This window comes from Dromiciops gliroides, chromosome 1, assembly GCF_019393635.1.
Source record: "Dromiciops gliroides isolate mDroGli1 chromosome 1, mDroGli1.pri, whole genome shotgun sequence".
In the NCBI taxonomy this organism is placed as follows: domain Eukaryota; kingdom Metazoa; phylum Chordata; class Mammalia; order Microbiotheria; family Microbiotheriidae; genus Dromiciops; species Dromiciops gliroides.
The window spans coordinates 571,482,842-571,771,199 of record NC_057861.1 but is presented as its reverse complement, the minus strand read 5'-3'; the positions used below and the strand labels follow the sequence as shown (position 1 = coordinate 571,771,199).

At 38.1% G+C, this 288,358-nt stretch overlaps 1 protein-coding gene and 2 pseudogenes across 1 annotated transcript; 1 reads left to right on the top strand and 2 right to left on the bottom strand.

Moving 5' to 3' along the window:
• The first annotated feature begins 56,392 nt into the window (after positions 1-56,392).
• TMC1 (transmembrane channel like 1) lies at positions 56,393-251,922 on the top strand. Its single transcript, XM_043999157.1, is given in 27 exon segments — positions 56,393-56,471; positions 73,219-73,304; positions 76,070-76,241; positions 76,872-76,988; positions 81,186-81,398; positions 92,674-92,727; positions 100,700-100,865; positions 115,252-115,380; positions 149,919-150,009; positions 153,565-153,646; positions 163,585-163,691; positions 167,852-167,950; positions 188,949-189,091; positions 200,776-200,920; positions 212,806-213,000; positions 217,239-217,418; positions 217,704-217,865; positions 222,504-222,632; positions 228,587-228,654; positions 236,614-236,853; positions 244,658-244,679; positions 244,681-244,725; positions 244,727-244,788; positions 247,401-247,446; positions 247,448-247,480; positions 247,582-247,633; positions 251,820-251,922. Coding segments are annotated over 27 exon segments (2,940 nt in total). The 3' UTR covers positions 251,843-251,922.
• A 10,806-nt stretch (positions 251,923-262,728) lies between these two features.
• On the bottom strand, positions 262,729-263,125 carry LOC122751906 (annotated as a pseudogene).
• A 662-nt stretch (positions 263,126-263,787) lies between these two features.
• On the bottom strand, positions 263,788-266,076 carry LOC122736273 (annotated as a pseudogene).
• Positions 266,077-288,358: the final 22,282 nt, after the last annotated feature.

The following is a 288,358-nucleotide window of genomic DNA, read 5'->3' as shown; positions in this document are numbered from 1 at the left end:
CTAAAGATGGATTTTTTTTTTTTACTTAAGAGAAGGAAACAAATTGTTTTCCCTGGAATTGTGATTTTTTTCTTTTTGCAAGTATTTTTGCAATTTGAAAAATGGATTTTCTTTTTCATTATTCTATTAAAATGTATTATTTTATTATTTTTTCTTTTTTATCATATCTTGTTCGTACATAGAAGTTTACAAGTTGTCTCTTCCATTAGATTCTTATTATTCTTTTCATTTCTTTTTTTTTGGTTACTTTTTTCATTTAATACTATTTTATTTTTTCCTAATTACATATAAAGATAGTTTTCAACATTCATTTTCTTTTTTTTTCTTTTCTTTTCTTTTCTTTTTTGTTATTTTTGCGGGGCAATGAGGGTTAAGTGACTTACCCAGGGTCACACAGCTAGTAAGTGTCAAACCTCTGAGGCCGGATTTGAATTCAGGTACTCCTGAATCCAGGGCCGGTGCTTTATCCACTGCGCCACCTAGCTGCCCCTTGTTTTTTTCTTAATGGTATTTTATTTTTCCCCCAATTAAATGAAAAGATAGTTTTCAACATTCATTTTTGTAAGATTTTGACTTCCAAATTTTTCTCCCTTCCCTCCCTCATCCCCAATACAGCAAACAATCTGATATAGGTTATATATCTACAGTCATGTTAAACATATTTCCATGTTGCAAAAGAAGAATCAGAACAAAAGGGAAAAAAAACAAGAAAGAAAAAAAACAACAAAAGAGTATGCTTCGATCTGCATTCAGACTCCATTGTTCTTTTTCTGGATGTAGGGAGCGTTTTCCATCATGAATCTTTTGGAATTGTCTTTGTATTACTGAGAAGATATACATTGTTAACCTGGTTGTGTTCACTTCACTCAGCTTCCGTTCAAGTAGGACTTTCCAGGTTTTTCTGAAATCTGCCTATTCATCATTTCTTATATCACAATATCATTTCTTATAGCACAATAGTATTCCATTACATTCATAGACCACTGCTTGTTCAGCCCAACTGATGGGCATCCCCTCAATTTCCAATTCTTTGCCACCCCAAAAAGAGCAGCTATAAATATTTTTGTACATATGGGTCTTTTCCCCTTTAATTATGTTTTCTTTAAGATACAGAACTAGGACAGGTATTGCTGGGTCAAAAGGCATGTACAATGTTATATCCCTTTGGGCATAGTTCCAAATTGTTCTCCAGAATGGTTAGATCAGTTTACAACACCACCAACTATGCATCAGTGTTCCAATTTCCCCACATCTTCTCCAACATTTGTCATTTGACTTTTTTGTCATATTAGCCAATCTGATAGGTGTGAGGATCAATAGTGATTTAGAACATTTTTTTTCATGTGAATATAGATAGTTTTAATTTCTTCTTCTAAAAACTGCTTGTTCATATCCTTTCATCATTTCTCAATTGGGGAATGAATACATTCTTATAAACTTGATTCTGTTCTCTATATATTTGAGAAATGAATCCTTTATCAGAAAGGCTGACTGCAAAAATTGCTTCCCAACTTTCTCCTTTCCTTCTAATCTTGGTTTCATTGGTTTTGTTTTTGTACAAACTTCTTAATGTAATCAAAATTATTCATTTTGCATTTCATAATGTTCTCTTTCTCTTGTTTGGTCATAAATTTGGTCATAAATTCTTCCTGTCTCCCTACATCTGACAGGTAAACTATTCTTTTCTCCCCTAATTTGCCTGTGGTATCACCCTTTATGTCTTAAGTCATGTACCCCCATTTTGATCTTATTTTGGTATATGGTGTAAGAGATGGTCTATGCCTAGTTTCTGCCATACTATTTTCCAGTTTTTGCAGTAGTTTTTGTCAGTGATTTTTTTTTTTTTGGTGAGGCAATTGGGGTTAAGTAACTTGCCCAGGGTCACACAGCTAGTAAGCGTTAAGTGTCTGAGGCTGGATTTGAACTCAGGTACTCCTGAATCCAGGGCTGGTGCTTTATCCACTGTGCCATCTAGCTGCCCCCCAGATAATGAATTCTTATCCCAGAAGCTGGAGTCTTTGGGTTTATCAAACAGTAGATTGCTATAGTAATTTACTACTGTGTCTCCTGTGCCCAACCTATTCCTTTTTTTACAAAAGAATAATAATAAAAATTTTTATTTAAAGTTTTGAATTTCAAATTTTATCCCTCCTTTCCTCTCTCCCCATACATCTATTTGAAAAGGTAAGCAATTAGATATGGGTTATAAATGTGCAGATATGTAAAACATTACCATATTAGTCATTTTGTGCAATAAAACTTGAATAAAAGATAAAATGAAAGAAAGTGAAAAATAGCATGCTTTAGTGTGTGTTCAATAAATTATCAGTTTTCTCTGGGGGTGGATAGTATGCATCATCATTAGTCCTTTGGGATTGTCTTGAATCATTGTATGGCTAAGAATAGTTAAATCATTCACAATTCTTCATATCAAACAATATTGCTGTCACTGTGCACACGTTCTCTTGATTCTTCTCACTTCTCTATATATCAGTTCATACAAGTCTTTCTATACCTTTATGAAATCATCCTGCTTGTTGTTTCTTATAGTATAATAATATTCCATCACCATCATATACCACAGCTTGTTTAGCTATTCCCCAATTGATGGGCATTCCTTTGATTTCTAATTCTTATTCTATCTAAAATTTTTATCCCCATTCAAATTTCTCTAAAATTTTATTTACCTTCTTAACTTCTTTCTTTTTGATTTTGTGCTTAGATTTATCTAGTTCTGAGAGGGGGAGATTGAGGTCCCCCACTAGAATAGTTTTGCTGTTTTTCTTCCTGTAACTCAATTAAGTTTTCCTCTAAGAATTTGGATACTATACCACTTGGTGCATATATGTATAGTATTGATATGACTTCATTGCCTATGGTACTTTTTAATAAGATGTGGTTTCCTTCCTTATCTTTTTAAATTAGATCTATTTTTGCTTTTGCTTTGTCTGAAATTAGGATTGCTACTCTTTTTAAAAAAACCTTTACTTTTGCTGAAGCATCTCTCTGTTCAAATGTGTTTCTTGTAAACAACATATTATAGGATTCTGGTTTTTAATACACTCTGCTATTCACATTCACAGTTATGATTGCCAACTCTGTCTCCCTCCATCCTTTTCCCTCCCTTATTTATACTTTTTTCTCTCCTTTCACCCTGTCCCTCCTCACCAGTGTTTTGCTTCTGACCACTGCCTCCCTCAACCTCCCCTCCCTTATATCTGCCCTCTCCCATTTTTCCCTCTTCCCCTCCCTTTGTTCTATCAGTGCTCCTCACCTTTTCTTTCCCCTTCCCCCCCCTACTTCAGTATAGGGTAAGATATATTTCTTATCCAAATGAGTGTTTATGTTACTCCCTCTTTAAGCCAGGTTCAAACAATGCTCAACCCCTTCTTTCTTTCCTCCCACTGTAATAGGTCTTTTGTACTTCTTCATGTGATGTAATTTATCCCATTCTGCCTCCCCTTACCTCTTCTCCCAATACAATCCTTTTTTTACCCCTTAAGTTTTTTTATATTATCACATCAAAATCAACTTATACCCACACTCTCTATGTATACACCTTCTATCTGCCTTAATAGAGATAACAGTTCTGGGGAGCTACAAGTATCATTTTTCCATGTAGGGACGTAAACAATTTAGCCTTATTGAATAATATGGTATGTTTTTTTCCTGTTTACCTTTTTATGCTTCTCTTGAGTCTGAAGATCAAATTTTCTGTTCAGTTCTGGTCTTTTCAACAGGACAGTTTTAGAGTCCCCTATTTCACTGAATGCCCATCTTTCCCCCTGAAAGATTATGCTTAATTTTGCTGGGTAGTTGTATCTTGGTTGCAATCCAAGCTCCTTTGCCTTCCTGAATATCATATTCCAAGCCCTCCCATTCTTTAATGTTAAAGCTACTGTGGTTTCTTGTTATTTAAAATTGTATCTTTCTGGCTGCTTGTGGTATTTTCTCTTTTAATTGATAATTCTGGAATTTTGCTATGATATTGCTTGGAGTTTTCATTTGGGATCTCTGTCAGAAGTAATTGGTGGATTCTTTCAATGACTATTTTGTCCTCTGATTCTACAATATCAGGGCAATTCTCCTTGATAATTTCCTGAAATATGCTGTCCAGGCTCTTTTCCTGATCATAGCTTTCAGGTAGTCCAATAATTCTTAAATTTTCTCTCCAGGATCTATTTTCTAGGTCAATTGTTTCTCAAATGAGGTATTTTACATTTTCTTCTATTTTTACATTCTTTTTATTCTGTTTGACTGATTCCTGATGTCTCATAGGGTCATTAGCTTCCATGCACTGAATTCTAATTTTCAAGGCATTATTTTCTTCAGTCATCTTTTGCACCTCCTTTTTCCATTTAGGCAAATCTATTTTTAAGTAATTGTTTTTTTCAGTGGATTTCCCCCCATTTGGCCAATTGTATTTTTTTAAGGAATTATTTTCCTTAGTTATTTTTTGTCCTTTTCTCAAGCTATTGACTCTCTCTTGCATAACTCATTCATTTTCCCAATTTTTCTTCTACTTCTCTTATTTGATATTTAAAATCCTTTTTGAGCTCTTCCAAGACAGCTTTTTTTGTCTTAAGAACAATTAATCCTCCTTTGAGGCTTTGCATGTAGGCACAAATTTGCTATAAAGATTTTTTCCCTGTTTACTTCACATTTAACTTTAACTATGTTGATTTTATCTGTTCAAATCTGTTCAGTTTTATGCAATCAGAATTGTTTGTTTTATCATCTTTAATCTCCTTTCTCTTTGGTTTAGTCATGAACTCTTTCCCTATCCATACACCTCTAATTTTTTATAATAGGACTAATTTTTTTATAATAGGACTTTCCTAATTTCTGCAAATAATTTTGCTGTCTTCCCAGTAATTTTTGAAGAATAGTGAGTTCTTACTCTAGCAGGTAGGTAGTGCAGGAAAGTGCCCAACCTGGAGTTGGGAAGTTCAGATCTGGTGCAATTCACTTACCCCTATTTTCCTCATCCATAAAATGAACTGGAGAAGGAAATGGCGAACCACTCCATTTATCTTCACCAAGAAAACCCCAAATTGGGTCATGAAGAGTTGGAGATGACTGAAACACTGAACAAAAACTACAGTAGTTGGGGGTCCATGAGTTTATTAAACACTAAGCTACTCTGTTCACTTGCTTCTGAATTTTGTGTACCTAACCTGTTCTCCTGATAGAGCTTGCTTTTTTCTCTCTTTTTTTAGACTAGTGCTAAATAACTTGATGTTTACGGCTGTGTAATATAGTTTTGGATCAAGCACTTTTTGAGAAGACTTTTTTTTCCTTCTATTTTATTCTTCTATGTGTTTAGTCATTTTTTTGCCATTCTTATGTGATATTATATGTAGGTATCACTTATTTGTGACTTTAATGTATATCATGTTGTTATATATTTTATTGATTATGTGCTATGTGTCAACCAATTAATTAATAATCCTTTAATAAAGGGGGTAGCTAGGTGGTGCAGTGGATAAAGCACTGGCCCTGGATTCAGGAGTACCTGAGTTCAAATCCGGCCTCAGACACTTGACACTTACTAACTGTGTGACCCTGGGTAAGTCACTTAACCCCCATTGCCCCACAAAACAAAACAAAATAAAACAAAACAAAAATAACAATAAACCTTTAACAAGCATCAACTTTGTGCTAGGCCTGCATGCACTAATTCTAGTTTCATGTAGTTCTAGCATGAATACCATATATGTGGTACATAAATAAACATTGTACTTTGTGGTTAAAATGATTCCCTGTGACTACATTATTTGCTAAGTTTTGATACCCATGATGTTTGTTTACTGGATCTCCTTTTGGTGCTCAGTGGAGGACATAACTGTTAAGGTGAGCATGAGATTGTACCTGACTCTCAACATTGAGTATGGTCAGACAACTGGGCAGCACACACCCACACAAGAAGACCGTGTTTTGTTTCTTTGTCCCTTTGTTTAGTTAGAAATAAAACTATGGAGGAAAGGGGTATGTTCACACTGTGATAAGGTTCTTCTCTGTGATTGTAATTTCATTACCATAGACATTTGAGGAGAAGAAATTGATGTGAACTTTGTTTTTAATTTCTCTATTAGATTTTTTTTCTTTTTAGGTCCTTATTGAATTTTCTTTTCCCCCTATTACATGTAAAAACAATTTTAACATCCATTTTTAACATCCAAATTGTCTTCCTCCCTCCCTGCCCACCCCCACCCTTAAGAACACAAGCAATTCAATATAAGTTATACATGTGTAGTCATGAAAAACATTTCTATATTAGTAAGTTGTGAAAGAAAACAAAAACATGTAAGAAAAGGAAACTAAAAAATATACTTCAATCAGTATTCAGACACCATTAGTTCTTACTTTGGAGATAGATTGCATTTTTCATAAATCCTTCAGAGTTGGCTCAGATTATTCATTGCATTGCCAAGAATATCCAAGTCATTCACATGTTGCAATATTGCTGTTACTTTGTAATAGTACATCTCACTTTGCATCAGCTCATGTAAGTCTTTCCAGGTTTTTCTGAGAGCATCCTGCTCATCATTTCTTACAGTACAATAATGTTCCACCATAATATCATCACACAATTTGTTCAGCCATTCCCCAGTTGATGGGCATCTCCTCAATTTCAAATTCTTTGTACCACAAAAGGGCTGCTATAAATATTTTTTGTACATTTAGGTCCTTTTACGTTTTGGTTTTTATCTCTTTTTGGATATTTATCTAGTAGTGGTATTACTAGCTCAAAGAGTATACAGGGTTTTATAACCTTTTGGCCATAGTTCCAAATTAGTCTACAGAATGTTTGAATCAGTTTACAACTCCACCAACAGTAATGTCTCATTTTCCCCATATCCCCTACAACATTTGTCATTTTCCTCTGTTGTCCAATTCAATAGATGAGGTACTTCCCCAGAATTGTTTTGACTTGCATCTTTCTGATCAGTAGTCAGTAAGAGCATTTTTTTTTCATGTGGCTATAGATAACTTTGATCATTTCATCTGAAAGCTGTTCATATCTTTTGATCATTTATCAATTGGGGAATGGCTCTTATTTAAACAAATTTGACTTGGTTCTCTATGTGTTTGAGAAATGAGGCCTTTATCAGACAAAGTTCCTTCAGAATTTTTTCAGTTACTGTTGCTAACTGTATTTCCCTCCATCCTATTCACTTCCCATGCCATTTACTCTATTCTATATCTTTCACCATGTCCCTCCTTAAAAGTGTTTTGTTTCTGACTTCCCCCTCCCCCAGTCTGCCCTCCCTTCTATCACCCCCTATCTTCCCAAACCCTTCTTCTCCTACTTTACTACAGGGTAAGACAGATTACTATACCCAATTGAGTATGTATGTTATTCCCTCTTTGAGCCAGTTCTGATGAGAGTAAGGTTCACTCACTCCCCAGCACCTCCCCCATCTTCCCCTTCACTGTATAAGCTTTTTCTTGCTTCTTTTATGTGAGATACTTCACCCCATTCCACCTTTCCCCTTCCCTTTCTCCCAGTGCATTCTTCTATCACCCATTCATTTTACTTTTTAAAGATACCATCCCTTCATATTCAACTCACATATGTGCCCTCTGTCTAAATATACTCCACCCAGATACCCTAATAATGAGAACCTTATTATGACTTACAAGTATCTTCCCATGCAGGAATGTAAACAGTTTAACCTTTTGATATCCCTTATTATTTCTTTTTCCTATTTACTTTTTTATGCTTCTCTAGAGTCTTGTATTTGAAAGTCTGTGAGGGCCAAAATTAGATATACTGAGCATTATTTGGGTGACTTACCTTAATATTGGGGTCCCAGAAATATGAGGGACCTTTTTAAGTTTGATCTCCCCTCTGAACTATTCTTTTTAGATATTTCTCCCAGGCCAATAAGAAAGGAGCCTCTAAGCTTTAGTTTACAAAAGTTCAAAAAAGATTTTATTACTTGGGAATTGATTAAACAACAAAGGTGAAACTAATAAAAATCAAAGATAAGGAAATGGGAAAATAGAAATACAGATAGATACTCTTAATTCTAAACTTAGCCTAAACTGGTTCAAAGGAATTTAGGGTTTTCAGTAGGTAACTCACCAACCTGAACAGCCCACCAGTCTAAGGTTGCTCACGCGCCACCTCAACCTCAGTCAACTGCCAGAGAGAGAGAGCGTTCAGCGTCCTGGAAGTGCCCCGAGAGCTTAGCCTACTGGAAGTGCCCCGAGAGCTTAGCCTACTGGAAGTGTCTCTCCTCCCTTCAGGTCACATTCAATCTCTCCTCCCCCAAAAGGGGGGGTCCTTCAAAAGCTGCTCATGGAGAGTTTTCCTTCTGACCTCAGTAGCATATGTAATCTCAGGGTGGGACCAGGTGTGGCCCCTCCCAAATGATTCAGCTAAAACTTGTGATATTAATCTTTACCACAAATAATTTTTACCACAAGTCAAATTTTCTATTCAGCTCAGGTCTCTTCTCATCAAGAATGCTTGAAAAAAGAATGCCTCTCTTTCATTAAATTCTCATTTTTCCCCATGAAAGTTTATATACTCAATTTTGCTGGGTAGGTGATTCTTGATTCTAATCTCAGTTCCTTTGCCCTCTGGAATATCATATCCCAAGCCCTCTGATCCTTCAATGTAGAAGCTGGTAAATCTTGTGTTATCCTGACTGTGGTTCCATAGTACTTGAATTATTTCTTTCTGGCTGCTTGCAGTATTTTCTCCTTGACCTGGGTGCTCTGGAATTTGGATATAATATTCCTTGGAGTTTTCATTTTAGGATCTTTTTCAGGAGGTGGTTGGTGGATTCTTTCAATTTCTATTTTACTTTCTGGTTCTAGGATATCAGGGCAATGTTCCCTGACAATTTCTTGGAAGATGATGTCTAGGTTCTTTTTTTGATCATGTCTTTTAGGTAGTCCAATAATTTTCAAATTATCTCTCCTGGATCTTTTTTCCAGGTCAGTTGTTTTTCCAATGAGATATTTCACATTGCCTTCTATTTTTTCATGTTTTGGGTTTTGCTGTATTGTTTCTTGATTTCTCACAGTTATAAGCTTCCTTTTGTTCAATCCTAACTTTTAAAGAGTTTTTTTTTCCAGAGAGCTTTTGTACCTCCTTTTCCATTTTGCCATTTGGCTTTTCAAGGCATTCTTTTCCTCATTGGCTTTTTGTACCTCTTTTACCATTTGGCCTAGTCTGTTTTTTAAGGTGTTATTTTCTTTACCAAGCTGTTGACTTTTTTTTCATGATTTTCTTGCATCACTCTCATTTTTCTTTCCATTTTTTCCTCTACCTTTCTTACTTTATTTTCAAAGTCCTTTTTGAGCACTTCTTTGGCCTGAGACCAATTCATATTTTTCTTAGAAGCTTTGGATGTAGGAGCTTTGGCCTTGTTATCTTCTTCTGAGGGTTCATTTTGATCTTCATTGTCACCATAGAAACTTTCTAGGATCAGTATTTTTTTCTGTTTGCCCATTTTCCCAGCCTATTTCTTGACATTTAACTCTTTGTTAAAGTGAGGCACTGCTTCCAGGGTGTAGGGTTTACTGTCCCATGCTTCAGGGGGTTTGTGCAGCTATTTTCAGAGATACTTCTAGGAATTTGTAAGTTTTTGTTCTTCTAAGGTTGTATGATTTAAGGAGAGGTATGTTTAGTATTCTCCTGGCCTTTGCTCTGGTCTGCAAGCAACCAAAGGCCTACTTTTCTGCCCTAGAACTGTGAATAGAGTCCTGCTCCACTGTGGCTGCAAGCTCTTGTGTGCTTGTGGTCCTCCCCTACCTAGGCACACCCAACACTGTGACCTGGATCTGAGTATGGACAAAATAAGAGAGTCCTGCCTCTGTGCTGGCAAGGAGATCCCTGTAATCTCCTTCTGACCAATTGTTTGACCCCCTTACTGTCTGTGGGCTGAATTTTAGAAGGAGTTAATGCTGCAGCTTATTCAGAGGCTCCTGAGGCTTGGTCCTGGTTGCTGTGGCTGTGGCTGTGTTGGCGTGGCCTGCACTGGGCTGTGCTCCATTCTCACCCCCATACAACAGACCTTCCCTGCCGACCTTCTAATATGTCTTTGCCTGGAAAATTATTTCACCCCATTTTTTGTGGGTTCTGCTGCTCCAGGAGTTGTCTTATGGCATTATTTGAAGGTATTTGGAGAGGTCTTGGTGAGAGCTCAGGCAAGTCACCGACTTCCCTCTACCATCTTGGTTCTGCCCCCCCTCTCTGTTAGTTTTTTACAAGTGAAGTTTTTATTCAAAGTTATACAAAGCCTTTCAAGAAACAAACTCTTATTAAGCAGACACTTGATCTTAAATAAATAGAACTACACATTGGACCAAACCAGATTAATTTGCTTAATAATGAACCAAATGTAACCTAAATACACACACACACACACACACACACACACACACACACACACACTTTACTGAATTGTGAACTGAGCCATTTTTTTTTTCAAAAGAAGATTTAGTTAAAAAACTGTACCTTCCCTTTTATTCTTCCTTTTTTCTCTTTCCCAGGACTAAGTGAATACCTAATAAACAGGAGCTATGTAGTACAATGGATATAGTGCCAGGCCTGGGCTCAGGGAGATTCATCTTCCTGAGTTCAAATCTGGACTTAGATTTCCAATTCTTAGCCACAACAAAAAGAGCTGCTAGAAATATTTTTGTACAAATAGGTCTTTTTCTCTTTTGGGGTATGATTTTGGGATATAAAGTAGTATTGCTGGATCAAAGGGTATGCACAGTTCTATAGCCCTTTGGGCTTAGTTCCAAATTGCTCTCCAGAATGGTTGGATCTTTTCACAACTCCACCAACAGAGGATTAATGTCCCAGTTTTCCCACATCCCCTCCAATATCAATACAGAATGGTACATCTTAAAGATATAAAAGTTCACTTTGCCCAGGATACCAAAAAACAAGGAGCCTGACAAGACATGTCCCCTTTCTTCTTTCATTATTCTTCTATCCATTTTCAACATTGCATTTAAGTTTATACATTTTTTAAACCCTCTTGTTGACTTCTCTGGTTTCTTTACCGTTGTAAGAATTTGGTGGCCATGGTGTGCACAAAACTTTTTGCCAATGTTTAGCCTCTATATTAGGTAAATAGGTCATTTGGTATTCTGATTTCTGAAGTAAAATGTTAGCCATTTGCCCCTAGACTTTTCCTAAATTACGTTGCTTCCATTTTTTTTTTTTTTACCATCAGACTTGAGAAACACTATGTAAAGGACACTGGATGTGTATCCTGTTTCTGACCATGGAAGAATAGATTGCTGTTTAGATTTCTTAGTTCAGAATGGCTCAAATGAAAAGGTATTGCTCTTCATACTAGTTCAGAGCATGGTCACAAATTTTGAGAGCCATTTTGAAAACTTTTTGAAAAGTTGCAAAGGTTTTCCAATATGCTAATTTCTACCACCCCTTTAAAGAAAGGTATGTAGTTAGAACAAAAAAATCTTGTGATTAAGTAGCTTCTCTACAATTTGGCAAATGAGAAGACTCCCCGTAATTTATGCCAAATAGCAGACAAGTAATTACAGCACCAATTTTGAAAGGCTGATCAAGAGGCATCATCCTCAACAATCAAAGCAGTTAGGTGAATATAAAGAAAAGCTTTTTACTTTGAAAAAGTCTTGTATTCCTATCAATGTAGAAATATTTTTACCAATTGGACAAAATATGAAACTGAAATTTTAAAAATCTGTTATAATGTTTCAATAAAACTGTGTTCCCTAATAATTAATCTTTCCTAAATGGAGATCTAAAACTATCAGTTCTACAATTAAATTATAAAATCTCATAAAATAATATTAGTATATTGCTATCAATTTTTTTTCTTAAACAAAAATGGCATAAACCAAGTTGTGCTTCATTTCATTCAAAAAATTTGAATTGAGACCCTTCTGGTTCCATTCCCAGTATCTATCTACTATATTGTCTAATTGCTTCAATCATCTACAATAGAGAAATATAACTAAGGTGGGGGAACTAAAGGCATTAAAATCTAGAAGACACTGTCAACACTTAAGCTTATCTAGCAGGTAGGAATAACTGAGTGAGGAAGAATAGTTAAAGTAGGAAGCTCTTAGATGGTTTGCTTCCTCCCCCTGCTGGCCAAACCCCAAATAAGCTCTTGCACAGAAGAACCCTACCCTGTTCCTTTGCCAGTTTCAGTATCCCCAGCAATTGCCTCCCAGTATTGAAGGGGTTCAGTCTCGCTTTAATGAATGAGGCAGTGTCCCAGCGTCTTTCCCCAAAATATATCTTGTGTCCCAAAGTTGTAATTTTCTTATTAAGACCTCCTCCTCTCTATTAAGCTGGATTTGTGTTTTATATATGTGTGTGTGTGTATGTATGTATGTATATGTATATATGTGTATGTATATATATATATATATGTATACACACACATATGTTTATATTGGCAGACTTTTATGGTTCTTGATCCTAGAGACAAAATTGCTTGTCTCTGCTATTTTATGTAAAGCACTAGATACTATGGGTTATAAAAGACACATCACTTGCCTCAAAGAACTTATAGTTTAAGAAGGAGGATACAACAGGGATACAACTACAAAGAACTACAAAGATCAACCATTTGTGATAGTGACATAGGAGTGCTGCAGAACCAACTGTGCCCTTGTCTCAAATCTACAATCAATTAACATTTTGTCAGTCATCTCCTATGTAGAGAGCACATGGTCCAGGTGCCAATTTTTAATTTAAAAAACCCCATTTATTAAGCATTAACATATGCTAACTACTAGAAGTAGATTCTGAAGGTAAATAAACCATACCTACATAGACTATACAGTCTTGTTCAAGTATATGACTCATACTGGGGGGTGAAGGGGAGGGAGGCCCAACTCAGATAATACAAAATTTTGTATATACATATATAATATCTATATATTATAGTAATTATATATTGAGTAAATATAATATATACTATTATGTATTATATACACATTATTAAGAGAGAGAAAAGGAGAGGAGAGAGAGGGAGAGGAAGAAGAGAGGAGAGGAGAATGGGGGGGGAGAGAGAGGGAGGAGGCAGAGAGAGAGATAAATCAAGCACTTTTGACATCAAGTTGGAAAGAAGGTCATTATTTTATTTATTTAATTTTTTTCTTTTTTGCAGCAGAGCCAGTAAGTGTCAAGTGTCTGAGGCCTGATTTGAACCCAGGTACTCCTGAATTCAAGACCGGTGCTTTATTCACTGTGCCACCTAGCTGCCCAAAGGTCATTATTTTTGAAGAGATCAAGGAAGGATTCCCAGAGGAAGGTATATTTGAGCTAAGCTTTAAAGGATGGGTAGGATTTCAACATATGAAGAGGAGGAATTCCTGAAGAGTATTCTAGACTTGTGTGGGCAGAGGTAAGAAAGTATGGGATGTATTTGTGGAAAGAGCTGAAGCTTACACTACTTTTCAGAATCAGAATCTTAAGAATTGGAAGACATCTCAAAAGTCCATTTAGTTCAAATCATAACTGTACAAGAATATCCTCTAAAATATACTAACGTGCTATCTCAAAGCAATTAATTCCACTTTTGAATAACATTAGTTATGAGGAAGTTTTTTCTTGAGATCAAGCCTAAATATTCTTTCTTGCAACTTTGCTCTGGGTCCAAGCAGAATAGATCTAATTCCTCTTTCAAGGGGTCATCCCTCATATACAGCTACCCCTAGTGCTTAAAGAAGGATAATTTAAGATAAGGGAAGGGTGACAATTATAGAGGTCTTTGAAAGAATGCCAACTCTTCTTGACTTACCCAAAGGAATACAAGTTTTACTCATTAGGTAACAGGCAGTCATTGAGAGGTTATGATTGAGGTCAAGCCAAGTCATCAATAAACATTCATTAAGTGCTTACTACTTGCTAGGTACTGTTTTTGCCACTGGGTATACAAAGAAAGGTAAAGGGGCAGCTAGGTGGCGCAGTGGATAGAGCACCGACCCTGGAGTCAGGAGTACCTGAGTTCAAATCCGGCCTCAGACACTTAACACTTACTAGCTGTGTGACCCTGGGCAAGTCACTTAACCCCAATTGCCTCACTAAAAAAAAAAAAGAAAAGAAAAAAAAAAGAAAGGTAAAAGTCCCTGCTCTCAGTCTACTATTTTGTTACTATATTGTTACTAGAGGTAATTATGTAAAATGAGATAGATATAGGATAAATTGTAGGGCATCTCAGAAGGACCTGGGAAAGGCTTCTTGGAGAAGGTAGAATTTTAAATAAGACTTTAAGGAAGCCAGGGAAGCTAGTTGGAAAGAAGAGAGTTCTAGGCATCGAGGACAGGCTGGGAAAATATCCAAAGTTGGGAGATGGAGTGTCTTTTTTTTTTTTTTTTGAATCGATGGAATTTTTTTCCAAATTACATGCAAAAACAAAATTTGACATAATTTTTTTTAAACTTTATGTTCCAACCTCTCCTCCCTCCCTCCCCAACCCACCCCCTAAGAACTGAGCAGTCATGCAAAACAACCCCACACCAGCCGGGTTGCAAAAGAAAACAAATAAAAACAAAACTTCAGATTAAGGAACTGTAAAAAAAATATGCTTCAATCTGTTATCAGATACCATCAGTTCTTTCTTTGTAGATGGATTGCAATTTTCATAAGTCTTTCAGAGTTATCTTGGATTACTGAAAAAAACCAAATCATTCACAGCAGATCATCTTACATTATTGCTGTTATTTTGTATACAGTACATTTCACTCTGCATCAGTTTCATGTACGTTTTTCCAGGTGTTTCTGATAGTATCCTGCTCATCTCTTTTTGCTTGTTTCTGATAAAGTAACTAACAAAAATTATGTTTGAATTTGCATTCAAATATCATCAGTTCTCTCTCTGTAGATGGACCCCATCTTTAGCAAGACCTTCGGAGTTGTCTTGGATCATTGCACTGCTTAAAACAAGCAAGTCATTCATAGCAGAACATCTCACAATATTACTGTTATTTTGTATATAGTACATTCCACTCTGCATCAGCTCATGTAGGTCCCTCCAGGTCTCTCTGATAGTATACTGCTGTGGGTGTTGAAATTAACCTCAGGCTCCACAAGCGGTGCTTCTGCTTCAGCTGCAGGGGGGGGGAGGGGGGGGAAGGGGGGCTCTGAGCCAAGCTAAGCTGTGTGGATGAAAAACCCCAGGTGAGACACAGCACACAGTGGAGAGGTACACGAAAACACTCAGGGGCAGCCAGCCCCGAGTTTCGCCTGAGAGCAGGTTAATAAAAAGAGGGGTGGACAAGACAAAGGGGAGACAACACAAAGGAGGTTGGAGAAGATAGGGAAAGAGGAGACCCCAGAAGATTAAGAGAACAGGAGACAGCTATTTTGAGGTTTTTCCTCATTGCTCTGATTTTTCTCTTATAACATGACTAATGCAGAAATATATTTAATGTTATTATATATATATATATATAAAATATATAAATAAATATATATGTGTGTGTATATATATATATATGTGTATATATATATATATATATATATATATATATATATATAACCTATATCAGATTACCTGCTGTCTAGGGGAGGGGGGAGGGAGGGAGAAAAATCTAAAATTGGAAAGCTTGTATAAACAAAAGTTGAGAACTATCTTTACATGTAACGGAAAAAATAAATAAAATACAAAAAAAATCACATATCTAGTTAAAAGTTTCTCAAGATCTAAAAAAAAAGCTGACCATCTCTCCCTCTCTGTGACTCAAACAGGAGGTTGAGTCAGGTGGGAGAGGGAGAAAAGAAACCCAGAAAGGAGGGTCCTACCTCCAGGTTTTGTGTGCCAAGAGGAAAGAGGGAATTTCCTGTGTCCCTGTACAGGCCACCAAAATGTCATGGGGGAAAATGGGATAGAGGGTTTGTGGTCCTTAGGAATTCCTCTTTAAAGAATTACACCCTCTTGCACACAAAAGCAGTTAGAATAAAATAGTAATTAATTTAGGGGAAGGGTCAGGGAAGGGAAGGGAAACCAAGAGAAATCCTTGGACTTCGCTTGGGGAGAGAGGCATGGCACAAAGCATGTGGCTTTGAGATACCAATCTCCAGTCCAATGATTTTTAAATTATTTTTCCTTAATATACTTTCCAGGTCAGTTGTTTTTGATGTGTGATGCCTTATATTTTCATCTTTTGACTTTTTTTAATATTTGTCATCTTGTAGCGTCATTAATTTTGTTTAATCCGTTTTAATTTTAAGGGGATTTATAGTAGGCTTCCGCCAGTCACAGATGACCAAGGATCAGCGCCTTGAAGAGCCACAGACCACAGTGTGGTTGTGCAGTCCGATACAGGAGCCACAGCTCCTGCCGCAATGAGGACATTGGAAAACTGCACTCTCTGTTGCCCGTCAGTTCCTGCGTCTCATTCGTTTTTCTTCCTCCAGGGCTTGGAGGCCCAACTCAGCTGCGCACAAGCTGCTCCTGAGTACTGAACTCCATCGGGCATGGTCCTTGGCCATCTCCTCCCAGCTGCCGATGTCTATTCCCAGAGCCCTCAAGTCTCACTTGCATACATCTCTGTAGCGAAGCTGGGGGCGTCCAGCAGGTCTTTGGCCTGAGGCTAACTCGCCATAGAGTAGGTCTTTAGGAATGTGCCCGTCTTGCATGCGCTGCACATGCACATGACAGAGCCAGCGCAGCCATCTTTGTTTCAGTAGTGTGTAGATGCTCGGAAGTTGCATGCGTTGGAGCACTTCTGTGTTGGTGATCGTATCTGACCAAGATATGCCAAGGATGAGCCAAAGGCAGTGCATGCAGAAGCTGTTAAGCTTCTTCTCTTGTCTAGTGTATGTAGTCCATGTTTCACTGTCATACAGTAAGGTACTCAGGACACATGCTCTATTGACGGCAAAAAGATTTCATACCTTTTGGTACAAAGTTCTGGTAGTTCTCTAAGTATCCCATAGTTCCAATTTATTTTTAAAATTCTATCACTATAATTTCATTTATAATAACATTTAAAACTAATTTTAAAACATGCACATAATTTCTTTTAGGAATTCTAAGTGATATTTTGGGCAAGTTATGTTTTTCTTTCTGGTTTTGCTTGTAAGTATTTTGGAGTTATTTCCCTCTTCTAATTTTTTTGTCTTGGGTATTCTTGGTCTCATAATAGCTCTTTAAATGTGTGTGTGTGTGTGTGGTGTGGTGTGTGTTTAGTCATTCTTCTAGCAGTTTGTAACCTGCCTTTGATGGCCTAACTGGAAGCTCTTTTGGGGCTATCTGTATCCTAACCCCTCTGAAAGAAGCTCTTCCCATCTCTTCCAGCTTTCCTCAGCAATGTATTGAGTTTATGATCTGTTCTGTACCCTGTCTGAGGCTTTTGTTGCTGAGTTTACCCTGAGTCCAAATTCCAGGCCTTATGCTGCTGGCCTATGACAGAGGTTGAGTCTGTCATTAGCTCTGAGTGTCCCCAGACTTTAGTCCTAGCTGGACACTAGGTCTATGATCCCCAGAACATTCCTTTTCTGTGGCTCCTGCCCTGTTCATTTTGTTGTGTGTCAAATTTGTGATCCTGGGCTGGAAAGATGACCCTCTCTAGTTTTTCCTTTGATTTCCTATTTACTACATGGTCCAGCATTCTTCTTATCATTATTTGAATACTTGAGGGTGGAGCTAGTCTGTATTATTTCTTCCTACTCCACCATCTTATCTTACTCTTTTTAATTATGAGCAATTCTCTCCCTTGATAGAATTTCATCTCCTTGAGACACATTATTATTTTCAGCAGCAGTTCTATGGCTTGGGTTTTTTGTTGTTGAGCCTCAGAACAAGTACCGTGGCTTTATTTAACAAGCTTTAAAAGTAAGGTTCAGGTTTTCTGTTGTGCTAATATAGCTAGAGATAGTGTTCACATTTCCACTGCTACCTGTTTCCACATTACACATTCCAATGTTACCTAAAACCCAAGCCTATGATCAGATACTAACCCTTTCATTGACAAAGTTTGCAGAAGGGCTAAAAGCACTGAGCAAATAGATTCCTGTAATTGTGAATCATATTTTCTACTTGGTTTGGGTTCAAGTAAATATTAAACCAATACCTTATTTCTTTATAATATATAAAAATGAAAAAGAACACCAAATATATTTTTATATTCATATTTGGAGTACTTACAAGTTATATAATGGAATAAAAAGTTTTACATATCGTAAAAAATGCAGCCTAATGAGATGGGAAGTGAGGTAGCTTTGGAAGCAATAGACCTGGGTCTTAGTACTTACTAATTGTGTGACCTTGAACAAGGAACTTCCTCTTTTTTACCTCAGTTTCTTTGTCTGTAGAATGAAGGTGTTAGATAAGATGATCTCTAAACATGGGGTTCTTAACCTAGGGATCTGCGAACTTTCTTTCATTTTGATAATTATTCCAATATAATCAGTTTACTTTATAATCCTGAGTATTTTATTTTATTCATTTAAAAACATTCTGAGAAGAAGCCCACAGGCTTCACCAGTACCAAAGGAATTCATGCCATACAGTCAAGGTCAAGAACCACTGAAAATTCTTTTCCATCTGTGAATCTATGAGTGACTCATGATTTTGAAAAGCCTCCTTATTTCTCAAGATGATCATATCCCTTACTGATACTTATAGTAATGTCCAAATAGAGACCAAGTGAATTTATGGGATTCTAGTTAATTTCACCCTTTATGAACATAAAAAATTTGACAACAGATTTACTGTCATTGCTTTAATTTTAAAAAGGTACTTTTGTGTCTGTGTAAATGGGATAAGTAGCTGTGAAACTACTTCATAAGTATGGACTAGTATAATTAGAGGCAGTAGAAGGAGTACCTTGCCAAATATATCCCATACTTATCCTTATTACTACCAGCAATTAGTCAATGCTGAGAGTGTAGTTTTGTCACAATCACATATGTATGAATTAGTAGAATAGGCATATTAAACCAATTTTTAGTTTATTCAAAACACAGCAAGCAAAAATGCATGCTGAGGGAAAAGAAAATAATCACTAGGAGATACATATATAATGCTTTTATAAGTATAAAGCAGGGTTACAAACAATGGAGAATCATTATTGTTAAATCCCCAAAAAAGGTATATAAAATGATCTCATCATATCTGGTCTTAGAGTGAAATTATTGAATAAATAATCTTATTTAGAACATTAGTGAGCCTGAAGAGAAAGACTCAGTAAAATAAAGATAAATGATAACTCTGATGAGAGGGAGGGTAGCTTGACACATATTTAGCTCCAGTATGGGTTGTACTCTGGAGTGGAATGAGCTGGCATGTTACCAAAGGGCAGGTTGGAGGGTGGGGGTAGGCAAAGAAGACACCAAATAGGCTACAAGATTCTTTCTTCTTCTTCCCTCAACCATTTAATATACATTGGGAGGGCCAAAAGGGTGACATTTTTTCATGTCTTCCTTCAGATTACACTCTAACAGTTTCTACTTTTTTTTTTTTGGTCTTGGCAAATTGGAAGTGGGTGTAAATTCTAGAAATGTGAATTTTGGGGAATGTGGAACTGGAGAAGGACATGGATAAGTTGGAGAATATCCCAAGGAGGACAGCATGGTGAAAGGCTTTGAAGTCATAATATATGAGGGCTAATTGAAGGAACTGGGCATATTTAGGTTGGAGAAAACATGACTCTGAAGAATATAGCTTGCTTTTAAGTATTGGAAGGTCTGTCATATGGGGGATGGATTAGACTCTTTGGCAGCTAGGTGGCACAGTGCAGAACATTGGGCTGATAATCAGGAAAACTCCCTAAATTTAAATCTGGTCTCAGACATTTATTAGAAGTGTGACTCCGGGCAAATCACTTAACCTCAGTTTCCTTATCTGTAAAATGAACTGGTGAAGGAAATGTCAAATTACACTAGTATCTTTGCCAAGAAAACCCCACATGGGGTCATGAAGAGTCAGGCACAACTGAAAAACTGAACAGCATATAATGCTTTAAAGTTCGCAAAATGCTTCATAAGTATTATTTCATTTGATCCTCACAACAGTCCTGAGAGGTAGGTGCTCTTATTATCCCCATTTTACAGATGAAGCAGACAGAACTTACGTGATTTGTCCAGGGTCACACATTTAGCAATTATCTGAGACTGGATTTTAATTCACATCCATTGATTCTAGGTTCAGTACTTTATCTATTATGCCACCTAACTTCTATTATTTTCCAATGCCACAAAGTGGAAGAACTGAATCCCAAACATTGACATTTTCACTTTAAAAGAATAACACAAGGAAGGAGGGATAGAATTTGGAATTCAAAACTTTAAATAAAAAAGTTTATTAATTTTTTTAAAAAAAAAGAATGACAGTTTTGTTATAAAGTGAATTAAAAAAAAACACTGAGAACTTGTTGCTAAATGGAAGGAGAGACCACAGGTTCTCTTCCCAAGAAGTAGATAATGAATTAGAAGAACAGGTTTTAATATCCATCCAAAGGCAGTAAGAAACAGTATTGCATGGGATACTTTGTCATTGCATCTTGCTGTGCTTTCAGTGAGCATAAGTAAACCAATTACTGTGAATATAACTTTTAGTTATATTCCAATATTTATTGTAGAGGATGAAAAGATATAAAAATTCTATGAAAAATTTGACATGATTCTTCTAAGTCACTATTAAATTGGTATTCTATAATTTTACTGCAAAGGTTGACATAGCCAGTGACTAAAGAGGTAGAATGATATAGTGGATAGGGCATTCAAGTTAAGAAAACTCAGGAAAATCTGGGCTCATATCTTGTGTCAAATACTTTTTAGTCTTGTGACTTTGTGTAAGTCATTTAACCTTGGTTTCTTTATAAAATAGAGGGACTAAATTTGATGGCCTCCCAAATTCTTTTCTTGCTCCAGAGGTATAAAATAAAACGTAGTTTGGGATAAATAAATTAAAAAGGCAAAACATTCATAGTTTATTCAAAAGATTCACAGGTTTATATCATAAATTGTTTTTTGAAGGAGAGAAAAGTAAAGAACATCATTAAAAATGAAACTGATTCTTTTACCCAAGGGTCAGATGTTGTTATTGACTAGGTTCAATTTTAAGGACTTCTCCTTTTTGCAATTTTCCCCCAATATCTCAGAATCTTGCCCACATTTCTCAAAACCTAGATATATGCAAACACTGTCGCTAAATGATCATTAAGAAAAGAGGTTAGACCTTAATTTCAATTCACCAATGTATTTTATGTAATTTTGCTGATTTTTTATTCATGTAATGTTGTACTTCCTCTGTAATTTATAGTCTCATAGAGTTGTAATAAGAGATTAAGGGATTGGCTCATGGCCACAGAACTTGAACCCACAGTTCCCTGGTGCTTTGAGGCAAACTCCTTGTCCACTGCTTTTGGGTCTGCCTATCTTGGTTTTTTTTTTGTTGTTTTTTTGGAATACTTTATTCCACTATATTCTCTCCTTTAAAATAATTATGGCATAGTCTTTTATAATACTGACCATGGTTCCTTCACACTTCAATTTTTTTTCTTTTGGGATACATGCATTATTTTTCTCTGACATGGAAATTCAAGTTGGAGTTTCAGGAAGCCACTGGTGGATTCATCTAAGGTCCATTTTGCTTTCTAATTCTAAATAGAGTAGTATAGTTTTCTTTTGTCATTTCCTGATATGGCATCTAGTTTTTTTGTTTGGTCAAGGTTTTCAGAGATTTCAATGTAATATAAATTATATTTTGATTGATTGTTCAGTCATTTCAGTTATGCTCAACTTTTCATGACCCTGTGGACTTCTGTCCATACTGGAGGGGGGGGCGGAGCCAAGATTGTGGAGGAAAGACATTAAATGCATAGAGCTCCTAATACAATCATCCCAAAAATAGCAACAAAAGAACCCTTGGAGCAAAAAAAACACAAAAATACGGGCTGAGAGTTTTCTCTCTCTATAGATAGATTTCAGGGGGCTGTGCTGGGTCACGAATAAAGCCTAACCCCACAATCAGGCCGACACACCAGACACCCACCCAAGGAATTTGCCCCAGTGCCTCTGAATCGGCTACAGCACAGGTGTCTTCTGGAACCAAGCATGCGGTCCAGTTGAACAGCTGGCCCGGGAGGGGGGGGGGTAAGGGCAGGGGTACCAGTGGACTGGGGGAAAGGATTCGACTGTCCCACCCCAGCGGGGAATCAGGAAGAAATCCTGAGTGGCAGGAGGCCCAGGTTGGGGAGGGGAGCAGGGGAGCAGGCTCATCGGAAGCTAAGAACCACACCACAGAAAGTTTTTCTGGTTGGTTGCTTAGTAAGTAGGCTTGAGGTTATCTCTGGACCAGAGAACAGGCCAGGTGAGATTAAAACCTGCCATCCCCCCTCAAACCAAAACACCTGGGACCCTCTGAAGAGGATCCAAGAAGCAGCCCCACCTCCACCCCTCCCCCACCCCCAGTGGAGAGTTTAAAATAAAAGAAAAACGAGGCCAAACAGGCTGAGAAGAAGCCCAATCATCCCCCGGGCCACACTGTAGCTCGAACAGTGTATCCTGGAAGCAGTGCCACACCTTAAGAAGGAGTTAAAAGCCAAGAAACAGTAAGCCAGGATGAGTAGGCAGAGAAAGCAAAAGACCATTGAAAACTTCTTTGGGGGTAAGGTAGACCACGATACAACATCAGAAGAAGATAATAACAGGGTCAAAGTTCCAACATCCAAAGCTTCCAAGAAAAATATGAACTGGTCTCAGGCCATGGAAGCTCTCAAAAGAGACTTTGAAGAGAAAGTAGGAGAAATAGAAAGAAAATGTAGAGAAAGGGAGGAAAGAATGGAAAGAGAAATGAGAGCGATGCAGGAGAGTCATGAGAAAAAAATCAACAGTTTGAAAAGCCAAATGGAAAAGGAGATTAAAAAACTGTCTGATGAAAATAATTGCCTAAGAATTAAGATTGAACAAATGGAAGATAGTATGAGAAACCAAGACACAGTAAAGCAAATCCAATTGAATGAAAAAATAGAGGGCAATGTGAAATATCTCCTTGGAAAAACAGCTGACCTGGAAAATAAATCTAGGTGAGATAATTTGAAAATCATTGGACTACCTGAAAACCATGACCAAAACAAAAACTTAGACATAATCCTCCAAGAGATCGTGAGGGAGAATTGCACTGATATTCTAGAAGCAGAAGCTAAAATAGAAATGGAAAGAATCCACAGATCACCTCCTGAAAGAGATACCAAGAGGAAAACCTCCAGGAATATTATAGCCAAATTCCAAAACTCCCAGGTCAAGGAGAAAATATTGCAAGGAGCTAGAAAAAAGGAATTCAAACACTGTGGAGATCCAATAAGGATAAAGCAAGATCTAGCAGCTTCTACATTAAAGGACTGAAGGGCATGGAATATTATATTCCAGAGGGCAAAGGAACTGGACTACAGCCAAAATCACGTACCCAGCAAAACTGAGTATAATATTTCAGAGGAAAAAATGGGATTTCAATGAGAAAGATCTTTCAGGCAATTGTGATGAAAAGACCTGAACTGAATAGAAAATTTGACTTTCAAATGCAAGACCCTGGAGAAGCATAAAAAGGTAAACAGGAAAAAGACTTCGTGGGGGATATTAAAAGATCAAACTATTTACATTCCTACATGGGAAGATAATACTTCAAACTCATAAGAACTATCTCAGTAAGGAATTAACAGAAGACAGAAGTCTGAACTGAATATGAAGGGATGATGTCTGTCTGTTTTGTTCTTTGTGAGACAAACAGGGTGGGGTGTCTTATGTCTGGGGCTGGATTTGGGCTTGGGGCCTCCTGGGTCCAGGGCTGATGCTTTGTCCACTGTGCCACCTAACTAACCCATGATGTGTTAAGGGCTAAAATTCTAGCTAAACTGTCTAAAATATCTAGTGAGTGGTCGCCAATAAATTATAAGCTTTAGCAAGAGTTAGACTTTTAAGCATTTATTAAGGAGAATAAGAATTTGGTAAAGAGAGAGAAAAAGGCCTAGATTCCTATCTATTAAAGGGAGAGCACATTTCTAGCTCCCTTCTCCGCCAGCGTCCAAAGGAAAGAGCGCGAGACTGAGCGCCAGTCTCTTCCTTCCTCCTCCCACTAGCCCGCGTCACTTCCTGACTCCTGGTCTTGCCCTCAAAGACCTTCCCTTCATGGGCAGAACTCTTCTACAGTAAGTATCCAGTAGGTGGCGTTATTCCAATCGTTACAGTCCCCCCTGTTGTTCCTCAAGAAACAAAATGTTTCCTTGACGGAACAGTAAAAAGAATATAATAACTATTGCTAACTAATAATATGTGAACAACAATATAGAAAAGGAAGAGAGGAAAGTTTTGTCCAGAGGGGCGATTTTTTTTTTGTCCTCATGAACCGACGCTTTGACATTAGTCTTGCAAAGGGAGGGCCTCTGCAGAGAATACATGTTACAGATGGTGTATATTATAACAGAAAGAGAAAAAAAAAAAACAACAAAAACAACAAATCAAAACTGTTCATTTAAAGTCTCTGAAAGTCTTTTCTCAGATGTCCTCTAGGTGTAGTCGTGGAATGGAAGTCTTTTCAGGGGTTGATGTGTGGATGCTGGTAATCAGCCAGGAAAATTTCCTACAAAATTGAGCTTAACACAACTTTAAAATAGCTTTGTCAATAATCAAATCAAACAATGAAAGTTCTCAAAAACATGTCTAAGGGAATTCATAATCTTAGTTGTTACACATGAAACATATAATAAAACAAAAATTGAACCATTCTTTAAAATTATAATATTACTATAGTCCCCCCCTTATGGAGGGTAATTGAGAAGACAATTGCTGTGATATTAATTATTAAAAATAATTTTTTATCTTTGTTTCATCACTTTTTGCATCATCTGCCTAATTATCCTCATGCCATTATGAGAAATTCAAAAATCTAATATAATTGGTAACAGGTGTCAAGGCCAAATTCAACACTGTATTTATCATGACACCTGAGATAATTATGGGGGTTACCATAAAAGAACAGAGAAATGATGGGATATGAGCATTCCCACACTTGAGCAATATGTACTGCCCATACAGTATGCCAGGCTTAAAATAGGTGGATGGAATATATGTCCATGCCACCGAACATATTGGAGGAAACTGAGTCAGACTTAATCAGATGCATGTGATTGAGATGTCCATGGCATCAGGCATATAGGAGGGAGCATAGAAGCCAGGTGTAGAAGTGAGATGGGTGGGATCAATACTTCCAGCCATCTGTACAATATTGTGGGGAAAAATAAAATAAAATATTAAACCAAGAGAATCCAACCTCAACATTTGTCAAAAGCCGTTCCCTCGGCCATACCTTAACTTCGTGCATGTCTCCCCTCATGTAACAGTTCAGTGTCTGCTCTTTGCATGTATTCCTCTTGTGATTGGATGGCATCTTGGCCAACTGGCATCTGATAACTCAGAATAAAGGCAATTAATGTCTTAAATGATAAGTTCCCATAATCCAAGTTTCATATGGATTTAAAATTGAGGATAATAAATGATTGCAAAAAATGTGAATACATCTTGACTGAGAATATAATATATAATTATGCAACAATTTCAAATAATACCCCTTTTTTTTACTTAGTATACTATTACTTTTGTGAAAAATCAGAACATATTTAAATAGAAGTTAAAGCACAACACAATCTCAAAGAAAACTTTTTTTTTGAAAAAAGAACTTTTACAAATGTTCCCCTCTCTTTTTTTTTTTTTGGAATATGCTTATCAAAAATAATACTTCTAGAATCAATTTACACTTGCCATGGCAAACAATTTGCCAGGGAAATGCTTTAAAGAGTTTGATCAAATAATCAGTTGAGAAAAAATAGCAAAAACAAATAACTCAGAATATGGGAGCACAATACTCCTAGAATTAACATTGTATTATGAAATCAAAACCATGTTTCAAAATTAGATAGATGAATGAATAGAAGAAAATACACGTGGAATAATAAAAGACAATGAAATTCAAACTAGGGAAATCTAAATGAATATGAACTTAATATTAATAAGAGTATTACAAAATATAAACTTGATCGCATGACTATAAAAAGCTTTTACAAATATTCTCCTTGTTTTAGAAACTAAGTATAAGATACAATCTCAAAAGCATTAAAATCTCTATGAAAATAAACCTATACCATTAATTCCAAAATGTATATGTAATAGCATAGAAATCCTATGTAACCTCTGAACTGACATTAATAATCTGAGTGAATTCAGAACACTCTTGATTCCGATATCTAAAATCCCCAATACTCATATCAATACCTTGCTGCTTACTTCTACATTTCTGTAAAATATATACCCTTCCATGGCAAAAGAAGCAGAGTCTTGAACTATGTTGATTGTCATTCTTATTCAGCTTAAGTTTTTCTTCTTTAACCCCTCTATATTGTCTGTCGGGCTTTTCACCATACAAATGCTTTATAAGATTACTAATTAAAGACAAAAGCAGGTTAGCAAAATTATGAACAAAACAAACATATCTGGAATTTAAAGAGTTTTCTAAGATTGTCTCAAAAGCACAGCCAGGCCGGGGAAGGGCTGAGCCTGAAGCTGCAAATGCAGGTAGAAAAAGTTGAGCATGCGCATCAGATCTCTGGACTTCCCAGGCAGGGGAAGCTATGGGCTTGGCCATAGGAGGAGTAGAGGGTGGGGTCTGGAGAGGAGGGGAGGGACCAGAGCAATTTGAATCAGACTTGATTTTGAACTCAGGCCTGGATTCCTCTTCCCCCACTTTGCCTCCAGGTGCTAGGGGATTAAAAGCTTCTAGAGGGTGGGTCATTGCCTCCAGGCATGCAAAATTAAAGCAACAATTACTGTTAGAACTGGGAAAAGCTGCGGGAATCTCTTCAGGTTTCTCTGAAAAAGCATGGTTGGGAGAGGGAGAGATATTTCCTTGTGTGAGTAAGTTGCTGGCTCTTTTAACAAAAATAAAAAGAAAAATAGAAAATCCACAAAAACAAAGCATTAACATGATCTTATCTCCCATTTGTCTGGTTAAACAGACTAAAATCAAAAATAGGGTAATTAGGGAGTTTAAAAGGTCCATTTGAAAAAATTTAAGGGGAAAACACAGCCAGTACGCCAGCACTTAGTTAAAGGGAGAGCGTAGGGGAAATTTCTTACCCAACCAGAAGATCAGAAGACTGAGGTTTAGCTTTCCTCTTCGTGGTCAGCCATCTGTTAAGGGCTAAAATTCTAGCTAAACTGTCTAAAATATCTAGTGAGTGGTCGCCAATAAATTATAAGCTTTAGCAAGAGTTAGACTTTTAAGCATTTATTAAGGAGAATAAGAATTTGGTAAAGAGAGAGAGAAAGGCCTAGATTCCTATCTATTAAAGGGAGAGCACATTTCTAGCTCCCTTCTCCGCCAGCGTCCAAAGGAAAGAGCGCGAGACTGAGCGCCAGTCTCTTCCTTCCTCCTCCCACTAGCCCGCATCACTTCCTGACTCCTGGTCTTGCCCTCAAAGACCTTCCCTTCATGGGCAGAACTCTTCTACAGTAAGTATCCAGCAGGTGGCGTTATTCCAATCGTTACAGATGACATCATTAAAATAGGGTTGAGGTGTAGGAGGAATAGACTGGGGGAGGGAGAAGGGGAGAGATAGTCTGGGAAGAGGTAGTTCACATGAAGAAAACAAGAAAAAAGCTTATGGAGGGGAGAAGAGGGGGAAGGAGTTGGGGAGTGAGTGAACCTTAATATCATCAGAATTGGCTCAAAGAAGGACTAACATACATACTCAAGTAGGTATAGTAATATATTTTTGCCATGAGGGAGGGGAGGGAGATAAGGGGAGGGGGGAAGAAGGGAAGGAGGGAAAGGCAGTTGGGGGAGAGAGCAGTAAAAAGCAAAACACTTTCAAGGAAGATGAAGACATTCTGCATTACTGCACCAGTATGACATATTGAATTGCTTGATCTCATAGGGAGGGTTTAGGAGGGAGGGAGGAAGAAAAATTTAGAACAGAATCAGCTCAAAGACCTTAAACTCATCATAGTGGGCTCATGGAGGGAATAGCATCCATACTGAATTGGGAGGAGTAATCTATTTAACCCTGCAGGAAAGTAGGAGGGGAGGAGGATAAGGAAGGAAGGGTGAAAAAAGGGAGTGCGGAGCAGGGGAGAGGATAGTCAGAAGTAAAACACTTCTGAAGAGGAATAGGTAAAAAGAAGATAGAGTAAATGCCATGGGAAGTGAGTGGGATGGAGGGAAATAGTTATGATGATTGATTATAATGGCAAAACGTATGGTACCTACTTTGCTGGGCTTTTATAAAGAAACTTCTCTGTCAAACTTAAGGTACTATATACAGGTTATGATGAACAGGATACAATCAGAAAAACCTGGAAAGACCTACATGAACTGATGCAGAGTGAAATGTACTATATACAAAATAACAGCAATAGTAGAGGATTATCTGCTGGGAAGCATGTGGTTATTTTCAGCAAGGCAATGATCCAATATAACCCTGAAGGACTTATGAAGATTGCAGCCTATCTGCAGAGAAAGAACTGATAGTATCTGAAAACAGATGGAAGCACATTAAAAACATTTTTCTTTTCCTTTTTGACAATCCCTTAATCTGAAGTTTGGGTTTTTTTTTTTTACTTTTTTCTCTCACAACTAGCTATATGGAACTTTTTCAATGACGACTCATGTATAACTTATTTTGAATTGCTTGAGTTCTTGTGGGTGGGGGGTGGGAATAGAGGGAGGAAGAGAAATTGGAACGCAAAATTTTAAAAAATTGATGTTAAAATTTGTTTTTACATATATTTTGGAAAATAAAATTTGATTCAAAGCAAAAAAAAGAAAAAGAAAAGAAAAGATACTGGAATGGTTTGCTATTTCCTTCTCCAGTGGCTAACAGAAGTCAAGTAACTTGTCCAAGGTTACACAGCTAGGAATTTTCTGAGGCTGGATTTGAACTCCGCTCTTCCTGACTCCAAGCCTAGCACTCTATCCGTTGCACCACACCTAACTGCCCAGATTATATTAAAATATAAATTGATTTATTTATTTACCTCACTTTGACCTCTTTTCCAGATCGGTTGTGTTTTAGTAGCAGATATCTTACATGACTTCCTGATTTTTTCAGTTTTTGACTGTTCTTGTACCTATTGTTATTTGATTCAATCACTGAGTTGTTTGCTTCATTCTATTTTTGATTCTACTTATTCAGATCTTAATCTTTCAATTCATTTCTTTCAGTTGCTCTTATAGTTCTTGTGATCAAGCCATTCTTGACATTGAACATCAACTTTTACTTTTTGTGAAGTTACTCTCTTACTCTAGCTTTATCTCAAGGGTTTCCTTAACCAACGGTACCTTTGTGTGTGTTCATTTTCCTGTTTATTAATATCTCTAGGTCTTAGTTTCTGATTAGGGACTTTGTGCCATAAGTAAACTCTACCCTTTTTTATACTCTTGTGTGGGGGGAGGCAGGTATTAAAATTTTGGATAGAACTGGCTGCTACTATGTTTCACCTCCTGCCACAATCTGACTTCTGCATTGTTCTGCAGGTTATGTAATACAGGTATTGGTCTTGGTTCTTTTTTTTACCACTTTCTAGCCAATTACAAATCACACTATTTCCACTTCATTCACCTTCCCATTGGATCTTCGACTCTACTCTATTAGGTTAGTTTTTGACATATCTTCTCTGGAATTCAGGCCACCATACACATCCCAGACATTTTCATCCCCTTCCCTTACTTTCCAACTCTCTTTGTTGTTTCCCCTATTAGAATATAAGCCTATTGAAGGCAAAGGTTTTCTTGCTTGTTTATATTTTTATCCCTGGTGTTTAGGACAGTGCTTGATGCAGCATGACTAATGCAGAAATATGTTTAATGTGATTGTATGTATATATATATACATACATATATACATATATATATATATATATATCCTATATCAGATTGCTTGCTGTCTTGTGGAGGGGAGAGGGAACAGAGGGAGAAAAATTTGAAACTGGAAATCTTATAAAAACAAATGTTGAAAACTATCCCTACATGTAACTGGAGAATAATAAAATACTCTTATAACAAAAAAAGAACAGTGCTTGCATAATACATGTGGTTTCATTCATTCACTCATTCATTCATTCATTTATCCTTTTACTTTCATCAGTCCTGATAGGCTTTAGTGGAATGTAGATAATCCTGCTAGTTTCCTGCAAGATTCCTGGGCATATAATCTGCATCATAGACAGATAGTCCTATATGGTCCTGTGGCTCTAAATACTCTAAGCTGTGCAGTGCCTAGCCCTCTATTCTCTAATATTGTTCTTATATGACTGAGCAAGATCCAGGTAGCTTCAAATCCCATTTATAGCCATCTCATATTGCTCTTCTGGAATAAAGCTCCTCAAACCCTCCCCCCTTTATATATCCATTCATAGAGTTCCTATACCCTGCAGTGGAGAGAGCACTGGCCTTGGAGTTAGGAGGACCAATTCAAAATTTCATCTTAGACACTGGGGTATCTTGGTAAGTCACTTAACCCTAATTGCCTTAAACATCCAGGGTCCATCTCCAGTCATCCTGATATATATCTTGTCACTGGACCCAGATGGCTCTGGAGGAGAGAGTGAGGTTGGTGACCTTGTACAGCTCTCCCTCACCTTAAATCCAATTCAGTGCAAGTCATGATATCATCCCAATGTCATGGTCCTCTTCCAGAATTAAGAACAAACAACAACAACAACAAAAACAACAATGACAACAACACATTTCTTATACACTTTAGGCTCTGTTTACCTAAGATTAGGCATGCTTCGAGTGTGACTTCTCTGAACTCCCACAGGCTGATGGTCGTGTTCTTGTTAAATCTTTGAGTGTGTGAAGGAGGTTGTAGTTACTTCTCTTTAGTCTTCTTTATCGTTGCCTCTTTAGAGCTTTACCTCATGTTCCTTTAGATCTTTACTGAGGGGGCAGCTAGATGGTGCAGTGGATAGAGCACCGGCCCTGGATTCAGGAGTACCTGAGTTCAAATCTGGCCTCAGACACTTAACACTTACTAGCTGTGTGACCCTGGGCAAGTCACTTAACCCCAATTGCCTTACTTTAAAAAAAAAAAAAAAGATCTTTACTGAGATGTTAGTGGTGTGTGTGTGTATGTGTGTGTGTGTGTGTGTGTGTGTGTGTGTGTGTAGAAAAACTAGGTTCCTCTAGAACATTTCCCATTCACATCTTAAATGGAAATACATCCATTACCATGTCTGAAACCACCTGTGAGAATTGGAATGACACCCTCTGCTGGGAGGGATGTTGTGAGCTCTGGCCTGAAAAGAAAACATGTGACTTCAGTGTCCAGAAGTGACCTTTCTGGAGTTTCAAAGGTCGGATTGACATCCAGAAGTTCTGTCTGCCACCTGTGGGTCCCGTCAATCAGTATTACCAGCCAATTAGCTTGGAGCTGTGTGTGTGGATGGCCTTCTTTCCTGTTTCACAGGGGGCTTCTGGGAGAAGCCGAGGAGAACTGAGGTCTTTTGGTTTCCAGACTTCAACTTGGCGGCAGGGGCAGGCAGAATAGGGAGAGTAGACAGATCTTATTCTTTATTCACGTGTTTCTCTTTACTAACCCCTAACATACTTTATTAAATACTTAATGCCCAAAGATTGGTGGTATACGTTTCTAATTTAAGGCAACCACTCATTAGATTTTAGACATCACAGCTAGAATTTTAGACCTTACACAACTACCTTTATTGACATTTATTGGTTGTACCTAAAGGATAAATATCAAGATGGAAGGAGGTCATTAGTGGAGTGACTCAGGAATTTCTCCTTAACCCTGTATTATTTAACACTTTTATCAATGACTTGGATAAAGGATAGATAGTTCATTTATTAAATTTGCTGAAGACATACTCTTGGGAGGTTTGGCAAATACATTGGACAGCAGTCAAAATTTAAAAATTATCTTGATAGATTAGAATTATGTCTCCTATCTAACAAAATGAAAATTGATAGGAATAAAAGTAAAGATCAACATGGGTTAACATTTTCAACTGTATAAGTACCAAATGAAGAAGTTGCAGAAGAGTGACATAAAAGCTATTTTTAAGTTTAAGAAGGGTTGAAATGGGTATTATATTTGTTCTGTTTTGTCCCAGAGGACAGAAATAGCAGAAATAGGTAGTAATTTCATAGAGGTAGATTTTGGCTTGATATAAGAAAAACATGTCAACAACGAATTGGGAAGTACTGTGTTCACTGTCATTGTTGGTTGTCTGATGTATTATGACTTATTATGGATGTTGTTCATGTATAGGTGGTTCAAGGAAATGGCAAACCACTCTAGTATCTTTGCCAAAAAAAAAAAACCCCAAACCCCAAATGGAGTAACGAAGAGTCAGACACAGCTGAATAGCAAAAAAAATAATGGATGGTACTAAATGCCCCTGTGGTCCTTTTTGAATTCTGAGGTTCTGATTCTTCATGAAAATTATTTTGATGAAATTTATTTATAGGAACTAAAGTTTTAGAGTTTCAAGAAAAATAATGGAGAAAAAAGTAGGAATGAAAAGGAAATAGCACTTCCAGACCTAAAATTATATCATATCATCAAATTTATTTGATACTGTATAAATTGGAAAGTATGTCAATGTATTAGTTTAGGTAAAGAATTAAAACAGTTGAATTTGACAAGTTCATGTTTGAGAAAATTGAGAATATAAATTACATGGGAAAAAACTCTTATTTGGCAGGACCTTCTGGGAAAACTGAGAGGCAGTTTAGACCAACATCTTATACCATATAATGCAATAAGCTCAGAATAGATTGTGAACAGAAAAAAAATGGGAGGGGAACCAGAGAATCAGATATTTTTCAGAGATATTGATAGGGTGAAAATTCTATTATGCAATTCTGGTTAAATATAATTTAAAAATAGTATTTGCATTAACAGAACCAATGCAAATAAGATGAGAGAAAATAGTTAAATTGGAAAAACCTCTGCATCAAAGGCCTGTTATTCAAAATATGGAACAGTTTTTAAAAGGACAATTTCAAACGATGGAAGATTGTTCCAAATTACTACTAATAAGAAAAATTCAAATTAAAACAATTCTATTTTACCTTACACTCAGCAAAGTGGTGATGATGACAAAAGATAGTAATAGTCAGTGTTGAAGAGGTATACTAATATGCTGTTGGTGGAGCTATGAATTGATCCGACTATTCTGGGAAGCAATCTTGTAATTATGCTAAAGAAGCGAAACAATGTCCATACCCTTTGACCTAGAGACCCCAGTGCTATACACACCAAATTGGTCAGTGAAACAATGAATATGAAGAATACAGAGAAACATGAGAACACTTAAATCAACTGATACAAAGTGAAGCAAGCAGAACTGGGAAAACGATATACCCAATAATTATGACATTTTAATAGAAAGAACAAACAGATGAAACTGAATGTAGAATATTTGTATGTATTACACTGCTAACATTGAAATGTCAGGAAAAAGTGAATAAAGGTTTTAGCTCATTGTGTGGAGCTTCCATGGAAAATTCATGGAAAGATATGAATGAGAGTAGCACAAGATGGCAAATAATCTAGGCTAGGCCTGATTCAGGCAGTTCCTTGGTAGTCTTGGTTTGATGTTGGAATGAAGTAACACACTCATAGGTCAGTCAACATTTAACAAAAAGAGATTAATCCCTCCTTACTTAAAGGAGGGGAAGGATGTTCTAAAAGGATACCCTTTGTGGACACCGTGAGTTGATTTACTTGAGTAAAGTTTCCCTTCTTCTGAGTTGTCCTTGGTCATTGGCCAACTAAGACTCGGAGAAAAACTAGAGTTCTTCTTAGGTGATTTGTATTCAGATAACAAAAAAGGGGTGGAGCAGGAAAGTGGCCCAGTGGATAGAATGGTGGACCTGAAGTCAGGAAGACTTATCTTCCTCAGTTCAAATCTGGCCTCAGACATTTATCAGCTGTGTGACCTTGGGCATGTCACTTAATCTTGTTTGCTTCAGTTACTCGTCTGTAAAATGAGCTGGAGAAGAAAACAGCAAAGCACCCCAGTATCTTCTCCAAGAAAATCTCAAATAGGGTCCAACAACAACAACAATGAAGAAAGGATTGAAACAATTAGTGTCTTTAATCCTCCAAGTCCAGGAGTATGCTAGCAAATGTTTAACAATTAGATCTTGCAGGGGGAAAAAATGTATACATGACACACTTTTGTTTAATCAGCATTATTAACATTTGCCCCATTACTTTCTTAAATCTTAACAATCAACAAAACAATAAATCAAGCCTTAATTTGTAATTTGCTGATACACCAAAAATTTGACAATTGACTATCTTGAGCCCTGTACCAACTGGCTATGGCACATACTGTCTGAGGCAATCAAGTCTCAAGGATAGTTACAATACCTTAAAAGAAAATCCAGGGGCAGCTAGGTGGTGCAGTGGATAGAGCACTGGCCCTGGATTCAGGAGTACCTGAGTTCAAATCCAGCCTCAGACACTTAACATTTACTAGCTGTGTGACCCTGGGCAAGTCACTTAACCCCAATTGCCTCACTAAAAAAAAAGAAGAAAAAGAAAACACAAACCACCTAACAACTTGCAAGGTGGCAGGACTTAGAATATTGCTTCCACCACAACAGGCATTAATGAGTTCTTATCTGTATCAATGGAAAGAACATTTATTATCAGTAGGATCACAGATTCATTTAAGTATTGTATTATTTTTGAGTCATATTCAAGAGTTTTTTTGATTAGTACTACTTTTGCCAGATGGCAAAATGGAGAGCAATGTGTAGAATTCACAGAGAGGCAGATTTTGCTGAGATAAAAGGAAACATTTTCTAAAATTTAGGGTTGTCCAAAAGTGGAAAGAGCTGACATAAGGAAATAGTGAATTCCTAACAACTAAATCTCTATAACTCTATGACCTCAAGCAGAATACGGATGATTGATTGTTGAGTAAGTTGTAGATGAGATTCCTGTTCAGGGCCGTTTTGGAGTAGGTGGTAACACAGAGTTAGCAAATGGTAGATCCAGTTGTCCTTAGCAACTGGCTTCAAGTCCATTATTTCATGCTGTCTTCAGTAATTGCATAAGCAATTTATATAATCCTCAAAGGATAGTTTTTTCAACTATCAATTCCATAAATATCATGAATAGAGTAGTTCCTTGGCAGAACTGGAAGGAAAAACTGACACCCTGAGCAAGCCTATCAAAATGCATCTTGGGAAAGTAGCATGAAATGTACTCTGAAATCAGCTTTTGGCTGCTAGCTGGTAGCTTCTTATTTTAACCAAATATATATATTTTTTTGCTAAATGCAATCTCAGCTGTTCCTAATTATTGAAGGGTACCAGGATTATCGCTAAATTTTAGCACACCAGAAAACAAAGATCCAGTCATCCTACCCTGGTTATAATTATGCCCTAATATTTTTTTGCTGTTTTTTAAAATCCTATGTTTTCAGTCAAATATCTTCTTACTTTAAAGATTCTGTTGGCTTGCCTTGCTTAATAAAATAAAATAACCCATTAAAATAATAAAACACTTCAGTATACATTTGGGGTTTGCAATTACTTCATTAAAAAAAATCTCATTTTGAATGTTAGTTAGAAAAGGAAGAATAGAATGTCTTTTGCCAAAGTCTTATTATAATGGGAGGGGGGAGACCAGGGTGGGGGGATTCCTGTAAAACAATATAAAGTCATAGGCCCAACTCTTACCACTACCACTCCTTCTCCCATCACAGCTTCCCTTGGAGGTTGCAGCAGAATTAATTTTCAAATTGTGAATTGTTTCCTTCCCCCATTCTCCCCCTCCTCCCTCATCACTACCTCCATGCCAAAGGATTTACCAGATTCTGTAGAGAGACACAATTCCTACAACAAAACCTCTTAGTGGAAACCCTCCTTCTAGAGGGACCTGTAGTTTCATATTTCTTTCTTCTTCTTTTTTTTAACCAGTTAATGCCAAGAAAACCCCAAGTGGAGTCATGAAATGACTGAACAATAACAAATGAATAATAAACAAACACTTATCATGTACTATCCACTGTTTTAAGCACTGATAAAAAGACCAAAAAAAAAAAGACCCTGCTTTCAAAGAATCTGCATTCTATGCTGGATCAGGTCAAATCAACAAGCATTGATTAAATGCCTACTCTTTGCCAGGTATTGCACTGTGTTGGGTATACAAATACAAACAGAAAGACAGGAAGTTCTTGTCCTCAAGGAACATATATTCTGTGTTATTTAAATTATTGGGGGACTAAGCTGGGTTTTCCAAAATGTTACTAAATTATATATTAATGGCTATTGCACCAGTTTTGGCAGTAAGGATTTATTATTAATTAATATCACATAAAGTGTTGACCATGCATCTCCCTGACTTCCCCACTAGTCACAGGCTTAAAGGCCTACATAATTACATACCCAGCTTACTGAGCCAAGAGGGCAAGGAGAGGACTGTGGAGAGTAAAAGAGAATCCAGGGAATTAGAGAGAGCCCGACCCTAGTGTGCCCAGGGATTTTAGACTCTTTGGTAGAGGCAGGTCACCTAATGTTGATAATTGGTTAGCATCATTCAGCTCCATTGATTAACATTGACCACAATGTGGGGTCATCTAGAGAACAAATTCCAACCATCTAAGTGTGCTGCTTTCCCTAGCTAATCAGAAGAATCAATCTGTATTCTTTTTTATTAAGCTGAAGGTTCATCCCAGGCTGGTTTCTAGTGAGGGGGAGAGAGCAGCTAAAACTAATGTCTGGGTTTCTCCTAGAAATCCATTATTAAAAATTATTTTCTCACAATTCTAATGAATACATATTAATTGAATATGTATATTTATTGAATATGTATATTCATACAGTAGGCCTCCACCAGTCACGGACAACCATGGATCAGTGCCTTGAAGAGTCACAGGCCACAGTGTGGCTGTGCAGTCCGATATGGGAGCTGCAGCTCCTGAGTGACTTTTAACCAGTAATTGCCGCATCCCATGGTTGTATCTACCCCATGAGGAGTAGCTGGAGTATCCTCTCCAGGGCGCTGGCCTGGGTAGATCAATAAGCTGTTGCCCATGCAGCATATATATGTATATATATATGTTTATATTCATAACATATATGCATATATGTATGTTCATTATTAGTAATTCTATTTTTTTTTGTGAGACAATTGGGGTTAAATGACTTGTGGGTCATACAGCTAGTAAGTGTCAAGTGTCTGAGGTCAGATTTGAACTCAGGTCCTACTGATTCCAGTGCTCTATCCACTGCACCACCTAGCTGCCCCAAATTCTAAATACATTTTAACAAATAAGGGGAATGGTGGTAGGGAATGAAGGTCAGTGCAGTAGCATGGTAGAGAAAATCCAGAGAATAAGGAGTCTGAAGCTTGGGGAGGAATGAAAATACAGTTGTCCTGGGTGTCCTCCTTAAAATGAAAATTCTAGAAGGAAACAGTGATTCAGAGGGAGAAATGAAAGGTTAGATGGGTGATATTTCTAATGTGTTGAAGTCTAGAGTTACCAGAGTGGTAAAACGGTTTCTATGGCGTAGTAGAGAAAGTCTGTCAGACTAGTCAATAAGCACATATTAAACACTATATTAAACATAACACTATATTAAACTGTGCCAGGTACTTCACTAAGTTCTGGAATTACAAATGCACAGTTTTTGTTTGTTTGTTTTTGTCCCTACAAACAACACAGAAAAGAAAGCTGAAAAACTGGGGTTGGAAGGAGTGGAGAAGGTACGGGGGCATGATGTTCCCAAAAAGTCTAAAAACAGGATATTTGGTGGGAAATGGAGAGAACACTGTGCTGAGCCCCTTCCTTAGAGGCCCTAGAGTCCTTGGCCCTGTCCTTTAGTGAGAAGGTCCAATCAGAGGGGCAGAGAAGAGTGATGCAATATGACTACCAGGCATATTCAATCTTGCAAGATTATGAAATTTCCAAATGAGGAGTTTCCTGGGAAAGGAAAGCACGATGAAAGGGTCTAAAGATGTCCAAAAGCAGTATAGCTGTGGGAAATGGGGAGAAGAGTCAAGAAAGACATGAGTGCAGATACACACATACATATATATATACATATATATATATATATACACACACACACACACATATATATGTACATAAAAACAACATACACATACATCTATACATATAGATAGATATAGATGATTTATAGATGTGTGTATGTACACACACACACACACACACACATACATACACACACAAACATACAGATGTACTAAGCCCCCTCCTATCTTTCCATTCTTCTCATATCTTCTCTGACATATAGTCCTTGATCCAGTGACACTGGCCTCTAGGCTATTCCACCAAAACACACTCCATCTTTCACTCTGGCCTGAAAGATTGGGTTGAGAAAACTCTGGCTGTCCCCCCTGGTTGGAATGGTCTCCATCCTCCACTTCAACTACCAACCTTCCCTTCCTTTAAGTCACAACTAAAATCCTACCTCCTACCTCAACCCCTCTTAATTTCAATGACTGTCCTCTGTTAATTATCTCCTATTTATCCTATATATCCTGTATATACTTATCCTGTATATATATATATATATATATATATATATATATATATATATATATATATATATATATATATATATATATATATATATATATATATATATATATATATATATATATATATATATGCCTGGCATATGCAGCCACTGGAAACTGTTTATTGAATTGGAATGAATATATATATATATACATACATACATACATACATATATACACACACATACATATATGTGTGTATATTCATATATATATATGTATATATAAACATATCTATATGGAGAGAGAGAGAGCACAGAAGCTATTTTGAGGAAAGGAACAAGGCCTTGGATGTCCTTGGGGATAGAGGTCTTGCAGATAAGGGGGGAAAATCAAGCCTAGCAACACATAGAATATAAATTGACATGACATTGGTGGTAATGTAAAGGGAAAATTGTAGCATGTGTGACTTAAAAACAGCTTTCTGTGTGGTTTGGGGTGGTGTGGTAGGGAGAGAAAAAGGGGACATTTTGGTAATTTTATTCTTTGTAAATACTCTTAGGCCATTCCTTATCTGTGTGATTTTTTTCCCCTCAAGTCATCTGGTTGGCAGATGGATACAAAATGTCTTTTTGCCCCAAGGAAGGCACACAGAAGGCATGTATGATTTGTAGTTACATGATAAATAGGATGAACAGAGCTTCAAAGATTTTCTGCTATTTTTGGTGGGCTAGATCACCAGTTCAAACATCAGACTTCCAACTGGACAGATTTCTTCAGCTTTTTATCACTACAGCTTCCAATGGAGATTCTTACTGGAAAAATAAAGATAAAGCATGTTAGAAACATGTCTCTCTTCTTTTTCTGCCATTGTGAAAGCAGGATTTTCCAGTGGCTTAAGGTTCTTACTAGTTCTCAGCATTCACAGTGTAGTAAGAGATCACTTTTGGAATCTGGCATGTTTTGGTTTATTTCAATGAGATTTTATCTTTTTCTTTGTAAAATAGCAAACTACTTTTAACTGATGTAATCAGAAGCAGTTCTTTTCAAGGATTTGCCTGAAAGGAGTCCTAGCCCTCCTTCTCAGCTAGCAGTTTATTTATCATTTTTACATATGACACTGGATTCTGCCCTTAACTTTTCTTGGTCCTTGTTGAACAAACCAAAGTAAATAATATAGTTTTATCTTCCCTTGTCAGAGTCGTTTCATCTTGTACCAAGGGCCAGATATTAGCTATCTTTAGCCTTTGAAAAAATCCAAAGTTGAAAACTGTACAGAATACTCTACTAATTATCCTCTAGTTTTCATCTAGAATTCAACATTCTCACAATCTCACTTATCTAGAACACAGCTAAAACAGGAAATAGAAAAAAAGTCATTTGAACATCCAATATATTAAAATGGACCCATGGTTTTATTTGTCTAGGAGAGCACTCCAATCATGGAGATCATTACTCATCAGTGTTTACCAATTCTGCCTAACTCCTGTCCATATCCTTCCATAAGTTTGACTTAGGTCATCCACCTAATATGCTAGATTTCTTCAGATCCTGTGGAGAGACAGCTCCTATCCTTACTCCTCTTAATAGAGACCCTCCCTTCTTTTTTTTTTTTTTAAGTGAGGCAATTGGGGTTAAGTGACTTGCCCAGGGTCACATAGCTAGTAAGTGTTAAGTGTCTGAGGCTGGATTTGAATTCAGGTACTCCTGACTCCAGGGCTGGTGCTCTATCCACTACGCCATCTAGCTGCCCCCAAGACCCTCCCTTCTATAAGGGCTTGAAACTTCATTTTCTTTTTTTATGATCAATAAATCATTCAACAAGCATTTATTGAACACATGCTATTTGCTGTTAGGTGGTAGGAATTTAATAACAAAGATAGTTCCTTCCTTTATGGAGTTTAACACTCTATGAGGCATAACAATATATTCACATGTAGATAAAAACAAAATCTATACAAAGGTTTTTGTTTTTGTTTTTGCAGGGCAATGAGAGTTAAGTGACTTGCCCAGGGCTGGTGCTCTATCCACTGCACTGCCTAGCTGCCCCAATATACAAAGAAAATGTAAGGCAATTGGAAAAGTACTAGGGAAACACTAATAGTTTTCATAAAACTTTGTTTATTGTTTATCATGTTTATTGAGGCTTTAGCCTCAATGGTGACTCTCCCAGGTCTGAATCTAAAGGCCATTTAGCTTTGTTTTATTACACAGATCTAATAAATTTGGTTCTTTAGTTTCCATGCCCTCTTAGGGCTTGATGTCTACAGAGGAGGCTCAAGAGCTGGAATCTCCTTTAAAATTAGCCAAAAGGGGCTCAGCTAGGTGGCTCAGTGGATAAAGCACTGGTTCTGGATTCAGGAGGACCTGAGTTCAAATCTGACCTCAGACACTTGACACTTACTAGCTGTGTGACCTTGGGTAAGTCACTTGACCCTCATTGCCCTGTGCAAAAAAAAAAAAAATTAGCCAAAAGAACCAGGTGAGCCAAGATAGAGGTCCATTATTAGCTGCCTCTCTAGTAGAGAATGAGGAAATAAGGCAGAGTTCAAGTCAGGTTGGGGATGTCTGGGTTTGAAATGCATAAGTAAGGGGCATAAGCAAGGACTTCAAATCTGGCCTCAGACACTTGACACTTACTAGCTGTGTGACCCTGGCAAATCACTTAAACTTCATTGCTGTGCCCTCTCCCCACCCCCCCCAAAAAAAAGAAGAAATGCATAAACAAGGAGACAGTCCAATACTGGGATCAGACATGAGTCTTTTGGCGTTGTCTGAGATGACTTAAGTCTATCACAGTTGATCATCATGCAATGTTGTTGATATTGTGTACAATGTTCTCTTAGTTCTGCTCACTTCACTTAATATCAATTCATATAAGTCTTCCCAGGTTTTCCTGAAATCTGCCTGCCCATCAATTGGGGAATGGCTAAATAAACTGTGGTTATATGATGGTGATGGAATATTATTGTGCTATAAGAAATGACAAGCAGGATGACTTCAGAAAGGCCTGAAAAGACATGTATGAAATGATGTATAGTGAAGTGAGCAGAACCAAGAGAACATTGTGCACAGAAACAGCAATATTATTTGATGAAGAACTGTGAATGAATTGACTATTCTCAACAATACAATGATCCAAGACAATCCCAAAGGACTATTGATGAAACATACTATATTCGCCTCCAAAGAAAGAACTGATATTGATGGAACCAACTGAAGCATGCTATTTTTCTTGTACAAAATCTCAAATATGGTATAAGGGCCAAATTTAGTATGGGAAGAGTTAATTGGGTGGCTGGCCTTAATATTGGGTAAGAAAAGAAACAGCCTCTTTCGAAAAAAAAAAAAAACAGGTTTATTAATGGGAACAAGTTAAAAACACTATCTGAATCACACAAGTGAGATTAATAGAACTAGAAACAATGTATAAATATCTGGGGTAAAAAGGCCCCAGGCACCTGAACCTGCCAACAGCCCAGGTAGCTCCAAAGAGCTAACTTTGCCTAAAAGAAAACACAAACTCACCAACACCCAAAATCTGTAGCTTTAAGGAGAATCAACTGTGCAGTCTCTTCTGCTTTTATCTGAAGGTCAAACACCAGCAGCTCCTCTAAATGTCTGCCTTCCTTCCCCATTTCTCTTAGAACCCTCTCCTCTTTCTCTAACTGACTTTTTAACTTTTCCTAACTCCTTCTCTAACTGAAACTAACTGTATCTCTAACTGACTTTTCCACAGGAAGGGGAGGGGCGGTTCTTAGCCATGCTGAGTCTCTGATTGGCTCAGCACACCCACATAGGCTGTCCCTATTATAATCTGGCCAGACCCACGTGGGCATGGGGAAGGCTAAAAGAGGAGGCATAGTTACTTAGTTTCAATAAATATTCCCTGTGGTCAGAGTTCCTATTTTTTGTTAAATTATCTCCCAAAGTACACACCCATCCTCTCTTAGGCTTTTCAGCTTACATTTTTTCAGTCTGACCATAATGAAGCAAAGATAGGGTTATGAAAACCCCAAATCACAATTAATTCCTTACAATGGTAATGTTTTACATAATCATACATATATAACCTGTATCTGATTGCTTCTTGCCTAAGGGAGGGGGAAAGGGGATGGAGAGAAAGAGCGATAAAAATTGGAACCCCAAAATAAATAATATATATATAAACTATAAATAAAAAGTTTATTATAAAAAAGAAATTAGGCCTTTATCAGAAACAATGGCTGTAAAAATTGTTTCCCAACTTCTCCTTTTTTTTTTTGGTTGCATTGGTTTTGTTTGTGCAAAATATTTTTAATTCAATGTAATCAAAATGATCCATTTTCTCCTTCTCTGTAGATCTGACAAGTAAACTATTCCTTCCTTTTCTAATTTGCCTATGGTATCACCCTTTATAGCTAGATCATGTAACCATTTTGACTTTACTTTCATATATGGTGTAAGAAACTAGGTCTATGCCTAGTTTCTGCCATACTATTATCCAGTTTTCCCAGCAGTTTTTCTGTTAAGGTTCTATTCCTGGGGTATAGAAAAGGTAATGCCCTTCTCTGTTAGCAGTTTGAACCCCCATTCTGGTGTGTTACTCCAACTGTTGGTGAAGTGATCAGTGGCCCTGTTTCATTTATTTATTTAGAAGATAAAACAAGAATACACAAGTGCAGACATCTGAGGGCATATCTCTATGGGTCTACTCAGTAACAAATACCAGCTCTGTCAAAGCCAGGAGCCTAAATCTAAAAGACTAGCTGACACTGCCCAAAGAATTCTGAATGTTTCCTCCTGCTTTTCATAGAAGATGGGAAGGAATACATTTTCAAGGCTATGTATAGGAAATTACTGAAACAGCTGGTAAGTGCTTGCAGTGGGATCCAAACTCAGGTCTTTCTAACTCCAAGCCTAGCATTCATCCATCATATTGGCTTGGAAATCAAAGGACGTGTTCAAATCCTGCCTCTGCCTTCCATTTCCTGGTTGACCTTCATCTCTCTTAAACTCCCTGAGTCTGTTTCATCATCTGTAAAATGAGCTTGTGGTTGCATGGGTGGGACTACCTGTCTTCTCAGGTCTATGATCCCCATAAAGCGTTTGTAATTTAGTTGTCATGGACATTTCTACCAACATAGATGACAACCTTTCTATGACTTAATAGTTTTCTGGAGAGAATATGACTGAAAAATTCATTGCCATCCTGCCAACCTGGGAATGAACCTACAGCCAGTTCCCTGTTAGAGCTTGTGTTTGGTTCACATCAATTTTAAGAATCCAAAGTCATCCTCCTGTATCAATAAAGCATTGGAGGAGGGTTTTAGGGGGCTGAGGAATCAATGAAGTGAATCCACCATTCCTGGGATCATGTAGGTGATCCTGTAGATTTTTTTAAAAAAGTACTTGGGGGGGGGGGGGCGGAGGCAAGATGGCGGAGAGGAAGCAGCAAGCTGCCTGAGCTCTCCTTCTGTTCCCTCAAAACGAACATTAAATCAAGCCTCTGGACGGATTCTGAAACTACAGAACCAGCAAAGAGACAGAGAGACACAGTCCTCCAACCAGAGATAATTTAGAAGACTTCAGGAAAAGGTCGGTCTGACTCGGGCAAAAGGGAGGCCCAGCGCAGGGCAGCAACCCAGCGCCGAAGGGGGTCGGGGCAAGTCAACAGGAGCTGCGGGCCACAGCCGAACAACTGAGGCTCCCGGAACCTGGTTCAAAAATCTGGTGGCCAAGAAGGACAGTGGAAAAACCTACCTGCACTGACCAAGAGGGCCACGAACGGCGGGATCAGACGCCGGGGTCTGGCGCCTGGCTGGCCGAGCACAATCAGACAGGAAGTGCAGGGCGGGGGATCTCCACACACCATAAAGGCCTCAGAGTAAAAGCCCGGTCACACAGCACCTATACACCTGCACAAGAAGCCCAAAACAGGGACCCTGGTGCCCCCAGAGCAGACCTCAACTTAAAGAATAAATAAATAAGCTGCAATAATGAGTAAGAAGCAAAAAAGAGCCCTCTCCATTGAGAGCTTCTGTATCAATAGGGAAGAAGCCAACACAAACTCAGATGAGGACAATAGCCTCAAATTGTCTACATCTGAAGCCTCACAAGGGAAGGTGAATTGGTTGCAAGAACAAAAAGCCTTCCTGGAAGAGCTCAAAAAGGATTTTAAAAATCAATTGCAAGAGGTAGAAGAAAAAATGGGGAGAGAAATGAAAGCAAAACAAAAAAACTATGAAAAAAGAATCAGCAGCTTGGAAAAGGAAGCTGAAGAAAACAAAGCCTTAAAAAATTCATTTGGCCAAATGGAAAAAAAGCTGCATAATCTCACTGAAGAAAACAATACCTTAAAAAATTCACTTGGCCAAATGGAAAAAAAGGTGCATAATCTCACTGAAGAAAACAATGCCTTAAAAATTAAAGTGGGACAGTTGGAAGATAAGGAATCCATGAGACAGCAAGAATCAGTCAAGCAGAATAAAAAAAATGAAAAAATAGAAGAAAATGTGAAATACCTCATTGGAAAGACAACTGATCTGGAAAACAGATCGAGGAGAGACAATTTGAGAATCATTGGACTGCCTGAAAGCCATGACCAGAAAAAGAATCTAGACACCATATTCCAGGAAATTGCTAAGGAGAACTGCCCTGATATCATAGAATCAGAGGATAAAATCATCATTGAAAGAATCCACCGATCACCTCCTGAAAGAGACCCCAAAAGGAAAACTCCAAGGAATATTGTAGCCAAATTCCAGAATTATCAGGTGAAGGAGAAAATACTCCAAGCAGCCAGAAAGAAGCAATTTAAATATCATGGAGCCACAGTCAGGATTGCTCAGGACATGGCAGCTTCAACATTAAAGGACCGCAAGGCTTGGAATATGATATTCCGGAAGGCAAAGGAGCTTGGATTGCAGCTGAGAATCTATTACCCAGCAAAAATGTGCATTTTCTTTCAGGGGAAAAGATGGACATTTAATGACATTGGGGACTTTCAATCTTTCCTGGTGAAAAGACCAGAACTGAATAGAAAATTTGATCTCAACATACAAGACTCAAGAGAAGTTTAAAAAGGTAAACAGAGGGGAAAAAAAAAAGGTTACCCTATTAGGTTAAACTGTTTATATCTCTACACAGGAAGATAATACTCATAACTCTTAAGAACTGTAAATGTATTTGGGCAGAGAGAAGGACTTTATATAGAGGGTATAAAAGTACTTGGAATCAGGAAGAAGAGTTCAAATCCTTTCTTGGACATTTGGTATCTATGTGACCCCAGGCAAATGGCTTAACCTCTGTATGTCTCAGTTTCTTCATCTATAAAATGGGGTTAATAATAGTACCCATCTCATAGGGATATTGTTTAGATCATAAGTCATGTAAAGTTATTTTCTAACATTAAACACTACAAATGCTAAGTTATTTTTATGATTCACTTTACCTCTAGATAAAATGATTAAGGAATGAAAGAATGTTAGTTCCTTAAAAACATCTCTTTGTCTTTGTTTCACTCTCTGTGTCTGTCTCTGTCTCCCTTTATCTCTCTAACTCTGTTTCTCTGTCTCCATATCTTTGTCTCTGTCTGTTTGTCTGTCTGTCTCTGTTTGTCTCTATCTTTTCCCATCTGTCTCTGCCTCTGTCTATCTAGCTTGATCTGTCTCTTTTTCAGTTTGTCTGTCTTCCTCTTTTACTCTCCCATATTTTAATTTCATCATCTTAACACAGCCTTGGCACATAGTATGCTCTTAATAAATGCTTGTAAAAAAGCATTTAGGCAGGTGAAAATTTTGTAGATGTTTAGATTTTTTTTAAATTTTTTTTTTTAGTGAGGCAATTAAGGTTAAGTGACTTGCCCAGGGTCACACAGCTAGTAAGTGTTAAGTGTCTGAGGCCGGATTTGAACTCAGGTGCTCCTGACTCCAAGACCAGTGCTCTATCCACTGTGCCATCTAGCTGCCCCAGATGTTTAGATTTTTTTAACCTGTGTTTTTCTTACATAGGAATGGAACTGGCCTTTGGCAAAATTTTGAAGGAAGGATGGTTAAGTCATCCTGGTATAGTGGAAAAGGTGTTGGATTTGAGGTAAAGGACTAGAGTTCAAATACTATCTTTTCTGTTCCTAGCTTGAAACTTTGGACCTTCTCTGGACCTCAGTGTCCTTGCATGGAAAAGGAGAGGGTTAGACTAGATGACCTGTAATCTGTAAGGTCCCTTCTAGGTCTAAATTTATTATTTTATGAATATTTCCTTGGCAGTTTCCTGCTTCCCCTGTCAGAACTGTCCCCCCACCTTCTGCATACCTCTCACACCAGGTACCCAGCCTTTGTTCCATTATTATAAGACTTTGCTTCCAGCTGCCAAATTATCCCTGCTGAGCTTAATATTAGCTAAGAAACGGTTTGATCATAAAATCATAATCTTAGATTTGGGAGGGACCTTGGAGATGATCTTTTCCAACCCTCTCACCTTACAGATGAGGAAACTGAGACCAAGAAAGATCAAGTGACTTGCTCAAGATCATATGGGTAGTTATTTAATAGTGTACTCTTCCAAATTGAAAAGTCCTTAAGACTCAAAGGAATGAATGGGATTTCAGACATCATGACAGTCAGTGAGGGAGATATTTAATGACAGAAGCCCTGTCCAGGGCTCCTCAAATCACACTGATAACACCCACCTACTCTGTCTCTTCTTAATGTAAGGTTACCTAGTGTTTCCCTAGATACGTTCTTCTTAGAGGATGATAACAGGATGCAAGCTAACCTGACACAGTTCTGATAAGTAGTTTGAAATGAAATTGGACCTCACAACTATCTTTGCTTGCTCCCCATACGGAGAGCTCGCTGGAGTTTTTCAACCAACCAGCCCAGACATTCAGATCTTTATAGAGAAAGCAAAAGAAAGTGGAACAAAACTGTGACCCTTCCAATCCCACTCCCAAATAGTGATAACGTTGAAGAAACAGAACACCCAATACAAAGACCACCCTATTTCTTAATCTTTTCTGTTCCTTCTCTCTACTCACTCATTATTCTCAAACTAAGTAATGCACAACTTCTGACATTCTTACCATATTCTAATATTCTCTGCCCCAAGTTCAGTCTCCACATCATCACTCTTTGCTAAACAATAGCAGTCTGCCTATCTCTGGTACTTCTCCAGGCCTTCAAGAAATTATAATCAAGTGCTCATCTCTTCTGCTGCTCTTGAAGTGATGAGGAAATTACCCTATCTACCAGCAGGACATTCAGAACTCTTCTGGGCCTTCCCAATCTCTTAATAATTTTTAAATTAAGTTAGGATCCTAGAGGTCCTGGTTTCAGATGACATCCTAAGTAGGGTGATCTTTTGGAGAGTTGATTTAAACTCCTTTGCTCATCCATATAGCCTGGGCTTGGGCCTGGGCACACCTCCATTTGAGGGGCAAACAGTGCTGTAGTGTATATGGGCTGCCTAGATCCCTCCTGATAAAGGCATTCTGCTAGCTAAGGCAAGAGTCACCAGATGATAGCCAGAGAAAGCCAGCACTATCCCTCTCTCAAAGACATAGCCTCTTGTTCAGCTACACTTAATTCTTTTTTATTTCTTTCAGAAACAAGTTCCCCACCCCACCCCTCCCTTTCAGAGGGTGAAATTGTTAATGTTCCAGAAGTTGTCTCTGAAAGAAGCAATGTAAAATTTCCCCGTGGAAAAGCAGACTTTCCCTTATACCAAACTTTGTTTTTAGAAACCTTGGCAAATATACAACCATGCCTCCAAGTTTCCTCATGTGTGAATGCAAAATGTAGCCATCACTATTTAGCCCAGAACTCTAGACAAAGGATTCATCATGTCTATTATAACATCATCCATTCAAATTAAACTTCAGAGGTTCAAAATGGTCAGTGTTTCTTGACCCCTTTTATAGTAGTCACCCAGATTGCCCCTAAAGAGATGAAATCAGCTTCAAGCTTTACAATGGGAGAAGACAAAATGTGGAGGCATAAAATATATATGACGGTGTGACAATGCCAAATTGGGTTTATTTGGGACTCATATGCTCCATTTAGGTTTTTTTTTCAACATGAGACCCCCCCAAATGTAACCCTTTTGACCTGAGCAGTGCACCCATAAATGGTAAGCTAAACATTCATGAAAAATTAATGGGTGAGGAAATTAGTACCTTCTTACATTTCAAACTGTGAAATGGCACCAGGGGAGCACTGTTAGTGACAGGCAAAAAAGTGTGTTGATGTACCAGATGCTTGCCCTGAAACACTTATCCTTTCAACCTACTGTTTCCCTCACAGCAAGTCAGCAGCCGAGGCAGCCTGACCACACGTTACCAAGATGCCCCCCAAAAAAGGTAAGTTAAAGTAAGAGTATGAATTTAGGGAATGCTCTCTGGTTCTCAGATCCTAGGAAGAAATTCTGTAAAGCTTTTCAAAGTTTGGGGTTCTCTTTCTGGTAGAATTATTTATTTATTTTGCTATTCTGTTCTGGGCAGTCTCCTTTGCTCTTGAGAAATTTGGAGTTTCCCTGATGAAGGAATCCAGAGAGTACACCAAGAATCATTTGATGGACTATTACACTTTCTCTTCTAATGGGGAAATCAGGGTCAAGTAAAAATGATACATTTTGTTAATTCAGACTATTTCAGACCAATAAGTTAGTGTAATGACCATGAACTACAATAGGTAATTTGGTTTGTAGAATTGTTTTAGGACAACACACACAAACACACATGTTCAGGGGTGAACCCATTCTGAGACTAGAAATTTAAGGAAAGTCATAGATGGAGAGAAAGGGAAATCAAGTGAAGGGAAAGAGAAGAGACAAAATTTAGGAGATTATTTGATGTGGAAGGGCTAAGCAGTATAAATAGAATGGGCTGTGCTATGTTTTTTGTAATTTGCTTTGGAGATTGCTTAGCATATACATGACTTTATTATCCTGCAAAAAAGACTAGTCAAACCTTTTTTCTTTTCTTTTTTCCTTGTGGAACAAAGTATACACTCCTCTAGACCAGGGTTTCTTAAAGTTTTTCCACTCATGACCCCTTTTTGCCTGAGAAATTTTTATGTGACCCTGGGTAAATAGGTATATGAAATTCGTATACAAATCAAACATTTATTGCCAAATGTTTTTGCAACCCCCACATTCAATTTAAGAAGTTTTTTCTCTAGAATAGAAACCTTAATGTACAAGAAGTATTGGGTAAAATCATCTTTGATGTATTTAATGTTAGCCTGGTAAGTGAATATGAGGACATCATTAAGCGATAATCTATTAAAGCAATCTGGCTTCAGGGCTATCTTTGAAATCTGAGTCCTCCCCTATTGAATGCACTCAGACATTTTTGACTGCAAACATCTGGAGTATCTTAGCAATAACAATGAAATCCAAGGATTTTTATTGTCATCTGAGAAAGCACTTCTTTCAAGGTTTTTGTGCATATTCCCAGGGAAACTTTTGGTAATGGAGCAGAATTGAATTTTAGCTTTTATCAAGGTGTGGTTCACTTTTCATGATTTTTGGGCAAGAGCCAAATCTGAGGTAATTCTATAGGCTTTTCAGAGTGTAGGTGAACTGGGCAGTCTCAAAGTACTATCAATGCAAATATCATACATCATCAATGAACTACAACATTTGCAGAATGACCTGTAGTCATGCTAAAGGATAATACAACCAAGGGACCATTGTCCAGCCTTTTCAGGTTCTACATCACCTTGACTAGGCCATTTTGCTTCAATAGTAGTGGTGTTAGGGGCAGCTAGGTGGTGCAGTGGATAGAGCATCGGCCCTGAAGTTAGGAGTTCCTGAGTTCAAATCTAGCCTCAGACACTTAATACTTACTAGCTGTGTGACCCTGGGCAAGTCACTTAACCTCAATTGCCTCACTAAAAAAAAAATATAGTAGTGGTGTTGGGGCAGCTAGGTGGTGCAGTGGATAAAGCACTGGCCCTGGATTCAGGGGGATCTGAGTTCAAATCTGGCCTCAGACACTTGACATGTACTAGCTGTGTGACCCTGGGCAAGTCACTTAATCCCAATCGCCTCACCAAAAACAAATAAAAATAGTAGTGGTGTGTTTGCTGTTCAACATTTATCGTGTAGCTATGTGCATTAGGCATGTTACCTTGTACAATCGATATTTTGCACAATAGACAAATTGTTTTAGACAAGAACAAACATTTACAAAACACTCTGCATTAAAAACTGCAAAAGGTTTGGGTTTTTTGAGGGATGGGGTGAAAGAAACCTAGACTGCCATAGAAGTTCTTTCACTGACACACATCATCATCTCAGTAGTAGACAGAACACTGAATTTGAAGTCAGGAAGACTTCTAATTCTACCTCAGACACTAGCTGTGTTATACTGGGCAAATCACTTAGCATCCTTGGTCCTCAGTTTCGTTAACTGCAAACTAAGGGTCTTGGACTTAATGACATCTGAGGTCCCTTCAAACTTTAAATCTATGATCTTATGATCTGCAGCTTAGAATGACAGTGATTGGGACACCAAGAGATTAAGGGACTTGACCATAGTCATGCAGCTAGTATGTGAACATAGGGCTTGTTATTCTAAGGCTATACATTATATTCTACTACCTCATCTTTGTGTATGTCTTTTTCTGTGTCTCTGTCTCTCCCTCACTCCTGCTTCTTACACACACACACACACACACACACACACACACACACACACACACACAGAGTTTATACATGTTTCCTGTACCAATGGTTTATACACACATGTATACACTCACACACATGTTCCACTTAGTGAGGAAACTCCTACCAATGCAGATTTATAGAGAGTTTGGCTACTGAGAGAGTTAGTAACTTGTTCATGGTAATATAGTCAGTTTATGTCAAAGGTAGGACTGGAATCCAGGTCTTCCTAACTCCAAGACTGACCCTTTTTCTCCATGAGGACACTGCAGTATTAAAATAAGGAAAATTGGGAAAGCATGACAGAAGGTTGGGGTCTTTACCCAAAGCAGAAAGATCGCTGATCTAGAAGGCAGGGAACCTAAATCTAGTCTGTTCTCTGTCACTAACACTGTGACCTTGGATTCATTCAGCCATTTGGGGACTCAGTTTCCTTATCTATGAAATAAGGGGGTGGGACTAGTTAGAGATTCTTAACCTAAGGATCTGTGACTTTTTAAAAAAAAATTGGATAACTACATTTCAATATAATTGTTTTCCTTTTAAATCCTAAGTACTTTCTTTTGTGTAAATTATTCTGAATCAGGCTGCCAAAAGAGTCTCCTAAACACAAACAAAAGCCCAGGGCCAGAAATCTCTAAAATACCTTTCATTTCATAACACTGAGTATTTACTCCCCAGGGAGCCACTGAAATGATGAGGTTCAAGGATTATAGCTCTAGATCTGGTACGACCCATATCATTTCATAAATGAGGAAGCCGAGGACTACAGTGGTCAGATTAAAAAGGCAATTAAATCTCAGGTAGGATTTCAACACAAGTCCTTCCCTTAACTCTGGATTCAAGGTTCTTTCCACTGTTGGAAGCTGCCTTCCAAGTATAGAGAGCAAAAGATTCTTATCTTTTCATGGAGTCTTAATTATACAGAGCCAAGGAATGGTCTGATCTAGATGAACCAATGCAGGTTTTTAAGAAACCTCATCAAGTGATGGGAACCCTTGGTCCCCCGGTTGTCTGAAGTTCTATCATGAAATTCCTCAAACCCTGAGGGCTCTGGCCCTGAATGACCAATTAAAGCATTATAAGCTCAGTAGTCTTTCTATAAAGTAGAAAATATTGACCCTTTAAATCCAGGGATTTCCAAAAACAGGCTTCACTACACAAACCCTTTGCCCAATTTAATTGCATACTGAAGCAACGTCCAACTTGTTAACTTTTAAATTTTTGTACTTCCTACTCCACAAGGCTTATTATGATATTCTGACTCTGATTGCTGCCCTTAGTACTACTGAACTTCAGATCCATGTGATTTCCCAGAGGTTGCCTTATTTTCAACAGTTTTCCTGAATACTTTCCTTTTGATTGACAATATAGCCTGGACTTCAGTTATCCTTCCTCCCAATCACCAGACTTATGAGTTCATAAGATCATAGATAAAGAACTGACACAGACCTAATCCCCTCATTTTATAGATGAAGAACCTGAAGTTCAGGACCATTAAGGGACTTGCATAAGGCCACATAGCTAGTAAGTGTATGAACCAGGATTGAAACCCATCTTCCTTACTCCAGATCCCATGTTCATTATGCAACACTGCTGCCCCAGGAAATAAATTCTTCTCCAGTCTAAATGTATCTCTCTTCCTATCCCTTCCCAGCAGCGTTGCTTCCTAAGCATGCACAAGAGATAATGTATTTAGTTCCTTATAAATTGGAAATTGAGGGGATGTCCATCAATTGGGGAATGCCTGAACAAATTGTGGTATATGAATATAATGATAAGAAACGATAATCAGGCATATTTCAGAGAAACCTGGAAGGACTTACATGAACTAATGCTGAGTGAGATGAGCAGAACTAGGAGAACATTGTACATAGTATCAACAACATTGTGTGTTGATCAATTGTGATGGACTTGACTCTTCTCATCAATACAATGGTCCAAGATGGTTCCAAAGGACTCGTGATGGAAAATGCTCTCCACATCCAGAAAAAAGAACTGTGGAATCTAGATGCAGATTGAACAATACTATTTCTATTTTTTTTGTTTTTGTTTTTTGAGGTTTTTCCCTTTTTCTCTGATCACAGCATGACTTATGCAGAAATATGTTTAATATGATTGTACACATATAACTTATATCAGATTGCTTGCTGTCATGGGGGGGAGAGGGAGAGAGAAAAATTTGAAACTAAAAATCTTATGAAAACAAATGTTGAAAACTATTTAGTTCCTTATAGCTATAAATCAATAACTGTGGCACTATGAATGAAAGAGACTAGTGGTGCATCTGGTGTTTGAAGACTTGAGTTCAAATCTTTGTTCTGTCACTTGCTACCTACTTGCTGGATCTCATTTTCCTTATCTATCAGATGACAAGTTTGAACTAGAAGACCCTGAGGTCCCTTCTAGTTTTAAATCCATGAGCCTATGAACGTAGGGTAAGGGTTTTCTAGTTTAAAACCCTAACCTTTCTCCTCTATGAGCCCATTTTATAGACTGTAAACTAGATCTTCTATGCCTGTTCCTGAAGCTTTCCTTCTCTTACTCTTCCTTGCCCCCTTACAAATGGACAATTTTTTTAGTGTATTTATGTCAGTCTAGTCTCTCCTTAAACCCTCTGGGGAGACAGATAATTAGGCAAAATCATTTTATCATTAGTGTGCGCTATAAACACAAGCTAATTAACACATCATTGCTCTAACATCGTGAAATTTCATCTCTAGAATGTAAATAAGGGAGTCCAGGAAACAGAAGATTTAAGTGATGGGAGTCAGGATATTTGGGTTTGAATTTAGGCTCCAATGCTTGTTGGCCATGTGATGAAGGGCAAGTGAGTCACTTTATACATCTGAGCCTCAGTGTTCCTATCTGGATGTATAATTGTGTATCACTTATTTCATGAGGTTGTTTTAGGGATAGTGCTATAGAAATGTGAATTATCAACATAATCATCATCATTGTTCATAGGATCATAGATTTAGAGTTAAAGGGATTTCAGAGGTCTTATAGTCCAACTCATTTTACAGGAAAAGAATCTGAGGCACAGAGAAGTTGTGACTTGGCCTTTGTCATGGAGGTGGCAAGTAGCAGAGTCCGTGTTTGAACCCTATTCCTCTGACTCCAGAACAAACATTGTTTCCACTGGACCACATTCCCTCTCCTGCTTTCTACAGGTTAAAATAGAAACTTCCCTTCACACTCTAGAGCAACCTATCTTTCTAGTCTCATTGGATATTACTCCCCAATTCTGCACTGTAGGGTCCAGACAGACTGACTTTCTCTGTGTTCCTCACACATGGCCCTTGATCTCCTTTCTTTCTTTGCCCTGAATATTCCCAATGCCTGCATTGCACTCCTCTTTATCCCCATCTCATAGAATCTCTCTTCCTTCAAAATGTACTCTAAGCACTACATTCTTAGTGGAGTTGATCCTACAAACCTAAGCTTTTTCTTTCAACTGCTAGTGAATTCCCTCTCAAACTAATATATTTTATTATATATATATATATTCTGGCTATACTACCTCCATTAAAACGTGAGCTCCTTAAGAGGAGAGTATTTTTCTTTTATTGTATTTCTTTCCCCAGTGCCTAGCATAGAACTTGGAGCATAGTAGATACTTTGTAAATGCTTGTATTTTATTTTGTTCAATCCTTTCAGTACTATTCAACTCTTTGTGACCCCATTTGAGCTTTTCTAGGAAAAGCTACTGGAATGGTTTGTCATTTTCTTCTCCAGCTCATTTTACAGATGAGGAAACTGAGGCAAACTGAGTTAAATGACTTGCCTAAGGTCACATATCTAGTAAATGTTTGAGGCCAGATTTGAATTCAGGAAGATGAGTCCCAAATGCTTGTTTATTGATGATTAATTGTTACTGTAATTAATGATGAAGTTGTTCATCATGTCACCCATCAGATTTATTTGTATCACAGTGCTTGGTTCAGTGTCTGGAATATACTAAGTATCTATCAAATGTTTGTTGACTGACAAATCTGAAGATCTGAACTTAAATGAACAAGGATAATAATACTTGTTAATGATAATACCTTTAAAAATATTCATTTATTTTATTTTTCATTTTTGGAATAAATGAACATAGTGTATTTTTAAAAAAATATATATGATTGCACATGAAAATGCAAATCTGTTGTGTACAACTTGCTCTTCCTTTTAGTTATCATATGAATTTCTTTTTTTCTCCCTTCTCCCTAGAGATGATTACCATTAGACACACATGTGTGTGTGTGTAAAATAATTTTGCCTTTTATCAGAGGTTTCTCAGTTAGTCAATAAACATTTATTAAGTGCCTACTATGTGCCTGGTACTGTGCTAAATGCTGGGGATACAAAGAAAGTTAAAAACAGTTCCTGAAAATGCTCTCCACATTCAGAAAAAAAGGATTGTAGAACCTGGATGCAGATTGAACCACACTATTTCTACTCTGTTTTGTTTTTTCTTTTTTGAGGTTTTCCCCTTGTGCTCTGATTCTTCTTTTACAGCATGACTAATGCAGAAAGATGTTTAATGTGATGGTACATATCTAACCCATATCACATTGCTTCCTGTTTGGGGAGGGGAGAGGGAAGGGAAGGAGGGAGAAAAATTTGGAAATGAAAATCTTATAAAAACAAATGTTAAAAACTATCTTTACATGTACCTGGAAAAAAATAGAATACTATTAAGATTGGAAAAAAAACAACACCCTAGTTCCTGTTCTCAAGGAGCTGTCTAATGAGGCAGACAACATGCAAAACAAGTATGTTACAAACAAGTCATATACAGGATAATTTGAAGATAATCAACAGAGGAAAGGCACTTAAATGAAGAATTGAGAAAACCTTCTTGTTCAAGGTAGGATTGCGTTGTTGTTTGTTCTCAAAGAGGACCACAGGTGATGTCTGGACTTGCTCGTGAATTAGATTTAGGTGAGGCAGAGCCTCAATGTTGTCATTGAAGTCTAGTGACAAGACGAAAATCAAGATTACTGGTGATGGCCTGAGATGCAGTGGATGACCTTAGCCTTTCTAAATTAAGGTCTTTCCTAGGCTTGAGTTTGTCTGAGGCCGTGCTCTTTCAGTGTCTAAGGGTGGGACTTTAGCTGGTGCTTAAAGGAAGCCGAGGAAGCCAGGAAGCAGAGATGAGAAGGGAGCTCACTCCAAGCATGGGGAATAGCCAGTAAAAATGTTCAGAATCAGGAGATGAAGCGCCTTGTTTGAGGAATAGCAAGGAAGCCAGTGCTACTGGGTGATGGCGTGTAAGAAGCCTGGAAAAGGAGGGAGAGTAGGTGATGAAGGTCTGGGAACAGTAACCACTTTGATTGCTGATGGTAATATTTTATTTCATTGTAACACTTGGTACTTCAGTTTCATAGATAAAAATTATAGGCTAAAATGGAAAAATTAATTAGAAAGCGCTTAACAGAAGGACAGTTGCTGTTTTGTCACCACTCAGCTGCAGTTTACTCACCTATAATTTGAAAGTTCAGCCTAAATGAGCCTTGGGATATCTTCTAGCTCTTCATCTAGAATCCTGTAAATGGACTATCCCAGAATGTTTGAGTCTGAGAGAAAGACGAGAACTCAGAACTCAGCAAATCCAACTCATACAATTATTCCCCTGCAATTTTCCTAACAAGTGGTTTCCCAGTCTTTGGTCAAAAACCAAGAAAGAATAACCCACTGGTTCCTGAGCCTACCCACTTCACATGGGCGGCTCTATATACTTGGTAGGCAGTTTTTCCTCATGCTATGTTGAAGCCTGCCCCTCTGCAAGTTCTATCTACTACACTTAACTCTCCTTTTTAAGGCTAGGCAGATGATTTTATATATATATATATATATATATATATATATATATATATACACACACACACACATATATACATGTATATACATACATACATACATACACATATATATAATGTCAGATTGCTTGCCTTCTCAATAGGAGGGAGAAAATTTGGAACTTAAAATTTGAAAAAAAAAAAGAATGATAAAATTGTTTTACATGCAATTAGGGGAAAAGAAAATAATAATTAAAAATAAAATGTAATAGTCATTATCATATGTTATTTCAAAAATTTATCAAAGTTCAAAAACATTTAAGGCCATGTACTTGGCAGCCCTTCCCTGTAAATACTTAGAGTTAACTATCATATTTGGCATCCATCTTCTCTAGGCTAAACATCCCCAAATTATTCAAACAATCCACATCTGACAAGGTCTCTACTCTTCTCACATTCTGCTTTCCCTACTCTGGACCTACTGTAACTTCTTAATATCCTTCCTCACATGTGGTCTTGAACATTAAGCACTCTACTCCATATATATACTGGCAGAGACTATCACATCCCTCATTCTGGACCCTGTATCTTTCTTAATATAGTCTAAGAACTAGAAAAAATCTGGGTAGGCTGATGAGAACAATCAAGGTAGTAGGTAGTGTTAGGGAGTAAAGGCTGGGTAACTGTCCTGACTGCTCACTATATTATCAGAACCATTATTGGAATATTTTGGGTATTGGTTGCTATGTCACAATTGTCTTTTTTCCACATGAACTCTTATTTAACCATACTTCTCCCAACTTGTATATATGCCACAGATTTTTTTTTTCACTAGGTTGTTGTGAGGCTGAAATGAGATGACGTGTAAAATGTCATGCAAATCTTAGTCTTATATAAATACCATTGTAAGTTAGCAGTTGATGATCCCATTGGAGTAGATGCTTCTTCCATAGAAGTAATTTTCAATTTCTGCTTGATAGTAGAAGGTCTTCAAGAGTCACTGTGATTAAGCAATACCACTGCTAGGTTTATATCCCAAAGACATCTCCTAAAAGAGAAAAAGACCTATCTGTACAAAAATAGTTATAGCAGCTCTTTTTGTGGTGGTTAAAAACTGGAAATCAAAGGAATGTCCATCAATTGGGACTGGCCAAAAAAGCTGTGGTATATGACAGTGATGGAATATTATTGTACTATAAGAAATGAAAAGCAGGATAATTTTCAGAAAGGCTTGGAAAGACTTGTATGAACTGATGTATAGTGAAGTGAGCAGAACCAGGAGAATGTTGTGCACAGAGACAGCAATATTGTTTGATGAATTGTGGGGGGCAGCTAGGTGGCACAGTGGATAAAGCGCCAGTCCTGGATTCAGGAGTACCTGAGTTAAAATCCTGCCTCAGACACTTGACACTTACTAGCTATGTGACCCTGGGCAAGTCAATTAACCCTCATTGCCCCACCAAAAAAAAAAAAAAAAAAAGCCTTGGTTATATAACAGCACTATTTCACTCAGCAGATTTTAATTTGCAATTAATATATTTTACCAAGCCATAATGAAAATGATAGCTACTCCTCAGGCTATCCTCTACTACAAGAGGGTCTTACACCATGATTCAATTACTAAAAGGGTCTATCTAATTGAATCTAATTACCTATTTCTTTTCTCTTCTGCTCCAAACAATTATAGAATCTAAGAATTGGGAGGGATCTCAAAGGTCAACCAGAACTCTATAACATGCTTAACCCCCCTCCCCCACCACTACCACCACACACACACATACACATATATACACTTGACATATAAGTATGTCACCTTTGTTTAAACATTTTTGTGTAGTGAGAACTTTTTGTAGTGAATGAATGTCACTTCAGAATAGTGCTTAAACCTAAACCTATTAGTTCTGTCCTCTGGGGCCAAACAGAACAATTTCCTTATCCTCTTCTTCCTCCAACAGCTCTTCAAATATTTGAATAAAATATTACAATTCTCTATCTTGAATACCATATTAAAATGAAAAATATCTCTCTCCTATGTCTTCTTTCATTTCATTCCTAATCCCTTCAACTGCTCCTTATAGGATATGATATCCAAACTTTCACCATTCTGGTTACTTTATAGAGAGTACTTTTAAGAGGATGCTCTCCAGTTTATGTAGCATAATGTTCTGGGAGTGGTCTGACCAGAGAAGAGTACAACAGGACTGTCACTTCCACAGTCCTGGATAGTGTGTCTCTCTTTATATCACTTTCAGTTTAATTGGCTGCCACCTCATATTATTGACATTTTTGAGTTTGTGGCCTGCAAATACTTCCAGATACTATTCAAATGAACTTCTTTTAAGCCATATCTCCCCTATATTATAGTTATAAAGTTCATTATCTAATATCTTCTTATATTTATGCTTATGAAGTTTCATTTTATAAGATTTAGTCCAATGGTTTCTCCTGTCAAGATCTTTTTGAATGCTGCTTTCTAATTCTGCATGTTAGCTATATCTTCTATTTTTGAGTTCATCTGCAAATTTAATAAGCATGGCATTCATGCCTTTGCCTTGTTTAACCTATGCCAAGTCATAAATAAAATTGTACAGGGCCATACACATATCATTGGGACACTCTACCCATATCAGTTCTTACCAAAGTGACATTGGACCATGGTTATACTTTGGTTCTCTCCTAGTTCCAAACCCACTTAATCATATGGTATTCTAGTCCTCATTTCTTCTTCTCATCCACAAGACTAGCATAGATTTTGCCAAAAGAAAATCTGGGTAAATACTATCCACTGCTTCTCCTTATCTACCATTCCAGTTTTGTTTGCTTTTGTTTGTTTTCTGGTTTAGACCTATGATTTCATTAGCATGGGGAAGTCTTGTTGAGTAAATTACCTGTAACAAATGCAAATTTGTAACTGTTCTGAAACTTATGGTCTTAGAGAGCCAAAAAGTTAAGTGATTTGCCCAAGGTTACACACCCAGTATGTGTCAGAAGCAAGATTTAAATTAACCTTTGCTAACTGAGGCCAGTTCTTTGTCTACCATACCACCTTGCTCTTTCCCTTTAGGCTAATAATGCCATCAAAAAAAAAGTAAAGGAGGTTAGTCTGGCATGACCTGTTCTTGATAAAGCTATGCTAATTTTAATCACTGCTTCTTTTTCTAGATATTGACTAACCATCTTTTTTCTGCTGATTTTCTTATACCTTCTTGTATATCTTTGACAAATTTGTTCTTTATTGCTTCAGGGGGCAAGTGAACATGACTTCTGTTTGTAAATCTAGTCTTCTTTCTTCTATTCCACATAAATATTCTATTTCAATTTAAGGTCCTTAGTGGAAAATGAACAAAGGGAAATGTAGCAAGGCAGTGTGAAGCAAGTAGAATCAAGAAAATACAATACATAATTACGTGTAAATGAAAATAATAAAATTAAACTGAACACTGTGATTATAACAATAACAACCATTCTTAGCCTTCGAGAAGAAATGAAATTTATTTCCCTCTTTTCATTGGCTAGGCATGTGTTTAGTGGTGTGAAATTTTTGCATGTATTATCATACATAGCTGCTGTGTTGTTTGGTTTTGTTTATCTGAAGGTGGAGGGTGAGTCTATCTGAAAAGGATTATGATGTACAGATAGAGAGCATCAATGAAACTGGGAAGGAGGGGGAAGAAAATGAACAAAGGTAATGGATAATGGATTAATCAGTGGAATGGAAATCAAAAGACATGTGTTTTTAATGAAGTCTTTATTACAATGGGCCAGTCACTCCACTTTTCTAGTTTTCTTGTTTCTTCATCTGAAAAATGTACAGGTTAGACTAAATGATGATTAAGGTCTGTTACAGATCTAAAATACAATGGTTCTATGTGTATGGGGCAAACCACCTCAGTTTACCCAAATAACTCAAGGAGACCACCAAGTCAAGCAGAGACAGATTTATTACATTCCCATGGGAATGGGCAAACTCAATGCCTGAGCCGCGCTAGCTGATACATGCCTTGACCTTTTATAGGGGAAGTCCCCACACACACTAGGGTGAGATCACAATCTAACATCCAATCCTGTCTCACCCAGGGTGCGTGTTTAGCTCGTGATCAATGTATGGAGACATGCATACGTGTTCCAGGAACAAGGGGGAAAAGGGGAGGGGGAACAAGGTCAAACCAAAGGAAGAGGAAACAGGAGAGTGACAGTCAGATGTTTCAGATCTCACAGTTCCCACTGACTCCCCTCTCCCGACCCCCGTCCCTAAAGATACTCAACCCAAAGAACAGGAAGAGTCGCCCGGGTGCTTCAGCATTGTTCTGTAGTCCTGTTAATTCTAGAAGGATGACAGGGTTAAAATTTATCTTTGGTTATGTTGGGAAGAAAAGAATAATCCATTGTTGGGACCCCAGGGCCAAGGGGATTCTGCTCTGAGAAAAAGAGACATGTCACTTAACATCTGGTCTCAACTTAATTGCTGCATCCTGTGCCGAGCCCTGTCCTTTCTTCTTGAGTCCTGAGTATTGAATTGGTGAGCAAACTCCCTGACCCACTCAACAAGGACTGGGGTTCTGACACATGATGGATTGCAGACAAAACTAATATGTAGCTGACAAGTGGGGAGACTGAGCAGAAGTAAAAATACTATTAATTGGCAATAAAACTTAAAGGAGACAGTGAGAATTTGACAAGCAATAAATGAACTATACTGGAGCAGGGCTGGGTACCTTCCAGACCCCATCCTCAGAGTTTAATCTGACTCAAATCCATAATCATCTCATACATATGAAAGGAACAGAAAGCCAGCAGTGTTTCAGTCAACAAGTGTTTATTAAGTGCCTACTATGTGTCAGACACTTCATTAGGTACTAAGGATGTAAAGCCAAAACTGAAACAGGATCTATTTTCAAGAATTTTTTTATTTTATTAGTGGAGGGAGGAGGAAATGACAATATTCAAAAAATAAACACAAAATGAATTTTTTAAAAATTTTGTTAGTGAGGGACAAAATGGTAGCTTGAGCTGAGTTTTAAGGTTAGCAAGAGGTTGTGTTAAAGTGGGAGTGCATTCCAGGCATGGGAGAAAAGCAAGACAAAGGTGTAGAGATATCATATGGAGTGTTGTTTGAGGAAGGTCAATTTGGCTGGTCAGGAGAAAATAAGTTTGAAAGTTGACACAAAAATATAAAATTTCAGAGTTGAAAGAACTCAGAAGCCATCTAATCTAAGCCATGTACAAAAACAATCACCATTTAACATTCTCGATAAGTGGTCATCTCACCTTTGGTTGAAGTCCTTCAGGAAAAGGAAGCCTACCACATCTTAAGCCAGTCTATTCAACTTCTGAACAGCTTAAATTCTATTCTATCACCATCATATACCATTCCCCAATTGATGAGCATTCCTTTGATTTCCAATTCTTAGCTACCACAAAAAGAGCTGCTAGAAATATTTTTGTACAAACAGGTCTTTTTCTTTTTGTCTTTGGGATATAAACCTAGCAGTGGTATTGCTGGATCAAAGGGTATGCACATTTCTGTAGCCCTTTGGGTATAGTTATAAATTGATCTCCAGAATGGTTGGATCTTTTCACAACTCCACCAACAGTGAATTACAAGCCATGTTTTCTTTCTTTCTTTTTCTTTCTCTTCCTTCCTTCCTTCCTTCCTTCTTTCCTTCCTTCCTTCCTTCCTTCCTTCCTTCCTTCCTTCCTTTCTTTCTTTCTTGCAGGGCAATGAGTGTTAAGTGACTTCCCCAGGGTCACACAGCTAGTAAGTGTCAAGTGTCTGAGGCTGGATTTGAACTCAGGTCCTCCTGAATCCAGGACCAGTGCTTTATCCACTGTGCCACCTAGCTGCCCCCAGACCTATTCTTTTTGTTTGTTTTTGTTTTTTGTTATTTTTTTGTTTTGGTGAGGCAATTGGGGTCAAGTGACTTGCCTAGGGTCACACAGCTAGTAAGTGTTAAGTGTCTAAGGCCGGATTTGAACTCAGGTCCTCCTGAATCCAGAGCTGGTGCTCTATCCACTGCGCCACCTAGCTGCCCCCAGACCTATTCTTTTTTTTTTTTAGTTCTCAACTTTTGTTTATACAAGCTTTACAATTTCAGATTTTCCTCCCTCCCTCCCCCCTCCCCTAGACAGCAGGCAGACCTATTCTTGATGAAACTTTGCTAGCTCTTTGTAATTGCTACTTCCCTTTCTTGGTGTTTGCCAGCCATCACTTTAATGGGTCCAGGAATTGAAGTCAAACTCAATATCATTTGCAGGCTCTATTCTTTTCTTTAAAAAAAAAATCAGAACATTAATTTTTCTCCAACTCATGGTGCTGCTTCTGTTTTCTATCATCTTTTCCCACATCATTCACAATGACTCAGGGCACCTAGGTGGTGTAGTAGATAAAGCACTGGTCCTGGAGTCAGGAAGACCTGAGTTAAAATCTGGCCTCAGATACTTACTAGCTGTGTGACCCTTGGAAAGTTATTTAACCCTGTTTGCCTCAGTTTCCTCTATAAAATGAACTGGAGAAGGAAATGGCAAACCATTCCAGTGTCTTTAACAAGAAAACCCCAATTGGAGTCACAAAAAGTCTGAACAACAACAAATTAATGTTAAATGATCCTTATTTTTCCATTGTTAAATATGTATTAAATGTCAAAGTATATATTCAGTACTTTACTAAATGCTCTTAGGAATACATCACCTCTATCTCCATCTCTTTAACAATTTACTTGGGGCTGAAGGGGATCTTAGAGATTATCAAGCCCAAACCATCGATTTTACAGAAGAGGAAATCAAGACCCAGCCAAGTTAAATGATTGGCCTTAAGTCACACCGAAGCCACAATTCCTTAGAATATATAAATATAAATATAAGACACAGATGAATAGGTGCTAAATGAGGGGTTATCAACTGTAAGTGTTAGGAACTTTCATAAATCTTATTTCCAGCTCTTTAATCTTCTCTCGTGGTTTTCTGGTGAATTGTGCTCTTGTGTTCCTAGTTCCTTACTTGTTGGCAGAGTTGTGGCTTTATGCCATTAATAATCTGACAAGTTTCTACCTGAGAACCTTGGTTAATGTATTCCAGAATCATATTTGCTTTTTCTCTACAGCACTACATTGCTAGCTAACTCATCGTCTGCTTGCTTTTAACTTGTAGCTTCTGAACCTCACAAGTCATTCCTGCCTCTATCTCTTTGAATGTACACTTGTTTGTTTTTTCTTTCTTCTTAATCTTACTTCCTTTCATTTGATTTGACTAAAGTGCTTGTGTTTTGTCTCTTTCACAAAACTCTGGAATTAGAATCATTATCTAAAAGCAAGAAGATCCATAATTCCATCTACCATGAAAAATGTTCCTTTGTTTATTTTTAGATCAATGAAAAAAAATCAAAGAAAAGTCTCTATCATTTGTCTGATCATACACCAGTTCACCTAACACACAAACTCACAGTTCTTTGGAATACTGTTTCTCTAATCTGACACAAAAGAATGCACACAAGATACATAGTGGATTGTATAGACTGTCTGGTAAATTCCTTGGAACTCATACTGATGTTACATTTCAGAAGAGAAGAGTAAAGGTCTTAATTAGATGTCTCTAAGGGCCACTTCCTATGAAAAGGTCTCCAGTGTACTTCAGATAAATGCTCTGATCTTCTGTTATTCTGGTCTTCTCTTCATTTGTAGTGTCTGTCCTTCTAACCCCAGCACACAGTATCAACTCTCCCTTCCCTTTTAAAAATCTGCCTGTCAGGGGCAGCTGGGTGGCGCAGTGGATAGAGCACCGGCCCTGGATTCAGGAGTACCTGAGTTCAAAGCCAGCCTCAGACACTTAACACTTACTAGCTGTGTGACCCTGGGCAAGTCACTTAACCCCAATTGCCTCACTAAAAAAAAAAAAAAAAGTCTGCCTGTCAGTTTTGTCATCATCATTGTAGAACACTTAGTCTTGATTAGTTCTATTGGGTTTTTTTCCATTACATTTTGTTTAAGTTTGTGTGTATTGTTCTCCTGGTTCTGTTTATTCCATTTTGCTTCAGTTCATAAAATTCCCCCTTATTTTAAAGATGAAGAATTGTTGCTGTTGGGTTCTTTCAATAAAATCTGATTTTTCATGGCCCCTGGCTCCAAATCTAAAAATTGACACAAACCATGCTTTTTCCTAAGAAATGTTTATGATAGAAATTTCAGAATCATTAACAGGATATAGGAAGATACTTTTATTAGGGAGATCATTCCTACTCTGAAATCTCTTGGGCTACTTAGATGGTTGTTTACAAAAGCTTTGGGCTGTATCTACAAAGTTAACCTAGAAGGCTCCCGCAAATGACTATTGTGTAACATGGTAGATTCTGACCCTACTAACTCAAGGACAAGTCTGTTACATTTTCTCCATCCCCTATCTCCCCCCTGCTCAGTATTCATCAGTACATTGAGGATAGATAGGGGTAGCTAGGTGGCACAGTGGATAGAGCATTGGCCCTGGAGTCAGGAGGATGTAAGTTCAAATCCAGCAGACACTTTGTGCTCTAGGTGGCCCCTGAACTTTGCTTTGGAGAAAGCTAAGTATTCTAAGATGTAGAAGTGAGCAAGACGTACTCTCTAGGGATGATACTAATATTGCTTTTTCACTGGTGTGATTTCTCCTTCCAACTACACAGATCAAAATCCTTCCATGACTGAGTAGGCAGATAGATGTTTACTTGAAGTGTCAAGGCCAAAATTTATTACCTAGTGGCCTACCTTATAATGACGAACTTCTCCAAACTTATATGTCTCCTAGGACAACAGTCAATTAATAAACATTTATTAAAAACTAACTATGTGTAGGGACTATGCTAAGTACTGCAGATACAAAAAAAAGGCAAAAAACAGCCCCTACCCCCAAGGAGCTCACAGTCTAATGAAGGAGGTGACAAGCAACATAATAGATGATAGATAGATAGATAGATAGATAGATAGATAGATAGATAGATAGATAGATAGATAGATAGATAATGAAAACTAGATGATAGAAAGATACACACATACATATATACATAGAGATACTTTCTGACTATCAACAAGTTATATAGAGGACAAACAGAAATAATTAAAAGAATAAAAGCACTAGAATTAAGAAGGCTTGGGAAAGACTTTTTGTTGAAGATGGGGCTTTAGTTGGGACTTAAAGCCTGAAGAATTCATGGAGAGGAGTAAAGTGTAAAAAGATAGATAAAGTGTGTGTGGGGGGGGGAGGGGGGTGTAGGCATTGAAGGGTCTTGAACACCAAATGGGATTTTGCATCTGATCCCAAGGTGAAAGGGAACCACTGGAGTTTATTGAGGAATAGAGTGACATGATTAGATCCCTCTTTTAGGAAAATCACTTCAGTGGCAGAATACAATAGCAGGCTCTTGCAGTAGCCCAAGTGTGAGGCAATAAGATTCTGCACCAGGATAATGATAGTATCAGAGGAAAGAAGGGTATTGGAAAGACAAAAGGTACAAAGGTGAAATTGACAGGCCTTGGCAACAGATTGGATGTAGGGGTGAGAGATAGTGAGGAGCTGAAGGTGACATCTAGATGGGGGCACGGTATTGTGTTGCCCTTAATCATGATAGGGAAATTAGGAAGAGGGGAAGGGTTTGGGGAAAAGGTAATGCACTTGGACATTTTGAGTTTAAGCTGTCTAAGGCAGGGTTTCTTAAACTTTTTCCACTTGCAACCCCTTTTCACTTCATGTGACTCAGAGTATAGCCAAATTCTTCAAGACCCCCACCTTCAGTTATACAACCCCATATGTTGCAATCCACAGTTTAAGAAGAAGCCTTGGTTTAAGGGACCTTCAGTTCAAAATATCTAACAGGCCCTTGGAGATATAAGGCTGGAGTTTAGAAGAAAGGTTAGGGCAGGATAGGGAGAGTTGAGCATCATCAGCATAAAGATTGTAATGAAATCCATAGGAGCTGATGTGGTACTAAGTGATAGTATTAAGAGAACAGAGAAATACAAGAATGAGAATACAGCAAAGGGAACTGAGAAGAAACTGTGTGATTGGTAGGAGAACCAGGACACAGGGGTCTTGAAAACCTAGACAGAAGAGAGTATCAAGAAGAGGGTGACCAACAGTGTCAAAGACTGCAGAGAGGTCAAACATGAAGAGAATTTCTAGCTCTGTAGATATTGCTAGCAATAAGAAAAAGACATTAATCAAGCACCCATTATGTACCAAGGCTTGCACTCTGCTTTTGGGAACACAGGGTCAAGGAAGATGTGGGTGTTGGTCATATCACATAATCCATAATATGTGGTTTGTCTTATATGTCATTTGTTTTCTTTAAATAGTTTAACATTAAGTTCTTGCTCTTAATGTTTTACATTCCTGTCTTATTATTAATAATAAAAACTAGCATTTATGTATGCTTTAAGGTTTGCAAAGCACTTGACAAATATTATTTCATTTTAACCTCTCAACTGTCGCGAAAATTTCTAAGTCCAATGAAGAACAAGAAACAGCAAAGTCTCCAAGCCGTAGAAAATAGGTTTATATAGAGATGGTACCTGTATCACAATAAAGCTGGTCTCAGGTCTAGGACCAGAAAACCCTGAGTATAGGGATCCAGGTAGTTTTATGCCCCTACAGGCTCCTCCCATTGCACCCTCAGAGCAGATTCCAAATCGTACAGAGAGAGTACATAGAAACATGGTCACCAATAAACAAATCATACACATGAACATTTAGTGACAGTGACAGAATCACCAAATGTGACTGGCACTCAGCCAGCTCACTGATCCAGTCCAGACTATGTCACATATTGTGTCACAGAATGCTATGGTCCTGAGTCTCAATGCTAATTGGTTCCTTCAGCTTAGAAGACACTATTTCTAGTGTTGTGGTTAACCACAATGCACCTTTTAAAAAAGGACATTTCAACCAAGCTGATATGACTCTTGGTTGAACATATAACCACAATGGAGAGAGACAATGGTCAAGAGACAAGTTTACAAGTACTGCATTAGCTTAAACCACTAAGGAATATTCAGAACACATAAAGAACAAGTGATATAATATCCATACTGACTAACTTAACCAACTAAAGAATACTTAATCACCATTTGTCTCATATATTACTGATTAGTACTACACTTAAATCACTAATATTTAAGGGGTAGGGAAAATCTCACTCACATAACAACCCTGAGAGGCAGGTGATATTATAAAATGTTTTATTTAAATTATTGGTTTCCAGTCAGGGTCAGACTGGGTTTACTAAAATATTGCTACTTATAAATTAATGGCTATTTCAACAATTTAAGCAGTATGCATTTACTATTAAAGTATATTAAACGTTAGTAAAGAACTGACCAAGTAGCATTTAGCACAAACAGAAAAAACCCCATTGCTATATTGTCTCTAAGAGAACACACGGTCTCAAGCAGAGTTTAGAAGCCCTACATTACCTACTCTGGCCTAAGAAGAGAGTGCTCACCAACTGATCTCAGGTCCAGACCAAAAGTGATTTTCAAGATGGCACTAGCCAGGAGCCTCCTGTGTTCTTTACTTTTATCCTCTTTTGATAGAGGTGTGTTGCTACACACTGATCAAAGCTAATTGGTCAGTTCCATCGATTGACCTGACTTAGGGTGGTCCATATTAAAATGAGTTCTACCATTAGGGTCTAATGAGAGAGACCCAGAGGAGCAAGGGTACATTCAGATGGATGTGGTTTTAATCCTCTCCCTTCACTGGCCTAGACACAAAGAGTCTTATCCCCAATCCTTGGACTCCAGACCTTCCTCCTAACATTGACCTCTGAAATGAGGAAAGTTAGAGAAACCCAACTAAAACTAGGTCCCTGGGTTCCCCCCAAAATTCATTATTAATAATTATTTTCTCACAAATATTATAATCCCCATTTTACAGACAAGAAAACTGAGGCACATAACAAGTGACTTCCTGAGAGTCACATAGCTGGTAATTATCTGAGACTAAGTTTCAACTCAAGTCTTTCTGACTCTAGGTCCAGCACTCACCATCTACATGCTTATTTCCCAAAGCTTTAGTTGCCCACAGTTAATTGTAGATATTATTGTTTTATTTCCTCAATAGTTTAATTCTACTTTTATAGCTACCTTTTATGTTCCACATAAGAAAGGTAAAAATTAGAATTAGCTGTTTGTCATTGTCAAGGAATGAATGCATGGAAGCATACAGCTGTTTTTGTTTTTCCTCTCATGGAAAGAGAATTAGAAACATCAGTAAACTAGACATTAACACTTTTAATAGAGCATTTTGGTGTAATCATAGGTTGCAGATTCACAGCAGCATCTAATCAGACTGGGGTGTATTCATTATTCCTAATATTTGTAGAGGCAAACATTTCAATCAAAAAATAACAACTTTTACTTCATGTGAGTCATGTTTCCTCAATGGAGGTGCGTGAGGTTGTCAGTAGGATTGCAAACATTCTTATTTTTTTCCCCTTTTGAGCTATCATTTGATTTAACTCAGCTGCTTAAATCATTTCACCCTGGGATGTCACAGAGACCTCACTGCTTGAGGTCATTTTGGAGACTGTTGGAGGGGAATGACAGAATTCAGTGTCAGGTATGATGAGAAGCACCAATCAGTGTATGTGATCCATGGGATCCATTAAATTTTATTATTGATGTTGGCAAGCTGAGGAGATGAATAAATAATAGGCTATTCTCATTTTTCTTCTTCGATGCCATCAGTCTGTTAATAATCAATCTCTCTTATGAAACAGCAAAGGACTTAACCAAGCATAGTCAGCAGACACATTTTGTTACTTGAAACAAATTTCCAGCACAAAGTTCTTTAGATATGAAAATGAACCCAGAATGTCCAAATCTCTCCACAAATTTTTGAGATTTGTGCTAGCATGAACATGTGTTGATGGTAGGTGATAGAAGGTGGAGATAAGCAGTGAAGAACAAAACCAGATAAATGTGTGGGTGAATATCATCTCACAATTTCTGGAGGGAAGATCTTTTCCATTCTTTTTTTTTTTTTAATTTATGAGGTATTTTATTTTTTCCATTACATGTAAAGATAATTCTCAACTTTTGTTTATACATGCTTTACAATTTCAGATTTTTCTCCCTCCCACCCCTCCCTCCCCCCCTCCCCTAGACAGCAGGTAATCTGATATAGGTTATATCTATATATCTCCATACATATACATATAGATATATAGATATATATACACATAATAACATTAATCCTATTTCTGCATTAATCCTGTTACAAGAGAAAGAATCAGAGCAGTGATGCAAAACCTCAAAATAGAAAGAAAAAAAAAAACAACAGCACCCAAAACAAAAGAAATAATATGGTTCATCTTTTCCATTCTTAATTGACCCCTAGTACTTTGTTAGGGTTTACCCTGGGAGACTAGGAAGGTTCCAAGATGTATGTGAGATTGGTTCTGTTCTAGAGTGGTCCCAGACTCAATTTAATTCAACTAACATTATTAAGCACCTACTACATACCAAGCATGGTGCTAGGCATTGGGGATACAAATTTCGATATAAAATAGTCCCTGCTTTCATAAAACTTACATTTCTATTTGTGGGAAACAATAGATGATGACAATAATGGTGGTGGTGGTGATGAACATGTTGATAAATAACAGCAACAATAATAAATAGTATCACTTTCTAAATATTATCCTTATAATAATGATTTAATACCTGGGAAATAGGCACTATTATACACTATACAGTATTTTTATACAGATGAAAAAACTAAGGCATATAGAGGTTAAGTAACTTGTCCAGGATCACATAAGCAAATTTATGAGACTGGATTTGAGCTTCCTGACTCCAGGTCCAATGGTCTAATCCACTGAGCTACCTAGCTGGCTCAGAAATATACAAATAAGTAAGCAAATAAATCATACAAGATACATGCAAAATAAAAACAATGGTTTTGGGGTTTGTGTCTTTCTGTAATGGGAGAGAGTTCTAACAATTGAAGTAAATTCAGGAAAGATCTCATAGAAGAGGTAGTGGAGTTGGTGGAGTCAGGAAAACCTGGGCATAAACCTTGTCTCAGGCATTAAAAATTAACTGTGAGCTGCTGAGAAAATCACAACCTCCCTCATCTTTTGTTTTCTAATCTGTCAAAAGGGGATAGTAGTACTTAACACAGAGGCTGATTATATAAAGGCTTTTTGTAAACCTTAAGATGTTAGTTTCTTCCCTTTCTCTTCCTTCTCCTCCTATTTCCCTTGATCCTCCTCTTTTTCTTCCTCCTCTTCATCTTCCTTCTCCTCCTCTTCCTCTTCTGTGGCACTCAAGCTGAACCTTGAAAGAAGACTGGGAGAGAACATTCAGGCAAGAGGGACAGATATCCTATATGCAGTCATGGTGGCAGGAGACAGATTCAGCTAATTGCCAGAGCTCGTCTGCCTAGATTCTATGGTGAGAGGGGAGGAATGCTGTGAATTTGGTCTGGAAAGATAGATTGTAGTAAGAGACATTTGTATAGTATACCAGAAGCAATGGGAAGCCCTTAAAGATTTTTAAGTAGGGGAGTGGCATATTCAGACCAGGGCTTTAGAATAAAGTACCTGAATTCATTCTGTTCTGCCCTCAGGCTGAAATGAAACTCTTTCAGCTGTTCATTTACATTGCAGTATTTGTTGAGTATGTTGTGGTTCTTATTCTGCTTATTTCATTCAAATAAGTCTTCCCAGGTTTCTCATGGGCAACTAGGTGGCACAGTGAATAGTGTGCCAGTCCTGGAGTCAGGAAGATTCATCTTCCTGCATAAAAATCTGGCCTCAGACACTTACTAGCTGTGTGATCCTGGGAAAGTCACTTAACCCTTTTTGCTTTAGTTTTTCATCTGTAAAATGAGCTGGAGTAGGAAATGGCAAGCCACTCTAATGTTTGCCAAGAAAACCCCAAATGGGGTCATGATGAGTCCTACACAACTAAATAATGACAACAAATAGTTCATGAATATTCCATGCTATTATAGTGGTTTATTTTATTTTCTAGGAAAACTCCCCAAGTCTTAAGGACTTGGGAGTTTATAATAAGTTTATTGGTAAAGCCTGGGAAAAAGAAGGCTTCAGTTTCTTTAACTATAAGTTAGACTAGATAGTCTTGAAGGTCTCTCCAAGGTCTAAATCTGTGATTCTATGATCCCTACATACTTAATATAGAAGTGACAATTGAGTAAAGTAAAAAAAAAAATCTCCCTGCTATTACTTTCTTTTAGAATTCTTCTTTTAATGAGAATTCTGGGCACAATTAAATCTAAGCAATAATCCTGAGTCCAGGGGCTTTCTTTTCTTTTCTTTTCTTTTTTTTTTTTTTGGTGAGGCAATTGGGGTTAAGTGACTTGCCCAGGGTCACACAGCTAGTAAGTGTTAAGTGTCTGAGGCCAGATTTGAACTTAGGTACTCCTGACTCCAGGGCCAGCTTTTGCCTTTCTTCCTCTTGGTCACTTTCTCTAAATGCCCAAATAAAAGACCATTTTACTTTAATTGGATTGTGTGTGGGAATTGTAATTCTTTACAGAAGAATACCTATGGACTCCCACCACCTATCTCCCCTGTGACAATTATTAACATTTTCTCCATCACTTTCTTAAGTTAGGACAATCAACAAAACAGTAAATCAAGCCAGACTGATTTACCAGTTTCCTATATATTGTCAAATTTTGTTTCTGTACCTGCCTTCCTATAAAAAAACCAAAAAAACAAACCAAACAAACAACAACAACAACAACAAAAAGATCAGAGATCTGCTAGGGAAAAACATAGTATCAATTTATTTGTCCCAAGAATAAGCAAGCATGAATCATGCAGAAACCCCTTCCAAAGAAGGAGCTCAAAGACTCCCTCTTTCTGAGGGTATATAAGGTTTCTTTGCTCAGGGTGTTACCAGTTTCATTAACATGATACAAAAAAAGAAAATGCTACAAGAATGGATGTAATGCAAATCAATTTAACAATTTCAGTTATAACAAGAATGTAGGAGATACCAATCATTTTGATAGTTTGACTTAACAGAAACACTATGATAAGATTAAATGATTCTTTTGGCAAGGACAAAGATGCCCAGATGGTTTTACAAGACAGGGACTTATCCTGGGGAAAGAAGTCAGAAGACAGGGACTTATCTGCTGGCTATCTGGGTTCAGTTTGGAGTTCAGCGAAAGGGCATTTTGCCCCAATTAATTCATAAAATCTTTTTGAATAATAAGGCAGCTCCATCAAATCCAGGTCGTCCATACATTCATCATAATAATGTAAATGCTTAAAATTTTAACAGTTCATGTCTAGAGGGACCATATGAGCTGTCCTGGTGGCCGTACTACCCAGGACTAATGTTACAGGGAGCCCAGGTTAGACTTCAGCAGAAGCTGAAGGTAAAACAAAAGAGAGGTATTGAAATGTATTCTCAGATGCAAAATAAATATTCCATGGCCATGAAAGGTTTAAGACTTGAATATTCAATTATATAAGAAGAAGTAAGTGAAGACAATATCGATTCTGAAAACAGACGACCAAAGAGTCACAGGCTTTGCAACAACTATTAACTCTAAAAATACCAAACAGCTCACACAGATTATCACAACTACAATTAACTCTGAAAAAAAAACCACACACACAACACAAAATAAAAACAAAGAGCTGTCAGTGGTCATAAGCAAAAAGCTTTCTTTATTCCACTGGAGGAGGGAAACTAGAGACACGCATGCTAGAATTTCCTTCAAGAGGAGATGCAAAGCAGTGAAGCTAAGCCTTGATATGTATGTATATATGTATATATCTATCTCTGTATAAATGTATGTATCTATCTCCCAATTTCTATCTATTTGTGGCTAGACAAAGAATCAAACAGTGTGGTGTAATGACAGTGGTGAGGTATAACAACAACAGTGAAGCAAGGTTGCCTGGTGGCAAAAAGTCTGTCATGGGGGAAATGAGTCTCGGGGTCTTTAGGTATTCCTCTGTAAAGAATTATGCTCTTGCACACAGACCAATTAGAATTAAAATGGTCTTTTATTTGGAGCTAGAAAAAGTGACTGAAGAGTAAGTCAAAGACTACCCCTGGGGAGGAGATGCTTAGAAACATCTTCCTCTCAGAACAGAAGGAAGGCAAAAACTTTTACAGAGGATAGATTGGGTGACCACCTAAAAATGGAAAGTTCCTTTTGGGATGGGGAGGGTAAAGCCTGGATCACTGTCACTCCTGAGAGTCAAGGGGCCTAGTCCAGAAGTTGAGGAGGTGTACAGGTACAGGCCATAGCTGCCAATGAGGTTGAAGCCTGGGGACTGGGTGGGACAGACTTTAACAAGAGTTAACCTCTAGGCAAGGGCAAAAATCTAAAGGAAAAGAATCAATATTACTATAGGGGAAAGGGGGTCCACAAAGAGAAAAGACAGGAACTCCAGCATCTCGAGTTAGGAGTGAAGATCTGTTCACGAGTATCCATCATAAATAAAAAATCCTACTGTGCATTGCCCATCGTGTTTGTAGGAGCTTCAGGAATGAAGATCCAATCTTGTGTTCATGCTGATCACATGATATGATTATAGGAATATGCCATAAAAGAAGAGGGGCAAAGCTCTCAGGGAATAATGCTTCCCTAAGCTTCACGTCCACTCCAGGCAAAAGTTGAATAAATAGATAGCCAATTGCAGTGGGTCAGGCTTAAAATCAGCTTTTGGCTTGCTATCTAGGATATGTAATCCTTGAGAAATGAATTCACTTGTCGTATTGATTATTGGAACTTTATATTTAATGACATTATGGGACTGTTAACTTTTATTATTCTGACTCCAGGTATTATCATCAAGGAATTTTACTGAGCCAATGACCCATGGTACCAGCAATTCTAATTCTAATTCTCAAACATGAATTGCAGGTGATGTCATGGGAAAGGCTGGGGGAATGAATTTTGGCAAAAGGCTGAGGTAGGATAACCAGTTGGAGTTAAAGTGAGGCCACTCTTTTTCCCTTTTCTTCTGTTGCAGTGGCATTTATTTTTGTCAAGGCTTTTGTGCCCTGCAGGTCTTAACACAGACAGGGCAGGGCTTGTTTGACCAGAATTAAAGAATTAAATCAAAGCCAAAAGCTGTAGGGCAGTATGGTTCATTGGTTAGAGACTTTTTAAAAACTCTTTTTCTTGGTAACATTTAGCTCTTAACTAAATCACTGTACTTTACTGAGAAACCAATGTTAGGCACTTTTATACATTACAAATAATTCCTGATTTTAAACTATTCCACTAAAACAGATTCCAAAAGTGGCAGTATATAATAGATTTCAACAATACTAAATCCTTAGGCACTAGATGCTATCAGATTGTTCCCCTCCCCCATAGTAGAAACTGCCATGTGGAAAAAGAGGGTCTCATCCCTATAGCAGAAACTGCCACCTGGAAAGAGAGGGGCTTAGGACACATGGTGTTCTCTATTTTTGTTCTAGCCCACTTAGAGTCTGATTAACTATAAGCAACAACTTTCTGTCCAGACACACAAGTATGGTGCTTGATAGACACATAAATGCACATAAGACACACAAACAAACTAACAACTGTGAGACAGCTACAGGTTACTTCTTCCTGTCTATGCAGTGAACTAACAGCCTACTGGCTAAGAATTTCTCAATGAGAAGCTGTAGGCCCCCTTGATTTTTCTTGACATTCTGCCCCAATAAGGGACAGGATGAGAATGTTAAAACCAGGAAGAGGGCAGCTAGATGGCACAGTGGATAGAGCACTGGCCCTGGTTTCAGGAGTACCTGAGTTCAAATCTGGCCTCAGACACTTACTAGCTGTGTGAGCCTGGGCAAGTCACTTAACCCCAATTGCCTTACTAAAACAAAACAAAACAAAACAAAACAAAACAAAACAAAACAAAACAAAAACCAGGAAGAGATGATGAAATATGTGATCCTCATGCATACATACTAAAGGCGATGTCTGCCTACATTTAAGGGGTCTTTCCCTGCTCCCCACAACCTGCTGCTTTGAAGGAACAGTGGGACCTGAATGAGAGAGTAAGATGGAGGTCACCCCTGTGTCTATTAAGGTCCTCCTATGTCCAGCATGACCTTGGATTCAGCCATAGAGATGTCAATAACAGGGGTTGCCTGGTCTTGGTCCTCCACATTCCACATTCACAGGGGACTGGACTGCAGGTATCTGGGTTTTTCCTTGGCCAACCTCTTGGAGGCAATCTTGCCTCCAGTGACCCAGACATCTATGATGGGGACAAGGAGGATCCCCCCACTCCACTGTCCCAGTTTACCACAGCTGAAGCAGTTGCTGGGATCTCAACCACCTGGAGATCTGCTGGTAACACATGTTATGGCCAATGCTATTAGGCTTGCTCTATGGAGCAGGTACGATCCTTCTCTTCTTTTTTCTTTGGCTACCACAAGATACCTATTATTAAAAACCTTAAAAGTAGCATCAAGGAGTTATGAGGGTGGGGTTTGAGTACCTAAGTCTAATTTCTGGAATTTCCTCCTAATGTCAGGAACAGATTGGCTAATAAAATGTATATTGAGGACTGTTATTCCTACATGCCTTTCTTCATAGAATCCATGAGGCAACTCATGAAGATGACTGGATTTTCATCAGACCCCTGGGTTATCTCTTTTATTTTCTCATAATTTAACTGTTTCTTAATCCCTCCACCTCATTCCCTCAATGAGGCAAATAATGATATGGTCCCTGCTGACTCTTTCTACCCTAGCATGATAGTCCCATCTCAGATCGATAGTTGGAACTACTGTTGTTTCCAAGCTGTGAATACTCATCACCCACTTGTATGGCTAAGTCCCAAATCAGGGGTACAACAGCTGGCAAAAATAACTTGCAAGTTGGCCCAAGAAAGATCAAACTGCATTGTCACAGACTTAAAACCAACTATGAACTTTGTGGGGTTCTCTCAGTAACATCCCAATTTTTCTTTAATTTGAGCCAAAACACTCATGGAAAAAGGTACATGTACTCTGGTCATCATACCTCCAACAGGAACTTCCCATAGTGGAAGCAAGGGAGTGTTTGAAGGTGCCTATGGGGGGACAGGTGAAGCTGGTAGGGGGCTGGTGAATTGGATATAGTTACCTGCAGAGGATCAGATGGAAGCAGGGCCAGAGGAATAGATAGAGGAGCCAGGATGGGTGAAGTGGGTGGGGGAGGGGACAAGGGGACTGGGTGAATGTGAATTAAGCAAAATTTTGAAGACAGCTGTTGAGTGGGGAAAATAGAAGCATACTAAAGTCTGCTCCAGGTGTGGCAGGGGCTTGGCTGTCAAGGGTACAGGAGATCAGTTTTGAGATCAGCTGGTGGGGAAAAGAGGAGAAGTGGGCAGACATGGAGTTGTATGACAGGGATTGTCCTGTAGGGAAGGAAGGATATAGTGGAGTGGGCAGGGAAGAGGGAATGAAAGGAAGAGAGACAGAGACAGAGACAGAGACTGGGGGAGTGGCAGGGGATGGAGTCTCAGAGGAGGAAGGGGTGTCAGAAGGATGTGCTAGTCACATGGACTTTCAGTTTTCTAACAACAGGAGGAAGTCATCTAAGAAATCACTGAGGCTTTCTAAGGTTATCAATAGCCTTCTTAGGTTTGGTCAGTTTTGCTGGGCATGTGCTACTTTGTTCCTTATTCTTGCATAGATAGACTAAATAAACTACTAAACCTAAAAAAAAAAAATCTTCTAAACTCACAACAATTGTACACTCTAAAAAATATCTTCTAAACTCACAATGATTGCACACCCTTCCCCTTTGAATTCTGGCTTAAAACCATGAAGGGCAGTATATACAGGATTTCTGTCCATTTCCCTTCACACCTGCAGAACATGTCCAATTGCAAAATGGTATTATAGTTAAGACTCCCATGCAATGGCAAATTTTCTTGGGATTCCAAGTGATATTGTAGCCAGACAGTGTTACAGTAAAAGATCATGCATTTCTTTTTCAAGTTTGTAAGGTCAAATTTAGCCTACCCTAATGGGGAATCTTTCAGGACACTTGCTCTCTGCCCCATGGGCATAAGACTGTTTAAACCTTTACCCAGATATTGTTCTGTCCAAGGAGATATTGAATCTGAAGGTCTGAACGTGGTTCAAACATCATGAGGGAGATGCCGCTGCCCATCAAGTGGAAAAGCTGACCCCACCTCTACCCCTCCTTGAGTGCTGGCAAGGGATAGAGTCAGGTGGGAGAGAGAGAAGTTGGGTGCCAGAAATATGTCATGGGGGAAAAGGTGTGGGGGTCCTTAGGTATTCCTCTGTAAAGAATTACACTCTTGTACACAGTCCAATTAGAATTAACATGGTCTTTTATTTGGAGCTAGAGAAAGTGACTAAGGGTAAGTCAAAGACTTTACCCCTGGAGAGGAGATGGCTTAGAAACATCTTCCTCTCAGAACAGAAGGAAGGCAAACATTTTCATAGAGGATATATTGGGTAACCATCTGAAAATGGAAAGTTCCTTTTGGGGGGCGGTGGGGAAAGCCTGGATGCTTGTCATTCCTGAGAGTCATGGGGGATTCTTTTTCTAGAGTTATCTCTGTCTCCTGGCTCCAGTCAGGTAGTAGCCATGCCTAACTGACTTTCCTGCTCTAGAATTTTATCTACTTTTTTAAATCTCCTTAGGTGTGTCTGTACTAATATCTAGTTGGCCAGTTTAAACTTTAAAAGTTCCTTGACTCCTTGATATGTCTGTCCTGTTATCTGGTCATCCTAAGCCCATTCTTAGTAGGGCTTTATGTGTGGGCCTGTTGGTGCTTGCTTGAGTTCAGGGACCATCAGTTCTATGATTTAGTTGTAGCAGAGTTCATCCAGAGGGTGAGCCCAAAGGACTTTTGTTGTGCCGAGCTCAGGGCACATCTTGCTTGCTGGACCTTAGCTCTGGAAAACAGGTTGTCTCCTAATAGTTAAAAAAAAAAGAGGAGTAAAAAGAAAGGGCTGGTCTTGGCATGAGGATCCTTGACAACAATGAACCTCCATCTTGGTCACAGGTTGTCTTTGTCCCTAGTTATCAGCAATTGTGAGTAGGAGATATAACATATTTAAAATGTAAAACTTCCTAGTCAAAAGAACACACTAGTATTCCAGATAAAAAGAGCACTATAACACTTCACTTGAAGAGAACACAGTACCAACCAGCTGAGCCAGTGACAAAATATGGTGAAAGACCATTCCTGCCCATCAAAGAACGTGTCCAGAGAGTCCAGTAGATTGACTTGTCCAATAAAGACTTTGTGCTCTTGAAAGAGCCCAGAAGGCAAGTAATCTGCCTGATTCAGCTAGGCAGCAGCTTCCTAGTGGCTGAGTGACCTGCCTGGCCCAGCCTTTGAGCAACTGAGCCTGATGAGTAGCTGACACATCCCCTGAGTGTCCTGTTGGATCCAACTGAGAAGTAGATTGGCCAATTCAGCAGAGATGCTGCGCCCTCTGAGGAGCCAGTCTAGCTGAGCCACAGAGCTAATTTGTCCATCCTAGGTGCCATCTCTGAATTGAACTTTGTGGAACATTACAGAGAAAGATAGAACACTGAGGCCCTGCAATTTCAGGGTTGTAAGTTGCCTTTTAAGTTAATATCCACTCTTGCCCTCACATATACTTTTGGGACATGATATCCTGGGTTTGTTGATAAATACTTTATAATTACTATTCTCTCTATATTTGTTGAGTAAATTCCTTTGCTAAAGAACTGAGTCAACTAGCTAATTGTTAAGAAGCACATTGGTGAGAGCTCATGAGCTAGTGTTAGGGTGATAGCCACCTACAGAGTTACCTTAGAGAACTCTGAAAGTAGAAGCAGCAGCTACCTCTCTGGGGATCCAACTTGCTAGTGGCTAGTGCATGTTTAGGGAATATTGTCAGAAGATTTGCTACACTGATGCATATTAAGGCTCACAAATAATTTAACCCATTTCCCCCACATTTTCCTAATTAGTGAATGTCTTGTGTCAACTACTAAATGGAGGATGGCTCTAGACATGTTTCTCTACTCCTTGGCCATCTACTCATTAGCCACCTTGCTCCCAAGACTAGAGATGATTCCTCAGAGGACTTAATCCTTTCAATACCAGAACTTCTGTCCTGGAGCCTAATTCTAATGGAGTTCTGATTAGCTTGAAGCTACTGTTCTTCTTTCTTTCCCTCCTCATTTCCCTACATTTAGGGCACCATTCTAATCATCCAGGTTTCAACTTGAACTTCTGAATAATCCTTTACTCTCTTCATTCTTTTTCACTCAATTGTGGGGGCAGAAAGTCGTTGAATGGCCTGGACTGCTTAGGAGAGACAAAGCGAGTTCCAGCAGCCAGATGAAGCCCAAATATTCTACCTGAGGCAAGAACCATTGTACTTTTGACTTAGAAACCTTGTGGCCTCTCTTGTGTATCTCTAATAATAAGTGGCAGCTATCTTCCCGACATGTTTCAGCATTAAGTAAGGCTAAAAGTAAGTCATCAACATATTATACTAAAGCAGAGCCTTTAAAGGTAATGGAGGCCATATTCTGCTGTAAAATTTGGGAAAATAATGTAGGACTGTCTACAAATCCCTGTGGGAGTCTGGTCCAAGTACACTGTGTATGTTTCCAGGTGAAAGCAAATAAATATTGGAAGTCCTCATGCATTGGTATGGAGAAAAAGGCAGAGCAGAGGTCTACCACCATTTTGGAAGCTACGGGGTTCTGTAGACAGTGGATCCCATCTTTCAGGAAACTCACTAAACCCTTGATATCCTTAACAAAAAATAATGTTTCAGAGCCTTTGCAGCTAGAGCCCCAACATCTCTCAGCTCTAAAAGAATTGAAACAGGCCCTATTATCAACACCCGCCCTAGGCCTCCCAGATTACAGTAAGCCCTTCACTCTCTTTGTGCATGAGCAGAGAGGGGTAGCTTCTGGAGTTCTGACTCAATCATTGGGGCCTGCCCAATGCCCTATAGCTTACTATTCAACCCAACTAGACTCAGTCACTGCAGGAGCCCTGCCCTGTCTGAGGGCAGTGGCCGCAACAGCTATTCTAGTGGAAAAAGTATCTGATTTGGTCCTAGGTAATCCTCTGACAATACAAATGTCCTCACGAAGTGGAGGCCCTCTTACTACACCATAGAACACAAGCCTTTTCAGATGAAAGGCTGGATAAATATGAAGTAGCCCTGTTAGGTAATGAAAATATCACTCTAAAATGCTGTACAATCCTTAACCCAGCAACACTGCTCCCTAACTTACCACTCTCAGGGGAGCCATTGCATGACTGTGCTTCTTTAGTTGATATGGCTCAGAAACCCCGTAATGATCTTTTGGATACACCTTTAAAGGACCCTGATATTGTCCTTTATACAGATGGATCCTCTTTTATAAAAGAAGGCACCTGTTACACTGGGGCTGCTGTAGTTTCTGATTATGATACTATTTGGACAACTTCTCTGCCATCCCATTTTAGTGTGCAAGCTGCTGAACTTGTGGCTCTCACACAAGCCTGTAACAACTAAAGAGAAGAGTGCCATCATTTTTACTGACTCCAGATATGCATTTAGTGTCTGCCATGCTGTAGGCATGCTTTGGCTACAGGGATGCTTTCTAACATCGTCTAACAGAGACCTTATCAAAGACCCCCTCATCTTCCCTGAAACTTCCCTCTGCTCTAGCCCTGCCCACACACAGGGAATAATGATCCTGTTTCAAAGTGGACAAAGAACCATAAAGAACATTATGACAGCATTAGAAGACTCAATGATAATTCATAAACCTCTGCCACTTTGGCATGCAGAGAATTGGGGAACCAGTTAAAAAATGTGGTGTACCCCAAACTCTAGCAATATAAACTCTTACCTTTAACAAGCTTTTCCTTCTATAGGTAAAGAACTTCTCCAAGAGCACATGGCTTTGCTTTCTGGCCTACCTCAACCTCCCCCACCCCTTCCCTTCCCCCTACTTAACCCTTGTTCCTTAAAGCCATTCTTTTCTGTTTTCGAAAGGCATTGAAAAGGCTTGGAATTCACCACATACTTAAGTTTCCTCATAAATACAAAAGAGTACTTAGCAAACCTCTTGATTTTTTGTTTTTTACTTTTGTTTCTTTTGTTTTCTTTTGAACTCAATTTTGTAAACTGAATGAATTTCAAAGACATTTTGAATATATATCATTCAACCCTGGTAACTTCAAGAATCTATTACCTTGACTGAACTAGGATCTAGGTGGGGTCATTGGGCCTCAGAAACTGAAGCTATCACGATTTTTTTAAAGAACGATGGGTTTAATTAGTCCGTTTATGGGATTATGTTAAAAATATATTAAATTTGGCCCCTACAACAGAAAGAGTCAGCATGAGGCCCAGACAAACAATGAGCCTTCTAGCATAAGCAGAGATACTTTAGCCTACAAAACTGTAAGACTTGTAGCCTACAAAGCAACTAGAGAGAAAGTGCCTTCAAAAAGTCCTAGGATAGTCAAAACAGTGGAGATGTTGGTAGCAACTTGTACAGACTTGGCAGTGCTCAGGTGGAGAAACCCCAGGACTCAAAGCCCCTAGTAGAGTCCTTGAGTATCCATCATTCCTATCCTCAAACATCCAAGGGATTTAACCCTAGAATATGGAAGTCAGGAAGTGTGGGCACTCAGAGTGAGATGAAGCAGGGCTATTGATTTCATTCAAAAGCATAGTAGGAGTCAGAGCATGGGTGTTCTGGTAAATGTTATAACAACCAACTCTCAAAAAAAGTATGGAAACACTTAAATTTAATTTGCATTATTAACATTTCCATTGACATTAACAGTTAAGTCTAGACAATCTGCAAAACAATAAATCAAATCCTGATTTGTAGTATTCTAAGATGTAATTTGTTCACATTAAAAAATATAACAATTGGCTTTCTTGGTTTCAGCATACCCCTAGGGCAGAGCTAGCATTGGAATAATTTTAGATCAGTAACTAAGGCTGGTGAGACAATTGTACCAAAGAAAACACCCATCAGTATAAACAATATTGTAGATACAGAGATGTTCAAAATCCAAGCTATTAGGAGAGTATAAGTCTATAATAACTGCAAGATGAGACTTAAAGGAAAACTTGGATTTGTTACAAGAATTACATGAATACCTAAAGAGAAAAAAACCATAAGATAAAAGATGAAATAAAGTTAATGGGCAGGGAGGGGGAAATTGGAAGGAAAAAAAGGAAAATAAGTATCTTAGAAAAATCTTATTCAAGTAATAGGCTAACTGAAAATTAGAATAGACCAAACAGAAACAATTACTCCATGAGAAAGCAAGAAAGATTATAACAAAAGCCAAAGGAATAAAAATATAAAAAAAAGAGATAATTGTGTTTTTTTTTTTAAATAAAAAACAACTAACTTGGAAAACAGGATAAGGAGAGATAAGAATCATTGTACTCCTTGAAAATCATAATCTCTCTGTCTCTCACTGTCTCTCTCTCTCTCTCTCACACACACACACACGCACACATGTCAGGACACTATATTTCTTGGAAGCTTTGGATGTAGGAGCTCTGACTTTCTTCTGAGGGTGTATTTTGATCTTCCTCGTCACCAAAGGAACTTTTTAGGGTAAGCATCTTTTTGTATCTGCTCATTTTCCCAGCCTATTTCTTGACTTTTAACTCCTTCTTAAAGTGGGCCACTGCTTCCAGGGTGCCCTGTCTGTCCCAAGCTTCAGGTGGTCCCATGTGTTACGATTTAAGGAGAGGCATGTTCTTCACTTCCTTGGCCTATGCTCTGGTTTGTAAGTAACCACAGATTTGCTTACTCTTTAACCCAGGAACAGATTTCTGTTTCACTTGTGATTGCAAGCTCAGGTGTGCCTAGGCCCTTCTCCAACCTGGGTCATCACTCAAGACTGCTTCCTGGTTCCAAGCATGGGCAACATGACAGCCCACCTTAGCACCAACAGAGAGCTTTGCAATCTCCCCGTGGCCAACCACTCAACCCTTTCACCAGACCTTGAGCTGAGTTCCAGAAGTAGCTGCTGCTGCAGCCAATTTAGATGCTCCTTCTGGCACAGCCTACCTGGGGCTGGATCTGTGTCAGTACAGCCCAGGTCTGGGCTCCACTCGTATCCCAGTACAACAGACCTTTCCTGCTGACCTTCTAAGCCATCTTTGGCTAAAAAATTATCTCACCCTATCTTTTTGTGGGTTCTGCAGCTCCAGAAATTGTCTTATGGCATTATTTGGAGCTATTTGGAGGGATCATATAAAGTCTGGAAAATTACTGCCTTTCCTCCACGATCTTGGCTCTGCCTAGCTAGAACACTATATTTCCAAAGGTCATTTAAAGAATCCACTAATTACACAAAAAGGGAAAGTCATACACAAAATCTAGGGCTTTGATGTCAAAGGAAAAATATTGCAAGATTGAAGAATGAATGAGCTTAAGTACTAAGGGGCCATAATTAGAAACGCACAAAATCTTGCAGCTTCTAATATAAATTAGAAGAGAGTTTGTAATATAATATTTCAAATGGCAAAAATATGGACTTACAACCAATAACTTACCCCATAAAGCTACAAGGGTAAAAATAGAACTTTAATTCAGTAAAGGACTTTCATGCATTTCTTTTTTTTTTCCAGGGCAATGGGGGTTAAGTGACTTGCCTAGGGTCACACAACTAGTAAGTGTCAAGTGTCTGAGGCCGGATTTGAACTCAGGTACTCCTGAATTCAGGGCTGGTGCTTTATTCACTGTGCCACCTAGCCATCCCTCAAGCATTTCTTTCTTTTTTTGTGAGGCAATTGGGGTTAAATGACTTGCCTAGGGTCACACAGCTAGTAAGTGTCAAGTGTCTGAGGCCGGATTTGAACTCAGGTCCTCCTGACTCCAGGGCCGGTGCTTTTATCTGCTGCGCCACCTAGCTGCCCCCCACCTCATGCATTTCCAATGAAAAGACCAGAGCAAAGTAGGAATTATAAAATACAAATATATAAATACACAGAATCCTAGAAAGGTAAATTTATTTAAGCAATTGGAAGGGTATGTGTGATGAGAAAGTGGTAACATCTTAATAATGGAAGAAGAGACAAGTGTTCCTTCAGATACTTAATGTTTTCAAATGGTGCTGAAGCATTGAACAATAGAAAAACTGTGCATGGATTGGTTCTGAGGGTTTTAAGAAGGGGAAGAAAAAGGAAAGTAAAGGAATAAATGTATTACTATAAAAAGGAGGGAAAAAAGGCTGAAACTTGTCATTTTTCAGAATTGATCTGTGTGATAAGGTATAGAAGGAATGGGCATCAGATGAATCTCACTCTTGCCTGAACTGGACAAAGGAAGATTGAACACACACACACACACACACACTCAGAGCGAGCGAGAGAGAGAGAGACAGAGAGAGTCTACAAAGAGTTTGGAGTAGAAGTACATCAAATTCAATAGGGAAATAAGTAGGGATGGGAATGTTAAGACATTGAATAATAACAGGGAGGGGATAGTCACAAGCAAAAAAAAAAAAAAAACCTTCCTGATACCAAAGGTGGTATAAAAGATAAAAGAAAATCAAAGAGTTGGAGTCTAAGGGTGTACCCTCAAGTAGGAGAATGGCTTCTCATGATATATGAATGTCATGGAATTATTGAGTCATAAGAAATGACAGAGAATCCTGGAAAGGAGGGACTGATGCAGAGCCAGGAAAAGAACTCAGAGAATGACAACATTATAAATGAAAACAATTCAGAAAAAAAAAAACATTTCTAAGACACCTATGATGAAGCATATTACTTTCTGATAGAGAAGTGATAGATTCAGGGTGTAGAAACAGACTTTAAAAATTTTTTTGGACATGGATACCATGTGGATTTGTTTTCCTTGACAATGCTTATTGTTACCAAGAATTTTCTTTTCTGATTTTAATTTGTTACATTAGTGAAGCTGGAGTTAGCAACAGTGATGCTGAGAGAGAGAGAGACAGAGATAGAGACACAGAGAGAGACAGAGAGCAGAGAAACAGAAATTCACTGAAAGAGGTGTTTTTTAAGATTCATAGAAGGGGGCAGAGCCAAGATGGCAGAGAGAAGCCAGGAAGTTGCCTGAGCTCTCCTGTGTTTCCCTCAAAAAGAGCATTAAATCAACCCTGAAACTACAGAACCTACAAAAAGACAGAGAGACACAATCTTCCAACTTGAGATAATTTAGAACACTTAAGGTTGGTCTCACTAGGGCAAAAGGGGAGTGCAGTGCAGCTCAGCATAGCTCAGCATAGCTCAGCACAGCACAGCTCAGCATGGAGGGAATCTGGGCGAGTCAGCAAGAGGCTGTTGGTCACAGCAGAGCAACCGAGGCCTCTTGATGCTGGCTCAACAAGCTGGTGGCAGAGTGGGCCAGTTGTGAGATCCACCAGCACCAGCTGAGAAGGCAGGCTGCCAGCTGAAGGGCCACCCACTGGACAGGCATGACTGAGCCATGCCATCCCAGCACCAGGAGCAAGGGCAGGGAGCAAGCCCAAGGTGGTGAGGAATCCACAAGCCACAGAGACCTCAGAGGAGAAAGCCCCTATCCTCCAGCACAAGAAGCTTGAAACAGTACCCTTGAGTTGTTTTTTTTTTAAAGCCACAATATGAGTAAGAAACAGAAAAGGGCTCTTACGATTGAGAGATTCTGTGTCAACAAGGAAGAGCAAAACACAAACTCAGATGAGGACATTACTCTCAAATTACCTACATGTGAAGCCTCAAGAGGGAAGATGAATTGGTCTCAAGACCAAAAAGCCTTCTTGGAAGAGCTCAAAAAAGGATTTTAAATATCAATTGAGAAAGGTAGAAGAAAAAATGGGGAGAGGAATGAAAGCTACACAAGGAAATTATAAAAAAAAGAATCAACAGCTTGAAAAAGGAAGCACAAAGAATCAACAGCTTGGAAAAGGAAGCACAAAGATTGACTGAAGAAAACAATTCCTTAAAAAATTCATTTGGCCAAATGGAAAAGGAGGTGCAAAAGCTTACTGAAGAAAACAATGCCTTAAAAATTAAAATTGGACAGATGGAAGCCAATGACTACATGAGACACCAGAAATCAGTCAAATAGAATCAAAAGAATGAAAAAATAGAAGAAAATGTGAAATTCTGCATTGGAAAGACAACTGACCTGGAAAATAGATCCAGGAGAGATAATTTGAGAATTATTGGACTACCTGAAAGCCATGATCAGAAAGAGTCTAGACACGATATTCCAGGAAATTATCAAGGAGAACTACCCTGATATTGTAGAATCAGAGGATAAAATCATCATTGAAAAAATGCAACAATCACCTCCTGAAAGAGACCTCAAAAGGAAAACTCCAAGAAATATTGTAGCCAAATTCCAAAATTATCAGGTAAAGGAGAAAATACTCCAAGCAGCCAGAAAGAAACAGGATTGTACAGGACCTGGCAGCTCCAACATTAAAGGATTGCAAGACTTGGACTATGATATTCTGGAAGGCAAAGGAGCTTGGATTGCAGCCAAGAATCTATTACCCAGCAAAACTGATCATTCTCTTTCATGGGGAAAAGATGGACATTCAATGAAATAGGGGACTTTCAAGGTTTCCTGATGAAAAGACCAGATCTGAATCGAAAATGTGATCTTAACATACAAGACTCAAGAAAAGTATAAAAAGGTAAATAGGAGAAAAAGTTATTTAATAAGGTTAAACTGTTTATATCCCTAAATGGGATGATTACTCTTGCCCAAACTCTGTTTGGGCAGAGAAAGGGGTAAACATAGAGGGTATAAATATAAATTGTCTTTGATGCGATGATATAAAGAAAATTAAGGGGTGAAAAAAATAGTATATGGGGGGCAGCTAGGTGGCAAAGTGGATAGAGCACTGGCCCTGGAGTTAGGAGGACCTGAGTTCAAATCCGGTCAGACACTTAACACATAACTAGCTGTGTGGCCCTGGGCAAGTCACTTAACCCCAATTGCCTCCCCCCCCCAAAAAAAAGAGTATATGGGGAGAAGAGGAAAAGAGAGGCAGAATTAAATCATATGAAGAGGTGCAAAAAACCTATTACAATAGAGGGAAAGAAGGGAGGGGTAAGTATTGTTTCAACCTTACTCTCATCAGATTTGGTTCTAAGATTTGGTTCATTTGGATAAAGAAATTTAGCTTATTCTTTAGGGAAGCAAAAGGGTAAGGGGGAAAGGGGGGCACTTATAGAAGGGAGAGCAGAAGCAAGGGAGAAAAGGGTAAAGAAAAGGGATGGGGGCTGAGAAAAGGGAGGGAAGATTGGGGAAGGCAGGGATCAGAATCAAAACGCTGGTGAGGAGGAATAGGGTGAAAGGAGGAAAAAAAGTACAAAGGGGGTAAATAGGATGGAGAGAAATACACAGTAATAATAATTGTGAATGTGAATATGAATGGGATGAATTCTGCCATAAAATGGAAGCAAATAGCAGAGTGGATTAAAAACTAGAATCCTACAATATGTTGTTTACAAGAAACACATCTGAAGCAGAGATATACACACAGAGTAAAGGTAAAAGGTTGGAGCAGAATATATTATGAGTCAGCTCAAGTAAAAAAAAAAAGTAGGGGTAATAATCCTTATCTCAGACAAAGCAAAGGCAAAAATAGATCTAATTAAAGGATATAAGGAAGGAAACCACATCTTGCTAAAAGGTAAGATAGATAATGAAGTAACATCAATATTAAACATGTATGCACCGAGTGGTATAGTATCCAAATTATTAGAGGAGAAGTTAAATGAGTTACAAGAGGAAAGAGATAGCAAAACTATACTAGTGGGGGAACTGAATCTTCCCCTCTCAGAATTAGATAACTCTAGCCTCAAAATAAGAAAGAAGTTAAAGAGGTGAACAGAGTATTAGAAAAGTTATATATGATAAATATCTGGAGAAAATTGAATGGGGATAGAAAGGAATATACCTTTTTCTCAGAGGTACATGGCACATATTCAAAAACTGATCATTAATTAGGGCACAAAAACCTCATAGTCAAATGTAGAAAGGCAGAAATAGTAAATGCATCCTTCTCAGACCATGATGCAATAAAAATTACATGTAATAAAGAGCTGTGGAAAGGTAGACTGAAAATTCATTGGAAACTCAATAATCTCATCCTAAGGAATGAGTGGGTCAAATAACCAATCATAGAAACAATCAATAACTTCATCCAAGAGAATTACATACCAAAAAATGACATACCAATACCTATGGGATGCAGCCAAAGCAGTGCTTAAGGGAAATTTTGTATCTCCAAATGCTTACATGAATAAAAAAGAGAATGAGGATATCAATGAATTGGGCATGCAACTAAAAAAGCTAGAAAAAGAACAAATCAAAAATCCTCAACTAACTACTAAATTAGAAATCCTGAAAAAGCAAAGGAGAAATTAATAAAATTGAAAGCAAGAAAACTATAGAATTAATCAACAAAACTAAGAGCTGGTTTTATAAAAAAAAATAAAATAGATAAACCTTTGGTTAATTTTATTTTAAAAAAAGAAGAAAATCAAATTACCAATATCAAGAATGAAAGGGGTGAATTCACCAGCAATGAAGTGGAAATTAAGCAATAATTAGGAACTATTTGACCCAACTGTATGCCAATAAATTTGATCATCTAAATGAAATGGATAAATAGTTATAAAAATATAAATTCCCTAGGTTAACTGAAGAGGAAATAAAATCCTTAAATAAGTCCATATTAGAAAAAGAAATTGAACAAGCCATTAATGAACTCCCTAAGAAAAAAATCTCCAGGACTATATGGGTTTACAGGTGAATTTTATCAAACATTTAAAGAACAATTAATTCCAATATTATACAAATTATTTGGAAAAATAGATGAAGAAGGAGTTGTACCAAATTCTTTTTATAACACAAATATTGTGTTGATACCTAAACCAGGCAGAGCAAAAACAGAGAAAGAAAATTATATAACAATTTCCCTAATGAATATTGATGCAAAAATCTTAAATAAGATATTAGCAAGGAAATTACAGCAAGTGATCATCACCAGGATAATACACTATGACGGGGTGGGATTTATACCAGGAATGCAGGGCTGGTTCAATATTAGGAAAACTATTAACATAATCAACCACATCAATAAGAAAACTAACCAAAATCATAAGATTATCTCAATTGATGCAGAGAAAGCTTTTGACAAAATACAGCACCCATTCCTAATAAAAACACTAGAGAGCTTAGGAATAGGTGGAGCTTTCCTTAAAATAATAAGCAGTATCTACCTTAACCCATCATCAAGCACTATATGTAAGAGAGATAAATTAAAGGCCTTCCCAATAAGATCAGGGGTGAAACAGGGATGTCCATTATCACCTCTATTATTTAATATTGTACTAGAAATGTTAGCATTACCAATCAGAGAAGAAAAGGGAACTAAAGGAATTAGAATAGGCAAGGAGGAAACAAAACTATCACTCTTTGCAGATGATATGATGGTATACGTAGAGAATCCTAGAGAATCAACTAAAAATTACTTGAAACAATTAACTACTTTAGCAAAGTAGCAGGATATAAAATAAATCCACATAAATCATCAGCATTTCTATATATGACCAACAACGTCCAGCAGCAAGAGATAGAAAGAGAAATTTCATTTAAAGTAATGATAGACAATATAAAATACTTGGGAGTCTACTTGCCAAGACAAACCCAGGAACTCTATAAACATAATTGCAAAACACTTTTCACACAAATCAAATCAAATCTAAATAATTGGAAAATATCAATTGCTCATGGATAGACTGAGCTAATATAATAAAAATGACAATTCTACCTAAATTAATTTACCTATTCATAACAATCAGACTAAAAATATTTTATAGAGCTAGAAAATATAATAATAAAATTAATCTGTAAGAACAAAAGATCAAGAATATCAAGGGAACTAGTGGAAAAAAATGCACAGGAAGGTGGGATAGCCATACCAAATCTGAAGCTTTACTATAAAGTGGCAGCCATCAAAACTATTTGGTACTGGCTAAGAAATAGAGTGAAGGATCAATGGAATAGTTTAGGCACAGGAGACACAGTAGTAAATGACTTTAGTAATGTACTGTTTGATAAACCCAAAGACTCCAACTTCTGGGATAGGAACTCAGTATTTGATGAAAACTGCTGGGGAAACTGGAAGATAGTATGGCAGAAACTAGGCATAGACCAACATCTTACACCTTATACTAAAATAAGATCAAAATGGGTACATGATTTAGACATAAAAGGTGATGCCATAGGTAAATTAGGAGAGGAAGGAATAGTTTACCTTTCAGATCTTTGGAAAGGAGAACAGTTTATGACCAAACAAGGGATAGAGAATATTATGAAATGCAAGATGGGTGATTTTGATTACATTAAATTAAAAAGTTTTTGTACAAACAAATGCAATGCATCCAAAATTAGAAGGGAGGCAGAAAGCTGGGAAACAATTTTTATAGCCAGTACTTCTGATGAAGGCTTCATTTCTAAAATATATAGGGGAAATAAATCAAATTTATAAGAAAGCAAGTCATTACCCAATTGAGAAATGATCAAAGTATATGAACAGGTGGTTTTCTTATGAAGAAATCAAAGCTATCTATTGCCATATTTAAAAAAATGCTCTAAGTCACTATTGCAAATTAAAACAACTCTGAGGTACCACCTGACACCTATTAGATTGCCTAATATGACAAAAAAGGAAAATAATAAATGTTGGAGAAGCTGTGGAAAAACTGGAACACTAATGTGTTGTTGGTGGAGCTGTGAACTGATCCAACGATTCTGGAGAACAATTTGGAACTATGCCCAAAGTGCTATAAAGCTGTGCATACCCTTTGACCCAGCAATACCACTTTTGTGTCTTTTTCCCAAAGAGATCATAAAGAAGGGGAAAGGACCCACATGTACAAAAATATTTATAGCTTCTCTTTTTGTGGTGGCAAGGAATTGGAAATTGAGGGGAATGACTGAACAAGTTGTGGTATATGAATGTTGTGGAATACTATTGTGCTGTAAGAAATGATGAGCAGACAGATTTCAGAAAAACCTGGAAAGACTTACATGAACTGATGATGAGTAAGATGAGCAGAACCAGGAGAATATTGTACATAGTATCAACAACATTGTGGGTTGATCAACTGTGATTGACTTGACTTTTCTCAGTAATACAATGGTCCAAGATAGTTCCAAAGGACTCATGATAGAAAATGCTCTCCCAATCCAGAAAAAAGAACTGTGGAATCTAGATGCAGATTGAACCATAATATTTCTACTTTTTTGTTTTTCTTTTTTTGAGGTTTTTCCCGTTTGTTCCGATTCTTCTTTCACAGCATGACTAATGCAGAAATACGTTTAATGTGATTGTACATATATAGCCTATATCAGATTGCTTGCTGTCTTGGGGAGGGGGGAGGGAGGGGAGGGAGAGAGAAGAAATTGGAACTAGAAATCTCATAAAAACAAATGTTGGAAACTATCTCTACATGTAACTAGAAAATAACAAAATAGTTTTATGACAAATAAAATAAAATATCTAAAAAAGATTCATAAAAGGAAGTACAGATAAGAAGCAAGGCAGTTTGAAAATAATGTGTTCAATTTATTGTATGCTTTAAAAAAACCAAAAAGTGGTATGAAATGGAGGGTAGATTTTATATATGCAGTTATGTTTCCGTGTGTACATTCTGCTACATATATGGAAATGCTCATTTTTAATGTTTAATTTCCTAACAAAATTTTAAAAACATGTTTGTTGTTTAAAAATTCAACTCTTTATTTTTTATATTTTTGACAGTACAAATAGAAGTGGAAGAAGAAGAGGAAGAAGATGACACTGAAGAGAGCTCAAGTAAGCAGGGATAAATTAAGTATTTTTTTACCTTTCCCTAAGGGGCAGATGTTTGTTGAATTACAATTAATAATTGTGAGGAAGATTGGGGGGGTTTTCTTATACTTATTAAACTATAGCTAGAATTGTTAGAATTATTAATGGTTTCAAGAGAGGCAGATGAAAACTATTGCTTATCTCTGTCTCTGAATACGCTCAGTCTGGTGATACACATTTCCCATGATCTACACCATAGCCCATAATTGAAGGAGATTGACAGAGTGAAGGAAATAGGTTTCTCTATTTCCCTTTGTTCCATAGTTCATTTTAAGACTGAGATGTCATAATGTTACTAGACTGGCCATTTTGCCTGAGCTTACCAGTTAGCTCAGTCAAACGACTGTCTCTACTGATGCTCTTGTGTTCAGTTGACAATTCTGTTTGACTGAACTGATCAGATTTGGGGGTATTATGTAAACAAAGTCTGAATGCCTAATGGTGGCTCTTTTGGAGACTCTGGGTCCACTGAAGTAACATGAAAAGGGTTCTCTTTTAATTTTTTAAATTTACGGATTGGAATTAGAAAAGGCTCATTGTACAGGAAAACACTTTGAATTTACCAAAATCTAAAGAAGGAATTGTATCCAAAGAAGGGTTCAATTAGAGAGCATATAGAGAATGTCTACTGCATGTCCTCATGGTGTTGAAGCTAATGAATGAATTCATCATATTAATTAGATGTCTCCCCAAATTTAATTTTGTAGTAATCCTCATTTTCCTGGGGTCACAGTGAGGGGAGGCTGGCCCCATGGAAGCAGTCTAGGGCCTCACATAATAGAACATCTTTTAAAAGATGCATTGTAAACATCAGTATTTAGTAAGCTGTAACTGACTATCCCTCTTTAGGATTTGGATCTGAGAAACTAATTTAAACATAAAAATCTCCCTGTTTGGGGATAAATTGCAAAAGATACATTTAGTTCCATGTGGTTCACACCAGGCAGGCCTATGAAATTTCCAGAAGAGTTTGCTTGAGAAGTACCTATGTACCACAACTGTCAAAATGCTAACTAGTTCTAAGAGCCACTCTCCTTATAGTGAAAATTAAGTTGTGCTCTGTTCATATTTGGGTACTAATTTGATTAAGAAAATATATATGGGGAATTGGGGGAGGATTTTTTAACTAGACCAAGTCACTGAAAATATTTGACAAATTATATACCACCCCTCCCTTAAATCACTCATCACTCTCTTTCTGACTCCTTCCTATTTATTGTAATTTCCCTAGGGACTGTCCCTCAAAGCCTTCTCAGCCTCCTGCCAAGCTGGGAAATCCACACTTTCACAGCCTCAGTCTCTGTCCCCAAATAACTTCTGCGGGGACAGAACTGGCCCCAGGTGGATACTGGATTTTTTTCCTACAAGTTTAGTGTAATGACATACAGCTACACACAGATGCTGCCCCAGTTCCCTCTGTTCTTCAGTTCTTTGTTGTAACAGAGCATTGCAATTTCAAACTGAGTAAGCTTTTGCCTTCGGATTTTCTGAAGCGCTAGCGGGGAGAGGGATAGAATTGGGTTCTGTTGCAAAACCCAATTCATTTGTACAGCCCTGCTGTAGGATGCTGGGTAGTAGGGGAAGGGATGTTGAGTGCTAAATGAGCTTTCATTATTAGTCATCTCCATTGTTAGCTCATTGAAACATTACTTAATTTGAATTATTGGTATCCTACACCATGGAGATAACTGAAATTGCTTTATCTCTTGCACATAATTCCTATTTTGGAGAGGCTTAAGAGGGTGCGAGGATCAGAGAAATTAGCTAGTTCGTCATCTTTTTAGTCATGTGATACCAATATGAAGATAAATGCAATTTATTCAAATGGCAACTCAATTTTGAGAAGAAATATGGAGGCAAGGAAGGAAATAAGAGGAATGAACAAAAGAAAGAAGAAAAAAGAAGGTAATAGGAGGCAGGAAAAGGAGGGAAGTAGCAAAAGAAGGAACAAGAGTAGGAGGTGAGAGGGGTTTATGGAAATAAGTTAATGCATACATTCAAAAATTTTGAAAAATAGAGCTTAATATTTTAAATAAATTTGTTTCTTTATTTGCATGTTCATTTTGTTGAAGCCTACTAAATTTAGAATTTAAAAAAGGAAAGTGGGGGCAGCTAGGTGGCACAGTCCTGCACTGACCCTGGATTCAGGAGGACCTGAGTTCAAATCTGGACTCAGACACTTGACACTTAACCCTCATTGCCCTGCAAAAAAAAAAAAGTGATGGGAACATAAGGCAACTATTTATCAATAGTCGATGAAGCTGTTGGTGACAAAGTGATTATGTTTTTCACCCTTGTTCTTTCTTTGTATTTTGAAAATAGTCTAAGGGTATAGAAAAAGAAATTTAGCAGTATTTGAAATAATAAATAAAGCAGGTTAATTGAGAAATAGAAAAGGGATGACAATTTTCCTTAAATTATCCCCAGCTAACTTCATCCCCTTAGCCTTCTTAATCAGGGCCCTATGGTGGGACATGGCAGTGAACACATATTGCCCTTTGACCACCGCAGTCAATTAGAATCCATTGCAGTTAAAATGGCTTGATTTGAAGGGATGTTTGAAAGTAGAATGTACCTGCAATATGCTATTTAACCCTAAGCTAACTGTTGTTCTAAGTAACAGTGCTTGGCAAACAATAAGCACCTGATAAATTATTTTTATTTATTCATTAAGAGTTGCTGGGGTGTGGAGGCATCACAAGTTCAAATTTGAACCAAATTTTTCTTGAGATCATGAAGGAATGTGTGTAAGAATTGGATTATATTATCTAAAAGCTCTTTTCCCACCTGAAACCATATGATTTTTTAAAAAATGACACAACTTATAATTTTATTGACATCTGTAAAAATAGAAAATTCTATCTCCTATTATAGATCAGTACCTTCTTTGACACTTACAGTTTCTGGGACAATAATCCACTATTGGTGAAGTTGTAAAAAGATTCAACAATCCTGGAGAGTAATTTGAAAACTATGCCCAAAGGGCTATAGAACTGTGCATACCCTTGGATCCAGCAAAATACCACTGCTAGGTTTATATCCCAAAGTCATCCCCGCAAAGAGAAAAAGACCTATTTGTACAAAGATATTTCTAGCAGCTCTTTTTGTGGTGGCTAAAAATTGGAAATCAAAGAAATGCCCATCAATTGGGGAAAGGCTAAACAAACTCTGGTATATGATGGTGATCAAATATTACTGTGCTATAAGAAATGACAAGCCAGATGACTTCAGGGATGCCTGGAAAGACATGTATGGACTGATGTATAGTAAAGTGAGCAGAACCAAGAGAACATTGTGCACAGAGATAGCAATATGACAATTCTTGACAATTCTCAACAGTACAATGATCCAAGACAATCCCAAAGAATTATTGATGAATCATACTATCCACCTCCAAAGAAAGAACTGATATTTGATGGAACATTTTCTTTCATATTTTTTCCTTTTAATCAATTTTTGAGGGGTGGAGTCAAGATGGCAGAGGAAAGACATTAAACACACAGAGCTCCCGACTCAATTACCCTCAAAACAGCCCTGGAGCAGCAAAACCCACAAAAAGATACCTGAGATTACTTTCCAGATTAAAGGGGGCCATACTGGGCTGCAAGCAAAGTCCAACCCTTCCATCGTGCCGACACAGAACCCAGACATGCAGCATAAGAGGAACTTACCCCTGAGCCTCTGAGTCAGCTGCAGTACCAGTGTCTTCTGCACCTAAACTTGCTGTCAGGTGAGAGGGCTAAATGGCTGACCAGGGGGGAAAGTGCAGGGGTGTCTGTGGTATGTAAGAAGGAATTCAACTATCGCACTCCAGCAGGGAAGCAGGAAGAAATCCTGAGCAGAGGGAGGGCCAGGTCAGGGAGGGGCACAGGCTTGTGGAAGTTAAGAACCACATCAGCACTCTGCTGGCTGGTTAACTAGCAAATTGGCTTGAGGTTACCTTCAGACAAGAGAACAGGCCAGGAGAGATTAAAACTTGCCCTCCCTCAAACCAAAACACCTGGAACCCTCTGAAGCTTGGGATAGTGTAACTTGGAAGTAGAGTCCCATAGTCAAGTAAAAAACAGCAAGATGAACAAGCAAAGAAAATTGAGAACAACAGAAAGTTTCTTTAGTGACAAGGAAGATCGAGGTGCACCCTCAGAAGAGGATAGCAAGCTCAGGGCCAAACCTTACAAGAAAAATGTGAATTGGTCTCAGGCCATGGAAGCACTCAGAAGGGACTTCGAAGAGAAAGTAGGAGAAATAGAAGGAAGATTTAGAGAGGTGGAAGAAAGAATGAAAAGAGAAATGAGAAAAAAAGTCAACAGCTTGTGTGGGAAAATTAGAACACTAATGCATTGTTGGTGGAGCTGTGAACTGATCCAACCATTCTGGAGAGCAATTTGGAATTATGCCCAAAGGGCTAGAAAGCTGTGCATACCCTTTGACCCAGCAATACCACTTTGGGGTCTTTTCCCCAAAGAGATCATAAAAAAGGGAAAATGACCCACATGTACAAAAATATTTATAGCTGCTCTTTCTGTGGTGGCAAGGAATTGGAAATTGAGGGGATGCCCATCAATTGGGAAGTGGCTGAACAAGTTGTGGTATATGAATGTAATGGAATAATATTGTGCTGTAAGAAACGATGAGCAGGAGGAGTTCCAGAGAAACCTGGGAGGACTTGTATGAACTGATGACGAGTGAGAGAAGCAGAACCAGGAGAATATTGTACACAGATGCTTCTCACCAATCCAATGGTACAAGAAAGTTTCAAAGGACTCATTATGGAAAAGGCTCTCCAAAACCAGAAAAAAAAAAAAAAAAGGAACTGTGGAATATGAACGCTGATTGGACCATACTATTTCTTTTGTTTTTGGTGCTGTTGTTTTTCTTTTTTGCTCTAATTCTTCTCGTATAACACAACTAATACAGAAATATGTTTAATGTTATTATATATATATATACATATACATATATATATACATATATATATATATATATATATATATATATATATATATACAAAACCTATATCAGATTACCTGCTATCTAGGGGAAGTGGGGAGGGAGGGGAAAGAGGGAGAAAAATTTGAAATTGGAAATCTTATCTAAACAAATGTTGAAAACTAAAGTAAATTAATTAATTAATTAATTAAATTAATTTTTTTTAAGTCAACAGCTTGAAAAGACAAATGGAAAAGGAGATAAAAAGTTGTCTGATGAAAATTATTGCCCAAGAACTAGAATTGAACAAATGGAAGCTAGTGACTTTATGAGAAACCAAGACACAGTAAAGCAAATCCAAATGAATAAAAAAATAAAGGGCAATATGAAATATCTCCTTGAAAAAACAACTGACTTGGAAAATAGATCCAGGAGAGATAATTTGAAAATCATTAGATTACCTGAAAACCATGACCAAAATAAGAGTTTATTCAGCATCTTCCATGAGATCGTCAGGGAAAATTGCTCTGATATTCTAGAAGCAGAAGGAAAAATAGAAATTGGAAGAATCCACCATTCACTTCCTGAAAGAGATCCCAAAAGGAAAACCTCCAGGGATATTATAGCCAAATGCCAGAGCTCCCAGGTGAAGGAGAAAATATTGCAAACAGCTAGAAAAAAGGAATTCAAATACTGTGGAGCTCCAGTAAGGCTAAAACAAGATCTAGCAGCATCTACATTAAAGGACCAGAGGGCATGGAATGTGATATTCCAGAGGGCAAAGGAACTGGTACTACAGCCAAAAATCACATACCCAGCAAAACTGTGTGTAATCTTTCAGAGGAAAAAGTGGGATTTCAATGTAAAAGAGGACTTTCTGACATTTGTGATGAAAAGACCTGCACTGAATAGAAAATTTGACTTTCAAATAAAAGACCCCTGGAGAAGCATAAAAAGGTAAACAGGAAAAAGAAATCATGAGGGAATATTAAAAGATTAAACTGTTTATATTCCTACATGGGAAGATAATACTTTGAACTCATAAGAACTTTCTCAGTAAGGTATTTACAGAGGACACAGTTCTGAACTGAATATGAAGGGATGATATCTGTAATGCATTTATGTATTGTTCTTTGTGGGGCAAACAGGGTGGGGTGTCTTATGTCTGGGACTGGATTTGGGCTCAGGGCCCCCTGGGTCCAGGGCTGTGCCACCTAGCCTAACCCATGATGACATCTTTAAAATAGGGTTGAGGGGTAGGAGGAATAGAATAGGGGAGGGGGAAAGGGAGAGGTGGACTGGGGAGACGTAGTTGATATGAAGGAAACAAGAAAAAGCTTATGGAGGGGAGGGGAAGAGGGGGAAGGAGTGGGGTAGTGAGAGAACCTTACTATCATCAGAATTGGCTCAAAGAGGGAATAATATATATACTCAAGTGGGTATAGCAATATATTTTTGCCCTGAGGGATAAGGGGCGGGGTGGGGGGAGAAGAGGGTAAAGAGGGAAGGACAGATTGGAGGAGAGAGCAGTAAAAAGCAAAACACTTTTGAGTAAGGTGAAGATATTCTGTATTACTGCACAAGTATGATATATTGAATTGCTTAATTTCATAGGGAGAGTTGAGGAGGGAGGGAGGAAGAAACATTTAGAACACAAAATTAGAGTGGGCTCAAGGAAGGAATAACATTCACACCCAATTGGGAGGAGTAATCTATTTAACCCTATAGGAAAGTAGGAGGGGAGGAGGATAAGGAGGGAAGGGTGAAAGAAGGCAGGGCAGAGCAGGGGAGGGAGAAGTCAGAAGTAAAACACTTTTGAGCAGGAATAGGGAAAAAGAAGGTAGAAAATAGAGTAAAAATCATGGGAAGGGAATAGGATGGGAAGGGAAATAGTTATGATGATTGACTATAATGGCAAAATGTATGGCACATACTCTACTGGGCTATTGTGAAGAAAATTCTTTGTTAAGTTTAAGGTACTATATAAAAGTTATGATGAACAGGATACTATCAGAAAAGCCTAGAAAGACCTACATGAACTGAAGCAGAGTGAAATGTACTGTATACAAAATAATAGCAATAGTGTAAGATGATCTGCTGGGAAGCATGTGGTTATTTTCAGCAAGGCAATGATCCGATATAACCCTGAAGGACTTATGAAAATAGCAACCCATCTACAGAGAAAGAACTGATGGTATCTGAAAACAGATTGAAACACATTAAAAAATTTTGTTTTCTTTGACAATTCCTTAATCTGAAGCTTTGTTTTTTAACTATTTTCTCTCACAACCTAATGTGGGGATGTTTTCCATGACTATTCATGTATAACTTATATTGAATTGCTTGAGTTCTTGGGGGTGGGGGGTGGGAAGGGAGGGAGGAAGAGAAGTTGGAACACAAAGTTTTAAAAAATTGATGTCAAAATTTGTTTTTACAAATATCTTGGAAAATACAATTCTAAACAAAAAAAAATCAAGTTTTCTTGTACAAAATGTCAAATATAATAATATTTTACATAATCATACACACATACTCATATTGCTTGCCACCTCAGGGAGGGGAGAGGGGAGGGAGGGAAGGAGGGATAAAAATTGGAACCTAAAACTATAGATAAAATTCTTTTTACATTAAAAAAAGAAACATACATTTTCAAAGCCTTAGCATCTTAGAGAGTAGCCTGGGACCACTAAGAGGTTTAATGACTTACCCTAGGTCACAGAGCAAGCATATATATATATATAAAATCAGAGGTAGGCCTTGAATACAGGTCTTCTTCACTATGAGGACAGCTCTTTATTTCTTTCCACTACCTCATACTGTTTTGTGTTTTGTTTTGTTTTAATTAGCTGTAAAACAATTGGGACAATGATTTCTCAAGTTGTGTAGAGAATTGCTATGTGGTCAGTTCATGAGAAAACTGATCCTAGTTATCATATAGGAATAGTGATTATGTTTGTAGAAATCTACTTCACATTGTTCTCACTGAACCATAAAATATTCTGTGTAGGTGAAGAAGAAGAGGAAGAAAAGTTGCCACGAAGAAAGAGCATGAGACCGCAGAGGAAAAGGAACAGGGATGTTATCAGTGAGGATGACCCACCGCCGGAACCTGAGGATGAAGAAACCAGAAAAGCAAGGGAAAAAGAGAGGAGGAGGAAGATGAAGAGAGGAGCGTAAGTTATTTTGGCCTGTTTTTTTAGTTGGAAGCTAATATTAAATTGTATTATTGTAAAGAAATAGGCAGAAGAAAGTCATTAGTATTTGCCATTAGTATCAGGCATTAAAAAGTCGGTAGCCAAAGCTACTTGTAGAAATAGTGAGCATTTTGGTGTATGCTATATTACCAATGCAGCGAAGGAGGAACCCATGATTATTAAGTCATTCATTCATTCATTCATTCACTCATTCATTCCTTTGTATGTATGGTTGTCCATTTTAGAGTGTAAACTCCTAGAGGATATGTCAAAATCTCTTTACCTCTGCTTGGTATAGTGCCCAGTTTTTTGTATGGTTTTGTTTTGTTTTGTTTTGGGTTTTTTTAAGACTGGGTCTCCTATCTTGTTGAGCTTGGAAGTTCAATGGCCACTGATTGCTAGATTCCATTTTTTATTGCCATGGAAGCTTTAACCAGCTCCATTTTTTTCTGACCTGGGCCAGATCCACCTTCTTTAGGCAGCCTGGTGGCCCTCTGCTCCTAGAGGTTCACTATATTTGTGCCAGACTTAATGAAGTTACTGAATTGGCTTTATCTCTACTGCAGCTCAGAGTTTCTAAAGTCAAAAAATCAACCAAGCTCAGCCTCCCCTATCAATAGCAGTACCCCCATGCCCAGCTATATTCAGTATATAGTTATTTAGTATTCATAAAAGGACAGTAGATCCGATGAAGACATAGAGCAGAGCTATTTATTTAAAAGTTATTACTCTTATCTCTTGATAACATTTATTAAAACAGTCCAACATTTATTTTTTCAATTTTATAGTATTTTATTATTTTCCAGTTACATGTAAAGACAGTTTTCAACATTTGTTTTTATAAGATTTTGAATTCCAAATTTTTCTCCCTTCTCTCCCCCCTCCCCAAGATGGCAAACAATCTGATATAGGTTATATATGTGTGTATATATATGTGTGTATATATATATATATATATATGTGTGTGTGTGTGTGTGTGTGTGTGTGTGTGTGTGTGTGTGTGTGTAGAGAGAGAGAGAGAATCACATTAAACATATTTCCACATTAGTCATGTTGTGAAAGAAGAATCAGAACAAAAGGGAAAAACCTCAAGAAAGAAATAAAAAGTAAAAATAGTATGGTTCAATCTGAATTCATATTCCACAGTTCTTTTTCTGGATATGGAGAGCATTTTCCATCATGACTCCTTTGGAATTATCTTGGATCATTGTATTGCTGAGAAGAGCTAAGTCTATCACAACTGATCATCACACAACATTGCTGTTACTGTGTACAATGTACTCCTGGTTCTGCTCACTTAACTCAGCATCAGTCCACTTAATCCTTTCCAGGTTTTTAGTATTCCATTGCATTCATATACCACATCTAATTTCCCCAATTGATGGGCATCCCCTCAATTTCCAATTTTTTACCACCACAAAGAGCTGCTAGAAAAATTTTTGTATTGTACATGTGGTTCCTTTCCCCTTTTCTATGTTCTCTTTGGGATACAGACCTAGCAGTGGTATTGCTGGATCAAAGGGTATGCACGGCCCCATCACCCTTTGGGAATCATTCCAAATTGCTCTCCAGAATGGTTCAGTCTAACATTTATTAAGCAGTAGTTTCTATCTGTTGTATCTTGTACCTATGCACAAGCTATTCCTCATTCTTGGAATGGCCTCCTTGCCACTTCCAACATGAGACTTTTCCTGATGTCCCAGCTCCCTCCAACAAAATCATCATGTATTTATTTTGTTTATACTTAGAAGCACACATACTGTCTTCTTCCAGTAGAGTATATTCTCCTTAAGGGTAGAGCTTTTTTCATGTTTATCTTTGTATGCTCAATCCCCAGAACAGTTTATGGCACCATGGGTTCTAGAATCAGGTATTAATAAATGCTTGTTGATTAATTGATATATAAAAATAATAATGGTTCTAGTTTCTACCTTCAAGAAATGTAGGGGGCAGTTGGGTGGTGCAGTAGATAAAGCACCGGCCCTGGAGTCAGGAGGACCTCAGTTCAAATCCAGCCTCAGACACTTAACACTTACTAGCTGTGTGATCCTGGGCAAGTCACTTAACCCCAATTACCTCACCAAAAAGAAAGAAATAAAGAAATGTACAAAAGAATAAGATTTCACATGAAAAAGACATGCATAGTGTGGAAAAATTGGAACACTAACGCATTGTTGGTGGAGCTGTGAACTGATCCAACCATTCTGGAGAGCAATTTGGAATTATGCCCAAAGGGCTAGAAAGCTGTGCATACTCTTTGACCCAGCAATACCACTTTGGGGTCTTTTCCCCAAAGAGATCATAAAAAAAGGGAAAATGACCCACATGTACAAAAATATTTATAGCTGCTCTTTCTGTGGTGGCAAAGAATTGGAAATTGAGGGGATGCCCATCAATTGGGGAATGGCTGGACAAGTTGTGGTATATGAATGTAATGGAATACTATTGTTCTGTAAGAAACGATGAGCAGGAGGAGTTCAGAGAAACCTGGAGGGTCTTGTGTGGGCTGATGATGAGTGAGATGAGCAGAACCAGAAGAACATTGTACACAGTATCATCAACATTGAGTGTTGACCTACTGTGATGGACTATATTCTTCTCACCAATGCAATGGTACAGAAGAGTTCCAGCGAACTCATGATAGAAGAGGATCTCCAAATCTAGGAAAAAATAAAAGAACTGTGGAATATAGATGCTGAATGAATCATACTATTTCTTTTGGTTTTGGTGCTGTTGTTTTTCTATTTTGAGGTTTTTCGTCATTGCTCTGATTTTTCTCTTATAACATGACTAATGGAGAAATATGTTTAATATTATTATGTGTGTATATATATATATATACACATACACACACACACACACACACACACACACACACACACACACACACATATATATATATATATATATATATATATATATATATATATATATATATATATATATATATATAACCTATATCAGATTACCTGCTATCTAGGGGAGGGGATAGGGAGGGGAGGGAGGGAGAAAAATCTGAAATTGTAAAGCTTGTATAAACAAAAGTTGAGAACTATCTTTACATGTAACAGGAGAAAAAGAAAATACTTTATTTAAAAAAAAAGACATGCATAGACTCAAAGTAAATGAAGATTGATATTGCTACTGTTTGGAAGTGCCAGAGGGATACTGAAGTGATGTTATGGTAGTACAGTTATCCCTTCCACATTGTGGGGGTTAGGGGTCTGGTACACCTAAAGTCTGGAAAACCCACATAAAATTTTTTGGTCCTTCCTTCATACCAGAGAAGTCTGAGTTTTTTCTTTTTCTTTTATGGAGTGTTTAAGGTACTTTATTGTAAAATTTGGGTTAAGCATTTGGTCACAGGCTCTGTGTTGTCTTCTGGCCTTTGTATGTTGTCTGTGGCTTCTACAAAACTCCCTCAAAATTCTGATTTTATTTCTTATGCCAGCCCTCAATATATTGAAACCCCAACAGGGAAAGTTGTGGTGCATCTTGAGGTTCCTACAGGAAACCTTGGAGAGGGGCTAATCCTTAAATTTAGATGTAGAAGTATTAGTATTAGGTAGCTATAAAGACATTTAAAGAAACAAGGACTTAATCTTCTTCAGGTTTGCTTATCTTTCAATCTGTATCTTATTCCTTTCCCTGAACTCTTTGAAATATATTTGCCTTAAATTTCTATTCTAGGCAGAGAAAAAAGTGCATCAGTATATTTTTTCCATATATCTTTGTGCTTTATACCATTTATAATTAAAGTGCATATTAAAGGCAAGTGAGCAGAGTGGGAGTAGTGTTGAACAGAGACCCAGCTGTTGGAGCCAGAAAAACCTGTGTCCAGGTTTTACCTTTGATACCTACTGGCTGTTTGATCTTGAATAAGTAACTTAAGTTCTCTGTTCTTTAAGCAACTCTGTAAGACTATAGGGTACAGAAAAGGTGCTGACCAGAATTGCTAGAGGATGTTTCCTCATCCCAGAGTTCCATATTCCAAATGACATCATAGGTCCAGGTAATCTTCTATAATTAAAGGTGTATTTCAAAACACTTTATTGGTATACACTTCATTCCTAGAGATACAGCTAGCATAGGAATGTGTTTAATGATTTGGGTTCCTCATTTAATGCACCTCAGCAGGACAAATATTTTCATGTACTTCCTAGTTTTCTCACCCTTTGGGGGGAAAGGGAGTGTGCAGAGACAGTCAGAAGACGAAACAGAAGCAGAGAAATAGCGATAGAGACAGAGAGAGACAGAAAGAGGGGGAAAAGGGTTATCAGGAGAGGCTGAGGCAGAGAGATAGAGACAGAGGAAGAAATAGAGAGACAAAAGACAGAAAAAGACAGAGGGACACAATAGAGTGTTGATTTGAGTGGAAATTCCTGTTTCTCCCAGGGATGATCCTCCCCCCAGAAAACTGGCTCAGGTCCTTCTTCTCTGTGAGACTTGGGCCTTAGACTGCTCTGGAGAGGCCTAGGCTTAACATCCCTACTTCTTCCTTTTGAGTTTCTTCTGCTTTGGGAACCACAGGAATTTCTTAAATTTATTCTGTAAAATAATAAATCTTACTAAACAAGTCCTTTACCTAGACAAATAAAGATATCTCCGAGATATTCCACCGCCATTATTGATGCTTGAGTCATAATAGGAATTGTGATAACTGGTATTAATGTGATAAATGGATTCATTGAGATAAGTGGTAGCTGTGTTCTCTAATTTAGAGCATATTTTCTCTCCTAAACAAGAAAGACTTGCATTTTTAAATAGGGAGGGAAAAAAAAAACAATAAGCACACATGCCTTAAAGAGGATTAGTAGGCAAATTAGGACACATTCATTTCAGTTGATTAACTAGGGGTCCTTATTGAAAGGTCAAAACAATGCCCATGGGAATTTCCCTTGCTCTAAAGAAAACATTTGAAACCAACTAAAAACCAACGACAGTTAAAGAACTGTGCCTTGTTACACAGTTTGGAATGCGTCTAATAATATCACAGGCTTTTTCCTGACCCAATTTTAGGTGAATAAGTATGTGTGCAAAGCTGTGAGAAATTCAGCATAATATGATTCTTTTCCTCTAACAACAGCTGTTTAGATAAATTAAAGACAAGCAGAGAACTTCTTTATAAATAGGAAAGATTGGGCAGCTAGGTGGTGCAGTGGATAGAGCACTGGCCCTGAAGTCAGGAGGACCTGAGTTCAAATCTGACCTCAGACACTTAACACTTACTAGCTGTGTGACCCTAGGCAAGTCACTTGACCCCAATTGCCTCACCAAATAAATAAATAAATAAATAAATAAACAAAATAAAATAAATATGAAAGATTTAGAAAAATGTCTCCAAATAATAACATGTTTCTGTAGCACTTGAAAGTTTCCAGAATGTTTTTTTTTTATTTTACATCAATTGATTTTCACATTACATTTGGAGTAGGTGCTATCATTTTCTCTATTTTATAAACATGGAAACTAAAGCTCAGAGAGATTGTGACTTAGCTGCCTTGAATCAGGCAGCCAATAGAAGTGGAGCTTGACACTAGGTTCAAAATTAGTCAAATAATTTGTTTAATTTAGATAGTCTGGATCTGCACAGAAACTGGTTTTGGTATTTTGACTATTTTAGCAAAGTGCTTGGAAATATTGCTTTTTAAAGCAAAAAAAAAGTGGCCTTGAAATTCTCATGTCTAGATATCGTTATGGAGTCAACATTATTTCATTCTTTGTTCACTATAGTATCCACCATAATATTTGCATCACTTTTATGTTAAATAATAACTAAAGAAGACAATCCATAATACACACAGATTGTTATAGTGGTCATCATACTAAAGCAGTTTGATTTCAGTCAAACTGTAACTAAAATGTTAAAGTAGTGTGTAATCTGTTAGCCTGAGGTCAGAATCACAGCACATTAGTAAGTGCTTAATAAATCCTTTTTTCATTTGTTCATTTATTCATTCATTTAGGAGGTGATTTAGAACCTCAGATACTACCTATTAGAATATGTATTTACCCAAGAATACTTTTGTAACATCTTCAACAATGAGTAGAACTCCAAGGAAGGAGTGAAGAGGATTCCAGTTTTGGATAGCTTAATTGTTAAAAAGTTTTTCCATATATTGAACACAAATTTTTCCTCTCTTCAGCTTCAGTCAGTCGATTAGTCTATAAATAAGCATCTTTTAAGAGCTTTATATGAGTTAGGCACTGAGAACATGAAATGAAATGGTCCCTGCCCTCAACAAGCTTATATTTTAGGGGGGAACTTATATTCTATTCCTTTGCTCCTTCTGCCTTTTGGGACCATGCAGAATAAACATAATACCTCTCCCAATGACAGGCCTTCAAATTCTTGAAGATAACTAGCATACTCCCAATTCTTTCCACTGATACTTATTTAACATGTTCTCTAGTCTTCTCACCTTCTGGTCTATCCTTTTCTGCATCTGAGTTTATTTGTATAAAAAGTGTTTTATGTTTACATTCAAATAGTTCCTGTGTCTGTTTTGACAGGTATTTCATACCGTCTTGTTATTTTAAATGATATAAAACAATACTGAACACTATTGCTGATACATAATGTAGTTTCTCTATTTTTCCCTTTTAATTAAATCTATTTTAATTTTTACTTTGAGATGATGATTACTAGTCCTGCTTTTCTTTTCACATAATAAATTTGACTCCTACCCTTTAATTTATCTTTGTGCGTATTTCATTTTTATGATGTTTCCTGAAAGCAACATCTTACTGAATTCAAATTTTTAATCTACTATCCATTTCCATTTTATGGGTAAATTCATCCCATTCACATTCTAAGTTACAATTACTTGATATATATTTTCTTCCTTCCTAATTTTCCTTACTATTCTTCTCACCCTACTTAAACAATCCCTTCTCACTCTTCTGCTTTACTTCTACCTACTACCTTGCTCTCCTATTCCTTACCCTACTTCCCACAAGAGTTCCTCACTTATCCTTTTTCCCCTCCCTATCCCCTTTTAACTTATTCCTGATGAGAGTAAGGTTCTATCACTACTCACCCTCCCTGCCAGTACCTTCTTCTGTATCAAATTTTCCTTTTATGCCATATGAGACCATTTTATTTCTCCCTAAAGAGTTTTAGTATTTTTTTAAGAATCACCTCATCAAAGCTCAGCCCAAGCCTTTCTTTCAAACTACCCAAATAATACTGACAATCACAAAAGTACTGCTACTATTTTCACATATAAGAACTTTGTCTTTGTTGAGTCCCTTATAATTGCTCTTTAAAGTTTACCATAGGGGCAGCTAGGTGGTGCAGTGGATAAAGCACTGTCCCTGTTCAATATGACCTCAGTTCAATCTGACCCCTGAGTTCAAATCTGACCTCAGACACTTAACACTTACTATCTGTGTGAAAGTTTACCATATATTTCTCCTGAATGTTATATGTTTTTTGTCACAAAAACCTGAAAGTCTTTTAACTCGTTGAATATTCTTTTCTCCCCTCTGTTTAGGATTATATTACCCTTGGTCATAATCCCAGCTTTTTTTTGCTCTACAGAATATAGTTTTCCAAGACCTAGGGTCATTCAGCATACTAGATGCTAGGTCTTGTGTAATCCTTATTGTAGCTCCATGATATTTAAATTTTTTTTGGTTGCTTCCAATAATTTCTCCTTTAAAAGGGAGCTTTGACATTTGGCAATGATATTCCTGCAGGTTTTTCTACTGAGATCTCTTTCAGGTATTGATTGTGGATTTTTTTCCTATTCTGCTTTGCCTTCTTGTTCTAGAATTTCACAGCAAATTTCCTTGACAATTTCAGATAATATTGTACAAAAATTACATTTTTATTGAAACTTTCAGGCAGTCTGATTATTCCTTTTTATCTGTTTGGCTTTTATTTAATTTTTTTTAATATTTAGAATTTTATTTTTCCCCAATTACATGTAAAAACAATTTTAACGTCCATTTTTTAAACTCTATGCTCCAAATTCTCTTCTTTTCTCCCCCCCCCCGCCCCGCCAAACTCCTTAAGAAGGCAAGCTATTCAATATAAGTTATACATGTGTAGTCATGCAAAACATTTCCATATTAGTCAGGTTGTGGAAGAAAAATGACAAAAAAAACTCAAGAAAAATAAACTAAAAAAAGTTATGCTACAATCTGTATTCAGACCATCAGTTCTTTCTCTGGAGACGGATCATATTTTTCATCATAAGTCCTTCACAGTTGTCTTGGATCACTGTATTACTGAGAATAGAAAAGTCATTCACAGCTGATCATCTTATATTGTTGTTACTTTGTATACTGTACATTTCACTTTGCATCAGCTCATGTGAGTCTTTCCAGGTTTTTCTGAGAGCATTCTACTCATCATTTCTTATAGCACATCATAATCTCATCTCAAATTTGTTTACCCATTTCCCAATTGATCAGCATCCCCTCAATTTTGAATTCTTTGCACAAGAAAATAGCTACCATAAATATTTTTGTGCATAGAGGTCCTTTAACTTTTGGGGTTTTATCTCTTTTTGGAGTATGCAGGGTTTTATAGCCCTTTGGCCATAGTTCCAAATTGGTCTATGGAATATTTGAATCAGTTTATAACTCCACCAACAGTGCATTAATGTCTCATTTCCCTCATATCCCCTACAACATTTGTCATTTTCCTCTGCTGTCTTATTGTCCAGTCTAATAGGTATGAGGTAGTATCCCAGAATTATTTTGACTTGCATGATTAGAAAAATCAATGGTGAGTTAGGACATTTTTTTCACATGACTATTCTCAATCCTAATTTTTAAGGAATTATTTTCTTCAGAGAGCTTTTGTACCTCCTTTTCCATTTGGACAATTTTGTTTTTCAAGGCATTCTTTTCCTCACTGGCTTTTTGTATCTCTTTTACCATTAGGTTTAGTCTGTTTATTAAGATGTTATTTTCTTCAATATATTTTTCTGTCTCCTTTACCAAGTTGTTGACTTTTTGTCATGGTTGTCTTGCATTAGTCTCATTTCTCTTTCTGTTCTTTCCCCTACCTCTCTTACTTCATTTTCAAAGTCCTTTTTGAGTGCTTCTATGGCCTGATTCCAATTCATATTTTTCATGGAAACTTTGGGTGTAAGAGCTTTGACTTTATCTTCTTCTGAGGGTGTATTTTGATCTTCCTTGTCACTATAGAAACTTTCTTTGGTCAGCATTTTTTTCTGTTTGCCTATTTTTCCAGCTTGTTTTTTTTCCACTTTTAACTCTTTGTTAAAGTGGAGCACTGCTTTTCCAGGGTGGAAGGCACACTGTCCCAAGTTTCAGGGGCTTTGTGCAGCTGTTTTAAGAGATACTTCTAGGAATTTGTAAGTTTTTTATTTCTTCCAAGGTGGCATGTTTACTACTCTCCTGGCTTGTGCTCTGGTCTCCTATCAAGTACAGGCTTGCTTTTCTGCCCTAGAACTATGAACAGAGTCCTACTCCACTGTGGCTGCATGCTCTGGTGTGCTCGCTGACCTGGGACTGCCACCCAAGACTGTGACCTGGATCCAAGTATGGGCAAAACAACAGTCCTGCCTCAGTGCTAGCAAAGAGACCCCTGCAATCTCCTTCTGGCCAGTTGTTCAACCCCCTTACCATCTGTGGGCTGAGTTCCAGAAACAGTTTCTGCTGATGATGATTCATAAGTTCCCAAGGCCTGCTCCTGGTTTGTTGGGTCTGGGTCTGCACTGGCACGGCCCTTGCTGAACTGATCACCCTGGTACAACAGACCTATTCTGATGACCTTCTAAGTTATCTGGTTGGAAAATTATTTCACCCTGTCCTTTTGTGGGTTGCTCCAGGAATTGTCTTATGATATTATTTGAAAGTATTTGGAAGGGTCTTGGGGAGAGCTCTGGCAAGTCACTGCCTTTCCTCTGCCATCTTGGCTCTACTCCCTCTAGTCTGATTATTCTTATATTATTTCTCCTCAATCTCTTCTCCAGATCAGTTGCTTTTCTGATGAGATGTTTCACTTTCTCTCCTATTTTAAAATTCTTTTGGTTTTGTTTTATCATTTCTTGGTATCTTAGAACATCATTAGCTTTCCCTTGTCCAATTTTATTTTTCAAGGAATGATTTTCTTCCTTAAGTTTTTGGTTCTCTATTTTAAGACTTTCTTTTCATACTTTTCTTGATTTTCTTGGATTGCTCTTATTTTTTCTGTCTAATTTTTCCTTGATCTCTCTAATTTGTTTTTTAAAGTCCTCTTATGTTCTTTGTTCTTAAACTCTTTTTGTGCTTGGGACCATGTAACATTTTTCATCCAAAAAGGAGTGTCTTTTTTAGCTTCATTATATTCCTCTGAATGTGAACCCAGACCTTGTCTATTCCTATAGTAAATATCCATGGTTGAGTTCTTTCTTCGTTGCTTGCTAATCTTTATTTATTTTGTTTGTTTGTTTGACTTTGTTTTTAGCAGTTATTTTCTGAAGTCTGAGAACCTTGGGCTCTCCTCTTCATTCCTAAGCCACAGCTAGGCCCCCAGCCACACTGTCCTGCAAATGGCACCCTGCAGTCCCTCCTGTGTCTGTAAACTTCAGCTGTCCTCTCTGCCCTGGAACTGAAACCAGGGACACTACTCTCCTACAGGTGCCCACGGCCCCCAGGGTCTCCACCCCGCACCACTCCACTCACCAGGTGTGTGCCAGCTCCTTCTCACCACAGTCACAGTCTGGGACATGTCTCATCAGCACAGCTAAGCTTCGTGTCCCTTGAAAGTGGAAGGTCTTTCAGTCTTCTACTCAACTTGCAGACCCCCACACTGTGAAATGAAAGTTTCTAAGGCTGAGGCTGCTTCTCAACCCAGATGCCCCCAGGGCTGCTTGTTTGTTGATTCTGCAGTCATCCTGGAGGCATTTGCACTTCACTCAGGCTGAACCTCTGCCCCTGGACTATGGGTCTTTCCTGAGTTCTTCTCCAGTTGTTTTAGGAGGACGTCTGCTTTACTAGGTGTTTGTTACTGCTGCTCAGAGGCAATGGATCTTTTTTTTGTGGAGGAAATTTGGAGAGCTGAGACTTTTCTGACCTACTCCAGCATCTTCCCAGAATCATACAACTACCACCCCCCATACTTCCTTGGCTTTTTTTTTCTTTCTTTAAAGCACAGAGATACAGGTACATAGGACAAAGAACTTGTTCGAGTAAATCATAACTGCTCAATAAATAAGAAACCTCCCAGGTTGGCTTAAATACAAAAACACACACACACACACACACTGTCAAAAATTAAATATAGTCTTTGTACCTATCCTCCTACGAAATAAACAAAACAAGAAACTCACATAGACAGATCAGAGAAGGCCATACCTGCCTCTCCTATAGGAAGCATCTCACAGAAAACCAGATCAGAGAATTGGTAGGAAAACTAAGTACAGATTTATTTCATCCCAATAACAAACAAGCATGACATGTAGAGAACCTTTTCAAAGGAGAAATTCTCAAAGATTCCCTTTTTTCCTGAGGGTATATAAGAGGTTTTGGTTTTAGTTTTGTTTTTTGTTTTTTGTCCACTGGTTATAGAGTGGTATCAGTTTCACTAGTATGATACAAATCAACCCAGAGTAACAAGAATGGATGTGATGTAAAGCAGTTTAAAAATTTCAGTTATAATAACAAGTTTGGAGAAAATATAGAAGCATCATGATAAGATTACAGGATTCCCAAAAAAGAAAGAAAGAAAGAAAGAAAGAAAGAAAGAAAGAAAGAAAGAAAGAAAGAAAGAAAGAAAGGAAGGAAGGAAGGAAGGAAGGAAGGAAGGAAGGAAGGAAGGAAGGAAGGAAGGAAGGAAGGAAGGAAGGAAGGAAGGAAGGAAGGAAGGAAGAAAGAAAGAAAGAAAGAAAGAAAGAAAGAAAGAAAGAAAGAAAGAAAGAAAGAAAGAAAGAAAGAAAGAAAGAAAGAAAAGGGTTTGGCAAGGATAAGGACACTTAGATGTCCCCATAAATTAGGGATTTACTATCCTGGTGGAAGAAGTCACCAAGTAGGGACTTATCTGCTAGTTATCTGGATTTAGTTTGGCATTCAGTTGAAGGGCATTTTGCTCCTCTTAATCCTCTTAATCTAGGGTTTCATAAAACTCCCTTGGATAATAAGGCAGCCCCATCAAGTCCAGGTGACTTAAATACTCATTAAACATCTCACTTGAATCTAAATTATTAAATTTTGCATAATAATACACATACATACAACATATGTGAGGTTCACACTTCATTAAATATATTTGAATTACCAAAAAAGTAGTGAATTTGGAGTGAGAGGACTAAGGTTCAAATCCTGTTTCTGCTATTTATGATTGTAAGGTTACCTATATAATCTTGGACAAGTCACATTACCTCTCTAGGATGTATCATCCTCATCTATACAATGAAGGGATTGGACTTAATGATCTCTAAAGTCCTTGATACCTTTAAATTCATTATCCCATATAAAATATCTTTACTCTTTTCCATATCACTTTCTTTCTTAAGACAGGACCAATTTTAAATTTTGAGGGTAATTAAATAACACTGCCACTTTTAGCACATTATCTTTTGTTTTCTTTTTTTTTAGTGAGGCAATTGGGGTTAAGTGACTTGCCCAGGGTCACACAGCTAGTAAGTGTTAAGTGTCTGAGGCCGGATTTGAACCCAGGTACTCCTGACTCCAGAGCCAGTGCTCTATCCACTGCGCCACCTAGCTGCCCCTAGCACATTATCTTTTGTTGGCAATTAAGAGTTTGAATAGAAAATGAAAGATGGAGGATGGCCAGGATGGATAAGGGGAATGTTACAAACAGGTAAACTGATGCACAACTCCCGGTCTGGTGCAAAGGAAGGCCATTTTATTATGATCTTGCAAGAAAGGGCAGGCACTCTAGAAGAGTGGTGTGCCTTGCCACAGCAAAGTTCCCCTTTTCATCCTAGATATAACTCAAGATCCCGCCTCCATCTGGGTTCACATTCTTCACAACACTTCTTTTTTTTTTTTTAAGTGAGGCAATTGGGGTTAAGTGACTTGCCCAGGGTCACACAGCTAGTAAGTGTTAAGTGCCTGAGGCCACAACACTTCTAAACACGTAGACCCACCCCAGATGTGGTACCACTGCTGCCCTCACCCCATGGACAACCAGACCCTGAGATTTTTCAATTCTTTGTTCTCTAACTTCAGAAAACTTCTGTTGACTCAGCAAGGAAAGGAAGGAAAATTTTGGTGAGTGGGAAGAAGCCTTCTAAAGCTTGAAATATGTAGTTTGTTCTTATCTGAGAGGAACATGCTATACTGGTTAACTGTTAATTCAGCAGGAAAAAAAGAAGGAATGGTGGAGATGGGGGGGCGGGGGGAAGAAACCCCCGGGACTTGAATAATGTATCCTGCCTTCTGAGGAACTTAAACTTCCCTCTCAGGGAAGAATGGAGAAGTCAGAGGAAACTCCCTCAAAACTCCTTATGTCCCTTTCCTCCCAAGGGTCTAGTTCCATTCTTGATAAGAACTCAGTTTCACAACCTAAAAAAAAAAAAAAAAAAAAAAAAACTATCACTTAAGTGTAATGGGTTTTAAAATTTGAGGTGAAAATTACAAATACAAGTTAAAATACTTGGCGATTAGGGGGCGGCTAGGTGGCGCAGTGGATAAAGCACCGGCCCTGGATTCAGGAGTACCTGAGTTCAAATCCGGCCTCAGACACTTGACACTTACTAGCTGTGTGACCATGGGCAAGTCACTTAACCCCCATTGCCCTGCAAAAAAAAAAAAAAAAATACTTGGCGATTAGAGTACAATATTCAATTTCCCAAGTCAAGGACATTGGGCTAAGTATTTATTGTAATGATAGTGTTATGGGGAAAACAGGTGAGTCCTTGGGATTCCTCTGTAAAGAATTACACCCTTGCACTCGTCCTAGTTAGAAATAAAAGAACAGTTTTATTTGGTACAAGAGAAACTGGACAGGAGTAAAGTTTATAACTCTTTCCTCTCCTACCAGACTAGGGAGTGCCCTTTTATAGGGCCAAGATGGCATGACCACCCGAGCGAGGGTGAAATGTCCCTTATTGGGTGGTGGGTTGGAAGCAGTCTGATGAGGGGTGGTTGTTCTGTTCCCTCCTGGTACAGCAGGTGGGGGAAACTGGAATGAAGGGTGGTGATCCTGGAGTTATCTCAGTCCAGATCCAGTGCTCCTTATCTCTCTAGGTGTGTCTGTAGTTTGGTTTAGTTTCAAGGAGGAGGTTCCTTGATTTACCCCACAAAATTTCTGGGATACCCATGGCCATTGCAATAAGGTATGCAGGCCCATAACATTAATATCAGTCTTTTTATTATTTGAAAATGGAGCCAAGCTTCAATTGTCTGTCTGTTAACCTTATGCATTCTTCCTCCCTTAAAGAGATGAAGATGATGAAATTGATGAAGAAGAATTGGAGAGAATGAAAGCAGAGTTAGATGAAAAAAGGCAAGTTATTGCTACAGTCAAGTGTCAACCATGGAAGATGGAAAAGAAGATCCAAGTCTTAAAGTATGCATTTTTTTCATAATTAGGAAAACAATTCCCAATATTTATTTGCTAAAACCTCTTGAGTATTTTCTATTCTACTCTACACAACAAAGAAGAATGTGAACTAATATCTCTAAATAAGAAAGACCTTTTAGCAAATTAGTTAATTAGGGACATGTGGATCAATCTATTGTTAACTTCAACTATTCTTTTTAACTGATGCTTCATTTGGATTTACTATATACTGTGACTACTATGTCAAAGATAGTAATGTTGTGTTTCATATGTGTATTCAACTTACATACTTGTACCTCAGATGGGTTCTATTGCTCAAGCAATAGAACACATAATAATTCTCACCGAAGAAAGGGCAGTTGACAAATGACTGTCCTTTAAACTAGAACCAAAAACAGGATTTCAATTAGTGCTAATAGAAATTTCATGTTTACAGGATAATAGCCTCAGACCAATATATTCTATGAATATGAAAATATGCATGTCCCTCTATGTCTAATATACAATAGGATACATAACCAAGTTAAAGCCTCTTGGCTTATGATATATTATTCATAGAAATAGCTTTAAGTGTTCAAGTGAAAGGAAGGGTCAATTGATTCTCCAAACTTTATTCTTGTCTTATTTTAAGAAATTGCCACAGCCATGTCAGCCTTCAGCAACCAGTACTCTGATCATTAGGCAACCATCAACCAGCAAAAATATTATGACTCATTGTAAGAAATAATTATTAATAATTGATATCTTGGGGGACTCAGTGATCTCCCCTTCTTTCTTAGTCCTTATTCCCCTCCTCTACTCCAAAGGCAAGTTCTCCTTGAAAGGAAAATTCATCTGGGTCAAAGGAGTCTTGGGTGTAAACATCTGTTTATCTAGGTGGCCCAAGGACTTTACTGATGAGATTTGGGCTGCATGAAGCAGTTCTAGGTGAAACCATTGTGCCTCCATCAGGTTGGGTGGGGTCCAGATTATTTTTCTTATGTCATTCTTTTTTTAAAAAATCAATTATTTATTTATTTATTTTTGTGGGACAATGAGGGCTAAATGACTTGCCCAGGGTCACACAACTAGTAAGTGTCAGGTGTCTGAGGCCGAATTTGAACTCAGGTCCTCCTGAATCCAGGGCCAGTGCTTTATCCACTGTACCACCTAGTTGCCCCTTCTTATGTCATTCTTGCCAAGATTTGAGTGATCTAAATCATGTAGACTTTACCCAGACGTCATCTTAATATAACACACCTCCAAATCATGTCAACCAATTAGATTTGAATGCTGTTAATTAATTAGATTTGTTAACCAATTAGATTTGATTGCTATATGATGAACCACCTACAGTTATAAGAGTATATAAACCATGAACTCACTGACATTAGGGGTCTGTGGTCTGAGGGAGATGGCCAATAGACCATTCTTTTATTAATAACCTGCTGACCTATTAATAATAAAGAAAAAAATCTCATCTTCCTGGTTACATAATTAGTATGGAGAGTACATGACATTGCTTTTCATATTATTTGTTGATTACAGAAAAAAACAAACATTTGACCCAATAGAGGTTTCTTACCTTTGAGATTCTCCTTTAACAAGGTGTATATTTTAAGAGCATACAAGATTCTCTGATAGGTGTAACCACAGACAACTGTGTTCATCTGGGTATCAACATCAGGCAAAGCATAACCTAGCTGCTTTTTTGACCAAATGGTAGGGACCAAATACAGCAGTAGGCCACCCTGATCTCCAGATACTCATTTTGCCAGATGACATGATATTGTCAAAACACTAAGAGCATTTTTTTAAAGAAATGGACTAATTTCCCCCACTCAAACGATGTTACAAATACTGATTAGATTCTAAAGAAAGTCCACAAAAATTTATTTAGTCACTAGGGATAGGGAGTCCACCTATGATTTGACCAGATGAAGGGGAAAAATTGATAGCTGATGTGTATATGTATGTGTGTGTATAGAAAAACAAACACATATAATTTCCTCATGTGGAATATGTGTGCATACACATGTGTGTACATGTATATGCTAGCTGTTACATGGAATATGTATAACTATTACATGGAATATGTATAGCTGTTACATACATATATAACTTGATTTAAAAATTGCAAAATGCATATGTTAACTTAGTGGATGTTCATAAAAATCTTTTGATGACATTTTATAGATGAGGAAACAGATTAATTGAGGTGAACTGATTCTTCCAGGGTTGCATTGTTTGAGGTAGAATTTGGACTCAGGTCTTCCTTGTTTCAAGTCCAGTGCCTTTATTCACTATTCACAACTGCTTCAGAACAAGGAAACTACCTTCTTTGTTTTTAGAGAATGGCTTAGAGTTCTGAGAGGTTGTCAGTGAGCATTTATGAAAGATTCACTATGTGCCAAGCATTGTGGTAAAGGCTTCCCAGAGAAGAAAAACCAAAAGAAAGCCAATTTCAAAGGTAGAAACAATAAAACTTGACAACTGAATGGATATGGGGGATGAGAGAGTAAGGATTTGAGGATGACACATAAATTGTAAGCCTGGGTGACTGATTGGCTATGTGGAGAAAGTGAGAGTAAAGAGCCAAGGATGATAAAAAATTTGTATGAGTGGGAGAATGGTGGTCCCATTGATAATAATAGTTAAGTCAGGAAGGGAGAAGAGTTTTGAAGAAAAGATAATAAGTTTTGTTTTGGATACATTGAGTTTTCAATACCTATGGGACATCCATTTTGAGCTGTTCAAAAGGCAAGTTGGTGTTCCAGTACTGAAGATAAGGAGAGGGAAGAATTTTGTCGTTTCTGCCTTGGAAATATCCCTTATATATGTCCCTTTCTCTCTTCTGACACTGTCACCAGACTGGTGCAGGCTAGTGTCACTGAAATAGCCTGCTGGTTGCTCTTCCTGCCTCAAGTCTCTCCTCATTCCAGACTATCCTCGACACAGCTGTCAGAATGATCTTCCTAAAGCACAGGTATGACCAAGGCTGTTTGTTGTTATTTGTCCTTCCTTTTTGAAGAGGACCATGACATCTGAGTGATGTCATGACTTGCACTGAATTGGATTTTAAGTAAGGGAGGGCTGTGCAAGGTCACCAAACTTACTCTATCTTCCAGAGCCATCTGGATCCAATGGCAAGAGGATATATCCCAGCCCTCTCCCCTCAACCTATATATATATATATATATATATATATATATATATATAATGCCTTTCCCATTTATTCTCTCTCTCTTTCTCTCTCTCTCCTTCTCCCTCTCTCCCTCTGTCTCTTTCTGTGTCCCTCTGCTTTTTTGTCTCTCTCTGTGTGTCTCTGACATACATACCTATATTATGCATACAGTTATTTACACTTTGTATCCTATAGAATGTGAACTCCTTTTTTGCCATTCTTTGTATCTACCTCTCTTATTTATCTTTAAAGTCCTTTTTGAGTGCTTCTGTGGCCTGAGGCCAATTCATATTTTTCTTGGAAGCTCCCAGAAGGAGTTAAAATTCAAGTAAAAGAGGGTAAAGATGAGCAGACAGAGAAAGATACAGAGCATAGAAAGTTTCTTTAGTGACAAGAAAGATCAAAGTAGAGCCTCAGAAGAGGATAGCAATGTCAAGGCTCCTGCATCCAAAGCTTCCAAGAAAAATATGAATTGGCCTCAGGCCACAGAAGCACTCAAAAAGGACTTTAAAGATAAATAAGAGAGGTAGATACAAAGAATGGCAAAAAAGGAGTTCACATTCTATAGGATACAAAGTGTAAATAACTGTATGCATAATATAGGTATGTATGTCAGAGACACACAGAGAGAGACAAAAAAGCAGAGGGACACAGAAAGAGACAGAGGGAGAGAGGGAGAAGGAGAGAGAGAGAAAGAGAGAGAGAATAAATGGGAAATAGTCTCATAGGGAAAGGCATTTTATATATATATATATATATATATATATATATATATATATATATAGGTTGAGGGGAGAGGGCTGGGATATATCCTCTTGCCATTGGATCCAGATGGCTCTGGAAGATAGAGTAAGTTTGGTGACCTTGCACAGCCCTCCCTTACTTAAAATCCAATTCAGTGCAAGTCATGACATCACTCAGATGTCATGGTCCTCTTCAAAAAGGAAGGACAAATAACAACAAACAGCCTTGGTCATACCTGTGCTTTAGGAAGATCATTCTGACAGCTGTGTCGAGGATAGTCTGGAATGAGGAGAGACTTGAGGCAGGAAGAGCAACCAGCAGGCTATTTCAGTGACACTAGCCTGCACCAGTCTGGTGACAGTGTCAGAAGAGAGAAAGGGACATATATAAGGGATATTTCCAAGGCAGAAACGACAAAATTCTTCCCTCTCCTTATCTTCAGTACTGGAACACCAACTTGCCTTTTGAACAGCTCAAAATGGATGTCCCATAGGTATTGAAAACTCAATGTATCCAAAACAAAACTTATTATCTTTTCTTCAAAACTCTTCTCCCTTCCTGACTTAACTATTATTATCAATGGGACCACCATTCTCCCACTCATACAAATTTTTTATCATCCTTGGCTCTTTACTCTCACTTTCTCCACATAGCCAATCAGTCACCCAGGCTTACAATTTATGTGTCATCCTCAAATCCTTACTCTCTCATCCCCCATATCCATTCAGTTGTCAAGTTTTATTGTTTCTACCTTTGAAATTGGCTTTCTTTTGGTTTTCCTTCTCTGGGAACCAAGTGCATTAAGATGATATTTGAATCGATGGAACCCTATAAGATCACTAAATTAGACAGTATGGAGAAGAAAAGAGGCACCAAGATGGAGTCTTGGAGGAATACTCACAGTGTGATCTAGATAAAGATTCAGCAAAGGGGCAGTGAAGGCAAATAGAAGGCAAATACCAAGAGAGAGGCTGATCATGAAAACCTAGAGAGAAGAGAGTAGCCAGAGGGAGATAGTAATCAACAATGTCAAAGTCTGCTTTAAGGTAGAGAAAAATAAGTAACTTTTGCCCAAGGTTGCATAGCCAGTGTATTTCAGAAGGAGGACTTGAACCCAGGTTTTCCTGACCTCAAGGTCAATTTGCTCTTGATTACACCATGCTGCTGCAGTATTTAATGACTACTAGTGGTAAAAATGGTAGAATTAATACTAGAAGGATTTCCAGAGTGAAGCCAAGATGACAGAGGAAAGGCAGTAAGCTCTTGGAACTCATGACACAATCAATCCAAAAACCCTCCAAATAGTGCCATAGGACAATCTCTGGAACAGCAGAACCCACAAAAGAACAGGCTGAGATTATTTTCCAGCCAAAGATGGCTTAGAAGGTCAGCAGGAAGGGGCTGCTGTGCTAGGGTGGGAGTGGAGCCCAACCCCACAGTCACACTGACACAAATCCAGTCCCAGGCAGGCTTCACCAGGGAAAGAGACCCCTGGAGCCTCTGAAACAGTTGCAGCACCAGTGTCATCTGGAACTAAGCTCACAGTCTGGTGAGAGGACAGAGTGGTTGGCCAGAGGGAGATTACAGGGGGCTCTGCTAGTGCTGAAGTGAAACTTGGGTGCTTCACCCCTTCCGGGAACCAGGAAGTAGGCTCAAGTGGCAGTGGCCCAGGTCAGGGAGGGGAGCAGGCTCATCAGAGCTAACAACCACAGCACACAAAGTTTTGTTAATGCAAGTTGGCCTGGGGTTATCTAGTGACCAGAGAACAGGCCAGGAGAGTGAAGAACCTGCCCCTCCTTAAATTCCACCTTAGACCCCCTGAAGCCTGGGACTACATCATGGAAGTAGTACCCCACTTTAAGAAGGAGTTAAAATTCAAGTAAAAGAGGGTAAAGATGAGCAGACAGAGAAAGATACAGAGCATAGAAAGTTTCTTTAGTGACAAGAAAGATCAAAGTAGAGCCTCAGAAGAGGATAGCAATGTCAAGGCTCCTGCATCCAAAGCTTCCAAGAAAAATATGAATTGGCCTCAGGCCACAGAAGCACTCAAAAAGGACTTTAAAGATAAATAAGAGAGGTAGAGGGAAAATTAACAGAGGTAGAAGAAAAAATGGAAAGAGAAATGAGAGTGATGCAGGAGGGTCATGAAAAAAAAAGGCAACAGTTTGAAAAGCCAAATTGGCCAAATGGAAAAGGAGGTACAAAAGCTCTCTGAAGAAAATCATTGCTTAAAAATTAGGGTTGAGCAAATAGAAGCAAATGACTTCATGAGAAATCAAGACACAATAAAGCAAATTCAAATGAATAAAAAATAGAGGGCAATGTAAAATATCTCTTTGGAAAAACAACTGACCTGGAAAATAGATCCAGAAGAGATAATTTGAAAATTTTTGGACTATCTGAAAACCATGATCAAGGAAAGAGCTTGGATATCATCTTCCAGGAAATTGTCAGGGAGAATTGCCCTGATATTCTAGAACCAGAAGGTAAAATAGAAATTGAAAGAATCCACTGATAACCTCCTGAAAGAGATCCCAAAATAAAAACTCCCAGGAATATTATAGCCAAATTCTATAGCTTACAGGTCAAGGAGAAAATATTGCAAGCAGCCAGAAAGAAACAATTCAAGTATGGTGGAGCCATAGTCAGGATGGCACAAGATCTAGCAACTGCTACATTAAAGGACCAGAGGGCATGGAGTTGGGATTACAACCAAGAATCACCTACCCAGCAACACTGAGTATAATCTTTCAGGGGGGAAATGGGACCTTAATGAAAGAGAGGACTTTCAGATATTATGATGAAAAGACCCAAACTGAATGGAAAATTTGACTTTGAAATACAAGACCCTAGAAAATCATAAAAAGTTAAACAGGAAAAAGAAATTAAGAGGGATGTAAAAAGGTCAAATTGCTTACATTCCTATATGGGAAGATGATACTTATAACTCTTAAGAACTTTCTCAGTATTAGGGCAAATGATAAAAATAAATTTAGACAGAAGGCACAGGTGGGAATTGATTATGAAGGGATGATATCTGTAAAGCATTTCTTTTTTGTTTATCTTTTTTGTGGGGTTGTCAGAGTTTGGTGACATGCCTAGGGATGAGTCTTGTGACTGGGGCCAGATTTGGGCTTGGGTCCTCCTGAGTCCAGGGTGGGTGCTTTGTCCACTATGTCACCTAGCTAACCCATGATGACATCTTTAGGGTAAAATTGAGGGGTGAGAGGACTGCACTGGGGGAGAGGTAGAATGGGGTGAAATCCCACATGAAAGAAACAGGAAAGGGTTTATGGAGTGAAGGGAGAGATGGGGGAGGAACAGGGCAGTGAATGAACCATCAGAATAGGCTCAAAGACCTATCTCATCAGAGTTGTCTCAAGGAGGGATTAACATACATACTCAATTGGGTGGAGTAAACCATCTAACACTGCAGGAAATTAGGAGGAGAAGGGGATAAGGAGGGAGGGATGAAAGAAGGGAGGGCAGAGCAGGGGAGGGGGCAGTCAGAAGCAAATCCCCTTTGAGGAGGGATAGGGTGAAAGAAGATAGATGATAGAGTAAATATCATGGGGAAGGGAATAGAATGGAGGGAAACAGTTAACAATAGTAACTGTGAAAAAGAGAAAAGGAAAAAAAATTGTACCAAAAAAAAAATATTTATAGCAACTCTTTGTGGTGGCTCAGAATTGGAAATCAAAGGGATGCCCATGAAATGGGGAATGACTAAACAAGCTGTGGTATACGATTGTCGTGGAATATTATTGTGCTATAAGAAATGACAAGCATGATAATTTCAGAAAAACCTGGACTTACATGTATAGTGAAGTGAGCAGAACCAGAACATTGTACACAGTGACAGCATTAGTGTTCTATAAGCAATTGTGAATGACTTAACTACACTCAGCAATACAATGATCCAAGACAATCCCAAATAACTAATGATGAAGCATACTATCCACCTCCAGAGAAAGAACTGATATTGATTGAACACCGACTGAAGCATGCTATTTTGCATTTTCTTTTTTTTTTTACTTGAGTCTTTTTATATAAAATGATTTATATGGTAATGTTGTACATGTAACCTATATCTGATTGCTTACCACCTCAGGGAGGATAGAGAGGAAGGGAATGAGAGAAGGATAGAATTCAGAACTCAAAACTTCAAATAAATAAAAAAATAGAGATTTTTTAAAAATAGAATTAATACTGGAAAGCTGAACTAGGTGTTGGAAGAACTGTGTCCTACTCCAGGTTCTGCAATTAGTGAGCTCCATGACTGGATAAATCACTCTATTTCAATGGACTTGAATTTCCTCATCTGTAAAAAAAAAAAAAAAAAAAAAAAAAAGGAACACATGCCTATAATTCTTTCTACTAGAGGTTTTTGGACCTTTTGAGCTCAGGAATTCTGTGCTTCAGAGGGCTATGTCAATCAGGACTTTGCAGTTTGGCATTAATATAGTGAGCCCCAGAAGTGTCTGCTAGGGGGTTGCCTGGAGAGAAGAGAATCAGCTCATGTCAGAAATAGAACAGGTCCAAACTCCCTGCAGATCAAAGTGGAATTAAGCCCTTGGCTTTCTAGCCTAAGTAAGATAGGGAAGCCCAGTATTTTAAAATATTTTTAAATAAAAAAATTGAAAATAATAAAATTAGGGGAATGAACAACCTCTACTGTCCTTTTAACTAAGATTCTAGCATTATGGGTTAAATGGGCGTTTGTAAACTGATCTGGGAATCAAGCCACTAAGTATTATATTCTTTCTATGGGAAACTTTGTTCCAAATTCTCCAAAAGAGACATAAATTAGCATTTGGAACAGCATCCATTTGCAAGTTGGGGGATTGCATGCTTGTATATGCACATGAACAGATATAAAATGTTGCATTAGATGTGGAGACCCAGATCACTTGCATGTTTTGTTTTGTTTGAAATTTAGTATGGATTATACTGGGGACTTTTTCTTTTCTATTATCTTGGGACATAAATTTGAGTGAAACAAAATTATAGGAATAGCCAGTATATTCTCCCCAGGATTGCTAAATAGTCTTTATCCTTCTCCACCTATCCCATACTTATACCTCTATAATTTTTTTGGGGGGGGGGAGCAGAAATATTCTTTGTTAGGGCAACTAATTCTTTTTTTTTTTTTTTGGCTGGGCAATGAGGGTTAAGTGACTTGCCTAGGGGTCACACAGCTAGTAAGTGTCAAGTGTCTGAGGCTGGATTTGAACTCAGGTCCTCCTGAATCCATGGCTGGTGCTTTATTCACTGAGCCACCTAGCTGCCCTCCCCCCTTTTCTTTTTAAGGGTAACTAATTCTTAAGCCCCACCCCCAACCTGTGGCTAGTGATTATGAGGAGGTGTTAATTCCTGAGACCTCCCCTAGTGGATGAAAGTAGGGAAGAATTTGTATCTTTATTGAATATTTTTGCTAATTCTGGTTTCATGACTTCCCTTTACCTGATGAAGGGTTTTAGGTATGGAATCCTCCTGCTGGGAGAAATTCCAGAGGTTGCTGGGTAATGCTTCTGTTTGGTGCTCAGGCCTGAACTCTTTCTCTAGGCCAAAGAAAGCATCACTAGGGACTGGTTTAGGATATGCTTTTTCTCCTCCTTTCTACCTGCCCTTCCTTATTTTAGTTTTTTTTTTTAAGTGAGGCAATTGGGGTTAAGTGATTTTCCCAGGGTCACACAGCTAGTAAGTGTTTTTTTTTTTTATTTTTTTAAATTTTTATTGAATAGAATTTTATTTTCCAAAATATATGTAAAAACAAATTTTAACATTAATTTTTTTTAAAAATTGTGTTCCAACTTCTCTTCCTCCTCCATTCCCACCCCCCACCCACTAGAACTCAAGCATTTCAAAATAAGTTATACATGAGTAGTCATGGAAAACATTCCCACATAAGCTAGGTTGTGAAAGAAAACAGTCAAAAAACTCCCAAAACTTCAGACTTAGTGAGGAATTGTCAAAGAGAAAAAAAAAAATTTTTTTAAATGTGTTTCCAGGGGCAGCTAGGTGGCACAGTGGACAGAGCACTGGCCCTGGAACCAGGAGCACCCGAGCTCAATTCCAGCCCCAGACACCCAACACCCACCAGCCGTGTGACCCCGGGCAAGCCACCCAACCCCAATTGCCTCACCAAAAAAAAAGAAAAGAAAAAAGAAAAGAAAAGAAAAGAAAAAAAAATGTGTTTCCATCTATTTTCAGATACTATCACTTCTTTCTCTGTAGATGGGTTGCTATTTTCATAAGTCCTTCAGGGTTATATTGGATCATTGCCTTGCTGAAAATAACCACATACTTCCCAGCAGATCATCTTACACTATTGCTGTTATTTTGTATACAGTACATTTCACTCTGCTGCAGTTCATGTAGGTCTTTCCAGGTTTTTCTGATAGTATCCTGTTCATCATAACCTAAATAAAGTACCTTAAACTTGACAAAGAATTTTCTTCATATTAGCCCAGCAAAGTAGGTACCATATGTTTTGCCATTATATTCAATCATCATAACTATTTCCCTCCATCCTATTCCCTTCCCATGATATTTACTCTATTTTCTATCTTCTTTTAAACTATTCCTCCTCAAAGGTGTTTTACTTCTGACTGTCCCCTCCCCTACTCTGCACTCCTTTTTTTTTTCACCCTTCCTTCCTTATCCTCTTCCCTTCATACTTTCCTTTAGGGTTAAATAGATCACTCCTCCCAACTGGGTGTGAATATTATTCCCTCCATGAGCCAACTCTGATGAGTTTAAGGTCTTTGAGCTAATTCTATGTTCCAAATTTTCTTCCTCCCTCTCTCCTCAACCCTCCCTATGAAATCAAGCAATTCAATATGTCATACTTGTGCTGTTATGCAGAACATCTTTACCTTCCTTGAAAGTATTTTGCTTTTTACTACTCTCTCCCCAAATCTGCCCTTCCCTCCTTCCTCCCCCTCTTATCTCTCTCCCCTCCCTCAGCGCAAAAATATATTACTATACCCATTTGAGTATGTATGTTAGTCCTTCTTTGAGTCAATTCTGATGATATTAAGGTTCACTCACTCCCCAATTCCTTCCTCCCTTCCCCCCCATAAGCTTTTTTCTTGTTTCCTTCATGTGAACAACCTCTCCCCAGACCATCTCTTCCCTTCCCCCTCCCCCAATCTATTTCTCCTACACCTCAACACTATTTTTAAGGATGTCATTAGGGGTTAGTTAGGTGGCACAGTGGACAATGCACCAGCCCTGAACCCAGGAGGCCCCAAGCCCAAATCTGGCCCCAGACATAAGACACCCCACAAAGAACAAAACATAACATCCCTTTGTATTCAGTTGAGACCTATGTCCTCTGTTAAATCCTTACTGAGATGGTTCTTATGAGTTTGAAGTATTATCTTCCCATGTAGGAATATAAATAGTTTGATCTTTTAATATTCCTCATGAAGTCTTTTCCCTGTTTATCTTTTTATGCTTCTCCAGGGTCTTGTATTTGAAAGTCAAATTTTCTATTCAGTTCAGGTCTTTTCATAACAAATGCCTGAAAGTCTTCTTTCTCCTTGAAATTCCATGTTTGCCTCTGAAAGATGATGCTTAGTTTTGCTGGGTGCGTGATTTTTGGCTGTAGTCCCAGTTCCTTTGCCCTCTGGAATATCATATTCCATGCCCTCTGGTTCTTTAATGTAGAAGCTGCTAGATCTTGCTTTATCCTTATTGGAGCTCCAAAGTATTTAAATTCCTTTTCTTTAGCTGTTTGCAATATTTTCTCCTTGACCTGGGGGTTCTGGAATTTGTCTATAATATTCCTGGAGGTTTTCCTTTTGGGATCTCTTTCAGGAGGTGATCGGTAGATTCTTTCAATTTCTATTTTAGCTCCTGCTTCTAGAATATCCGGGCAATTTTCCCTTACAATCTCTTGGAGGATGGTGTCTAAGCTCTTGTTTTGGTCATGGTTTTCAGGTAGTCCAATGATTTTCAAATTATCTCTCCTAGATTTATTTTCTAGGTCAGCTGTTTTTCCACGGAGATATTTCACATTGCCCTCTATTTTTTCATTCAACTGGATTTGCTTTACTGTATCTTGGTTTCTCATAAGGTCACTAGCTTCCATATGTTCAATCCTAATTCTTAGGCAATTATTTTCAGCAGAAGTTTTTTAATCTCCTTTTCCATTTGGCTTTTCAAACTGTTGACTTTTTTCTCATGACTCTCCTGCATTGCTCTCATTTCTCTTCCATTCCTTCCTCTCCTTCTCTACATCTTCATTCTATCTCTCCTACTTTCTCTTCAAAGTCCCTTTTGAGAGCTTCCATGGCCTGAGACCAGTTCATATTTTTCTTGGAAGCTTTGGATGTTGGAGCTTTGACCCTATTATTATCTTCTTCTTCTGAGCATGTATTGTGGTCTAACTTTCCCCCAAAGAAGTTTTTGATGGTCTTCTGCTTTCTCTGCCTACTCATCCTGGCTTACTATTTCTTGGATTTTTACTCCTTCTTAAAGTGTAGCGCTGCTTCCAGGACACACTGTTCATGCTACAGCGTGGCCCAGGGGGTGATTGGGCTTCTTCTCAGCCTGCCTGGCTTGTGAGTAATCACAGCCGTGTTCTCTTTGACCCGGAAACAGAAGTCTGATTGAACTCTGATACTCTATGGTCGAAGCTTGGCGTGTTTTTACCCCTCCCCCACTGGGCCACCACCACTCACTCGATTCAGCCCACTGGTTCAGACCCAGGGCGCTTTGCCCCAACTCCAGTAGATACTGCCTCCATTTCACCCCAGCCTACTGCTGAACCCCTTCACCAGTCCGTAATTGGAGCCCCAGAAGCTGCAGGTGCTGAAGACTCTGACATGCGCTGGAAGCAGTGTCCCTGGCTGGGTCCGGAACGCGCGCTGAGCTGTTCAGCCTGATGAGTAGGTGATCAGAATTGCCCTCTTTTGCGGAGAAATAGTCTCACTCTGTTCTTATGTGCATTAGACTGTTCTGGGTTTTTATTTTTACCGCATTATTTGGGTGTGAATGGACGGGTTTATTTGGAGCTTGTGGGAGTCACAGCCTCTCATCCGCCATCTTGGCTCTGCCTCTATACCTCTATAATTATAGATTCACAACTCAAGGCAAACAGATCAGTTTTCTTTCTCCATCTGTCAGTGACAAGGAATGATATATTATATAAAAGTGCATTATATGGTCAGGATGTATGAGGAAACTGGTGGGGTTGCTATGATTTAGAGTATTTGGAAGCAGCTTTGTATAGGCACTGAAAGACCAAGGGCCCACATTGTTCAACTCATTATCAAAATTTCTTTTTCTCTTTACTTTTAAATATATTTTTATTAGTAAATATCTAATAACCAAAAAAATCTTAATTGATATTCTCTCTTTTTTCTGTGTCTCTGTCTCCATCTCTCTTGTCTTTGTGCTTGCACATGCATGCACATGCAAGTGGGCAGTGCAGCTCTCACACGCAATAAGAAAGTGACCAAATCCAGTGATGTCATGAAGGATAGGATTTACAGTGTAAGCTTATAATGGAATGTGGGTATACTTGTGATGGGATGGTTCTCCCCCAAAGAACCCAATTTCACTAGGTAGTTTTATACCAAAAAATCCCAGTAGGCATTTTCCAGTCTTAATTTTATATCAACTTTTTTTTTTCTCTTGAATCTAGGACAGTCAAATGTTTTGGTTTCTGAGTGGGATGATCTACTTTTTCGTTACTTATGCATAGTTGATATAAAAGGCCAGTCTTTCAGTTCAATAAGCATTTATTAAGTACCTATGATGTGCCATGTATTGGGCTAAGTGCTGAAAAAACACAAAGGCAAAAGACATTCTTTTTTTCTTCTTTTATAATCCTAGTTCCTCTTGTGATATTTCACATTTCCAATAAAACTCAGGAAATTTACAAGTCTAATGGGTGAGATAACATAAAAATAACAATGTACAAACAAGAAATCCCCAGGATAAACTGGAGATATTCAACAGGCAGAAGGTACTAGCATTAACATGTGGAAGGAATTCTTGAAGAAGGTATGAATTTAGTTGTGATTTGAAGGAAGCCAGAGGAGCCAGGAGCCAGAGAATGCCAAGGAGAGGGAGAGACAGTGAAAATACAGAAATAAGAGATGGAAAGCCTTGTGAAATGACCAGCTAGTGTCACAGATGACTGAGTATGTGGAGAGGATTACTGAGATGTGGAGAGATGAGAAGAATAAAGGACAGGAAATGGGTAGGTTATGAAAGGCTCTGAATGCTGAAAGTTTTTATATTTGATCCTGGAGGAAGTAGAGAGCTAGTAGAATTTATTGAATAGAAAGTACCATAGTTAAATCTGTGCTTTGGGAAGACGAATTAGACACCTGAGTGGAGGATGGACTAGTGAGTGGGAAGAGACTTGAGGCACCAACAAGATTGCTATTGCAATGTATAGCAATATGAGATGATAAAGGCCTGTGCAAGACTGATGGCAATGTCAAAAGAGAAAAGGAGGCATATATGAGAGATATTAGGAAGATAAAATTGACAGCACTTGGCATCAGATTGGATATGGGAGGTGAGAGTGTGGAGTAGAGGATAACACTAGGTTGTGTGCTCAGGTAACTGGAAGGACAGTGATGTCTTCAGTAATAGGAAAGTTTTGAAGGGGGAAGGAACTGTGGAGGAAAGACAATCCAGTTTTGGGTATGTTGAGTCTGACATCCACTTTGACATGTCCAATAGGCAGTTAGAGATTCAAATCTAGAGATTGGGAGAAAGTTTAGAACTGCATAAGTAAATCTGAGAATCATCAGTATAGAAATGATAATAGAATCTATGGGAGCTATAGAGTGAAATAGTATAAACCGAGTGAAATAGTATAAACATAGAAGAGAAGAGAGCCCTGTGAGACCTCCACTGTTAGCCATCCCCACAGGAGTGACCTGGAAGAAGATCCAGCAAAGAAGACTGACAGGTAGCAGTCAGACAGGTAGGAAGAGAACTAGGAGAGAATAAAATGTTACATAACACCAAAGAGAGGAAAATATCAAGGGAAAGCGATCATCAATGGTGTCAAAACCCTCAACAATGTCAAGAAGGATGAGGATTGAGAAAATAGCATTAGATTTGGCAAATTAGAAATTATTGCAAGGCCATACATTTCTGAGAAGATTCATTCCATGTTTTAAATTTCCTTAGGTGGATACTATGGCATGCTTCCTTTTCTTTGTCCTCTCCTTCCATAAAGAGCATAGCAGCTGAGGAAACACTGGGATGACGTGGACTAGAGTAGACTAGTCTAATTGAGCAGAAGCAGGGTAGGGGGAAATTCACAGCCATTCACTACACAAAGAATTCCTGAAGTTCCAAACTCAAATATTGGCAAATTAAAACTTGATAGAGATGGTCTTCAGTAGTCCAGTAGATAGTTCCCAAAAAGGAGCTTGGGAAAATCAGCAGTTTTTCCTGAGTTTCTGCTTTCCCTCCTCACTAGACTCCTTCAGCCAACATTTTTCCCTGAGGTATTTCAGCTGGGAGGTTTCCCTGATTAATTGGCACAGAGGTGCAAATAACAGATAGACTTAAACCTCCCAGGGTATACTTATATTCCCTATACCCAGTAGAGTTTGTTAACCCAAATGAATCATTAATGGAAAAATGTGTGGGAATGATATTTTTGAGCAAGGGATCTTCTGGTACTCCCTACTTATTCCAGATAGCTCCAACTCCAGATAGCTCATACCTCCCCACTTCTGTTAAGTCATTTTGCAGTCATGTTCAATTCTTTGTGACCATATTTGGGGTTTTCTTGGCAAGGACACTGAAGTGGTTTGCCATTTCCTTCTCCAGCTCATTTTACAAATGAGTAAACTGAGTCAAACAGGGTTAAATGACTTGCCCAGGGTCACACAACTAGTGTGTCTGAGGCAAGATTTGAACTCAGGAAGATCAGTCTTCCTGACTCCACTCCTGGCACTCTGTTCACTTCACCTGCCCCCAGCAGGATGAAATCACATAGAATCAGAATTTGTTAAAATGGCATTAAACACCCTCCCCCTCACCTTTGCAAATGGCTTTTCCTTTGGGGTGGGGGAGAGGGGAGTGGGGAGGAGAAAAGAACATTAGGCTGAGAAAGTCTAGATTGACACAATGAATATTCAGTGCTGAATACAAAAATACTGAGGGTCTCCTGCCTTTTTATTACAAGTCTTTGCCAGTGAAAGGCATGAAAAAAGGAGGGAGTGAAGATTGAAGAAAAAGGCTTGAAGAGTTGAGATGAAAGGAGAGTAGCAGTTAAGGTGGTAGGAAGCAACAAAGCATGGCCTACTGGGCAGGGTCTAGACTTGGCATCCACTCCCTGCATATGGAATCTCACAAGAGGAGCTAGGATTATAAAAGAAAAAAGAGAATGGAGAGAAGAAGAGAATGATATAGGTAAGTGAGGGAAGGAGAGGAGGGAGAGAAACAGAGACAGAGATGCAGAAAAGAGGGAGAGACAGAGGCAAAGAGAAACAAGGGGCTGTCATTTACATCCTATACCGCATGTATCAAAAATCACCAGCAGGCTAATTTTGGTATCCTATGGACTAACTGAGAAACATCCTGACCTAATGGATAACGTTGTACTCAGAAAGCCTTGTGTTCAAATCTTGCTCCTAACACATAATAGCTGTGTGACCCTGACAAAGATACTGAACTTCTTAGTACTCTAAGACATAGCTCTTATGCTCAAACAGGAATAGGAGCCACTAAATTATACATAAAGATCCCTGTGGGACCACATATCAATATCATCTATGTTCTACTGAATTTTTATTTATTTTGTTAAATATTTTCCAGTTACATTTTAATCTTTATGGTCTGGTCCATACTTGGCCCATTACAGCTGGTGGTTGATACCTCTACTGAAAGCAATTCTCTAAGTCTTTAGATTGCAAAGCAAATATAGGTAGATGGATTTTCTGACTCAGCAAAATTACAAATAGGATTAAAAAAATGGACTAAGATGAGCCAACACAAGAGTAGTGAACAAAGTGCTGGGCTTTGTCAGAAAGGCCAAAATTCCAGTCCCAGCTGACTTTAGCAGTGTGGATCTGAACAAGTCATTTAACCTTTGTGTGCCTTAGGCACTTTTCAGCTAAGTAGAAGACAGGCTCTGATTTGTCTTGCTTCCCTCATGAAATCAAAGATCCTTCCTATAGGGATTAATTGCAGTTACCACATCCCTGTCCACAAAGCTTGTAAGAGCCTTTCTCTCCTGTCAACCAGTTATCATCTAAAAATATTGCACATATTTTTTTTCAAAGTCCAAGACAATTCCAAAGGACTCATGATGGAAAATGCTCTCCACATCCAGAAAAAAAGAACTGTGGAATCTAAATGCAGATTGAACCATACTGTTTTTGCTCTTTTTTTTCCTCTTTGAGGTTTTTCCCTTTTGCTCTGATTCTTCTTTCACAACATGACTAATTTTTAAAGTGATTGTACATACATAACCTATATCAGATTGCTTTATGTCTTGGGGATAAGAGTGGGATGGGAGGGAGGGAGAAGAATTTGGAACTCAAAATCTTATAAAAACAAATGTTGAAAACTATCTTACATGTAACTGGAAAAAATAAAATACTATTAAATTTGAAAAAGAAAAAAAAGAAATGGCTTTTAAGTCCCTTCTACCCAGGATATAAGTTTGAATCACTTTCTTCATCTGTAAGACTTCATGGCCTCTAATGTCCCCTCCAGGCAGTTAAGTAGTATAGTAAATAGAGGGCCAGGCCTGGAGTCAGGAAGACTCTTCTTAAGTTCAAATCTAACCTCAGACACTTACTAGCTATGTGACCCTGGGCAAGTCACTTTAACCCTATTTGCCTCAGTTTCCTAATCTTGTAAAATTATCTGGAGAAGGAAATGGCAAACCACTCTAATAAAGCACCAAATGGGGTCATGAAGAATTTAATACGACTGAAAAAATGACTGAAGATCAATATCCCTTATAGCCAATGGTATGCTGATAAATGTTTAACAATAAGTTCTCCAAAAAGAAAAATGTACCCATGAGATACTTTTAAGTTTAGTCTACATTATTAACATTTTCTCCATTACTTTAAATCTAGAGAATCAACAAAATAATAAATCAAGTCCTGATTTGTAGTATTTGTCCATTTTTAGGATATAAATTTTTGTTGTTGTTGTTGTTGTTCATTCATTTTTCAGTCATGTCCAACTCTTCATGACCCAATTTGAGATTTTCCTGGCAGAGATACTGGCGTGGTTTGCCATTTTCTTCTCCAGTTCATTTTACAGATGAGGAAACTGAGGTTAAGTCACTTGCCCATCATCAGATAGCTAGTAAGTGTCTAAGGCCAGATTTGAACTCAAGAAGAGGAGTCTTTCTGACTCCAGGTCCAACGCGCTACACTGTGCCACCTAGCTGCATTTAGGGTATGAATGCTCAGACAAAAAATTTAACAATCAATTTTCTCAAGCAGGTAAGAACTGGCTTTAGTAAAAGCCTGCTTTCAGTTCTTTTTTTTTTGTGTTTGTTTGTTGTTGTTTTTTGTTTTGTTTTTTGGTGAGGCAATTGGGGTTAAGTGACTTGCCCAGGGACACACAGCTAGTAAGTGTCAAGTGTCTGAGGCTGGATTTTAATTCAGGTCCTCCTGACTTCAGGGCCGGTGCTCTATCCACTGCATCACCTAGCTGCCCCTGCTTTCAGTGCTAAATCCATGTTCTTATGCTCTTTTATTTACATGGGCAACTATGAAGCAATCCTGCTCAGTTAATTAACTTAATGAGCTTATTGCTACATTACAGGTGTAGAAGGAATAATTTGTATTTTCAAAACTGTATTTCTATAAAGTAAATGTTTGCTAGACAGTATATTTGCAAACTAACAAACTGGGCATTTCCAAATGAACGGTGCCTAAAAATATTCTATTGTAATAAAACTAGGATGCTGAGTAAGATAGATTCGTAATGTATATGTGTTTCAAAATGTTATGTTGCTGACATTTTAGCATATCATGTGTATGATGGGAAGAAAGGCTATCTGAAAGCAGAGATTGTAAAGTGTTCTGTCTTGTTTTGTGAATTGACATAGCTTGTTTCCTCCTTGCTCAGAGCAATTCCAAAAATTGGAGGTGATGGTTATGCTTTACTCTGAGCTTACTGAAGTGGTTTGTTTCATTTCACAAATTTCCCTAAGTCTAGCATAAAAATATAGAAAATACTCTTCACTGATGCCAACTCAAAACTATTTCTATTACAAAACCAGCAAACTATTTTGATTTTATAAGGCTTATTTTATTAGAATATCTAACATTGTGAGAAGCAGAATGGTTTTGAAGTTAGGAAGACTTAGGTTTAAATCCTCCCTCCAAACCAGGAGAGCTGTGTGACCCCAGGTAATTCTTATGAACTATCAGTTTCAGTAGGGGTTCATAACCCTTTGTTAACCACTTACTATGTGCCAAGCACTGGGAGCAGAAATACAAAAAACAAAGATAGTCCCCAGGGAGTTTACATTCTAATGGGGGAGACAACACATAAAAAAGGACTGGGGGTCAGGAAGTGCCACTTGAGTCAGGAAAGTTACAGGGACAATGAGTGGGGACCAGAGGAGAATAGACAGACACACCTCATCCAGCAGCAGAGTTGATCTAATTGTGGTTCATGATTTGGGCTTGGGAGGAGAAGACATCTCCTATAGGTACTCCTGTACGGTTAGTTGAGGCTGTACAGGAGCTGTCTGGAGAGTGGGGAGTGAAGTGAAACTTAGTGACTGGAGCTTTCCTGAAATAATGATCTGGGAGAGGTAGGCACCAAATAGAATAGCACTCTGGGGCAGAGGATTCTTTCTGGCAGGAGTTCTTAAACATTTTGATGTCATATAGTCATTTGGCAATCTCTTAAGTCTGTTAAGACTCCTTTTTCAGAATGATGCTTTTAGGGGCAGCTAGGTGGCACAATGGATAGAGCACCAGCCCTGGAGTCAGGAGGACCTGAGTTCAAATCCAGCCCCAGATATTTGACACTTACTAGCTGTGAGACTCTGGGCAAGTCACTTAACCCCAATTGCCCCCCCCCAAGAATGATGCTTTTAAATGAATAAAATAAGAAAAGCAAAGGATTACAAAGATAACCCATTATATAGAAATGTGGTTATCAAAATATTTTTTTAAAATGTTCTCAGATCCCAGGTAAAGAATACCTGATTAGACCAACAAAGCAGAGGCTGAGCTATGGAGGATCTTGCCTGGGAGTCAAGAATGAGGTATCTATTTCTTGTGTCTGCAATTAAATGTAAACTCCTAGAGAGTGGGGCCTTATCATCAGTCAATTTAGTAAGTACCTACTATGCCTCAGGTGCCGTGGTAAGCACTTGGAATACAAAGGGGGGGGGATCAAATTATCTCTATTCTCAAAGAACTAATAGCCTAATCTCATTTCTTTTGTTCTCCTCCTGCCCCACCCCCCATTCCCCACCCAGCTCAGTGACAAGCACAATGCTACCCACTGAGGGGGGCAGCTATGGATAAAGCACTGGCCTTGGATTCAGGAGGAATTGAGTTCAAATCCAGCTTCAGACACTTGACACTTACTAGCTGTGTGACCCTAGGCAAGTCACTTAACCTCAATTGCCCCACCAAAAGAAAGAAAGAAACAATGCTACCCACTGATTAGGTATTCAATTCATACTTGTCAAAGGAGTTACTGAAAACCAATTTGTAAACTAGTCCAGCTGAAGATACTTACCAACCTACATTTCCCAACCCTTTCAAAATTCTCAAAGGGATGATTTTTTGCTTTTTTTAAAAAAATCAACAAGCATTCATTTTCTTTTCCCCACCCCTCCCAATTTAAAGGAAAAAGAAAAAAACAAAACCCTTGCAACAAATATGCATAGTCAAACAAAACTAATTTCCATCTTGTCCATGTTGAAAAATGTATGTCTCACTCACTCTGCAGCTTGAAGAATTCATCACTTTTCTGGGTGAGAGCATTCTTTATCATCCAGAATCCTAGGTGGGCCTTGCATTTATCTTAAGTCTTTTAAATTTGGAAAGAATGTGAGGAAAGGGAGGAAGAAGGGGGAGGGGAGAAGAGGGGAAGGATTGAAGGGCAGATTGAAGGAGAGAGCAGTAAAAAGCAAAACACCCACCAATCACCTCCTGAAAGAGATCCCCAAATGAAAACCCCTAGGAATATTATAGCCAAATTCCAGAGCTTCCAGGTCAAGGAGAAAATATTGCAAGCAGCCAGAAAGAAACAATTCAAGTATGGTAGAGCCACAGTCAGGATAGCACAAGATCTAGCAGCTTCTACATTGAAGGACCAAAGGGCATGTAATATGATATTCCAGAGGGCAAAAGAATTGGGATTACAACCAAGAATCACCTACCCAGCAAAACTAAGTATAATCTTTGGGGGGGGGGGAGGGGATGGGAATTCAATGAAAGAGAACTTTCTGGCATTTGTGATGAAAAGACCTGAGCTGAATAGAAATTTGATTTCCAAATACAAGACCCTAGAGAATCATAAAAATGTAAACAGGAAAAAGAAATCATAACAAATATTAAAAGGTTAAAATGTTTACATTCCTACATGAGAAGATGATACTTGTAACTCATAAGAACTTTCTCATTAGGGCAGGTGGATGGAGTATATTTAGACAGTGGGCACGGGATTGATGATGATTAGATGAAGACTAGGATTGACTGATTGATTGATTTATGATGGTGATAAAATGTATGGTACTTACTTTGCTGGGCTATTATGAAGAAAATTCTTTGTCAGACATAAGGTACTATATAAATGTTATCTATTACTGTTGTTGCAATAATCACCTTCATGGGTTTATTGTAAGGAAATATCTCTTTAATGTACTATATAAATGTAGTTTACTATAAAAAATGATGAGCAGGATGCTATCAGAAAAACCTAGAAAGTTCTACATGAGCTGATACACAATGAAAGGTACTGTATACAAAATAACAGCAATATTGTAAGATCATCTGCTGTGAAGGACTTGGTTATTTTCAGCAATGCAATGATCTAAGACAGCTCTGAAGGACTTATGAAAAATGCAATTCATCTACAGAGAAAGAACTGATGGTATCTGAATACAGATTGAAGCACAATTTTTTTGTTAGTTCCTTTATCTGAAGTTTTTGTTTGTTTTCCTTCACAAATGTGGAAATGTTTTGCATGACTACTCATATATAACTTATATTGAATTGCTTGAGTTCTTAGAGGGGTTGGGGACAGAGGGAGGAAGAGAATTTGGAACACAAAGATTTTTTAAATTGATGTAAAAATTTGTATTTTACATGTAATTTGGGAAAATAAAAATTCTAAATTAAAAAAAATTTAAATAAAATACATTATTAGAAAGCCAATAGATCCTGGATATGGTTCCTCTTGCTTAACTGATCCAAAATTGTGCAGAGATGTTAAACTGACCTTTAAGCTACTCATCTTCCTCTACAAGTCCTACCACATCAGCTGGATACTTTATTTCATTTTTAATCTAGTTGTGAAAAGTAGTACTGCCACCTCATCCTATCCCCTCTTCCCCCCCCCCCCAGGGATACAAGAAATAATGCTGAGTTAAAGGAAATTTCAGCAGAAAACATTAATATAATTTTGTTTATATATTACTAAATAAAAATATTGGGGAATCATTAATTTATAACTATGAGTTTATTGCAGTACTGCATTTTTGTAGGCTACTAAGGCTGAGTAAAGAGACAACTTGGTGGAGTAGATCTCCATCTTAACTAATCTTAAATCAGGACCTGGAGGATGGGGATAATGGCACCTAAATCACCCAGTGGTTGTGAGTATCAAATGAGATAATATGTGGAAAATTCTGTGTAAATTTTAAAATATCATATAAATGGTAGCTATTGTTATTGTTACTGCCCATGTCACCTTGTACAAGTCATTTAACTTCTCAGGGCCTCAAAAATGAGGATGTTGTGCTAAGTGAGGGATTCTTAATCTGGGATCCATGGACCCTATAAGGTTTTGGGGATAGATTTCAGGGGGTCTTGGATCTCTATTAAAATTTTATTTAAAAATATTTTGATTGCTGTAAATAAAATCAGTTTCCTTTGTAATTTTATATATGTAATTTGTGCATTAAAAACATTCTGAGAAGGAATCTATGGATTTGACACCCCCAAAATTAAGAACTCCTAGCTAATTTCTTTTTTTTTTTTTTTTTTTTTACGGGGCAATGGGGTTAAGTGACTTGCCCAGGGTCACACAGCTAGTAAGTGTCAAGTGTCTGAGGTCGGATTTGAACTCAGGAACTCCTGAATCCAGGGCCGGTGCTTTATCCACTGCGCCACCTAGCCACCCCTCCTAGCTAATTTCTAACCTCTATTCCAACTTCTAAGATCTTGTGTACCTCTACTTTGGCACTTAGCACATATTGCTTTGTGTTGTTTCAAAAGGAGCATTTGGGCCCAGGTTCTCTTATTTCATAGCCAATGCTCTTTAATTTTTTTGTTTTAAACTCCTCCCTCCCCAATTAACGTGCATTCATTTTCTCTTTTCTACCCCCCCATTGGGAGAGGAAAAAGAAAAAAGAAAACCCTTTTAAAAGTAGAGGTTCACACAAAGCAAATTCCTGAATTGATTCCTGAAAAATCCTGCAAAAATACATTTCTCTGTAGCTTTAGTCCATCACCTCTGTGTCAGGAGGGGATTGTTGAAAGAGACTTCAGTGCTAAAATCCTCTTGTCTCATTTCATAGTATTGTGCTGTGTAATTACTGGGGCCTCTGTAGCCTGACACCTGGGTCCTTCTTTCATGATCTCAAGTTCAGGGCTATAGCCTTTCCCCATATAGTAATTACATCCCTGATATTCTTGCTTCAAGAGCTGTTCACACTAAAGTTCGATCTATAGAGACACCATAGAGTGAGTTATTAACAAAGGGGTGCTGTTTTGTTTTAGTTTGCCTAGAGGTACCCTGGCACATCCTCAACTTTATACCATATGGACCTGAAAAAAAAAAAAGAATAAATGATGTCATTCCTTTTATAAATCTCCCCTTCCTCCTTTTGGTTTTGCATCTTAGCAATGGGGAAATAACAAGGAAATTCCTTAGCTTCTCTCCTCTATAGTAATGAAATTTTGCTACAGCTATTTCACTAAACTTGAAGTTCTGTTATACTAGTGTAACTGTCTTCTTACTATCGTGGGAATTTCATTAATTTTCTGCTATGGAAATGATTAAGAAGCTTTCACTCATCTCTGAAATTTCTAGCAACAAATGTTCACAATACCAGGACATGTTTCTAATTTGTTCTGAATGATGATTATGAAAAATCTTACATTTAACTAGGACATTGGTAGTTCTTTTCACATCCAAAATGAAAGTACATCTTAGCTAACCCAAAGTTCAACAAAGGATATAGTATTCATTCCTGGGTTAAGGAAATGTCCAAGACAGCAGAGTATGTAGTGTGCAATCAAGGTTGTATCATAACACATTATGAGTAAATTATCCATTTTTCCAGTTAAGCCTAAGTGTTCTCCCTCAACTAACTGTGAAAGTTTTTTTTTTCAAAGCCTAAGAAATCTTCTTGATCTAATTACTAACCAAAAGGAGTTAATCAATGTTTCATGGGGCCAGGTATTACTATCATAAAGTAGACCCCTCATTAATGATTTATCTCAGTGTCTGGGGTTACAGCTCAGAGAACTGTGCATATTGTTCTAAGGCTGGGTTGAGAACAGAAAGCTGGAGGCTGAATTACAGCCCTGGCACATTGCTCTTATGGATTTTTGTGAGGCAGAATGTGGTCCAATTTGAGGCTAAAATATTCCCAAGTCTCACCAATAAATGTCTTTATGTGAATTGGTTTTATTATGAGCTCTAAGATGTTAATAAGATGCTTTTATTGATTGCAAAATGTTATAGATATATTATTTCATTAGAGCCTAACCAGCAACTCTGTGAAGTAGGAACTTGTAGGAATTATTATCCCATTTTACAGATAAGGAAATTGAGACTCAGTATAAGTGACTCTCTGCAGAATTACAAAACTAGATAAGTGTCAAAGGTAGAATTTGAACCTAGGACTCTATGCTGGATTTGAAGTCAGAGGACCTGAGGACCAAATCTCAGCTCTGCTATTTGTGTGACCTTTAGACAACTCATTTATTTATTTTTTGCTGTTGTTATTTTTTTTTAATTTTAGCAAATTTTGACATCAATTTTTTTTAAACTTTGTGTTCCAACTTCTTTTCCTCCCTCCCTTCCCACCCCCACCACAAGAACCCAAACAATTCAATGTAAATTATACATGACTAGTCATGGAAAACAATTCTACATTAGCTAGATTGTGAGAGAAAACAGATAAAAACAAAACTTCAGATTAAGGAATTGTCAAAAAAAAATGTGTTTCAGTCTGTTTTCAGATACCATCAGTTCTTTCTCTGTAGATGAACTGCAGTAACCATGTGCTTCCCAGTCATCTTACACTAATGCTGTTATTTTGTATACAGTACATTTCTCTCTGCTTCAGTTCATGTGGGTCTTTCCAGGTTTTTCTGATAGCATCCTATTCATCATAATTTTTATATAGTACCTTGAACTTGACAGAAAATTTTCTTCAGAATAGCCCAGCAGAGTAGGTACCATATGTTTTGACATTGTAGTCAATCATCATAACTATTTCCCTCCATCCCATTCCCTTCCAATGATATTTACTCTGTCTATCTTATTTTGCCCTATTCCTCCTCAAAAGTGTTTTACTACTGACTGCCCCCTCCTCCGCTCTTCCCTCCTTATCCTCTTCCCTTCCTACTTTCCTATAGGGTTGAATAGATTACTCTTCCCAAATGGGTGTGTGTTTTATTCCCTCCTTGAGCCCATTCTGGTTAGGTTAATTTGATCTAATTCTGTTTTCTAAATTTTTCTTCCTCCCTCACTCCTCAATTCTCCCTATGAAATCAAGCAATTCAATACATGTCATACATGTGGTATGCAGAACATATTTACCTTACTCGAAAGTGTTCTGCTTTTTACAGCTCCCTCCCCCAAACTTCCCTTCCCTCCTTCCCCTCTTCTCCCCCCCCCCCAACCATCTCCTTCTCCTCCCACTTTTCCTCAGGGCAAAAAAATATATTACTATACCTGCTTGAGTATATATGTTATTCCCTCTTTGAGCCAATTCTGATAATAGTGAGGTTCACTCACTCCGCCACTCCTTTCCTCTCTTCCCCTCCCCTCCATAAGCTTTTTTCTTGTTTCCTTCCAATGAGCTACTTCTCCCCATTCCACCTCTCCCCTCCCCCCTCCCCCAGTCTATTCTTCCTACCCCTCAACCCTATTTTAAAGATGTCATCATGGGTTAGCTAGGTGACACAATGGACAAAGTACCAGTCCTGGGCCCAGGAGGCCCAGAGCCCAAATCTGGCCCCAGACACTAGACTACCCATCTTGTTTGCTCCACAAAGATCAAGGATATACAAAAAATAAATGCTTTACAAATATCATCCCTTCATATTCAGTTCAGACCTGTGTCCTCTGTGTATTCCTTACTGAAAAAGTTCTTATGAGTTGGAAGTATTATTTTCTCATGTATGAATGTAAACAGTTTAACCTTTTAATGTCCCCCGTGATTTCTTTTCCCTGTTTACCTTTTTATGATTCTCCAGGGTCTTATATTAGAAAGTCAAATTTTCTATCCAGTTCAGGTCTTTTCATCAGAAATGCCTGAAAGTCCTCTTTTTCATTGAAGTCCCATTTTTTCCTCTTAAATATTATATGCAGTTTTGCTGGGTATGTGATTTTTGGCTGTAGTCCAGTTCCTATGCCCTCTGGAATATCATATTCCATGCCCTCCAGTCCTTTAATGTAGATGCTGCTAGATCTTGTTTTATCCTTATTGGAGCTCCACAGTATTTGAATTCCTTTTCTCTAGCTGCTTGCAATATTTTCTCCTTGACCTGGGGGTTCTGGAATTTGGCTATAATATTCCTGGAGGTTTTCCTTTTGGGATCTCTTTCAGGAGGTGATCGGTGGATTCTTTCAATTTCTATTTTAGCTTCTGCTTCTAGAATATCAGGGCAATTATCCCTCACAATCTCTTGGAGGATGGTGTCTAAGCTCTTTTTTTGGTCATGGTTTTCAGGTAGTCCAATGATTTTCAAGTTCTCTCTCCTGGATTTATTTTCCAGGTCAGCTGTTTTTCCAAGGAGATATTTCACATTGCCCTCTATTTTTTCATTCAATTGGCTTTGCTTTACTGTGTCTTGGTTTCTCATAAGGTCACTGGCTTCCATTTGTTCAATTGTAATTCTTAGGCAATTATTTTCATCACAGTCTTCTTAATCTCCTTTTCCATTTGACTTTTCAAACTGTTGACTTTTTTCTCATGACTCTCCTGCATTGCTCTCATTTCTCTTTCCGTTATTTCCTCCCTGTCTCTACATCTTCCTTCTGTCTCTCCTACTTTCTCTTCATAGTCCCTTTTGAGAGCTTCCATGGCCTGAGACCAGTTTATATTTTTCTTGGAAGTTTTGGATGTAGCAGCCCTGTGGTTGAGGGTGTATCTTGATCCTCCTTGTCGCTGAAAAAACTTTCTATAATTCTGAACTTTCTTTGCTTGCTCATCTTTTACTTGACTTTAAACTCTCCACTGGGGGACCCTGCTTTTAGGCTCCACTCCTGTTCCCAGCTTCAGAGGGTCCCAGGTGTTTTGGTTTGAGGGGAGGCAGGTTTTACTTTCGCCTAGCCTGTTCTCTGGTCCGAAGATAACCTCAAGCCTACTTACTAAACAACCAACCAGCCAAACTTTCTGTGGTGTGGTTCTTAGCTTCCAGGAACCTGGGCCTCTCCCCCACCTGGGTCTCCCGCCACTCAGGATTTCTTCCTGGTTCCCCACTGGGGTGGGACAGTCGAATTTCTCTCTAGGTCCTACTGATACCCCTGCACTTTCCCCCTGGCCAGCTGTTCAGCCCTCTCACCCAATCACACACTCAGTTCCAGAAGATGCTGGTGCTGTAGCTGATTCAGAGACTCTGGGGTAAATTCCTCCATGAGGCATACCTGGGGTCTCTGTTGGCACAATCGTGGGACTGGATTCTACTAGTAGCCCAGCACAGCCCCCTGTAATCCATCTATAGCTGGAAAATAATCTCAACCCATATTTTGCGGGGTTTTCTGCTCCAGGGGTTCTTTTATTGCTGTTTTGGGGGTAATTGTATCAGGAGCTCTGTACGTTTAATGTCTTTCCTTCGCCATCTTGGCTCCGCCTTCCAGACAACTCATTTATTCTCTCTGGACCTCAGTTTCCTAATCTGTAAAATGAAGGGGTTGGATCAAATGCCCTCTGAACTCCCTTTAAACTTTAAATCTATGATCTTATGACTTCAAATCCAACATGCTATCCACTTCCCCAAGCAGACTCTTGCTCAAGTTGCCCCCATGGACAGCCTCTCTTTGCCTATATTCAACTCAATCCAAATGAGTTGGGCTCTAGGCAAAATAGCCCATTTTAGGCAGCAAGAAACAGGTGCTATTGAGGTATTAGCTTTTGGAGGGGGGGAATCTTCCTTATTCCACTCACTGTACTTCATATTACATTATATATTCTGTCATTGGGGTTACCACCTTCTTCTGGCTGAAACTCTGGGATCTATTACTTGCCTTGATGGCATGCTAAAGCACAGTTCTCCTGTCCTTACTCCAATCCCAAACCTGTCAGACTCTGGAAATCTAATTTATGTTCTCACTGTATTTTTAGCCCCCTCACATCCTAGTTCTGCCCTTAGCAGTCAACAGCCACAACATTTTCTCTCCATTCCCTTGAACCCTTTGCCTCGTAGAATGACTGTAATACCTTCTTGGGTTGGAGAAAATTAGAGAACAGAGGGACTTGCTGCTCAGTGGTCTCCCAGGGAAATGGTCTGAGAAGAGATGAAGGGGAATCAGGGAAATACAGAGACCCTCAGATTCCAATAATATAAGGGTTAGGAAGCTACATGGCTAATGGGGAGGGAGTCAGATCTTAAATGAGTGTGAAGATTAATAAATTAAGCAATCAGGGAAAACTATTGATATGGACATTTTGTAGATGCTTGTTGGAGAACTAACCAACAGAAGACAATGTGGAACCTCATTTGGCTATATAAAAGAAATGGTAATTATAGTGATTTACATGAACTAATGAACATTTATTCCTAGTTCTCATAACACCATACAACTATATATCAGACTAAATTATATTATAAGTTAAATTTGATTATAAAACTAAATTCTCTTATTCAGAATTAATAGCTCATAGAGCAGGATCATTTGTTTGCAACTTAAAACAATTAAACATGTTATAGAATTATAACAGTTTAGTTACATGTTCAAATTTTCCTAATTGGAGGCTTACCTAGAAAGTAATATAGAAATAATTAAAGATCAAGGATGTCCTTTATGTTCTTATTTGGTAGGAGGATAATAGGAGTGGTCTTAATCTCTGTTTTTTTTAGTATAAGGAGATCCCTGTGTGGAAACTCCCTCCACTGATAAATTGGTAACTCATCTGTAATTTCTAGTTTTAGAGTAGCTTTTAAAATTTATAATCTTATAAATTAAATGACTTATCCCTGGTCACCTTGGGTCATTTTTCAGTCATGTCTGACTTTTTGTGACCCCAATGGGGTTTTCTTGGCAAAGATGCTGGAGTGGTTTACCATTTCCTTTTCCAACTCATTTTACAGATGAGCATATTGAGGCAAACAGGGTTAAGTGACTTGCCCAGGGTCAGATAGCTAGTAAATGTCTGATGCCAGATTTGAACTCAGGAAGATGAGTCTTCCTGACTCCATGCCTGGCACTCTGTCCACAGCACCACCAGCTGCACCTAGGTAGTTTCAATTAAGAAGTATTTATTAAGTGCTTATTATTTACCAGGTACTGTGAAAGCTCTTAGGATACAAAGTATCATAGTATCTCAGAGGGACTTGAACTAGTCTTCCTTATGCCAAGGACAATTCACTATTCATTATATCAGCCAGGCCTTCCTGGCTGTCCTTTGTTGTTTGTTTGTTCTGCCCTCCAGCCCTGGTTGGGGTGGGGGTGGGGGGGTAGTTTCAAATGTCTGCATAGAGTATCAGGAAAGGGGTTTGGCTAAATGCGTGAAGGCTTTTAAAAAGGGAATCTAATTATAACTGAGTTGGAATCAGGAAAGGACAAAAGCTCTTGCAGTTTGACTATTTGAGATGTTATTGAGATGCAAGTTTGTAGGGATCCCTGGGATTGTGAACATAAAGAGCTGCTCCTGTATGTCCTGACTTTTATTTGGTTTTTGGTTTTTTTGTGAAAGGTTTATTATGATTATTTGCCTCTTAATTCAATCTTTATAGATCTGGGACCTATGGGGTCAAAGTACACCTGGTCTACATGTCAGACACCCTTTGTCATTATCAAATTACTTATCATTTTAGGTATTTGTGACAAAATTGCCTTAGTTTACCTAAATAATTCAAGGAGACCACCAAGTCAAGCAGAGGCAGATTTATTATATTCTCATGAGAATGGGCGACCCCATGCAAGGGATGAGGAATGTGCTAATGGACTCATGAGTTGGGTTTTTATGGAAGTTTTGAGGGGGGGGGGTCCCCTCGTGCACAGGGTGAGCTCACAATCTAACATCCAATCCTATCTCACCCAGGGTGTGTGTTCAGCTCGTGATCAGGGTATGAATGCATACTCAGCTACGTCCAAGAGCTGGGGGAAAAGGGGAAGGGGGGAAAGAGTGAAACTCACCCACTCCACCCGTGTGAGGAGGGGCAAGGGGGAAGAAGGGAGCAATGGTACTAGGAGCTGATTCCAGGAGCTAGGGTTTAGGAATGTAAAAAGGGGGAGGTAGTATCTGGGTTGGGTCTGCAATAGCAGGAGACGTCTTCTGTCTGGTCATAGAACAAGGGGGGTTAAGGGGTGTGTTGTAGCAACAGCATAACTAACCCATAACAAGGACTGGGGGTTTGGAATGTAAGCAAGGAGTGGGGGAAGGGGTGGTATTAGGGTACATCAGGTTCAGTAAGGCAAGATACATGATTTCTATTATAATCTATGGAATAAAACATCAACAGAATAATCTGACTATAACAGGCACTGGGGGCTGGATACTTTCCAGACCCCATCCTCAGAATCTGAACTGACTCAAGTCTACCTATCCCATACATAGGGAAGAAGAGGAAGGGAGAAAAATTTGAAACTCAAAAAATTATTTAAATGGATGTTAAAAATTATATTTACATGCAAATGATTATTTACTAATGTGTCAGAGCAGTGGTATATTAGAATGCTAGGCTTAATGTCCAGATCTAAATCTAAATCTTGACTTGACAGTTACTAGCTGCCTTATCATGTTGAACAAATCATTTAACCCTTAAATGATGGAATGATGTTTATTAGTTTTTTATAAATGTATGTAGCTATGCATAAATATTATCAGTAAGCCCTGCAGCAAACAAAAGAAGCCTAGTTTTATATGCAAACCCAATTTCTATTCAGTCTTCCCTCTTCCCTTCTAGTTTTTCCTCTTCCTACTCTTCAGAATTCTGACACTTAAATCCCTTCTCTGGAGACACAGCATCTTGATCTTAACATTGTTAAGATTTAAATTTTTTTAAAGTACAGATGGAGGTTAGTTAGAGTTTGATTCTAACAAGGCTTGTTGTTGGTCAGTCCCTCAGTAATGTTGGACATTTCCTGACCCCATGCCAGGGTATCCTCCACTATCTCTGGAAGTCTGTCCAAATATTCAAATGAACTTTCTGTGATACTATCTATCCATCTCATCCTCTGCCAGCCCCTTTCCCTTTTGCCTTCAATCTTTCCCAACATGGGACTCTTTTCCAATGAGTCCCATCTTCTCATTATGTGGCCAAAGTACTTAAGCTTCAGTATGTGTTAGAATCTAATTTGGGCCAGTTAGTTTTTCTGTGTTCTGAGACCTCCAACTGTACCAACCTCTAGCTAGCCAATTCACAAGTATAGGAGATGGGGATCATAAAGGTTTTTGGTTGTTTTTCAGTCATGTCTGACTCTCCATGTTCCCATTTGCAGTTTTCTTGGCAAAGATACTGGAATGGTTTGCCATCTCCTCCTCCTCCTCCTCTTCCTCCTCTTCCTCCTCCTTCTCCTTCTTCTCTTTCTCTTCCTCCTCCTTCTTCTTCTTCACAATGAGGGTTAAGTGACTTGCCCAGAGTCACACAGCTAGTAAGTGTTAAGTGTCTGGGTCCAGGTTTGAATTCAGGTCCTCTGGAATCCAGGGCTGGTGCTTTATCCACTGCACCACCTAGCTGTCCCCTGCCATTCCCTTCTCTAACTCATTTTACAGATGAGGAAACTGAGGCAAGCAGGGTTAAGTAACTTTCCCAGTGACACACAGCTGGTAAGTGTCTGAGGACAGATTTGAACTCAGGAAGATGAATCTTCCTTCCTTCTTCCAGGCCCAGAACTCTATTCACTGTGCCACCTAGCTGTCCTGACTACTGATACTGCTATATCTGTCCATTGGGTCACATAGAGTTGGACATGACTGAACAAACAACCACTAGAAAAGCAACTCAAAACTCATGTCCTACTATATATTTTTTTGTTCCAGACTAGTAATTCCATCTGTATTGGGAACTCCCAGTGTAGAATTTCCCTTCACCAATGCGACCCCTCTATTATTTGTAGTCATAGAGAGTTTTTATAGGGGACTGAGATCAAGTCACATGGTTCCTGGAACACAGCTGTCTAGCAAAAAACTACTGCTTAGTGCAAAGGAAATGTTTGGTGATTGGTTGGTTGATATATCTTAGAGAAGGCTTGAATCCAGTCTCCTGAATTCAAAACTAACCCAAAGCTAACCCTCTATTCACTATACCTTATTTCTCACCCTACTAATACAATAGTGTTATTGTCACATACAAAAGATAGCACATTAGTATATACCCAGAACTTAGGCAATATGTGCTAGTATATATTATTACATGCTCCAGTGGTGTATGTGTATCATATTCATCAAATTTTTTGAAGATTTTTGTTTTATTCATAGCTTATAAAATATCAATATGTGACTTTTTAAATTTATGGAATAAAACAAGTATTTCCATAACAGTATAATAAAAAAGATGATTGCATAGGAAACTGCAAATCTATTATGAACAATTTGCTCTTCCTTTTAAAGTTATCATGTAAATGTTTTTTTCCTTCCTTCCCCCCACCCCACTCTAGAGATGGCTGCTATTAAACACGTACATATACACACACAAATATATATACATACACACACATATATATGTAAAATTATTCTATACATACTATCAATAATTATATTTATTCAAATGACTACATATAGAAATACATGCTATGTATTCATTATAATTTTGAGTAGAATGTTCCACTAAGCCTCTCTTTTTATAGGCTCAATTCATGTGCCAATGAATCATTCATTTTTTGGCAGAGGCTAAAACCCTACCTATGCAGAAACATGTATTTGAGGGAAACATATAGTGAAAATCAGCTCTGCTCAAGTAAAATGAGTTGAGTTGTGAACAATCTGGCCTCAAAACCTGTCACAGTACACTTTCCAAAGAACACAAAATTTAAAAATAAATGTTGTTAGGCAGAATTGTACAACCCATTTAATTTTTTTAAAATGCAACTTTTTTTCTGGATTGCAAACTGATGGGCAGTTCATTTTTCCAATGTCAGTCTGCCCTAACTTTATTCCCTATTTCTGCCAACAATAACAACAACAAAATACAAAAACCAGGAAATCAATCTGACATTAAAATCAGCACACAAAGTACCAGAATCCTGTGGAAACTTTTCCATTTCCTTTACAGGTAAAATCATAGAGTACCAGAAACCTGTTCTTTAGCTGTTTTCAGATATGTCCTTATGTCATTTACAAGAGCTTAAAAGTCACAGGTACTGAAAAATAGGTTTTCTTCCTAGGTAGAATTTTAAAACTTAGAAGTCCTTAGCCATTAAAATAAGCACAGGTTCACATACCCAGGGTCTGAAAATGAAGCAATACCCTAATAAAAATTAGAAAGCTAGTCCAAAAGAAGGTAGGAATATTATAACTTCCCCTTTTTTTCTTTCTTTAAATAACTTTTTTTGCTTTAGTTTTTCTGGGGGGAAGCTATGTCAGTTGGATAACATGGTTTATTTGGTAGATGGCTATAGACATGTTTATGTTCTCTTGGGCAATTTCTTCTCAAACTAAGTTTCCATTCCTGAAGGCCTCAGGATTCTTATCTCTCAACATAAAATGCTGTTTTTGGTGCTGCTTCTCTGGATGACAGATGACTAGAAAACTAGCCAGCTTTCTAGGGTTCTGTGCACCAATGTCACCTCAGTCTCAGCCTTAAGATTTAGGACTTGTGAAGGTATTGGGTCTTCTTCACTCCAGTGTGTGTAAATGTTAATCGTATTTTGTCCAGAGAGAATGTAAGATGAAGAAAGGTAAGTACAAATAACAACCAATACCACCACCCTGGATATGATATTGATAGATGGAGAAGTTCTTCAAATGTCTGAAAGACATTGTTACATTTGAAACATGAGCTTTTTTCCAATATTAGTTGAGGGGAGAAATTTCCATCTTAACAGAAAATCAGCTTATACTTCTCATGGTTTTTTTTCTTGTTTCAAGGGAAGCCAAAGAATTTGTAAGCGCAAATGAAGGAGCACTTGGGAAAGGAAAAGGAAAACGATGGTTTGCATTCAAAATGATGATGAAAAAAGTAAGTATTTTATAGAAGGATTTTTTTCAATAGTGAAGGATGAATCTTCTTGTTAATGACACACTTTATAAATATTGTCCCTTATATCCTCACTCCTTGGGAACTATGGAGAGAACCCAAGTCTCCAAACATACCTTTGCTATTTTCTATACATAGCTTTTCTTGTGGGGCAAGGGATGGGAAATGATGAATAGCACAACAGGCATTAAGTACATTGTTGTGTATTATATTAGGTTTTCTGTCAAAGAAACCCCAAATGTTATTAAATTGTTAGTAGAATTCATGGAAAAAACATAGGGTTTGGAGTCAGAAGACTCGGGCTGTATCTCAGCTCTGCCACTTAGATCACAGATTTAGAGCCGGAAGAAACCTTGAAGGTCATGTAGTCCTCCTACTTTTTACAGATGGGGAAATCGAGGCTCAGAGAGGAGAAGTGTCTTGTTCAAGGTGACACAGGTAGCTAGTGGAAGATGTGGGAAGTGAACCTATATTTGCTGACTTCACATCCAGTTCTCTTCCTGTACCATGTGCTTTATATCAGTGACCTTGGGCAAATCACTGGGCTTTTTTTATGGGATTATAAATCTAGAGTTAGAAGGGACCTCACCTCAGAAGCTATCTGGTCCAATTCCCTTATTTTACAGATTAGGCAATTGAGCCCCAAGGTAAAAAAACAACAACAAACTATCAGAAATAAGAATTGAACCCAGGTACTCAGACCTCAGATCTAGATCACTCAACATAATGCCTCTTTGTGTCAAGTAATGTTAAGTTAAAATACATATGTTAAGTGCCTATTAAGTACCAAGCACTTTGCTAAGAACTAGGGATACAAAGAAAGGCAAACACAATCTTTCCTTTCAGGAGCTCAAAGTCCAGTTTGGTCAAATCACAATTTCTCTGAAACTCTTTTCTTTTCATTGTGAAATGAAAAAGTTGGACAGTCACCTCTAAAGTGTTTCAAAACTCCAATTCTATTGATTATGGGAAAACTTCCATGAAGTTCTCTGCAATGGTAATAGTTTTCTTATGGTCACATGGTTAATTGGGAGAGGAAACCAGGTGGCCTCAATGGCTATTATGACAACTCTTAGGTTAGGCCACCTCTTCCATACTTTCAGATTTGTTGGCTTTCTCTGTTGTGAAAATTGCTTTATATCATTGATGCTTCCAGAAGAAGATAGCTGCAGAGCCAAGTACACTATTTTTACTTTGAAGGAGTTTACTGTTTGACACTGAAATCTCCTTTTCCCAGACACAATCATAACAAAGGTAGAGTAAATGAGGCACTTTCCTCAGGGACATGAAGCTGAGGGGTTGTGAGAAAATAATTATTAATAATGGATTTCTAGGGGAGACCCAGAGATCAGTTTTAGTGCTTTCTCTCCCTCACTCCAGAAAGTTCTGCTCTTGCCTGGGATGAGCCCAAGGAATGAAACCTGGAGATAGTCTCTTTTGTCTAGCTCAGTGAAGAACTATGCTTACATACTGGACTTTGTCTTTCAGTGAGGGTATTTTGCATACTCTTTCTCTGATGTCATCTGTAGACTTCATTTTAATTTAGACCACCCTCAAGTCATGTCAATTAATGGAACTAAATGATGCTAACCAATTGGCTTAGGTCACCTCTATCTAAAGAAGATAAAACCCTTGACCATGTCAGGATCAACCTTTTTGCCCTCTCTTGCCCCTCTCTCTGTCCTCTCTCTCTCTCTCTCTTGATGCACACTCTTCCTCCTAGGACAATGTAGGTCTGAAGGCCTGAGACCATGTGAAGACACATAGTCGATACTTTACTGATTGATAATATTAATTAATAATAAATGCTTACTGCCCAAACTGGTGTAATAGCCATTAATTTACAGTAATTTTTAAAAACACAGGGTGCAGAAAAAATATATCTCCTATCCCATCATCTCAAGCAGGTCATACTATTAGGATAAAATATATTTGCTGCACTTCAGAATTAACTAGTTATGGTGTTATCTCTAGGCACATATGATCTATGGCACTTGGGGTTACTCCTTTTCCCATTTTTCAGTTGGATTACCAGGTAAACTTTCCTGATTGCCAGAGGTGTGCTATATAATTGTTTAACAACTGGCTCTGAAAAAAAGTACACAGCTCACATTTTTGTTTCATCACATTAAGAACATTTTGTTTATCACATTTTCTTAACTCTAGACAATCAACAAAACAATAAACCAAATCCTGATTTGTAGTATTTGTAGATTTCTGAAGTGCAAATGCTCATGCTGAAAATTTAACAACATGCTCATGCAAGCCATTTGGAGCAGGCTCCAGCACACCTTTGCTGCTTCTTATATTTTTGAGCTAGTTTCTGCCCTTTAATCCATGCTGAATCAATTAATACTTGAGCATTCAATCAAGGGGCAGCTAGGTAGATAAGCAAATAGAGCCCTGGACCCTGACCTGAATTCAAATCCAGTCGCAGACTCTGTGACCCTGGGCAAGTCATTTAACCTATGCCTACCTCAGTTTCCTCATTTTTAAAATGGGAATAATAACGGCACCCACCCAGTGTTATTGTGAGAATCAAATGAGATAATAATTGTAAAGTGCTTGGGATTATACCTGATATATATAAATGTTAGCTCATTAAGTCCTTAACCATGTGATAGGCTCTGAAAATACAATGGCAAAAGTGAAGCAGTCCTCTTAGGGAACTTACATTCCATTCCATGGTTCATTAGGGGAGACCAGATATACCAAATAAATTCAATGCAGAATTGGAGGGGAGGGCATTAACTAGCAACTGAAGGGAATCAGGAACATTTTCAAGTAGGGTTGGAGTGAAGTTTGAAATGGAGAATAATGCATGATTTTGGATTTATCTGCTTTTGTCATGTTTTACGTCATAGACTTGATTCTTGCTATTGGTTTAGTTCTGTTTGTGTAGTTTTATAGAATCCTAGAATTCTCTGCACATCTGCAAACCAGGTGAAAAGTATAGATAGAAGAAAGAGTGAAGGCTTAAGAGTCAGATGATCTGAGTTCTTGCTCTACCATTAACTCACAGTGTAACCTGAGGCAGGTCACTTCCTATCCCTGGGTATTAATTTCCTCATTTGTCACATGAGGGATTTGTACTAGTTGACCTCTAAAATATCTCCTAGGTCAGATATTCTGTGATTCCCTAGTTTATATCTTACCCACATAGAGAGGTTTCCCCCTAGACTATAGATTTAAGACTGTTATTCAATCAATTAATCAATCAACAAGCATTTATTAGGTGCCTGCTATGTTCCAGGCAGTAAGTTAGGTGTTGGAAAAGGAAACAGTCCTTGCCCTCAAGGAGCTTACTTCCACTGAATTGATTATATGTATCCTTGCCTTGGAATAGGGTGGGTAATGGGTAAAGGAGTTTGGAATTTTCTGCCCTGTTCCCTCTTACTTTGCAAGAAGGTTCTGTGCTCCATGGCAGTCCATTGGTTCACATACTTAATGTCACCTGTAGTCTTGGTGGAATTCATTCTCCATTTGGCTTGACTTTCAACAATCTGAGAACCAATGATTGTGTTTTCTTCTTTTCAGAAATGGGCAAAATTTCTTCGTGATTTTGAAATCTTCAAGCAGGCATGTATACCATGGGAAAATAAAATCAAAGCTGTTGAAAGTAAGTGTTCATTAAACCATGGTGGGGGTGGGGGGAGAGGAAGAAAGATTTGTCAAGTTTGAAAGGCATTTGAGCCTTTCCTTGTCTTTGACCCATTAGCAGCACCTTGACCCAATTTAGCAAAAAACAAAAACAAAAACAAAAAACCTCTTTATAGTCATCTCATGCTGTGAAGCTTCCTAGAGGGTAAATAACTATACATATCGAATAATTATCAACCCAGGAAAAAGTGTTCCATCCTCACTTCTTAAACTAAAGCAAAACTTTTCTAATATTACTGTGTTTACTTTTCACTCTGCAGTGGCTCCTCATCATATGGTTGTTTTAGCAGAGATTTTATTCTTATGATGAATATAACATTAAATGTATGTCATCCTTATGAATATGATACAATAATCATAATAATTAACAATAATTTTTTTTAAAAAAGGAGTCTGCTTTTAAACTCATTTTAAAATTTCTGCTATATAATAAACATTGATAAGGTAGGATGCTGTCATGTAGATAATGGAGAAAATTCATTTTCTAATTAAAATGTTTAATAAGTAAGGTATCCCAGGATTTTAAGGCAGATTCCATTACTTAAAAATTAATTAGGTTTCTAAAATTTTGTTTTGACACATTATTTCCCAATAAACAACACTGGCCTTCCCTTTAGTAAAGACAATAATGTGGACTAGACCTGTGATTTCATTGGGACTGAAACTTCCTCATGAAGAAACTGCTAGTAAATGTCAACACCTTCTTTACTATCAATAGTCTTAAAGGGTTAAAGGGCTTTCTAGGCACTGAGAGGTTAAATGATTTATTCAAGGTTACACATGTCAAGACAGAATTTGAACCCAAATTTTTCTGTTCTAAGACCAATGTTCTATTCATTATATCAGGCATTATGCCTGATAAAAAGGTAAAGTATAAAACCCTCTAATCTAGAGAGATGCCAAATGCCAGCTAAAAGCTATGGGAAATGCTAGGGTGCTCAAACTTGTCATGTCTAACTTTCCCTCCGAATCTCAGACTTTATTTAGTAAGAGGCACTCCTTGCTGCTCCCAGACCTGTCATACTCACAAACATTGCTCCTCACTCACCCCATATTATTATTTTTTTTTGTGGGGCAATGCGGGTTAAGTGACTTGCCCAGGGTCACACAGCTAGTAAGTGTCAAGTGTCTGAGGCTGGATTTGAATTGAGGTCCTCCTGAATTCAGAGCCAGTGTTTTATCCACTGTGCCACCTTGTCACCCCATATTATTGCATGTTGTTTTGTTTTGGTTTTTGTTCATTCTCATTGTAACATCTTTTTAGAAACAATCCTGAGGAACTTGTTTATTATCAATGACTTAGTTTGTCTTCTGATGACCTTGACCTAATCTTTTCTGGTTTGGCAAGATTGTAGCTTGGAGGCTGTCTCCCACTGACCTTCTTCCCCCAACTCAATCCTGTCTTGTACCACTTCTTCAAGGTTGGATCTTGTTAGCAATCTTATCTTCCCCTGAATTTATTCAGACAAAATTCTTGTGAATAATGAAACATTCTTAAAGATAAAGCTAAATTGAACAGGGATATTGTAAGTACTGTTAAAGAGCTTTCAATTTCCCAGCCTTGACTTGAGCTAGCTGCTGTTCAGAGTGCCCTTCCCTCCATCCCCTTTCCTGGCTCCTGAGATCTCAGCTTCTGGCAAAGTTTAATAAAATGGGCTTTTCCCACCTACATTATCTAGTCAAATTTCCTAGTCAAACTGTCCTAAATTCACCTATAATGGGGCTTTGCTGTGTATGTGGTTTTTAGAAATTCCTTGCCATTCCATTGGTGACTGAGAATCTGTGGGCTAGGCACTCTCTGACTCTCTCTGACCTTTATCTTCCTCATTAGAAAAAAAAAATTAAAACATGTACCCCAGAGCTCTTCACAGAGATACTTGAAGAAACCGAATGGTATTTTGAATTTCAGAAACATACTAAGTTTGTGAAAGGCACAAGCACAAAACCCAAGGATTACTCAAAGAGTTACACTTTATTAACAATGCTTTCCTGAACAGTTTGCTGAACACCTTTTGCCCTCTGAGAAGCATAATGTATTCAAAATCCATATTAATATTTAATAGATTAAATAATTGCCCATATTTTTTAAATATTAATGGTTTTTATTTTTAGATCATATTCATTTAAAATTTTATTTTTCTTCTGAATTTAATGTATATCAGCTAAAAGACTATTTAAATATGCCAAATAGGAGGATAATAGATAAGACTGTGAATCTCTTTATATACAGCATGCTTTTAAAACTTTTAATAATTATATATTTAGCATTTAAAATATGGACTGCTTGTCTGTATTTCCTTCTGAACTTCCTTCTTTTCTCTTTCATGCATTTGAAAAAGGCTTCAATGATCTTTTTTTTCTTTATTTTTTGATAACACCAGTGATAAAAAACCAAAACAAACTAAAAAACCCCACTAGTGATAGCACTAGATCCCCCTCCACTAATCCAGCTCTCTGTGAAAAAAAAAAAAAAAAACCCAAACCAAACAACAAAACCACAGGCTTTGTAACAAATAAGAGCAATCAAGCAAAACAAATCTGTACAATTGCCAATATCATATTCATTATTGACTATCTTCCCCCTGCCCAACCCCCTGAACCTATTCTTGTAACAATGATTAAAAAAGAAATGAAAAAATTTAGCAAAATAGCCAACATATCCACCCTGTCTGACAGTATATTCAATATTCCATTGCTTCTGTACTTATATTTCCTCAAGATTTCTCTAGAGATAAGTTTTATCATTACAATTACGTATTCAATTTATTTATTTATCTTTTTTTTTAGTGAGGCAATTGGGGTTAAGTGACTTGCTCAGGGTCACACAGCTAGTAAGTGTTAAGTGTCTGAGGCCAGATTTGAACTCAGGTACTTCTGACTCCAGGGCCGGTGCTCTATCCACTGCGCCATCTAGCTGCCCCCTCAATTTTGTTTTAATATCCTTTCCTTTATGCTGATATAGTCATTATGTATATTCCTTTGGGTTAAGAAAACCAATAGTGACAGGAAAAGAGTGTAATGATTGGAATGACCTGCTAGAGACTTACTGTAGAAAAGCTGCGCCATGAGGCGAATGTCTCTGAGGGGAAGAGCATGGAGGAAGAAGGGGGAGCCGGGCGCTCTCTCCCTCTCTCTTTTCCTGAGGACGCTGGTGGAGAAGGGAGCTAGAAATGCGCTCTCCCTTTAATAGATAGGAATCTAGGTCTTTTCCTCTCTCTTTACCAAATTCTTACTCTCCTTAATAAATGCTTAAAAGTCTAACTCATGCTAAAGCTTATAATTTATTGGTGACCACTCATTAGATATTTTAGACAGTTTAGCTAGAAGTTTAGCCTTAACAAGAGGTTGAGTTGGTCATATGACAAGGGCAAGGGTTGATAGCTGGGTAGTATCTCAACACCATTGTCAAGGGTCTTCAGCAAACTATTTAGGAAAATATGGTTAATACAGTACAACCCGGTGTGTTCTCTGTGCTTCTTTAGGTTAGTCAATGCTCTCCACTGGTATCCTTCATGTCAGAGAAATCAAGGAAAGCCTGTAAAGTGGATATCCTATGACCAATTTATGGGAATAGATCTGTGATTACTTGGAAAAACAAATTTTTTCAACTAAAAGATTTTTTCCTGATGCCCACTGTTCTTTTAGTTGGCACAGTGGATAGAGTATGGGGTCTGAAGTCAGGAAGACTTTTCTTTCTGAATTCAAATTTGGCCCTCAGACACTTATTAACTGTGTGACCCTCTGCAAGTCACTTAACCCTGTTGGTCTCAGTTTCTCATCTGTAAAATGAATTGGAGAAAGAAATGGCAAAGTACTCCAGTTTCTTTGCCAAGAAAACCTCAAATAAGGTCTTGAAGACTTGGACAGGACTGAAACAACTGAACAATAACATACTTAACCTTCCTAATTTCAATGAAGACTGAAGTCTTCTTATGGTCAGTGAACTTACTGATGTGGATATTACTTCTACCTATGTAGATCTCAACATATCTTTTCGACCTGTGATTCTTTTCTATGACTTTACTTAATTGCTCTAGGGAAAATAACAATTATTATAATGCTTTACCCTCTCAGGATTTCAGTTTCCTTCCTCATCTGGAAAATGTGGAGGTTGGATTAGTTGACCCTTAAGGTTAAAGCTTGAAAATATAATTCACCCTTAGGGTAATTTGAGTCTTCAAGGATATTATTTTACTCAACTTGGAACCACTTAATACATTCTCTTTCCTAGTTCAGTGGTCCTAATATGAGAACATTGAACAAAAATATTTTGTTTCCAGGCAAGAATTTATTGACCCTGGATAACTGTAGAAGTGAGCAGGCTCCTCCTCCAAGTATTGAACATGTAGTCAGTTCCATTCAATAAAACATGGAGTGACTGGAGCCATAAGACATCTTTAGCTAAGACCCACTAGGTTCTTATCAGAGAAAATAGATAACCCAGTAATTGAGAACCAATGAAAATGAGACAGAGCTGCTTTAGCATTAATGTTATCTCACATAACGTATCTGGTTACAGTGGTTTATCATGTTTCAAAACCAAATACTATTAGCTTTTTTTGTACCTCTTATGACATACCTCCATGACATAAAATATGATGTATTTATTATGTTTAATTATTATATGATGTTTAATTATGCTCAGGTGATTTCTTTTTCAAAAATAATAAACATTTTTATTTATAGTTTTGAGTTCCAAATTTTATCCTTTTTTTCCTCCTTCCTCCCTGAAGCAGTAAGCAATCAGATAGAGGTTGTACATGTATTATTATGTAATTATTATTGCCATATTTGCCATTTTGTACAAGAAAACTTGATTAAAAGAAAAAATAAGTGAAAAATACCATGCTTCAACATCAGTTCTTTCTTTAGAGGTGGATAATATGTTTCTTCATTAGTCCTTTGGGATTGTCTTGGATCATTGTATTGCTGAGAATAGTTAAGTCATTCACAAACAATATTGCTGTCTCTGTGCACAATGTTCTTTTGATTCTGCTCACTTCACTATAGATCATTTCATACATGTCCTTCTAGGCCTTTCTGAAGTCATCCTGCTTGTATTTCTTATAGCAATAATAGTCCATCACCATCATATACCACAGCTTGTTTAGCCATTCCCCAATTGATGGAAATTCCTTTGATTTCCAATTCTTAGCCACCACAAAAAGAGCTGCTGGAAATATTTTTGTACAAATAGGTCTTTTTCTCTTTTGGGGAGATATAAACCTAGCAGTGGTATTGCTGGATTCAGGTGATTTCTTATGCAGTAATGCAATTATGATCATGAATTAGACCATAGATTTAGAGCTACTGATCTCTGAGGTCCTATTGTATCCTATCCAATTCTTTTTTTTTTAAGCAAGGATTAGACGTACCTTTGGGATTTCATTGATGTGGAAAACTTCTTCTATGGCAGCTCCCTCATTTGATGCAAATAGCTCTGTAATGTACAATTTTAGAGAGTTGCCTGGGGCTCTTGAAAAGTTAAGTGACTTACTTGTCCATGTGTCAGAAGCAGAACTTGAATACAACTCTTTCTCAATCCAAGACTGGCACTCTAACCACTTTCCTACACTGTCTCGCTCTTCATTTATCCTTCAAACCTCTTTGGTCGTTAAAAAAAAAAACATTTTTGTGTTATAAAAATTATTGAGCACCCTAAATTTCCTGGACTAAGAATTAGGCATTCTATCAATAGAGACAATGGAATTTCCTTTCCCTACCCTAACTTTTGGGGTCAAGCTACAAGAAAGATATGAATCTGGTGACATACAATTGGGCATAACAAAGTGTTTGATATAGGTGATGGCTGGTTGGGACCTTCATATTTTTGTTGTTCTAGAATGTAAGCCTCTTGAGGGCAGTAACTACTTATTATTATTAATATTATTATTATTAGCTTCCTTAGTGGCTAGACATTTAATTTTATTGAATCAAATTGAACTATTTAATTTTATTAAATACCCTAAGGAGAAACTAACAACTGTAAAGAATTAATTGTTATTTGAGGTTTTTATGCCTCGGTGTGCACTGGCCTGGGGCTCTGCAAACTGCATGGTGCTCCACCCACTGGTTGTAGCCGTTGCCATGGTGCTGGCACCTCACGTCATCACCACTCACTGATGCCTACATGGGCCTGGCAAAATTATAATGATTGGAAGCCTAGTGAGGGCAGTCATGTGACTGTCAGAGCAGCCATCCAATTGGCTGAGGGCTGTGTGGGGTTCTCTCGGATTGGGGAGGAGAATTTGTCATTCTAGCTGGAAGCTGGAAGGCAACAGGAGCTCTACTGTGTATTCTCAGCTGATTCCTGGATGGTGGTATTTTTTTAGGTTGTATAATTTCCCTTTCCCCATTTAATTTCCTTTCCCTTGATCTTACTGATCCTGTTTGTGTGTGTGTGGTTTTTTTTTGTTTGTTCTTGTTAAAATAAATCCTGTTCTGTTTTGAGGGAGGCTGCCGGTCTCCTTCCTTGCCCCAATATTCTGGTGAGCCGCTTAGCTAACACTCCCCAATTAAAAATTGGTCCCCATACATCTATATTATTTAACTTACTATGATAATCACAGAACTACTTGCCATTGTAAAACTATCAGATTTCAAATGTCTTCTCCTTATTGTTGCTTCCTCTTCCTTGCCTTTTGGGGGTGGGAGTAATTTTAATTTCAATCGGCTATTTCATTCCTTTCAGTTAGTCATAATATTAAATAAAAATAACTTTCCATTACCCAAAGATTCTAGATGAATATTGAAGTTACTGGAAAATTTTATCCTCTCCCACACAGTTGCTGAACAACAATGCCTATGGGCATGTGAACTTGGCAGGCAGAATCAGTTATAGTGGTTCTTTGGTAGGAAGTCATTATATAGTTGTGAGAAGAAATGCTTAGCTTTTTTTTAAATAGAATTTTATTTTCCAAAATATATGTAAAAACAAAATTTTAACATCAATTTTTTAAAAAACTTTGTGTTCCAATTTCTCTTCCCCCCTCCATTCCCACCCCCTACCCACAAGAACTCAAGCAATTCAAAATAAGTTATACATGAGTTGTCATGGAAAAATTCCCATATTAGCTAGTTGTGAGAGAAAACAGTCAAAAAAACCAAACTTCAGATTAAGGAATTGTCAAAGAGGAAAAGAAAAAAAAATTTTTAATGTATTTCCATCTGTTTTCAGATACTATCTGTTCTTTCTCTGCAGATGAGCTGCAATCTTCATAAGTCCTTCAGGGTTATATTGAATCATTGCCTTGCTGAAAATAACTACATGCTTCCCAGCAGATCATTCCCCACTATTGCTGTTATTTTGTATACAGTACATTTCACTTTGCTTCAGTTCATGTAGCTCTTTCCAGGTTTTTCTGATAGTATCCTGTTCATCATAACCTGTATATAGTACCTTAAACTTGACAGAGAATTTTCTTCATAAAAGCCTAGCAAAGTAGGTACCATACCTTTTGCCATTATAATCAATCATCATAACTATTTCCCTCCATCCCACTCCCTTCCCATGACATTTACTCTATCTTCTTTTTACCTATTCCTCCTCAAAAGTGTTTTACTTTTGACTATCCTCTCCTTCGCTCTGCACTCCCTTTTTTCACTCTTCCTTCCATATCCTCTTCCCCTTCTACTTTCCTGAAGGGTTAAATAGATTACTCCTCCCAATTGGGTATGAAATCTATTCCCTCCATGAGCCCACTCCAATGTGATTAGGATCTCTGAGCTAACTCTGTGTTCTAAATTTTTCTTCCTCCCTCCCTCCTCAACCCTCCCTATGAGATCAAGCAATTCAATATGTCATACTGGTGTAGTAATGCAGAACATCTTCATCTTCCTTGAAAGTGTTTTGCTTTTTACTGCTCTCTCCCCGAATCTTCCCTTTCCTCCTTCCCTTCTCCCCCATCCCTTTTCTCCCTCTGCTCCCTCAGGGTAAAAAATATATTACTATATCTACTTGAGTATGTATGTTAGTCCTTCTTTGAGCCAATTCTGATGATATTAAAGTTCACTCACTCCCCAACTCCTTCCCCCTCTTCTCCCCTCCATAAGCTTTTTTCTTGTTTCTTTCATGTGAACTACCTCTCCCCATACCATCTCTCCCCTTCTCCCTCCCCCAGTTTATTCCTCCTACACCTCCAACAAACTGTGCCAACAATAGTTTGAACTACTAAGTAAAGCATAGCTTTCCTTTGTTTGAAGTGGGTGTTTTAATCTGCTGTTACTCCCCCATCTGGCATGAGTACTTGCAGGTTGGGAACCCAAAGGGATGACTGATAGTCCAATTAACCCTGTGTGTATCACTCTCCACATTCTGTAGTTCCAAAGTCCCCATCAATGTGCTTCCCAATCAATGGACTCAATCAGTTTTTAGCAATGTTCCAAAACATTCTCCTTCAAAACCTGGGAGAAGAATGTAGAATATAATAGTAGTGAAGGGGGGACCATTTGTATCAAAAAGGGGTAATTAATAACTTCTGGCACTGCTTAAAATATCCTTCTTTCATGCCAGCTCTCCAGGGACTAGGCTGCTCATCTAGGCTCCAGGGATCAATTCTTTCCTTGAATTTAAAACTGGCACTTCTCTCAGTCTTGAGGGGTCATGCTCCTTGAAGCTGTCATCTTTCTTCAGTGACTCTCTGATTTTATTTGTCCTTTCAACTCCTAATGATTCCCTTGTTGTCAGCCACTACCACTCCAAGGATACTTTGCCTTCTTGAAGGCCTTCCAGGATTTTTGGATCTTTTGGAACTCAAACTTATTTTTTGTCCTAGAAATTATATATGTATACATATACACACACTCATGCACACATATATATGTGTTTATAGATAAGTGTTTTATATATGTGTGTTTGTGTGTATATATGTATGTTTGTTCTATAAATATATATACATATGTGTGTATACATATAGATAGATATAAATACATGTATTTATTCTAGTATTGCCCCATGCCTGGAATACTCTAGCTCCTCAACTCTAACTATTGACCTCTCTGGCTTCCCAACTAAAATCTTACCTTCTATAGAAAATCTTCCTAAACTATTCTTAATTCCAGTGCCTTCCTACTTTTAATTATTTCCTATTTATCCTCTCACTTTGTACTTTGTATATATTTGCTTGCATGTTGTCTTCTCCATAAGATTGTAAGCTCCTTGAGGACATGGGCTGTCTTTCATCTCTTTTTGTATCCTGAGCACTAAGCACAGTGCCTGGCACAGAGTAGGCACTTAATAAGTGTTTATTAATTGATTGATATATTAGCATGCTTGTTCACCTAAGACCAGGAAAGACTAAATACAAAGAGACAGAGGAAGCAGTGGCTGGGTAGGGGAATGGGGCTAATTGTCCCTCATCCCCAACTCTATATAGGCAGCTCAAAACAGTCCTTAGTAGAAAGAAGAGAGGCAGAGGTATGTGCTGCACCTTTTTTCTTTATCAATGTGTTGTGTAGTAGATACAGAACCAGCCTTTGAACCACGAAAACCTGAATTTAAGTGGCTTCTCAGGTACATATTGGCTATGTGACCCTGGGGAAATTACTAAACTTCTCACAAGACTAGAAGTTTCAGATAAGATACTGACTTGCTTTGGTAGAGGGAATTTCACACCAGGAATGTGTTTTCCAAATTAAGTTTCCTAGATCTGTAAAATCACAGATCTAATTATTTCCATATATGACTCATCAGCCATTTATGAAATTCTTCATTTTCCCAAAGTATTAAATCCACAAGGCAGAATAAAACCAGACAGGTAACATCTGCATGTGCAACAGGGGAAAAGTTGGCTTTAGAGTTGGAAAATGGATGTACTATTTTGAGTTAAAATGTCTTTGTCATGGGATGGTAACAAAATTAAAATTTTCTTTTGACTCTTTTTTTTCCCCTTTTTATAGGCCAGTTTGGGTCATCAGTTGCCTCTTATTTTCATTTCTTGCGGTGGATGTATGGAGTGAATATGGTTCTCTTTGTACTGACATTTAGCCTTATCATGTTACCCGAGGTGAGACAATGATTAGTAGTTTGAAAATCACATTTAAGTAGGTTTCTCACTAGACAAATAACTCTTCAAAAAAGTTTTTTTATCCCTAAGGAAGAATGGTATGACTGGCAGGTGATGTAGAGTTATGTCAAAATATTACCCTTATGGAGATGCTCTGGGCATTTGGATAAGTTTGCCTCAGGGATCTATTTACTAGTGACCTCAATAATATGTTTCTGATTTTTGAAAGAAAGAGTGGCTTATTATATGATTTTTTTCCTCAGGAAAATCCATCCAGGCAATTAGGCACACAGAAGGTGGGCTTGGGGGAGAAGTCATATTTAAGCTAAGCACAAGTATAGAAGTAGGGTGGGAAAGGCAATAGATTGGGAAGGAAGGTGAATAGCAAGGCTAATTTGAGGAGGGAGGCAGAGCAGGTTCAAAGTATAAGACAAAATGCATTGTTTTCAGAAAATTGACCAGAACTATTTGTTAATGATTATCCAAAAATTCATGTTACAGGAGTGACAGTATATAATAATTCTCAAAATACTTTTCTCAGTACAAATATTTCTTTTACTTAAATTGACAAATGGTTTACAAGAAATTTTATCTCAAAATCATGGAAAATCTCACACTCTACTTCTCATAGCCATAGGTCATTATCCAGTTGCATGAACTAGCTTGGATAGAAATATCTTACATTTCTATAATAACTTTAACTTTACAGAACACTTTTATGCTTATCGTCTTATTCAATATTCATCATAACCCTCAAAAGTAAGGTGGGTATTATCTTTATTTAACAAATGAGAAAACTAAATCACTGGGATGATAATGGCTTGCCCTCAAGGAGCTTATATTTGGTCAGGTGACAATAATAACAGCAATCTAGGTGGAAGATAAGGACTGAAACTAAGGTGGTTCCTGAGTGATGAAAAGCACACACATTCACATACATATACATATACACATATATTCCTGTGAAATGATAAGGCTTGACAATATATTAGATAGGTGGAGTGAGTCTAAGTGAGGAGTAAAGGACAACACAGATTGAAAATTGGGAAATCAGGAAGATGGAGGTATATTCATAAAAAAGAAATTTCAGAAGATCATACAATCATAAATGTAGAGCTGGAAAAAATTTTAGAGACCTTTGCGTTCAAACTCCTCATTTTACAGACAAGGAAACTGAGTCCTAGAGAGGTCAAAGGACTACAGATGTGAGCATAATTAATGAGTTCTGTTTTGGTCGTTTTGAGTTTGAGATGTCTATGGGACATCTATTTTGAAATGGATATGTAGGACTTTATCTCAGAAGAGAAACTAGGGTTGGATATTTGTCTGGGAAACATTTTTATAGAGGTAATAACTAAGCTCTTAGAAGCTGATGATATCATCAAAGGAAAGAATAGAAAGAGAGAAGAGAAGAGGGTCTAGGGCAGAGCCTTTGGGGTCATCCTTACTTTGGGGGAGTAAGAACAATGAAGATTCAGCAAAGATGGCTACAAAGTAATAGTTAAACAGATAAGAAGATAATCAACAGAGAGAAATGCTATGAAAACCCAGAGAGGAAAGAATATCCAGCAGAAATTGATCAATATGACTTCAGAAAGACCTGGAAATATATGTATGAAATGATGTATAGTGAAGTGAGCAGAATGAAGAGAACATTGTGCAATATTGTTTGATGAAGAACTGTGTATGACTTGACTATTCTCAATACAATGATCCAAAACAATCCCAAAGGACTATTGATGAAACATACTATCCACCTCCAAAGAAAGGACTGATATTGGTGGAACAGACTGAAACATGCTATTTTTCACTTTCACTTTTTTCTTTTAATCAAGTTTTCTTGTACAAAATTACAAATATGGTAATGTTTTACATAATCATACATGCATAATCCATACCTGAATGCTTGCCTCCTCAGGGAGAGGATAGGGGAGGGAAGGAAAGAGGGATAAAAATTGGAACTCAAAACTATAAATAAAAGTGTTTCTTGAAGAAGTTGATCAATAGTGTCCAATGTTCCAGAGAGGTCAAGAAGAATGAAAATTAAGAAAACTGTCATTAAATTTGGCAATTAAGAGATTGTTGAGAAATTTGGAAAGCAGATTCATTTGAATGATGAGGTAAGAAGTCATATTGCATTTGGATTTAGAAGAAAGTGAGAAGAAAAATGGAGGCAATCACTTTTTAAAGGAGATTAGAGAAGGGAAAGAGATATGTACTCATAGCTAACTTGTGATAGCTAGCTAGCTAGTGTAGAATGTAGTGTAGTGTAGAAATTTGTTCCTTCCATTTCTGTTTAGGAGTATATGAATAGAAGCAAAGGAGGCACATGAAACCAGACTTCAGGTTTGGAGTTTGACATATGATAAACAATAAGAAAGAAGGAAGGAAGGAAGAAAAAGGATTTATTAAGTGCCAACTACGTGCCAGACATTGTGCTAAGCATTTTACAAATATTATCTCATTTGATCCTCATGACAACTCTGTAACATAGGTGCTATTTCTATCCCCCTTTTTAGTCAAAGAAACTGAGGCAGACAGAGGTTAAGTGACTTGTCTAGGGTCATAGCTAATCTAAGGTCATATTTGAACACAAGCATTTCTGACTTCAGTCCCAGCATGCTACCTAGCTGTCTTTATAGTCTTCAATAGGACTGGGATAGAAGGGATTACAATAGAGGATAGTATAAAGTTCATCTGGCTTAAGAAATGGTTGAGGTTAGGAAGATAGGAAAGTATTGTCAATGCAGTGGTCATAGAGGTTTGAAAAGATTGGAGATTGCAGTGAGAATTAAGAGGGTGAGAGGTCAAAAAGCATAGAGAAAGATAGAATTATAAAAGATTGTGATCAGATAAAGAAATTTCAGAGTACATGAATATGGAGGTGGAAAATTTGTAGAAGATGTCAGTATGAAGGGTAAGACCATCTCTGTGTGAGGTGGAGTGGGATCATGGGAACTGAGTAGAGTAAGAACCAAGGAAGTTAAGGTACAAGATGTATGTTGAAGTCTCCTAGAATGAGGGTGGGAGTTGGGCAAAGACAAAGGCAGTCAGACACTGAACTTATTGAGAAAGGAGGGAGAATAACCTGGAGGTTAGTAGATAATGGCCACCAGGATCTTTATTGAATGATAAATTTGTACAAGTTGAACTTCAAAGGAGAGGCTGATAAGTGATGGTGGTAGAGTCTGGAAGTGACAATGAGGAGCAAGAAATATTCCAGTTTCACTAACACAGTGACTTGGAACATATTAGACAAAATGTAGCCTGTGCTACATGTGGTCAGGGAAGCAGTTTCATCAGGAGGGTATCAGTCTCAGTGAATGGCAGAAGATGGAAGGAGTGAGAAAGGAAACTGTTTTTAATTCAAAGAATTAATTATAGAGCAGGTGTTCCAAAAGGACAGTCAGATCTAGAGGAGGCTTTGAGGGAATAACTATAATATTTACAAAGTACATTCCAAACCTTAAAATGATATATAAATGATAGCTATTATTCAAATTACAAGGCTCTACCACTTATGACCTTTGACAGGTTATTTATCCTCTCTAGATCTCAATTTCTTCATCTGTAAAATGAAAGACTAGATGGCCACTAGGGTTAGTTTCTGCTCTAAATCTTTGACTCTATGATCTCACTTTCTCCTGTTGTAATAATAGTTCACCATTAAGAGCAAGGGCTCTTAATTTTTGTTATGTGTCCTTCTTGCTGAGGGAATCTGATAATGCCTTCTTAAAATTATGTTTTAAAATGAATAAAATAATAGGATTACAAAAGAATCCAGTTATATTGAACTATATATAGGTCTCAAAATATTTTTAAACTGATTTCATGGGCTTCTGGTTAAGAAATACTACCCTAAAATTTTGATATAAATTAAAATGAACTTTGCATTTACTTTGAGAGCATATCATACTACATTATGGTCAGAAAGCAGAGTTATTTCTGATAGCCTTAAAAACTAGAAATTAGAAATTGACTCTCCATTAAAAATATTGGACTCATGTAAATTATTCTTAGTGCTTCAGACAGTAGCATTTAACAAGTGTTTTTTTTTAATAAATGAAAGAATATGCTTTGAAAAAATAAATTAAGGTTGTCTATGTTTCTTAAGACATGTCTCTGGTTACTAATTATTGTTTCAAATTTTGCCTTTATAGGCATTATGGGGTTTGCCATATGGAAGTTTACCTAGAAAAACTGTCCCAAGAGCTGAAGAAGCAACTGCCCAGAACTTTGGTGTGCTGTATGACTTCAATGTAAGTGTCTTTCCAGAGAAACATTGCTCCATGTCCAGAATGAACCCAAACCCCTGGGGCTCCAGGGACATGGTTTCCAGAATGCACTCAACATTTTAGAAGCAAAAGTCTCATTTCACTATATTGGAAATGGGTAACAATCTATTTGAAATCCAATCCAATTTGAGGATTTTCTTAGCTATGGCTAAATAATTCAAAATCTAGTCAGCTATGAGAGTAATTTTTTGAGTGAAAACATGGCTGAAACTTGAGTGAATAGACTACAGTGTAGTAGACTACAGAATAAAGCCATACTTGGAGTTCAAAGAAAAGAAACAACCTGTCATACTCTACTAGATTGTAAAGTCCTTGAGGGCATGGATCAATCATCCCTTATCTTCTGTAGCATTCTGTAGGCACCTAAATGCCTCATGTTTTTAAAGACAAAAAAGAGCCATTCCGGCTTATTTTTATTTTCTCTGAGAGTTTACAAATGTGATTTTTTTTTTTGCAAGGATGATTGAAATTCTGCTTGTCCAATAGAATCAAAATTTTCAGACTTGAAAAAAGAACCATCCTTCTTTCCTAAATGTTCTTTGTCCTCCCTGGACAATACTTGGTGATGATAATTATTCCACTGGTTTATGTCTACTTACTGAGAATATTTCATAAATTGGATTTAAGTCTTTGGAATTGAGACAGGAACCACACCTTATGTCCCAAATTACATCTGGAACAGAGCTGCTTGAAGTGCTGTAAAGGTTTGTGAGGTAAGGTGTGGTCATCTCATGGAATTCTTGGAAGGCAAGTTAAAGAGTAGACAATAAATGGATATCTTAAATAGAATGGGAAAGGAAGAAAGGAAGAAGAAAAGGGAGTATTTATGTAAACAACTATTTATATGTTTAACTTGGATGCCATCTGCAGACCATTTACCAAGATCTGTGTGGGTGGCTGGAATGTTCATCTAGATAAAATAAGAGATCTTTGAAGTATTGAAATAAGAGGTGGTCACTTAGGGATAGTTACATTTAGTTGACTAGTCTATGAATTGTGAGGGCCAAAATCTGATATTTGGGTGACTCGCCTTAATATTGGGGCCCCAGAAATATGAGGGACCTTTTAGGTTCTCCCTCTGCTCTGAACTGCCCTTTTAGATATTTCTCCCAGGCCAATAAGAAAGGAGCCTCTAAGCTTTAGTTCACAAAAGGATCAGATTTTATTATGTGGGAATTAATTAAACAACAAAGGTGAAACTAATAAAAAATCAAAGATAAGGAAATAGGAAAATAGAAATACAGATAAATACTCTTAACTCTGAACTTACCTTATTCAAAACCCAGAACATTTCTAATTTAGCTAGTTCAAAGAATTTAGGGTTTTCTGTAATTAAACTCACCAAACAGCAGCCACCAGAGACAGAACAAACATGCACCACTACAAGCAGAGTCACCAGACTGAGAGAGCAAGAGTGAGCTCACGTTCCGGAAACAGCCTAGCATTCCAGAAGCAGCCTTCCACCTCCCTTCAGGGAGCATTTAATCTCCCCTCCCCCAAAAGGGGAGGTCCTTCAAAAGCTGCCTATGGAGAGTCCTCTTTCTGACCTCAGTAGCATATATAACCTTGGGGTGGGCCAGGTATGGCCCCTCCCAAATGATTCAGCTAAAACTGAGATATTACTCTTTACCATGAATAATTTTTACCACATTCCCCCCCTTTGTTTCTTTGGAAAACCTGGATGGGTTTCCCAATGAAACAGCCAAAAATAACAGAATATAATACCCTATGCTAGCAAACAATATGTTAATATCAATATAGAAAAGGGAGAGAGAAAAGTTTTGTCCAGAGGGGTGGTCCCTCATGAACTGACACTTTGACATTGGCCTTGCAGAGGGAGGGCCTCTGCAGAGAGTACATGTTACAGATAGTGTATATAATAACAGAAGGACAAAACAACAAAACAAAACTGTTCATTTAAAGTCTCTGAGCTCTCGTCTTCTTGGAGTGGTAAGGTGTCATCAGGAGAACTGGACTCTGGTCTGAACTCTGGTCTGGAAAGGTGGATTCACTTCTTTAGCTGCTGAACTGCTGGATTTTTACTAAACCTTAGCATAGCATTGTCAATGATCAAATTAAACAGTGAGAGTTCTTCAAAATATAACTCATACTCAAACTGTCTCTCTCTCTCTCTCCATATATAAATAGATATATACATATATGTATGTATGTATGTATATATATTATATTACATTACATTACACTCCTCTCCTTTATATAATACAGGGTTGAGGTAGTTATGCAATCTATAACACTTCTTACCACCATGTGTCTGGATCAAAGCCAAATTTATTAATGTGTTCATGACACATTAACGTGAAAATGTTATGGAAAGGTTACCATACCATACTTCATGGTTCCAAGACATCCAGCAATTGTGCTAGGCCACAAGTGGATGGATTCTGACCATGCCATCAGACTGAGTGAAAGAAAAAGAAAACTCTTAGGAGGGAGAAAGGAAGAAACTGGACTGTGTCCAGCAATTGTGGTCTACATAGTTGCCATCATAAGCAAACCATGGACTTATGTGTACCCATCTCTCCTCCTGTTGTACATATATTCTCTCCAGGGCCTGCATCAAACTCACTTTAAGAGCAGTTACTCTCTGAAATGATGTTTCCATAACTCATAAATCTCATATTAATTTCACCAAAGACAGTATGATGGTAAAAATGCATGTTATGCTGCATAACTGAGGATATACTTGTAATATATACAATAATTCCAAACCATACCCAGATTATAATGATATATAAATGATAAATGAATGCAAATAGCTGATAATATTAGACATTATTACATAATCTTCTTTGAGCAAGTAAACACAATCTTTTACATGAATTCTCTATCTAGCATGACAGTAACAGATACTTAAAGTGATAATCAATTTATCAAAAAGAAATAAAACTTCAATCAGCAAGACAATATTCAATATGTTCATTGATAAATCAAGCAATAGGTTTCAATAGCCATTTTTTTAAACATAATCCCATAAACAAAACTCATTAAACCCATGGTTCTTTCAAAAAAAAAAGAAAAGAATTGTGATAGCTTCTGAGGCCCAATGACCCCACAGCATATACTTAAAATGTCTTTGAAAATTCACTTAGTTTACAAAATTGAGTTAAAAAGAAAGCAAAAGAAACAAAAGTCAAAAGCAAAGCAAAAGCAAAACCAAAAACCAAGGAGCAAAAGATTAGCTACGCACCCTTTTGTGCTCATGAGGAAACTTAAAGATGTGGTGAATTCCAGGCCTTTCCAATGCCTTTCAAAAACAAAACAAAAAAAAGACAGTTTCAAGGAACAAAGGTTAAATAGAGGGAGGGAAAGGGGTGAGGGAGATTGAGGGAGGCCAGAAAACCAGGCCATGTGCTTCAGTGGTTTACCGGCAGGAGGAAAAGCTTGTTAAAGGTAAGTTATTATGCTTCTAGAATTTGGGGTATACCACATCATTTTAACTGGTTCCCCAATTCTCTGCACACCAAAGTGGTGGGGGGTTCCAAATTGTCATTGATTTTTCTAATGCTATCATAATGTAGAAAATGTGGAGTTCTTTAGCATCAGCTTTGTCTGTGCCACAGATTTGCCATAGGGGCTTATTCAACTGATGAATGATTACATTCAGGTGGTTATGTTTAGCAAAAGCTACAATCATATCATTGCCACCCCATGTACCAGGTTGTCTCAATTCAGCAACATATTCTTCAAAAGGAGAGTCATTCACTCTAAAAGACTCAAAATCAGTTCTATGCATAAGCATATAAGCAGCAGTTTCTTGTCTGTGTCTGAGATTATTTCTAGGGTGGCCTTCCAGCTGATCCCCCAGGGCCCTATAAAGGCAATTTCCATCTCCCAATACTTTACAAAGACTGAGTCCCAAAGCATGTAACTGATTAGTAGGATTATCAAATGGGAACTGTCTATTGTCCCTGGGTTCTGTTAGGATTCTTTGTTCTTTAACAGGTGCTATTGTTAGGGTTTTTTGCTCTTTAGCGTCTACTTGAGTCCTATTTGAAATTCCTTTACCTATAAATGGTGCAGGCTTTACATGAGAATAATGAATCCAAGATTTTTTTTCTCCAATTTTGATAGCAGTAGGAGTTGTCAATAGTAACTGAAAAGGTCCCTCCCAACAGGGCTGGGTTCCACTGGTTCGCTGAAAATTCATAATATATACCTTGTCTCCAGGATTTAAATCATGCAAGTAAAAATCTAAAGGACCAGCTTGTACAGCAGCTCCTGCCTCATGGAGTTCACATAGCCTAGTCTGTAATTCCTGTATATAGGAGGCAACAGAAATATCACTTCCCACCAGTGATGTATAAACTGGGGAAAAAGTTTTAGCTTGGATAGGAGGGTGACCAAAAAGCATTTCATAAGGAGATATATGAAGTTCTCCTCTTGGTCTACTGCATAGATAGAATAAATGCCAGTGGTAGAACATCAGGCCATTTCAGATGGGTTTCAGTACATAATTTGCCAATCATACTCTTAAGCTCTTTATTCATACGTTCAACCTGGCCTGAACTTTGTGGGTAGTCAGATGTATGGAATTCTGGAATTACTCCCAAGAAAGAGTAGTAAAATGTGTGCCGAATCAGTAAAATATGTGCCTTAGTCAGAATCAATGAGGGCTGGTGGGTCAAAGCAAGGAACTCTTTAAGAAGAGTCTTGGCAACAAAGGCAGCTGTGGCTCAGGGACTGGGAAATGCCTCCACCCAAGGAGTGAGTTGGTCAACTATGACAAGGCAAAATTTATAATGTCCTGCTTTTTGCATTGTAATATAGTCAATTTGCAAGTGCTCAAAGGGTGTATATGCTAGAGGGTGCCCTCCATAAACTTTGGTCTTGAAAGCATGTTGATTATAAGATTGACATGTGGAGCAGCCCAAGCAGATTCAAGATGTTGTGTTAGTCACACCTGGTGCGATCCAGGTTCTCTTAATAGAGTCCACAATGCCTTGTGTACCAAAATGACCTTTTCTGTGAATAGAGAGACATACCTGGTGATAGAATTTCTGGGGAAGAAGTGGTTTTCCCTCCAAAGACATCTAGACTCCATTGATCTGTTTCACCTTATATCTCTTGTTCTACCTTTCTACTTCAGAATCATCATAGGTTAGGTTGGAAGGAATAACCTCAGAAGGTGAGAGGTTAAATACATGTTCAGGAGCTTCTAATGCAGTGAGCTTGGCTGCAGAATCAGGTCATGCATTCCCCTTTGAAACAAGATCATTATTCCCTGTGTGGGCAGGGCAATGCACAATGGCTAGGGCAGAGGGCAGTTTCAGGGCATGTAGGAGGTCCTTGATAAGGTCCCCATTGGCAATAGCCTTGCCTGAGGATGTTAAAAAGCCTCTTTGTAGCCAAAGAATGCCCACCGAGTGGTGTATTCCAAAGGCATATTTTGAGTCAGTAAAAATGGTGACACGCTTTCTTTTGGCTATAGTACAAGCTTGTGTGAGAGCAACAAGTTCAGCAGCTTGTGCACTAAAATTGGAAGGCAGAGAAGCTGCCCAAACAGTGTCATAATCAGAAACTACAGCAGCTCCAGTGAAACAGATCCCCTCTCTCATAAATGAAGAACCATCTATATAGAGGACAATATCAGGGTTTTTTAAAGGTGTATCCAAAAGATGATCATGGGGTTTCTCAGCCATATCAACTAAAGAAGCACAGTCATGCAATGGCTTCCCCAAGAGTCGTAAGTTAGGGAGTAGTGTTGCTGGGTTAAGGACTGTGCAGCATTTTAGAGTGATATTCTCATTGCCTAACAAGGTTACTTTATATTTAGCCAGCCTTTGATCTGAAAAGGCTTGTGTTCTATGGTGTAGTAAGAGGGCCTCTACTTCGTGAGGACATTTGTATTGTCAGATGATTACCTAGGACCAAATCAGAGGCTTTTTTACCAAAATGGCTGTGGCCACCACTGCCCTAAGGCAAGGTGGCACCCCAGATGCTACAGGGTCTAGTTGAGTTGAATAGTAGGCTATGGGGCATTGGTTAGGCCCCAGTGATTGACTCAGAACTCCAGAAGCCACCCTCCTTTGTTCATGCACAAAGAGAGTAAAGGGATTACTGTAATCTGGGAGTTCTAGGGCAGGTGCTGATAGCAAGGCCCATTTTAATTCTGTTATGGCTGAGAGATGCTGGGAATCCAACTATAAAGTTTCTGGGACAGAAGTTTTGGTTAGAGCTATGAGGTTTAGTAATTTCACCAAAAGAGGGTATCCATTGTCTGCAATACCCAGCTGCTCCCAGAATGGCTCTTAACTGCTTCTTAGTAGTGGGGGCAGAAAGTTGTTGAATAGCCTGGACTCGCTTAGAAGAGACAGAGTGAGTTCCAGCAGCCAGAATAAATCCTAAATATTCTACCTGGGGCAAACACCATTGTACCTTTGACTTGGACACCTCGTGGCCTCTCTTGTGCTGCTCTAGTAGTAAGTGACGGCTATCTTCCTGACAGATTTCAGCATTAGAGGAGGCTAAAAGTAAGTCATCAACATATTGTACCAAAGTGGAGCCTTTAAAGGCAATCGAGGCTAGATCCTGTTGTAAAATTTGGTAAAAATAATGTAGGACTGTCTACAAATCTCTGTGGGAGTCTAGTCCAGGTCCACTGTGTATTTTTCCAGGTGAAAGCAAATAAATATTGGAAGTCCTCATGTACTGGTATGGAGAAAAAGGCAGAGTAGAGGTCTACCACTGTGAAGCAGGTAGCGTCACACGGAATAGAAGATACTATCATGGCAGGATTTGGGACTATAGGGTGTCTAGGAATAACATGATTGTTAATCGCTCTAAGATCTTGCACAAAACAATAAACAGGTTTACCATCTGGCCCAGGCTTGGGTTTTTTAACTGGCAGAATGGGAGTATTGCATGGAGAATACCCTGGCTTTTCAAAGCCTCAATTATAGGGGTGATCCCTTCTATGGCTTCTTTAGACAACAGATACTGTGGAATGGATGGGGAGGTCCCCCTTTAACTTTAAATGTAACAGGCATGGCAGATTTAAGGAGCCCCATCTCAGTAGGGGATGAGGCCCATAAAGACTCAGGAATGTCAGAGGGAATTTTGAATACATCCCCTACTGCTCCTTGAGCAAAATTGGTAATAAATTAACATTTTCCTCTGGCAATTGTAGGGAGACAGCCCCATCTGTAGCACAAGATATAGTTGCTCTGAGCTTGCATAGGAGATCACGACTCAATAAATTAACAGGGGCATCAGGCATGAGTTAAAGGCCCCATAGATGCGAGGGGTTAATTTTGCCACTCTTTGGGCTTTTCCCAAGACTCCTACCACATTCAAAGTTCCTACAGTTTTACATCCAGGGTCTGGTTTACTTACTAATACTAATTTGGAAGCTCCTGTGCCTAGAAGACAATCATAATATGTGTCCCCAACTTTGAGGGTCACATGAAGTTTGTTACTCTGAGGAGGTGAATGGACTGGTACAAGGGCATTCAAAAAATCTGAATCTGGGAATATGTGGCTTTTAGTATCTATTTTCCATCCCTCCCCTTTGTCTTATCAATCCTGTGCCCCCTTCTGAGGGAGACCTTGGTTACTTCGATTCTGATTCTGTCATTCTGTATCTCTCTGATAGGGTCTATAGTTATTCTGACACCGTCTCTCTGTATTCCCCTGAAAAGATCTATTTCCATTTTGATTTTGCCTGTAATATGGCCTATCATTACTTTGGTCCTCGTACATTATCTGTTTAAATGCTCTTCTCCAAGTCCTACAGTTCCTCAATGACTGTCCTTCTTTATCATAGTAGCTGCACACCTTAGTACCCTTGTATTGGCCCTTAGATGATTCACCAGAAAGTGCTGGTGCCAGTATGCTCTGTTTAGGTTGACATTCCTCACGTGAGTCAAAAACATAAGTGGCAAGTTCCTTAAGTCTATCTATAGTCAGAGTTCTCCAGTCTGGACATTGTGTCAGAAAATATTTGCAGATTTCTGGCAACGAATTATTAACAAATATGTTGAGTACAATATAGGAATCTCTCAAATTTAATGGATCCAGTCTGGTGTACTGTCTAGCGGCCTCACAAAGTCTATTGTAAAACCTGTTTGGTCTTTCGTTAGTCTCCTGATCTAGGCTTAAAAATTTCTGCCAGTTTTCGGGTTTTCTAGAGCAAGATTCCATTCCCTTCAGAAGTGTTTCCCTAGCATCTTTTAATTCTTGGAATTGTTGGTCATTGTTATAGTTCCAATTCGGGTCCCTGAGAGGCCATGCTATAACTGCCTGACCTTTTGCCACCAGGATATTTCCTGCTGAGATAATATCTGTAATATCACTCGGGGATAGTAAAGTTTCCATAAGACAAGTAACATTTACCCAAGTGGGTTCATATGCATTAAATATAGTCCTTAACTGTGAAATTACAGTGTTCAGATTTTTATCAAAACTAGGGATGATTGATTTCCATGTGCTCAAGTCACTTGGTCTAAAGGGACTATATTTTCTAACTTGAATTGGCACTCCTTTTTTGGTATGTTCTATAGCTTCCTGCAGGGGGAGCAGTTTCTGCTGATCTGATTCTAAACTTGGATCATCTCCAGCAGAGGGAGCTGTCTTGGCATCCCTCTCGCCACATGGCCCCCTATCCTTTCACTTTATAACAATGATAATAGCAAAAATGAAATTTATAGTCATTTGAACTATCATGAATATGGTATTAGAACTTATTTCAACTGCAGGCATGAAATTTCTACTAATATTAAACACGTTCTCAGTGGAGACAGTCACACCCATGCCATTATACCAAAAATTTTTTGCTATGTGAATGAGGAGGAAACCAGTAACACTATGAAGGAATATTAAGTCAGTTAGATATTAAAGTTGGGACATTATGCTTTCCCAATACATTCCAATGAGAAAAATCAAAGGGATAGCAAAATATTCAATCATGTTGCCCTTTAAACTGGACTGACTTTTCTCTTTAAAGCAAGGCTTTTAGAGGCTTAAAGCAAGGGAGATAGTCAAATGAGGGAAAGTCAATGGGGGGGGGCAGGATTAAGAGAAAGTCCAGGGGGTAGCTAGGTGGTGCAGTGGATAAAGCACTGGCTCTGGATTCAGGAGTACCTGAGTTCAAATCTGGCTTCAGACACTTGACACTTACTGGTTGTGTGACCCTGGGCAAAGTCACTTAACCCCCCCATAGCCCTGCAAAAAAAAAAGAAGAGAAAGTCCACTAGGGGTGGGTTGGGTGGGTTCGTAAGCTCCTGGCTTAGTTTTTGCCAAAACTGTGAGGGGCAGAATTTGATATATGGAGTGTTATTTGGGTGACTCGCCTTAATATTGGGGTCCCAGAAATATGAGGGACCTTTTAGGTTCTCCCTCAGCTCTGAACTGCCCTTTTAGATATTTCTCCCAGGCCAATAAGAAAGGAGCCTCTAAGCTTTAGTTCACAAAAGGATCAGATTTTATTATGTGGGAATTAATTAAACAACAAAGGTGAAACTAATAAAAAATCAAAGATAAGGAAATAGGAAAATAGAAATACAGATAAATACTCTTAACTCTGAACTTACCTTATTCAAAACCCAGAACATTTCTAATTTAGCTAGTTCAAAGAATTTAGGGTTTTCTGTAATTAAACTCACCAAACAGCAGCCACCAGAGACAGAACAAACACTTCCCCCCACAAGGGGAGTCACCAGACGGAGAGAGAGAGTGAGAGTGAGAGTGAGCTCGCATTCTGGAAGCAGCCTTCCGCCTCCCTTCAGGAAGCATTAAATCTGTCCTTCAAAAGCTGCCTATGGATAGTCTTCCTTCTGACCTCAGTGGCATATGTAACCTCAGGGTGGGCCAGGTGTGGCCTCTCCCAAATGATTCAGCTAAAACTGAGATATTAATCTTTACCACAAATAATTTTTACCACAGAATGAAGATGCCATGTCTTTTTTTTCAACATATACTGTCTTTCCAACTAGGGGAAGTAGCCAGAAGCCTTCTGTATAACTCACAATGTGTTCTACATATCACACTTTTTGAGGGAAGGAGAGGGCCATAGATTTGGAACCAGAATTGAACTCAGAGGGAAGAGAACTATTCCAACTCCCTCTTAGAAGCTTTTTAGTGATTTGCATGAGTCTGGTAAATGGTGTAGTAGATAGAGTCTTAGACTTGGAATCAGGAATAGCTGAGTTCAAATCATTCCTCAGAGATTTTGTAGTTATGTGCTTAAGCAAGTTTATTATCCTTTCTCAACCTCACCTCACTGGTAAAATGGCAAAAACAGCAACAACATCATTGTGGTTAGGATCAAATGCGATAATATGTGTAAAAAACTTTACAAATCTGGCCTCAGACACTTAACACTTACTAGCTGTGTGACCCTGGGCAAGTCACTTTAACCCCAGTTGCCTCACCAAAAAAAAAAAAAGAAAAAAAAACTTTGAAAACATTCAAGCAATATGTAAATATTATTATTCTATATATAGTAAATGACAAAGTTAGGATTTAAACCTAACCTCTCTTGAACTCTTATGTTTTTATATTATGTTGCCTCTCTAATCTTCTGAAAGGTAAATAATGCCCAACACAAAAAGTCATTGCCTCTGAAAGAAGGAAGAGAGTAGCAGACTAATTCGAGGTTCCTAGTTTCTGAGAGAAAAAATAATCAGTCAGAGGGGTAATTAGGGTGATCAGGGCTTAATCCCAGGTCAACAACATTTAGAATATGCTGATGATACTGATGATAGCAGTAAAAACAAATTTTTTTAATGTGCAAAAATAATTTTGTTAAAAATAAGAAGTTGCCTTCCCAGCCTTATTCTACCTGTTCTTTCAACCTTGATTTTATTTAATTTTAAAAGTTTATTTGAGGCCATGTTTCATGCTTCTTGCTCCGGGGCTGTTTGTGATACTTTCCTGGGCACTGAAATTTCTAGTCATAGTTCTTATCAAGGTACAGAATAAGCACAATAACCTGATGGGACCAGTAATTTCCAAGCAGGATGTGAAGTACTCTACCACCCACACAAAGTGGACCTTCCTTTAAAAAAAAATTTGTTTCTCCTTTTGGTCCCCTGCCCATCCCTTTACACTCTCTCTTTCTTTCCCTTTTCCCCTCCAATATCAGTTCTCTATACCAGATCTTACATGGCTCCATTACTTTGCCCCATTTGGACCCCCTTGAGCTGAAGAGGTTGACATTGTTTAGAGAAGGGGGAATGCATTCACAAGAGCATAGTATATCAAAAAGTCCATGAAAATGTGACAGAGAGAGAAAAAATAGGATTAAGGCTCACTTTGTCACCCATTAAGGAAAGAGTATTAAAAATAAAAAGTCAGAAAACTTCTTGTAGGAGCCTACCATTGGTATACTATACACTCAAATATCCGTAGTACAATAAAAAAGATGATTGAACATGAAACTGCAAATCTACTATGCACAACTTGCTATTCCTTTCCAATATACAACAAAATTATCATGCAATATTTTTTTCTTTTTTCTTCTCTCCCTGTTGCCCCACCCACCCTAGAGATGTCTACCATTAGACACAAATAGGTAGATAGATGTAAAATTATTCTATACATACTTCTATTTATCAGTTCTTTCTCCAGGTAGCATCTTTTTCATGTCTTGTTGTTCAGTATTTTGTTATTTTCCAGTTACATATAAGGATAGTTTTTCAACATTTGTTTTCATAGGATTTTCAGTTCCAAATTTTTCTCCTACCCTCCCTTCCCTCCCTCTTCCCCAGGACAGAAAGCAATCTAATATAGCTTATATATGTGTAATCATATTAAACATATTTCTGCATTAGACATATTGTGACAGAAGAGTCAGAGCACAAGGGAAATACCTCACAAAAAGAATTTTTAAAAACCCCAAAAGTAGAAACAGTATGGTTCAATCTGCATTCCTAAACCACAGTTCTATTTTCTGGATGTTGAGAACATTTTCTATTATGAAGTTCTTTGAAATTGATTTTGGATAACAGCACATGTATGACTTATATTGAATTGCTGGATTTCATAGGGAGGGATGAGGAGGAAGGGAAGAAGAAAATTTAAAACACAAAGTTTTTAAAAATTAATGTGAAAAGTAATGATGAACAGGGAGAGTTTGGAAAGACCTGGAAGGACTTACATGAACTGATTCTGAGTGAGAGGAGCAGAACCAGGAGAACATCATATGTCTTTTATGGTTCATTTGGGTAATTATAATAGACAAAATAACTCATTCACTCAAAGTATTGCTGTTACTTTATATGATGTTTTCTTGGTTCTGCTCATTTTGCTCTTCATTATTTTGTGCAAGTCCTTCCATGTTTTCCTAAAAATCATCATTTATGATGAGCAGTATTAGCACAGTAGTATTCCATCACAACTTGTTCAGCCATTCCCCAACTGATGGGCATCCCTGCAATTTCCAGGTCTTTGCCACCACAAAGAGAGCTGTTAAAAACATTTTATCTATTTTAATGTACATTTCTCTAAAAAATAATGATTTAGAACATTTTTTCATTTGACTATAAATTGTTTTTATTTTTTCACTAGAAAATTGCCTCTTCATATCCTTTGACTAATTGGGTCATATTCTTATGGACTCATATTCTTATAATTTGTTGAAGTTCTTTATATATTTTAGATATAAGACCTTTAATAAATTGTCTATAAAATTTTGCCCCCCCCCCAATTTTCTGCTTTCCTCCTGATTTTGGTTATATTTGTTTTATTTGTACAAACCCTTTTTAATTTAATGTAATCAGAATTATCCATTTTACACCTAACTTTGCTCTTTCTCTCTTGTTTGCCAATCCACAAATCTAATAGCTAATATGTTCCATAGTCTTCTAATTTTCTTATAAAATCTCTCTTTATATCTAGGCCATGTATCCATTTTGACCTTATGGTAAATGATGTGAGATATTGTGACTAGTCCATGCCCATTTTTTGTCATTCTGCTTTCCAATTTTCTAAACAATTCTTAGCAAATTATGGATTCTTATCCAAAAATCTTCAGTATTTATATTTGTCAAATACAAGGCTATAATGTTTATTTGCTGCTGTAAATTGTATGTCTGCTCTATTCCATTGATCTACCTTTCTATTTCTTAGACAGTATCAGATAGTTTTGATAATTACTGCCTTGTAATATAGTTTAAGATCTGGTACTGCTAAACCTCCTTCCTTTATACTTTTTTTCCCATTATTTCCTTTGGTAGTCTTGACTCTTCATTTTTCCAAATTAATTTTGTTATTTTTTTCTAATTCAATAAAATAATTTTGGGGGTAATTTCATTGGGATGGCATTCAATATTTGGGTTAAACTATAATTTTTATTATATTGGCCCTGCCTACCCATGAGCAATTAATCTCTCTCCAATTATTTAAGTCTGATTTTATTTGTGTAAAAGTTTTTAAAAAAAAAAATAATTTTGTTTATATAGTTCCTGGGTTTGTTTTGGCAGGTGTTCTTCCAGGTATTTTATACTGTCTAGAATTATTTTAAAAGGGGTATTTTTTTCTACTATCTCTTCATGAAGAGTTTTGTTTGTAATATATAGGAATGCTGATGATTTGTGTGGATTTGCTTTTTATCCTGCTACTTTGCTAAAATAAATTGTTCCAAGTAACTTTTTAATTGAGGCTTTGGCATTTTCAAAGTATATCATCAAATTACCTACAAAATAAGCTTTATCACCTTATTCCCTATTCTGATTCCTTCAATTTCTTTTTCTTCTCTTATTGCTATTGCTAGGATTTCTAAAAAAAAAAAACATTGGATAATATTGGTGACAGTGGACATCCTTGTTTCACACCTAATCTTACTGGGAAGGCCTCTAATTTATCCCCATTATAAATAATGCTTGCTGATGATTTTAGATAAATGGTGTTTTTCATCAATTTAAGGAAAATCTATTTGTACTAATACTTTTAAGTGTTTTTAATAGAAATGAGTGTTGAACTTTATAAAAAACTTTTTTGCATTTATTGCAAAAAAATCAAGTTTTCAAAAAAACATTATTATTGATGTAATCAAGTTTGTTAATGGTTTTCCTTATTTTAAGCCAGCCCTGCATTCCTGGAATAAATCCCATTTCATCATAATGTATAATCTTTGTAATATATTCTTGTAATCTTTTAGCTTATATTTTATTTCGGATTTTTGCATCCATAAATTGGCCTATAATTTTCCTTTTCTACATTTACTCTTCCTCATTTGGGTATAAGTATTATATTTGTTTTACAAAAGGCGTTTGGTAGAATACCTTCTTTACCTATTATTTCAAATAATTTATTTAATATTGGAATTAGTTGATCTTTAAATATTTGATGGAATTCACTTGTAAATCCACCTGGTCCTGATGCTTTTTTCTTAGGAAGCTCATTTATGACCTGTTCAATTTCTTTTTCTAAAACAGATTTACTTAGGTATTCTATTTCCTCTTCTGCTAATCTAAGCAATTTATATTTTTTGTAAATACTCTTCCATTTCACTTAAATTGTTATTTTACAAATAATTTGTTATAAATAACATGTAAATTATTAAATTTAACACATATTTAGCATAAATTTGACATAATTTGGAAAATTAATTCCTTATAATTGTTTTAATTTCATCTTTGTATATTCATCCTTTTCATTTTTAAGATTTGGTTTTCTTCTCTCTTTTTAAAAAAAATTAAATTAACCAATTGTTTTGGTTTTTTTTTTCATAAAACTGACTCCTAGTTTTTATTTATTAATGGAATGGGTTATTTTTATTTTCAATTTTATTAATCTCACCTTTAATTTTTATTTAGTATTTCTTTCTTTTTTAAAAATAATAAACCTTTTTTTATTTATAGTATTGAGATCCAAATTTTATCCCTCCTTCCCTCCCTCCTCTCCCTGAGGGGGTAAGCAATCAGATATGGGTTATACATGTGCAATTATGTAAAACATTACCATATTAGTCATTTTGTATAAGAAAACTTGAATAAAAGAAAAAATGAAAGAAAGTGAAAAATACACCAAAAACTAACAAAAAGTGAAAAATAGCATGTTTCAGCCTGTGTTCAATATCAGTTCTTTCTTTGGAGATGGATAGTATGCTTCATCCTTAGTCCTTTGGTATTGTCTTGGATTATTGTATTATTGAGAATAGTTAAGTCTTTCACAGTTCTTCATCAAACAATATTGCTGTCTCTGTGCACAACATTCTCTTGGTTCTGCTCACTATATACCAGTTGATATAAATCATCCTGCTTGTCATTTCTTATAGCATAATAATATTCCATCACCATCATATACAACAGCTTGTTTAGCCATTCCCCAATTGATGGGAATTCCTTTGATTTCTAATTCTTAGCCACCACAAAAAGAGCTGCTAGAGATATTTTTGTACAAATAGAACTTTTTCTCTTTTTTGGTATGTCTTTATTGCTGAGTATGCTGGGTATTGCTCTCCAGAATTCACCTTTAATTTTTAGGATTTCCAATTTAGTGTTTACTTGGGGATTTTTAATTAGTTCTTTTTCTAGTTTTTTTAATTGCATACCCAATTCATTAGTCTGCTCTTTCTCTTTTTTATTGATAAAAAATTAAATGTTCTTCTAATCACTGCTTTCGCTGTATCCCATAGATTTTGGTATATTGTCTCATTATTATCATTCTCTTTAATGAAATTATTAATTATTAATATGATTTGTTCCTTAACCTACTCGTTCTTTAAGATTAGGTTGTCTAAGCAGTATTGTTTGATGAAGAATTGTGAATGACTTAACTATTCTCAACAATACAATGCTCCGAGACAATCCCAAAGTACTATTGATGAAACATACTATCTACCACCAAAGAAAGAACTGATATTATGGAACACAGAAAGACATATGCTATTTTTAACTTTCTTTCATTTTTTTTCTTTTATTCAAGTTTTCTTATACAAAATGACTAATATGGTAATGTTTTACAAAATTGTACATGTATAATGCATATCTGATTGCTTACTGTTTCAGGGAGGCAGGAGGAGAGGGAGGGAAGGAGGGATAAAAATTGAAACTCAAAAGTATAAAGAAAAATGTTTATTATTTTTAAAAAAGGGAAAAAAAGAATGGGTAAGCATTCTGATGTGTAGGTTATTATGGGAAGTAAGGAGGTGTTGAATGTTTCTGCCCTGATCTTGTGGGCCCCCTTCTGGTCTATTAAAATTCTTTGGATGAAGCTGAAATAAATCCAAGGTAGCTAATCATCTTTGGTAACACACACACACACACACACACACACACACACACACACACACACATATAATAGATAGATAGCGTTTATATGGCACTTTAAGGTTTGAAAAGTACTTCACAAACATCTCATTTTATATTCATTTATAAGTAGGTGCCATTATTGTCCCTATTTTGCAGATAAAGAAACTGAGGAAGAGATTAAGTAACTTGTCCAGGGTCTCATAGCTAGTAAATGACTAATTCTGGATTTGAACTCAGGCCTACCTGATTCATTCTGCTCCATTTAGCTGCCATTCCACTGAATACAGGATCATAGATTTAGAGCTGGATAGGACATTAAAGGTTATCTAATCCAATCCTTCATTTTACCAAAAAAGAAACTGAGTCTCTGAGAGGTAAATTGATTTGCCAAATTGATACAGATAGTAAATATATGAATGAAAGTTGTTATAGTCTTTTTCCCCTAACATTCATTTTCTTAATTAAGTTAAACATTTACCTTAAAATGCCTTTATACTTATTTGTTTACAAACCCTTGTTTTCATAGGTGGTACAAAGATAAACATGAATTCAGACTGTCTGATCCATACTATTGATTATTCAAAAGGGATACATTGCAATAAAAAGGAAAACATTTTTTTAAAAATTGTAATTATCACTACCTTCATAAAGGGGGAGATTTACTTTTATGCTTTCATTGGGCCATGTTGTGAAAGCCATCACAGCAATCCTATAAATGATTTGAAGTAGAGTTTTAGAAAAGTCTGGCTGACTATCTACTATCTAAGCACCAGCCTAGCTAAGGCTTTAGAGGTCTATAACCAAGTTAATTATAGGGTGACAAATTTTTTTGCCCCAATGTTACTCATAAAGACCATTGACAAAGATCTAGTAAGGGATTTTGATCTGTATATTCATACATAAATAGAGATAAAATAACAGATCTTTGAAGTATTAAAATAAGAGGTGGTCACTTAGGGATAGTTACATTTAGTTGACCAGGTTGTGATTGAATCTTAGAGGAATTATGCTTATGATTATTATTATCATACTATTGATTACTATGATTATTATATAATTTAAACTTTAAACTTGATATTTAAAACAAATGACAATTAGCCAGTAATGTAATCAAATATGAAGTACAACTCTAAAAGAAAAATTTGTATTTTAAACAATTTATATCCTAATTATATATGGAGGGAAGCTATATATCTTAGCAAGATAAATTATATATGTGTGTGTGTGTGTGTGTGTGTGTGTGTGTATGTTTAGCAGAAGCCAGGTAGCACAGTGGATAGAGCACTGGCCCTGAAATATGGAAGATCTGAGTTCAAATCTGGCTTCAGACACTTAGTAGCTGTATGACTCTGGCCTTAACCCCAAAACACACACACACACACACACACACACACACACTCACACTCACACTCACACTCACACACACTCACACACACTCACTTTGGGTCCTCTTCTGAATTTATCTGAAACTCTTGCTTTTCACTCAGTTTTCTTTTCTTCAAAATGTAACACAGCTTTCCCGTGTGTTTATTTTCAGCAAGGCAATGATCCAATATAACCCTGAAGGACTTATGAAAATTGCAATCCATTTACAGAGAAAGAACTGATGGTATCTTAAAACAGATTGAAACACATTTTTTTCTTTGACAATTCCTTAATCTGAAGTTTTGTTTTTTAACTGTTTTCTCTCAAAACCTAGCTAATGTGGGGATGTTTTCCATGACTACTCATGTATAACTTATATTGAATTGATTGAGTTCTTGGGGATTGGGGTGGGAAAAGAGGGAGGAAGAGAAGTTGGAACACAGGTTTTAAAAAATTGATGTCAAAATTTGTTTTTACATATATTTTGGAAAATAAAATTCTAAACAGAAGATATACAGCTTTCCTCCATATGTATTGTGATGTTTAAAATCTAAATTGTGGTCGCCTTAAATCAGAAGCTTCAGCTCCAGTCTAGCCTAAAGTTCCAGCCTGGTTGGGTTCTTCCTGAAGTCCTCCTCCATGAGCCTGCTTTAATCAAGAACACACTAGCAAGCTGTTTGTGGAAGCCTTTTATAGAACTGGAACAGAGGCAGTCCTTACACACTGCTTCAAGGTGATTGGTTCGTGTCATCCAAATTAATTGGCTTTGAAGGTGTTCTCAAGTTGAGTTGACAGTCTAGCTTCTGAGAACAATACCTTCTTAAAGGATAGCCAGGTGTGATTACAATCCAATTAACTTGAAGTAGGCTTAATTAGCAGTCAATCACTCTCACTTGATTCAATCAGTATAGATTAATCTCCAGGTGGGTCTTTGAGTGTCTGCTAAATCCCATTATTTCATCACATTATGATCTTATGGTACTATGATGAATAATTAGTTAAAACAGGAAGCTATAACCCATCTGTGAGCCACATAGGTAACCAATTACCTTTCTATGAATTTCCCTGAGGCTGCCCTTGCCTTTGGCCTACAGTGTTTGCTCTTACCATTAAAAAGTTAAAACTTTCTGATAATTCTCTGTTCAGCTTCCTTGAGAACAAGGGTTTTAATTTTTTCTTTGCTGTTGTGGGCATCTTTAGAAATTCGTTGAATCCTATGAAATTTGCTGGAGTGGAAAGGAAGTTCTTAAACACATAAAATAAAATACATCGAACTACAAAGGTAACCAATTATATCAAAATGTAGTTATCAAGATATTTTTAGAAAGCAAATTCATGGCTCCCAGATCAAGGACTCCTGTTTATAATTTTTACTTCATCTTATGATTATTTTCAATACCTACATAGCATTAGATTTAACTGAGTTATAAGAGAAGGAAAGAAACCAGTGGTGGTAATGATAGTAGCCATTCCATAGATGTATTTTGGGATCCATTCTAGGCTGTTTAAATAAATCAAGGTTGGCCTGAGGGATGGCTAGCCTAGAAAAGGTTGGGGGAAGAGAAAGACATGAGAACTTTCATCAAGTGTTGAGTATATAAATTATTTGAAAAAAATAAGTGAAGAAGGAATTCCTTTTATGAGACAAATATGGGGCTGATACCCAAACCAGGAAGAGCCAAAACAGAAAGAAAACTGTAGATCAATCTTGCTAATGAATATTAATGCAAAAATTTTAAATAAAATACTAGCAAAAAGATTACAGAAATATCAAGAAATACAAGGATTATACACTATGATCAGGTGGGATTTATACCAGGAATGCCAAGCTGGTTCAATATTAGGAAAACTATCAGCATAATTGACCATATCAGTAACAAAAGCAACAGAAATCATATGCTTATCTCAATACTTGCCGAAAAAGCCTTTGACAAAATACAGCACCCATTCCTATTAAAAACACTAGAGAGCATAGGAATAAAAGGAGTTTACCTTAAAATGATAAGTACTATTTATCTAAAACCATAAGCAAGCATTATCTGTAATAGGGATAACCTAAAAGCCTTCCCAGTACAATCAGGGGTGAAGCAAGGATGCCCATTATCATCTCTATTATTTAATATTGTATTAGAAATGTTAGCTATAGCAATAAGAGAAGAAAAAGAAATTAAAGGAATTAGAATAGGTAATGAGGAAACAAAACTATCACTCTTCGCAGATGATATGATGCTATACTTAGAAAATACTAAAGAATCAACTAAAAAGCTACTTGAAATTATTAACAGCTTTAGCAAAGTTGCAGGATACAAAATAAAACCACATACATCACCAGCATTTCTATATATTACCAGTAAAGTCCAGCAACAACATATAGAAAGAGAAATTCCATTTAAAATAACTGTGTCCAATATAAAATACTTGGGAGTCTACCTCCCAAGACAAACACAGCAACTATATGATCACTTTCTTATCTTAAGGAAGAGAAGAAATGAAAGTTACTCTCAAATGTCACCCATCCTGCTTGGCACTGAATGAATATAATGAATATAATCAGTTACCTTAGTCACACATCAGGAATCCAGGTGACTAGCTAGGTGACTAGAAATGCTGTTATCGACTTTGAAGGAAGTGTTCTAATCTTTCACTTCAAATATTGTACTTCAACTAGTGAACAAACATTTAAAAGCACCTTCTACATACATAAAGCCTTTCTAGATCCTGATCAGCTGTAGTATTGCCCCACTCATTGCTGTTGTTATTGTTCAGTCATTTCAGTTGTGTCTAACTCTGTGAACACATTTGAGGTTTTCTTGGCAAAGATACTGTAGTATTTTGGTTTTCTTTCTCCAACTCATTTTACATAAAAGGAACTGAGGCAAACAGGCAACAACAACAACAAACAACTTGCCCAGAGTCACACAGCTAGGTCTGAGACCAGATTTGAACTCAGGTCTTTCTGACTCCAGGCCTGGTGCTATCAAGTCTTCATATATTAATATATGCATGTGCTGTCTCTACCAACAGAATGTGAGCTCCTTTGAGGACAGACGTTCTTTCGTTTCCGTCTTCTTATTCTCAATGCCTAGCACAGTGTCTCGTCTTAGTAAGTGCTGACTGATAGCTTGACTGCTCAATGTAATAGCTCTAGGGGAAGGATCTTATGTCAGGACAGGAGTTTCCATTGTCACCTGAGCACACCTCTACCTGGGAAAACAACAGCAATAACAAAATTTGCATCAATGTTGTCAATCAGCTAGGCAGCCAAACTATTCATCCTCCAAAGAAAAACAATGCTCAGAGTCAAAACCCAAGTTTGAAAATAAATGTTTTGTTATCTTTTGCATTTAATGATATTCCTTTCAGGCCTCTTTATCCTTGGGTTTTAGGGCATGGCACAATATTCTGTCCTCTTTTACGGCTATTACGACAATAAACGGACAATTGGAGCAATGAATTTTAGGATGCCTCTCTCCTACTTTCTGGTGGGAATAATGTGCATTGGATACAGCTTCCTGATTGTCATCAGAACGTAAGTTCCATCTGTCCTCAAAGATAGAATAAAATGATTATTGTAACAAAAAAAAGTAGATGGGGGAATAATTTAGGAACTGGGTAAAATTATTGTAATGTTTTGTGTCCAGAGAACATGCAAATATCAGGACTTATGTGAGACTGATACTGCACCAATATGGTACACAAGGTCCTGATATCTTCACTTGGTCACTTGAGCAATTTTTAACCAATATAATATTTGCCTTTTAGTACTTTAGAGGTATAAGAGAATTGTTCAGCATGTGCTCAGAAAACAGCTGTTTACCCTTTTTTATCCACTTGGAGATACTTGAGTTCAGTAAATCTGAAGCCTGTCTTATTTTTTAAAAAAGTAGAATAATCAAACAACTAACTATTTTAGCAATATCAGATAGTGGAAAAACAAGTGTGGTCTCCAAAAAGATAATCAGGATTAGAAGTATGATAGTTCATTCTCTTGGAAGAGAATGCATTTTATCATTAGTAAGGATTTCAGTTGGGACAAGATAAACTTTGTTTATTTTTTTTCCTTGCACAAAATATACCTTTCAGTAACAGATTTAGGAATATAGTAAGAAAATTAAGGCATCTACATAGGGTTGTAGGTTCTTGTCCTAGTTTGTTGTTGTTTAATCAATTGGTTGTGTTTGACTCTTTGTAAACCCATCTGGGATTTTCTTGCCTAAGATACTAGAGTGGTTTGCCATTTCCTTCTCCAGCTCATTTTACAGATGAAGAACTAAGATAAATGGAGTTAAGTGACATGTGCAGGGTCACACAGCTATTGTCTCATTTTACAGATGAAAAACTAAAGCAAATAGGGTTAAATGACTTGCTCAGGGTCACACATTAAGTGACTGAGCATGTTTTTGAATTCAGGTCTTCCTGACTGCAGGGCTAGCACTCTATACACCATTCCACCTAGCTTGGCACCTTCACCTGAGAGTTGCAGGTGCCAACACCTACCTGCAGTGTACAAAGTCCCTTGCCAGGATTTGCTAACTTATCTTTTTGATAATACATAGAGTTTCTTCACAACTAGTTTTCAGGGGCTTCCAAATATTTCAGAAGGACAAAGTATTACCATAGAACAATGTGGTGTTTTTTAACCTAATTTTTTAACCTAACTTTTATTTACCTAAATTGACTAAACATATCCACTTTGCTGAAGTCAGGATTAACATTTAATTTATTAAATATTGGTTTGGTTTTTAACTTCATGGTTAATAAGGTATGGGTTATTTGTCCTTTACCATTTTTTCTATGACTATCAGTGATTGGGTTAGATGATAGCCTTGACCATTGTATTGATTATTCTGAGGCTCATAGAGGTAGTATTTATTGCATAATTTTTTAAAAGCAGCTTCATAGAAGTTTTGTGTTTTTAAATAAGATGGTATAACTGATTATTTGGTGGCTATCTAATCATACATTCAGTTTTACCTTTGACAAAATCCATTAATTTTACTATTTTCCCCTACCCATTAAAATTGGTCAGCTATAACTGATCTTAACTGATTGACTTTTTTTATTCTTTTGGTTTTGATAATCCAAACTGTTTTGACTCTTTTTCTTGTGGACTAGGCCCCTGATGGCTTGCTACCAGATTGGTTCATGGCTGGAATGCATTGGCAAATGCAAATACAAGAGCTACAATAAATTACACTGAGGGCAACTCTTTGTAAACAGAATTAACAGCTATATATATGCTCCTATTTTACTCTGTACTTGGCATATATACCTACAGGCTCCACAAGTTACTCAGAAATAAGGAAATTTTTAGGGGTTTATCCACAAAATAATTTAAAAGGTCCCTAAAATGTTTTGCTTATTGTCAAAACCCCAAAAGGGTTTTGCCTCCAAAACTTTGATTTGATGATTCCCACTTAGGATAATGAACATCCTTCTGGGCATTTGAAAGCTTAGATTCTAGCCTAAGCTAGATCGTAGAATAGATCATTTTAGACAAATTCTCTCTATCTTATATTCTCTTTGGTAAAATATAGATAATACCTTTTGCTATCAATATCATAACACTTCTGGGAAAATAAAATTGGAAAATTGCAAATTGTGAAAGCATTTTAAATCTTTAGGCATGAAGATACTGTACAATTATAATGCAATATTATTATGTTTCTGAGAAAGAGTAGTACAACTCCCAAATAGAAGAGCAGCTTCTACTGTATTGCTAGAGTATTGCCAGAGGCATGATGATTTACTCACCTCAAATAAATATTCAGTGTATGTTCTGAGGAAGTTCTAAAAATAGAAAATGAAAGTGCACAGGTCTTGGAGACTATATTTGTTCTTCCTGTAGTTGCTAGTGAGTTTGTACAAAAGTTAGTATTTGGTACAAAAATGAATGGGTCAATATTTCCCTCCTATTGGCCCCACAAGGTTGGAAATAACATCAGTCCAAAAAAGATGTTTTCAACTTAAAGGCCTCTTGTGATACTGTCTGTATTTGCAGCACTCAAAAGTGCTGAAATATGCTAAGGCCAGGAGCTAATTCAGAAAAGAGCTATTAGTATTTCACTGTGGGGAAGAGGTTACATAGCAGATGGAATTCAGCAGAGAAGCAAAAGAGAATATTTCAATTAAGACATAATAGCTACTCGGGGGGCAGCTAGGTGGCACAGTGGATAGAGCACCAACCCTGGAGTCAGGAGTACCTGAGTTCAAATCCGGCCTCAGACACTTAACACTTACCAGCTGTGTGACCCTGGGCAAGTCGCTTAACCACAATTGCCTCACTAAAAGAAAAAAAAATTAATTTAATTAAAAAAAAAGACATAATAGCTACTCAGCGAACAAGTAGCTCAGAGGGACATAGCAAATGATGGCTTTGGTTGCAGAGAATTATTCCCCCAAGGACTGAACGTGAAGAGGGCAAGTGAAAGGAAAGGGAAGGAAAAGGAATAAACATGATTATAGTGCCTACTATGTGCTAGGCACTTTTTTACAAATATTATCTCAGTTGATCTTTACAACTCTGCAAGGAAGTTGCTATTATTGTTACCATTTGATAGTTGAGGAATCTTAGGCTAGGAAAGGTTAACTGACTTGCCTACAGTCACACAGGTAATGAGGCCTTACTGACTCCTATCCCAGTGATTTAGCCACTGTGCCACCTAGCTGATGAATGCATTGGGTATATATTGTGAACATTTATGAATTGCCAAATAACACGGTCAGAAACAGTTATCCCAAGTATACACTATATAGATAGGTGCATATCCACATTAAAATTGTTTGCAATAAACCATATAAATCACATTCAAAAGACATAGTACACCTATGGTAATTGTGTTTATAGAGTTCCTGGGTTTGTCTTGGCAAGTAGACGTCCAAGTATTTTATATTATCTACCGTTACTTTAAATGGAATTTCTCTTTCTATCTCTTGCTGCTGGACTTTATTGGTCATGTACAGAAATGCTGATGGTTTATGTGGATTTATTTTATATCCTGCTACTTTGCTAAAGTTGTTAATTGTTTCAAGTAATTTTTGAGTTGATTCTCTAGGATTCTCTACGTATACCATCATATCATCTGCAAAGAGTGATAGTTTTGTTTCCTCCTTGCCTATTCTAATTCCTTTAATTCCTTTTTCTTCTCTGATTGCTAATGCTAACATTTCTAGTACAATATTAAATAATAGAGGTGATAATGGGCATCCCTGTTTCACCCCTGATCTTATTGGGAAGGCCTCTAGCTTATCTCCATTACATATAATGCTTGCTGATGGTTTTAGGTAGATACTGCTTATTATTTTAAGGAAGGTTTCACCTATTCCTAAGCTCTCTAGTGTTTTTATTAGGAATGGGTGCAGTATTTTGTCAAAAGCTTTCTCTGCATCTATTGAGATAATCAAATGATTTTGGTTAGTTTTCTTATTGATATGGTTGATTATGTTGATAGTCTTCCTAATGTTGAATCACCCCTGCATTCCTGGTTTAAATCCCAGCTGGTCATAGTGTATTATACTGGTGATCACTTGCTGTAATCTCCTTGCTAATATGTTATTTAAGATTTTAGCATTGATATTCATTAGGGAAATTGGTCTATAATTTTGTTTATCTGTTTTTGCTCTGCCACCATGTTTGTGTCATAAGAAGAATTTGGTAGAACTCTTTCTTCAACTATTTTTCCAAATAATTTGTATAATATTGGAATTAATTGTTCTTTAAATGTTTGGTAGAATTCACCTGTAAACCCATCTGGCCCTGGGGATTTTTTCTTAGGGAGTTCATTAATGGCTTGTTCAATTTCTTTTTCTAATATGGGATTATTGAGGGAATTTATTTCCTCTTCAGTTAACCTGGGCAGTTTATATTTTTTGTAAATATTTATCCATTTCATTTAGATTGTTAAATTTATTGGCATACAGTTGGGCAAAATAATTCCTAATTATTGCTTTAATTTCTACTTTATTGGTGGTAAGATCACCCTTTCCATTTTTGATACTGGTAATTTGTTTTTCTTCTTTCTTTTTTTAATCAAATTAACCAGTGGTTTATCTTTTTTATTGGCTTTTTCATAAAACCAGCTCTTTGTTTTATTGATTAATTCTATAGTTTTCTTGCTTTCAATTTTTTTGTTTTTTGTTTGTTTTTTTAGTGAGGCAATTGGGCTTAAGTGACTTGCCCAGGGTCACACAGCTAGTAAGTGTCTGAGGCCGGATTTGAACTCAGGTACTCCTGACTCTAGGGCCGGTGCTCTATTGACTGCACCACCTAGCTGCCCTAACCCACTCATTCTTTAGAATGAAATTATTTAGTTTCCAATTTATTTTCTGTCTACCTTTCTATGGCTCTTTATTACGTGTAATTTTTATTGCATCATGATCTGAGAAGGATGCTTTTACTATTTCTGCCTTTCTACATTTGACTATGAGGTTTTTGTGCCCTAATACATGGTCAATTTTTGAAAATGTGCCATGTACTGCTGAGAAAAAAGATATATTCCTTTCTATCTCCATTCAGTTTTCTCCAGACAGCTATCATATCTAACTTTTCTAACATTCTATTCACCTCTTTCACTTCTTTCATATTTATTTTGTGGCTAGATTTATCTAATTCTGAGAGGGGAAGATTCAGATCCCCCACTAGTATAGTGTTACTGTCTATTTCCTCTTGTAACTCATTTAACTTCTCCTCTAAGAATTTGGATGCTATACCACTTGGTGCATACATGTTTAATATTGATATTACTTCATTATCTATAGTACCTTTTAGCAAGATGTAGTTTCTTTCCTTATCTCTTTTAATGAGATCTATTTTTGCCTTTGCTTTGTCTGAGATAAGGATTGCTAGCCCTGCTTTTTTTACTTTAGCTGCTGCATAATATATTCTGCTCCAGTCTTTTACCTTTACTCTGTGGTTCAAATGTGTTTCTTGTAAACAGCATATTGCAGGATTCTGTTTTTTAATCCACTCTGCAATTTGCTTCTGTTTTATGGGAGAGTTCATCCCATTCACATTCACAGTTAAAATTATTAACTGTTTATTTCCCTCCATCTTCTTTTCCCCTTTTTACTCTTTTTCCCCCTTCTTTCCCCCTATTCCCCTTGACCAGTGTTAGGCTTCTGACCACTGCCTCCCTCAATCTGTCCTCCCTTTTATCAGCTGCCCTTCTTTTTCTTGCCCCTTTTTCCCCTGACTTGTACCCTCCCTTCTATCAATATCACCTTTTTCCCCCTTCCCCTTTTGTTTCCTTAAAGAGTAAGCTAAGTTTCTTTATACAAATGGGAGTGTCTTTTATTCCCACCCTGAACCAAGTCTGATGAGAGTAAGGTTGCAACAATGCCCACCCCTCCCTTCTTTCCCTCTGTTGTAATGGGTTCTTTTTGTGCCTCTTCCTTTGATATAATTAACCCCATTCCACCTCTCCCTTTCTCTCCTCCCCCTAGTCTTCTTTTATTTTGTCCCTTAAGTTTCTTTATATCATCACATCAAAGTTGATTTAATAACAATACCTTTACAGAGATACAGATCCCAAGAGTTAAAAGTATTATCCTCCCTCATATGGACTCAAGCGATTTAACATCATTGAACAACCCTTTTCTTCCCCTTGTTTACCTCTTTATATTTCTTTAGAGTCTTGTATTTGGAGATCAATTTTTCTGTTCATTTCTGGTCTTTTTCTCAGGAAGCCTTGGAAGTCTCCTAGTTCATTGAATGTCCATCTTTTCCTCTGAAAGAGAATGATCAGTTTTTCTGGGTAGTTGATCCTGGGTTGTAATCCAAGCTCCTTTGCCTTCCTCTATATCATATTCCAAGCCATGTGATCCTTTAATGTTGAAGCTACCAGGTCCTGTGCAATCCTGACTGTGGTTCCATGGTATTTAAATGGTTTCTTTCTGGCTGCTTGGAGTATTTTCTCCTTCCTGATAATTCTGGAGTTTGGCTACTATATTCCTCGAAGTGTTCCTTTTGGGGTCTCTTTCAGGAGGTGTTCAGCGGATTCTTTCAATGATGATTTTATCCTCTGATTCTACAATTTCAGGACAGTTCTCCATAATAATTTCCTGGAATATGGTGTCTAGCCTCTTTTCTTTATCATGGCTTGCAGGTAGTCCAATAATTCTCAGATTATCTCTCCTGGACCTATTTTCCGGTTCAGTTGTATTTCCAATGAGGTATTTCACATTTTCTTCTATTTTTTCAGTCTTTTGATTCTGCTTGTCAGATTCTTGTTGTCTCATGGAGTTTTCAGCTTCCATCTGTTCAATTTTAATTTTTAAGGCCTTATTTTCCACAGTGAGCTTTTGCACTTCTTTTTCTGTTTGGCTAATTTTTTCTCTCATTTGGCCAATTGTATTTTTTAAGGAATTGTTTTCCTCAGTCATTTTTTGTGCTTATTTTTGCAGTGTAACTCTCATTTCTCTTATTTCTTTTTCCATTTTTTCTTCTACCTCTCTTATTTGATTTTTAAAACCCTTTTTGAACTCTTCAAAGATGGCTTTTTGGTCTTCAGACAAGATCATCTTCCCTCTTGAGTCTTGTGGGCGTTTTGACTAACTCATCTGTGTTTGAATTTTGGTCTTCCCTTTCACCATAGAAGTTGTCAATGTTAAGGGTCCTTTTTTGTTTCTTGCTCATGTTGTAGCCTATTTTTAAACTTATCAAGTTGAAGTCTGCTCCTGGGGCACAGGGTTCACGGTTGCAAGCTGCCCCACTCTCAGCTGTGTTGAGTTACAACAGTGTTGAGCTGCCACTGAGTGGAGCTTTGCTGAGGTGATCTGCCAGCTGAGACAAGTGGTGCTAAGCCACACTGAGCTGAGCTTTGCTGAGGGGATCTGCCAGCTGAGATGAGTGGTGCTAAGCCACACTGAGCTGAGCTTTACTGAGGTGAGCCACCCTCCCCTTTTACCCCAGGTGGGACAGACCTTTTCTGAAGTCTTCTAAATTTTCTCACATAGCAGGATTTTGTCTCTCTTTTTGTAGGTTCTGTAGTACCAGAATCTGTTTAGAGGCTTGGTTTAATGTTGTTTTTGAGGGAAATATGGGAAATCTCAGGAACATTCCTAGCTTCTCTCTGCTATCTTGGCTCCGCGCCTGGAAGTCTTTAGCAACAAATATTTATTTTATTTTTTCCAGTTACATGTAAGGGTACTTTTCAAAATTCATTTTCATAAGATTTAGAGTTCCAAATTTTTCTCTCTCCCTCCCTTTCCTCTCCCCTCTACAACATCAAAACCAGGTTATATATGTACAATCCACAAATGTTCTTTTTATCAGTTCTTTCTATGGGGGTACATAATAAGCTTCCTCATTAGACCCTTGGGATTGTCTTGGATCATTGCATTGCTGAGAGTAGTCAAGTCATTCACAATTGCTCATTGAACAATACTGCTGTCACTATGCATAATGTCCTCCCAGTTCTACTCATTTCACTATCAGTTCATTTGAGTCTTTCCAGATTTTTCTGGGATCATCCTGTTTGTCATAGCACAATACCATTCCACTACAATCATATACCACAGCGTTTCAGTCATTCCTAAATTGATGGACATTCCCTTGATTCCCACTTCTTAGCCACCACAAAGAGTTGCTGTAAATATTTTATGTACAATTTTCCCCCCTTTTCTCTTTTTCATGATTACTATTGTTAACTATTTCCCTTCCATCCTATTCCCTCCCCCATGATATTTATTCTATTATCCATCTTCTTTCATCCTATCCCTCTTCAAAAGGGATTTGCTTCTGTCTATCCCCTCCCCCAATCTGCCCTTCCTTCTTTTGCCCCTCTCTCTTTATCCCCTTCCCCTCCTATTTTCCTGCAGGGTGTGTGTGTTAGTCTCTCCTTGAGGCAACTCTGATGAGATTAAGGTCTTTGAGCCTTTTCTGATAAGTGTAAAATTCATTTATTGCTCTGCTCCTCTCCCATTTCTTCCCCCACTCCATAAGCCTTTTCCTGTTTCTTTCATGTAGGATTTCACCTCTGCCTTTCCCCCTCCCCCAGTGCATTCCCCTTACCCCTCAATTTAACCCTAAAGATATCCTCATGAGGCAGCTAGGTGACACAGTGGACAAAGCATCCATCTTGGACCCAAGAGGATCTCAGCCAAAACCCGGCCTCAGACACAAGACAGTCACCCACTGCATGACCCTAGATATGTCCCCCCAACTGCAATTTTTATGGTTCTCTAGGGTCTTGTATTTGAAAGTCAAATTTTCCATTCAGTTCAGGTCTTTTCATCATGAATACCTGAAAGTCCTCTTTTTCATTAAAGCCCCATTTTTTCCTCTGAAAGATTACGCTCAGTTTTGCTGGGTAGGTGATTCTTGGTTGTAATCCCAATTCCTTTGCCCTCTGGAATATCATATCCATGACCTTCAGTCCTTTAATGTAGAAGCTGCTAGATCTTGTGCTATCCTGACTGGGGCTCCACTGTACTTGAATTCTTTCTTTTTGGCAGCTTGCAATATTTTCTCCTTGACCTGAGAGCTCTGGAATTTGGCTATAATATTCCTAGGAGTTTTCCTTTTGGGATCTCTTTCAGGAGGTGATTAGTGGATTCTTTCAATGCCTCTTTTAGATTCTGCTTCTAGAATTTCAGGGCAATTTTCCCTGAGAATATCTTGGAATATGATGTGTAAGCTCTTTCCTTGATCATGGTTTTCAGGTAGACCAGTAATTTTCAAATTATCTTTCCTGGGCCTATTTTCCAGGTCAGCAGTTTTTCCCAGAAGATATTTCACATTGCCCTCTATTTTTTATTCATTTGTATTTGCTTTATTGTGTCTTGGTTTCTCAAAAAGTCACTGGCTGCCATTTGTTCAATCCTCATTCTTAGGCAATTATTTTCACCAGAGAGTTTTTCCATTTGGCTCTTCAAGCTGTTGACTTTTTTTCTCATGTCTTTTCAACATTACCCTCATTTCTCTTTCCATTTTTTCCTCTACCTCTCTAACTTTATCTTCAAAGTCCTTTTTGAGCCCCTCTATGGCCTGATACCAATTCATATTTTTCTTGGAAGCTTTAAATATAGGGGCCCTGATGTTGACATCTTCCTCTGAGGGTGCACCTGAATCTTCCTTGTCACTGAAGAAACTTTCTATGGTCCTCACCTTTCTCTGTCTGCTCATCTTGCCTTTCTTTTACTTGACTTTTAGCCCCTTAAAGTGGGGCACTATTTCCAGGGTGGAGTATCCCAAGCTTCAGAAGTCCCAGGTGGTATGATTTAAGGAGAATCAGGTTCTTCACTCACCTGGCCTGTTCCCTGGTCTGTAGATGACCCCAGACCAACTTGCTAATCAACCAGCTTTGTGTGTTGTGGTTGTCAGCTCTGATGAGCCTGTGCCCCTCCCCCCACCTGGGCCACTGCTACTCAAGCATACCTCCTGGTTCCCAGCAGGGGTGAAAAACCCAAGTTCAACCTTAGCACCAACATAGACCCCTGTAGTCTCCCCCCTGCCCAGGGCTCAGCCCTCTCACCAGACTGTGAGCTTAGTTCCAGGCAACACTGGCGTTTCAGCTGATTCAGAGACTCTGGGGTCTCATTCTCTGGTGAGGCCTTCCTGGGACTGGATCTGTGTCAGGGTGACTGTGGGTTTGGGCTCCACTCCTGTATCAGCAGAGCAGCTCCCTCCTTCTGACCTTCCAAGCCATTCTTGGTTAGAAGATGATTTCAGCACATTCTTCTGTGGGTTTTGTTGCTCCAGGCATTGTCCTATGGCATTATTTGGATGTTTTTTGGAGTTATCATTTCATGAGTTTGAGAGCTCACTCTATTTTTTTTAATAAGTTGAATTTTTGTAGAATGTCTACAATTCTAATACGGAATAGACTGATAGTGATAGAAATGGAGATGGGACATGTGGAACCACTCAAACCAAACTGTAAAATACAAATCATTCATGAAAAAACGATTTCTATTTCTACCTCTAATTGGGATGACTGCTTGGCATTAAAAATATTTTAAAATCTAGGTCAATCAACTCAGTGAAATTTTTGAGCTATGTGAACAAAAAAATTGTTTTTGGTAGAGTTTTTTTAATGGTGGATTTTTAAAATAAATAAATTTCAAAGACTTGTTGATCTAAGGAAGTCAGGAGAAAGAAATTCTTTCTAAAGTTCAAAATCTAGCACCTACCCTACAATCTATGGTTTAATAGGATTGTCTGGGACATTGAGAATTTGTTACCACAGTCATAGACTTAGGGCTTTCCTTCATGCCTCAAATGCTCTCCATCTTCATCTTCAACCTACTAGTTTTCCTGGTTTCCTTCAAATTCTAGCTAGTATACTACTTTGGGGGGCAGGGGGACAATGAGGTTTAAGTGACTTGCCCAGGGTCAAGTAAGTGTCAAGTGTTTGAGGCAGGATTTCACCTCAGGTCCCCCTGAATCCAGGGCCATGCTTTATCCACTGTATCACCTAACTGCCCCTAGCAGTTACTTTCTATAGTAACTACTTTCTACAGGAAGGCTTCCCTAATTCCCTATTGCTAGAGACTTACCTTTGTTGACTATCTTTAATATATTTTGTATATACCTTGTTTTATATATAAGCTTACATATGAGTTTATATAGAATAGGGAATTTTAGGCGGCTTTTTTTTAATTCCTCATGCTTAGTAGCAGCTTAATAAAAGATTATTGATTAACCAATAGCCTGCATCCGTCAAAGGCAACACTTGAACACAGATCTTCCAGGTTAATCCCTATCCACTGGGGTCAGCAATAGTTGTCTTGCCACTGTTCTCCAGTGACTCTGGAGGAAAGATTATTTTGTGCAACTCTGCCTCACTTAAATCCAATTCACTCTCAAGTTAAGGCATCACCCTCATGAAGTCATTAGTCCTCTTTGAGAATGATGAATGAATAACAAACAATCCACTATGGCAGATGATAATTGAGAAAAATCCAAACACAGGCCTTTAAAATTTTTCTTTATAGCTATAAAGTTATTATATTAGTTTAGAAACATAAAGGTATTTTATTTACCTTAGTTTGCTAAAAAAAAAAAAATCCTCATGTTTGGCATCCACAGAAATGTGGAAGAAGAAATGGAAAAAAACCCTGGACTAGAAAATCTTTTTTTTCCTCTTCCCTCCCACATTTTCCTTCCTAGTTTTTCTTCCCTTAGATTTACCATCTATACTTTTGTCATAATAGTACCTCTTTATCTTCCTCTTTGAGGTCCAAATTCTGGATTAATGTTTTTTGTCTTCACAGGATGGCAAAGAATCTTGGTGAGGATGGAGGCGGGGATGACAACACTTTCAATTTCAGCTGGAAAATGTTCACAAGCTGGGACTTCCTGATTGGTAACCCTGAAACAGCAGACAACAAATTTAACTCCATCATAATGAACTTTAAGGTAAAGGGATTTTTTCTACTGAATTTCTGGGAGCAAAATCTTGTTATCCCATTACCTCCTGTGGTCTAGCAAAATATCCCCAGGATAAAAGGAAAGATTGTCTACCAGAATCTGGGGGCAGTTCCTGTTGTGGTTAGAGAAAATCTGATAACATTTTCCAGCATGTCATAGTATTGTCCTGCTTCCTCAATTTTCACAATAATGGACAGGAAATGAGAAATTCATCATTCATGATTTTAACACTAGAACAAAGGCCAATGATTCAAAAAAGAACAGTAGACTTGGAATTAGGCCCAACTGTACCACTTACAAATTCTGGGACCTTGGGGTATATCCTCCTCAGTCAGAGGTAGTAGAACATTGGATATCAGCCTCTGAGTCAGGAAGACTTGGGTTCAAATCCTATCTCTGAAGCATAAGGAACATGTGACATTAGGCACATAACAAAGACTAAACTATTAGACAGCTGAAGATCTGCAATGGCAAAGAACATTTCCTCATTGAGTTCCCTATCCCAAAGCAATCACAGGTCCAGATTCTACCCTTCTCTCCCCCACAGCCACCCCACTTGTACTATCTACCTCATGTAGCTATAATGAGGAAAGCACTTTACAAACAATGAAAAAAAATAAAGGTGAGTTATTATTGCAAGAAAGGCCTTTTTCTTTTTTTGTGAATTTCTTTTTTCTTTAAAGTAATAAACATTTTTATGTGTAGTTTTAGCTTCTAATTTTTATCCAACCTTCCCTCCGTCCCCTTTCCCCTTCCTGAGGCAGTAAGCAATCAGATATGGGTTATACATGTAGGATTATGTAAAACATTACCATATTAGTCATTTTGTATAAGAAAGCTTGAATAGGGGCAGCTTGGTGGTGCAGTGGATAGAGCACTGGCCCTGGAGTCAGGAGGACTTGAGTTTAAATTCGGCCTCAGACACTTAACACTTACTAACTGTGTGACCCTGGGCAAGTCACTTAACCCCAATTGCCTTACCAAAAAAAATAAAGAAAACAGAAAAAAAGAAAAGTTGAATAAAAGAAAAAATGAAAGAAAATGAAGAATAGCATGCTTCAGTCTATGTTCAATAAATATCAGTTCTTTCTTCGGAGATGGATAGTATGTTTCATCAATAGTCCTTTGTGATTGTCTTGGATCATTGTATTATTAAATAGTTAAGTTATTCACAGTTCTTCATCAAACAATATTGCTATCCCTGTGCACAATGTTCTCTTGGTTCTATTCACTTCACTATACATCAGTTCATAGAAGTCTTTCCAGGCTTTTCTGGGTTCTTTTTCTTTTAGAATTTTATTTTCCCAAATTACATGTAAATACAAATTTTGACATCAATTTTTTTTTTAGTGAGGCAATTGGGGTTAAGTGACTTGCCCAGGGTTACACAGCTAATAAGTGTTAAGTGTCTGAGGCCAAATTTGAACTCAGGTACTCCTGACTCCAGGGCCGGTGCTTTATTCACTGCACCACCTAGCTGCCCCTGACATCAATTTTTAAAAAAAAACTTTGTGTTCCAAATTCTCTTACTCCCTCCTTCCCCCTCCCCACAAGAACTCACGCAATTCAATATAAGCTATACATGAGCACTCATGCAAAACATTTCCACATTAGCCAGGTTGTGAAAGAAAATAGACAAAAATAAAACAAAAATTATGCTTCAATCTGTATTCAGACATTATCAGTTCTCTCTCTGTAGATGGACTGCAATTTCATAAGACCTTCAGAGTTGTCTTGGATCATTGCAATTGCTGAAAATAACCAAGTCATTTACAGCAGATCATCTTGCAGTATTGCTATTATTTTGTATATAATACATTTCACATTGCATCAGCTCATGCAGGTCTTTCCAGGTTTTTCTGATAGTATCCTGCTCATTATTTTTTTTATACTAAACTACATTTATATAGTACTTTAAAGAGAGATTTGCTTACAATAAACTCATGAGGTTGATTCTTGCAACAACAGTAATAGATAACATTTATGTAGTACCTTATACCTAAGAAAGAATTTTCTTCACAGTAGCCCAGCAAAGTAATTAAACCTCATCTTCATCAATTAATTCTCATCATCTATCAGTCCTCATTTTCAATCTTCCTTGAGTAATTCTCATCTTCATCTAGCCTTCATCAATCCATCAATTGCTCAATCTTCTTCATCATCATCATCATCCTCTTACATTACTCTTGCCTCCACTTCAAAATTTTTTTCAGTTACTATTGTTAACTCTTTCCCTCCATTCTATATCCCTCCCCTATGATATTTACTGTATTTTCTATCTTCTTTCACCCTATCCTTCCTCAAAAGTGTTTTTGCTTCTGACTGCCCCCTCCCCCAATTGAGTGTGTACATTATTCCCTCCTTGAGCCAATTCTAATGAGATTGAGGTCTTTGAGCCAATTCTGATGAGTGTTAGGTTCATTTACTGCCCAGATTAAATAAAACAAAACAAAAACAACAATGGGGGCAGCTAGGTGGTGCAGTGGTTAAAACACCAGCCCTAGATTTAGGAGGACCTGAGTTCAAATCTGGACTCAGACAAAACATAATCAATTCCCCGCTGTGTCCTCTGTCTAAATTTATTCCTATCATCTGCCCCAGTACTGAGAATGTTCTTATGAGTTAGACGTATCATCTTCCCATGTAGGAATGTAAACATTTTAGCCTTTTAACATCCCTCTTGATTTCATTTTCCTGTTTATCTTTTTATGTTTCTCTAGGGTCTTGTATTTGAAAGTCAAATTTTCTATTTAGTTCAAGTCTTTTCATTATAATACCTGAAAGTCCTCTTTTTCATTGAAGTTCCATTTTTTCCCCTGAAAGCTTACAATCAGTTTTGCTGGGTAGGTGATTCTTGGTTATAATCCCAATTCCTTTGCCATCTGGAATATCATATTCCATGCCCTCTGGTTCTTTAATGTAGAAGCTGCTAGATCTTGTGCTATCCTGACTGTGGCTCCACAGTACTTGAATTGTTTCTTTCTGGCTGCTCATAATATTTTCTCCTTGACCAGGGAGCTCTGTAATTTGGCTATAATATTCCCAGAGGTTTTACTTTTGGGATCTCTTTCAGGAGGTGATAGGTGGATTCTTTCAATTTCTATTTTAGCTTCTGCTTCTAGAATATCAGGGCAATTTTCCCTGACAATTTCTTGGAAGATGATGTCTAAGCTCATAGTTTTCAGGTAGTCCAGTAATTTTCAAATGATCTCTTCTGGATCTATTTTCCAGGTCAGTGATTTTTCCAAGAAGATATTTCACATTGCCCTCTATTTTTTATTCATTTGGGTTTGCTCTATTGTGTCTTGGTTTCTCATAAAGTCACTAGCCTCTATTTGTTCAATTCTAAATTTTAGGCAATTATTTTCTTCATAGAGCTTTTCCATTTGGCTTTTCAAGCTGTTGAATTTTTTCCCCATGACTTTCCTGCATCACTCTCATTTCTCTTTCCGCTTTTTCTTCTCCTCTTACTTTATCTTCAAAGCCCTCTTGGAGTGCCTCTATGGCCTGAGACCAATTCATATTTTTCTTGGATGCTTTGGACGTAGGAGCCCTGACATTGTTATCCTTTTCTGAGGGTACACCTCAATCTTCCTTGTCACTAAAGAAACTTTCTATGGTGTACATCTTTCTCTATCTGCTCATCTTGCCCATATTTTACTTGACTTTACTCCTTTTTTTAATAAAAGTATTTTATTATTTTCCAGTTACATGTAGAGATCGTTTTCAGCATTTGTTTATATAAGACTTACAATTTCAAACTTTTCTCCCTCCCTCCCCTCCCTCTCCCATCCCCTATTCAGCAGGCAATCCAATATAGGTTTTATTTATATATGTATGTATATGTATGTCTATATGCACATATAGACATACATATACATATACACACATACACATGCATATATATATATATATACATAACAACATTAAACATATTTCTGCATCAGTCATGCTATAAGAGAAGAATCAGAACAATAAAGAAAAACCTCAAAATAGAAGCACCAAACACAAAAGCACCAGATTAAACAAAACAAACCAAAAACAACAACAACAACAAAAACAACAATGGGGGCAGCTAGGTGGTGCAGTGGTTAAAACACCAGCCCTAGATTTAGGAGGACCTGAGTTCAAATCTGGACTCAGACAAAACATAATCAGCACTAAACACAAAAGAAATAGTATTGTCCAATCAGCATCCATATTCCACAGTTCTTTTTTTTCTGGATTTGGAGAGGGTTTTCCATCATGATTCCCCTGGAACTTTCTTGTACAATTGTATTGGTGAGAAGAACCCAGTCTATCCCAGTTGATCAACACATAATGTTGATGATACTGTGTATAATGTTCTTCAGGTTCTGCTCATCTCACTCATCATCAGTTTATGCAAGTCCTTCCAGGTTTCCCTGAACTTCTCCTGCTCATCGTTTCTTACAGAACAATAGTATTCCATTACATTCATATACCACAACTTGTTCAGCCATTCCTCAACTGATGGGCAACCCCTTAATTTCCAATTCCTTGCCACCACAAAAAGAGCAGCTATAAATATTTTTGAATATGTAGGTTCTTTTCCCTTTTCTATGATCTTCTTGGGAAAAAGACCCAAAAGTGGTATTGCTGGGTCAAAGCTTTATAGCACTTTGGGCATAATTCCAAATTGCTCTCCAGAATGGTTGGATCAGTTCACAGCTCCATCAACAAAGCATTAGTGTTCCAATTTTTCCACAGCTTCTCCAGCATTTATTATTTTCCTTTTTTGTCATTTTAGCCAATCTGATAGGTGTCAAGTGGTACCTCAGAGTTGTTTTAATTTGCATATCTCTAATTAATAGTGATTTAGAGCATTTTTTCATATGGGAATAGATAGCTTTGATTTCTTCATCAGAAAACTGCCTGTTCATATCCTTTGACCATTTCTCAATTGGACTTGGATTCTTATAAATTTGATTTTGTTCCCTATATATTTTAGAAATGAGGCCTTTATCAGAAGTATTGTCCATAAAAATTGTTTCCCAGCTTTCTGCATCCCTTCTAATTTTGGATGCATTGCTTCTGTTTGTACAAAACCTTTTTAATTTAATGTAATCAAAATCATCCATTTTGCATTTCATAATATTCTCTATCTCTTGTTTGGTCATAAACTGTTCTCCTTTCCAAAGATCTGAAAGGTAGACTATTCCTTCCTCTCCTAATTTACCTATAGTATCACCTCTTATGTCTAAATCATGTACCCATTTTGACCTTATTTTAGTATAAGGTTTAAGATGTTGGTCTATGCCTAATTTCTGCCATACTGTCTTCCAGTTTTCCCAGCAGTTTTTGTCAAATACTGAGTTCCTATCCCAGAAGCTGGAGTCTTTGGGTTTATCAAATACTACATTACTAATGTCATTTACTACTGTGTATCCTGTGCCTAGCCTATTCCATTGATCTTCCACTCTATTTCTTAGCCAGTACCAGATAGTTTTGATGACTGCAGCTTTATAGTAGAGCTATAGATTTGGTACCGCTAACCCACCTTCCTGTGCATTTTTTTCATTATTTCCCTGGATATTTTTGAAATTTGGTTATCCAGATGTATTTTGTTATTATTTTTTCTAGCTCTATAAAATAATTTTTAGGTAGTCTGCTTGGTATGGCACTGAGTTAAGTAAATTAATTTAGGTAGTATTGTCATTTTTACTATATTAGCTCTGCCTATCCATGAGCAATTGATATGTTTCCAATTATTTAAATCTGATTTGATTTGTGTGAAAAGTATTTTGTAATTGTGTTCATAGAGTTCCTGGGGTTGTCTTGGCAAGTAGACTCCCAAGTATTTTATATTGTCTACCATTACTTTAAATGGAATTTCTCTTTCTATCTCTTGCTGCTGGACTTCGTTGGTCATGTATAGAACTGCTGATGATTTATGTGGATTTATTTTATATCCTGCTACTTTGTTAATTGTTTCCAGTAATTTTTGAGTTGATTCTCTAGGATTCTTTAAGCATACCATCATATCATCCGCAAAGAGTAATAGTTTTGTTTCCTCCTTGCCTATTCTAATTCCTTTAATTCCTTTTTCTTCTCTGATTGCTAATGCTAACATTTCTAGTACAATATTAAATAATAGCGGTGATAATGGACATCCCTGTTTCGCCCCTGATCTTATTGGGAAAGCCTCTAACTTATCTCCATTACATATAATGCTTGCTGATGGTTTTAGGTAGATACTACTTATTATTTTAAGGAAAGCTCCACCTATTCCTAAGCTCTCTAGGAATGGTGCTATATTTTGTCAAAAGCTTTCTCTGCATATATTGAGATAATCATATGATTTTGCTTAGTTTTCTTATTGATGTGGTTGATTATGTTAATAGTTTTCCTGCATTCCTGGTTTAAATCCCAGCTGGTCATAGTGTATTATCCTGGTGATCACTTGCTGTAATCTCCTTGCTAATACCTTATTTAATATTTTTGCATCAGTATTCATTAGTGAAATTGGTCTATAATTTTGTTTCTCTGTTTTTGCTCTGCCGGTTTTGGTATCACCACCATATTTGTGTCATAAAACAAATTTGGTAGAACTCCTTCTTCACCTATTTTTCCACATAATTTGTATAATATTGGAATTAATTGTTCTTTAAATGTTTGGTAGAATTCACCTGTAAACCCATCTGGCCCTGGGGATTCTTTCTTAGGGAGTTCATTAATGGCTTGTTCAATTTCTTTTTCTAATATAGGCTTATTTAAGGGTTTTATTTCCTCTTCAGTTAACCTGGGTAGTTTCTATTTTTGTAAATATTTATCCATTTAATTTAGATTGTCAGATTTATTGTCATACAGTTAGGCAAAATAATTCCTAATTATTGCTTTAATTTCCACTTCATTGGTGGTAAGATCACCCCTTTCATTTTTGATAGTGGTAATTTTGTTTTCTTCTTTCTTTTTTTAAATCAAATTAGCCAATATTTTATCTATTTTATTGGTTTTTTTTCATAAAACCAGGTCTTAGTTTTATTGATTAATTCTATTCTTTTCTTGCTTTCAATTTTATTAATTTCTCCTTTAATTTTCAGGATGTCTAGTTTAGTATCTAATTGGGGATTTCTAATTTGTTCTTTTTCTAGCTTTTTAAGTTGCATGCCCAATGCATTTATCTCCTTTTTCTCTTTTTTATTCATGTAAGCAGTTAGAGCTATAAATTTTCCCCTAAGCACTGCTTTGGCTACATCCAATAGATTTTGGTATGTTGTCTCATTATTATCATTCTCTTGGATAAAGTTATTGATTGTTTTTATGATTTGTTGTTTGATCCATTCATTCTTTAGAATGAAATTATTTAGTTTCCAATTGATTTTCAGTCTATTTTTTCATGGCTCTTTCTTACATGTGATTTTTATTGCATCATGATCTGAGAAGGATGCATTTACTATTTCTGCCTTTCTGCATTTGACTTTGAGGTTTTTGTGCCCTAATACATGGTCAATTTCTGAAAATGTGCCATGTACTGCTGAGAAAAAGTATATTCCTTTCTATCCCCATTCAGTTTTCTCCAGACATCTATCATGTCTAATTTTTCTCGTATTCTATTCATCTCTTTCACTTCTTTCTTATTTATTTTGTGGCTAGATTTATCTAATTCTGAGAGGGTAAGATTCAGATCTTCCACTAGTATAGTATTACTGTCTATTTCCTCTTGTAACTCATTTAACTTCTCTAAGAATTTAGGTGCTATACCAGTTGGCACATACATATTTAATATTGATATTACTTCATTATCTATAGTACCTTTTAGCAAGATGTAGTTTCTTTCCTTATCTCTTTTAATGAGATCTATTTTTGCCTGTGCTTTGTCCGAGATAAGGATTGCTACCCCTGCTTTTTTCACTTTAGCTGAAGCATAATATATTCTGCTCCAGCCTTTTACCTTTACTCTGTGTGTATCTCTCTGCTTCAAATGTGTTTCTTGTAAACAGCATATTGTAGGATTCTGTTTTTTAATCCACTCTGTAATTCACTTCTGTTTTATAGCAGAGTTCATCCCATTTACATTCACAGTTATTATTACTGACTGTCTATTCCCCTCCATTTTCCCTTTTGTGCTTTCCCCCACTTCTTTCCCCCTATTCCTCCTCACCAATGTTTTGCTTCTTACCCCTGCCTCTCCCAATCTGCCCTCCCTTTTTATCACCCCATGTCTTTTCTTTACCCTTTTCTCCCTTGCTTTTACCCCCTTTCTATCTGTTCCCCTTTCCCCTTCCCCTTTTACTTCCCTAAAGAATAAGCTAAGTTTCTTTATCCAAATGAATGTATATGTTATTCCCTCTTTAAATGAAATCTAATGAGAGTAGGCTTGAAACAATGTTAACCCCTACCTTCTTTCCCTCTATTGTAATAGGTTTTTTTCATATGATGTAATTCACCCCATTCCACCTCCCCTTTCCTCTTCTCCCCATAGACTCCCTTTTTAACCCCTTAATTTTCTTTATATCATCACATCAAAGACAATTTATATTTATACCTTCTGTGTTTAATCCTTCTGTCTGCCTAAATACATCTCCTGTGTAGAGATGTAAACAGTTTAACCTAATTGAATAACTTCTTTTTCCCCTCTTTACCTTTTTAGACTTCTTTTGAGTCTTGTATGTTAAGATTGAATTTTATATTCAGTTCTGGTCTTTTCCTCAGAAAACCTTGAAAGTCCCCAGTGTCATTGAATGTCCATCTTTTCCCCTGAAAGAGAATGCTCAGTTTTTCTGGGTTCTTGGCTGCAATCCAAGCTCCTTTGCCTTCCAGAATATCATATTCCAAGCCTTGCAATCCTTTAATGTTGAAGCTGCCAGGTCCTGAGCAATCCTGACCGTGGCTCCATAATATTTAAATTGTTTCTCTCTGGCTGCTTGGAGTATTTTCTCCTTCACCTGATAATTCTGGAATTTGGCTACAATATTGCTTGGAGTTTTCCTTTTGGGGTCTTTTTCAGGAGGTTATCAGCGGATTCTTTCAATGAAAATTTTATCCTCTGATTCTATAATATCAGGGCAGTTCTCTGTAATAATTTCCTGGAATATGGTGTCTAGACTCTTTTTTCTGATCATGGCTTTCAGGCAGTCCAATGATTTTCAAATTATGTCTCCTGGATCTGTTTTCCAGGTCAGTTGTCTTTCCAATAAGGTATTTCACATTTTCTTCTATTTTTTCAATTTTTTGATTCTGTTTGACTGATTCTTGGTGTCTCATGGAGACATTATCTTCTAACTGTCCAATTTTAATTTTTAAGGCATTGTTTTCTTCAATGAGATTATGCACCTTTTTCTTCCATTTGGCCTGATAACTTTTTTAAGGAATTGTTTTCTTCAGTCAATCTTTGTGCTTCCTTTTCCAAGCTGCTGATTCTTTTTTCATAATTTTCTTCTTTTGCTTTCATTTCTCTCCCCATTTTTTCTTCTACCTCTCTCAATTGATTTTTAAAAACCTTTTTGAGCTCTTCCAAGAAGACTTTTTGTTCTTGAGACCAATTAATCTTCCCTTTTGAGGCTTCACATGTAGGCAATTTGAGAGTATTGTCCTCATCTGAGTTTGTGTTTGCCTTTTCCCTGTTGATACAGAAGCTCTCAATGGTGAGAGCTCTTTTTTGTTTCTTACTCATACTGCAGCTTATTTATTTGTTTATTTATTTATTTAAGTTGAGGTCTGCTCTGGGGGCACCAGGGTCCCTGTTTCAAGCTTCTTGTTCTGGGGTACAGGGGCTGTGTCACCGGCTTTCTACTCTGAGGCCTCTATGGCTTGTGGATTTCCCCTGCCCTGGACTTCCTGTCAGAGCACACTGGGATCAGTAGGCCTGGTCATACCTGACCTGTGTGTGGCTCTCCAGCTGGCAACCTGCCCTCTTGGCTGGTTCAGGTGGGTTTCACCAGTGTCCTGCTGTGCCACCAGATTTTTGCGCCAGGATCCAGGGGCCTCAGTTGCTCAGCTGTGGCCCACAACTTCCTGCTGACTTGCCCGACCCTCTTGGCACTGCACTGCCGTCCTGCTCTGCACCTCCCTTTTGCCCGAGTCAGACTGACCTTTCCTGAAGTCTTCTAAATTATCTCTGGTTGGAAGACTGTGTCTCTCTGGTTCTTTGCAGGTTCTGTAGTTTCAGAATCCGTCTAGAGACTTGATTTAATGTTCTTTTTGAGGGAACAGAAGGAGAGCTTAAGCAATTTGATGGCTACTCTCTGCCATCTTGGTTCCACCTGACTTTACTCCTTCTTAAAGTGGGCCACTGCTTCCAGGCTTCACTGTCCCAACCTTCAGGGGTTCCCAGGTCATACAGTTTAAGGAGAGGCATGTCTTGCAATTGCCTGGCCTGTGCTCTGGTCTGAAAATAACCCCAGGCCTACTTGTTCTTCTACCAGAAAACAAAATTTTTGTTTCACTGAGTTGATGGCTCCCACATGCCTGAGCCCCATCTCCCACCTGGTCCACCACCACTCAAGGCTGCTTCCTGTTTCCCAGCAGGGATAAAACAACCAAGTTCCACCTCAGAATCAGCAGAGACCCCTATAATCTCCCCCTGGCCAACCACTCAGCCCTCTCACCAGACTATGAGCTTAGTTCCAGAAGACACTGGTGCTGCAGCCAGTTCAGAGACTCCAGAGGTCTTTTTCTCTGATGAAGCCTGCCTGGGGCTGGATCTGTGTTGGTTTGGCCTCAGGTTGGGTTCCACTTTTGCCCCAGCACAGCAGATCCCTCCTTCTGACCTTCCAAGCTGTCTTTGGCTGGAAAATAATATTACCCTGTCCCTTTGTGATTTCTGCTGTTCCAGGTATTGTCTTATGACATTATTTGAAGGGATTTAGAGGGATTTGGGGGAGAGTTCTGAGAGGTCACTGCCTGTCCTCCACCAACTTGGCTCTGCCCAGGAAGTCTCCTTTCTAGGCCTTTCTGAAATCATCCTGCTTGTCATTTCTTATAGCACAATAGTATTCCATCACCATCATATACCAGAGTTTGTTTAGCCATTCCCCAATTTATAAGCATCCCTTTGATTTCCATTTCTTAGCCACCACAAAAAGAGTTGCTATAAATATTTTTGTACAAGTAGATCTTTTTCTCTTTTTTGAGATACCACTTAGCAGTGGTATTGCTTAATCAAAAGGTAGTTCTAAAGCCCCTTTGGCATAGTTCCAAATTGCTCTCCAGAATGGTTGGAACTTTCCCCAATTCCACCACCAGTGGATTAGCATCCCACCTAAGAAAGGCATTTTTCAATTTTAAAATTGTTTTTATTTATATCTTTTGTTTTTACATTGCCTAGAATTTTTCCTATATCCCTTTCTTCCTCCTCCCAAAGAACCATCTTTTATAACAAAGAATTAAAGTAAATAAATGAACAAATAAGTAAATAATAAGGGGGAAAAATCATCAAAACTTTTTAATACATAGAAAAAATTCTTATTCTTTCTTTCAATTTTATTACTCTCTCCTTCAGTTTTCAGGATCTCTATTTTAATGTTTAATAGAATTTAAAATTCTAAGCAATATTTCATACCCATGGATATCTCAGCTCAACAAAGGGAAAAGGGGTTAAGCTTTTTCATATCTCTTTGTTGCGGTCTTGGTCTATATATTTTAAAAACATTTATTTGAACAAAATATAGACTATTATCCAAGTTATTACTGTAAATACTACAAAAGAAGCAAGACTACCCCCTATGATAAAGGTCTCCAGGTAGTATCTCCAGGTAGCAGATCATCTCTTCCCAAATACATCTCATCTGTCATGTAGAATTGATCCAGAGGGCTAATGAAAACTTTGATTTTTCAACTTTCAGCTCCCACAAAGTATGAAGTCATGATCCTTTAGGTAACTCAGTTATTCCTTTTTTTTCTCCTCTCTATAGGAAGCTATTGATGAGGAATTTGCAGCCCAAAGGGAAGAAAACGTCCACTTGATCCGATTCCTGAGGTTTCTTGCTAACTTCTTCTGTTTCCTCACACTTGGTGCAAGTGGATATCTCATTTTTTGGGCTGTGAAGCGATCCCAGGAATTTGCCCAGCAAGATCCAGACACCCTTGGGTGGTGGGAAAAAAATGAAGTTCGTCCCTGCATGCTTCCTATGTGTTTGGAATTTGTCATTTACTACTTTATGGGTTTTAGGCATGCCTTGAGTTTTTTTGTTATTGGCTTATATATTTTATTTGACCTCAATCTCTGAGTTTTCCATTCCATCCTATTCCTATTCCTTTGTCTTCTATATCAAGAAGACAGGGGTTCTGATCTTGTTCCTGATATTTACTAATTAATAAGTCTTGAGTAAATAAAAAGCTGCCCTGGGCCAAAATTTCTCCACTGTAAAAGGTGGAAAACTCAAGAAGATTTGTCCAAGGCCACACATCTGGTTAGTTGAAGAACGCAGGTCAGGGACTGAGTTCGGACAGTGAAAACAATATAGGGATGAGTGGAAGGGACAATTGCAGGGGAGGAGGGGTATTAGGGAGAAGGCATAAAAAGAAGCTAAAGGTGTAAGTAAAAGATTCTTAGGATTTTAAATGTTGAAGGGACCTCACAGGCCATGGGGCCTCATCAATGTCTTTCTTGGTTGCTGAATAATTAATAATTCAAACCCAAACAGTAATATAAATAAGTTAATTTATAAATTAAGTAGTTTATGAAGAGTCACTTTAATCTCAATCTGAGAACCAATGACAGTTTAAAATTCTGGACCTCAGACAACAATTTTCATTTTCTTTTCTCTCATCCCTTACCCTTAGGAGGGACACTCCTTTCTTTGGTAGTGCCAAGAGAATTGTAAATAAGGTAGCCACATTACTCCCGAATTACTATTCTGACTTTCTCCTTCCATTTCAATCACTATTTCATAAATATGTCCAAAGCTGACTGAATAAAATACTAGTAGCAATAAAAGGTTAGAGCAAATATCAATATATAGGAAAAATAGAGACAATTGAATAGCTCTAAGAATCTGCAACATCCAACATCTCTTTTGACCCTTTGTAGCTTTTATATTCTCTTTCTGTGATCTCATCAGCTCATATAGGCTAAATGATCATCTCTCATCATGTGATTCCAAAATCTACATAACTAGTCCTTATGTCTCTCCTGGAGGACAACAGGAGGTACAGTGGATATAATGCTGGGCCTGGAGTCAAGAAGACCTGAGCTCAAATCTGGCCTTAGATATTTAGTAGCTGTGTGATTCTAGGCAAGTCACTTAACCTGTTTGTCTCAGTTTCTTCATCTGTAAAATGAGCTGGAGAAGGAAAAGGCAAACCACTCCAGTATCTTTGCCAAGAAAACCCCCAATTTGGGGGGAGAGGGCATTATGAAGAGTGGCATACAACTAAACCAACTAAACAACAACAATAACAATATGTCTCTTCTGAACTCTAGTAACCCATCAACTACCCATGTAGACCTGCACATACCTCAAGCATACTTCAAATTCAATATTTCTCAAATTGAATTCACTTTAGTTACCTACTAAGTCTACTCCTCTTCCCAACTTCTCCATTTCTGTTAAGGACATCATTCTTGTATTAGCAATCAACTCTATGATTCTATGATCCTGAGAATCATCATAACTCTTCCACGTTATTTAATCAGTTGCCTAATCTTGCCAATTCTACTTCTATGATGTCTCTCATGCTCATCCCTTTCCTCCATTTATAGGGCTACCACCCTATTTTAGACTCTCCCTTAACACCTCTCTACTAGACACTGCGACAGACTTATATTCAGTATCCTTGCTTCCAGTCTCTTCCCTTTCTAATCTTCCACATCACTGACAAATTTATTTTCTCCTAGGTATCCCTAATCATCTCACTTTTGTGAAATTGCAGTGGCTCCTTATTACCTCTAAATAAAATACCAATTCCTCTATCTCATGTTGAGCCTTTTCTAATCTAGCAGCAAACTATCTTTCTGGGCTTAGTTCACCTTATTCTCCTTCAACTAATTTGTTTTACAATCAAACTGGCCTATTTCCTGTTCCATATTCATGACATTCCATCTCTTACCTCTCTGTGTGCATTTGAAGAGATTGTTTCAAGTTCCTAGAATGATTTTCTCCCTCCTTACCTCTTGAAGCTGCAGCTCAGGAATAACTTCCAATAGAAAGCCTTTCCTGAGTCTTCCAATAATTAATGTTCCCCCTCCCTTACCACTTCTAATATTACATAGCATTTACTTATGTATATTTATATATATTTAAATTTTACTTTTCTGCATTATATTGCATCGAGTAAGATCCATGAGGGAAGATATGTTTCTTCTTCTTTCTTTCTTTTTTTTTGTATCAGTTGCATCTAGTTCATTGTCTTATTTAAATGGTCCTTGGATGAATGGATCAATGCTAAAACTGGCAATATTTGGAATCAAAATTTCAAAGCTAGAAAGGACCTTAAGGATCATCTTATTTAAATCCCTCATTTTACAAATGGGGAAACTAAGGCCAAGAGAAAGAAAATCTTTCCCAAACTCATAGTTAATTACTTACTAAGCCAGGCCTGAAATCTGCATCTTCTGACTCCCAGTTAATTTTGTCTTTACTTTTGGTTAACCCTCATTGCCTCACACAACACAAAAAAATAGTTTTGTTTGTTTGTTTGTTTTTCGGGGCAATGGGAGTTAAGTGACTTGCCCAGGGTCACACAGCTAGTAAGTGTCAAGTGTCTGAGGCCGGATTTGAACTCAGGCACTCCTGAATCCAGGGCCGGTGCTTTATCCACTGCGCCACCTAGCTGCCCCCAAAAAAATAGTTTTGAGAGATTGTGAGGATCAAAGAAAATGTGTAGTTTATGTGATTCCTGTTATATAGAATGCTTTGCAAACTCTAATGAGCTTTGCTCATTACCATACAGTCTTTTCTACTTATTATTACTGCTGCTGCTTGTGCTGCTACTGGTGCTTAAATATTTCTCTGACACTTGGTATTCATCAAATACTAATTGGGTGATCGGAAATTTCTGTAAATTGGTGACAAGGTAGTCTGAAGGAATTAAATGGGAGAGATTTGGGGAGAGTTAGAAGTGAGATTAAAGGGTCACAGAGATTTTTAAATTTGTATTTTGTCTATTATTTCCAGAGCTTCTTTGTATTCTGTTACTCCCACCGAAGTGAAATATTGAATTGCACTAAAAGATAAGAAGATTGAATTAGATGATCTGTATCATTAATTCTATGATACTCCAGATCTATGCTAGCAAATAGATAATGAAATTGTAGAAAGTGTGGGGAAGACTGGTGAAAATACACTTACAAGGAAAAAAATAAACCACACTTTTGCAAATAAAAAATTTATCCAGGGCTAAACAACAATGTTCTTCTATACTTTACTTGCAAAATGGAGAAAATGGATTTATTAATCAAGTTCCATTAAAAAACTGTTTCAAAGCAAGTCATTCCTATCATAATGTTGGTTTTGTTATAAGTAAAATCATGTTCCATAGGAACATAACAATATATAGTCATAGCACAGGGAAAATCTATGAAATTGATTAGCAATGCCCTAATACCATTTTTTAAAATGTTCCACTGTACTTTAAAAAACACACACAGCAGAAAGCCTGTTGGGAGTTTAACCTTACCTCATTTTACCCAAAATCAGAACCACCATGCCATTTACCTGGCCAGCCTCATGACATGCTGCTTTCCAATCCTAGTTCTGACAACAGTAATTAAATCAGCACCAACATTTCCTTCCAGGGGTGTGCTGGAGCCAGCTCTCCTGAAAATCTTATACCTGAGGAGTTGGCAAAAAATATGAATCAGACTTTGATTTATTGTTTTGCTACCTAAACTAAAGAAGTGATGGGAAAATATTAATGATGCATATTAAACTTAAAAACATGCCCATGTTTTTCCCCTCAAAAGTTGGTTGTTAAATATTTACCAGCACATCCTTGCCTACCAATCACCATCCCTCTAAACCAAAACACTCTTCACAGTCAACCACTTCCAAAGGGAGCTTCCTGAATGCAGAAACTATCTTATTTGCATGGTATTTGTATCCCTAATCATTTAGTTGATAAATAATAATAATAAATTATATGATAAATGATAGCTAATAATAAATGATAAAAATAATAAATTAATCACCTATGCTTAGCATAATTCCTAGAATATAGTAAGCACTTAATACATGCTTTTTATTTGTTCATTTGGATAATGGTCCATAGTGGTCCAAAATCATTCTCTTACCTTACAAGGACTGAAGAAAAGTTGCCAATGAAGACTCTTAGGGAAAGGGAAAACTTTAAGATCTCTCAACTGAATTCTTCCCAGTTTCATTTATTTATTTAATTATTTTTGCAGATGAATATGATCATGTCTCTCCTGGGAATGTTCTGTCCAACTCTATTTGATTTATTTGCTGAGCTGGAAAACTATCACCCCCTTATAGCTCTGAAATGGCTATTGGGTCGCATCTTTGCTCTTCTTCTGGGCAACTTGTATGTATTTATTCTTGCCTTGTTGGATGAGATCAATAACAAAGTAAGTACTGCTTTTGGATTATTGGTCACCATATGATTTCCAATTGTAGTACTGCCAGGGATGCCTCTGACAACTGTGTTAGTCTTCCCTTTTGTTGATTATTTCCTATTTATCCTTTTTGTTTTGTTTTGTATATATTTGCTTGTTTTCTCACCCATTAGATTGTAATCTCTATGAGGGCAAGGACTTTTTGTATTCCTGGTGCTTAGCAGAGTGTCAGGTACTTAATAAATGTTTAATGTTTAATCAAGTGGTTGGTTATTTTCCTTGTGTTTGCTTTTCTAGCTGGAAGAAGAGAAATTAGTTATGGCAAATATCACCATATGGGAAGCAAACATGATCAAAGCCTTCAATTCATCTCAGAGTGAAAACAGCACTGGTCCTCCTTACTTTGTGGAACCTGCTGATGTACCCAGGGGACCCTGCTGGGAAACAATGGTAGGACAGGTAATGAAATGAATGGAACTGGGTTGCCTCAGGACTCAAATACTCAAACAGATTTGTTACCTCAACAAAATGATGTCTATACTAAACTCATCTTACTTGTTTACTCTTGTCCATGTCTTCTCATAAGTTTACCCTGCTATTGGAGCTTTCCTCAATTTCTTTTGATATCCTAAGATAGAGCATATGAGCCATTTATGGGTTTGGCAAAGTTTATAGAATCCTAATGTTGAACTGTAGTCTATTGGAATGTGAAGGAAGGATGGCTAGAGGTATTGTCAGAAAACATTTCTTTGATAGTCCTCTCATTTGGACACCTTGCCCCAAACTAATTATGGTTATAGTTCTAAGAATTGTTGTTCAGTCATTTCAGTTGTGTCCAACTCTTCATGACCCTATTTGGGATTTTCTTGGCAAAGATACTGGAGTGGTTTGCCATTTCCTTCTGAAGCCCATTTTACAGATGAGGAACTAAGGCAAATGGGGTTTGAGCTCATGAAGATGAGTCTTGCTGATGCCAGTGCTCTATCCACTGTGTCACCTACTAGCCCAGTTCTAAGTGCTTCTAAGCAAATTTGTAGCAGCTACCACCATGCTATAAGTATTTTTACATTGTATATCTGGTTAACAAATCTATTGTTTTTATCATTTCATTCCATTTTACAGATATCCTTCCTTTCAATCAGGAGGTAGGTTCAAACATGACCAATATTGTAAGATAGTTGGGGTGACCCCCCAGGGTGCTAACATGTAGGGAGGATAAAGTTCCTCTGCTGGCTTGTCATTCTTTGGGGCATAAGACGCCTTTAGCCTTTTCTTAGCTTTAGGGGTCTGTTACTGTGGCATGTTTCTCTTTGGGCTTACTTTTCTAATACTTTCTCTTTTTCTCACCTTCCAAGGGTTGAGAGGTCAAGTACCATTGATAACATTAAAACTCAGAAGTCAAGAGGATCTGAGTTCAAATCTCACCTTAAACACTTACTAGCTGTGGGACCCTGGGCAAGTCACTTAACCCCAATTGCCTCAAACATCTGGGGCCATCTCCAGTCTTCATGATATATATCTTGCCACTGAACTCAGATGGCTCTGAAGGAGAGAGTGAGGTTGTAACCAACTTTGCACAGCTCTCCCTCACTTAGATCTAATTCACTGCAAGTCATGACATCATCCAGATGTCATGGTCCTCTTTGAGAATAAAGGACAACCAACAACAACACTTTCTGGTGATGGGTAATTCCCTTCTGCTAATGCAGCTGCATCCAGGGCATATTGTCCTCTGTACCTGCCTGTTAAATTCATTTTTCCCTGGGTTTGAAAATTCCTGGTTATGGCTCTTTTTTAGGATGTTTGTTTCTATGATAAGTATTTATAGGCAATTTCCATTCCTGTGATGTCTTAACAAAGAAAATAAGAAACAGCTGGCAGGGCTTTGGACAACATGTTTTAGGGATCCTCAAGCCAGTAGAGATAATAATGAAGAAACTACCTGAAAATTGGGATCCTTGCATAGTTATGGGGTTTTTAGATATTCAAAGAAAACCAGGGCTCCATAAGACATGTTTCAGGATTCTCTCAAGGAAAATCTAGGCATCCCTAATATATAACTACTTTGTTATCTCCAAGCCTAACACACTCTCATAAACCAAGGATTTGTGGTTATAATAACCTCAGAATTTTATTTCTATTCACCATGCTTTATGGTCTAAGCTTGTTTATGTATTTTCTCAATTAGAATGAAAGCACCTAGAAGGCAGGAGATGTTTTTTTTTCCCCTTTCTTTGTATCCCCCAGGGCTAAGAACAGTTTCTGGCACATAGTAAGTGCTTAATAAAAGCTTTAATTAAACTGACATTTAGTTAATATCTGCTGTAAACCTATTCGGGGTTTGCAAAGAACAAGCTTGTCACATTGGTTGGATTTAATTGCCAATGTAATCTAACAATGTCCTTCAGTTTCTGAATATAGAGAAGCTTACATGACCTTCCTAGCATATTGACTCAGAGCAAAGGTGGAAATTCATTGATTAAATCTTTTGTTTTCTGAAGACCCTGGACTATGCAGTTTGTTCTGTTACGAAGTATTGATCTGGTTGGTTTTTTTAAAACTTCTAGTGAATTTCTTTGCATCTCTCTGACTCTCTTTCTCTCTGTTTCACTCTTTCTCTCTTCTCTTTTTCTTTTTATTATTTTTTTTTTAGTGAGGCAATTGGGGTTAAGTGACTTGCCCAGGGTCACACAGCTAGTAAGTGTTAAGTGTCTGAGGCCAGATTTGAACTCAGGTACTCCTGACTCCAGGGCTGGTGCTCTATCCTCTGCGCCACCTAGCTGCCCCTCTTCTCTTTTTCTTACCTTTCTTCCCCCTCTCTTCCTTTTTCCTTGTTTTCTCTCTCCCTCTTTCTTTCCCTACCTCCTTCCTCTCTCTATTTCTATTTTTTGTGAACTTCTCCCTGTCTTTCTTTAATAATTTTATTTGGGAGAGTGTTTTCTTTCTGTCCTTCTTTCTCTGAAAAAGCATTTAGCACTTAAGAGATGACTGAATGGGGGGGAATGGGATTTCTGATAAAACAGGTGGAAAGCATGAGAACAAAGTGAATACAACAAAGATTAAGAAATAGCAGGGTTAGCAAGGCCATGGTTTTGTAAGATCAATTAATGGTTTGGTCCTCATTTTTTTTTAAGGGAAGACTAACAGAAATAGTATAGATAGATTAAAAAACATGCCAAAAAATTAAAAGCTAAACTTTGAAAATTTCACTGTGTTGCATATCTTCTCCAAAGGCCCTGAATTTTAAGTGAGCTTTTCTAACTAGTCAGACATCCTGATCTGTCCTTCTGATTCTCTTTGGCTCTCTCTAAGGTGCAACTTATTTTCACTGAGATATGAACAATTTTGGTCAAGTTCTCTCCTCCTTAGAATTGAGTTGATTATTAGATGTTCTTTTCTCCCCCTTTCTAAGTTTTCTAAGGGAAATTTTACTTACAATATTAGTAATCAATCAGTCAACAAGTATGTATGGAGCACCTACTATATGCCACACAGGGATACAAATACAAAGAATTAAACAACGCCTACTCTTTAAGAGATTATATTCTAATAGAAGAGACGAGTATATATAAAAATAAATATAACATAAATATGTGTGGGACAAGAGACCACCTACTCAAGATAAATACCTGGAGTCAGAAAGTGAAAGCAAAAAAAAAAAGGAGTTTTTTTTTTTTTCTTGAGAAAGGGAGCAAAGCCACGTATAGTAAGCATGCCCACAAGTTCATAAATAAGTATTATATATGATCCTGTAAAGAATTAATTGTTATTTGAGGTTTTTATGACCCCATCTTTTGGCTAGAATTTTTTAAAAAAACATGACTGCCTTCACTAGGCTTCCAATCATTATAATTTTGCCAGGCCCATGTAGGTGTCGGCGAGTGGTGATGACGAGAGGTGCCAGCGCCATGGCAAAGGCTACAACCAGTGGGTGGAGCACCGTGCCATTTGCAGAGCCCCAGAGGCCAGTGTGCATGCTGAGGTTTTAAAAAAAAAATTCTAGTCAAAAGATGGGGTCATAAAAACTTCAAATAACAATTCTTTACAATCCTAATGCAATACTCCTTCCAACCCCTGTCCAACTCCCACTGGCTGGTCAACAGGACTTAGAATCTATATGCAACATCTAACCCAATCAGAGAAGGCACGATGTATAGCATACTCTGATCATGAGCTCATGCTGGGGGGCTAAGGTTTATGGTATAACCAGCATGTCCCTGAAGTTACACAAAGTCAGGATGTAAGCTAGAAACTAAGGAAATAACAAAATATATGACCAGGTTCCTCTGAGTAAAACACACTATGTTATCTCTCACAAATATATACAACACACCGTAATGCAAGCACCCATGCATATTATAATATTAGTTAAATGCAAGGTAGATTGATTTAGGCAACAGTTTTCCCTAGGATATTTGAAATGGAAGTAGAGAAGATAAGGGAGTTGAAAAGGATGGCCTCCAAAGTCCCTCTCAGCTCTAAATCTGTGATGCTTTATTGCTGTTCCTTTACTTTGGGCTAGGTCCCTGAAATAGCTTGGAAGGGAGAAGAGAAGGCAGCCAGGCGTTGGAAGCTAAAGTACCAAGTACTGCTTACTTACATCATATAATTTGAATCTCACAACAACCTTGTGACAGGTTCAGATATTTGTTCATAATACCTCATATTTTTAGGTACTTTTAGGTTTGCAAAGCACTTTTCAAATGTTGACTCATTTTATCTTCACAACAAACCCTAGGAGGTAAGGGCTTTTATTGTTCCCATTTTGTAGATGAGGAAGCCATTTTCCTAGGGTCAGTGTCTGAGGCAGGCTTTAGTCTAAGTCTATTTTATCCATTGTGTCACCTAGCAAGTATAAGAGGCAACATTCAAACCTAGGATTTCTTAGTCCTACTGCTACCCACTATCTCAAAGAAGAATAATTGTTTTGATATTGATAATTCATTATTGACAATCCATTAGATTAAAGCTTCTTGAAAGTAGGGACTGTCTTTTGCCTCTTTTTGTATGCCTATTTCTTAGGACAGGGCCTGACACATAGGCACTTACTAAATGTTGATTTATCTATTTGTTGATTGATTGATAATCTCTCAACAGGAATTTGTGCGACTGACTGTGTCTGATGTCCTGACAACTTATGTCACAATTCTCATTGGTGACTTTGTAAGAGCCTGCTTTGTCAGGTTTTGCAATTACTGCTGGTGCTGGGACCTGGAATATGGCTATGTAAGTACTGATTTGGTTGCCTTAGTTCTCAGTAGATTGTTTCAGGGTCACTTACTTCTTTGTAGCTCATCACACTAAGTATCTCATAGTACTTTTCACAGGATAAATACAAAATGTTTGAGGCTGCAAGTGATAGTTAAAAGACTGAGGAATAAAAGAAAAGTCAATACTAAATTGTATCACAAGTTAAATAAGCCCAGAATCATGAAAGCAGAATGTGTCTGAGGAGCATGGAATGGGATAAGGAGGGTGAAGGTCCTAATCTGTTGGTTGAGATCAGTTTTGAAAATATGGTAGGTTATTGGGTCAGTGGCCACTACTCCTATTTTTTCCTTCCCCTCCCCAACTTCTCATATTTCTAATAGTAAGGCAGGGGGTAAAGGATATAACATCAGCTATGTTACTGTCCTTGTGTCTATTTGAAATATTGATAAAGAATTCTTCTGGTTTTACTATCTTTCCTCAAAATCTTGGGGTGTTTACCCTGATGATCATTATTCACTTCAACCCCTCCCCTAATCTTTTTCAGGATTTGAGATGAGGCACAAAGTAAAAGGCTGAGACTCCAAGTCTTATTACTCTAGCATTTTCACTCTTCTACTCTCCCTTTCCTCCCATCATTAGTGCTATCAAGTCACTTCCTTGCCTCTAAAGAAAGTATTAGAGATGATATTGAGCCTTATGTTTCCTCGTTTCCATGTATCTCTCCACTAGGATTGTACCTAGTTGGGCCTGTGCAAGACTATATTCTTTGCTTCCTATATCTTATCTTGAATTAAAATAATGTATACTTTACTTGGTCATTCAATCAACAAACATTTATTAAGGACCTACCTTGACCTCAAGCTGTTTACACAAGATCAGGGGAAAGGAGAACCATCAGCTAAGTGTTTAAGAAGGGTCTCATGTAGGATGTAGAATTTAAGAGAACTTTTTTGAAGGAACTACATATTCTAAGAGGCATAGGTAAAGATAAGAGTGGTAAGTTCCATGAGTCTGGGCAAAGGCATAATGATAGAAAAATAAAATATCCTATGTGAGGAGCAGCAAGGAGGCTGAAAACATAATTCTATATACAAAGTATTTTACATACATTATTCCACTTGAACCATACAATAATTTCAACCAGCATTTATTAAATGCCTACTGACTATATACTAGTACTAGGCATACATAAATACAAACATTATTATTTCCCTCATTAGAATGTGAGCTCCCTGAAGGCAAGAAATACATTTTTGGTTTTGTATTTACATTGATAAATACTTGTCATCATTCTCATCGATGGATTGGTTGATTAAAACTAGTCTGGGGGCAGCTAGGTAGCGTAGTGGATAAAGCACCAGCCCTGGATTCAGGAGGACCTGAATTCAAATCCAGCCTCAGACACTTGACACTTACTAGCTGTGTGACCCTTGGCAAGTCACACATTGCCTCATTGCCCCACAAAAACAAACAACCAAAAAAAAAAAACCTAGTCTCTGAAGTACAGTAAGAAGTACAAGTTTTTCTTTTTCAGATGAGGCAATTGAGGATCAAAAAAATGTAATTTGTCTGAGGTCATTCAACTTGTAAATTGAGCTGAGATTGAACCCAAGTCATATGAGTCTAAGTTTAAGGCTTTTTTCTACTCATCCAATCGAATGGATTCAAGGTCTGTTTCAGGAGTCATTTCCAACATAAAGATTGGAAGTTATCTTTGATGGGTGTTATTACTCTCCCAATTTTATAGATAAGATGCTATTTAATTCTCATTTTATGAATGTCAGTCAGCAAGGTGATACGCCCACCTCTCACAAAAATGGGAGCAAACAATGTTTAAGTGACTTGTCTAGGGTCACGTAAGGTTTGTAAACTTTGTAAATGGTTGCTGGATTTGGAGTTAGGAAGACCTAGACCTGAATCTTGTTTACAAACCTTACGTGACCTTGGACATGTCACTTAAACATTGTTTGCCCCCTTTTATGTGAAAGGTGGGCATATTTTTAACACTTAGAATGGCACCTTGTTGACTGACATCCATAAAATGAGAATTAAATAGCATCCTGAATTTAAGTTTCTCATCTATAAAATTAGAAGAGTAATAACACCTATTAAAGAAGTGTAACATCCAATCTTCATGTTGGAAATGACCCCTGAAATAGTCCTTGAAGAAAGATAGGACTTTCCCCAAATAGAAATGTACTGGGGAAAAAATGACCTTTAGAAATGTATGGAGGCAGGAGGGGACAGGATGAGATTAAGGGACAACTTAATAGTCCTGTTTGGCTAGAATATGTGAATGTATAGGAGAATAAAACAAGCTAAGACTGCAATAGTAGGTTGGAGGCAGATTGCAAAAGGCTGAACAATTTCTATTTTGCCAAAGAGAAAACATGAAGATTTTTGAGGCAAGGGGTCACTTAATCAGAGTTGTACTTTTGGAAGATTATTTTGGCAAATATAAAGATGATGGATCAGAGAAAAGAGAGACTATAGACAAGGAGACTAGTTAGAAGGCTATTGTGAGATTGGGATAATAATATCCTGAAGCAACAATAGTATGACACAGTGGACAAAGCATCCACCGTGGACCCAGGGGCATCCCAACCAAAACCTGGCCTCAGACACAAGACAGTCGCCCACTGTACGACCCCACGTATGTCCCCCCAACTGCAATTTTTTTATGGTTCTCTAGGGTCTTGTATTTGAAAGTCAAATTTTCCATTCAGTTCAGGTCTTTTCATTATGAATACCTGAAAGTCCTCTTTTTCATTAAAGTCCCATTTTTTCCTCTGAAAGATTATGCTCAGTTTTGCTGGGTAGGTGATTCTTGGTTGTAATCCCAATTCCTTTGCCCTCTGGAATATCATATCCCATGACCTTCAGTCCTTTAATGTAGAAGCTGCTAGATCTTGTGCTATCCTGACTGGGGCTCCACTGTGCTTGAATTCTTTCTTTTTGGCAGCTTGCAATATTTTCTCCTTGACCTGAGAGCTCTGGAATTTGGCTATAATATTCCTAGGAGTTTTCCTTTTGGGATCTCTTTCAGGAGGTGATCAGTGGATTCTTTCAATGTCTATTTTAGCTTCTGCTTCTAGAATATCAGGGCAATTTTCCCTGACAATTTCTTGGAATATGATGTGTAAGCTCTTTCCTTGATCATGGTTTTCAGGTAGACCAGTAATTTTCAAATTATCTTTCCTGGACCTATTTTCCAGGTCAGCAGTTTTTCCCAGAAGATATTTCACATTGCCCTCTATTTTTTATTCATTTGGATTTGCTTTATTGTGTCTTGGTTTCTCATAAAGTCACTGGCTTCCATTTGTTCAATCCTCATTCTTAGGCAATTATTTTCATCAGAGAGCTTTTGTACCTCCTTTTCCATTTGGCCAATTTGGCTTTTCAAGCTGTTGACTTTTTTCTCATGTCTTTCCTGCATCACCCTCATTTCTCTTTCCATTTTTTCCTCTACCTCTCTAACTTTATCTTCAAAGTCCTTTTTGAGCCCTCTATGCCTGATACCAATTCATATTTTTCTTGGAAGCTTTAGATATAGGGGCCCTGATGTTGACATCTTCCTCTGAGGGTGCACCTGAATCTCCCTTGTCACCGAAGAAACTTTCTATGGTCCTCACCTTTCTCTGTCTGCTCATCTTGCCTTTCTTTTACTTGACTTTTAGCCCCTTAAAGTGGGGCACTATTTCCAGGGTGGAGTATCCCAAGCTTCAGAAGTCCCAGGTGCTATGATTTAAGGAGAATCAGGTTCCTCACTCACCTGGCCTGTTCCCTGGTCTGTAGATGACCCCAGACCAACTTGCTAATCAACCAGCTTTGTGTATTGTGGTTGTCAGCTCTGATGAGCCTGTGCCCCTCCACCACCTGGGCCACTGCTACTCAAGCATACCTCCTGGTTCCCAGCAAGGGTGAAAAACCCAAGTTCTGCCTCAGCACCAGCATAGACTCCTGTAGTTTCCCCCCTGCCAAGGGCTCAGCCCTCTCACCAGACTGTGAGCTTAGTTGCAGATGACACTAGTGCTTCAGCTGATTCAGAGGCTCTAGGGGTCTCCTTCTCTTGGTGAGACCTTCCTGGGACTGGATCTGTGTCAGGGTGACTATGGGATTGGGCTCCACTCCTGTCTCAGCATAGCAGCTCCCTCCTTCTGACCTTCCAAGCCGTTCTTGGTTAGAAGATGATTTCAACACATTCTTCTGTGGGTTTTGCTGCTCTAGGCATTGTCCTATGGCATTATTTGGATGTTTTTTTGGAGTGATCCTGTCATGAGTTTGAGAGCTCACTCTGTTTGACTGCTTCTTGAGTCATAGAGTCATTAGCTTCTACTTGGCCAATTCTAATTTTTAAAGAATTATTTTCTTCACTTAGCTCCTTTTTCAGTTGACCTATTCTACTTTTAAAGTTGTTTTTCTTCAGTGGATTTTTTTTTTCATATGGCCGATTTTTTTCTTTTGGGATGTTTTCTTCAGTTAGTTTTTGTGCTTCTGCTTCCCAACTGTTAACTCTTTTTTTCATAATTTTCTTGTATAATTAATTTCTTTTCCCAATTTTCTTCTACCCCTTGATTTTTAAAATACCTTTTCAGATCTTCCAAGATCGCTTTTTGAACTTGGAACCAATTCATATTCCCCTTTGAGATTTCACATGTAGACCTTTTGACATTTTTGTCCTTTTCTGAGTTTGTGTTTTGATATTCCCTGTCATAATAGTAGCTTTCTATGGTCAGGGCTCTTTTTGTTTTTTGCTCACTTTTAATAGTTGAGCTCTTCTCCTGGGGTACAGGGGTCTCTATTTAAAGCTTCTTACACTGGTGTTTCTGGGGCTGGTAGCTTGTGCTGGGGCTGAGAATTTGTCATCTATGCTGGGGGCCTCACAGCTGACCAGCTGTGCCACTGGCCTCCTGAGCCAGGACCATGGGGCCTTGATTGCTGATCTCTGCTGTGGTTAAAAGCCTCCCCCTGGCCTGTGTGGACACCGTCTGCTCTGGGCTGTGCTCCACTTTTACCCAAGTGAAACAGGAAAGCCTGGAATCCTTCTAAATCAGGGCTTCTTAAACTTTTTCCCTCATAAGACATTTTAAATTTAATTTTTTTTAAGTGAGGCAATTGGGGTTAAGTGACTTGCCCAAGGTCACACAGCTAGTAAGTGTGTGTTAAGTGTCTGAGGCCGGATTTGAACTCAGGTACTCCTGACTTCAGGGCCAGTGCTCTATCCACTCTGCCACCTAGCTGCCCCAAAACATTTTTACATGACTCTGAGTATATAGGAATATAAAATAAATACTTACATATCATATTTTTTGCAACCCCCACATTTTAAGAAGCTATGTTCTAAGTTATCTTCGGCAGGAAAATGCTTTCACTCCAACTTTTTGTGGGTTCTATCATTCCAGAATTCTTTTGGAGGCTTTATTTAACATTGTTTCTGAGAGAAATTGGGAAGATCTCTGGCAACTTCTTGGCATCAATCCACCATCTTGCTAGTAACTTTTTTTAGTGAGGCAGTTGGAGTTAAGTGACTTGCCCAGGGTCACACAGCTAGTAAGTGTTAAGTGTCTGAGGCCGGATTTGAACTCAGTACTCCTGACTCCAGGGCTGGTGCTCTATCCACTGTGCCACCTAGCTGCCCCCTTGCTAGTAACTTTTAATGAGTTTATCTTATAGTATATGTTATAACTTTATTGATGCTTTTGTATCTCCCCACTAACTAGTGCCTTTGAAGACAGGAAATATGTCTTATCAAACCTTTGTATTTTTCTCCTCCCATTCTTGTGCTTAGCATGATGCTCTGCACAAGGAGTTACTTAATAAATTATTGTTGTCATATTCTATTCTAGTAATATTATTTTGTTAGTGTTGAATGAAAATTATTTTTCCTGCCCATGAAGGCAGGAAAGGCACTTGTTCTGTTTGAAATCATTGTGAGCCTAACCTTATGAAAATATTTTGTTTCCTTTTAGCCATCTTACACTGAATTTGATATCAGCGGCAATGTCCTAGCACTGATCTTCAATCAAGGCATGATCTGGTAGGCAAAGTTTATGGTGGTTTAGGATTGGAAGGAAAAAGAAAGGGCACATATCCTCATGTAAGAGAATGACCTCCTATCAAAGGATTCTGTACTTTAGGGAACAATATGACAGTTCCCTGCATTGAGTACAAAATGTCTATGGTTGATTCATCCTTGAAATCTTAACCTTCAAGTGCATATAGCATCTGTTTGCATAGCCATTTTTCTCCAGATGTTTTCTGGAGGATGGATGATGACCTTGTCCATGGGTCCACTTGGCAGGACTTTTTTGAAATATTTTTCAACATTTATGAAACCAGGAACTATATGAAGAATTTTACCCAATTTCAATACTGCCACACATATTAACTATGAAGGTTCTTTAAATGTTTAAATAATATTTCACAATATTACTTTATTGCAAGTAATTTTTTTGTCCTGACCTTTTATTTCATAAGTAAAGGGAACTCTGTGTAGAAACTTCTTTCTCCAAAACAGTCTTAGTAGCTTCAAGCAAGATTAAGTGAGTTGCCCATGATGATTAGATGAAGTGATTTTCCCATCATCATCATCATACATACATACATACATTTATGTGTGTGTTAATGTATGTATATGTATATTTACATATACATTTATGTGTATTTACATTTTAAAGGAAAGTGCATTTTAACTTTAATTTTCTAAATTGTTAGAAGTAGCTTGAATGTTTGGATATGTATGTGTATGTGTGTATGTGTATATATATGCTCAGTATATATAAACAATATGTATTAGAAGCAAAGACCAACTTGCTATTCACAATATCACACTGATTCTCATGTAATTATTACAAATATTTAAATAACAATGCTTTACTACATACCTCCAAAGAAAGACATGATATTGATTAAACACAGACTGAAGCATGCTATTTTTCACATTCTGTCATTTTTTTCCTCTTATTCAAGTTTTCTTATATAAAATGACTGATATGGTAATGTTTTACTTAATTGTACATGTATAACCTGTATCTGATTGCTTACTGCCTCAAGGAAGGGGGGAGGGGAGAGAGGAAAGGAGGGATAGATTATGGAATGCAAAACTTTAACTTATTTATTATTTAAATAATTTATTATTATTTAAAATAAATAAATAACAATGCTTTCCATAATAAGAATAGTTAACATTTATATAGCATTTACTATGTGCCAGGTACTGTGCATTTTACAGTTATCTCATTTGATCCTCATAACAACCCTGGAAAGGGTTATGATCCCCATTTTATATATAAGGAAACCAAGACAATCAAAAGTTAAGTGATTTGCTTAGGGTCACATAGCTAGTCTGAGGCTAGATTGGAACTCGTCTTCCTGACTCCAGACCCAGCGCTTTATTTGCCTAGCTATCCCAAGTTCCCAGTGCTATGCAAGTTCCTAGGTGATGTAAAGATGTTGAGTTTTAGAATTAGATCTAGGTGACAAAGGTTCTTTTGTAAAATTACTAGTTGTTGAGCCTTGAATTCCTCATTTATTAAATGAAGGGCTTAAACTGGAAGATATCTAATTTCTCTCCTGGTTCCAACAGTTGATGAGTCAGTTTCAGTTATATCTTCACCAATTCTCTTCATAAAACCTTTAGCAAATTGGCAAGGAATTTCTATAATGGAAATTAATTTTAATAGTAGAAACATTTTTAATTTAAAAAATGGAATCAAATGATATACTTCATCTGGAGCAGTCATTTTAAACTAACCATAGAAATGGTTATAGTTGATCTATTTTATACTGTTATGCCATATATGCCCAACAAAATATCATTCTACTATCTATATCTACATATCTACATCTACTATCATGCTATAGTCTTTCAATTTATATTCTACTAATTATTCAGTACTTTATGGAACGTACTGATAATCTACTGTAAATACTTTAGGAAGAACCTTCATCTACTGGTCAAATATTTAAATTATTTATGGTCTGAATAATTGAATCACTGTGTACTGTCAGATTGGTTTCTTCTGATAAATTTTAAAATCACCTTGCTGCAGTAATATGAGGAGAAAAAACAATATACCTACCATCTTCTGTTTTCAAGATCCCCTTGCACCAGCAAATGACTTAGTGTCAAGAAAAGGATGATAGTGAGATTTCTGCTAATTTTCTCCATTTCCATTTTAAAGGAAAATGCATTTTTTAAACTTTAGCTTTCTAAATTGTTAGAAGTAGCAGTGCTTGAATGCTTGAAGTGATATCAAAAGAAGTGACTTGCATATTCCACATCATGACTGCTTCCTTGATAGAAAGAGGAAACCAAGAATCTACTTGGGATTGTTTTAAGCCAAAGGTAGGAAAGGGAGTAACCATGAAGCATTTTGGATATCCTCAGTCCTTAGGTAATTTTTAAAAATGCTAGTCAGGTAATTTTTAAAATGCCTACTGATAATTTTTTTTAAATGTCTAGCTGATAGAAGATCCAACTCAGTTGATAAGGCTGACTCAGTACATGCATGTGAGGCACATCTATAGGCTACTTTCTGGGTTAAGACAACAGATTGACTTGGACTAGAAATCAGATTTTGTTGTCTGGAAAGCTTTCAAAATAGCTGCCTGTCCTGATTGTATTGTCTCTGGATTAATTAACCCAAAATTCTTTACAATGAAACCACAGCCAGACCTTCTTCTGTCATGGGGTTACTCCAATTCTCTCACAATTGTGCCTGACATTCTTAGATAACTATCTTTTAGATAACAGGTGGGGATTCTAGATAGGCAGTATAAAAATATTTTAACTGGCTAGGGCTAATTTGGGGGGACTAATCTAGGGGCCTAATCTCACTGTTGACTAATCTGGGGACTTTCAACTCATTGGCTATCTGACTGCTATTAATTTAATATGGACCATTTAAAAAGTTTCTCCACACTGCTCCCAAATTGATAAACAAAAATTAAGAAACCTCTTAACTAAATAATCAAAACAGAGTTTATTTATGAGATACAATTTAAACATAAAAATACAGGGAAATAAAATGTACAACCTGACTGCTTTCTGGGACATCTCCTTTCCACCCGACGCGGCCTGGAAATTCTTTAGCTCCTCCTGCATACCAATGGACCCTACTAGCGTTCTCCTAGTGCTCCAGCGTTTCCCCCCCCAGTACCCCCCCTCTCCCTGGCCTCCTCTCTTTCTCAGAGTCATTCTCTTCTCCTAATCTTCCCGTCTCGCCTCCTGTTCTGTCTGTCTGCTCTGTCAGTCCGCCCTCCCTTACTGTCTAACTCCCCCAGTATATTTATATCTTCCTTCTCTCCACTCAAACCTCTGGGCTCCCTGCGCCCCAAACACATGCCAAACTAATCCACTGCCCACACTAGGACTCAGCGGGGAGGCTCGACCACACCCAGGGGTCTGTACCCCGCTGCGCACCTGGGACCTTGGCAGGGGCCTGGGATCTCTGAAATAGATCCTCTCAGGGTGGAGGGAGCTGAGCCTTTTTTTTTTCTTTCCCCAAGCTGTCTGACCTGGCATCCTGAAAATCCCCATTGGGGCTTTCTTGGCTCAGCTGAAGAGGAGGGGAGGGGTATGAGCCCCTCACACAGAAAAAACCCCCTGAGAGCCTAAGGCTTTTTTTTTTTTTTGTGGGGCAGTGGGGGTTAAGTGACTTGCCCAGGGTCACACAGCTAGTAAGTATTAAGTGTCTGAGGCTGGATTTGAACTCAGGTACTCCTGAATCCAGGGCCGGCGCTTTATTGACTGCAGCACCTAACTGCTCCACCTAAGGCTTTTTAATCTCAGCCCAAAGGCAGCGTCCCTAAATCAAAATAAATTTCCAAAGCAGTAAACATTAGCAATGCTTTGAAAAGCAACTGTACTGCCTTTTAAAGAGTTTGAGCTATTTTTGGTCTGGAGAGAGCCCTCAAATTCATGACACGATCACTCCAACAAACATTGAAATAATGCCTGGAGCAGCAAAACTCACAGAAGAATGTGCTGAAATCATCTTCTAACCAAGAACAGCTTGGAAGGTCAGAAGGAGGGAGCTGCTATGCTGAGACAGGAGTGGAGCCCAATCCCATAGTCACCCTGACACAGATCCAGTCCCAGGAAGGCCTCATCAAGAGAAAGAGACCCCCAGAGCCTCTGAATCAGCTGAAGTACCAGTGTCATCTGGAACTAAGCTCACAGTCTGGTGAGAGGGCTGAGCCCTTGGCAGGGGGGGAGACTACAGGAGTCTATGCTGATGCTGAGGCAGAATTTGGATTTTACACCCCTGCTGGGAACCAGGAGGTAGGCTTGAGTAGCAGTGGCCCAGGTGGTGGAGGGGCACAGGCTCATCAGAGCTGACAACCACAATACACAAAGCTGGTTGATTAGCAAGTTGGAGTTGGTCTGGTGTAATCTACAGACCAGGGAACAGGCCAGGTGAGTGAGGAACCTGATTCTCCTTAAATCATAGCACCTGGGACTTCTGAAGCTTGGGATACTCCACCCTGGAAATAGTGCCCCACTTTAAGGGGCTAAAAGTCAAGTAAAAGAAAGGCAAGATGAGCAGACAGAGAAAGGTGAGGACCATAGAAAGTTTCTTCGGTGACAAGGGAGATTCAGGTGCACCCTCAGAGGAAGATGTCAACATCAGGGCCCCTATATCTAAAGCTTCCAAGAAAAATATGAATTGGTATCAGGCCATAGAGGGGCTCAAAAAGGACTTTGAAGATAAAGTTAGAGAGGTAGAGGAAAAAATGGAAAGAGAAATGAGGGTGATGCAGGAAAGACATGAGAAAAAAGTCAACAGCTTGAAAAGCCAAATTGGCCAAATGGAAAAGGAGGTACAAAAGCTCTCTGATGAAAATAATTGCCTAAGAATGAGGATTGAACAAATGGAAGCCAGTGACTTTATGAGAAACCAAGACACAATAAAGCAAATCCAAATGATAAAAAATAGAGGGCAATGTGAAATATCTTCTGGGAAAAACTGCTGACCTGGAAAATAGGTCCAGGAAAGATAATTTGAAAATTACTGGTCTACCTGAAAACCATGATCAAGGAAAGAGCTTACACATCATATTCCAAGAAATTGTCAGGGAAAATTGCCCTGATATTCTAGAAGCAGAAGCTAAAAAGACATTGAAAGAATCCACTGATCACCTCCTGAAAGAGATCCCAAAAGGAAAACTCCTAGGAATATTATAGCCAAATTCCAGAGCTCTCAGGTCAAGGAGAAAATATTGCAAGCTGCCAAAAAGAAAGAATTCAAGCACAGTGGAGCCCCAGTCAGGATAGCACAAGATCTAGCAGCTTCTACATTAAAGGACTGAAGGTCATGGGATATGATATTCCAGAGGGCCAAAGGAATTGGGATTACAACCAAGAATCACCTACCCAGCAAAACTGAGCATAATCTTTCAGAGGAAAAAATGGGACTTTAATGAAAAAGAGGACTTTCAGGTATTCATAATGAAAAGACCTGAACTGAATGGAAAATTTGACTTTCAAATACAAGACCCTAGAGAACCATAAAAAAATTGCAGTTGGGGGGACATACGTGGGGTCGTACAGTGGGCGACTGTCTTGTGTCTGAGGCCAGGTTTTGGCTGGGATGCCCCTGGGTCCACGGTGGATGCTTTGTCCACTGTGTCACCTAGCTGCCCCATGAGGACATCTTTAGGTTTAAATTGTGGGGTAAGGGGAATGCACTGGGGGAGAGGGAAGGGCAGAGGTGAAATCTTACATGAAAGAAACAGGAAAAGATTTATGGAGTGGGGGAAGAGATGGGGGAGGAACAGGGCAGTAAATGAATTTTACACTCATCAGAATTGGCTCAAAGACCTTAAACTCATCAGAGTTGGCTTAAGGAGGGAATAACATATACACTCCATTGGGTGGAGTAATCTGTTTAATCTGGGCAGTTAATGAGCCTAACACTCATCAGAATTGGCTCAAAGACCTCAATCTCATTAGAATTGGCTCAAGGAGGGAATAATGTATACACTCAATTGGGTGGAGTAATCTCTCTAACCCTGCAGGAAGATAGGAGGGGAAGGAGATAAAGAGAGAGGAGCAAAAGAAGGAAGGGCAGATTGGGGGAGGGGACAGACAGAACCAAATCCCTTTTGAAGAGGGATAGGATGAAAGAAGATGGAAAATATAATAAATATCATGGGGGAGGTAATAGGATGGAAGGAAAATAGTTAACAATAGTAATCATGAAAAAAAGAAAAGGGGGAAAATTATACAAAAAACATTATAGCAACTCTTTATGGGGGCTAAGAATTGAGAATCAAGGGAATGTCCATCAATTGAGGATGATGGAAGAAGCTGTGGTATATGATTGTGGTGGAATGGTCTTGTGCTACAGGAAATGACAAAGAGGATGATCCCAGCAAAACCTGGAAAGACTCATGAACTGATGTATACTGAAGTGAGCAGAGCTGGGAGGACATTGTGGGTAGTGACAGCAGAATTGTTCTATGAGTAATTGTGAATGACTTAACTACTCTCATCAGTGCAATGATCCAGACAATCCCAAGCGACTAATGAGGAAGCTTACTATCCACCCCAAGAAAGAACTGATAAAAAGAGCACTTGTTGCTCAACCTGATTGGGATCTTGTGGAGGGGGTAGGAAAGGGAGGGAGGGAGGGAGAAAAATTTGGAACTCTAAATCTTATGAAAATGAATGTTGAAAACTACCCTTACATGTAACTGGAAAAAAATAAAATAAATATTTGTTGGGGAAAAAAAAGTTTGAGCTATGTTTTAGAGATCCAAAAGCAAAATGGCTTGTTCCTTTTAGACTTGGCTAAGTCCTTTGCTCACATCTTTTTTTCCCTAACTCCCCTGGATGTCAGTAGGGAGTTATGTATGTGAACACAGCAAAACTAACCTTTCTAAGAGACATTCAATACCACTGGTGATTTCTGAAGCAGAAAGGGGAAGGGACAGTTTTGGCAATGTTCCAAAGGAAGAAACAAAAGGCTCTAGGGATTTTGTTTTCAGTTCAGTTTGTGAGGTGAAAGATTCAGTTACTGATGTCAGAGGTGATGAGTTGGTTGAATACTTAATGCTATTGAAATAACATTTATGAGAACAGTCCAGAAGTTGTGATGATAGAGATGAAATGATTAGCAAGCAATTATACCTATATATTTGCAATCAGAAAGGACTTTTCAGTGAATTTGATTGGCCTATTTCATTAGTTATACATCTCTATTGTCTAACTGGTTAGCAGCAATCTTTGAGAGTTAGAAGGCTTAGGTTCCAAATGTGACTTCATCATTTATTCTTTGTGAACATTCTTCATTCATTTAATCTTTTGTACCTTAGTTTCCCAGCTATAGAGTAATGATAGCTGCCCCTCCCTGCTGTCCTGTGAGGAAAAGGAATGATGAAAATATGATAAATTGATCCATACTTTGAGCTTTTTGGAAGAAAGGTGCTTATCTAAAGTCAAGATATTATTTTTAATATATATATATATTTAATATATATTATATATTTTTTTTATTTTTAATAAATGAGGATACCAAGTCCTTGGTTTCCTTGTGTTGGGAGTAGGCTATGATTCCTTAATCGTTGATTAATGGTTAATAAATCCTTTTAGTACTGATTTCAAAATCCCTTCTGCCTCTAATATTCAGTGATCTATGAGGGGAAAGTTAAGATCTATTTTAAATTCATAAAGAAGAGAGAAAAAAACATTAATGATTATAGGAAATGTTGGTTAATTATCTTGATTACAAAAGCCTTTTCTGATAGCATATACAAAGATATTTTGGAGTAAAAATTTACTAAACCACTAAATAATATAAACCATATTTGGGTTTTTAATATATAGAGAAGATAGACAAGGCCAACTGTTAGATTTATTAAAATATGGCTGAAATGGGTGTACAATTTCACTTTTCCTTACAGGAGGGTGATATAAAATGGGGTCTTGTGGCTTTAATGTGGGAATCAGACTCCAAAATTGAGAAATGTTCCTTTGTTTGTTTGTTTCTAGGATGGGATCTTTTTATGCTCCTTGCCTCCCAGCTATCAACATACTCCGTCTGCATACATCCATGTACTTTCAGTGCTGGGCTGTGATGTGTTGCAATGTTCCTGAGGCCAGGGTCTTCAAAGCCTCCAAATCTAATAATTTTTACTTGGCTATGCTTCTGCTTATTCTCTTCCTCTCTACAATGCCAGTGCTGTATATGATTGTCTCCTTCCCACCATCTTTTGACTGTGGCCCATTCAGGTACTTTACTTTTGAAAGTCACTGCTCTTACTGAGAATGATGCTTGCCTCCTATCAAAGCAAAATTCTTGAGAATGAACTAAACTCAATAAAATCCAGAGACAGTGAGATCTAATGCCAGGTCTACCTGTGGGCTCACTGAGGGAGCCATACCTAACAAATTCTTTAACTGCTCCTAGTCTAAATCTCTCCCTGAGAGAACTGTGAATAGTGGAGCAGAGACATTTCCAATTCAAAGAGCAAAGGAGGGAATTAGTGGCATGATAAAGTCTGGGTTATCTTCTTAGGGCACATTACCCAAATCCCTTGCCACCAGGCAGATTTTTCAGGGTTAGCACGCTAGGTGCTCCTTCTCTGCATCCAGAAATACAGAAAGTACAGGTATCCCAGAGTTCACCCAATAAAAGCCTATTATCCTTTAGAATGTGTACCATTGTGACAGATAATAAAAATGGGACTGCACATTTGTGAACAAAATGAAAGGGGCGGGGAGAGAGAGAGAGAGAGAGAGAGAATTGAAAATAGGCATTCTAAGAGGCTGAAGTGAGGATGCATTCAGATCTCATTGCAAAGGCATGGAGATGGGAGACTTTTGAGTTTTGGAGGAATGTTACTGAACTTTATCTATATTAAATTCATATTTGGCCTCATCACTTTAGCCCTTTTGAAATCTTTATGAATCTGAGGGGAGGATGGGGAAGGAGAATGACACAGATTTTTTCCCATGTTTCCCAGTTGCCAATTGTAAACTTTTGGTGTCAGTAATCAGAGAAGGCATAAATAAGAATTCCTGCCTAATTTGAAGATTGTTATTATGTTCTCCTCTCTATAATTGATCCAAACTCCTCAATAATTGATCCAGTGAGTGAGTAAATTTATATTTTGGGCAGGGCCAGTGAATTCCCTAAAGCTGTATTAGAAGTGAGGGATACCACAAATCAGAGTCTCTGAGTAATGAGAAAGCTAGTCACTGATTAGCATTCACTTGATAGGTCACCCTTCGATAGTGAATTGGGGTTATCAAATGAACCCTGTGGATAAAAATGATTATAGTGTTCTTTCCATAGTCATAATGATTCAAATCTGCAAACTGAAAGTAATGACTTTAATAAATGGAAAACAGTTGTCCCCTCATAAGTAACCCAACTAGTTTGGGTCTCTGTGGATCCAAGCAAGTGATGCTGAGTAATGAGTTCCATTTCTCAAGTGGGCTGTCATAAATAATACAGAGAGTGACATCTGGAGGCCTAAATATTAAATTGCAGCCTTAGACCATAATCTAGTATTAAGAAACTGTGGGATTTTGTAATCTCAATCCAAGATCTTTTAAAATCGCTTCTCCATTTCTCTTAGAGAGGTGGGGCTAACCCAAGTGACCTTTTTTGCATGATAAGGTTCCCTGGGAATGAAAAGGTCACAGGTTTTAGAGTCAGAGGGTTCATTCTATCAGTTACTAGCTGTGTGCCATTCAGTTCCTTGGGCCTCAGTTTCCTCATTTACTTCAGAGGTTTACTAAAAGGATAAAATTAAATTGTATATAAAATTTTTTCTAGGCAATTATATTTGTGCTTGAAATCTCTTTTCTTTTTTTTTTTCTTTGGCTGGGCCATGAGTGAGTCAGATCAAGGTTAAGTGACTTGCCCAGGGTCACACAGCTAGTATGTGTTAAGTGTCTGAGGCTGGATTTGAACTCAGGTCCTCCTGACTCCAGGGCTAGTGCTTTATCCACTGCGCCACCTAGCTGCCCTGTGCTTGAAATCTCAATGGTGTACAAGGGTGTCCTAGAATATTGAAGTATTCTCATATGCATTCCACCCTCTCTAATTTTCAATTTAAAGTTTACAAAGTACTTTAAATATATTCTCTGTTTTGATTTGAACAACAACCCCTGTGAAGTATTGTACTTCCCCTACTTCCCCTAAATAAAACAAACCTTCATTTAAGGTTTATGTCTAACATTTTATCTTTTCTCCTGTTTAAATATCTTGGGGAAAAAAGTCTACACTCATTTTCATTTTTTCACTTCACATTTATTTCTCAATACCTTACAATCTGGCTTCTATCTTCATGAAACCTTCACGAAATCTGATAGCTCTTGGTCTTCCACCACTGATTACTCCCTCCTTTTTTCCTTGGGTTTTCAGGACATTACTCTCTTCTTGTTCTCCTCTGACTTGTTTGACTAACAACCTATTTGTGGCCAAATACTATGATTTTGTCTTGGGACTAGTTCCCCAATAATTTAGACATAAAAAGGCTAGTCCCCAATATTTTAAAAGACACAGACTTCTAGTCTCCCTCTAATCACTCACATGAGCTAATCTAATCTAATCACATCTCATGCACTACTATGGAGCTCCTATATGAAGTCTATGCTAAATCTGTATATCCATACTGTTTTTCTCCTGAGCTTCCTTCCTTCCTTCCTTCTTTTTTTCCAATTTGAGCATCTTGTGTATGTATGGTAGTCTCACCTGCTCACTGGTTCCTTTGTTAAGTAGTCTTTTTTCTTTCAAGCTCATCACCTTTATGCAAGCTAACATTTCTACATTATTAATTTCTCGACTTTGTGGTTTGGCTTCACAGTTAGAAAAAGGTAAATTTTTCCCCAAGAAATATATGGGGAGTGGGGAATTAGATTTGGGGAAACAACCACAGTTTGCCATTCTGGAAAACATTGTCAGTAGTTTGGTGATCTTCAAGCACATTAAAAGGAATAATGTCCAGGAGATGATTAGAGTTATCCCAAAATGATTCCATTTCCCTGCCTCAGGGTATAGTTAATTTCTTATTATCAGAAGTCTTCCAAAGAAGTCTGGATGTCTATCAGGAATTTTTGAAAAGTGGAACTAGATGGTTTCTAAGGTATCTTCTAACTCTAACATTCTATGATTCTTTTGTGATCTTGGTAAATTTTTTTGGCCTACTCTGTGGAGGTCATCTGATGAACTTGCTTTTTGATAAGAATGAATATAAATTTTAGGAAGTGAGATATTTTAATAGAACTGGTAAATAATAGAACTGTCAGTCTAAGGGAAAACTTTCCCCTCCTCTTTTCCCAGTTCCAGATTGATTACTTTTTGAGTGGTAGACCAATTTGTGATTTGGTAGAGTAAAGTGAACAGATCTAATTTGATTTTGGAAGATCTGACCAGAGTAGGCAGGGAAGCCAGAAAATGATCCTTACTACTCTACTCTGTTAAAAGACGAGTATAGGGGCAGCTAGGTGGCGCAGTGCATAGAGCACCGGCCCTGGAGTCAGGAGTACCTGAGTTCAAATCCGGCCTCAGACACTTAACACTTACTAGCTGTGTGACCCTGGGCAAGTCACTTAACCCCAATTGCCTCACTAAAAAATAAATAAATAAAAGATGTGTATAGAACTACAGTCCAATGATGAGTACACTGACTTACTTGGTTAAGATAGTTAAAGGGAGGTGTTAGGACACAGTGTTTTTTTAGATGTTTTGGCAGTTTTCTATCACTTGGAAACTTTACAACCTTTTTCTAGGTCAAATAAAGAGAAACCTAGAAACCTAGAAAAATCTAGAAAGAACTGCATCCCCTATGCTATTCTCCACCATGCGTAGAGGACACTCTGGTTAGCTAATAATAAAGAGTTAGTAATTTATAGTACTTTAATATTTACAAAAACTTTAGAAGTATTATTTCATCTGAAGTATTATCTCATTATTATATTAGAAGCATTATCTCATACCTAAGGGTTTATTTTATAAATGAGGATATTATGGTAGACAGATGTCTTGCCCAAGGTCACACATAAGTGTCTGAAGCTGGATTTAAACTCAGGTCTTCCTTACTCCAGGTTTTCTGTTTTATTCACCATACCACCCAGGTGGGCAAGGATTATATGATGTTATTCTTCTTCTACCCACATACCATATCCCTAGGTTATATGAGAGCTAAATAATAATAAGAAGAATTCATTATTCTCATTTATAGATAAGGCAAAATGAATCTGAGAGAGGTTAGGTGACTAAGTTGCCAACAGCTCAGGCAGAAGTGAAACTCAGACCTCTTGATTCCAAATCCAGTAGTACTATGCACTATGTGACCTTGATGACTCTAGAGGAAGAAGGTAATGACTTCTGTCAATCTTTTTCTGGCTTTCCTTCATGATAGATGTGAATACTTAGAAGAAGCATCACATTGAATTAGAAACACCACTGTGTTCCCAGTAGCAAGCCATTTTTGAATAAGTAAAGGGAATCCTGAAGTGACTAGAGTTCTTCCATTCTGCCCCATCAGCACATGGCTGATTTCTTTTTCTCAAATCACTATTGCCTGAGAAACTTGGTATAGACCAACATCTCACACTATATACTAAAATAAGGTCAAAATGGATACATGATTTACAAATAAAATACCATAAGCAATAAAAGAGCACAGAATTGTTTATCTGTCAGAATTTAGGACCAAAGAGAGAGAGCATTACAAGATGTAAAATAAATGACTTTGACTAAATAAAATTAAAAAGCTTTTGCACAAACAAAACCAATGTAACCAAAATTATAAAGAAAGACGAAAACCTGGAAAGAATTTTTGTAACATGTATCACTGATAAGGGCCTCATTCCTCAAATATATAGAGAATTGAGTCAAATTTATAAAAATACAAGTAATTCCCCAATGATAAATGGTCAAAGGATATGAACAGGCAGTTTTCAGAGAAATAAATTAAATTAAATAAATAAAATAAATAAATTAAAACTCTCTATAGTCATGAAAAAAGCTCTAAAGCACTACTACTGATCAGAGAAATGGCAAATTAAAAATAATTCTGATTGACTAATAAAAAAAGGATGTTGGGGGGGATGTGGGAAACTGGAATGCTAATCCACTATTGGTGGAGTTGTGAATGGATCCAACCATTCTGGAGAGCAATTTGGAACTATGCCCAAAGGACTATAAAACTATTGCATACCCTTTGACCCAGCAATACCACTGCTAGGTTTATATCCCAAAGACATCCCCCCAAAAAGAGTAAAAGACCTATTTGTACAAAAAATAGTTATAGCAGCTCTTTTGTGGTGGTTAAGTATTAAAATCAGAAGAATGAGGGAATGGCTAAACAAGCTGTGGTATATGATTTTGATGGGAATATTATTGTGCTATAAGAAATGACAAGCAGGATGATTTCAGAAAGACTTATACGAACATTGTTTGATGAAGAACTGTGATACAATTATCCAAGACAATCCCAAAGGACTAATAATGAAGATACTATCTACCTCCAAAGAAAGAACTGCTATTGATTGAATACAAACTTTATTTCTTTCATTTTTTCTTTATTTTTCTTGTACAAAATGACTACTATGGTAATGTTTTATAATGTTACACATGTATAACCTATATCTTATGCTTACTGAATCAGGGAGGGAGCAGAGGGAGGGAAAGAATTTGGGACTCATAACTTTAAATAAAATGTTTATTATAAGGAAGGAAGGAAGGAAAAAAGGAAGGAAGGAAGGAAGGAAGGAAGAGAAGGAAGGAAGGAAGGAAGGAAGGAAGGAAGGAAGGAAGGAAGGAAGGAAGGAAGGAAGGAAGGAAGGAAGGAAGGAAGGAAGGAGAAGAAGGAAAGTCAAGTACTCTGACAAAAAAAATCACTGTTGCCTGGAAAGAAATCTGACTTGTAAGTTTTTTCTGTATTCTCATGGGTAGCATCCAGGCAAAAGCAACATTTAGTTCCAGATGACAGAGCAATTCTGTATCTTTGAGGTATTAGGACTTTATGGCTGAGAATTTTTTTTAGTATTTTTTGTTTTAAAGCATTAAGTCCTTTATATTAAATAGTCCATGACATGTATAAAAGAACTTACACCAATGTCTTTCTAGGGAATAATAGCTTTTCATTGCAAAATCAATATGGACTATAAAAACAGTAATGTGACACAAAGTCTAGGATTTCATAAATTCAACCTACATTGTAAAAGATTTATATGTTAGGATAAGGCAAAATTAAAGTTAATCTTAATTATTTAGGAGTTGATTTTCTAGTTCATGTATTATCAGACATTTCTTAGGATCTTAGATTTAGAGCTGAAGGGAGCTTAGAGGTCCAGCGAATTTAAATGAGTTGTACAAGGTTGCACAGGAAATAAGTGTCAGAGAAAGCATTTGAAGCCTTTAGTGAGGAAGATTCATCTTCCTGAGTTCAATCTGGTCTCAGACACTTAACCCACTTTGCCTCAGTTTTCTCATCTATAAAATGAGCTAGAGAAGGAAATGGCAAACCACTCCAGTATTTTGGGGTCACAAATACAAAACTGATTGAATAATAACAATCTCTTACTCAAAGCCAAAACTCTTTCAATTCCATTCTATACTTCTTCACTTCTCTACTTTGCATCACTTTGTTGTTCATCAGGCTGTGAAAGTGAAAAGAGGAAGCTAAAAAAAAAGAAAATAATTTTCAGTTGTTTGCTTATTTGAACAATGATATTAAAATTATTGGCTGATTGGGATTTTGAGATTATTTCCAGTGTGCATTTTGTTAAATTATTGCTAATGTTTATTTCTTTGGTCAAAACTGTAGGCCTCGCCTATAAAGAAAACTATGTGAAATAAGAGAAAATTTAACTATTCTCAGGATATGAATCAATTTTAGCAGACTGACAAATTAATCTTCAGATTTTATAGAGTATAGCCAAATAATTATTATATTTGCCTTATGGAAAAAATCCTCATAATCCCTAACCTCCTGGGATCTTGCGAGTGGATAAAACTTTTACAAAATAACTTGACTACAAAGTAAAAATGTCTTGAAGGGGAAAATAGAGTTCCCAGGTAAAATGCTTTAAGGACATTTTATAGAGGGAGGAAATAATTTCAGCTGCAAAATTTAAAGACTTTTCATATAAGATTATTATTCTATGTGTTTTAAGAAGACCACTTCTTGGGGCAGTTAGGTGGCACAGTGGATAGAGCACCAGTCCTGGATTCAGGAGGACCTGAGTTCAAATCCGGCCTCAGACCCTTAATACTTACTAGCTGTGTAACCCTGGGCAAGTCACTTAATCCCAATTGCTTCACCTCACCCCACCCCACCCCACCAAAAAAAGAAGAAGAAGACCACTTCTTGGATTTTAGGGTTGTAAAGTTATTTGATGCTGAGGAAATAGAACCCATAAGTGAAAATCACTCTTTTTAGAAGTTTAGCAGGGAAGGGAAGCAGAGACACAGTAATAGCTTGAGGGGGATCAAAGAAAAGATTAGTTTTAATTGTGGTAGTGTTTTGTTGTTGATATTAATATTCCTCAGAATAGGGGAGATATGAATATGGTTATAGGCATTGAAAGGAAGCCATTGAGAGATTGAAGGGAAGTCTGCATGTGTACACACATGCACACATGCGTGTGCCCATGAGGGCATCTGTGAGTATGAGAGAAGGGAAGGGAAGAGGGAAGAGGAGGTAAAGAGGAAGAAGGAAGAGGGAGAAGGGAGGGAAAGGGAAAAAGGAACTGAGCAGTGGAGAGAGAGAGGGATGTTGATATGTTTTATTTCTCAATAAAGGTTGGCAATTTGGCACTTCATCTCAGTGAGAAGCACTGATTAGGACATGATTAGGTTTGAATTTTGACTCTGATGCTTGAAGCTGTGTGTCCTTTGATAAATCATTTTATATTCCTGAGCCCAGTTAATAATATTATATAAAATAAATATAATAATGGCTATTGAATTTATCTTGTAAGGCTGTTGCTAGATTAAGATGACATATAAAGCATTGCAAACTGTAAAAACCACAAAAGTTAGTTGTGTTCTCAACTATCCTTTCCTGTTTTTCAGTGGCAAAAACAGAATGTTTGAAAGTCATTGGTGAAACTCTGGAGCATGATTTCCCCAGCTGGTTGGCAAAAAATATTAAGACAGCTCTCTAACCCTGGACTTGTCATTGCTGTCATTTTGATCTGGTGTATGTATACATATGCTTAGAGAAAAAGCCTTGTAACTCTCATCTCTTCTCCCATCACTACCCCTTTCTTTTCACTTCTCTACTTTTCCTACATCCTCAGATTTCCAAAGGTCTTACTGAAACCAAACTATTTCAGGACTGATACTTGTGGTGAGGGGCTGAAATTCATGAGCCTTATCTTGATCCTATTGGTTGCGATTCAGGCTTCCCCACATCTTGTTTCACCATTTCAGGATTAAATAATTTGTTGCCAACTGGCCAAAATAATAAGGGCAGGATATAATGATAAGTCTAATCAGGGTATTTGACTCATACAGTAGAAGGCATTGAAGAAACAAACATGATCCAAGGCCATTTTTCAGTGCTGAAGGCCTTAGAGGTCAACAAGCATAAGCACTTGCACTCAGCCGGGCACACATAAATGCTTGTTTATAACAATAGAAATCACAGACTGGAAGGATTCTTGGAAATATCATCTACTCCTTCCCCATAATTGCAAAAAGAGCTAACACTTGATCTTCCCTCCTCTTACTCCCTTGAGGACATTCACACTTAAAAATAAAAACAAAGCATAGACTTGCCAATACTGCAGAATGAAGGGGTTGAAACTGGGGAGGGGAGATCATTCGTTTAGTACACAAAAAAATGGCAAGAGTTCATAGAATCATAACTTTCAGAGGTGGAAGGACCTTCACAAGTCACCTACTTTTCATACAACATTTGTTTGATAATATCTAAATGGGAGGGCGGTGCCACCAGAAAGCCATCTTGGTATAGTGAATAGAGTCTTGGAGATCTGGATTCAGATGTTCCCTTTGACTCTAACTATGTGATCACAGCTAATTAGTCAACTTCTTTGAACCTCAAGGAGTTGGGACACGATCGCCTCTATTCTTCTATTGAGAATGTGACTGTGTGACCTTAGATTCATCTTCCTATCTGGAAACCTAAGTATTAGACTTCATGATTTCTAATACCAAAAAATTCTCTCTCTTAGACTCAGTTTCCTCATTTGTAAATGGGAATAATAGCACTTACTTCACAGGATTGTTTGTGAGGATAAAGTGAAGCAATGTGTAAAGTACTTTGTAAGCCCATTAAAGTGACTGTAAATATCAAAATATTATTAAGTTAGATTAACAATGGAATAAATGCCTATTGGATATTTTGAACGGCCTATTAGACATCATTGTACACATCTCTAATTCAACATGTCCAAAATAGAACTCATTTTTTACCCTACACTCAATCCTCTTCTGAATTTCTCTGTTTCTATTGAAGTCATAACCCAGGTTCACAATCTTAGTGTTGTGAATCTTCAATGTCATTCACCCCAGATACTAATAAATAAGGTGTCAATCCATTCTCTAAACCAGAGGTGTCAAACATGGGGAAACACTTTCAAATGTCCCACCTAGATTAAAATGGGAAGTATTCAACAAATAAATAAAATATGTAGATGTATTATATATATATATAATTTTAGATAATATTAATATGTGATTTTCTGAGTCAAATAGCAGTCCATAGGAATTCTTATGTATGGTTTAGTGACTCACTTTTCTTTTTGAGTTTGACAGAATCACTGCCAAAACAATTTTCCTAAAATGTAGGCCTATGTCACTCAATTAACTCCAATTCCTCCTCATTACCTCTAGAAAAAATATTAATTCCTCTGTTTGCATTAAAAAGCCTTCTACAACTAGCTCTCACCCATATTTCCAGTCTTATCACACAATACTCCCTTTTCCATTCTAGCCAAATTGGCCTTTTGTTTGTTCCTCAGACATCACTCTCTCCATTTCTGTGCCTTTGCACTGTCTTAAATACCTAGACTATCTCCCCTCCCTACTACCACTTCTTAAATCCTTTATTTTTTGTTGTCTCATCACACCCACCACCCACAACCACCACCACCACCACCACCCACCTCCCTGGGCTCAGCTGAAGACCTGCCATCTACATGAAACCTTTTTTGATTCCTACCATGTCTTCCACTCCAAAAATCAAAATTTTTCTTCTGTATAATGTGTCTGTTGTTCCCCCTTCCATAATAGAAGCTCCTTGAGGGCAGGAATTATTTCTCTTATGTCTTATCCCCTGTGCCCCATCCTAGGTACTCAATGGATATTCTTGATTACTTGACTAACTTTTGATTTCCTAAAGTTACTTGTTGAATCTTTACTCATCTATTCTGTTAATTAACAAAAAATAGGAAAGCCTATAGTAATTCAGTGATTTTTCCCATGGACTAGTAAGTTAGTGACAGACAAGACCTTCTCTCTCTCTCTCTCTCTCTCTCTATCTCTCTCTCTTTGGTGAGGCAATTGGGGTTAAGTGACTTGCCTCACCAAAAAAAAAAAAAAAGAAGAAGAAGAAGAGATGTAAGCTGGCTTAGGAGGTGGTTAAAGTGTCAGGAAGTCCCAAACATAGGACATAGTTTGAGCTCTGCCATAATTTGTGTGATCTTGGACAAGAAGTCCAGCACTTCTTTTGGCCTCAGTTTCTCCTTATTATTAAGATTCTTCATTGTTGTCAGATTCTATGAGTCAAATGTAGTTTTAAAAAATTATTGAGAAAGGAAACATAAAATATCTTATTGTCTTTTTCTTTTAGCTTGACTATCTATTATCTCAATGCTGCTAGCAAGGTACAGAAAACTTGGAAACTTAGAGTTAAAGAAGAAGATGAAGATGGTAAGAATTCATTGTAGGAAAATATTATATATTATACTTTCAAATAATAGAAAAGACTAAGATATTGAAGTGTTCTTTCTCATTTTCTTTTCTTTGCACAGCAAGCCGAGGAGAACAAAATGAGAAACAAAAAAATGGCAGCTGCAAGAGCAGGTTAGAAGTAATTTTTGTGACCATGTTTTGTAAGTAGATTTTTCTCTTCTTTCCAAGAGGTATTTCGGAGCTATATAGAACAAGGTGATGGTAGTCAGAGAAGTGGCAATAGGAAGCTTTGTTTATATAGCTATGCTAGAAATGCTAAAAATAGCAATAAGACAAGAAGGGGAAATTAATAAAGATAGGCAAAAAGGAAACAAAACCATCTCAATTTACTAATGACATGATGGTTGACTTGGAAAATCTTAGAGACTCATTTATAGCAATAGCAAAATTCAAGAGTACATGCTTGTAACATATACAATAATTCCAAACCATACCCAGAGTATACATAGTCACAATGACATATAAATGATAAATGAATGTAAATGGCTGATAATATTAAACATTATTACATAATCTCCTTTGAGCGTACTAACTTGATATATACAGTATATTACATTCCCCACTTTTGGAGGAATTGTGCTAGGCCCCAGGTGGATGGATTCTGACTATGCCATCAGACTGAGTGAAAGAAAAAGAAAACAAGTTAAGTTAAACCAGGTGCATGTGTTGGAGCTTCCATGACACCAGGCCATTTTTGGAGGGAGAGAAGAAGAAACTGGACTGTGTCTAGTAATTGTGCTCTTAGTGGAGAAGTTTTTTACCTGTAGAAGGAAAAGCTTGTTAAAGGTAAGAGTTTATATTGCTATAGTTTGGGGTACACCACATTTTTTAAACTGGTTCCCCAATGCTCTGCATGTAGGGTTTCCTATTCAAAATAAATAAAAAATGAAAAACATTTCTGAAAGTCAAGCTACTAAGTTACTTGTATAATTTACAAAATGTTCCTTAAATTTAAAAAAATTAAAAATTAAATTTGGGGGGGGTGTTGTTTAGCTAATTATTTTTTAAATGTTTTAGGTAAAACATTACCAATATTATTTAAATATCTGGAAGGGTGAGCAATATCCATGCCTGTACTGTTTCTATAGAATAAAAATCATCATAGTAAATTACATAGTTGTGAGATTAAAATTGGATATTAGATCATAAATCTCCCCTACTTAACTTTTCCCTTAATTTATCTCCCAGACTAGTAAATGGAAGAAGCTTCTGGTTTTCTAGATAGAGCCTTTATTGTATGGTAGTCACAAGGTGATGTTGATTAGAAGGATAGGAAAATAGAAATACAATACAAATCGTCTTAAGTCTAGGCTTAGTCTATATTCTGTATAAAACTCACCAAAACCGAAGGCCACTTTTGGGGAGAGAGACCGAGTCAAGCGCGTGCTGTTAACCGAGAGCCGGGCCAAGTCAAACTCCAGTCCGAGTCTGTCTTTGCAGCGCAGCCAGGAGACCAGCGGAGCAGAAAAAAAAGCCCCACTTCCGTTCTCTCCTTGCCTTTTCAGCTCGCACCCCGGAAGTCGAGTGCATAGCAGGCAGTCTGACATGCGCAGCAGGCGCACTGGCGTGCGTAGCTCATGCCATTGGTCTCCTCCCAGAAAGGGTGGTCCTTAAAGAAAAACTGGCGTCTTTCAATTATCCTAACAGACTGTTAAAAAAACTTTCATATTTTTTTACTACATAGTTAAATCACAGATTTAGTACTCCAACAACCAAACTATTTTATAGAAATAGATAAAATAACAAAATATTTAAAATCTTAATGTAAAGCATAAAAAAGTTGGAATTAAGCCTTCCAGGCCTAAAATTATGCCATAAAGCAGTAATTATCAAACTGATTTAGTACTAACTAGAAGATGGATAATAGAATAATGATATCATGGGGAAGGGAATAGGATGGAAAGGAAACAGTTAACAATAGTAATCATGAAAAAGAGAAAAGGGGGAAAATTGTACAAAAAATATTTATAACAACTCTTGGTGGAGGCTCAGAATTGAGAATCAAGGGAATGTCCATCAATTAAGGAATAATGGAAAAAGCTGTGCTATATGATTGTAGTGAATGGTCTTGTGCTACAGGAAATGACAAACAGGATGATCCCCGAAAATCCTGGAAAGACTAATGAACATCAGTGTATAGTAAAGTGAGGAGAGCCGGGAGGACATTGTGCATAGTGGACAGCAATATATTTCAATGAGCAATTGTGAATGACTTACTACTCTTAGCAATGCAATGATCCAAGACAATCCCAAGGAACTAATGAGGAAGTTTACTATACACCCCTATAAAAAGAACACTTGTGGATTGTACATATATAACCTGGTTGCAATCTTGTGGAGGAGAGAAGAAAGGGAGGGAGGGAGAAAAAATTTGGAACTCTAAATCTTATGAAAATGAATGTTGAAAAGTACCCTTACATGTAACTAGAAAATAAAATAAATGTTTGTTGCTAAAAAAAAAAAAAGAAGTATTAGTACAGGGACAGCTAGGTGGCACAGTGGATAAAGCACTGGTCCTGGATTCAGGAGGCCCTGAGTTCAAATCCAGCCTCAGACACTTAACACTTACTAGCTGTGTGACCCTTAACCTGAGGGCTAAGTTTAAGTGTTTTTTTTTTCTGTTAGGTTTTTTTTGCCCTGCCAAAAAAAGTATTAGTACAATAAACCAAATTAAGACAAGAACTTTTTAAAACATATTTATTGATCTTTGGTTTTTATATCACCTATATTTCCAAATATATCCTTGGATATTGGAGGGGGACAAGCCTCCAAGAGAGCCATATATTATAACAAAGAACAAAAAGGGGGGATGGTATTGCAAAATTAACTAACATATCAATCAAATTTTGTATTATGTATATTTTCTACACCCATATTCTGACCAGTTCTCCAAAAAAAGGGGGGGAGCAGAATTTTCATTTTTCTTCCTCAGGCATTTTAATCTCACAGTATTCAGTTTGATTGTTTTGCTGTTATTATTTTTGCCAATTACAAAGTTCAAGTCGTGTTTATTATCCTTGGTTGTTTACTTTGCATCAATTCATATAATTCTTTCTATGCTGTTTCATTATATTTATCATTTCATATATATAGCATACTAACCTGTATTATTTTTGACACTCCCCAATCAATGTACATTTAGGAAGTTAGAGATTCTTTTATCTTACTTTTGTTTCCAGTTCTTTGCTACTAGGGGAGAAAAAGTTCTAATATTTTGGTATTTTTTATCCTTCACCTCTTGTCTACAAGCGGAATTTTCAGGTCCAAATTATAGAAATTTTAGTCACTGCCTTCCCCATAATTTCAAATTGCTTTGCAGAATTTTGGAAAAATTCACAGCTCCACTCTCAAATGTATCTGTTTTAGGGGTGTTGGGAGGCTCAAATGAGAAAATCGATGTTTTGCAAATCTTTGCAAATCTTGAAGTCATATAAATGCCAATTAATATTATTGGTATTATTTAGCCACCAGGTCTCCAGTTTGGTGATGATTTTATTCTTGAGTCTCCTACCACAGCAATATTTATAGAGTAAATACAAGGGTGTTTTCTTTTTTGTGTACTATATGTAAACTTAAGTTTTAATTTGCATTTTTAAAACTTCCTTAAGTGTGGTCAAATCAACAAAAAATATAAAGCAGACCTGATTTATAGAGTTTTTTTATTTCTGAAGTAATAAATACTCACACTAAAAATGTAACAATGTACCAAGCAGGTTAGACCTAGCCTAGCACAACCTCATGTGTGTGTGTGTGTGTGTGTGTGTGTGTGCTCTCTTCCAACACTATTTCATGTGAAGCTCAATTGTATTAATTGCATTCTTTCATTATTAACAATCTGAAGCAATCTTCTACATGGTCCTTAATAATTTTAAATCCTTCTTTGATACTTACAATGTCCCGTTTCAACAGTAATATTATCACCACTTTATAGCTGAAGGAAATGAAACCAAGAGGTTGAGAATTTCTTTAATGAGGGACCCAGGACTTTTCCTAGGGTTTTCTAGCCACTACTCCATATTGCTCTCACATCCTTTCTAGTCCTAAATTCTGTGATCCTTTGAAACTTCACTTTAGTTATCACAAAAGAAATCAAACAACATTTTAAAATGCTAGAGTTATTAAAAAAGAATAAAGGTTAAAGAAAGTCAGTTTGCCCACCTATCTGCAGAGTTGCCATAAGGTTATAAAATGGTAAATGACAGTGTGTAGTATGTTGTAAAAATACAAATTTCAAGTACTTCTAAATTACACAGATGGACTAAATTTTTATTTTCTTTTTTTCATGTGTTTGTTTTAGCAGCTGCAGCAGGTGGCCAGTAACCTTAACAGACAACTCTGGGACTCAGGAATACTTTTGACCTTGGAAAGGAAGAATAATGAGTTGTCTGAATGTCCAAAGTAGCTCCGTGTTGTTTGAAAATCTTTTTCCCACTGCCCTTCAAGGTCAAGCACATTTCCAACTTTCTTTTAGAGAAAGTCCTCCAGTGATTCTTTTTTTCTGTACCAATGATTACAGCCCTAATTTCTTCTCTGTAAGATCTCCCCAGTCAGTTCTACTGAACATGAGAGCCTGAAAAGGTATGATCAAGAAATCCCCACACATTGACTCAGTGATTTGCCTAGGAGTTCTGTTAAATATGCAGCCATATGCCCTTCTTTTACATTCTTCTTTAAAAAATTTGCTCTCTGCAATTTTTGCAATTGCAGGGATGTGTCACCTTCCCCCACAAAGTGTCACATATATTAACTAAATAGTTTATAGTAGATTCATTCACTAGCTCACCAGTTCAAATGAAAAAAAAAATTATGCTCTATTGTCAGGTTCCTGACAAAATAGTCAAAATAGTCAGTTAAGTGAAAAGAGACTGGTCAATGGTGTTACACAGATGAATGTTTCTTATCTACAGGAAAACCATAGAGCTTAGAGAAGCTATTTTAGGGAAAAAAAGACTCGTTTTGTACCAAGGTATAACTGATACTACAGGCTGTAGTGTTCCTGCTAGCAGGAAGCTAAGATACTATATATATTTTAACATGACGATGTATATATATATATATAATATACTATATTATATATATATATATTAATACACATCTTCATGTTGAAAATATATATATTAATGAATGAGAAAGAGCATAACTTTTAGAGAAACAAGGCTTATTTTATGAGTTTGCTTCATTATCATAATTGATTTCCAAAGTAATTTACTTTGAATAATTGACTCAAGGAAATTGAGACCAATGCTTTTTGCATTTTTGTCTTTCTACATTCTCCAAGATGGAAACTGTATTCCAGCCAAGCCAATTTTTTCTGGCCACCCCCTTATAAATTATTTATTGATTCCTGCCAAGTCATGGATTTACAACTCCTTTAATATCCAACTCTAAAGTTATATCCTCCAGGAAACCTGTCCAGGTAACCCCAGTTCATTCTGATCTACTCTCTTATTCTTCAATTTTTAGTATATAATTTGAAGTTGTTGGACATGGTTTTTTTGTATCTCAAACAATCTCTTTTGTGCATGCTTTACTTTCTCTGGAAGGATATGTGAACTCCCCAAGAGCAGGGATCATATCTTCTAACTTTTATATTCCCCAAAGGTATAAAATTTAGTATGTACACCTTTTAGTACTGTACTTGTTTAATTAAATGAGATTATTTATATTTATTACCACATTTTAGAACAGATAATTTGTTTTATATTTGTGCTATATAGATTAAAATGTCAACCTTTTGGGAGCAGCTGTGTGACCCTGGGCAAGTCACTTAACCCCATTGCCCTACAAAAAAACCAAAAACAAACAAACGGAAAAGAAATAGAGTTGGAGGATCAATGGAATAGTCTAGGCACAGGAGTCACAGTTGTAAATGACATTAGTAATGAACTGTTTGATAAACCCTAAGACTCCAGCTTCTGGGATAGGAATCAGTATTTGACAAAAAACTGCTGGGAAAACTGGAAGCATAGTATGGGCAGGAAATTAGGCACAGACCAACATCTTAAACCTTATACTAAAATAAGGTCAAAATGGGTACATGATTTAGACATAAAAGTGATACCATAGGTAACATTAGGGAGGAAGGAATAGTCTCCTTCAGTTCTTTGGAAAGAAGAACAGTTATATGACCAAACAAGAGATAGAGAATATTATGAAATGCAAATGGATGATTTTGATTGCATTAAATTAAAAGGTTTTTGTACAGACAGAAGCAATGCACCCAAAATTAGAAGGGATGCAGAAATCTGGGAAACAATTTTTATGGCCAGTAGTTCTGATAAAGGCTAGAGAAAATATGATAAGGGAGAGAAGGCTAGAAGGCACTCATTCTGACTGCGTGGGAAATAGAAGATGACCTACCATGATAATGAGAAGTATTCAATTGAGTAGGAGGGGCAGGAAAAGGGAGAAGGGTCATGAACAGTGATCGAGGAGAGAATCTGTGGGATCTGTATGCAGAAGGGGAACTCCAATTTGTCACAAGTGGTTGAGAGGCAGGCAGGAAACTACAAAGATGCAGAAAAATCCATAAGATTTAACAATTAACAGATTGCTGAAGTTTTCAATGGTAATAAAGAAGAAAAATAGTGATCAAATGGACATACCACTACTAGATGACAAACTATATCATAAACAGAGCTCATCAAATTCTTTAGTTACAGTTAAAGAAGGAAAAGGAAAGGCAACTGAGGACAACCAAGACCTTAGAAACAAGTGAACCCACAAGTCCATTATGGAAGGGACTGAAGAACACAAATGAGTGTGGCAAAGATTCCTTGTCCTCCAAAAGTGGCAAAAATCCTGTAAAGCAGTTGGGCACAAAGTACGTTTAGAATAGCCACACACCTAATTTATCATGATAATCTCTGGGGCATAGCTACATTTAATAGAGGAAAGGGATATTCAAACATCATCTAAAATATAAGTTCCTTTTTATGATATGGTTGTGGGAAAAATTCCAACCAAACAAGGGTTAGAGACCATCACAGAAGAAAAAGACACTTTATCTACATTACATCAGCAAAGACAACTCTCAGGTGGAAAAAATCTTTATTCATTCTCTCAGTGACTAACTCTCCTATTCAAGAGCTATAAAAGGATGAATACAAACTGACAGGACAATATCACCCTTATCCCTTCAGTAGGGGACTTGTCCAATTTTAGTGTAAACAAATGGTTTTCCAAAGAAGAAATGACAGCCATGAACAAGCCCTATATCTTTCACTACCTCTGCAATGGGAAGGGACATGGTAATCAAACTCCCTAGGGTTTTCACTTCAAATCAAGTTGGCAAAAATGATAATAATGTTTGGGAAATGACATGCTGGGGGAGCTGGGCAAAGAAAGACTTGCTGTTGTCATGGTCCTCGAGGAGCTAAAAACTCTTGATAGTTGTGGAGAAAGCATTTGGGATTGTGTAAGAAAGGTCATTCAAATGACCCTGCCCACTGAACCATGGATCCCACTACTTGGCACCTTGCCTCCAAGGACATCAAAGACAAGAAAACTTTTCCAAACATGCATTCCAATTTTCCTATAGGGAAACAAAGAGGATGCCTATTGATCAGAGATTGGCTGAACAAATCTCAGAACCTGAATAAAATGTGATATTTTGTAGAGAGAGTCAAGAAGCATTTATTGATCCTTTACCATGTGTCATTCACTGCTGCTGAACTCTAGGAAGACAAAGAAAGGCAAAAACAGAGTCACTTCCCCTCTAGGAGGCCACACATGTAAACCCATGCAAACCCATGTATTCTTTGCATGTAAACCCTGCAAAAATGATACTTAGGAGATTTTTAGACCATTAAACTCTATACTGAGCACTTGCCTAAACCCTTATCAATATCTTGCTGGATATGGTAACAAACTAAGTAGCTATTCACTATAAACTTAAGTAGATGCCAATGTAAGCAATACAGCAAGTTCTCTTATTCACTGTATTCTTAATGCCATTCTCTTATTAATTGTATTGAAAAAGAGGAGCCCTAGCCTGGAAAACAGCCAATAAAACACAGTTCCCCAAGTGGCTAGAGATCCTGTGGGCTACAGGTGCAGAATGTTGTATAATTCTGTCAGATTCAGTGATGCTGGCAGCTGCTGCTGAATTCTGTTTACTTTCTCAAAGCATCTATGTATATATGTGTTTGTATGTCTACATACTTGTACTTTATGGACGTATATGTGATATATGTCTGCTTGTCTACAGGTATCTTTGTATTTCTAAGGTACTGTTGTTCAGTTGGAAAAGTCCAGGATATACATTTGAAACTAGCTTATTACACAAAAAGTATTTCAAAAAATGGTATAAACCTTTCTGGCCACCTCCCCGAACTGCTCCCTCCCTCCCCCCATCTAAGAATTCCACCAAAAAAGGCATCTGATTTATTTTAAGCTGATGTTTCAGATTGTTGGACCGGATAAAGGGGTTTGTTCTTCGAGATCTTTTGACCAATGGAGAATATGGAATAAATTGTGTTTCTATGCCCAGTATGTGTATGTGTATGTAATATATATATATATAATATATTATATATATATATATATATATATATATATATATATATTTCTATGCCCATACAGTACCTCGAGTTGGGGTGATCTGGAAATCCTTGGTTTAGTTTCATTTCCATGTTTGATAAATTTCTCCATTTTCTCAGGAGGTTCTCTCCCAATGAGAAGCCTAGAAACCAAAATACAACATACAGTCACATTCAGTTTCATGCCCGTAGAATAGAAATATGAACAATTTGAATAGACAATTCATATGACCTTTCAGGTTTCTAAAAAAAATCAACACAAAAAAGTGAAAAAGTAAAAATCATTGTAAAGTTATCCAAATATGCTTTTAGAAATTCCATGAGACCCTCTGAACAAAGTGTAGCAATGGATCTCTGAACAATAGAAAGCCATTTCCCTCTAACAACAACAAAAACTAGTGAGAGAAATGTTATTCAATAGTGTTTCCTTTTTCCCAATCTTGTAGTTTTCACTTGAATGAAGTTTTCAACACAAAAGAGATAAAAATCTTTGCATCACAGTGAATGGAGTAAGATACATTTACTTGACAGTTTTTTCACTTTTTGAGAATGCAGACTGGATTTTTTCTTTATTTAATCCAATTAGATCAACATCATTCACAGTAATTATCTGGTCAAGTAGTTGCAACCTTAAATGCAGAAAGACCGTTGTTCACATCTTCATAAAACATCACCCCAAAGGGTAGATATACCGTCTATACTTTCAAGATTCAGTATTTCAGAACTGTAAAGACAATACTGTGTTACACACACACACACACACACACACACACACACACCACAAATATACACACACCAAGACAAAGAAAACCATGATCTATCCAAAAATTACTAATAGAACTGAGAGTTGCAGGGGCCTTACTAAGTGATGACTATGCAAACTTTTGGGGCATATCTTCAGTTGGATTAATTCTAGATATTACTCCAAGTAGGATGGCATGCAATCTACCATTTGGTGCCATGGTCATATCCTTTCCATCCCCCTTAGGACCTTTCTGAACCTAAGCCATATTGGCATTGCCTTTAGGAACACAGGATCATCTCCATTTCACCAATAGGCATCAGAAATGAACTTGGTGAAGCTGTTCAACTCAAAAACCAAGGTAGTTTAGAAAGCAAGACACATACATACACACTCCCATAATGAAATCTGGGTATTTTTCCCCACTTTACTGCATGTAGTATAAATACAAATGTAAATGCCAACTTTGAGAACAGTATCATTTTGCCATTGATGTCAAGTCCCATGAGATGGGATGAGATGAATCTGCTATTTGATCACCTCCTGGAGGGTACTTTCTGGTAACACTTAGCAGAGTAATAAATGTCATGCAAAGAACAAGAGAAAAAGAGAAGATCTCAGCCCTCAGCCTGGCATGGCTAGGTTAGGCACAACAAAGGAAGGCAAGAGGGGAAGGCCTCAGAGTGAGCAGAACAAGAGCAAAGCAGAAAAGGATCTTTTTGTCTTGATGAATTGTACTCAAGAAACTTTCACCGTTAGAGAAAAATGCTGACATTTTCCTTCAAGTAAACATTTCTAGAGTTTGGGTTTATTTGGGAAAATAACAGAGATAGAGTTCTGTTTGGGTTTGTTTGGGAATTATCTGTGAGAAAAAGCATGTCAACTTAGTTGGACTTTAGAGCTGAGAATCATTATCATGGGCAGAGAATTTATAATTTTATAGCATTTAACATTTACCATATGGACCTGCTTTCCTAAGAATACTGGGCAACAGGCTGGGATTTCTTGAGGGAATCTTTTCTCAGGTAACTTTTTATGAGTTGTTTTTCTTAAAGGGAGAGAGCGTTTTCTACCTTCTCAACTAAATCAAAGGAGTGAAGAACAAACTGTCTATGTATCAGAGAGGTTCCATAAATCCCCTGAACACAAAATTATACAGGACATTTTCATGATGTTGATTTAGGAGGGTTGGAGTGTATTTGTGTGTGTGCGCACACATGCCCCTAGCAGCGATGCCCACTTACTAAAGAAGCCCAGTACAAAATCTTGCCAAAATAATTCTTTTTTCAGGTTACAAAATGAACTCCAAACCCACTTTCCAGATTTCTGTACTGCACCTCCTTTTTTTATCTCGTGATAAAAAAAGAACTTCCTTCTTTGTGTCTGCTGGATGATAGAAGGGGACAAAAAAGGATCCCTATTTCATTTCCATTTAGAAGTACAAGAACCCCATATCATAAAGAAATGATAAGAATAACCAAGTCATACACATTCAGGTCAGCTCTTTGTGAATTCCTGCTTCATGAAGGGCTTGGCTTTTATAATTTCATTGGGAAGGTCAGGTAATTTATAACTCAGAACATATGAAATCCTCCTATAGAATGAAATCAATTACAGAAACTATAATTAGGTGTATCACTTTCCCTTGCTCCAAGGATTCAAGGAGGAATCAAGATTTGAGCCCTTGGATCAAAGAGCTTTCCATTCTACTAGAACAGTGTTTTCATAATAGGTGAGTCCACCATAATCTAGAACATCAGCATTGTTGCTGATCTAGAATTTGAAGAATGTTGTGGTTGTTCAGTCACTCTTCATGATCCAATTTAGAGTTTCCTTTTCTAAAGATACTGAGGTGCTTTGCCATTTCCTTCTCCATCTCTGTTTTACACATGTGTAAACTGAGGAAAACAAAGGTCATTGACATGCCCAGGTCATACAGCTGGTGTCTGAGGCTGATTTAAACTCAGGTTCTCCTGAATCCAGGCCCCCACTGGCACTCTGTCCACTCTACCAAGCCACCACCCAGAGCAGGTGGGGTAGCCTTGGTATATTCTGTAGTAGCTCCTGAGGCAAAGGGAAGGTTGACAACAGAAACAGTGTACTGTTGCCAGATGTAGATCTGGGCCTGAAGACCAGGGAATCTGCAATAGGCAGCTACACCTTCTAGTAAAACAGTGGCAAGGGGCTCTACTGGCAGGGGAGTGAAGTAGCTACTGGATATTCCTATGGAAATACTCTTCAAAGAGAGTATTGGAAACTGTGGGCTAATTTTTATTATACCTTCTTGATCAGTATTAGTGGAATAATTTTTAATTTTCATTTGAAAACCATGGTATTGACACCTGGGATAAAAGATACCTATATTGACTGACTAGGAAAGTGATGCAAAGACAGTTTACATATATATAAAATATAACACGTGCAAATGTATATGTCTACACATGTATGTTTTTTTTAAATAAAGGAAAATAATAGAGGTAGAGACAACCTCTGAAATTTCTTTGACAAAAGGAACTCTCCAATAAGGGAACTCCCTTCACCATTGCATCTCAGTACCTTCTTGCTGCATAAATCTTGAGAATGTCCTAGAATACTATTAATTTCATTGGTTTCCCCAGGGTCATATATATGCAGTAACTGTTAAGAGGTGAACCTTGAATATATATCTTCTGCACAGACAACCAGGTGGCTACCACTGTATGAGAGCTGCCTCTCATGTAAAATAAGCAATTATACAAAGAATGTCTTAACTTACCTTTAGCTATTTCATAAGATAGTAAATCCATTTCATTAATACTTTGCATTCATATTGCAGATAAGACACCTGAGCAAGGCAGTCCCAGTTGTCATTAGAATTAGGAAAAAAAATATTTCAAAGAAAAAAAATGTCAACTACATTTGTGTCTAGGATAAATTTTATAAATATTCACTATTTAGAAAAATTTCTTTTTCATGACAAAAATTTCACTGGACATGGCAGAGTGAGTCCTCATCTCTCAAAGAACAATTTTTTGATTTTGCACACAACTTCATAATACCTATATGCAGACAAAATCTCTGATTATTCATGATATTTGTAATATAAAAGATCTATTGACTTGCTATTAAGAACTGAAAATCCCCACCTCTTACTGCTTACTTTGCCTCTTCTCCCTTGACACTTACCTCCAAACCTGTCCCCCTCCTCTCTTTCAGGCTTACTAATGAATTTCTTCCTCAAGTCTTCTGTCCTCAGGACTACTCATCACTTGCCCTGCTTATTTTTGCCCTTATTTTACCTCAGTCCTGGGTTTAAAACTTTGTTCATTCCCAGCTACTTCACCTTACTTGCAGATGGACGATGCTCCCCAAAAACCTCCTGCCACATCTAATCAGGCATTGGCTTGGCTACTAACACCGCCTTTCCCACATACCCTCACAACTGCTTCTTTCTGCTTCAAAGCATGACTCAGGCTTTCTTTTCAAACCACAAAATTGGCCTTTTCTACCTTCTGAACATACAAATTGGAAGACATCAGAAGACATCTCAAGGGAAAAAACCTGTTCTTCCAAAGGAAGTGTTCCTTCAACTTTTGAAAATCCAAACCGAGCCCACATTCTTTCACTGGGAAGTGCTTCTTGGAAAGGATCTTCTCCAGAGTCTCTGGGCCAGGCCATCATGCAAATTAAACAAAAGCCAAAAGTTGTTCTTAGGACTTAAAATTCTTTTCTTTTCTACTTTTACACATTTACCAATAATGCCCAATTATAAACTATTCTACCACACACGATTCAAAAGTGGTACTGAATGGAGGCACTGCCTCCATTCCTCCACAGCAGAAATTGCCATGAGAAAGAGAGGGGCTTTGGGACTTAGGACATGTGGTGTCTCCCAATTTGATTCTAGCCCCCTCTATCATCTTTTACAATATTCATCTAAAGTTATGAATGTATATATAATAATAATATATATATATATAATGAAAGTATAGATTTACATTCCAACACCTGATTCAAACTCTGAATCAATTTCTACCCTCCTCCACCTTCCAGCCTGGCCAGAGCATGGGAAAGACTACAACTACAAATTTCCAAAGACTGTACACATGAGTACAAGAATTGACAGATACACATAACTACACACACAGAAACAAACCAACTGATGTGAGATCTCCTTTTTATCCCTTTTTTTATTCCTTTTTGTCCCTTTTATCCTCAAATTCTCCCCCCACCATCTCTCCAGCATCCTATATAATGGACTATCAGAAGGAATGTTGCCTTGTGGGTTAAGATCATCCCCAGGGCCCGATATGCTAATTTGGTTCCAATTTCGTTTCCTGGTTCTCCAGCATCCTATCCAAAGAAGGAATGCTGCCTCCTGGGATCAGTTCATTCCCAGGGCCTGAGATACCAGTTTCCCCCTCATCTCTCCAGCATCCTTCCCTAAAAGACTATCGGGAGTAATAGCTGCCTCCCAGGTCGGCTCAGTCCCCAGGGCTCGAGACTTATTCCCCATTCTGCCTAAAGGTTGGGGCTGAGGTCTAACCTCCTAAACTTCCTACCCCTGGAACATCAGTGTCCCTCTCTCCGCAGCACCGCCTTCCCTTCACTCTTCTCTGACTCTTTCCGTCACGGGAGAAGAGAACTGCAGATCCAAGCTCCGCACTCACTTCCTGCCTATGGCACATCTCATTCACACACTTTCAGTTCCTGCAGAATGTACCCTGATCGCCCAGGCAGTACTAAGGTAGTCTGCCTTTTCTTACCTGGGTCTGTGCACAAAATGCTCCATCACTGTGGTTCAGTTCCCTTCTCTCCTCCTGCCCTTTCTTCCCTTGCTCCCCCTAGAGCGTTTACCAACATTGCTGCTGCCGCTTCTTTGGGTTCCCTTGGAGATGAACTGGCTGCAGATCCCCGGATGGGCTCAGCCGCTGAAATCAGTGGGGAGCTCCTGCTGGACCCTCTTGGATTTTTGCCGGACCATCTTCCTCTTCAGGTTCCTGGCCAATGCACCAAATTGTTAGAAACACAGCTAACCACTCTTCGTGTTGCTTCAGCTCTAGTGTTAGCAGCTCTAGTGTTGGCACCCTAGTGTGCCAGCCCGTCACTGTCAAAAATCCCAAGCAGGCAGCAGTTGGTGAGTGAAGGCTTATTCATCTTCATGAAGATGGGCACTCTTCTGAATGTGCCAGAGAGTGCACTCAAGTGAGGTCCCTCACCTCTATTATACCCCTCAAGGGTCCCCTCTGACCAATCACATTAAAGCCTTTGATACCCCTCATTTACATTTTCAGTTATTACAGTTATTACAATTGCTATTTATACAGAATTAACAGCTTAAGAACCCATCAGGTGGTACCAGTTAACCAATCAGATTTACAAACTACAATACCAGGCTTTAACCTATTCTGGGCAAGAGTGTCACCACCCCACCCCACCCCCCTTCAGAACAATACTGTGTTAACATACATAACTCTTCAAGAAAGAAAAAACCTTCTTGGGGTTTGACCAATCAGATTGCTCCATTTACCCACCACCAATCAGATTGCAGCCGTTAGGCCCCAACCCTATGCTGGAGTAAAAATGTCCCATTCCCCACTAAACAGTGCTTGTGGTAAACATAACTTTTCAAAAACAAAACTCAGTCAGGGCTTGAGCTCTGAGTCACGTGGGGATCACTTTGGGTGCCTCAAGGTGTACTCCCAGCCCAGCCCAACTCCTACAAAACCCAGGCCCTTATCAGGCCTAAGGCTCAGGAGCCTCAGCTTGAAGCCTCATGTGCCGAGTGGCCCCCTGTTGTGAGGTTTGGGGCCATAGAGCTGTTGGCCTGAACCAGACTCACTCTCCTGCCTTTAAGGCTCTGAGAAGAGTCCAAATATAATCTTTTCTCTCACCAGGAAGGACAGACTGAGGGAAAGGAAAGGTGGGGAAAGAAAAGTGGAGATTTAAAGGAGATCAACATTTTTCTGTCTAGTCTCAGAAGGAAAGGGCTGCCGAGTCGTCGTCACCATCATCCAGGGGAATGAGGTAGTGCGATTATAAGCAGACCTGGTTACTGCTCCCCCCGAAGACTCCTGGGATATCCCCTCTTCCTCTTCTTTCTCCAGCTTTTTGGTTCTACCTCTTGGTTTCCTCCCTGGTGCAGTCGTGGTTTTCCCGGCCTTTTTGCAGCCCCCTTGTTCTGACTCCCCTTCGGTGGGCCCGAGGTCTCTTGGGAGTTGGTGCCTCACTGGGTTCCTTTGGAGGTTGTTTCCAGGGTCAGCCCCACCCTCTCTTCTCAGACCCATCTTTCTCCAGTTTGGAGGCCAGAGGCTGGCTGGACTTTGAACTATATTCTCTCATCTTCCCCCTTCTCTAAGGAGAGGTGGTAAAGGGTGGGGGCTGGGTGTGCGGCAGGGGGCTGGCTTGGGTGCTTAGCTCCGGTTGTGGGGGAGCAAGGAGGACTGTGAGCGAATGGCCTCGCTGAACTTCCCTGCTGGGCTCCTCCTGCCGCTGCCTCCGCTGCCGCCTCTTGTTGCAAATGAGGTTCTGAAACCGGGAGAGAGGAGAGAAGCTCTCAGAGACTGCAGGCCACGTGCTACAATGAATTCTTACACCCTCTAGGAAGTGCCGGGAGCTTTGGCAAAGTCCAGTTTGCCTATCTTCCTTGATTTTTTTTTTTAAGGAACAATCTTATATTTCACTACTCCCACAATAATAGGAATGTAAAAAAAAATTTTTTTTTAATTCAATCCTGGAAGTGGCGGCTCTGAGAAGTGATAGGCAACAGAACTTCCTGGCCCTCCTAATTTCCCCAGAGTTTTACAGATACTGAGGCTTTCACCTAAGGTTGCAGGATGAATGTGAGATGAACCTGGAGAATAAATCAGTGCTCCTATTCTCCCCACCAAGACAAGGATTCTCAGTCTTTTGGGGCTACCTTTCTAGACCCTGACTTTGACTTAAACTGAAGGATCTTGTTCCTCTGTCCCCAGCTTGAGCCTGGTTTTTTAAATGCATGGTCCTTAAGGCTCCTGAAGGTCAGGCAGGTCAGGTAGCAACATAGGAGGGTCCATCTGGATCTCACAATGTAGAGACTCAATGTCAGCTGAGTTTATCCCATGTCCTTATCCCATGTCAGCAGAGAGGCTGACAGCAGAGCTGAATCTGTTTGGCTGTCCTGAGGCCCATCAGCCACACCCATATGCAAAGACTGATTGCCAACTCCATAGCCAGCCCCACTGCCCTTTGGGGTTCCTGAGAAAACAGGGGTCAGTAGATAATCAACCTGTGACTTAGATAGTTGCTGAGTCACTAGGTTCACATGTGGTGACTCTGAAGTGGGAACCTGATGGGATCCCCCTAGATCTGATGGGGGTGGGCCAGGTGGAAAGTAAGGCATGGTTCCTGTGGGGGTGGGCCCAGGAAGGTTAGGAGGTCCAACCAATGCTTGGGGGACCGGAAGGGGTGTAACTGGGGCTTGGAGAGCAGAGGAGATAATAGCTAGGAGTGGGGAGGGGGGTGGGTCCAGGAGGAGGAGCAGGGGTGGTGCAGTCAGTGCTGCTGGTCCTGGAGGTGGAGCTGGAGGCTGGGCCATTCATTGAGTCCAACATTCTAATAAGCTTGGTCATTGTCAGTCAGCACCAGCCCAGCCAGGGGATCACCACAGGGACCTCAGCTGCCCCTACACCCCTTTCTTTGCGTTCTCTCTCTTTCTGCCGTTTCTCTGGCTCCTTGGCTCCCTCCTGCCGCCCCCTCCTCTTCTCCCACTCCCTCTGCCGCTCTTGGGCTGTTATTGGCTTTCATGGCTCAGGGGCCTCTACGGGTGCAGTGGGACCATCTTTAAGCAGGTTCATTAAGGACTTGTGCAAGGCAGCCTTGAGAGCACCTTTGGTATTGTCTGAGACGGGCCCTTCTTTTTCAGGTGGGGCTGGATCTCCAGTGGGTAGAGGAGGCTGAGAGGAGGTCAAGTCTATGGTGTTGGAGACAGGTCCAGGGGGAGGTAGGGCTGGAGGTGGTGACTCCATGGCACGGTCTGAACCAGGTCCTCAGGGACTGAGCATCTCCACACCAGGGCAGCATTGTTCCCCAGCCAAAGGCTGCAATAAGGACTGGAAATGGATCTGTTGTCGCATTCCCTCACATAAGGCATGGAAGTCACCAATCTCAGCCACAATGGCCTCCTTTATTTGTTCACGTGTCAGGGCCTCCCAGTCAAAGTCAAAATCAAAAGGCGGGGCACAGTCTGGCTCATCATCAGGGTCACAGTACTTGGCTAGGAAGGGGTGGGGCAAGGCAGCTGCAGCTGAGATCCAAGCACCAGGCTCAAAGCCCAGCATGGAGCCCAGAAGTGACAGTGCTTGCCAGTCAGCACCTGGGTATGCTGTCTCCCAGGGCACTGGTTGGGGTGGAGGCAAACTCTGGATGGAGGCATGTAATGCTCAGCCCAGATGTCCTGGATCACAGATGGTGATGGAGTCCCCAATACTGTCATGATCAACTGAAGCTGCTGGACATAGTTCTTGCCTGGAAAGAGCTGTCGACGAGCCAGCACCTCTCCAAAGTTGCATCCCACAGACCACAGGTCAGTGACCTGTGTGTACTCATGCAGGGAGAGCATGAGCTCAGGAGCCCTGTACCAGCCTGTGGCAACATATTCTGTCTTGAAGTACTGATGCTCAGCTGGGAAAGTGCAATGGCCCCAAACTATGCCAAAGTCATGTATTTGCAAGCTCACAGTTTTCACTGACCAGCAGGTTGGAGGGCTTGAGGTCATGGTGGATCACCTGGGCTGAGTACATATACTTAAGTCCTCTAAGCAGCTGGTACAAAAAGAAGCATACATGCTCCAAGGTGAGTGGCTGGGAAGAATGGATGATCTGGTGTAGGTCACTCTCCATCAAATCCAGGACAACATAAAGAGATTTGAATTCCCCATAGGGCACAGTGGGTTTCAGAATGTCCTTGATGGCAATGATATTGTCATGCTTAAAGTTTTTAAGGATCTTCAGCTCCTTGAAGGTCTGCTTGGCATTGGTTATGACATCAAAAGCATTAGAGATCTTCTTGATGGGTACCTACTGGCCAGTGAGGCAGCAGTGGGCGGAGGAGACCATCCTGTAGGCTCCAGTACCAATGGTCTCAATGATCTTGTATTTATCCCCCAACTCAAAAGTCATGTTGAAGGAGCAGGCTTTGAGCAGCACCAGGTTCTTGGCTACCACTGAGACCACAGGGTTGGGGGGCTCTGCCTTCCTGGCCTCAGGGCAACCCCAAGAACCCCCCTCCTCATCCTCCTCCTCCTTCCCAGGCTCAGTAATGACGGCCAGAGGTCAGGGCCACAGCAGCTGCCACCTCAAGGCTGTGCTCCTTCCCCATCTTCCCTGATATTTTCTCAGCCACACATGGCCCCAATTTTCCCTACCTCATTAGCTGCAGCCTTACAACTTTGCCTCCTCCATAAAACAACAACATTCCCTGACCTTTCGAAGTCACCCTTCTCCTTTTCCTGGGAGGACTTGTTTATCATCACTATGCTTTCTTCTTTGTTGCTGTCCCCTGGTCATTGCTCCATTCCCATGGACAGCATTAGAACCTGCCTGTAAACCTCTTCTGTTCCTCACTTTCAGCCTTGCCACTTCCCAGCTTCCTCAAGGCTTCCTTCCTCAAGCCTACTCATCCACTTGCCCTGCTTCTCTCTCTGACTTGAACTCAATACTAGGTATGGATGTTTTTTTTCCTTCTCAGCCACTTCCTCTTATACCCAAATGGCCCAAGCTCCCAAAATAATTCCTGCCACATCAAGTCACTCATTGGGTTGGCACCTAACACCAACATTTCCACCATTCCCTCAAAACTGCTTCTTTCTGCTTCAGCACCACATCAAGAGCTTCCTATGCTACACAGAGCTCCAGAGGGGGCTGGCTGGCACTGTACAGGCATGATGCAGGCTTTTTCTGGCCCTGCCACTGCTCACAACCTGCCTCAGCCTGTCAGGAAATGTGTGCCTTGACTCTACTTTGTGTCCAGAAATGTCCCTTAGACTCTTGTGATTGGGACTTGGCAGCTCAGACAGGTCTCACTGCTGTTGAACAGCCAAGCAAAGAAGATCACCAGCACAAAGGATGTCAGGAAGCCACAACTTTCCAGTAGTCCAGTAGTCTGAGCACTCCATGATGGCAGAGGGCTCTTTAATAAGGACCAGGGAAAATGGAAGATGACTTGTGAATTGGCTCATGGACAAAGCTCAGTGGACCCATCTTTTGCCAATCAGGCAGGTTGAGACAAAAGACTCTCAACCAGCGAAAAGACACAGCACAAAGATAGAATTGGGTGGGCTGTGAAAGGGAATGTAGGAGTCAGTGAGAATCAGGGAGAAACTTTCCAAAAGATTAACCCATGGTATGCCAACCCTTTCCACTTCCCTTCAGATAGTTGGTGTTGCTGCCCAAAAATCTCCACAAAGGTTCTAATTCAGGAAATTAAATACAATCTAGAACAATGTTCCCACTAGTGAAGGAACCTGGGGAAAACTTGGTCAGCCTGAGCAACACTATATGATGGGTGTCGTCTATCTCTCCTTAAGCAGGGGGCTTATCTGGGAAAGTAAGACAGAGCATGAGTCAGGCTGTCCTTTCACCCCCACAAGATGCACCTTTTCTACCTTCTAAATTGCCAACTTGGAAGACATCAGGGGAACATTGCGGCCAAGGGATCTCAAGGGGAAGCACATGTTCTTCCCAAGGGAAGAAATTCACCTTTGGAAAACCCACTCTTTCACTGGGAAGTGCTTCTTGCAAAGAATCTTCTCCAGAGACTCTGGACCAGGCCATCGTCTGGTCATATGTTCACTAGAACAACCTTGACTTCTTGAGGCCCAACCCTTTGTCTCCAGACCCAATATTGGGATGTGGAAGGCGAAGGAGAGCCAATGATCTCAGGATAGCACAGGCAGCTTTGGTGTGTATCAATCTTTTGAAATTGCAACTGTGGCTGCACCGCAAAGTCATCAGTGCTTCTCAGGTGCCACTCTTCTGACTTCCCACTCACTCATGAACCACTGGAGAACCATTAACAACCCGGTTACCTCTCATAGAGCATGCATGGGGTTGGACCTGAAGCAGCTATCCCATCAGGCATGCACTTCGGTCCCTGGCTGCCTCCAGTTGATAATGCAATCCCCTTTTTGTTCCCTTCCTCCCGTGATGGGAGAAAGGGATCTGTGCATCAAAATAACTCACCACTGAGACACCACTGAGACAGGAAGAGTTAGTTACCCAATAGATTTTATTTTGGGACAGCTCTAAAAGGGGAGATTGTTTCTTTGAGCAGGTTGTTAGCACATGATAATGAACAGACATCCTGCCTTGGAGAATTTGAGCCTGGGCCTTGGGCCCATGGCTGCCTCTTGGTTTTGGTCCCTTCCATGAGCATATTTGATCAAACAGCAATCACAAAATTTGCATGTGCAGTCGAGGAGGGAGTCTTGTGAATCTCAGAGGCAGGAAGATCCTCAATTCTTTGTTAAGAGCTGACTGGCAGGAAGAGGAGTATTCCTCAACTACACCTTTTTGAAGAAGAATTAGTCAAATCCTTGTGCTGCCTTGCAGGAAGACATGGACCTAAAGGAAAATGGTTGAATAGCTCAGAGGTGAAATAGGTCAAAGGTGAAATAGTGATTCAGCAGGCATTTAAACTACAGGATAATTTGATTTTTAAATCCCCATCTCCTAGGAGAAAACAAAAAGAGTTAGCTTCAAAGTTGGTATTGTGCTTACAAAGAGGTTTAGCTATATATTTCACTCATCAGTTTCGAAAAAGTAGGAGCAGTGGCTGATGGAGTCGAGTCTTTACTCCTTCCTCTATTCCATTCCTTTTTGGCATGGAGTTTCTTCTCCACTCACCTTTGTCCCATCCGTAAAGTTCAAATTCCTCTCCTTCAGAGTATATGCACATGTCTCTCTCTTCTCTCTCTCTCTCTCTCTCTCTCTCTCTCTCTCTCTCTCTCTCTCTCTCTCTCTCACTCTCTCTCTCTCACTCTCTCACTCTCTCACTCTCGCTCTTGCTCTTCCTCTTGCTCTTTCACTCTCTCTTCTAATTATCAGTCTTAATCCCTGGCACTAATAATTTTGCTACCACAATACTCCACCTAGGGCTCAAAATGCATTTCTATTCTTCCCAGTTTGGAAAGAAAACACTATTCATCCTGGACTGTATTTTCAGAAACTTATGTAGCTAAACTCTAAAACTTCTCTATCCATAGAAATTAATTTTCAAAAGCTTGCTATGTTGTTCTTTTCCAGTAAAATAGTGTACAAAATTTATTAGAATTCCTATATTTTCCAGGTGAACTGGATGAAAATCTGGCCTAACTAATCAAATGTCCTTTATGGTAACAGGGATTGAACATGGCTGATATGCAAATAGTCATATATTCCTGATGACACTGAAAAGCACAAACCCAGCAGGTTTCTCTTGAGAGATTTGAGCATTTATGGTCCTTCCTGAGGCATACTATCTGCAAAGGTTCCCAGAGACTTACTGCTTCACATCCTCTATCCCACTGCTTGGCTTCAAGGAGTGAACTATCTGGCTGATTTGTCTTGTGCAAATGAAATGAAGAGCATCTTCTTGCAAACCAGAAAACAGAGAGCTAATCAATTTGAATCTAACTGACATATCAGTAAATCATGAACTGTCCAGGGACTGCAGATCACACCCCCTAACAATTATGTGGCTCAACTGCTTACTTAAGATACTCTCCTTCCCCAAGTTTGGGGTGAACTCCTCTTTTGAGAGGTTCCCCTGCAATTGCATGACATTCTTGTGGAGAAGAAGAAATGGCTACTTATCTTTGTAACTCTGCTTCACTCTGTTTCTGTTTGGGGGGGGGGACAAATTTCTGATTTTGACAGTTGTTTGTTATTAACGCATAGTTCTTTCCTGGTCTTTTGGGAGAGCAGACACATCATGGGGACTATTTTCCTGACATTTAAACCTAGTGATTTGGGGTTGGGACATATGAAGAAATTAAGGGACTATTACAGTTTAAACTGGCCAAGTAGGTATCAGGACAGACATACCTCAGAATTAAGGGGAGATTAAATTCTGTGGCAGGAAAGTCAGTTAGCCATGACTACTACCTGAGCTAGGAGACAGAGATAACTCCAGACATCAGGACTATCACTCCAAAAGAACACCGCCCCATGGCTTTCAGGAATCTTTCCCCACCCCACCCCCAAAGGAAACTTTCCATAGTAAGGTGGTCACCCCATCTCTCCACCCCTACCATGCATCCTCTATAAAAGCTTATGCCTTTCTTCTCTTGGAGGAGGAGCAAGAAGTCTCTAAGATATCCCCTCCCCTCTTGATCACTTTCTCTAAGTGCCTAAAAAAGACTATTTTATTCCTATTATATTGTGTGGGAGAGTTGTAATTCTTTAAAGAGGAATCCCTAAGGACCCTCACCACCTATTTCCCCCATGACACAAGTAACATGTGAGGCAGAGTTTAATGAGATGCCTTTCTTATACTTCTATGATAACAAACCACCGTAGATATAAATCAACTCTCCTTACCTGAAGACCCAACTTTGGGACCCTGGGGTCTAAAAGATGAGCTTCCATCATATTTTCATTGAATATTCATTCATTCATGCAATAAACACTTATAAAGTGCCTCCTTTGTGCCAGGGGCAACTAGGAGATACAGTAGATAGAGTGCTGGGCTTGAAGTCAGGAAGACTCATCTTCCTGGCCTCAGACACTTACCAGCTGTGGGGCAAGCCTCAGTTCTTCACCTATAAAATGCGCTGAAGAAGAACATGCCAAACCACAAGTATGTTTGCCAAGAACATTCCAAACAGGGTCATAAAGAGACCAACACAACTGAAATGACTGAACAAACAACACTATGTGGCAGGCACTGGGCCAAGCCCTGGGGATATAAAAAGAAGTAAAAAACAGTCCCTATCTTCAAGTAGCTTACAATCTTGCCTTACAAGGAGCCAGGCCATTGTGGCATTTCCTAAGCAGCTCTAAATCCCATTGCTACATGTATATCCTTGGCTACTTCCTTTTCTCTCTTCCTTTTCCCCACCCTCCCCCCCAGCCACCAAACCCTCTCTGAACATTTCCCAACTGTAGCTCCCTTATACATGTTCTTCCCCCCCCCGCCCCGCCCCCCATTAGAATGTAAACTTGTTGAGGTCATGGACTATCTTTGCTGGCTTGTATTTGTATTCCCAACACTTAGCATGATGTCTATCACATAATAAGCACCTAACAAATACTTTTCATCCATTCACCTAGCCATCTATCCATTCATTCAATTGGTCAATATTTTGATTGTGTGGAATCATGTGGGGGAAGAAAATACTGGGCTTTGATCCAGGAGAATCAGAATCCAACTCTACCAGTCAATTCACTCTTCTGTGTCTCAGTAGCCTCCTCTGCAAAATGTGATCTATTAAGTTCATATAGGCATCTTTTGCTGCTTGTCTTCCTACCACTCCCTAATTGCTGATAGAGATCCAAGAATTATCCAACCACCAACAAATTATAAATGTGTGGGGGTGGTGACTGAATAAAACACTTGGGATTTATTTTGTTACAGTAACACCTTTGACATTTTTGTACCACTCATTTCACAAGATTTCATGGTTTGGATTTTATTTTTAATTTTTGAGGAGTAAAATTAGCTAATGTACATGAATTACAATGTGCTATATATAGGGTAGCTTTTATTATTACTATTAGGTCCCAGAAATCTAGATTTTCTTTTGGGAGGGGAAGCAAAGAAATTAGAGTTTTCCCTCTATGAAGACATAATATATCATGTATTTAATCTAGATTCAATATCTATGTTTAAAAAAAAACCCTCAACCTCACATGGAAAGAGGTTTTCTCTCTTTTTTCATTTAGGCACTTTACTTTTACCTTCACAAATTTTACCATTTTACCTTAGCAAATTTATCTTTTCCTAGCTTGGTGTTGTGAATGTAATCTGATAAAAATGCCCACTTCAACTGGCTGTCTGCAGAACTCCTGGCTGGAGTGGACATGAAGTTTGGTGATGTATTATTCCCTGAGAACTTGGTTTCTTTTCTTTTGTGGCAAATTTCTATAAGCATGTCATCTGATCAGAATGAACACAATATTGAATTGTCATTCCCTTAGGTTAATGCTCTAATATCTGGGTGATATAACATTCAAACTATTTGACCTAGAAGTTCTTGTCTCTTTTAAACAACTAAAGTGTATAAGCATCTAGCTTTGTCATCTCTCCATTATCGGTTCTGTATTTTAAAAACTGAATCAGAAATATCTCAAGCTTATCTGAAGAAAAGAATTTTAATGTGACCATTTTTCTCAGAGGGGGTAACATATAGAATGTTTTTTTACACCTATGGGAAGATCAACTTAGAGTTTATTATTTAATATAAAAATAAGACCTGTCTGTAGATCATGTCCAGTAATACAAATATGGTTTATTATGGACAACTTATTTGACATCCACTGTTTTGAAACTAATTACTTCAGTACCATCATAAATCCTTTACTACAATTAAAGTTAACCTGGTAATTTTTCTGTAAATTCATTTGTAGTTATCGTCTTACAAAAGTATTTTATAACCTAAGTTTTATGTGAAGATTTGATTTTAAACAATCGAGTAGAAATTTTTGAAGAAACAAGGTCAAATGTGTGTGTTTGTGTGTGTGTGTGTAAAATTTGGAAGGGTTTGAAAGTTCTGTTTTCTGTAGTATTATGAAATATTTAGCTTGTATGTCTTATGTATATCCCTTTGGCTTGATATTAACAATGTTTGTGTCAGATACAGAATTAGATAAAGTTGTGAACAGCATGGGGCACTCATGCTATAAACACTTATGGACTAGTTATTAGAAAAGTAGAATTTGAGAGACTGTACCAATTTGTATTGAGATCTGTTTTGCAAGAGATTTTAACAGGAACATCTGAGGAGTCTCTACAAGTAACTTGAAACCAGAGTAGTAAATCTACTGAAGAGAAGAGTTGCCCTGGAGACAAGACATCTTCCAGACTTCCGCAAGAAAAAGAGTTCCAGAGACCAGACAACTATGTGGGACATCTGGGATCCAAGATGAAATTGTTAATTAAATGGACAATGGGAGTGCATTACTGAAATTGCAAAGAGGCTTGATATTAGTTAATGCTGTTAACCATGCTTGTTGTTATAGTTTGAGTAGAGATTGACATTTGTTCCTTGTGTTTTATGAGTAAGATGGCTTGGAAAAATAGAATGAGAAGAATCCAATACTTCCAATTAGAACAGGAGGGATTGTAACAAATGGTAATAGTTTAATACATGGTAAAATCTTCTCTCAAGGGAAGCATGTCCATATAAGGAACAGCAGGGCAATATTATCTAGTGAATTACATCAAGTCAAGAAAGAAAATTAAGTTTCTCAAGGCTAGAGATGGAAACCAGTTTGAGCTGGCTCTTGCCAGCTTGTCCCAGAAAAAGTAGGTAAAAGGTTAACCTTAGTTTCTACTGTGCTTGCTTAATAGACTTATTAATATTAATTTCTCCTTCCCTATCTAAAATCTCCACCCCATTTTCAATCATGGGTCACATGAAGGGATATATGTATGAGAGAGGTAACATATCAAGAAGGATTTAGCTAGAACTCTTCTGGGAAGATTGTGAACCTGTGCCTAACAACCTATGGTGGCTCAGAGGAGGAACTGATTGTCACAGGGTGTAAGATATATATCTTACAAGGTGGGGCAGCTAGGTGGTGCAGTGGATAGAGCACTGGCCCTGGATTCAGGACTCCCTGAGTTCAAATCTGGCCTCAGACACCTAACTAGCTGTGTGACCCTGGGCAAGTCACTTAACCCTCATTGCCCTGAAAAACAAAACAAAACAAACAAAAAAGATATATACAAGGTGCTTGCTTTCAGCATTGGCTCTCACTGATTGGCTTTGCCTTGCCCGTTCTCATGAAAAAGCAATAAAGGCTTTTGTCATACCAAAGCTGCCTCTGAAAGAACTTCTTTTCTTTTCCTTTTCTTTTTGGGTGAGGCAATTGGGGTTAAATGACTTGCCCAGGGTCACATAGCTAGTAAGTGTTAAACTACACCACCTAGCTGCCCCTGAAAGAATTTATTTTCCGAAGGTGTTGTGGTAAAAAGTTTTAACAGTCGGTTAGATAATGGAGAGACGCCAGTTTTGGGGTTTTTTTTAGGACCACCCTTTTGGGGAGGAGACCAACAGCATTGCCTGCTGAGCACTTGACTTCTGACTTCCGGGGTGCGAGCTTAAAAGGCAAGGAGAGAACGGAAGTGGAAGCTTTTTCCTGCTCCGCTGGTCTCCTGGCTGTGCTGCACAGACAGACGCGGACTGGAGTTTGACTCGGCCCGGCTCTCGGTTAACAGCACGCGCTTTACTCGGTCTCTCTCCCCAAAAGTGGCCTTGGGTTTTGGTGAGTTTTATACAGAATATAGACTAAGCTTAGACTTAAGACGATTTGTATTGTATTTCTACTTTCCTATCCTTCTAATCAACATCACCTTGTGACTACCATACAATAAAGGTTCTATCTAGAAAACCAGAAGCTTCTTCCATTTACTAGTCTGGGAGATAAATTAAGGGAAAGGTTAAGTAGGGGAGATTTATGATCTAATATCCAATTTTAATCTCACAGTGTTCTGCACCTGTTTCTCACACTAGTATTTAGCATAACACCTGGCACATAGTAAGTGCTTAATAAATGCATTCTCCCAAATTGCACTGGATTTAAGGTTTAAGGTTCCCAAACTGGACAATACATCTTTTCTCCTCAGAGTATAAAGGTAATTCTGAGGGTTGGTGACATTTTCTAGTACCACGGCTCATGAGACCCAATCCAATATGCTCTGCAATACTAACCAGTTGGCAATTTGTAAGCTTTTATAAAAGCATTATTTACTGAAAAGTCATAGAATGAACATACACAAAAAGCACCAAACCAAAGGGCATATGATCTTCTTAAACAAACACAAGGACCTTGGAAAAGAGTGAGCTCAAACCTAAAAGCTGTCAGTCACTTGTGTAAAGATTTTATGAGACTGAAGAATAACTTGAGATTTTTGGACTCGGGAGTCCCCTTTTCCCCTTCCCCCAAATTTCTGGTCATTAACATAGGCAATGGGCAAGTCAAGCTCCTGCTGAGGTTGGGTGTCGAATCTACTGCTGAACTAGAACAAGAAGATCCCATTGCTGTGATGGCTCTTCACAGGACTCTTTTATTGCCCCTACTGGTTCTAGTTGGTGCATTTGGCTCTAATGGATTTGATGCATTTTCCAGACTCACTGGTCACCTGGCCACTCCCTATCACAATACTCATTCACCCAAGATTAGGAAAGAATATAAGCAAATGAAACAGTTTGGGCAGTTTGTATTTTTGTAAATACTTATCCATTTCATTTAGATTGTCAAATTTATTGGCATACTGCTGGGCAAAATAGTTCCTAATTATTGCTTTAATTTCCACTTCATTGGTGGTAAGATCACCCTTTTCATTTTTGATACTGGTAATTTGGTTTTCTTTTTTCTTTTTTTAATCAAGTTAACCAATATTTTATCCATTTTATTGGTTTTTTCATAAAACCAGCTCTTAGTTTTATTGATTAATTCTATAGTTTTCTTGCTTTCAATTTTATTAATTTCTCCTTTAATTTTCAGGATTTCTAGTTTAGTATCTAATTGGGGATTTCGAATTTGTTCTTTTTCTAGCTTTTTAAGTTGCATGCCCAATTTATTGATCTCCTCTTTCTCTTTTTTATTCATGTAAGCAGTTAGAGCTATAAAATTTCCCCTAAGCACTGCTTTGGATGCATCCCATAAATTTTGGTATGTTGTCTCATTATTGTCATTCTCTTGGATGAAGTTATTGATTGTTTCTATGATTTGTTGTTTGACCCACTCATTTTTTAGGATTAGATTGTTTAGTTTCCAATTAATTTTCAATCTTCAATTTTCAATTTTCAATGGAAACATGGCTCTTTATTACATGCAATTTTTATTGCATCATGATCTGAGAAGGAGGCATTTACTATTTCTGCCTTTCTACATTTGACTGAGTTTTTGTGCCCTAATACATGGTCAATTTTTCAGTATGTGCCATATACTGCTGAAAATTTTCTCCAGATGTCTATCATATCTAACTTTTCTAATATTCTATTCACCTCTTTAACTTCTTTCTTATTTATTTTGCAGTTAGATTTATCTAATTCTGAGAGGGGAAGGTTCAGATCCCCCAATAGTGTAGTTTTGCTGTCTATTTCCTCTCATAACTCATTTAACTTCTCCCCTAAGAATCTGGATGCTATACACCACTTGGTGCATACATGTTTAGTATTGATATTACTATCATACCTTTTAGCAAGATGTAGTTTCCTTCCTTATCTCTTTTAATTAGATCTATTTTTGCTTTTGCTTTGTCTGAGATAAGAATTGCTACCCCTGCTTTTTTGATGTCAGCTGAAGCATGATATATTTTACTCCAACCTTTTACCTTTATTCTGTGTGTATCTCTATTCTTCAAATGTGTTTCTTCTAAACAACATATTGTAGGATTCTGATTTTTAATCCACTCTGCTATTCACTTCAGTTTTATGGGAGAGTTCATCCTGTTCACATTCACATTTAAAATTATTTTAACTATTTGTTTCTCTCCATCTTCTTTTCCCCTTTGTTTGTACTCTTTTTTCCCTTCTTTCACCCTATTCCACATGACCAGTGTTTTGCTTCTGACCACTGCCTCCCTCAATCTTCCCTCCCTTTTATCAGATGTCCTTCTTTTTCTTGCCCCTTTTTCCCCCATTTGTACCCTCCCTTCTATCAATGCCTCCCTTTTTCCCCTTACCCTTTTGTTTCCTTAAAGAGTTTCCTCCCCCTAGTCTTCTTTTATTCTGCCCCTTAAGTTTCTTTATATCATCACATCAAAGTTGATTTAATAATAATACCTTAACAGAGATACAGATCCCAAGAGTTAAAAGTATTATCCTCCCTCATAGGGACACAAGCAGTTTAACATCATTGAACGAACTTCCCCTCCCCCCACCTTGTTTACCTTTTTATATTTCTCTAGAATCTTGTATTTGGAGATCAAATTTTCTGTTCAGTTCTGGCCTTTTTTTCAGGAAGCCTTCGAAGTCCCCTATTTCACTGAATGTCCATGTTTTCCCCTGAAAGAGAATGATCAGTTTTGCTGGGTAGTTGATCATGGGTTGTATTGCAAGCTCCTTTGTCTTCCTGAATATCACATTCCAAGCCCTGTGATCCTTTAATGTTGAAGATGCCAGGTCCTATGCAATCCTGACTGTGGCTCCAATGATATTTAAATGGTTTCTTTCTGGCTATTTGGGGGTATTTCCTCCTTCACCTGATAATTCTGGAGTTTGGCTACAATATTTCTCGAAGTGTTCCTTTTGGGGTCTCTTTCAGGAGGTGATAGGTGGATTCTTTCAATGATGATCTTATCCTCTGATTCTACAATTTTAGGGCAGTTCTCCTTGATAAGTTCCTGGAATATGGTGTCTAAACTCTTTTCTTGATCATGGCTTGCAGGTAGTCCAATAATTCTCAGATTATGTCTCCTGGATCTATTTCCCAGGTCAGTTGTTTTTCCAATGAGGTATTTCATATTTTCTTCTATTTTTTCAGTCTTTTGATTCTGCTTGGCAGATTCTTGGTGTCTCATGGAGTTATCAGCTTCCATCTGCTCAATTGTATTTTTTAAGGCCTTAATATCCTCAGTAAGCTTTTGCAGTTCTTTTTCCATTTGGCCAATTTTTTCTCCCATTTGGCCATTTTTTTCTCTCATTTGGCCAATTGTATTTTTTAAGGAATTATTTTCCCCAGTCAATTTTGTGTTTCTTTGTGCAGTGTAACTCTCATTTCTCTCATTTCTTTTTCCATTTTTTCTTCTACCTCTCTTATTTGTTTGTTTGGATTTTTTTTGGGGGGGTGAGGCAATTGGGGTTAAGTGACTTGCCCAGGGTCACACAGCTAATAAGTGTTAAGTGTCTGAGGCCAGATTTGAACTCAGGTCCTCCTGACTCCAGAGCTGGTGCTCTATCCACCTAGCTGCCCCTCTTATTTGGTTTTTAAAAGCCTTTTTGAGCTCTTCAAATAAGGCTTTTTGGTCTTGAGACAAGATCATCTTCCCACCTGAGTTGTAGGCCCACCTCACTTGTAGGCATTTTGACCAACTCATCTGAGTTTGAGTTTTGGTCTTCCCTTTCCCCATAGAAGTTGTCAATTGTAAGGGTCCTTTTTTGTTTCTTGCTCATGTTGTAGCTTATTTTTAAACTTATAAAGTTGAAGTCTGCTCCTGGGGCACAGGGTTCACTGTTGCAAGCTTCTTACTGCTCTCAACTGCCCCAATCTCAGCTGTGTAGAGTTGCAGCAGTGTCAAGTTGCCCACTGAGCTAAGCTTTGCTGAGCTGAGCTGCCAGCTGAGCCACCCTCCCCTTTCACCCAAGTGAGATAGACATTTCCTGAAGTATTCTGAATTATCTCAAGTAACAGGGTTTTGTCTGTAGTTCCAGAATCTGTTTAGAGGCTTGATTTAATGTTTTTGAGGAACATACAGGAAAGCTCAGGCAAGTTCCTAGCTTGTTTCCACCATCTTGGCTCTATTCCTGGAACTCTGTCAAGCTCTTTTTTCTCCATTAACTTTTTTTTTGGTGAGGCAATTGGGGTTAAGTGACTTGCCCAAGGTCACACAGCTAGTAAGTGTCAAGTGTCTAAGGTCAGATTTGAACTCAGGTCCTCCTGAATCCAGGGCCGGTGCTTTATCCACTGCGCCACCTAGTTGCCCCTCCATTAACTTTTAATGTAACAACTCTCTGTTCTTCAGTTTCCTCATTTTAAAATAACGGTATTTGGAGTTGAATGATCTCTCAGGTACTTTCAGTTTTAAACTTCTATAATTCTATTGGAATTGGAAAGATTACTTGCTCTGGATTCAGAGCACCTTTGATGGTACCAAGTCACAGCCTTCATCTGTTAAAAATGAAACAATTGTATAATATGGCCTCTGTGATCCCTTCTACATCTATGATCCTATGAAAAACTATGATTGGATTGAAGGATGGATATCAGAATCTCTGAGACCCAGTTGTCTCTAGCTTTAAAAGAAAGTGGAGGAGAAAGAAAGAAAGAAAGAAAGAAAGAAAGAAAGAAAGAAAGAAAGAAAGAAAGAAAGAAAGAAAGAAAGAAAGAAAGAAAGAAAGAAAGAAAGGAGGGGTCTCAAACTGCTTGATGTAGAATTTACTAAATGTAAGCACAGATTTTTTTAGGTATTATTTTGCCCATGCATAGACATCAGGATGCCTGAGAACAAATGGGAACATACATCACCTGCAATTCTTGGTTATTCATTTAGGGAGGTTGCTCAATCAACAGAGCAAATAGTTAAAAATAGAATGTAAACATTCTGGTAGCCAAAATAGCCTCAATTTCCCTTTTCTACCATAAATGACAGTTGTAATTCAGCCTGTCCTTTCTTTCCTCACAAATAATTGTTTACAAACTATTCTTCTGTGGGATGGTTTTCACTACACCAGAAATAGCAAATGTTTCTCCTCTTTAATAAGGAAATAGACCTGTGAAGTCACTTTTTATAGGGAATTTACAGATAAGGAAACCCCATCTACCAATGCAGGTTGGCACCTTCTCTGAGATTTAGAGTCTTAAGGAGTAGCCTAGAATACTGAAAGGTGAATTGCCCAGGGTCACATAGCTAATATGTATTAGACAAGGGATTTGAGGAAAGGGGTTTTGTTTTGTTTTGTTTTTTACTTTGAGATCAGTCTAGATACTCTGGTCACTAAGCAACATGACCTAACTAATAACAATAACAACATCAACTGTTAAATGTAAAGCCTTACAGTTTCAGTGTTTTATATATATATATATATATATATATATATATATATAAAACATATATATATATATAACATATATATATATATGATAAAGGCAACTGTTGAAACAAAAAGCCTTAGTTTTATCACAACAGAAAACATTAGGAAGAATATATATATGACATATATTGTAATATATAATCTCATTGGAGTTCATCCTGTGAGATAATCAAGTATAAGCATTATTTTCTTCATTTTAAGAATGTATAACCTAAAACTTAGAAAGAATTAAGAGTGACTTGCCCGGAGCGGCTAGGTGGCGCAGTGGATAAAGCACCGGCCCTGGATTCAGGAGTACCTGAGTTCAAATCCGGCCTCAGACACTTGACACGCACTAGTTGTGTGATCCCGGGCAAGTCACTTAACCCCCATTGCCCCGAAGAGTGACTTGCCCAAACCCATATAACTAGTAAGTAGTGCAGTTGGGACTTGAATCAAAGTGAAGACCATGGCTCCAGTGTCATTCCACTGACACTTTGTTGTGAAAAAAATCTTTAATTAATGGAATTATCCAGGACATGGCTCACTTTCCTCCTCAGTAGAGGAGGATGCTTTGTCTGCTGAGCTGTCAAATATCTTTCCTTCACACCCCCCATATCTTCTACCTCAACTGTTTGTGAAGGGGGAAGCAAAGGGAGTTTTGATTATTGGATGGTAGGTCATTTTTAGGCATTCACTGCCAGCTTGGTCAATCTGGTTATTTTCTACCTTATTTTGGTCTGTAGAGGCGGATTCTACATTTGTTGAGAACAGAAAATGTATAAAATGTGTCCATGAAATGCTCCATGCGTTAGAGGGACTTCTGTGCCACACAGAGTCCACAACTTTCATGCATATCATTCTGTAAAAGCCCTCCATTCCATATGTCTACTATATTAAATTTTTTCCCAAATCCTATTAAAGATTAGTTTTAAATTTTAAAACCTGGAATTGAAGCATTGCCATTAAACTTTACCTTCCTAGTTAATATTCATGAATTCTGGGGCACTTTTGGTCTAATTGAGGCTGATTGATGCAAATATATTTCTTTCTGTTACTGAAGAATCTGCTCCCTTTAAATTCAAATCTCAGTGAGATTTTCTTTTCCAGTTAATTCTTCCTAATGTTTTCTGTTGTGATAAAACTAAGGCTTTTTGTTTCAACAGTTACCTTTATCATTCAAAGGCTTTCCACTAAATAGAAATATTTAAAAACATTTTGTTTTAGAAGGCAAATTCAATATATTGTATTAAATTAAAGACTGATATGATATGGAATTAGATATTTGATATTTGGAATTCAGTATTGCTTATGAATCAGGATTATCTTCTGGCATAATTAATGTTTCTCTTTCAATATACTTCTCATTTATTTTATTAATGGGGGAAAGAATATCTTCCAGTAACAAAAATGTTATCTCTATATCAGTGGGGGGGGTGTAAATAAGTATTTGTTTAATTGAATTGAAATGATGATCAAAAACTAATAGTATAGTAATGAAGTAATGTTGTTCAATGGTGTCTGACTCTTTATAACCCCATTTGGGGTTTGCCATTTCTTTCTCCAGCTCAAATGAGGAAATTGAGGCAAACAAGGTTAAGTGACTTGCCCAGCATCATGCAGCTAGCAAGTGTCTGGGGCCAGATTTCAACTTAAAATGTCTTACTGACTTAAGGCCCTCTATCCACTGTGCCACTCTTCATATTTTCAACAAATATATATTGATGTATAGTAGTAGTATTGTGCTAGGTATTGTAAAGACAAAAAATAGCCCCTGATGTCTATTCTATTGGGAGATGAACATTTTCATTTGGTTTGTCACAATAGCCTTTTCTTTTTTTTTTTCCTTTAGGGCAATGAGGGTTAAGTGACTTGCCCCGGGTCACACAGCTAGTAAATGCCAAGTTTCTGAGGCCGAATTTGAACTCAGGTCCTCCTGAATCCAGGGCGGGTGCTTTATCTACACTGTACCACCTAGCTGCCCCATTTTTTTTAATATATTTTTTTTATTTCTTTTTTTTTTTTGGAGGGGGAGTGGGCAATGACGGTTAAGTGACTTGCCCAAAGTCACACAGCTAGTAAGTGTCAAGTGTCTGAGGCCGCATTTGAACTCAGGTCCTCCTGACTCCAGGACCGGTGCTCTATCCACTGCATCACCTAGCCGCCCCTGTCACAATAGCTTTTTAACTGATCTCCCTGCCTCCAATTTTTCCCCACATTTCATCCCCTCTACTGGGCTCCCAAAGTAATTTTCCTAAAAGCCTAGTGGCTCTGGGATCAAATATGAAATTCTTCATTTAGTTCATTATAAGCTAGTCTGACTGGCCTGGACAACGGGCTGGCGGGAGAGGTGGGGGCAGCCGGGGCTGCGGGGCAAGAGGCAGGCACGGGGCCTGGGGCGGGAGGGGGGCCTGGCCCCGGGGGTCCCGAGCGCTTCAGCAGTGCCACCTGTGGCCAGGGCGTCAAGTACTTCCTGGGGCTGGTGACCCACAAATACCTGCACCTGGTGCGGCGGACGCTGCGGCCTGAGTTTCGCCAGCACCGCCGCAGCCATCGGCAGAAGCTCGGCTTCCGTTGCCCAGTGTGTGCCAGGCGCTTCGCCCAGTCCTCCAGTCTGGCCAAGCACCGCCACTTGCGTGCCGTGGCCCGGCCCCAGCGCTGCGGCACCTATGGCAAGACATTCCGCTACCGCTCCAACTTGCTGGAGCACCAGCGGCTGCACCTGGGCGAGCGTACTTACTGCTGTGAGTACTGCAGCAAGGCCTTCTTCTACGTGAGCTCGGTGCTGCGTCACCAGAGGGCCCGAGCTGCGCTGCCTAACCTGCCTCAAGGTCTTCAAGGACACTGGCTACTTCCGCAAGCACCTGGCTGCCCACCAACGCGGCCGACCCGTCCGCTGCTCGGCATCTGAGGAGGGCTTCTCCAACACGTAGGGCTTTAAGAAGCACCAGCTGGTCGACAAGGCCGAGAGACTGGGGCCGCCTCAGGACCAAGGAGTCCTGAGGGCACAGGCTAGAGGCGGTCAGTACCCTGCCTCCTCCTGCTGCCAGGCACCACCAACGAGTTTGGAGGGGGGGCTTTCCACCTGCCAACCCCCCACCCTTCTCCCAAAGCCTGCTGGGGGGGGGCCTTCACTCCATAAAGATCTGGCCCCTCCCGTCATGAGGATGGACTTAATCTTTCATCTCTCTCTCCCCTGCCTCTAGGACACCACCCCCCCAACACCAGACTCCCCCTCCCCCCTGCCCATGCCCGAACCTGTAGGAAATGAGACTCATTCCCACTCACCACCATCTTGGAATCTGGCCGGAATAGGGGAGGGGTAGGTAGGTTGGGAGAGACATGGGGTAGGGTGGCTGATTGCCGTTTGGATGTGTGGGGAGGGAGTGGAGTGGGGGTTGGGGGGAAGACGAACTATGTACAAAGTTGGGAATAAATATTATCCTTGTGGCAGGAAAAAAAAAAGCTGGCCTGTTCCCAGTGCTTTTGTCTTACTCTGTTCCCCACATAGACTCAGCAACACTGGTCTACTAAGAGTTCTTCAAGCATGGTGTTCTCTCTCCTGCCTGTGCTCTTGTGCATTCCGTTTCTGGAATGCTCTGTCCAGTTACCTCTACTTCAATTTCCCTGGCTTCCTTGAAGATTCACCTCAAATTCCATCTTTTCCCAAGGCCTTTTCTGATCCTTACCCACCCACCCACACAGCTGCTTATGCTTGAAAAGGCCATACATATGTATGAGATGATTATGGATTTGAGTCAGATTTAAACTCTGAGGATGAGGTCTGGAAGATACCAAGCCCCGCCCCAGTATAGTTAGTTTAAAAGTTTATTGCTTGTCAAATTCTCACTGTCTCCTTTAAGTTTTACTGCCAATTAACAGTATTTTTACTTCTGCTCAGTCTCCCCACTTGTCAGCTACATCTTAGTTAGTTTTATGGCTTGTAATAAAAGTTGTGTCTTCAGCCTATCTGGAATCCATCATATGTCAGAACCCCAGTCCCTGTTGAATGGGTCAGGGGATTCACCCACTGATTCAATACTAGGGGACTCAAGAAGAAAGGACAAGGCTCAGCACAGGATGTGGCAATTAAGTTGAGACCAGATGTTAAGTGACATGTTTCTTTTTCTCAGAGCAGAATCCCCTTGACCCTAGGGTCCCAACAATGGATTATTCTTTTATTCTTTATTCTATTTCTTTGATTTCCCAACGTAGCCGAAGATAAATTTTAAACCTGTCATCCTTCTAAAATTAACATGACTACAAAACAATGCTGAAACACCTGAGTGACTCTTCCTGTCCTCCAAGTTGAATATCTTTAGAGATAGGGGCCAGGAGAGGAGAGGGGGGAGACAGTAGGAACTGTGAGATCTGAAACATCTGACTGTCCTCCCCCCTTCCCTCTTCCTTCGGTTTGACCTTGTTCCCCCTCCCCTTTTCCTCCTTGTTCCTGGAACACGTATGCATGTCTCCAGACATTGATCATGAGCTAAGCACACACCCTGGGTGAGACAGGATTGGACGTTAGATTCTGATCTCTCCCTAGTGTGCGTGGGGACTTCCCCACCCCCCCAACCAACATTACTATAAAAACTCAAGGCACGTATTAGCTATTGCAACTCAGTTATTGAGTTTGCCCATTCTTACAAGAATGTAATAAATCTGTCTCTGCTTGACTTGGTAGTCTCCTTGAGTTATTTGGGTAAACTGAGGCAGTTTGTCTCAAACACATAGATGACCTTCCATCTATTCAGTATGTATCTATACCTTTTATGCAGCTGGTTATTTACATATTATCTCCCCCAATGGAATATATACTCTTTAAGGGCAGGCATCATTATTATTATTTTTTTTTGCAGGGCAATGAGGGTTAAGTGACTTGCCCAGGGTTACACAGCTAGTACATGTCAAGTATCTGAGGCCAGATTTGAATTCAGGTACTCCTGAATCCAGGGCTGGTGCTTTATGCACTGCGGCACCTAGCTGCCCGGACTGACAGATTAATAAGTAAATACAAAATGTATAGAAAGTAAATAAAACACAGTTATTCCAAGTTAAGGAGGAGTTTGAATGGAAATAAAGATCTTGTGAGACAGAGATAAAGAGGGAGTGGCATGAAATGCAATGCAAAAGCATGGAGGTAGAAAATGGAATGTAGACTAGGAATGTGTCTGGAACACTGGGTAAGTTTAGGAGAGTTTACCCAGCCCAGTCCACAAGCCTTAGACAACCCACATACTCTGACTGAGTTTGAATCTGGGGGTTGTCCCAAGGAGAATCAGTGTTTCTCTTTGCTTTCTGATATCTCTGGATTATTCTGGAAAAATCTCCAAAATAAAGTTTAGATGTAGCAGTTTTCCTAGGCCTTAGATCTAGAAACAGGGAGTCTAAATTTTATTTTGTCATTTCCCCCTTTTGGGCAAAGGGTAGGGAGTCTGAAAGAGCCCCTACCCTTCTGGCCAACAACCACAAAAGGCCAATTGGGTCAGGAAAAGATGTTGCCCAGGGTGTCAGTTCTTTGAGGGGACCTACAGAAGTGTGTCCCAGGTATCATTGCTAGACATTTGATTGCTTGGGTAATAGAGTTTCCATTTCCTATTCAGAAATTCAAGGAATTATCATTCCTATATTCCGTTTACCCTTCTTTCTCTGCCTTTCCCCCCACATGCAGAATTTAAACATGGAACCATTAGGAGCCATTAGACACATATAGAAAACACATCCCATAAACATTCTAACTTGGAAGGGAACTGAACTTGATGCTGTACAGTTGGGGTAACTCTTTGCCATTCTGGTGATTTTCTATTTTCTCCTTCTTCTCCCTCTCCCTGTCTCTCCCTCTTTCTGCTTTCTCATTATGCCACATTGTAGTCTAGACTACTCTCAGGAGGTAGACATGCTTTGGAGATAGCTAAACAAGTAATCCCCTTCCTATCAGTCTATGTAGAGCATTTTATCAAAGGATAGTAAGATTCTGATTCTGTCGCATATGGCTTTGCTTTCCAAGGAGGACACTTTTCAAGAATTAGGTGGGTGATTCTCTTCCTTCAAGCATCTTGTTCCAAAAAAAAGTATGTATACTGCTCAAGAACTCACTGTTGCTTTCTCCTGGACTGGCAGGCACTCAAGCTACTTCTCTCTTCAGTTTTGGAGATATTAATCTGTCATACTTTATGTTTTGGAGGCTCCTGTGTAACATGCAGAGCTGTCTTTTAGGTATGCTAGCTGCCATTTACACAGTGCTTTAAGTTTTGTAAGTTTTTTACAATTATTATCCCATTTTATCTTCACAACAACCCTGAGAAGTAGGTAGAAGAGAAAATTAAGGCAGAAGTTAAGGGACTTGCACAGGGTCATTTAGTTATTTAGTTTTCGAGGCTGGGTTTGACTAAAGTTTTTCTAATTCCAGGTCTGGTACTCTATCTCTGAGCTACCTAGCTACCTCATATATTAACATGGACTCCACCTGGTTATTATTAAAAATTAGCGTTACTATGGCTCTCCTCTCTTAGAAAAATTCTGGTATTGAAACTTGGCTAGAGTTTTCTTGGTCTTATCCATGACAATTCTCCCTTTGCCATGTGCTTATGCAGGGAATCTGTTAGTTCCCCAGCTGCTTCCAGGAACATTACATTGCTAAGACATTTTCTTCAAAATTATTTTTGTTCTCTTTTTTATGGTTTGGTAGGCATAACTTTCCCATAGTCCCACCTCATTATCATTATGAAGATAGGAAAGCAAGATAGCACTGATAACTTTGGGAAAAAGATGAGAGATATAATTCATTTCAGAGCAAATTACTAAACTCACACATTATATTCTTATAACCAGAGACAGGTGTGTCAGGAATTAGAGAGAAAGTTTATTTTCTAAGTGAGGAATAAAGGCTTGTAAGCAAGGTAGAGCTATAGACACCTGTGCTGGGGCCCCACCCCTAGTGGGGCAACTGGGGCAGTGTGGAGAGATCTCAATGAATTGTAGCCCTAACAATGTATGTGACAAATTTGATTCACTGCAGGACATTCTGTTTTTAATCAGAGAACACCTGGTAAATTGTGTGACTAGCCCAAAGAGTGAGATCATCCAGAGGGTGATCACAAAGGATTGTTGTCCTGCCAAACTCAGGACACAGCTTTCTTGCTCTGGAAACAGGGGGTCTAAATTTTGCTTTGTCATTTTTCAGTTGTGCCTAACTCTGAGTGACCCCATTTTGCATTTTCTTAGCAAAAATACTAATTTACAAAATTAGTTTGTAGACAGTAGACAGTAAACCAGATCTATGTACAATTCCACATTCTAGCATTTCAATTTACAATTGAAACCATTCATTTCAAGTGTTAAACTATTATGGTATATTAGTAGAAACAAGTACAACTTGCCTTTAGCATCAGATTTCTTACCAATTAGGTTTTTTGAAAGGCTATTTCTGGGAAGAAAAATAAGTTTAAAAAACCCTCCAAAAATTCCCAATAATTTGAAGTACTCAACTTCAGAGGTTTGCCATTTCCTTCTCCAGCTTATTTTACAGATGAGGAACTGAGGCAAACAGGATTAAGTGACTTGCTCAGGGTCACACAGATAGTCTGTGGCCAGATATGGACTCAGAAAGATGAGGCTTCCTGATTCCCAGACTATTTTTTTATCCACTGAGTTTTATCCACTGAGACACCTAGCTGCCCTTGTTCTATTCGATTTTGACATTATTATCTTAAGAAACCTAAAGCAAACAGAATTTCTAGATAAGGAAAGTGACTTGCCCAAACTCACTCAGGTAGAAGTGACAGAGTTTCCTGGATCCCAGGTATTCTGACTCCAAATCCAACACTGAATACTGGGTAAATAAGGCACTGATTGTATATGTCAGGGTACCTTATGTATTTCCTACTCACCAGGTAAATCTGAACTAAGCACTTAATCTGTTTGTACCACAGAGTTTCTACTGACTCTTACCACTACACCAGAACAAGCAACAGAACAACACTCTTTTGGCTCATATTCAAATCGATGCATTTGATTTGTATGGCTAAAATAAAACTGCTGGCAGCCCTGCCCATAACAATCGCAGAAGCCTCTGTTCAGTTGAAACTTTCCTTATTATCAGGTGGTAAGTTACTAGAAATTCTTGCTTATAAATATGTAGTCATGAGGAATATCATGCAAAAAAGTATATCTACATAAAGTATACCTGTCCATACTACATACTGGCATTTTAAATCCTTATAATAAAGACATATATATATATATATATATATATATATATATATATATATATGTCTGTGTGTGTGTGTGTGTATATATATATATATATAATAAAGACATATATATGTCTGTGTGTATATAATAAAGACATATATGTCTGTGTATATATATAATAAAGACATATATATGTATGTATATATAATATATACACACACACACACACCTTTAGCTGGTCAATAAATATATTAAGCACATATTATGTTACCAGAACTGTATTAAGCTCTAAGAGCTCATTGTATTAAGCTCTAAGAAAGGAAAGACAGTCCCTACTCTCAAGGAGCTCACATTCTAATGGAGGAAGTCAACATGTAAACAACTATGTATAAACAAGATATATACTAGATAAATTGGTAATAATCAACAAGAGGGAGGCACTAGCATTAAAAGGGATCACAAGTGAC